The sequence below is a fragment of the Dama dama genome, chromosome 11, assembly GCF_033118175.1.
Source record: "Dama dama isolate Ldn47 chromosome 11, ASM3311817v1, whole genome shotgun sequence".
In the NCBI taxonomy this organism is placed as follows: domain Eukaryota; kingdom Metazoa; phylum Chordata; class Mammalia; order Artiodactyla; family Cervidae; genus Dama; species Dama dama.
The window spans coordinates 95,969,573-96,257,930 of record NC_083691.1 but is presented as its reverse complement, the minus strand read 5'-3'; the positions used below and the strand labels follow the sequence as shown (position 1 = coordinate 96,257,930).

The 288,358-nt window shown below is 46.7% G+C and overlaps 1 protein-coding gene, 1 long non-coding RNA gene and 2 other non-coding genes across 37 annotated transcripts; 1 reads left to right on the top strand and 3 right to left on the bottom strand.

Moving 5' to 3' along the window:
- Window positions 1-6,347: 6,347 nt before the first annotated feature.
- TRNAR-CCU (transfer RNA arginine (anticodon CCU)) lies at window positions 6,348-6,420 on the bottom strand. Its single transcript has one exon. It is a non-coding gene; the product is annotated as a tRNA-Arg (tRNA).
- Window positions 6,421-12,345: 5,925 nt separating this feature from the next.
- On the bottom strand, window positions 12,346-12,480 carry LOC133065706 (small nucleolar RNA SNORA70). The gene has a single exon (XR_009694967.1). It is a non-coding gene; the product is annotated as a small nucleolar RNA SNORA70 (small nucleolar RNA).
- A 67,280-nt stretch (window positions 12,481-79,760) lies between these two features.
- Window positions 79,761-80,913, bottom strand: LOC133065144 (uncharacterized). The gene is made up of 2 exons (XR_009694861.1): window positions 80,783-80,913; window positions 79,761-80,040 (listed from the first exon to the last, which is right to left on the bottom strand). It is a non-coding gene; the product is annotated as an uncharacterized LOC133065144 (long non-coding RNA).
- On the top strand, window positions 80,716-231,865 carry MAP4K4 (mitogen-activated protein kinase kinase kinase kinase 4). 34 transcript variants are annotated; one of them, XM_061155878.1, is made up of 32 exons: window positions 80,716-80,874; window positions 81,224-81,289; window positions 153,186-153,242; window positions 175,609-175,734; window positions 176,953-177,063; window positions 179,749-179,839; window positions 180,246-180,376; window positions 181,199-181,253; window positions 182,735-182,813; window positions 187,406-187,581; window positions 189,147-189,219; window positions 190,899-191,109; window positions 195,060-195,221; window positions 200,239-200,325; window positions 200,944-201,039; window positions 201,866-202,027; window positions 204,410-204,643; window positions 205,589-205,695; window positions 207,418-207,566; window positions 208,485-208,582; window positions 210,360-210,535; window positions 211,113-211,233; window positions 212,206-212,397; window positions 214,436-214,553; window positions 214,856-215,026; window positions 216,714-216,857; window positions 219,984-220,118; window positions 222,659-222,759; window positions 224,274-224,423; window positions 224,962-225,121; window positions 226,660-226,799; window positions 228,554-231,865. In XM_061155878.1, exons 1-32 carry the CDS (start codon window positions 80,818-80,820, stop codon window positions 228,635-228,637), a joined length of 4,020 nt encoding a protein of 1,339 aa, XP_061011861.1. In that variant the 5' UTR covers window positions 80,716-80,817; the 3' UTR covers window positions 228,638-231,865. The 34 variants fall into 34 exon arrangements, with proteins under 34 accessions (XP_061011861.1, XP_061011860.1, XP_061011859.1 ...); XM_061155877.1 differs by having other exon boundaries at window positions 207,415-207,566; XM_061155876.1 differs by having other exon boundaries at window positions 200,851-201,039; window positions 204,416-204,643; window positions 207,415-207,566.
- Window positions 231,866-288,358: the final 56,493 nt, after the last annotated feature.

Here is a 288,358-nt window from a genome sequence, read left to right as displayed (position 1 = left end):
CTTCACTCTGTATAATGGGCTCCAGCTTCATCCATCTCATTAGGACTGGTTCAAATGAATTCTTTTTAATGGCTGAGTAATATTCCATGGTGTATATGTACCACAGCTTCCTTATCCATTCATCTGCTGATGGGCATCTAGGTTGCTTCCATGTCCTGGCTATTATAAACAGTGCTGCGATGAACATTGGGGTGCACGTGTCTCTTTCAGATCTGGTTTCCTCAGTGTGTATGCCCAGAAGTGGGATTGCTTTGGATCGGTTTTAAAAATGACCTTTTGTTCAGACGTCTCATTGAAAATGGGAATACCTCCTCTCAAGTTGTATGATGTACTTTGTTCTTGAACATTCTTTTCTTTTTAAAAAATTTTTATTTATCTATTTGGCTGCCCTAGGTCTTAGGTGCAGCATAGAAACACTTGGTTGCAGAATGTGGGATCTTGTTCCCAGACCAGGGATAGAACTCGGGACCCCTGCATTGGTAGCGAGGAGTCCCAACCACTGGACCACCAGGGAAGTTCTATTCTTAAATACTCTTTCATTCAGCTATTCCTTCCAACATTTGTTGGCTAGACTGTGCCTATCATTCTATTTGGGTCTAACAGAAGGATATAAGGTATATGGAATGCATCTATACTATCAGAAAGTTTTTCAATTTAGTTGGAGAAAGAAGACATGTACATAAATTCCTACAACACATGAATGACCACAGGCAATTAGTGAAGGAAATTTAAAGCTGAGAGTAGGAATTTTGACCCAATTTTTGGGTGGTATTTGAAGTACAGATTTGGAAAGATGTGTCTGAGGTGAAAGAAGACAAAGAACATAGCAGACAATGAGAAAACTATGGAGAAAGAAGAGAAACATAAAGCACAGTCAGTTTTGTTGACGGTGAGGCCCATCTAGGGGAGCAGTGAGTCACTGAACTGGAAAGGCAGGCAGGGCCTGACCGTGGAGTGTTTTCAATTCCAGCTAAAGAGTTTAGCAATTAGTTGGAAGGCAACAGAGAACTCTTAATGGCTCTTAATTTTTTTTAAATTTTTATCTTTTATAGATATTTGAATCTATGAACCTTGTTGTTTTTAAGTTTTTATTTACTTATTTTTGGCTGTTCTGGATCTTCGTTGCTGCACGCAGGCTTTCTCGAGTTGCAGGGAGTGGGGCTACTCTTCCTGGCAGCATGGGGGCTTCTTGTTGCAGTGGCTTCCCTTGTTGCAGACTGTGGGCTCTGGGGAGTGCAGGCTTCAGTAGTTGTGACACGTGGGCTTTGTTGCCCTGTGGCGTGTGGGATCTTCCTGGACCAGGGATTGAAGCCACGTCCCCTGCATTGGCAGATGGATTCTTAACCACTGGACCACCAGGGAAGTCCCACTAATGGCTTTTAAAAGAGGAGTGACAGAAAGAAATGTTTGAAAGTGAAAGTGAAGTTGCTCAGTTGTGTCCGACTCTTTGCAACCCCATGGACTGTAGCTACCAGGCTCCTCCGTCCAGGGGTGATATGCAGATTCCTGGAAGAGGCAAAAACAAGAGGCTGGGGACCAGGAAGTAACCCAAGAATCAGAGTGTGAAGAAGCGGGGTCGATTAAGATTGTGGTGATGGGGATGGAAAAGCAGGGTCAGAAGGAAGAGCCACTAGAGGAGGACAGACAGGACACGGCCCCTCAAAAGGGATGAAGAGGCAAGAGAGGTGACTCAAAGGTGACCCCAGTCTAAGCCTGGGTGATGGAAAATGGCTGTGCAACCAACAAAGATAAAAACAGTGAAGACAGGGACATGCTGGTATGGACAGAAAGGACGTATGAATGTGCTTCAATATGATTTCATTGCATCCCAGTAAACTCATCTTAAGTTGAAAGAATCGTTAAGTCGAAATTCATTTAATTCACCAACCTACCGGACATCATAGCTTAGCCTAGCGTACCTTAAACATTCTCAGAAGACATATTAGACTAGAGATAGGCGTAATCTTCTAACACAAAGCCTATTTTATAATGAAGTGTTGAATTGCTCATGCATTGATAACTGATTAACTACTATACCAAAAATTAAAAGACGCTTACTCCTTGGAAGGAAAGTTATGACCATCCTAGACAGCATATTGAAAAGCAGAAACATTACTTTGTCAACAAAGGTCCATCTAGTCAAGGCTATAGTTTTTCCAGTGGTCATGTATGGATGTGAGAGTTAGACTATAAAGAAAGCTGAGCATCAAAGAATTGATGCTTTTGAACTGTGGTGTTAGAGAAGACTCTTGAGAGTCCCTTGGACTGCAAGGAGATCCAACCAGTCCATCCAAAAGGAAATCAGTTCTGAATATTCATTGGAAGGACTGATGCTGAAGCTGAAACTCCAATACTTTGGCCACCTGATGCGAAGAGCTGACTCATTGGAAAAGACCCTGATGCTGGGAAAGATTGAGGGCAGGAGGAGAAGGGGATGACAGAGGATGAGAGGGTAGGATGGCATCACCGACTCAATGGACATGGGTTTGTGTGGACTCCAAGAGTTGGTGGTGGACAGGGAGGCCTGGCGTGCTGCAGTTCATGGGGTCGCAAGAGTCGGACACGACCGAGCAACTGAACTAACTAATACCAAAAATGAAAAATAGAATGGTTGTTTGGTAGCTTCATGGCTGTAAGTGAACCAGTTATGTATCTTCATGATTGCATGTCTGACTTGAAACTGCAGCCCACTGCCCAGCATCATGAGAAGGCACTCTTCTGCCTATCACTAGCCTAGGAAGACGTCAAAATTCAAAGCATGGTTTCTACTGAATGCATATAGCTTCTACACCATCGTAAAGTCAAAAACTTGTATGTCAGACCATCTTAAGGCAGGGCCATCTATAGAGGAAAAGTGAAGATGTGAAGCTGAACCTTGATCACATGGAGTTTGAGGGGTGAACTGTAGTCCCTCGGCAGGAAATATGGGACTAAAATCCAGGAGAGAAGTTCCAGGCTTGTGATAGAAACAGGAGTGCAAAGAAGGAAGAAGAGGTTGAATCCATAGGTGTACGTCAGCCATGGAAGTAGGCAATGTGGGGAAGAGAGGACAGGTGTGCTGGACAGTCGGGGTGGAGAGTGAGAACAGAAAAGAGAATTCAAGGGAGAGCTTCATGAAGTCTGGCCCCCCACAGCTGTGAAGGTGTAGCTTCCTCTGACATATTTGGGGATGAGCTTGCGTGCGGTGTGGCTGACCCTCCATCGTCCTGTGCTCCCCTGAGCCCCTCTCGGCACGCCTTGGGCTGCTCACACTGCTCCTCTTCACTTGACCTCCGGCTCCTATTCTTCCTAAAAGAAGAACCTGGGTGGGGTAGGCTCTGTGCTGAGATGTCAGTGTGTTTCCTCCCTGGGCCGCCCCTTATTTATCCATAAACCTCTCAAGTAAGGCTTGGGGGCATGCTGAAAGCTTTCTTAAACCTTTGGGAATAGGAACTCCCTGGTGATCCAGTGGTAAAGACTTTGCCTTCCAATGTAGGGGGTGCAGGTTCGATCCCAGGTTGAGAAGCTAAGATCCCATATGCTGTAGGGCCAAAAAATGAAACAGAGGCAATTTTTTAACAATTCAATAAAGTCTTTAAAAATGATTCCCATCCAAAAACATCTTAAAAAAAAAAAAAACTTTGGGAATAACTACAGGAAGTGACTGTAGGAAAGAAGAAAAGGCAAGTTTGTGTGCTAAATAGATGACTATAGCCCCGAATCCCAGAGAAAAGAAGTCACCCCTTTCCCAGGGCCCACTCACTTCCTAGTCTTGCTTTCATGACTTCAACCCCTTCTGTCTCTCTCCTTAAAGAGAAGCCCATCTTGAGACTTCCCGGAGGACCAGCGGTTGTCCCAGGTGGCGCTAATGGTAAAGAACCTGCCTGCCAATGCAGGAGGCCCAAGAGATGCAGGTTCGATCCCTGGGTCAGGAAGATCCCCTGGGGGAGGAAATGGTAACCCACTCCAGTATTCTAGCATGGAAAATCCCACAGACAGAGAAGCTGGGAGGGCTACAGTCCACGGGGTCGCTCAAAACTCGGACAAAACTAAGCAACTGAAGACACACACACACCAGTGGTTGGGACGCCAAGCTTCCAATGCAGGGAGCGGGGATGCAGCCCTTGGTTGGGGAACTGGGGTCCTGCGTGGCATGTGGTGTGATCAAGAAAAAGAAAAGCCCCCTTTTTCCTTGCAAATCTCCGCTTCTCTATTCTGGACCCAGTGGACTGTCTAACCCTGTTCCGCACTGACACGCAGTCCAGGGCAGAGAAAGCTACCAGGACATCCGTCAGAAGGTGAGCTAATCAATCTGGCAGGACAATGCAGGGGCTTCAGGAGACCAGTCCACAAAGGGCTTTCCTCCTCCAAGTTCAGTCTCTGTTCAGACATCTTGAGGCGGAGGTGAGGAACCCTCTGAATTGTTCTGCAGATGATATGAAAACACGATCTCACACCCTCTTTTCAAGGACAAACAATAACTCCCAGAGACCTTGTAGTCTAAACACACATTAAGGAAAAGAAACATTTTCCTAAAGGCAGTAGTATAACCCGTAAAAATTTCCCCAGTCTATCACTGAAATGGCCTTTGAAGCTGTTAGGCAGAATGATTTTTTCTCCTTTTTTCATTCTCCTGCTCTAGGATGTGCCTGGGGCCCACCTGTAAGACGCTTGACTTTCCAACAACAGAACCATTCATCTGCTCCAAAGGCCTTGCAGAAACTCTTAAATTGTGGTTGTCTCATAAGGAATGTGAGAAAGGCAGCCGGCTGCAGTGGCAGAGACATAATGGTAAGGGAAATAGAATTGCACTTTAGGTCAAGGGAAAAAGAAATCTAAGGAAAAGTAGGCCACAGTTTCATGTGCTCCAAAGAAATCAACACAAAAGAAAATGACAAAAGTCATTGCCAACCTAGATGTCATTGGTGACCGTCTACAAAGGAGTTTCCATAGAATGGGGTGAAGGTAGAATGGAAACCAGATATCTTCAGGAAAAAATATCTATGTCAAGAAAGGAAAAGAGGAGCTGACAGTCTGAGATGGTAGGAGATTTGGGGTGAGGTTTTATTTAGGTTGGAGTCCCTGGAGATGGCAACCCACTCCAGTATTCTTACCTGGAGAATCCTACGGACAGAGGAATCTGGCGGACTACAGTCCATGGGGTCACAATTGGGCACGACTAAGTGCCTAAGACTTTTACTTTCACTTTTCACTGGGAGACGGCTAGTAGTAGATGGACAGGAGAGGTTGAAGACAGACTGTCCCCAGTTGATGAAGCTAAGGTGAGATGGGGTTGGAAGAGAAAGGCTAGAGAAAGCTGCAGCCATACTAATAATAGTCAAGCCATTTTATTTATCTTAAAGTATTTATTTATTTATTTGGCTGCGCTGGGTCTTAGTTGCAGCACAGAGGGTCTTTATAGTTGCAGCGTGAGAACTCTTAGTTACCACATGTAGGATCTAGTTCTCTGGTAAGGGATGGAACCTGGACCCCCGGCACTGGGAGCTCGGAGTCTTAGCCATTGGACCACGAGGGAAGTCCCTCCAATCATCTTATTTTGAGAAAGGGAGAAAGGAGGCAATAACATCAGAAGATACAAAAACAAATAAACAACCAAACAATTATTTAAAAACCCACCTCTGAGGCAGAGAAAAGGGCGTTGAGATAGATATGCCTCCTCCAGGGGGCAAAAAGCTAGTGTTGAGACAGAAGAACAGACATTGTCTTGGAAGCTTGGAAGTTGTGATGAAGGACACAGTGGCTCCTGTGTGCAACCTGAGAGACAGCAACAAAAACCGTAGAATTTAAAAATCCACTAGAGGAACTTCCCTGGCGGCCCACTGTTTAGTTAGTTCCTCACCTGCCAATGTGGCAAGGGTCGAGGGGAGTGTGGGTTCAATTCCTGGTCGAGGCTCACATGCCATGAGGTCAAAAAAACAAAACATAAAACAGAAGTGATATTGTAACAAATTCAATAAAGACTTTAAAAATGGTCCACATCAAAAAAAATTTTTAATTAAAAAAAAAACCCACTGGAAAAGAATGTATGCATGTGTAACTGAGTCAGTTTGCTATACAGCAGAAATTAACACGACATTGTCAATCAACTATACTCCAATAAAATGTAAAAACAAACAAATCTTGCAATGCATACAAACTAGAAAAACAAACAAAACAGAAGAAGTAACTATTGGGAGGGGGTAAAGATCTGTAAGAATTACTCAGCTAGATTCAGCAGATCTGGACAAGTAAGTCTGGCATTTGGTGTCCTTTCCCCTTGAGGGTGTTTGCTCATTCTTTTTTTTTTTAAACATTTGTTTTTATTCATTTGGCTGCATAGAGTCTTAGCTGTGGCATGTGGGATCTAGTTCCCTGGCCAGGGATCGAACCCAGCCCCCCTGCATCAGGAGCGCAGAGTCCTAGCCACTGGACCACCAGGGAATTCCCTGTTTGCTCATTCTTGCAGAGGCATCTTGAGCCATGTCTTGGACCTCACAGGGTTATAAGGCAACATGAACTTAATTAGTCAGATACCCTGGGAGGATGAAGACTGAAGGACCAAGGACCGCAGTGAGGGAAGCAGAGGGGGTGTGGTTCATGGATGGGAGAGTCTGAAAGAAGTAAGGGGTGTTACAAGCCAGGGAGAGCACCAGTGCACACTCCAATACAATGCAGTATAGTTTTTGTTTTTGAAGTATTGTTGACTTACAATATTATGCCAATCTCTGCTGTATGGCAAAGTGACTCAGTTTTACACATATATACGTTCTTTTTTAAAAAATATTATTCTCCATTATAGTTTGTCCCAGGGGTTGAGTATAGTTCCCTGTGCTATGCAGTAAGACCTCATTGTTCATCCAATCTAAATAATAGTTTGCATCTACCGACCCCAAGCCCCCAGTCCATCCGTCTCCCTCCCACCCTCCCCCTTGGCAACCACTAGTCTGCTCTCTGTGTCCGTGACTCTGTTCCTGTTTCGCGGATAGGTTCATTCATGCCATATCTTAGATTCTGCCTGTAAGTGATATCATATGGTATTAAATGCAGTGTACTGATAATACCATGTGCATAGAACAAGCACCTTTTAGCCTAGTGTTCACTCATTCATTCAACAAGTGTTTACTGAGCATCAGGAATGGTTTCAGGTGCTGCACAGAGTACAAAAAAGCTGTAAGATAATTGTTCTCTTTCATTTTAGCCAAGATAAAACACGGGCTTTCCAGTTAGTGGTAAAGAACCCGCCTGCCAATGAAGGAGATGGAAGAGATGCAGGTTTGATCCCTGGGTCGGAAAGATCCCCTAGAGTACAAATGGCAACCCACTCCAGTATTCTTACCTGGAGAATCCCGTGGACAGAGGAGCCTGGCGGGTTACAGTCCATGGGGTTGCAAAGAGTCAGATATAACTGAATGATTGAGCACATGACATATCTCACATTGAGAGGTAGGTACTGTTATCCCCTTCATGGTCTGAGTGATGTAACAGGCCCAGAGAGGTTAAGTAACTTGTTCATAGTCACACAGCTTGTAGGTGCTGGAGCCAGGATTCCAGTCTGGCTCCAGTGGACATGCTGTTAACAACCACAGCCATCTTTCTCTTCAAACCTTTTCTTCTTGCTGTGGCTTTGGATTGCTTCCTGCTGGCTTCTTCTCCATGGAGACAAATCTATTCATCTCCCCAAACCCAGCTTGAAGGCCGCCTTCCTACGGAGCCTTCCATGGCCTCCTCCTCAGGGCCAGGCTTGCCCTTGATGTTTCCTGGCTTTTGCTAACCCTAACAAGTCCCTGGAAGTCCCTGGAGGCAGAAACATTGACTCATTTGTCTGTCTGTCTTCTCCAGGGTCGGTCACACCTGAGATCATTGGAAACAATGAACTGGATCCAAAGAAGAAGGTAAATCCTGAAGAAATGTTGTCAATATTGACATTAAAGTTTGAAAGTTAGAGTCATGACATTAAAGTCATTAAAGTTAGAAAAAAGGGAGGCTTTGTAGTCTAAGTAGCTGGGGGGAGGTTTCTGAACCTTCAGGGATGAGCAAAAACATGCATGGCTGAAGATGATGGAGGGTGGCCAGGGTGGGAAAGGTGGGTGAACAGGCCTGGAAGCTGCAATGCACATGTGTCTCTAGCCTTCAAATCCTTCCTTCAAATCTAGCCTTCAAATCTCAGTCTTCAAATCCACCAGATAGGAGGCTGCAGGCCATGCAATTGAGGTTCGGGAAGCAAGCATATCCAACTCCCAGTATGAATGCCTACCTACCCCAGTGGGGACTTCCCTGGTTATGACTTCATGCTCCCCATGGCACTTTGCCTAGTGTTATGTGGCAGCCTGGATCCATTTGGGGGAGAATGGATACATATATATGTATGGCTGAGTCCCTTTGATATTCACCTGAAACTATCACAGCATTGTTTACTAATTGGCTATACCTCAATACAAAAAATAAAAAGTTAAAAAAAGAAAAAAAGACTTCGTGCTTCCAGTGTAGGGGGCATGGGCTTCATCCCGGATTGAGGAACTAAGACCCCACATGCTGTAGGGCAGGGCCTTAAAAAAACAAAAATACCTACTCTGAAAATTCTCAAAAGGTTCTTCTCCTTAAGTGAATCCAAAAAAACTGGAATACATATAAGTACAAGAGACCTGGCAACCGAGGGGGAAGACAGATTCCAGTTCAATCAGATTTATATTTTTTTCCATACTTTTTAATTGGATAGTGTGGTATACAATTCTTATATTCTTAAAGAGATGGGAATACCAGACCACCTTACTTGTTTCCTGAGAAACCTGTATGCAGGTAAGAAGCAACAGTTAGAACTGGACATGGAACAAGAGACTAGTTCCAAATCAGGAAAGGAGTACGTCAAGGCTATATATTGTCACCCTGCTTATTTAACTTATATGCAGAGTACAATATGAGAAATGCCAGGCTGGGTGAAGCATAAGCAGAAATCAAGATTGCTGGCAGAAATATGCAGATGACACCACCCTTATGGCAGAAAATGAAGAAGAACTAAAGAGCCTCTTGATGAAAGTGAAAGAGGAGAGTGAAAAAGTTGGCTTAAACTCAGCATTCAAAAAACAAAGATCATGGCATCTGGTCCCATCACTTCATAACAAATAGATGGGGAAACAATGGAAACAGTGACTGACTTTCATTTCTTGGGCTCTAAAATCACTGCAGATGGTGACTGCAGCCATGAAATTAAAAGACACTTCCTCCTTGGAAGAAAAGCTATGACCAACCTGGACAGCATATTAAAAAGCAGAGACATTACTTTGCTGGCAAAGGTCTGTCTAGTCAAAGCTATGATTTTTCCAGTGGTCATGTATGGATGTGAGAGTTAGACTATAAAGAAGGCTGAGTGCCAAAGAATTGATGCTTTTGAACTGTGGTGTCGGAGAAGACTCCTGAGAGTCCTTTGGACGGCAAAGAGATCAAACTAGTCAATCGTAAAGTTAATCCGTCCTGGATATTCATTGGAAGGACTGATGCTGAAGCTGAAGCTCCAATACTTCGGCCATCTGATGCGAAGAGCTGACTCATTGGAAAAGACCCTGATGCTGGGAAAGATCCTAATGCTGGGAAAGATTGAAGGCAAGAGGAGAAGGGGACGTCAGAGAATGAGATGGTTAGATAACACCGCTGACTCAATGGACTTGAGTTTAAGCAAACAGAGGAGATAGTGAATGACAGGGAAGCCTGGCATGCTGCAGTCCATGGGCTTGCAAAGACTTACATGACTTAGCAACTAAACAGCAACAAGCAAAAGCTTTATTGGTTGCTTAAGACTGCGAAGTTACTAAGTCGTGGAGTTAGGACCCAGCCTAGGACCTGTGTCCAACTCTGTCCCCCATGAGAACAAACACATTACAACATAGGCCCATTCCACAGAACGTATAAATTTTTGCTGTATAATTTTTATAATTCCAATTTGGAGTTTTCTTATACCTTATAAATATTTTCTCATGATTCAAAAGGTTCTATTTTTAGGTAACCACACAGAGTTTAAGTTGAGTAACAGCTGACTCATTGAGATCACATTACATTTTGCAGACTCCTAATTAAATATTTATTTCAATTTCAACTTTCTTTTTCATATTTAGGAGCCAATACATTTTTTCCAGCTTTGGAATATTGCCACGGGTCCCGGAAGGCTCACAGGGTACTCAATCGAGCATGCCTTATGGCAGAAGGAGCCCTGCTCTGGCTTCGGCAGTACTGAGCCTCCAGCACAGGGGTGGGATGTGAGCAGAGGCTTGGAGGGTGAAAAGCAGAGAGCAGAAAAAGGTGCCGTCACAGCCTCGGCTGGCAGGCGCAGAAAGAACAGGCTCCAGTGACAAGCTGGCCTTCTAACAGCCACGTCTCTCTCTGTGGATCTTCCCTGGGACACTCTGGTGCCTCTGTTCAGGATCAGGCTGTGCCCTTATGTTAACCAGGCTATTAATCCACAGAGTGAAGCCACCATCCAGAAAAATTTCAAAGATGATCAGCGGGAGAGTTTATTCTATTACATATGTTAGTAGACCTCTCCCTACAGCAAACCTCATGGGATTCAGGGACCCTGGTCCAGACTGACCTCCTTACCCCTAAACCCCCAACCCCAGAGAGCACTAGGATTGGAGACAAACTCAGAGCAGAAGGGAGCCCCTTCTTCTGTTGCCATGGAAACACGCAGACCACCGCCCCCACCACCACCACAGACCCTGGGAATTCAAAAGCTGTTTCCATTGCACCTCCCTGGGCCCCATCCTTGCTTTATAGGCAGCACATTCCCAATAATTCTGAGTAAGCTGAGATTTTGTGAGATCCATTTTAAAAGCACAGGCCAGGGAAACCTAACTATTTAAAGGGACACTGCTTCAAATTTGTTTAGGAGAGGAAAACAGAGAAATCTTTAATTGTGTAAACTGTCAGTGACTAGATTCACTCTTTGGATGTCCATATTTTTATGTTCTGCAGAGTTTTATGAAATCAGAACACATGACCACAGCACTTGCTAAAAAACCTACTGCGTCAGGCTTTGGGATTTAGAAAGAAGACCAGGTTGTTGTTTATGCCACATTTCTTCAGTAATTGACACAAATTTGGAAAGAGAGAGAAACCTGGGGATCTGGGTGAAGCGCTGTACTCTGTTCTCTCAGTTGCCATGGAGAATAACAGCTTTAAAGGCACCTTTGGATACAGTCAACCCTGAGTGAAACCTCTTTTGTTGAGTGAGAGAGAACATGAAGCGGATTGGTGGGGAGAGAAGTGTCTTTGGGCTCCAAACAACAAATGAGCCCAGGAAGACACTCCTCAACTTTGTGCTTGTGCAGCAGAGGAACTCGTGGGGGAGACAAAGCAAGCTCCTGGGGTGGCATACTCGTCAGAACTCAGGGCCTCCCTCTCAGCCTTGGGATCCAGGCTCTGATCCCTGGCTACAGGCTTCCTTGCGAAAAGCTGGTTCTCTCCATGTTCACCAGCCTGCATTTACCAAAACTTTTGCTGCTTCCGCCCGTCGTCCTGGGAGTCCTGAGAACGCAGTCCACCCTGTCTTATTGCTTGCCAATATTAATAACTCTCTTTGCCCATCTTATACCCTCTCCCTCTCCTTCAAATTTCCCCTCTGATCCCTCATCCCCAGGGGCCTCCTTTGTTCTGTTTATCATAAAGAAGGAGGGGATTGCTAATCTAATGACAACTATAATCATAATCATATATATCAAAGGACTTCCCTGGCGGTCCAGTGGTTAAGACTCAGTGATTCCACTGCAGGGGAGCAGGTTCAAGCCCTGGTCAGGAAACTCAGATCCTGCATGCCATTCAATGTGGCCAAAAATTTTAAAATAAAGTATTATCATTAAATAATAATAATAATATACATCAATTAAGCACCTATGAAGCACCTAATGTGGGATTTTATCCATGGATTTTATTTTATTTTATTTATTTTTTTGTTTTTTTGGACAGGAACTAGCATTTATTGGTGAGCGTGATTAAGGAGGGAACAGAGCTGATGATGCTCATGAGTGCAGGGCCCGCCATTTGTCCAGGGGACCACGATTAGGGATGTATTTGACCCCACAGCCATCCGGGATGAGTCACTTTTCTGCCACCATGTTCTCAAATTCATCCTCATTGAACTTGGTAAATCCCCACTTCTTGGAGATGTGAATCTTCTGACAGCCAGGGAACTTGAACTTGGCCCGGCGGAGGGCTTCAATCACATGCTCCTTGTTCTGCAGCTTGGTGCAGATGAACATTATGACCTGGCCAATGTGGACCCTGGCCCCTGTGCCCTGGGGCTTTCCAAAGGCACCACGCATACCTGTCTGGAGTCTAGATTGAGAAACAGTAGGCCAGTCATGAATGCCCACTAGGAAGAGTTGTCTCCAAGGTCCCTTAGGGCTACCTGTACAGGCAACAGGCTGCATACACTACCAAGGCGGCTGCTGTTTGCAGCCATTGCACACTGGGCCCCCATGGGGAAAAGAGCACAGTCGGCTTAACTGGCTGCATTATCCATGGATTTAAAAATTTTTTCCTCACTTTATCTTCCAACAGTCTTAAGATAGATCCTAGTTTGACCCCATTTTACAGAGGAGGAAATAGTCTTAGGAAGTATGACTGCCTTGGCTACACAGTTGGCAGCAGCAGAGTTGGGATTCAGCCCACACTGTCCAACTCTGAAGTCTCTGCTCATGTAATCTCTCCATCAAATCATTCATTCACTGATGCACCAGATACTTACTGAGACCTCACTGGGGTCTCAGCTGGTCAGGGTTTATAGTGGTGATCAAGGCAGAGGAGTTTTCCACCCTCATTAGGATTCTTTGACTCCAGTAAGGGGAATTGGACAAGAAATGAGCAAATAAATTAGGAAATTTTGGAGTGATAGGAGCCACAGAGGAAATACATCAAGGAATGGGGGACAGAGCTGTCCCATTGAATTTACATGAGCTCCCCTGGGGGGCTTTGTCTTTAGTCACTAAGTTGTGTCCAATTCTTTGTGACCCCATGGACTGTAGCTCACCAGGCTCTTCCATCCATAGGATTTCCCAGGCAAGAATACTGCAGTGGACTGCCATTTCCTTCTTCAGGGGACCTTCCCCACCCAGGGATCAAACCTGCATCTCCTACATTGGCATGCAGGTTCTTTACCACTGAATCACCTGGGAAACCAGCTGAGAAGCCCCTTGGGAGGCTTGCTAAATTGACAACTGCTAGGCTGGGCTTTCAGAGTTCCTGGTCAAGGTTGGCAGTAAGGCTTGTTGATTTGCTTGTCTAACAAGCTCTTAGCTGAGACTGATAGCGCTGGTCTGAAACCACACTTGAGAATCACTGGAATTGTGTATACTGGAGTTGGGGCGAGGGAAACCTCTCTAGGGATGCATGCTTCTGACCTGAGACGTGATGGATGAAAATGAGTCAGCCATCCTGAGACGTGAGGAAGAAGGATTCCAAGCAGAGGGTCCAGGATATGCAGAGTCCTCATGAGCTCTGACATTGAAGGGACAAAACCAAGATGTGCAGGAAGTTTAATGAGTGAAAGGAGAGAGGCAGACAAGGGCCAGCTTAAACCCGACAAGCTGAGCCCTTTCTTTTCCTTCTGCTCCACTGGGCTGTGTTGTTTTAACAGAAAAACCAGACCCTTTCTAACTGACGAAATAGTGGTAGTAATTCAAAATATAAAGCTCCCATATAAGATGCAATGTACACTGGCACTGTATATCTTTTCAATGTTGTTGTTCAGTCGATAAGTTGTGTCTGACTCGTTGCAACCCCATGGATTGTAGCACAACAGGCTTCCCTGTCCTTCACTATCTCCTAGATTGTGCTCAAACTCATGTCCTTTAAGTCGGTGATGCCATTCAACCATCTCATCCTCTGTCATCCCCTTCTCCTCCTGCCCTCAATCTTTCCCAACATCAGGGTCTTTTCCAATGAGTCGGCTCTTCGCATCAGGGGGACCAAAGTATTGGAACTTAAGCCTCAGCATCAGTCCTTCCAATGAATATTCAGGGTTGATTTCCTTTATATTTTAAAAATCTGTCCATTTGTCAAATCTGCCAGTTGTTGCAATAACCCGCACCTTTTCTTTCCTCATTCTTTTTTTCTTTTGGCCGTGCCATACAACATGTGGGTACTTAGTTCCCTGACCAGGGATTGAACATACGTCCCCAGCATTGGAAGCAGAGTTTTAACCACTGGACCACCAGGGAAGTCCCTCATCATTCTTCCACTTCAGTGCTTTCCTAATGCAAATGTGCTTAGAACTGAACTCACCTACCAGGAAAGGGGCATTTGTGAAGGAAAAGTGATCTGGGTGAAACTTATTCTTGCCAGAAACCCTTGTCCCCACCCTTCCCCCCACCTACCCTGAGGTGCAGGAATGCCAAACTGGGAAAGCATGGGGTCCAGGCTTCCGCTGGGGTCTCTGCCAAGGTGAGCCTGACTGTTGGGATCATTGTCTGCTCTCCATCTCTCAGTAAACACACCTAGAGCGACTTCTGCAGCCAGGGTTTCATTAACTTCCTTTGCTTTGATCTGTTCTGATTAAGCCATGATGTTCTGCATGATTGATAAAGCCAGCCTGTTCGTCTCCTTCCTAAAAGAAATGGGGGCAATCCATCAAGCATTGGGGATTTCCCAACCATGGTGCAGTAGATGGTGGGAGCATCCGGAAACTAACCACTGGTGAGTGTAATGGGCTGAATCTTGTCCTCCCCAATTCGTATGTTGAAGTCCTAGCCCCTGGGGCCTCAGACTGTGACTGCATTCAGGGGCTTTCAGGTTAAAGCGGGTAAGTGCAACTAAAGATCCTGCAGGTTACACCAAAGATGGGCGATCCCATGTGCCACAACTAAGACCCAGCACAATCAAATAAATAAATACATATGTTTTATAAAGTATTTGTTTATGGGGAAAAAAAATATACTCTTTAAAATGGACATGAGTTTGAGCAAACTCCAGGAGAGAGTGAAGGACAGGGAGGCCTGGTATGCTGCAGTCCATGGGGTCACAAAGCGACCAAACAACATTTATGCAAATCATTTAAAAAACACGAAAGTTAATAGGGCTTCCCTGGTGGCTCAGATGCTAAAGAATCTGCCTGCAATATGGGAGACGTAGGTTCAATAACTGGGTTGGGAAGATCCCCCGGAGCAGGGAATAGCAACCCACTCCAGTATTCTTGCCTGGAAAACACCGTGGACAGAGGAGCCTAGCGGGCTACAGTCTATGGGGTGGCAAAGAGTCGGCCCGACTGAGTAACACACACACAAAGTTAATTTAAAAATTTTGTGGAGAAAGTCAGTGCTGATATTATAGCATATATTCCTGCTGCATTTACTCTAAATCTTTATTGAATTTGTTACAGTGTTGCTTCTGTTTTATGTTTTGGATTTTTGGCTGTGTGGCTTTCGGGATCTTAGCTCCCCCCAGGGATCAAACTCGAACCCCATGCGCTGGAAGGCAAAGTCCCAACTGCTGGACCACCTGGACTGGGCCACCTGGGAAATCCCTCTCGCTGCAGTTTTTTTCTAGTTTTATCTAATATACATCAAGAGTGTTTTCCCAAGTGAAAGTCACTCAGTCGTGTCTGACTCTTTGCAACCCCATGGACTAGTCCGTGGAATTCTCCAGGCCAGAATACTGGAGTGGGTATAGCCTTTCCCTTCTCCAGGGGATCTTCCCAACCCAGGGATCAAATCCAGGGCTCCTGCATGGCAGGAGGATTCTTTACCAGCTGAGCCACAGGGGAAGCCCAAGAATACTGGAGTGGGTAGTCTATCCCTTCTCCAGTGGGTCTTCCCAACCCAGGAATCAAACCAGGGTCTCCTGCATTGCAGGTGGATTCTTTACCAACTGAGCTATCAGGGACCATGTCACTAAATATTCTTCTAAATTATGATTTTTCTAAATGGTTGCGTCTATCATCAGCCCTTAATAGTTGTACCATAATATATGTTTCCAACTCTTCATAACTATAAATGTTACCTATTTGTTACTATTAACAATAAGCTTGTGCACACACTTTTAAATAAATAAATAGATGAAGTCAGTGGAGTGGACCCTCATCTGATTTGAGTGGGGTCCTTGTAAGGAGAGGAGATTAGAACACAGACACCGACAGAGCAGCTTCCCAGGTGGCTCAACGGTAAAGCACCTGCCTGCCAAGGCAGGAGACACAGGTGTGATCCCTGGGTCGGGAAAACCCCCTGGAGGAGGGCATGGCAACCCACCCCAGTATTCTTGCCTGCAGAATCCCATGGACAGAGGAGCCTGGTGGGCTACCGCCCATGAGCTTGCAGAGTCGGGCACAATTGAGCAACTGAGCACTCCCACACGCACTCACAGAAGTGAGGCCACGTGAAAATGCCGCAAGCGGAGGTCTAGCCACAAGTCCAGGAGGGGGGCCTCAGGAGAAGCCCACCCTCCTGCCATCTTGGTCTTGCCCTTCTGACCTCCAGAACAATGAGAAAAGGCATTTCTGCTGTTTGAACCCTGTGGTCTGTGGTCCTCTGTCATGGCAGTCGGAGCAAAGTAATATAGGGAGTACTTGTGTCTTAGATTTTTATAGAAGCTTTGTCATCGTTTTCATGCTATGCTGCAATATTTTTTTTGCCTTTTACAAGATAAAAATTAAGAAAACCATGCGGCTCCTCTGAGCATATCTTGAAGGTTTCAGTTCAGCAGGAAGTCTGTCGGCCAGAATCAGAGTGTGGAACTCCTCTCTCTGAGGCAGTGGTGGGTGGGTTCGGGGGTGGGGGGTGTCTCTTCTTTCTGTTATAGACCAACCTCAAGCTCCAGTTGATGCCCAAACTTGTCATTCCCACAGAAGAAAACACTGGAGCAGCGAGGAAGGTGCAGCTGAGGGTCCACAGCAGATGGCATTGGGGTTTGCAGATTTTTTTTTTTATGATTTTATTTGTTTATTTTTGGCTGTGCTGGGTGTTCCTTGCTGCGAGGGTTTTTCTCTAATTGCAGTGACTTCGGGCTACTCTCTAGTTGCAGAGATCCGGCTTCCCACTATGGTGGCCTCTCCCGTGGAGCACAGGCTCTAGAGCGCTCTGGCTTCGGTAGTTGCCGCTCACGGGCTCCATAGTTGCAGCTCCCAGGCTCTAGAGCGAAGGCTCAGTAGTTGTGGCTCAGGGGCTTAGTTGCCCCATGGCACGTGGGATCTTCCCAGGTCAGGGATCAAGCAAGCCCTTGCCTTCTGCACTGGCATGCGGATTCTTTACCACTGAGCCACCAGGGAAGCCCCGGGGATATTTTTTAAGTTATCATTTGCTGACGCCTCACTAGGTACCAGGTACTGGCTACGTGCTTGCATGTCTTGCGCTCATTTCATCCTCACAGCCAATCTTTTATAAGCTTCATTCAGATATAGTTGATACACTAAATTGCACACATGTAACACATACATCTTAATGAGTTTGCTTTTTTTCTTTTTTTTTAAGCTGGACGTCATGAGGGATAATAGTTCCCTCCACCAGGGATTGAACCTGCGCCCCTGTAGCGAAAGCGTGGAGTCTTAACCACTGGACCCCTAGGCAAGTCCCCTAAAAGCCAATTGTGCAGTGAGTTTTAGTGGCCCCTATTTTATGAATGAGGAAAGTGGGATACAGAGAGGTTGAGTAACTTGCCAAAAATGACACAGCTGGTAGAGGAGCTCAGATCCAGTTTCATTTCATTTAAGCCCAAACTCTTACCCACTTTGGTCTTGGGGCTCAGGCAGCCCCGCTTCTTTCCAGAGCCTCATACACCTCCCTCCACTCACCTACTCCCTGCCCCCTGCTCGGGATCAAGGTTGACAGGGTCCAGATGGAGGCAGGCAGGTCTAATGAGATGTGAAGGGTATTGCTCACAGGGAGCCAAGAGTGACTGGGAGAGCATCCCAGACTCCCGCATCCCTGCTTGAGATGTCAGGAGCACACAGTACAGCCATACATTAAAGATGAGCACGGCCCCAGAGCCCACGTCGTCAGGGAACCTGTCCAGCTCCCGTCCCTCCTGCCTCGGTCGTTGGTGTGTCCAATTAACCAGGCCCCTCAAGCAGCCCCGTCATCCTTCTGGGTTTTCAGAACAAGTGCCTTAGTTTTTCAATGCTTTCACTGTTTTTCTCCCTTTAAAAAAAAAAAACAAAACTTGATTTCAAATGAAGGAATGAAATTGTGCCATTTGTCAATATGTGGGTGGACCTAGAGACTCTCATACAGAGTGAAGTAAGTCAGAAAGAGAAATCAAATATTGTATTGTTGTTGTTCAATTGCTAAGTCATGTCTGACTTTTTGCGACCCCATGGACTGCAGCATGCCAGGCTCCCCTGTCTTCCACTATCCTCTGGAGTTTGCTCAAACTCATGTCCATTGAGTCAGTGATGCCATCCAACCATCTCATCCTCTGTCGTCCCCTTCTCCTCCTGCCCTCAATATTTCCCAGCATCAGGGTCTTTTCGAGTGAGTCAGTTCTTCCCATCAGGTGGCCAAAGTATTGGAGCTTCCTTCCAATGAATATTCAGGACTGATGACTGGTTTGATATCCCTGCAGTCCAAGGGACTCTCAAGAGTCTTCTCCAGCACCACAGTTGGACAGCATCAATCCTTTGGCGCTTGTGGAATCTAGAAAAAGGGTGCAGATGATTCCGTCGGCAAGTGAGGCCCTCCGGGAGGCCCAGCTGTCGACTTTCCCCACCCTTCCTTCCCACAGCCCCTCCCTTCTGGGCCTGAAGCTGATAACCAGGTTTCCAGGTTGGTCCTGGCTCTGGAAGTCTTGCTGAGGCCTGGGGGCATCTGAGCTTGTGATCTTCCTTCTTTCTTCGTCAGGAAGTTCTGATGAACAACTCAGTGGCCACCTCATCAAGTCCTCACTTCTGAAAGGCTGCCCATGATTGACAGGAGAGCCTGGCAGAGGCCAAGGCCACAGGCTTTTTATGGTAAATGTGACGGCTCTGTCAGGGACACGTCCTGAGAGGTTAACATCTCACTACGAAGGGACTTGCCTGTCCATCCAGTGGTTAAGACTTAATCTTCCAATGCAGGGGGTGCCAGTTTGATCCCTGGTTGGGGAGGCGGGGTCCCACATGCCTTGAAGCCAGAAAAAGAGATAAAAATATTGCAGCACATTCATTAAAGACTTGAAAAATGGTCCACATTAAAAAAAAAATCACACCAAAGAAAGAGGCGGGCAGGTCTTAAACCAGGCCCACCTGCGCATGGACAGAGGAGCCAGTCCATGGGGTCACAGAAGAGTCAGACGTGACTTAACGACTAAGCAACAACAACTAGCTCAGAGACTTGAATGCAACACAAAGCAAAGTGAGTTTGGGCTCTAAAAAGAGCGGTTTGAAATTTTCCTCCTTCAGGGAAGGCTGAAACGGCGGGTTCTGAAGAGAAAACGTCCCAGTTCCGTGCTGGGGGAAATTATGCAGGGACATTATGAGAATGTGTCAGTTAAACGTTATTACACTGATGGCTGTTTAGTTGCTCAGTTGTGTCCGGCTCTTTGTAACTCCATGCACTGTAGCCCCTGCCAGGCTCCTCTGTCCATGGGCTTCTCCAGACAAGAATACTGGAGTGGGCTGCCGTTCCCCTCTCCAGGGGATCATATTGACCTGAACCCTGACTCCTGCGTTGGCAAGAGGGCTCTTTACCACCGACCCACCAGGGAGCCCCAGTCACAGTGATACGAGATTTTAAAATGCAATTCAAGTTTCTTGCTGGTAACAATGGCAGTGACTCATCCTATATGTCTTGAATAAGAGTTCTATTTCAGGAGAACTTCATTTTAAAAACCACAGATTTGAGAATCTGACTTCCATTCAGTCACCTAAACAGTACACGCTGCCCAGAAAGAATGAAATTGCATTGCAGAGACCTACGTGATGCGGTTAGAGCTGATGAGGGGAGTATGTGGGTTTTAACAGCGCCTTCTGATTTCTTGTTTCCTCAAAGTTGCTCCCAATAAGCTATTCCTCAGGGGACACGAAAAGGTTCTTTTCTGTTTTGGGGGGAAAAAAAAAAAAAACTAACGTCTTATAAAGAATTATTATGGAGAACTTCACGGGTGGTCCGGTGGTTAAGCCTCTGTGCTTCTACTACAGGGGGCATGGCCGGGAAGCTAAGATCCCACATGCCACCAGGCCAAAAAAAGAATTATTGTGGTGCCAGCAGTCAAGCAAACAGAACTGATTTTCATGATTTCCTAAAGTCAGTTCAGTCAGGTAAGAAGAATAAAACTGTTACCTGAAGAATAAATCTGTCTGGTAACATTCACAAGATACCTAAGGTGTGATCTCTAACTGAGTCTAACATTTTAAAGATTAAAAAAAAAAAAAAAAAACCACGATAATTCATAGGTTCTTTCTCCAGGGATTCCTCTGCTTTAGAAGAAATAGTTGTGTATCTTCATAGGTTAAATAGATCTGAGCTTAGAGAAGGAACTTATGGTTACCAGCTGGGAAGAATAGGGGGAAGGGATATTTAGGGAGCATGGGGTTGACATGTACACACTGCTATGTTTAAAATGGATCACCAACAAGGACCCACTGTACTGCACAGGACACTCTGCTCAATGTTAGGTGGCAGCCTGGATAGGAGGGGAGTTTGGGCAAGAATGGATACATGTGTATGTATGGCGGAGTACCTTCGCTGTCCGCCTGAAACCAATACAACATTGTTAATCAGCTATGCCCCGATGTAAAATAAAGGTTTAATAAATAAATAGAGCTGAGAAACAGAGGCATCAGAACACACCTGGACAAAGCCAATGAGAAAAAGGCTCATACTCTTGGTGTCCAGCTGAGTGAATCCTCGCAAACCGAATGCACCTGTTGAATCAGCATCAGATGAAAGAAGCAGAACTAGAAGTCCTCATTCTCCCTCCCCAGAGGAGCCAGCATCCTACTTCGAACACCACTGAAGAATTTCGCCTGCATTTGTGCTTTTTGTCAGTAGGACGCTGCGGCATGTCCTCTTTTGTGCTTGCCCTCTTGCACACACGTCACGTCCGTGAGGCTCACCCATGTGTTGGTAACTGAGAGGTGGTTGACTCTCTGTGCCGGCGGGTGTTGCATTGTGTGAACGCACCACCGTCTATTTCTCCCTTCTACAGCTGATGGACATTTGGGTTGCTTCCAACGCGGGGCTGTTACAGAGAGCCAGCTGCGTGGCTTCTCACACTGGTTGCAGTGTGCTGGCCAGTGCCCGGTCCCCCTCCTCAAGTGAGAGCTTCGTGAAGCCGTTTGGAATGGCACTGGCCCCCGAGGCCCCAGATGGCATTGTCAGACGCTGGCAGATGCAGATCTTAGAAGAGAAAGGCCGCAGCACTCCACCTGTGAAAACTGCCTCTTGTTTTCATGAAAAAAAGTTTCTTAAAAAAAAAAAAAGACCAGCAACTGAGAACAGAAGTCAGCATTGTTCGCATTATCCCAGGGTCTTGAGCAACTGGCCGTGGGGAATTTGGATGGGAGATAATAAGGTAACTTATCTTATTGAAACAGGATACAGCCTAACAGTTCTTGAACAAGGACCAGGGTTTACCCAGGGAAGTGGGGGATCGTATAAGCTGGAAGAGGAAATGCTGCCAAGAAAGCCTAACTGAACCATCTCATCTCAGTGGGTGAAGGGTCTGAAATGAGGGCCAAAAGCCAAGATTCTTCATGCTGAAAGTTGTGAGCGAAAGTCTTCCCTGATGGAGCAGGTTCACATCACCACCCTGGACCACCTAGAGGATGCTGCCCGAACTTCCCGTGAAGTTCTGCTTCTCACCTGCAGAGACGCGGTGATAAGTGTGCCTTCTAGGACGTTATGGTCAAAGAGACACCAGAATGGAAGTACAGGGAACACTGAATAGAGGCCGACCAAATGCTGTGTCTCCCGCGGCCGCCATGGGTCGTGATTTAGATGGGACAGGGGTTATAAATAAATAGGCTATAAAGGGTGAATTGGGGCTTCCCAGGTGGTACTAGGGGTAAAGAACCCGCCTGCCAATGCAGAAGACATAAGAAACGCGGATTCAATCCCTGGCTCTGGAAGATCTCCTGGAGGAGGCCATGGCAACCCACTCCAGTAGTCTTGCCTGGGGAATCCCATGGACAGAGGAGCCTGGCAGGCTGTCGTCCGTAGGGTCGCAAAGAGTCTGACATAACTCAAGCGATTTAGCATGCTGAAAGTGGGAATTAGTGGAAAGTCAGAAGGTTGACCGCTTGTTCCTTTCAAATTGAACGGTTGAATGGTTTCAAGTTAAACAGTTCTATGAAGACCTACAAGACCTTCTAGAACTAACACTCAAAAAAGATATCCTTTTTATTATACAGGACTGGAATGCAAAAGTAGGAAGTCAAGAAACACCCGGAGTAACAGGCAAATTTGGCCTTGGAGTACGGAATGAAGCAGGGCAAAGGCTAATAGAGTTTTGCCAAGAGAACGCACTGGTCAAAGCAAACACCCTCTTCCAACAACACAAAAGAAAACTCTACACATGGACATGACCAGATGGTCAACACTGAAATCAGATCAATTATATTCTTGTAGCCAAAGATGGAGAAGCTCTATACACTCAGCAAAAACAAGACTGGGAGCTGACTGTGGCTTAGATCATGAACTCCTTATTGCCAAATTCAGACTTAAATTAAAGGAAGTAGGGAAAACCACTAGAGCCTTCAGGTATGACCTAAATCAAATCCCTAATGATTGTACAGTAGAAGTGAGAAATAGATTTAAGGAACTAGGTCTGATAGACAGAGGGCCTGATGAACTATGGACAGAGGTTTGTAACACTGTACAGGAGACAGGGATCAAGACCATCCCCAAGAAAAAGAAATGCAAAAAGGCAAAATGGCTGTCTGAGGAGGTCTTACAAATAGCTGTGAAAAGAAGAGAAGCCAAAAGTAAAGGAGAAAAGGAAAGAATTGCCCATTTGAAAGCAGAGTTCCAAAGAATGGCCAGGAGAGATAAGAAGGCCTTCCTCAGTGATCAATGCAAAGAAATCGAGGAAAACAATAGAATGGGAAAGACTAGAGATCTCTTCAAGAAAATTAGAGATACCAAGGGAACATTTCATGCAAAGATGGGCTCAGTAAAGGACAGAGATGGTATGGATCTAACAGAAGCAGAAGATATTAAGAAGAGGTGGAAAGAATACAGAACTATACAAAAAAGATTTTCACGACATAGATAATCACAATGATGTGATCACTCACCTAGAGCCAGACATCCTGGAATGTGAAGTCAAGTGGGTCCTAGGAAGCATCACTACAGACAAAGCTAGTGGAGGTGATGGAATTCCAGTTGAGCTATTTCAAATCCTAAAAGATGACGCTGTGAAAGTGCTGCACTCAATATGCCAGCAAATTTGGAAAACTCAGCAGTGGCCACAGGACTGGAAAAGGTCAGTTTTCATTCCAGTCGCTAAGAAAGGCAATCCCAAAGAATGCTTAAACTACCACACAATTGCACTCATCTCACACGCTAGTAAAGTAATGCTCAGAATTCTCCAAGCCAGGCTTCAACAATACGTGAACCATGAACTTCCAGATGTTCAAGCTGGATTTAGAAAAGGCAGAGGAACCAGAGATCAAATTGCCAACATCCACTGGATCATCGAAAAAGCAAGCGAGCTCCAGAAAAACATCTACTTCTGCTTTATTGACTATGCCAAAGCCTTTGACTGTGTGGATCACAATAAACTGTGGAATATTCTTCAAGAGATGGGAATACCAGACCAGCTTACCTGCCTCTTGAGAAACTGTATGCAGGTCAGGAAGCAACAGTTAGAACTGAACATGGAACAACAGACTGGTTCCAAATAGGAAAAGGAGTACCTCAAGACTGTATATTGTCACCCTGCTTATTTAACTTATATACAGAGTACATCATGAGAAATGCTGGGCTGGATGAAGCACAAGCTGGAATCAAGATTTCTGGGAGAAATATCAATAACCTCAGATATTCAGATGACACCACCCTTATGGCAGAAAGTGAAGAACTTTAAAGAGCCTCTTGATGAAAGTGAAAGAGGAGAGTGAAAAAGTTGGCTCAAAGCTCAACATTCAAAAAACTAAGATCATGGCATCCAGTCCCATCACTTCATGGCAAATAGATGGGGAAACAGGGTAAACAGTGTCAGAATTTATTTTCTTGGGCTCCAAAATCACTGCAGATGGTGACTGCAGCCATGAAATAAAAAGACACTTACTCCTTGGAAGAAAAGTTATGACCAACCTAGACAGCATATTAAAAAGCAGAGACATTATTTTGCCAACAAAGATCTGTCTAGTCAAGGCTATGGCTTTTCCAGTGGTCATGTATGGATGTGAGAGTTGGACTCTAAAGAAAGCTGAGTGCCGAAGTATTGATGCTTTTGAACTGTGGTGTTGGAGAAGACTCTTGAGAGTCCCTTGGACTGCAAGGAGATCCAACCAGTCCATCCTAAAGGAAATAAGTCCTGGGTGTTCATTGGAAGGACTGATGCTGAAGCTCCAATACTTTCGCCACCTAATGCGAAGAACTGGCTCACTGGAAAAGACCCTGATGCTGGGAAAGATTGAAGGCAGGAGGAGAAGGGGACGACAGAGCCTGAGATGGTTGGATGGCATCACTGACTCAATGGACATGAGTTTGAGTAGACTCTGGGAGTTGGTGATGGACAGGGAGGTCTGGCATGCTGCGGTCCATGGGGTCACGAAGAGTTGGACACCAATGAGCGACTGAACTAAACTGAAGATTGATTGCTTTTCCTTTCAAATATGCAAAAGCAAATATGTGAAAAGACTGCATTGGTGCCAGGCCAGAGTGGAAGGGTGGGAATCTGGGTGCCCCTAAGAGAGCAAATGGTAGCCAAGAGGTAGGATGAGGGGAGGGAGAAGGCTGTGCATGGAGCTGCCTACCTGTCTGTTCCACTTGGCTTCACTCTCTGCCTACCCGACTCTGGGTACCAAGAGAAAATCCTCTATCATCATTTGCATCTTTGAGTATTCTCACCTGTCTGAACAAACCCACCTACTAAGGCACTTGACCACCTGGTTAGGTTAACAGACTAAGTCCTGAGGTCTCGGGATTTAGGGCTTCTCAGGCGGTTCAGATGGTAAAGAAGACCTGGGTTCGATACCCGGGTTGGGAAGATTCCCTGGAGAAGGGAATGGCTACCTACTCCAGTGTTCTTGCCTGAAGAATCTCATGAATAGGGGAGCCTGGCGGGCTGCAGCCCATGGGGGCCCAAAGAATCGGACACCACTGAGTAACTAACACTTTCTCAGGATTTTGGTGGCTCCTGCCCAGAGCTTCTCTGTCCGGGCCCTGAGGTGGTGGGTCCAAGATAGCCCTTCATTTTTCTGCTGCAGTTGGTAACGACAAGTTTGGATTTCATGCAAAAGATGGTGTTATCTTTGGAAATAAATGGCAGGCAGCACAGTGATGCTTTGAGGTCCTGCTGCCTGAAGCATCTCTCCTGCAGCTCTAGCTGGGCCTGGAGATGCCCTGCTGGGGTTTGCAGCTGGGCAGTCATCCTGGCCCATGAGAGGCTATGGCAAACAGAAAAAAATGAGTGCTCTGGCATCAGGCAGGAAAGTCACTCAGCTGATTTCCCCATCCTGAGTGAGCCTGACAATGGAATTCCAGCCCCAGTCATAACAATCCTTCGAATTCACTCATGGATGTGATAATGCTTCCTGGTCCTCAAAGCTACTAATTTCATCCCAACATGAAAGAGATATGGTGCATCTCATTACACCCATTTTACAAACGCGTGCTAAGTCGCTTCAGTTGTGTCCAACTCTTTGTGACCCCATAGACTGTAGCCCACCAGGCTGCTCTGTCCACGGGGTTCTCCAGGCAAGAATACTGGAGTGGATCGCCATGCCCTTCTCCGGGAGATCCTCCTGACACAGGGATTGAGCCCACGTCTCTTATGTCTCCTGCATTGGCAGGCAGCTTCTTTACCACTAGGGCCACAAATAAATTCAGGCAAACCCAGAGACACTAGATGATTGGCTGGTGTAGGAAGAGCCACGGGTCATAGGTCCAGGATTCCTGGATGTGCTCACCAGACCACACCTTCCAGAAGGACAGACATGAGCCTCTGACACAGGCAGGCATAACTGCCTCTGAGTCTCCATATTACCAGACCCTGGATTTAGGGGTGAGATGGCAGTGACTGATTCCCACGTGAGGAGGATTAGCTTGTTGCTTCCTGGGATTCCACTGTGGGTCAGATGGTAAAGAATCCACCTGCAATGTAGGAGACTCCAGTTCGTTTCCTGGATTGGGAAGATCCCTTGGAGAAGGGAAAGGCTACCCACTCCAGTATTCTGGCCTGAGAATTCCATGGACTCTATTAGTCCATGGGGTCACAAAGAGTCAGACAAGACTGAGCTACTTTCACTTCACTTCATATCTGAGAAAGTGAGGTTCACACCCACCTGTGAAAGAAAAGCATGGGCAGACATCGGCCCAGAACTCCATGTCCTTACTGTTGCCACGAGGTTTATGCCACACGTGGTGTGATGTGACCGGTTTCAAGTTGATTTTTAGAAACGTGAATTAGAAAGAGTTTAACTTCACACAGCACAGGGGGAAAACGGAGTTTAAGTTAAGAGTTTAAATTTAACTCCATTTGTTTGGAGTTAGAAGTCCCTTTTCACTAGACAATGGTCCAAAAATCCCTGTGTACCTTTTCTTATTTATACCTCTGCCCACTGTGTTCCACTGTCAGTCCCAGTTCAGACAAATCTGCAAACCTGTGATACCGGTTATTTGGAATAATTCATGATCATTACCGTTTTGAAGGAAAAGAGATGGTCAGTTCTCTTCTGGCTCAGGTCAGATCATAGACTTTATATCTAATTAAGAAAAGCCAATGAAGGAATCCTCTGATCGCATTGATCATGGTAGAAGCAAAAGTCAAACCAGTCCCTCCATGATCAGTATTTCTCAAGGTGTACACAATAAACTTGTTGGACTGAAAAGACAGTGAAGTGAACAGATTTGAGGGGTGCTCGGGTGGTGGAACAAGCAAGAGTCGGTGACAAACTACTGGTGGGGAGAGAGGTGGAGATGGCCCTAGGTTTGAACCTGGTTCTGCATGATCACCATGGGGTCACCCTTGATTGGAGGAGAAAACCAGCGTGGTCTCAGCAGTCATTGCTCATTTATTTCATGACTAACCTGAAGAGCTGTAAGTGTGGAGCGCTCTATCAGAGGCAGAATCACAGGGGGCTGGAGGAACTGGTGTCAGGAATCAGCTCCCCTGAGGGATAAAGGATGTGCTTAAAAGTCCCACCACATTTACATAAGATTGGGGCTCCTCCCCAAGAAACCAGCGGGAGCCGGCCTTTGCAGACCTCCAGGCCTCCTCTCCCATTCTCTCTCTGACCTCCAGCCTGGGGTCACCACCAACCTGCAGTCTTTCAAATCTGTGGGTTTGAGGCAGCTGTGGAATTCTCTTCACGGTCCCCAAATATTACCTCCTAAAAGAGACTTTCCCCCACCTCCTTCTCGGGTCACCCTCTAGCCAGTTTCTCTGGTAGGCTTTCTTCACAGTACTTAACGTTCTGAGAAACTCCCTGATTTATTTGTCAGCATTTCTGTTAACCACTTCCCCAACCACGTTTGTTTTGGGGTTTTTTTTGGTTGTTGTTTCTTTTCTGGAATATGGTTGATTCACAGTGTCATGTTAGTTTCAGATATATAGCAAAGGGACTCCGTTATAAATATACATATGTGTGTGCATGTGTGCGAAGGTGCTTCAGCCACTTCTGACACTGTGACCCTATGGACTGTAGCCCCCCACCCTGCTCCCCAGACTCCTCTGTCCGTGGGGTTCTCCAGACAGGAATACTGATTGGGTTGCCGTGACTTCCTCCAGGGGATCCTCCCAATCCAAGGATCGAACCAGTGTCTCTTATGTCTGCTGCATCGGCAGGCAGATTCCTTACCACTGGCAGCACCTGGGAAGCTCCAGGTGTAGGTATAGATCTATTCTTTTTCAAATTCTTTCCCCTTATAACTTATTGTGAAATACTGAGTCTAGTTCCCTGTGCTATACAGCAGATCCTTGTCGGTTAACTATTTTATATGAAACAGTGCTGCCCGCCACATTCCATGTCCTGAGCAAGACTGTGGGCCTGGGGCCACCCTGGGGGAGATGGAGAGAAGTGAGCAGAGTCATTGGGGTGATGCGTGGGAGGCAGAGCTGACGGTGTCTGTGGATCAGCCTTCACGGCCTGCGTGGTTGATGCTGCTCACCACTCACCCAGGTTTCCCCAGCAGAGGGTGAGATGTGGGTAGAAAAGGTCTGAGATGGGCTTGTTGCTTACTGTTTTTGTGGCATTTGAGGCATCCAAGGGGCCCTGCTGGGTGTGCAGAGGGTCCCTGGGTCTGAGCTCGGCAGAGAACTCTGGGCTGGAGTGTAACTATGAGAGTTACTGCTGGGGATGGGCACAGAGGGTGTGATGACGGGCCGAGTGGAGGTAGAAGGGGGAGGCAGTGGGGGATCCTGGGCTTGAAAAGGAATCAAGAAATGGAGGAAGAAAATCAGGCACAGTGGCCAAAGACGGAAGAGTGTGCTGGGGTGTGGGCAGACTCTCGGGGCTCTAGAGTGGGACCCCTCAGGAAGGCCGCTTCCCACACTGACAGCAGGACCCTGGGGCTTTCCAAGTGACGGGTAACACGGCCTCTGTGAGTGCTGACATGCCAAGGCTCCACAAGCACCCTGTCGGTTACTTTCCCCCAGGCTTCAGAGCAGGAAATCGAGGCACACGGAGGGTAAAAGGCTCCCCTCCATCACCAGCCAGTGAGTAGGGGTCTCAGGGTTCAGCCCAGGGTCCATGGTCTTTATCACCACGTGTCCTAACACCCCATCCCCACCCCTACTTTTTGCAGGCTCCCCTTTCGACCATGCTGGTCCAATATCAGATAATTTGCAATTGCCAAACATCATCTTTAGCAATCAAAACAGCTCTGACTGTAAACACAAGATATGAGCCAATCTCCTCTGAACACTTTGGTTAAACCTGTGATGCAATCTGGGTTCTTTTTTTTTTTTTTAATTGCTTTGTCACTGTCTGGGATCGTTCTCAAACCCTGGGAGGCTTTGAAGAAGCTTCTGAAGTCAGGATCCCTGCCCAGGATCCCTGGGCCTTGTGGGTCCTCCTTTCCCATCTGGCTCGAAGTGGCAGGAACCCCTGAGTCAGATCCACAGGTACATTCAGGTGAAAGCAGCTGCCCACCCAGCCTGCGCTGGCCGGCCCTGCACACGGCCGCTGGGCTCCTTGACTTGCCTCTCGGGGCTGTCTCAGTAATGAACTGAACGAGAAGGTGCTAACGCAGGCTGCACCTCAGCGTGTTTGTGTGACCTTGACACTTCCTCTTCTTGACAAGCTGCCCTCCAGCGTCCTTCAAAGCACTGCTTTCCTGTAACACTGATGAGGAACATCTCTTTGCTGCCACTCCCCTCACAATTTCAAGAGAGCCTCTTTAAAAATTTGAAAACCTGCAATGTAAATGGGAGAAAAAAATCCTGATGGGCATTTAGTCTTGTCTTTCACCAGACTCAATAGGAGTTTCCCTTTGGTTTCATCAAATACCAGAACAGCCAGCCTTCATGTATATTTTAGTCCCTTGGTATTCAAATAACACTGTGTGATTCGGTGAAAAACCGCGTGTTCCTTATCATGAAGTACAAGTGTGCTGAAAACATCAAATTGCGAACGTGCAGGCTCTTCTAATAGTCTGCTGGAACCTCCTTCACTTCAGAAATGACACAGTTTGGGACAGAACTTCCCTTTTAAAAACCACATAAACTCCCCACCCGTTCCCCTTCCAACACTTCAGTCAGATTGCAGTATTTTTCTTTCCCACTTCAGTTCTTTACATCAAACATTACCCAGCTATACAAAGTACACAGGAATGCAGTCACACTGGAGGAGAGTCACTTTGGTTATTATTATTATTATTTTGCTGTTAAAGGTTATGTCCATTCACTATTTCTACCATTCGGCTCATGGTAATCAGGATCTGTCTGAAAAATGTGTTATAGCCTCATGACCAGTACCTAGAGAGAAACGTGTTTGCCTTTTGCATTGATGGAATAATTACACGGATTATGTCATTAGGGAAAAAAAAAGCAACTCGGGACTGCTGGTCCAGTGGTTAAGACTCTGTGCTTCCAGTGCAGAGGGTGTAGGTTTGATCCCTGATTGGGGACCTAAGATCCCTCTTGCTAGAGGCCAAGAAAAAAATATATATTAAAAAAAAGGCAACTCGATGTTATGACTGCATTTTTTGTAGAAATCTTTCCTTTCATCAAACTGATTAATCTCACTGACCAATTAATCTGACACGGATTGCTCATTCATTCTCAGAAACAAACTGTAGGCAAAACTTGCAAAACTTCCCTGAAGACTCACCTGGACTTGGTTTGGCTTCTTTTTTAAAAAATTAGTTAATATTTATTTGGCCACACCTTGTGTCATGTGTGATCTGAGTTCCCCAATGTGGTATTGAACCTCTGCCTTCTGAAGCACAGTCTTAACCACTGGCTGGCCAGGGAAATCCCCGGTCTGGCTTCTGACCCTTTCTCTGAATTTATGTTCATGATGGTGATTCTCAACCACAAGTCTGATTGGCTGGCACTTCTCTCATGCTGTCAGTCTCAACGGCTGTGGATGCCGAGGACCTGGGCACAAAACCTTCCTATACGGTCAACCATCCAAAGCAGAAACTTCTGTGGAGGGTCTCCCTTGATCTCCACCTACAGCCAGTCAATCAATGCACCTACAGTCCTGTCCGTTCTGCCTCCCGAACCACTCACCGCCCCTGCTTCTCTCCATGGCCCCAGCCTGGCTCAGTCTCCATCACCCATGGCCTCAGCTGGTCTCCCAAGTGGTCTCCTTGCCTCTATGTATGGGATCAGTCTATAGAAGGGCTCCTTTAAAAATGTAGCACCCACTCCGGTATTCTTGCCCAGAGAATCCCATGGACAGAGGAGCCTGGTGGGCTATAGTCCATGGGGTCTCAAGAGGCATGTAGTCAGGTACGACTTAGCAACTTAACCACCTGTGGAACAGCACTCAAGGCCATTCATCACCTGTAGGGTACAGCACAGGTTCCCCTTCATTGCCTTGAAGCCCCTTCTGTGACATGCTCTGGCCCTTCCTGCTTCCCAGGCTTGCCTCCTACACTCCCACCGTCTCACACAGCCTGAGCCCTACACCTACCATGAGCTGGTTCCCTTTCCTGTGTCATGACTCTGGGCATCACTTTTGCCTCTCTTCCCTGGGTTCCTGGTTACAGCCTCTAGAAACTTGCTCATCTTTTCTCTGTATCCCACCCCACCCCCACTCCTCCTCCAGGTCTCCCCGAGTGCTTGCCTCCCAGGCTCGCCGGAAACCCTACACTTGATGGAATTTCTCTCTGGGTCTACCTCATCTTCCAGGCCAGCATCCTTGTGGATGAGGGCAAGCTGTGTTTATTTTTTTCCCCCTGTATCTCCAGCCCAGGACAGAGTCTGTCGCAAAGCAGGGATTCACTAAACTCTTCTTTCTTGATGATGGGGTTGGGGTTCAAGGTGGTTCTTAGGGTACTGTGCTTTCATCTCTATCCCCTAGAAAGCACCATTCAGGTTTCCACAAATTTTGGTTCAGATTTCATGCTTAAAAGGTTGTTAAGCTATTTTTAATATTGTAGTGTAATAGGTTCAAATTTGTTACTGACAAACACGTGACACACTGCTGATTGATTGGCAAACTAAGAAGTGTGTTGCAAAGAAAAGTTATCTTTGTAAAGACTGAATAAATATGTCATTGGCTGGTTCCTTAAATCCCAAGGTTATAAGGCTGGTTATTTTTAAAAAACTGTTACAGTTTACTGCCATTTGTGTGAATTAGAAATTTCTTATTACAATGTGACCAAAGCAAATGGTGGAAATAAACTAGACCCTGAGGCTGGTATCAGATTGCAATGGTTTCCCGTAACCACAATTTCTATTTTTTCCCATTTATTAAAACAGGCTATAATCCTCACTGGCTGGCTTCACGATGTGTGAGTATCATAGGTCTGAATGGAAATGTGTACCAATGAAATGTCAGCCCCTTGATATTTTAGGACTTTCCCTAAAGCATTGTTTGAAAGATGGGCTTAGCTATTTCTTTAAAAGTTTGGAAAGCACTGGCCAAGGGAATAGGGTCCTGGGCTGAGGCTGCCAAGAGATTCAGCTTTCAATTCCCACCCCTCCCCCCGCCCCCCCCCCAAAAAAAAAAAACAACAAGGCAGCTGCCTGGGACTGGGCTGGAAGGGCAATGGAAGAGCAGCAGAAACTGGGAAGAACTTGTCAGAGTTTTGCTGAGAGGATCAGAGAATAGTGTGGAGCAGCTCTGCATCCCTTTTAGGGGACTACTAACTTCCTCCAGTATCTGTGACCTCCTCCAGCATCCCCGACCTCCTCCAGCACCCCTCACCCCCTCCAGCATCTCTGACCTCCTCCAACATTCCTCACCCCCTCCAGCATCGCTAACCTCCAAGGTCGGTAGGTCGGCTCATTGCCTGCTTCACAGTGGCATCCGCTCTGCCGGAAGACAAGTGATGGAAGGACAGATGCTCAGTGCCCACGCGCTGCCTACTGGGAGGACAGTTCCTGTCCCTCCACATCTGCAAGGGTACTTCCAAAGGAACAGAGGTGAGAGGAAGCCGGGCCTTGGGCTCTTTATGGGAACCTGGGTGAGCTAAATGGAATTCAGTGACTGCCAGCATTTGGGGGCAGCGCACAGATCCGTTCCACCTCCCACTGTTCCTCCTAGATGACAAGCCAAGCTGCTGCTGTGGGTCAGCTGTCCGCAGGGCGTGGTGCCCTTCCCCCTGATTCTGGGAAATTTTCTTCTTTCTCATTTAACAAGTGGAAAGTGAGTCCTATCTCTGGAGTTTCTACAGCCATGCTTGTGGGTAGCCATTCCCTTCTCCAGGGGATCTTCCCGACCCAGGGATCAAATCCAGGTCTCCTGCATTGCGGGTGGATTCTTTACCATCTGAGACACCAGGGAGGCCCTCATGCTTGCCCAGGACTCCCTAAATACCACCTGGAAAAAGTCCTTCACTCAGGTTCTGGACTCCCTTCAAGCTACTGTCCTGTCTCGTCCCTGCAATTCAGACTGAAACTTCTTGAAATAAGGATTCTCCACCCCTAGAGCATCGTGTCACATTCCTCACACCCTAACTGCCCTAGGTTTTTCCCTGCTGCAACAATGACATCATTCTCAAAGGTCATCAGTGACTTCCTGGTGTTGAAAGCCAGCAGCTTTCCGTAAACCCTGCGTCCCCGCTGATGGTTCACATCCCCTCTCCTCCTGTGGATTCTCTGTTCTGTGACTTGACCTCCTGCTTCCCCCTCTGCCTCCCTGACCACTTCTAGCCAGTCTCCAAGGGCTTTTCTGCCTCTTGTTCTTCTCAAGGGAGATGGCTGTGTTTGTTAGGGCTGCTGGAATGAGGTACCACTCAGGGATTGAACCTGGCTCTCCTGTATTGCAGGCAAATTCTTTATCGCTGAGTAACCAGGAAAACATTTGCTTTTTATTGACATATAGTTGATTTGCAATGTTTCAGGTGTACAACAAAGTGATTCTACACCTATATATCTGCTAATCCCAAACTCCTAATGCATCCCTCCCCCACCCTCTTTCCCCTCTTGTAACCATAAATTTATTTTCTATGTCTGTGAGTCTGTCTCTGTTTTGTAAATAAGTTCATTTGTATCATTTCTTAGGTCCCACGTGTAAGTAATACAGAATTTGTCTTTCTCTGTCTGGCTTAATATGATCATTTCTAGGCCCATCCATGTTGCTGCGGCTGCTGCTGAGTAGTATTTAAACCAAGCCCAGGGCCCGTCAGAGAAGGTCATAGGCCCTGAGGCAGGCCAGCCTCCCCACCCTGTTACCCCCTCCCCAAGTCCCCCTGTGCCCCACCCCCATTGATATCCTGGGTTTCCACCAGGGCCTCCTGGCTCCCCACCTCCTTCCCCTGCCCCCCTGCTGCCCATCTCCTGATGACTCTCATCCTCACCGTCCACACAAGACATCCGCTGCTCAAAGCCTTTGGCATGTCCTCACTTCCTCCCACGCTGGGCTCGGCCTCTCAGGACAGCACTTAAGGCCCTGATTTCCTGACTTGACTCCTACTCAACCGGACACAGAGCTTGGGGTGAGTGCTCTGGTCTCTCCCCTTGACTGTCCTCCGAGAGGCTCGCCCTCCAAGCCCTGTCTCTCTGAAACCCTAGCCCCTCCTGTCTGTATCAGCAGAACCTCTCCAAACACCAGGGCCTTCCTCTTCCAAGTGTTTCCTGGCCTCTGACCCGGGTCTGATGGCTGCTTTCCGGTCAGCCCCACACATCCTGCAAGGGCTGGTGTGCTGTCAGCCTTTAAGCCTCCCACCCCTCAGGGGCAGGCTCCATCTCTTTCCCCCGGGCTTAACTGGGCTGGCAAGTGGTAGTCGGGGGCTCCACCCCACTGGTTTGGCTCAGCTGCCGGGCCTGTCCCGGGCCTTGTGGGGCTGGCCCTCCTGCATTTCGCTTAAACCCGAACTAGACAAAGAACCCTTAGAAAGAAAAGGATCTTTTTCATCTTCGTTTTCCTCAAGGCACTTGCCTTCAGCCCATATTGTTTCTGTGATGGAGCAGGAAGTTTTGAAACATTGGGTTAGCCCAGGAAGATGCAGTGACCAAATCCATTACCTTATGTTTCCCAAAACTCAAGCAATTAAGGATTCTTTGGTGTGACAACAGTCCCTTTCAAAAGCAATGTCCACTGGGGACCGTTTAGGGAATCATGCTTGACTTAACAAATGCCTGCCTGCCTTCCAAATGAGATCCCTGGGGGTGGGGGGAGGGGGTCTCTGATGGGAGGGTGGCGGTCCAGGTTCCCCCACTGTTACACTTTGATTGAGTTTTGTGTTAAACCTCTGTCTCCATTTCACATTAGGCCACCAAAACTGAAGGAGAAAGCCAGATCTCTTGGTCTCTCGATAGCTTTCTTCTCACTGGCACTGGGGGAGTCAACTTCTTCCAGGACTTCCGTGGCACCCAGATGGGAATGGTCCTGTCTCTCCTCTTAGTCCATTTCCTGCCCCAGGGCCAGTGATGCAGTGAGAACTGAGGGGAGCGTGAGGTCAGCAGAAAGTTAGGGGATGTTCAATTATTATACATTGTAGAGACCTCCCTGGGTCCAGTGTCTAACACTCTGTGCTCCCAATGCAGGTCTGACCCTGGAGGAAACTAGATCCCATACGCTACAACTAAGACCCAGTGTAGCCGAATACATAAATAAATCAATTGTAAAATAACATTTAATAATATGGAAAATGTTCATCATATATTACTGAGCAAGGGAAAAAGTGGGTTACAGAGCAGTATGTATGATAGGATCGCATTATTATATTTTTATATTTAAATAAATACATGTATATTATATTTTACTCATAGACATTTCAGAAAATATTTATTGTAAAAAGGAAGACAAATTTTCCAAAGATATTCAGCAAAATGTTTTCAGTTTCCAGATAGTAAATTTTGGATGAAATCGTCTTCCTCTTTTAAACACATATTTTAAAAATTGTCTACACTCAGAGTGTATTGACATGTGTCCCTGGTGGCTCAGCCGTAAAGAATCCTCTTGCAGTGCAAGAGATGCAAGAGATGTGGATTCAATCCCTGGGTTGGGAAGATCCCCAGGAGGAGGAAAAGGCAACCACTTCAGTATTCTTGCCTGGAGAATCCCATGAACAGAGGAGACTGGCGGGCTACAGTCCCTGGGGTCACAAAGAGTCAGAGTTGGACTCAGCTGAGCGCGCGCGCACACACACACACACACACACACACACACACACACACACACACACAATGTATTAGTCCTTTGGGACAGGCGTGTTTTGCATGGAGTTGGAGACTTGCAAGCCAGTCTGCATCCCACACGCGGGTTTCCTCCTCTGGCACCCTCTCCTCACCTTTCACCATCTCTCCCCGAGACGCCAGCTTCAGAAAGAGGAAGTAGGTGACATCAAAAGTCCTGCTCCGAGGTCGGCAGGCATGTGATTGCCTTGAGGGGCCGGAGCTTAGTCAGGAGTGCACTACTTCCCTCTCGGCGGGAATTCCAGGGCTGAGGTGGTGATGTGGTTTGACCTGCGAGGATGTGACTGCCCGGAGGAGGAGGGAATTGAGCTGAGCTCTCCTGAGTCCCTGCGGGGCCAACGCAGTTCTTTGTTGCTGGGGTTTTTGCCACACTTGGGGCTGGGTGACAGCCCAGGGCTCCCTGGCAGTTCCCTTCGTGGAACCATGTGAGGTGAGGACAGGGCTAGATGGCTCAGAGGGGGCCCTCCACCCCGCCAGCCCATGCCCTTCCAGGACCTTCCTGCTCCCCTACTCCAGAGTCCATCAGCTGCGCTGCTCCCAGTCTCTCCTCTGCCCACCAGGAGCTGGCACACGGCTCCTGGGGAGGGCGGGGGGTGGCCTTCTAGATCTGCTGGCTTCACGTGCTGCCCTCTTTCCACCGTGCCCGTCACACCTCCCCTGAGACCGTGTCAGTCACTCACTTGGCTCTGACTTGGTGAGCATAGCCCACCAGGCTCTGCTCTCTGTCCGTGGGATTCTCCAGGCAAGACTACTGGAGTGGGTAGCCATTCCCTTCTCTAGGGGATCCTCCCAACCCAGGGATCAAACCCAGGTCTCTTGCATTACAGGCAGATTATTTACCATCTGAGCCAGAGATCCCTTCCTAACTCCAGCTCTCGCCCTCCCTGCCCTGGAAATCCAGCCCGAGAAAACAGAAGGGAGGTCATGTTGAAGAACACCCTATCCCCCCCACCTCCACATTCTCTAGCTTCAGACAAGGTGAAAAGTTTTAATGTAAGTGAAGAAACCCATACACCAAGAAGATATAAAAATCATGAAATCGTACCTATTTAATAGTATAATCTTAAAATTACAAAGCTAAAATTGATGGATTTACATGGGGAACTTGAAAAATCTACACTCATAGCAGGAGATTTTAAAGCTTATCTCTCAGAAACTGACAGATAAAGCAGACCAAAAATTTTAGGAAATTAGGACCCTTCAAATTTGGGGAAAAAAATTAAAATAAGCTGTGCTCAGTTGCACCAGACTCTTTGTGACCCCATGGACGTAACCCACCAGGCTCCATGTCCATGGAATTCTCTAGGCAAGAATACTTGAGTGGGTTGCTGTGCCCTCCTCCAGGGGATCTTCCCAACCCAGGGATTGAACCCGCATTACTTAACATCTCCTGTATTGGCAGCCGGGTTCTTTACCTCTGGTGCCAAACTGACAAGCTAACTGTAGTGGATAAGATATAGGTTCCTGTACCTGTCAAATAAATGTTCTTTCTCAAGCACAGATGAAACATTTTCACAACTCGATCACACTAGGCCACAAAGGAAGTTGTAACAAATTTTAATGATTCAATATCATAAAAGCCCATGTTCTCTGAAAGCAATGTGATATTAGTGATTATTAGAAATCACCAAAGGGACTTCCTTTGTGGTCCAGTGGCTAGGACTCTGGGCTCCCAAGGCAGGGGGCCAGGTTCAATCCCTGGTCAGGGAACTACGTCCCACATGCTGCGATAAAGAATTTGCATGCCACAACAAAGATCAAAGAGCCTTCATGCCTTAGATCAAAGATCTGAGATCCAGTGCAGCCAAATACATAAATTCATTTTTTTAAATATTAAAAAAAATCACCAATAAAGAGATATCCAAACCACTTCTCCCATGTATATCAAAACCCAATGGCACACTTCTAAACAGTTCATAATTTAAAGACAAAATTCAATGGAAATTATAAAACATTTAAAATGAATAGTTATGAAAATTCAACTATAATTCTTTTGGACTGAAGCTAAAGAAGCAGCTAAGGGAAAATTAGAGCCTTATATATGTATATTAGAAAACAAAAAAGACTAAATTAGTGCCTGGGAGTTAAACTAACAAAGCTAAGACAAAACAAAAGTGAATTTAAAATTTGTCTTAAGAAGTGTTACATTTCAGTAGGATGACATATATGTATATATATATGTACACATATATCTTTTCAAACAGTGTGCAATGAATTTCTAAGGTGCTCTTTTCTATTACTGTAGCTATTATGCTTACTTTGACTTAGCACATATTAGATGCTCGATAAATTCATGATGAATTAATGAAAGGGTGAAAGCCCCCTAAATTTCCCATTTTCTAGCAGCCACATTAAAAAACAGAAGAGCACAAGCCCGAAGCCTTCCCAAGTGGCGCTAGTGGTAAAGAACCTGCCTGCCAGTGCAGGAGACGTAAGACATGTGAGTTCAATCCCTGGGTCAGGAAGAGCCCCTGGAGGAGGGCATGGCAACCCACTCCAGTATTCTTGCCTGGAGAATCCCATGGACAGAGGAGCCTGGTGGGCTACAGTCCATGGGGTCACAAAGCATAACTTTGTAATGGACATGACTGACACACATGCACAGCACACCCACAAGAGCACAAAACAGGTAAAATTAATCTTAATATTATATTTTATTTAATTCCCTATTTCCAACATATGATCACTTCAACATATAATCCATATAAAAAACCATGAAGACATTTTACATTCTCTTTTTCATACTAAGCCTTCGAAAGCCAGTGTGTACTTCATGCTTAAACCATATCCCAGTTCAGATGCTAAATTTTCATCAGAAACACTTGATTGGTTTTCAGATTTCACAAAGGTAACCGTGGAAAAGTATTTCCACATACCCGAGTTGTTTGAAACTTATTTCAAGGGTTTTCAGTAACTGACTTGTCAGGTTTTTAATTTAAATGTTAAAATTAAATAAAACATTCAGCCCTTCCATCAACATTGGGCATATTTTGCATGTTTAATAGCACAGGCCCCAGAGACTACAGTACAGAACCATGCAGGTCTGGTCCATATAGACATTCATACACCAAGGAATTTCCACCTTCCCTTGTCTGTTGGCCTCTGTTAGCATCTGGGACTTTTCATTCTGACTTCAGAATGAAGCAACTTTCCTGCCTAAGCCACTATGTAGAGATCAGGTAGCCTGGGATGTCAAAGCACCCCTCCCCCAACAGCTGGTGAAAAATTCGGTGTAGCAATAGTACTGATTAGTGTTATTTTCTTTCTTTGTCAAGGATCAGCAGATTACACTTCCAAGAAATATTTTAAAACCTTAAGTAAGGGAAGCAGAAAGCAGTGAGAATTCGCTGGGTCACCTCTTTCCCGGGTCTCTACATTGGGCACTTCTGAGAATCCTGTAGAAGGAGGGCTCCCGCCCTGAACCCACCCAGAGCCAGGCCCCCTGCATCCTCCTCCCTCCATTTAGGCTCGGTCAGAAAGGAGGGCTTATTTCAGCTGAGAAACGGAATACCCCGATCAGGTCATTCTTTACACTTTGGCATAAGTTCAAGACTTGCCGAACCCTTCTTACCTCATAGCCTCTCAAGTCTGGTCCTCCCAACTCGTGGGAAGAGAAACAGGAAACAGTTCCAAGGCTCTGCTCCTGGGAGGCCACTGCCCTGCAGTGAAACCTGGGGCCAGTCTTTTTGGCTGAGATCTTAAAACAGGAATCAGAGGGAATCAGGGTTTCCCTACTTATATCATGGACTTTTTTCAGGAGGCTTTCCTGGTGGCTCAGATCCTAAAGAATCTGCCTGCAATGCAGGAGACCTGGGTTCCATCTCTGCGTCAGAAAGATCCCCTGGAGGAGGAAATGGCACCCCACTCCAGTATTCTTGCCTGGAGAATCCCATGGACAGGGGAGCCTGGCGGGCTATGGTCCACAGGGTCACAGAGTCAGACACGACTGATGTGACTTAGCACTAGCACATGGATGTTGTTCAGTCGCTAAGTCATGTCCAACTCTTTGTGACCCCACGTCCGACTCTTTGCGACTGCAGCACACCAGGCTTCCATGTCCTTCACTATCTTCTGGAGTCCACCCAAACCCATGTCCATGGAGTCGATGATGCCATCCAACCATCTTATCCTCTCTTGCCCCCTTCTCCTCCTGCCCTTAATCTTTCCCAGCATCAGGGTCCTTTCCAGTGTCTCCTCTTCTCATCAGGTGGCCATAGTATTGGAGCTTCAGCTTGTATATAGTTTTTATTTATTTACTTTTGGCTGTCCTGGGTCTTCGTTGCTGCCTGGGCTTTTCTCTGGTTTCTGAGAGCAGGGGCTACTCCCTAGCTGCAGAGTGGGTGCTTCTCATTGTGCTGACTTGTGCTGTGGGGCACGGGCTCTAGGGCACGTGGCCTTCAGTAGCTGCAGCTCCCAGGTTCTAGAGCGCAGGCTCAGTAGTAGTAGCAAATGGGCTTAGTTGCTCCGCTGCATGTGGGATCTTTCTGGACCAGAGATCAAACCTGTGTCCCCTGCATTGGCAGGTGGATTCTTTACCACTGAGCCACCAGGGAAGCCCCATCATGGGCTCTTGTGAGGGTCAAAGGAGAACACATATTCCATATAAGAATTCCTGGAAAAGTGTATTTTGTGCACCCAGAGTATCATTTTAAAATCACGTTGGCTGCAAGTCTTCCAACATACACCCAGGAAACACTTAAAAAGGTAAGTCCAACAGGTTTTCTTGGTTCTGGCTGGGGATATAAACCAGAAAAAAAACCTTTTCTGAAGGAAATTTGTGTGTATCTATCAAAATGTTAAATATTCATACCCTTGGAATCAATAAATTACATGTTTGAGGGTAACCAAAGAAATACTCCCTTGTGTTGAAAAAAATGTACATGCAGAGATTTTACTGTGGTGTAGTGCAAAAAAAATTGGTGAACCTAGTGCCATTATTTGTATTTATTTATCTATTTTTTATTTATCTCATTGTTTTTATTTATTTATATGTTTTTATGTTTTGGCTGCAGGACATGTGGGATCTTAGTTCCCCAACCAGGGATGGAGCCCGTGGCCTCTGCACTGGAAGTGCAGAGTCTTAATCACTAGACCTCCAGAGAGGTCCCCAGCATGGCTTTAAAAAGCAAAAATTAAAACCTGCTTGAATTTCCAGCCATAAGAAGAGTTAATAAAGGAAGTTGTGGAATGATGGAAAAAATGGTATATTCCAAATGAGACCATAACATTTTGATGGTTTCTAAGAGCGGATTGCAGATAGACTGAGTAAATATATTATTCGTATTGTGCTAAAACCATGGACAACATCAGTAAGTAGCCCCTTAGGAGATGGACCTAGTGAGATCTTTTTACTTTTCATTTCTGTATTGTTTAAGGAGCTTTTCTGGCAGTCCAGTGATTAAGACTGTGAGCTCCCAGTGCAGAAGGCAAGGGTTTGAGCCCTGGTCGAGGAACTAATATCCTGCAGGATCCACTCCACCCCCCCTAAAAAAAGAGGGAGAGAGGGACTAGAGAGTGATACCTTAAAAAAAAACATTCTCTACTTCTGTATTGTTTAAACTTTACATTTATCATATGCTACTTTATGATAAGCAAAAGAAATAAAGATGTTCCCATTGTCATAAACAATGAAAGAGAAAAATTAGCCTAAAAGCTGTGCTAGGTAGTGAGGATTGGAAATGATTTTAAAATATGGCCCACCATCTTGAGGGATTCAGAGGTTAGCTGGGCATATTTAAAGAAGAGAGACTTCCTGACTTTCCCAAATCATTATCTCGATTTTCCAATTCACTTTGTAAATTTTATTTTTAAATGATTACATGAGACCTTCCTTCCACTATCTTTGAAGCTTTTCATTATTGCTTTTAAAGTCTCAAGATACACTTTACTTCAGTTTTTCCCTTGTTCATTCAGGAAATATTTACAATGCACCTCATGGTTCAGTGCAGCCAAGGCACTGTATTATGTGCTATGTAAAAACCAAAGGATTTCTGCTTCTGATCTTGAGGAGTTTGCAATCTGATGGGAAACACAGAGATTTACATAAAGAACAATAGTGTGTAAGACAAAGACTTCCCTGGCAGTCCAGTGGTTAAGACTTCGCCTTCCAGTGCAGGGGGCACAGGTTCAATTCCAGGTCAGGGAGCTGAGATCCTACATGTCTCTGGGCCAAAACCCCAAAATCATAAAGCAGAAGCACTATTGTCACAAATTCAACAAAGACTTTAAAAGTGGTACACATCCCAGAAAATCTTTGAAAAAAAAATAATAATGCGAGACAGAAGATGATGATAAGTGCCCAAAGAGATGAACTGAATTAAGAGTCCCAGGGCTTCAGATAGCATGTCCTGGGGACTGTAAGAGGTGAGAGGCTGGCCAAGGCTTTGTGAAAGGGCTGCTGACCCAGGGTGGGAAGGAAAGGTTTCTCAGTTTAGAGATGAATTGAGAAATGCACAGTAGTTACAGCAAGCCCTGAAGCTTACTGCTGTTGTTTCTATTTCCAATGACTAAACCTCACCCTCCAGCACACACCCCTTCCTTTATGTTGATAACTGAAGCCTGAGCATGGGGACTGGCTGCCACCCACGGTCTGCCGGCAGGTTCCTGACCCGGGGATGGGCCCGAGAGCCCGCCATGGCCGAGTGTTGGCATGGCTCTTCAGGGTCACCACCCCTCATCCCATCAAAGCAGCCCTTGCATAGACTTTTCTGGCAGTCGGAAACCTCTCAGCAAACCCGATCCTCTGAACTAAGTCAAAAGTCACGCATGTGTGAAACCCACGATCCACCTCCTGCACATCTGAAGGCAGCTCAGGTTCACTGGGGCCCTGACACCAGCCATGTGAGTGCAAACAGGCCCTTGAGCAAACGCCCGTCTGTGAAATAGCAACTCTAACCATTTCCTCCTAAATCCTTCTTTCAACACTCTAGAATGTCCCTCGATGAAGATGCTCATTTTCTCCTTTTTTATTTTGTTCTCACCACAGTTTAAGGAAAGCCTTCATGAAGGTCACCCCTTCCTTTCCCAATAACCAAGAGGAGCTAAGTCGCGTGGTTGGTGGTTTTGGTGGAGAACATTCTAGCAAACACTTAGGGAACCACTGAGATGGTGAGCGCAGACGTTCCTGGGCACGGTCGCCAGGGTGGGTCTCTGTCATCCCGTTCTGTAGACATTTATTAAGCAGTAGCATATCCCGGGCACAGGAGATACCCTAAGGATACACCTGGTCCTCAACCTCTAGCAGCTGCCGGCTGGTGACAGTGATGTGGCAGATCAGATCAACAGCTCCCATTATTTGGGATCTCCTCTAGGTCAGGGGCTGTGTCAGTGTGGTTTCAATCCTTCTCTCCAAGCCTGCAAGGTAGGTTTTGTGAGCTTCTTTCCACTGATGAGGCTTCCCAGGTGACCCAGTGCTAAAGAATCCACCTGCTAACATAGGAGACTTAGATTCAATCCCTGGGTTGGGAAGATCCCCTGGAGGAGGAAGAGGCAACCCACTCCAGTATTCTTGGGTGGGAAATCCCACGGACAGAGGAGCCTGGCGGGCTGCAGCCCGTGGGGTTGCAAAAGAGTTGGACACAACTTAGCAATGAAACAGTAGCAGCAACAAAATTCCACTGAGGAAGAAGCAGAGGACGTGCTCAGCGCCCAGGCGCGCCTGGTGGGGCTGGGGTGGGGTCCCTCCCACAGACAGAGGAGGGCGCCTGGGCCCCATGATGAGCACATGAGGGCACAGAGGCAGGGGCTCTGGGGAGACAGACAGCCCTGTACGAGGCCGGTGGGCACAGGGTGAGCAGTTCTGAGCCCAGAGAGATCTACACAGGGTCAGAGTCCCCAGTCCAGGAGCCTGCAGACAAATGGCTATGCTTGTGATCAGGAATCATGCGAGGGCCCTGCTTCCAGAGGGGAGGTGTCTTTTTCTTTTAAGGAACTTATATTTAATTTATTCATTCATTCATTTATTTTCAGCTGCAATGGATCTTCATTGCTGCTCACAGGATTTCTCTTATGGCACCTCGAGGGTTTCTCTTTGCGATGGCTTCTCTCGTTGCGGAGCACAGGTTCTAGGCACACGGACATCAGTAGTTGTGGTTCCTGGGCTCTAGAGCTTGTGGCCCATGAGCTTAGTTGCTCCACAGCATGTGGGATCCTCCTGGACCAGGGATTGAACCCTTATTGGGAGGCAGATTCTTTACTACTGAACCACCAGGGAAGTCCTCAGAAATGTCCTGAGCTCTGCCTTCTTCCACCCAAGAGCTTTCTTGCCTCTGGCAGCCCGCCTCCCTGGGTGAGCCACCCTGAAGTTGCAGGAGGACACATACAGGGAAGACTTGGAGGAGCACGGCCAATCTCCTTTCCGGGAAGGACAGTGCTCCCCTGCGAGTGATTTGGCAGGATCAGGGCACATCAAGTAGAGATCAGGGCACATCGTGTGTCTGTCACAGACTAGGTTCTCCAGTGGGAGGGGGTGGGCCTGTGGGAGGTCGAAGGTGGCACTGGTCCCCAGAGGTTTGTCTGCCTTTTCTGCCATTTCCCAAAAGCTCTGCATGTAGTGGTCAAACTCGATCTGTGACATTGGGCAAGACACACTTCCTGTAGAATCTTGTCCATTTGTTTGCATAATGGTCAGTGTTGGACTCGATGATTTCCAAGGTCCTTCCCTGCTCTCAACATTCACAAGCCTCCATCAGCATTCTGAGAAGCAAGATGCATTCTCACAGTCGTCCCCGGTGGCTCAGACGGTGAACAACCTGCGTGCAATGTGGGAGACTCGAGTTCCGTCTCTGGGTCAGGAGGATCCCCTTGAGAAGGGAATGACAACCTACTCCAGTATTCTTGCCTGGAAATCCGATGGACAGAGGAGGTTGGTGGGCTACGGTCCACGGGGTCGCAGAGAATTGGACATGACTGAGTGACTAACACTTTCACTTTTGTGCACGCTCACACCTCTTCAACCCTGTTAGATGAGTTATTTCTCATTGCGATAATCAAACTTTACTCATGAAAAGAAGTATCCTAAGTCCTAAGCCGCTTGTTACACATGGGGTGGGGGAAAGGTATCCTACGCCCTCGTGTATTGACAGAATATGGAAATGTGAGTTTTACAGATTTTCAAAGGAGCTGGTGTCAGAGAATGCAGGTTTTAATCAGGTACTTCCCAGGTGGCTCAGTTGTCAAGAATCTACCTGCCAATGCAGGAGACCTAAGAGACATGGGTTTGATCCCTGGGTCAGGAAGATCCCCTGAAGAAGGAAATGACAACCCACTCCAGTATTCTTGCCTGGAGAATCCCATGGACAGAGAGTCTGGTGGGCTTCAGTCCATGTGGACACGACTGAGCATCACTTATTGGCTACTGAGGTTTAGGCTCTGCCTGAACCCCAGTTTCTACTTCTGTCAGTTCCACAGTGGTCCCCAACCCTTTTAGCACCAGGGACTGGTTTCATGGAAGACAGTTTTTCCAAAGACCATCAGGGGGTTGGGGAGAGATGGTTTCAGGATGATTCAAATGCAGTACATTTACTGTGCACTTTATTTCTGTTTTTATTACATCAGCTTCACCTCAGATCATCAGGCATTAGATCCCTGAGTCACAGGAAAGCATCTTACTGTGTAGAGTTGTTGCAAGGATCAAATAAGATGATGGATACAGAAGAGTTATAGGTAAGATGAGAAACCAGACACGTGTACATTAGGAATGGAATTTCCAGTATTAAATTCTTGATGACAGAAGATTCGGCTAGCCAGGCAAAAGACGAGAGGACGTGTATTATGTGTGAACACAGGCAATCATGGATCAGGACCCAGTACTGCAGGGGAAAAGTTGCTGAAAAAATGACAATCTGAAGAAGGTGAATTTATTTCAGTTGAGGAGAAGGGCGGGAACAGTGGTGAGCCTATGGAGAATTTTAGAGGAAAGACAGAAATTTGTGAAGCGAGTTCTTCTTTATGTAAACCTATCTCCTCCCATGGGAAACCAAGCACTGAGGTCAGAGAGTGCTGGAGTTCATGGGGCTTCTCAGATTGCCTGCCTTAGGATCATCTGACTGCCCCAACCATGGCGTTGAAGGATGAGGGAACAGACCGGGGAAGGTGAGGTGACTTCCCTGAGGTCACAGGAGTGGGAGCAAACTCAAGGGGTCCAGGAAAGGGAGCATTAAAGAGGGAGAGGGACCAGCGACACTTGAGCTGGCGTCTGGGGTTAGGCAGTGGGCAGATCTCTCCTCACTCCCAAGGTTGTACAGGATCCTGCCAGGAAAGGTTTCTGATCTCAAAGGTCAGAGTAAGGAGGTGGGCTCCTGTGGTCTGAGAAGTAGGCTAGGACTTACAGGACACAGATGCAGGCCTTAAGGGGCTTCCCCAGGGGCTTGGCGGTAAAGAATCCGCCCCAGTACAGGAGATACAAGACATGTGGGTTCGATCCCTGGGTTGGGAAGATCCCTTGGAGGAGGGTATGGAAACCCACTCCAGTATTCTTGCCTGGAGAATCCCATGGACAGAGGAGCCTGGTGGGCAACAGTTCTTGGGGTTGAAGAGCTGGACATGACTGAAGTGACTGAGCATGCACCCATGTATATACCTTAAGCTGAATCGAACTAGGCTCCATGACAAAAGTGTAAATTTATGTATCACCCACCACTATGCAATATCAGTAGATTCTTCACATTACTGTGAAGTAATTTTGCAGCCTGCAAGGCTTCCCTGCGCACAGGATGTGTAAATGAGCCACTACCATTGGTCTGTCGTGGTCGTGTGTGTATACTCTGTCGTTTCAGTCGTGTCTGACTCTCTGTGACCCTATGGACTGTAGCCCCCAGGCTCCTCTGTCCATGGCATTCTCCAGGCGAGAATACTGGAGTGGGTTGCCATGCCCTCCTCCCGGGGATTTTTTTGATCCAGGGATCAAACCCGTGTCTACTGTGTCTTCCTGCCTTTCTTTGGGATTGGAATTCCAGTTGAGCTATTTCAAATCCTGAAAGATGATGCTGTGAAAGTGCTGCACTCAATATGCCAGCAAATTTGAAAAACTCAGCAATGGCCACAGGACTGGAAAAGCTCAGTTTTCATTCCAATCCCAAAGAAAGGCAATGCCAAGTAATGTTCAAATTATTGCACAATTGCACTCATCTCACATGCTAGCAAAGTGATGCTCATATTTTTTTTAGCCAGGCTTCAACAGTACATGAACAGTGAGCTTCCAGATGTTCAAGCTGGATTTAGAAAAGGCAGAGGAACCAGAGATCAAATTGCCAACATCTGTTGGATCATCAAAAAAGCAAGAGAGTGCCAGAAAAACATCTACTTCTGCTTTATTGACTATGCCAAAGCCATTGACTGTATGGATCACAACCAACTGCAGAAAATTCTTAAAGAGATGGGACTACCAGACCACCTTACCTGCCTCCTGAGAAATCTGTGTGTAGATCAAGAAGCAACAGTTAGAACTAGACATAGAACAACAGACTGGTTCCAAATTGGGAAGGTAGTACGTCAAGACTGTATATTGTCACCCTGCTTATTTAACTTATATGCAGAGTACATCACGTGAAATGCCAAGCTGGATGAAGCACAAGCTGCAATCAAGATTGCCGGCAGAAATATCAGTAACCTCAGATATGCAGACAACACCACCCTTATGGCAGAAAGTGAAGAACAAAAGAGCCTCTTGATGAAAGTGAAAGAGAAGAGTGAAAAACTCAACATTCAGAAAACTAAGATCATGGCAACTGGTCCCATCACTTTGTGGCAAATAGATGGGGAAACAATGGAAATAGTGACAGACTTTATTTTCTTGGGCTCCAAAATCACTGCAGATGATGACTGCAGCCATGAAATTAAAAGACACTTGCTCCTTGACACGGAGAAGGCAATGGCACCCCACTCCAGTACTCTTGCCTGGAAAATCCCAGGGATGGTGGAGCCTGGTGGGCTGCTCTCTATGGGGTCACATAGAGTCAGACACGACTGAAGTGACTTAGCAGCAGCAGCAGCAGCTCCTTGACAACATATTAAAAAGCAGAGACATTACTTTGCTAATAAAGCTCCTTCTAGCCAAGGCTATGGTTTTTCTAGTAGTCATGTATGGATGTGAGAGTTGGACTATAAAGCAAGCTGAGCACCGAAGAATTGATGCTTTTGAACTTCAGTGTTGGAAGACTCTTGAGAGTCCTTTGGACTGCAAGGAGATCCAATCAGTTCATCCTAAAGGAAATCAGTCCTGAATATTCTTTGGAAGGACTGATGCTGAAGCTGAAGCTCCAATACTTTGGCCACTGATGTGAAGAATTGACTCATTGGGAAAGACCCTGATTCTGGGAAAGATTGAGGGCAGGAGGAGACGGTGACAACAGAGGATGAGATGGTTGGATGGCATCACTGACTCAATGGACATGAGTTTGAGTAAGCTCCGGGAGTTGGTGATGGACAAGGAAGCCTGGAGTGCTGCAGTCCATTGGGTCTCAAAGAGTTGGACACGACTGAGTGGCTGAACTGAACTGAATCACTCTACTGTGTAACAGAAATTAACACAACATTGTAAATCAACTATATTTCAAAAAATAAAATGAAAAAAAAAATCACCATTTCCACACTGTATCTAACTACTGTTTAGTTCGGGTCACCACTTCCTAAGTTTGGTGTTGAGAGCAAGTACCAAGGTAGTAAGCAGTCCATTAACATAAAATGTGTGTGTGACAGGAAAATAATATTTATTCTCAAGTAACGTTAGCTGAGTAATTCCAAAAGCACTTTCTGAGCATCAGCAGTTACTAAATCCTGTATACACTACCTGGGAAGGAGTGGTTTCTTCCTAAGACCTATAGGTGACACGTAAGAAGACAACATCTTTTTATTAATATTTGACTAATGCTTATAAAGGGCACCCTTGGTGACTCAGTGGTCAAGAATCTGCCTGCAGTGCAGGAGACAGGATTCGATCCCTGGGTCAGGAAGATCCCCTGGAGAAAGAAATGGCTACCCTCTCCAGTATTCTTGCCTGGAGAATCCCATGGACAGAGGAGCCTGGTGGAGTCACAGTCCATGTGGTTGCAGAGTCAGACATGACTGAGTGCACATTTGCTCACAATGCTTATAAATGTCTTGGGACTCTTTTTAGAGATCATCTTTATTAGCTGAATCAGTGATTTCATCCAGCTGGACCATGGTAGAGGCATGATGAAAAGAAGTCCTATGTTCATAACATAATTTAGAAGTCTAGAAGAGAAATAAAGAATGAAATTCAAGCAGTAAGTCTGGAGATGTGAATCAGTTTCTGAAACAAGATGAAGGGAAGTGTCACAGCCCAAGACAGAGCAGTCACTACAGCATCTGGAAGCTGCCACTGTGGGGATGGCCAGTGGCACTGGCCATAGAAGGCAGCTCCCTGGACCTCTTGAATCCCCAAGGCCACTCCTGTTATCCCATCCTAAATGTCAGGGACCTTGGAAGCAAGTGGGCAGCAAGCCAAACTTGAAACATTCTTGTGAGGATAGTCCTGGGTCTTAGGAGTCCCTTGGCCTTACTTCAGGACATGCGTGTGTGCATGCTCAGTCGTGTCCGACTCTTTGAGACCCCATGGACTGTAGCCCGCCACACTCCTCTGTCTATGGGATTCTCCAGTCAAGAATATTCTCCAGTCAAGGTTGCCATTTCCTTCTCCAGGGGATCTTCCCAACCCAGGAGTTGAACCTGTCTCCTGTATCTCCTCCATTGCAGGCAGATTCTTTACCACTGAGTCATTGAGGAAGCCCCTATTATTCTCTAAGGAAAGGAAAAAGTTGGACCAAAGAAAAGTGTAGTTTATTTTAGTTAATTATAGTATGCCACATGGACTTCCATGATGGCTCAGATGGTAAAGAATCTGCCCACCATATGGGAGACCTTGGTTCGATCCCTGGGTTGGGAACATCCTGGGGGATCCCTGGGTTGGGAAGGCATGGCAACCCACTCCAGTATTCTTGCTTGGAGAATCCAATGGACAGAGGAGCCTACGGGCTACAGTCCATGGGGTCACAAAGAGCCGGACACGATAGTGACTAAGCATAGCACAGACAGCACACCACGTGGCTAAGTCTTGAGTAGTATCTCCATAACTGTGGTAATATAAATGCTGTATGCTGACTTCTGCTCATATACATGCACGTGTGCTTAGTCATGTCCCACTCTTCTCCACCCTATGGACAGTAGCCCCCCCAGGCTCCTCTGTCCATGGGATTCTCCAGGCAAGAGCTCTGGAGTGGGTTGCCACTACCTTACTTCAAGGGAACTTCCCAACCCAAGGATTGAACCTATTTCTCCTGCATCTCCTGCATTGGCAGGCAGATTCTTTACCAACTGAGTCAGCTAGGAAGCCAATTTCTATTTAATAGAATATATTTATTTATATTGGGAAGGGAGTACAATATATGAGACCTAATTCTTTTCTTCCACAGAAGGGAGACAAAGGATAATATCAAAGCAGAACAAATCAAGAAATAGCAGCATAGGCAAGTGGTTTTTCAACATATGGAGGCAAAAATCAAAAAAACAACTAAAGTAGTTGGAACTAGAAACCTCTTGATGCGAGAATCAAGGGTGGGCAGGCTGGCTTGGCAACTGCTGCTTTTGTTACAAGCTCATAAAACGATTTCACTTTTTTTTTTTTTTTAGCCACGTGGCATATGATGTCTTAGTACCCCAACCAGGGATCAAACCCCTTGCTGTGGGATGGTGGTGTCTTAAGCACTGGACCACTGAGGAAGTCCTTTACTTTCTAATGTACGTGCATAACTTTAAAAATTGGAATTTTTTTTAAAAAAAGGGAAAAGATAAGCTTCCAGACATTTGTAGGTATCTATAGAGACAACGAGTGCATTAAATGATGCAGGATCTCAAAACCCCTGTCCTGCAGGACTCAGCTGCCCACAAGTCCCCAGGGCGACATTCCAGCCTGCTCAGACCTGCCTCTGGCTCCTCCTAGCAAGTTGGTCTTTAGGTCACTAAAGGCTGACGGAGTTGTCTTTGGAGGTTTATACCCAGTGACCAAAATGCAAGCTCTAACAACAGTACTCTTTTTTTAGCATGAGAAAGAAACGCATAGGTTGCCAGCGAATGAACTAAATGTTATATTTAGCTGGGAAGATAACATATCCCTAATGTCTGGATTTATCAAAACAAATTCCAGATGGCAGGCAAGCCATAGCGTGGGGCCATCTGCTAAGTTACAGCAGGGCTCATTTTTCTAAAGGTGAAAAGTAGCAAATGTCAAAACTTCTGATGCTGAAACTGTATCTATCTGTTTCTCCTACTGGAGTAGTCATCCTGAGCTGTGCCTCCTATATGTGCTAATTTAAACATCTGTCACCATATGTTCTTTCTAATAACTGAATGAGAAAGTATATTTTTTTAAAAAAGAAAAAACACTTAGTGGGAGAAAAATCGTATGACAAACTTATATGTGGTATCTTTTTTTTTTAAATGTGGTATCTAAAAAGAAATGATACAGACGAACTTATTTACAAAACAGAAGCAGGCTGGCAGACTTAGAGAACAAACTGATGTCTCCTGTGGGGAAGGATGGAGGGGCAGGGCTAGTTAGGGAGTTCCGGATGGACATGCACACATGCTGTATTTAAAATGGACCACCAACAAGGACCTATTGTGAAGCACAGGGAACCTGCTCAATGTTATATGGCGGCCTAGGTGTGAGCGGGTTTGGGGGAGGATGGATACGTGTGTGTGTGTATGGCTGAGTCCCTTTGCTGTCCACCCGAAACTATGACACCATTGTTAATCTTCTATACCTCAACACAAAACAAAGTTGTTTTTTTTCTTAAAGAAAAAAACCTCTGAGTGGATACAGTAAGTTTCAGTGTACACCTGCTAAACATATATTGTATGGTGACAGCTGTAGGCATTAACAAAACCGTTTAACAGGCTACCATGACACAAACTGGGAGTAGAAACCATTAAAAACCGGCATCATTTTTTTTTTTTCAAAATGATTTAGGATGTAGCTGCCATTTTTGATTTAGCGCAACAGTGGTATTTTTAGTGCATATTCTGTTTGACAGGATGTTTCTTGCACATATTTTCTGCTCTCCCCACTCCCACTGTTCCCTCTGAAACTAATCATTACATGCCTGTGTTTATTCACCCCCCACCCCACCCCCAGGCCCTGCTTGCACACAACTGCCAGCTTAATCTTCTTTAAACATGACTCTGTTTATATAACTTCCCAGCTCAAAAAACAGTCAATAACTCTCCAATGTCTAGGAGATAATGTGCAGGCTTCTATTCACAGACACCCCTGCTTTTTCACCCACCCCTCACCGGAGTCCCCCATCTGCCCAGGCTGCAGCCAGGCTCTCCTCCCCCAAACTGGATGGAGCTCTCTCTAACCACAAGGCATTTGGCAGGGACCCTGATTCTTTCTGATGGGCTCAGCCGCCTTCTCCCCGAGAAGTCTGGTGGATGCTCTGTCTACCGTGGACTGAATCCAGCATGCCATGCCCACCAAGAAGGCAAGAATTCCTCCAACACAGAGACTTCTGTGGCTAAGCCCACCCCCAGCTCAGTTTCCAGGGGTGATGCTATTATCCCTAGATATGGTGTGATGGAAAACATTGGTCACCCCCTCAGGTAACCTCAGAAATGACCTCCCCACAATGTCTATGTCAGGACTTCCCTGCTGATCCGGTGGCTAAGACTCCACCCTCCCATTGCAGGCGGCCCAAGTTGGATCCCTGATCATGGAACTAGATCCCATATGCCACAAATAAGAGTTCACATGTTGCTACTAAAGATCCTGCACACGGCAACAAAGATGCCACCACTAAGACCCAGTGTAGCCAAATAAATAAAATAAATATATGTATTTTTTTAAAGGTCTATGTCTTAATTCCTGAAACCTGTGAATGTTACCTTACAGAGGAAAAGAGCCTTTGCAGGTATGATTAAATGAAGGCTCTTAGGACGCGGAGATGATCCTGGGTTATCCCAGGTGAGCCCCATGTAATCACTTGAGTCTTTATAGGAGGGAAGTTGAGAGGATCAGAGGTAGAGGACGTGATGAGATAACAGAAGCAGAGGTCAGAGAGAAAGAGAAATTTTGAAGATGCTCAACTGTTGGCTTTGATGATAGAAGGAAGGGACCATAAACCAAGGAATGGAGACAGCCTCTAGAAGCTGGAAAAGGTGAGGAATCCACTCTCCCCTCGATCCTCCAGCATGAGCCAGTCCTGCTGACACCTTAACTTCCTGCCTAGTGAGACTGACTTGGACTTCTGACCTCCATAAATGTAAGACAATAAATAACTCTGTGTTGGTTTAGGCCACTGAATCTGCAGTCGTTTGTTCTGGCACCAACAGGAAATTAATACAACCTCTTCTGGCTCTCCTAGGTCCAGCCCTAACAATCCTGGCCTGAGTCCAACCCTCTGCGGACCCTTAGTGAGGTCCCAGCAGGCTTAGGCTGAGATTGGTTAAAACCTGCCTGGTCCAATACATTAACCACTAGTCTCCGGTGGTGATTTATATGTAGATTTCACTTGTTTAGTCTATAGGTCATGTCTGACCCTTTTGCGACCTCATGGACTGTGGCTGGTCAGGCTGTCCCAGTGTCTATGAGATTTCCCAGACAAGAATCTGGGAAAATGGATAGCCATTTTCTTCTCCGGGGGATCTTCTCCACCCAGGGATTGAACCTAGGTCTCCTGCATTTGCTGGCAGATTCTTTACCGCTGAGTCACCAGGGAAGCCCCAAATTTCACTTAATTAAAATAAAACACTTAGTTCTTCTGGTATACTAGCTACATTTTAAAGTGTTTAATAGTCCCATGTGGTTAGTGACCACTGGATGGTGAAAATACAGAATAATTCCTTCACCAAAGCAAGTTCTACAAGATGGTGCTGGTTATAAGGGTACACTGTGTGCCACTAGTTTTTATAAGCCCCCCAGTTTTTTAACCAATCTAGTTTGACTTTCCCCCCATTGAGCTATAAGGTAAATGGTGGAAGTTTCCTGGGGGGTGCTTTCCAGGCTGGGGAAACAGGGTTTAGAAGTTGGATGAACCTAGGGTCCGTCATACAGAGTGAAGTAAGTCAGAGAAAAACAAATGATGTGTATTAATGCATACATGTGGGACCTAGAAAAGAGGCAAAGATGAACCCATTCGTGGGGCAGGAGTGGAGACACAGATGTAGAGATGGACCAGGGGACGCGGGGTGGGGAGGAGGAGTGGAATGAACGGGGAGATTGGAGTGGACACATGTTCACCACCAGGTGTAAAGCAGATAACTCGGGGGTCCCCGCCGTGGTGCAGGGAGCTCAGCCCGGGGCTCTGTGATGACCTGGAGGGGTGGGAGGGGGTACATGTGTACACCGGGCTGATTCACGTGCTGTACGGCAGGAACAATTATTCTGATACGTCACATCAATCAGAGGCCTGTTCACCATGGCATATGGTTATCCTATGTTCGGGCTTTTATTTGATAAGATTTCATATGAATTACCAATAGGATGACTTAGAAAAATAGGAATTGAGGGACACTTTCTGCACTTGTTGTTTAGTCACTGAGTTGTGTTCAACTCTATGTGACCCCACGGACGGTAGCTCACCAGGCTCCTCTGTCCACGGGATTTCCCAGGCAAGAAAAGTGGAGTGTGTTGCCATCTCCTTCTCCGGGGGATCTTTCTGATCCAGGGATTGAACCCAAGTCTCCTATACTGGCAGGCAGATTCTTTACCACGGAGCTACGAGGGAAGCCGCTATAAAGCAATTACATCCCTAATTTTAAAAAAGGAAGTGGGTGAAGTGAGTGCACCTGGGTGACCGCACATCTTGAAATGCTCAGAAGCACCCCCCCACCCCCGCTGCTGGGGGAAGGTGCCTCCAGGGCATCCCCAAGTGCTGGGTGTGGGCCAGGGGCCTGCCACCTGCCTCCAGGGAGCATGTCTGGTTTTTCAAATTGCTTAGGAAGTCTGTCCCTATTGTTAGAGGATAAAAACATTCTTCACTATTTCCTTCTAACAAGCTCAGAAGCTTTTATTTTAAAACTTTCTGTAACTAATCTGAAATTTGTTTTTGTATATGATATGAGACAGCGATCTTTAAGTTATTTTCCCCCATGGATAGCAACAGTCTTATCATTCTTTCCCCACAATTGAAATGCCACTTTGGTTGTGCAATAAATTCTCATGTATAAACAGATGTTTTTCTACTTATCTACCTCTGCGTGACTATCATCCCATTTTACTTGCAATAGCTTTGCAGTTTATTTTGTCATCTAACAGAGCAATTCCCTCTCATTGTCCTTGTTCTTCAATATTTTATTTTTCTTTTCATTTCCTCCTTCTGATGCACTTCAGCATCAGTTTGCCAAGTTTCACCTAAATATTCAGTGGATTTTTTTTTTTAGAATTATTTTGGATTTAGGTTCATGAGTTCACTGACATTTTAAAAATATCAAGTCTCTCAATTTAAGAACAAGATTTGCTGTTCATTTATTTAGGTGTTTATTTTTGTACTTCTTGAAGGTTTTATATGTGTCTTCATTGGAAGTCAACGTACAATGCAATAATAAACAATAATAAGGCATTTGTCATTGCTAATGTGAAAGGCTTTTTCCCCCCATGGGTTTTTTAATTGCTTAATTTTAGTACATAGGAAACAGCTGATTTTTGTGTATGGCTCTCTTAACTGAACCCTTTTTCTATTTTAACAGTTTTTCTGTTGATTCTCTGGGATTTTCTAGATAGATTATCATCCCATCTCCAAACCAAGGCAGTTTTTCCTCTTTTGTCCCTAGAAACTTTATCTCTCACTTGTTTTTCTTGACTTGACTCAATGGAATATCCAGCATGCAGTTGAATACTAGTGTTAAAAGCTAATATTCCTATACCTTCCTGTGTTTTTTTTCCCCCTGCTTTTCTTAATTGGAATATTTCTGTTATCTCACCATTACGTATAATGTTGACTGAAGAAAATTTTTTTTCTTTTTCTAATTTGCTCAGAAAGAGGTGTTGAAATTTAACCAAAATATTATTTTACATTTGAGATGATTATGTGCTTTATTTTCTTCTTTAAATCGTAAATGTTGAATTATAATAACAGATCTCTTAATATTGAGCTGGCCTTATAGTCCTGGAATAAACCCCATTTGGCCAATCGCATTAGAATTAACCTTTAAATAAACTGATAAATTCCGGAGGGGTTTGTCCTGTCCAGCTTATGTTAGCCTTGTACCATAATTTGGGAAACTTTCCAACTTTTTCTAGCCTCTTTATATGTTCTAAAAGTTTATATGTTCTAAAAAGTTTATATGTTCTAAAAGTCTGGGAGAACTTTGTGATAATTGTCTAGGACAAGTAGCTTTTTAAAGATAAAACTTTCTCAACTTTAACTTCTTCTGTAGTGATTGGTCTATTCTGTTTCCCTACCCCCACCTCCAGTGTTCATTGCACCATTGTTCCCAGTAGCCAAAATGTGGAAACAACTGGTGTCCATCAACAAATGAATGCTCTATACAGACAATGGGACATTATTTGCCTATAAAAATGAATACATTTGTGATACACCCTGCAACCTGGATGAACCCTGAAAAAAACACTAAGTGAAGTAACCAGTTACAAAATGATGGTGTGATTCTACTTATAGGAAATGTCGTTGTTTAATCGCTCAGTTGTATCTGACTGTTTTGTGACCCCCCCACCCCGCAACCCCATGGCCTGTAGCCCACCAGGCTCCTCTGTCCACGGGATTCCCCAGGCAAGAACACTGGTGTGGGGTGCCATTTCCTTCTCCAGGGTTTTTTCTCAAACCAGGGATCAAACCCGTGTCTCTTACATTGGCAGGCAGATTTTTTTACCAGTGAGCCACGAGGGAAGCATAGCAAATTTGCAGAGACAGAAAGTAGAGGAGAGGTTACTAGGGGCTGGGAGGTGAGGGAAATGGGAGAGATTGCTCTCCTGTTTGGGGTGACAGAAGAGATTTGGAAACACAGAACAGTGATGGTTGTACAACAGTGTGAATGTAGTTAACACACTGAATTGTACACTGCACATGATTAAAATGACATATTTTACATCATCTGTATTTTATCACAATAAAAATTTTAACCTACATAAAGTACTTTGTGTTAAAAAAAAAGTTATTTTTGGTAATTTGCATTTTTCTTAGACTATCGCCTACTTCCTCTAGATGGTGAAATGTATTATGTGAATTTATAGTCTTGTCCATTTACTTAATTTCGTTTGTTTATACATCTTTGGGCTTCTCTGGTGGCGTAGACAGTAAAGAGTCTCCCTGCAATTCAAGAGACCCGGATTCGATCCCTGGATCAGGACGATCTTCTGGAAAAGGGAATGGCAACCCACTCCAGTATTCTTGCCTGGGAAGTCCCATGGACAGAGGAGCCTGGTGGGCTTCAGTCCATGGGGTCACAAAGAGGCAAACATGACTGAGTGACTAACACATACACGTATGTCTTAGCGTATTTTGTTATTCAGGTTTGTCCAAAGCTTTGCCCAAAGCTTATTATACTGATTTTTTACCCTTCACCTCCTAGGAAATAGTTTTGAGTTTGGGTTTCTTTTTTTTTTTGGTTTGTGTTTGGCTGCTTTGAGCAGCATGCAGAACCCTAGTTCCCCAACCAGGGATCGAACCTGTGCCCCCTGCAATAGAACTACCAGGGAAGTCCTAGCTTTCTGTTTTATTGATGAAAATGTACTGGGTTTTTTTTGTTTGTTTGTTTCTTTTCAATTAACTCCTCCTATTCTCTTTATAAATTTCTTTTTTTAATAGCAGTTATTTCATTGTCTTTTTAGCTTCCTGTCTTCTATATGTAGTCCCTCACTGTCCTTTACTTCAAAATAACTCACAATTTAGTTAAATGTTCTTTTTATCGTAGGGGTTAGACATTTTTTAAAAAATTGCAAGCAAATTGATTTCTTTTCTGCTACCTTTTTGCTGTTGCTTATTTTTTATTTTATTGCCTTATGGCTGGAGAATGTATCCTGATTGTATGATTTGAATTTTTTGAACTGCATTGAGGTTTTCTGTGTAGGCTAATTCAGAGTGGCTTTTATGAATGTTTTAAAATCAACTGAAAAGAATATATGTGAATATATATGCATGCATGTGTTTATAAATATAAATACATATGTATGTGTGATTCAGTGGTTGAGCTATGCACCAAGTCACTTCAGTCATGTCTGACTCTTTGCGACCCCTTGGACTGTATCCCACCAGGCTCCTCTGTCCATAGGATTCTCCAGGCAAGAATACTAGAGTTGGTAGCCATTCCCTTCTCCAGGGGATCTTTCTGACCCAGGGATTGAACCCGCATCTCCTGTGTCTCCTGTATTGCAGGTGATTCTTAATTGCAGAACCACTGGGGAAGCCCTGTGATTCAGTAGTTAATTATATTATTAAATGTCCCACATCCATTCAGAATTAACTTTTTGTCTGTATAGTCTTTTCATCTGGGGGGAAGGCATGTTAAAATATCTGCCTAAGATTTCTGATTGTCATCTTTTTGTGTATTTGCATACATGTTAAAGCTATGTTGTTAAGAGGACAATGCTTCATGACAATATGTTTTCTTGGCAGATAGTAGCTTTTACCACTACAAAATATCTTTTGTCTTTCTATCTAGTACATTAGTTATTTTTTTTAATTTATGATAAATTTTATTTATTATGATAATTTTACAAATTAAAGGTTTGTGGCAAATGTGTCAAACAAGTCTACTGGTACCATTTTTCAACAGCATTATTTTTAAATTAAGGTACATTCATTTTTTTTTAACACAATGAAATTGTATACTTTGACTACATTATAGTGTTATCACAACTTTTTAAATATGTTAGTCTTAAACTTTATTTTGTGTGATATTAATATTGCCATACTTACTCTCTTTAAATTATTTTTTAATTTCCATAGTTTATTTTATATGGGTGCATGGTTTTAAAAATAATTTTACAAAATTTGTAACCAAATAAACTTCTTGCCCCAACCCTCCCACTCTGATTTTTCTTTCCCTAGAGGCAACCACTTACTATCCTTTTCATAGTTTCCTCAGATAATTGCTTCCACATTTTTAAGTAATAACCTTCCTGCTATTATCTCTCGATTTTTCAGTTTTAGATTTTATCCATTTCCTGTTGTGGAACATTATTATTTAGCTCCCTTACATGATTCCATTCCCAAATCCTCCCCAAATTGTTACAAGTTGGAGTTAGGTCAGTATTCAATATTCATTATTATGTTTATGAAAGTATGATTCATAGCCAAGTTCTTTAGTTTATGATGATTATATATCTTTTTAGATATAACTTTCTGTTTTCCCTGGAGTCATTACATTCCTCCCTTTGCTTCATTGTTTAAGTATCACCATTTCATCCCCAATTTTCCACCAGAAGTTAAACCTGTGTCCACATGATACAGTCTTCTCTCTGCCCTCTGGTGACACTGGTGGATCTCAAGGCCTGTTGCACTGTTGCACTGCTGGGCTTCTGAGTCTCTGAATCTGGGTGTTCCCTTGATCATCCTCCTGTGTTTTTATTCCCCAAGTGGCACTAGTGGTAAAGAATCCACCTGCCAATGTGGGAGATACGGGTTCAATTATCTGGGTCAGGAAGGTCCCTTGGAGAAGGGCATGGCAACCCACTGCAATATTCTTGCCTGGAGAATCCCATGGACAGAGTAAGATGTGACTGTGCGTCTGAGCACTGTCCCTTGGTGGACCCTATGCAAAGCTTCTTAGGACAGGGGACAGGAGGGTGAACAGTCTGAAACTGTCTTTACCTACTCTTACATTGGATTGAACAATGTTTGGGGGTCATGTCTCGGAACTCTAAGTTGCAAATCATTTTCCCTTGGGATTTAGAAGGCATTGCTGGTTTCTAGTCTTGCTGTTGACTTGTGTTGCCAAGCTGATTCCTGCTCCTTTGTGGCCTGTTTTGCTTCCTGGGAGCTGTTAGGACTCTCCTATGTCCCGGGTTTGCTCTGAAATTTCACAAGGAGCTGCCTTGGTCTGGATCTCTGTTCATCCACAGTGCCAGGCACTAGTCAGTGCTTTTCTTCTAGAAACTTGGGTCTTCTATTTCTGAGATTTCTCTTGAGTTGATGATTTGATCACTTCTCATTGATTTTCTCTCTGTAACTCCAGTTTCTCAGGATAATAACCCTATTAGATAGATGCCCTGATTTTCTATAATTTCTCAACCATTTACACTCTGTTTCTTATGATCTTAATTTGTTACTTTTGGGAAGACTTTCTCAAATTTAACTTTTTATCCTTTCATTGGATTTGTCATACATACTATTGTTTTTAGTTTTCAACGCAACTTTTGAATATTCCTTTGCAATCTACTGGTCTCTTTTTTCATGAATATAAGTTTCTACAAATTCCACTTCTCTGAAAATATTGCTCTGTTTGGCTTTCTAAACTTCTGCATTGTTTCTGTCTCCCTCAAATTTAATTTTTCTCTTTTGTTGGACTTTTGTTTTCTGCTTTTGTGGGGAAGCTTTCCTCAATTAACTGGTGATCCTTAGATGATCTTTCAGCATCAGAGGGAGTCAATTAAAAGCTTTTTGGAGGAATTTCCCTATTGATCCAGTGGCTAAGACTCCATCTCCCAATGCAGGGGGCCCAAGTTCGATCCCTGGTCAGGGAACTAGATCCCACATCCCGCAATTAAGAGTTCACATGTCATGACTAAGACCTGGCACAGTCAAATAAATAAAAATAAATGTTTTAAAAATAAAAGCTTATTGGAAACTCTCTGAGTGGATGCAGCTTGTCTCCTAGTGGGCCTACCGTAAGGACATCTGGTTGGGCAGTATAGCTAGAGAACCCCAACCATTAACATTTGAAGGTCTTTTCACTTAGGTGAAGTGAAGAACTGAACTTTTTACTTAAGTGAAGAAGAACTAAAGAGCCTCTTGATGAAAGTGAACGAGGAGAGTGAAAAAGTTGACTTAAAGCTCAACATTCAGAAAACTAAGATCATGGCATCCAGTCCCATCACTTCATTGCAAATAGATGGGGAAACAGTGGAAACAGTGGCTGACTTTATTTTTCTGGGCTCCAAAATCACTGCAGATGGTGACTGAAGCAATGAAATTAAAAGATGCTTACTTCTTGGAAAGTTATGACCAACCTAGACAGCATATTAAAAAGCAGAGACGAGACAGTAAAGAATCTGCCTGCTGTGCAGGAGACCCGGGTTCTATCCCTGGGTCGGGAAGATCCCCTGGAGAAGGGAATGGCAACCCACTCCAGTACTCTTGCCTGGAGAATCCCATGGACAGAGGGGCCTGGGGGGCTACGGTCCATGGGGTCTCAAGAATCAGACACGACGGAGAGACTAAACCACCCCCACCGCCCGCCCCAGGGGACTTAAAAAAAATAAATAAATAAAATAAAAAAATAAAAAGCAAAGACATTGCTTTGCCAACAAAGGTCCATCTAGTCAAGGCTATGGTTTTTCCATTGGTCATGTATGGATGTGGAGTTGGACTATAAAGAAAGCTGAGCGCCGAAGAATTGATGCTTTTGAACTGTGGTGTTGGAGAAGACTCTTGAGAGTCTTGGACTGCAAGGAGATCCAACCAGTCCATCCTAAAGGAGATCAGTCCTGGATGTTCATTGGAAGGACTGATGTTGAAGCTGAAACTCCAATACTTTGGCCACCTGATGTGAAGAGCTGACTCCTGATGCTGGGAAAGATTGAAAGCAGGAGGAGAAGGGGACGACAGAGGATGAGATGGTTGGATGACATCACTGACTCAATGGACATGGGTTTGGGTGGACTCCGGGAGTTGGTAATGGACAGGGAGGCCTGGTGTGCTGCAGTCCATGGGGTCACGAAGAGTCGGTCACGACTGAGCAACTGAACTGAACTCACTTAGGTGAATCAGCTTCCTGGGAGACAGCATCTCTAATGCCTGGGAGTAGAAGAGCAGACTAGCAGCATGCCTGAAGCCAAGTGGAGGCGGGAGACCAGGGGTTTCACGCTTATACTGTGTGATGTTTCCTTCAACACTGTGGTGTATTTAACACAGTGTGTTCCTCTCTCCTTCCTCACCTAAGTCCAGGGTCACTCTGGTTCATTATCTTTCCAGGTATCTGTGGAGGTGGGGAGGACAGTTGGAGCTCTAACTACATCGTATGTGGACTTGAATCAATAGTCCCGTCTTTAGCCTCACATATACCACAATGTTCATACTCACACTGTTGCCTCCTCATGAGACTTTCTGTTGGTTTGTGGCCCAAAACTGCCTACTTCTGGGTTCCCCAACTGCCAAATGGGCATAAGCTCTTTTTGTTTTTTCAACCATTTACCAATTAGATGTCTAACTGCTTTCCTTTTTTCCAAGACATCGTTGCATCCGTTATGGGTCTATCCCTATATAGGAACATTCATCTCATGGCATCTTCAGTGGCTCTTCAGATGGAAGTGGAAGCACCTTCAACCCATCATACTTAACTCAGTGCTCCCTGTTTGTTTTCATTAGTATTAGTTTGCTCTATCTTTGCTTGTTGCTGTATTTTCAAACTTTAAATCCGTCATTCTGTTTCAGCTGTCTCCTATAGTAACAAGAGCTGATATCTCTTGACACTATCTGCTAGGCACTTTACATATACTGTACCTGTATATGCATGGTCTAATTTATGACTCATGACGACACTCTGAAGTAAGAACTGCATACTATTCTTATGCTCATGTTACATGTATCTAGTAAGCAGTGATGTACCCAAGATGCAAACCCACAGCCTGCACCACTGTACTAATCACTATAGTACCAGTAATGGCACCTGGATTTTTTTTTTAACACATTAGAGTCTTTGTCCTTTAATAGGGGAATTTCAACTCATTGTGTTTATTGGGCTAATGTATGTATGAATGTATTCTTACTATCTGTGGTGAATTACGTCATTACTAGAAAATATTCTCTCTCTTTTCCAACTGAGGGATGGGTTACAGTTCAGTGCTCCTCAAATGTTGAGTTTAGATGTGTCTTTGTTTTAGGCCGCGGAATGTAGGTGGCTTCTCTTCTTTCCCCTCTGGCATAAACAGGCATATCTCAGATAAGGATACTCCTTCATGGCAAGTCCCAGAGTGAGAAAACAAAGGAAAAGGCCCACATCCTGAAGGAGAGCCATAGTAACCATGGCCATCATACAATGTGAGCCGAAAATAAATGTTTACTGTCGTAAGATACTGAACTTTTTGAATTGTTTGATATGGCAGCTCTTTTAGCTTCCTTTAAAAACTTGTTTTCTCTTGCTGAAGTATACTCTTAAATACTATCTAAAGGGCTGATGGGATATAAAGTTTCTTAATCTTTGAATGTCTAAAAATGTCTTTATTTTGCCCTTCCACTTGAATGTTAATTTGACTGGGTATAAAATTTGACATAATTCTCTCTTGGAATTTTGAAATTATTTTTTTCTTTTTCCCCCTTTTGTGTCTATTGTTTCAAATGCCAGCCTGAGTATCATTCCTTTCTGGATAACCTGTTTTACTCTTCTGGAAGTTTTAGGAATTTCTCTTTATCTTTGGAGATTTAAAATTTTAAGATGACACTTCTGGATTTTTTTTTTTTTTTTTCCTTTTTGTCTCGCTCTGCACACAGTGAACTCTTAAATATGAACATTCATTTTTTTCCACCAGTTCTGGGAAATTTTCTTCAATTATTTATCTAATATTTTTTCCCTTCTTTTGTCTCTTACTTTCAAATTCCTGTAGGGAAAAATGTTCAGTTCTCTCTCTCCCAGGTCTTGTATTTTCTATCTCCTAATTGAAAATTATCATTATTTTATACTTTAACACTATATTGGGGGAGAATTTCTTGGGTTGATTGTACACTTTCAATATGAATCCATGCTTCTATTTAACCCAATTATATTTTTATTTCATGAATCTTTTAAGTGTTGGAGCCAGGATTCAAATCTAAGTCTGTGCTATTAGTTACTACATGACTAGTAAATGGTATAATGACTTTTTTATTTAGCCCAAAGAGAGTCTTTTTCCTATAAGAGAGAAATTTTAACCCACCAACATTTATTGAACAATTGATATGTAATTGAATGTACATTAACAATCTTGATTTAAGAACATGAAAACATTTCTCTGAGTATATAATTTATAAAGATTTTTTTTCCCCTTCCTCTATTGAGGCTGTTTACTCAGGGTTTGTTTTTTTTCAGTGGGATGACTTTGATGTATTTATTTCCTGATGCATTTATTTCAGGGTTGCTTTTTCACAAGTAAGTATTAGAGTGTTCATACTTGATTCCCTCTTCACCTGTCTTTGAATGTCTTGATTAGGATAGCCTGCCTCCTTCTGATCACGAAGAAGGATTGGAATTTAGGATTCGGTGTGTGTGAGGGGCTGGTTTCTGGATCTCCGTCCCTTCTGTATTTTGCTAATTTTCTGACTCCTTAGCCCCATTACTTATGCTGTGGGTCTCTGGTGTCAGATTTCCACTTAGGAGAAGTACTTTTATACTCGGGAAACAAATACTGAATCAGAAGTTTTCACATATTTCCTCCAATGTCCCTACAAGGCTCCGGAGGTGCTTCTGAGTTCATCTGTATCGTCCTTTAATTCAGCCCAATATAATAAATATTTCTGTTTTGAAAACAGTTCTAAGGGTTTTAACCTGGGAACACATGCTGCTGTCACCACTGGCTACACACAGTGAAGGAAAGGTATGAGAAAGGACTTCTCCGATTAAATTTACTTAACTAATTGTCCTGCCAATTGATGGAAAGTCCAGGTCTGTTCATCGTAATCATTTACGCTGAGTGTGGAGACATTTTAGAATTGCTTTTGTGGCCCTGAATTTTAAAAAGGATTTTCCTGTTCTTGTTTTACTATTGTGCAGTCTTTAGTCATTCTTTGTCTTCTATGACTTCCTAAAATTTCTGGAGTGGACATTTCTTTTGTGTTTCTTGTGCTGTTGTTGTTCTGTTTTAGCTGTTTCTTTAATGGAGAGAGGGATAAAACATGTCTTCCATTTTTCCATTAGTCACTTTGACTCAGTACTCTACTTCATTTTGAAAACGTTTTTTGTCTCTGAGACAAAGTAAGTAGGGGAAGTGAAAAGGGTATATTTGTGCGTAAATTGCCTCCTCACAGCCACTCCTGAGGGCTCATCTGAGGGCCCTTTCTCATCAGTCTCATAGCCCACACCCAGTGAGACTCTGGTGTTTGGTCAAACCAGCTAACTAGCTTTTTGATCTCTTAGAGCACTCTCCCTTCTACTTAGAACTTTTCACTCATCCTTCTCCCTCCACCGCCTCTCACTTCACCTCAATGGTCAGAGTTGTCAAGTAGCCTACTTTCTCCTGTAGAGCAAATCATCTAAGACATTAACGTGCATTAAAATGTTAGGAATTTAATATATTTTCCCTACCAGTCATATGTGTGCTTTGAAAATGATGAAAGAAGAAAGCAAGGCTCACAATAAGGGATTGCTGTGGGCTGAACGCTTGTGTCCCCGCAAAATTCACATGTTGAAATCCTAATTCCGACTTCCCTGGTAGTCTAGTGGTTAAGAATCTGCCTGCCAATGCAGAGGACACAGGTTCAGCCCCTGGTCCGGGGAGCAACTAAGGTCATGTGCAACAACTACTGAAACCCGTGCTCCCTAGAGCCTGTGCTCCGCACAAGAGGAGCCACTGCAGTGAGAAGCCCGCTCACCGCAGAGAGCAGCCCCTCTCACTGCAACTGGAGAGCAGCCCCACTGCTGCTAAACCAGCATGCAGTAACCAAGACCCAGCACATCAAAAAACAAACTCCTGATGCTAATGTGACGCTATTAGGAGGTTGGGACCCTTGGAAGGTGACTAGGTAACAAGGATGGAGCCTCAGGGATGAGATTAGGGCTTCCCTGGTGGCTCAGATGGTAAAGAATCCGCCCACAATGCGGGAGACCTAGGTTCAGTCCCCAGGTTGGGAAGATCCCCCGGAGGAGGGCATGGCAGCCCACTCCAGTATTCTTGCCTGGAGAATCCCTATGGACAGAGGAGCCAGGTGGGCTACAGTTCATGAGATCGCAAAGAGTCGGACAGGACTGAGCGACTAAGCGCAGCACAGAAATGATACGAAAGCCCCTGCTTTCGCTGTCTGTGCTCTTTCTGCCTTGAGGACACACTCAGTCAGCAGTGTGCAACCTGGGAAGAGGGGCGCATCAGAACCTGATCTGCGTTCCAGCCTCCAACTCTGTAAGAAATGAATTCCTGCTGGTTATAAGCTACCCGATCCATGGTATGTGGTTATAGCAGCCAAGCTGAGACAGAAGTAAATAGGTATTAGCAACAGTGGCACTTCAGGTATTTTGGAGGGAGAGCTCATCAGTGCACAATTTTCAGGCCACTGTCACTTTTCCTGCCCTTAAAGGTGGCCCTGGGACTTCCCTGGTGGTCCAGTGGTTAAGACTCTGCACTTCAGTGCAAGGGGCGTAAGTTCTATCCCTAGTTGGGGAACTAAGATCCCATATTCTGTACAGACACAGCCAACAAAATTAAAAAATAAAGGTAGCCCTGACTCCTACCTTCTAAGGGAAGTCTGCAGGGTGGGTTAAACTGCGGACGGTCATTTATTTTCTCTCTTTAGTTCTTTGTAGTTAAGGATATTCATGCTTAACTATTAACATTTTAGCAAAAAGTCAGGGGAGACCCCTGAATACTTGTTGGGGTGACCTGTCAGGTAGTTAAAAATGGGCAACTTTGGGCGGGTGGAAGGCATGGTGGTATGCTGGCGGAGGTCGGGGCGGGGTGCGGAATCTTTTTATTTCCATCTCTTTTGACTTTTCTCCAGAAGTGAAACCAAAGCCCCACTCTCTGCTTTGTGGTTTCTCATTTTAGGAATTTTCCTGTAAGGAGGTGATTCCATTCTGTACCCCTGTGGTTGGGAGGAGGAGTTCATACTGAAGTGGTCCGTCTATCAGGTGCATCACCTCACTGGGCTATGCACATGAAACATGTCGGTTATTCCTGATAATTCTCCCTGGTTTTTGGATCCCCTCTGGGCTTCCCATGTGGCACTAGTGGTAAAGAACCTGCCTGCCAAAGCCGGAGACATAAGAAACAGAGGTTCGATTCCTGGGTCAGGAAGATCTCCTGGAGGAGGACGTGGCAACTCACTCCAGTGTCCTTACCTGGAGAATCCCATGGACAGAAGAGCCTGGCAGGCTCCATAGGGTCACAAAGAGTTGGATACAACTTGAAGACTAAACAACAACAACAAAATATAACATAAATGGTTACAGCCTCTGTGTTAGCCATACTTTTTACTGTGTCCCTCCCCTGCCCCGCAACAAAGTCAGCATCAGTGGTCAACACAGTCTTTTCCCCTCTTGGGTGCCACCACAGTTATATCAGAGGCACCAAAACCCAGGCGTCAGCCAAGCGCCTGCAGAGCTGCAGTTAGAGCTGATTTCTTTTATCAATTGTCTCTTGCACTTTCATACCTTGTAAGGGAAGAAGGTGTTCAGTAAAGTCTAGATTGTGTGTGTGTGTTTCTGCGTGTGTGTGACATATCAAATACATCTGAAATGAGCAGGCAAATCAGGGAATACTTTCCAGGGTTATCTTTTTCTTCATCTTTAATGAATTTAAGTGTGCATCACACAAACTGATCCCTGACATTCCAAAATGGCGCACAGAGTCACGCTTAGGGTCCAGTCTGTTGGCCTTTGTTCAGACCAACAAACTGGGCATTGTCTTTGCACAGTCAGAGCTCTAAAGAGTTGTCAAGAATGTGTAACTAGACATGTAATTACCCAAAGTGCCCCCTGTTCAGACGGCCACGGTAACGGAGTGCATTCCCCTCGTTTCGCATGTTTGCCAGCCTTGCTGGCTTCTTAAGCTTGAGAGCCTAGAGGACCAGAACCATCTGTATCTAGAACAGCATCTATTATGTGGCTGGAATTCAGCAAATGTTGAAAAATAATGATAATTACATGTAGAGCAGGTTCAAGGATTCCTTAATATAATGCCAAGTATTTCACTTGTCAGGCAACAGAATCTCTGACATCGAGGCTTTCTTCTTGATGAGAGGCAGTCGATGAGAGGCCAGAGCGTGACAAACCAGATGTGGTCCAGGTTCCTTTGCAGAGAGAGGTGTGCGTTTCTTCCCTAATTTTTATTTTTAATTAAAGTATAGTTGATTTGGGGCTTCCAAAGTGGCACCATCTGCCAATGCAGGAGAACCCACCTGCCAATGCAGGAAACATAAGAGACCTGGCTTCGATCCCTAGATGGAGAAGATCCCTTGGAGAAGGGAATGACAACGCACTCCAGTATTCTTGCCTGGAGAATCCCACGGACAGAGGAGCCTGATGGGCTACAGTCCATGGGGTCGCAAACAGTTAGACACAACTAAAGCATCTTAGCACACAGGCAACCTGGTTAAAATGCATCAGTTTCCCAAAGCTTACTGATCAGAAGCATGGGTTGTTCACATGAATCTGGGTTTTAGTCCTGGATTTGCTACTTTCTGAAGGCGCCATTGTGGCCGTGTGACTTCATGTCTCCAGGTCTTGGTTTTCTCTTGTCTGTGAAACTGTGAGAACGGGAGGGCTGGCTGGCTGCACAAGCTTGTGTGAAACGAGCAGAAAGAGTGCCAGGCACAGGCAAGCTCCCAGCCAAGGGCAGCGGCCCGAGGGAGAGTGGTGGTGCTCGGACAGCCAGCCTTGCCTGGGCAGCTTGTCAGCTTATCTGTGGCCCTTCTCACAGAGCCGAGAAGAGGGGCTGGGAGCGTAAGAGTCTGAGGACTCAGGAAATCCCACTTTCTGGGCACAGAGTAGGGAGAAATAATAGTCTTTGTATCTCAGCAGACTTCGCTGCCCCGTGTGAACTGTTCTGACGCATCATGTTCAGGGCAGCCGGACACCGGCTGCTGGGAGAGCAAGTCCTAATTTCCTGGCATGCGTAGTGAAGCGGCCTTCTACTGGCACGGCTTTGTGTTTAATTTCCTTAGTTTTTTGACACAAAGCATTGTCTGCAAGAAAATGGAACTAAAAAGGAATAACTGCACAGTGGGAGACACGTGCTGATCTGAAGATGTCACCGAGAGTCTCAAAAATACTCATTGTGTAAATGTGTGCGTGTAACAAATGAATGTTTTTGCTTCTGAAGGCACACAGCAGCAATGGAATTGTCTTTAGAAAATATAGTCATGCTTGCTTTATCTGTGCCATACTATACTCCCTTATTTATATTTTTATATCAAGCAGATTCTGACAAACTTAGCAAAAGACAGCATTCTTTCAAAAAATTAAATAAACATGCTGAAATTTCAATTAAAAAAAAAATGAAAATATCTTCCGCCATGCTGGGGGTAGAAGTCCCCCAAAATAGTTCAAAGCCAGTAAGACACTATTTTAAAACATTTAGCTAATTCCTAAATATCCCAACCAAACCCCAAATTACTCAATGCTGAAGAAATATTTTTCTATCTTTACAACAAGCAAAAATTATTTCTACTTGGACCTATTTCTACTTTAGTTTTCTTCCTTCTTTTTTCTCTATCATCTGTTTTATATTTGTAAGAAGGTCTAAGAAATTTTGTTACAATCTAACTTAAAGGTAATTCTTTATAGTGATTTGTAGACTGAAGTCATTGATTATAAAGTCAGTCTTTAAAAATTACTGTGTAGATGAAAGCAACTTGTTAGAGTTTCCTGTGATTTTTGATTTTGATAGATCTACACAGTGCTATGAACTCAGTATGAGCTTAAAAAATACATGTTAGAGACTGAGAGGGGGTGGCAAGAGAGAAGGTGAGGAAGTCTTAGCAAAACCTATCAAAGTGACCCTTCCTAAACTTCAGTTCAGTTCAGTCGCTCAGTCATGTCTGACTCTGTGACTCCATGAATTGCAGCACGCCAGGCTTCCCTGTCCATCACCAACTGCTGGAGTGTACTCAAACTCACCCATGTGCTAAAATGTGGAAACCACTACGTCACAATAAGAATGAATAATGGTCTTCAACTTCTATAAAAACATCAAAATTGTTAACATGGTTTGAAAGGATACATGCATCCCAGTGTTCATTGCAGCACTATTTACAATAGCCAAGACATGGAAGCAACCTAAATGTCCATTGACAGATAAATGGCTAAAGAAGATGTGGTATGTATATACAATGGAATGTTACTCGGCCATAGAAAAGAATGAGATAATGCTATTTGTAGCAATACAGATGAACCTAGAGACTGTCATACTGAGAAGAGTAAGTCAGACAGAGTCAGACCTAGAAAGAGAACTATCATATGATACTGCTTATAGGCAGAACCCAAATGACACAAATGAGCTTACTTAGAGAATGAAGCAGACTCGCAGACTTGGACAAGGAACTTATTGTTACCAGGGGAGAAGGGTGGGGTAAGGGAGTTTGGGATGGACATGTACCACTGTTGTATTTAAAGTGGGTAACCAACGAGGACCCACCATATGGCACAGGGAACTCTGCTCAATGTCGTGCGGCAGCCTGCACGGGAGGGGACTTTGGGGGAGAATGGATACATGTATACATATGGCTGAGTCCCTTTGCTGTGCCCCTGAAACTATCACAAGATTATTAATCAGCTGTACACCAATATAAAATAAAAAGTTTTAAAAAGCAAAATTATTAAATCATTGTTATAGATTGGATTGTGTCCCCCCCCACACACAAAAGAATTTTGTAACCCCCACTGTCTCAGAATCTGTCCTCATTTGGAAATGAAGTCTTTGCAGGTGTAATTACTGTAGTTAAGTATAGCCATCATGGAGCCGGCTGGGCCCTTAATCCACTATGACTGGGTCCTCATGAGAAGATGGCCTGGTGAAGACTGACACCCAAGAAGGTCCTGGGCCTGGAACTAAGGCGCTGTCAGCCAAGTGTACTGAAGATGGGCAGCCACCCCTAATTAGCCAGAAGAGGCAAGGAAGGCTCAAGTCCCCTGCAGGTTTGGGAAGGATGTGGCCTGCCAACACCTGCTTTCACACCTCTCACCACCAGAACCACGAGACAGTACATTTCTGTTGTCTTAAGCTACCCAGACTGTGGTACTTTGTTAGGTCTGTCCTAAGGAAATGAATGCAATTAGTTTTATTTATTTAAACAGTAATTTCTTTTATTTATTTAAATTATTTTATTAAAGAACATTGTGTGTGGGATGTCCCTGGTGGTGCAGCGGCTAAGACTCCATGCTCTTAACACAGGAGGCCTGGGTTCCATCCCTGATCAGGGAACTGGATCCCACATGCTGCAGCTAAGACTTGGCTCAGCCAAATAAATATTTTCAAAACAGAGAAAAGTTTCACACAAAATTTTTAAAAAATGTTTGTATTCTTTATTTCACAAAATAAGACATGGTAATAGAAGAAATTTGTAGAATTATATGTCCTGAAAGAAGGGGGAAAAAAAATCACAATTTCCATCAATCAAAAGCTACTATAATTTGATATATTTCTTCCTTGTTTTCCTACACATAGTTTTAAATTTTCTGCAGCTATAACTATAACCTCATAACAGTTTTGTAAAATGATGTTTCCAATTAACATGACAATATACATCTCTACATTACTACAAACATTTTGTAAATACCACTTCTTAAGTTTTTCAGTATAAACAGTGCCCAGATTATTGTTAGATAACTCTGCTATTTTCATCTTTTCAGTCAGTCTTTTGGTGCTAAGGAATTAAAAATATTTTTTATTATCTCATCAATTCTCTGTAAAGTGTGTTGTGAGAGACAGGAGTTAGGTGATTTGGTAAAAAAACCAAAAATAAAAACAAAAAACTAGGCCCTCGAATAGACCCTAGGTTTCAAGTGTATAGGAAAGTGATTCAGTTATATATGTACATATATATGCAAATATTCTTTTCCCGATTCTTTTCCCTTTAAATTATTACAGAACATTGAACAGAGTTTCCTGTGCTATACAGTAGGTCCTTATTAGTTATTTGTTTTATATCTGGTATGTGTGTGTGCATGCTCAGTTGCTCAGTTGTGTCTGACTCTTCAAGACCCTATGGACCATAGCCCGCCAGGCTCCTCTGTCCTTGGGGTTCTCCAGGCAAGAATGCTGGAGTGGGTTGCCATTTCCTCCTCCAAGGGATCTCCCTGACCCAGAGACTGAGCCCGCCAGTGTCCTACGTCTCCTGTACTGGCAGGTGGGTTCTTTGCCAGCGAGCCACCCTGGAAACCCCATAATAGGCTGTGGTCACACTCAAATAGTCGAGACACAGCTGATCCTCACATCTGTGAGACTTCATATGAGACGGAAGCTTGTGCTAATGACTGAAACAGCAGTTAGTGAATATTTGGTCCCATGACACCAGGCTGCCCCCTGACAGCACAGATGCTAGTGGCACCAAATCCAGGGCCTGGGTTCCCAATTCCTCCTCCTGGATCTTCCTCCATCTCTGCTCAGGTCATAGCAATGATTTGAAAAGTGCCTCCAGTGCTTAGTTTTGAACTCAGCAGAAAGAGAGCTCATAGATGCGTGCCATGGGATCATGGAAATCTTGGTTCCAAGGGTACTTTAGCTTGTGATTTGCAAACTTTTCTTAGTGGTGGAAATCTTGTCTCAATAAACTATTACTCATATTCCAGACGTATAAAAACATCTGAAAGCAGAAACTTGGTGGTGGAAGGAGGGAGGACCAGGCGGCCAGCTCAGCGGTTCCCTTACTAAGTCCCTCTGACTCTCATTGGGAAATCCAGGGAGACCCTGGGAACCCAGTTTGTAGAATAGAGCACACACTCCAGGTCTGTGTCCACTTTGCACAAATGGCCCCACAGAAAGGAGCTTCCTTAAGGCCCAACGTGTGTAAGGAATTTTCAATTTTTCCGAGGCCCTGGTTCTCTCTTCTGAGTGACTGCCATGTTCCCATTTCCTGGAAATTTCAAGATGGGGGTTGACACATACATGTGGGTGTCTGTTGAGTCCACATTCACATGGCTCCCTTTTCAATTCCTCTTGCCAACTACTGACATCCCACCACCTCTGCATTTCTCCTCTGCTCAAGAGCTAAGCTGTGATTCTAAAGGCCATTATTGTGTAGCACTTCTCTACAAGTACTATTTTAACTCTGAATACATTTTTTACAAGCAAGGCAGCTAATAATAATTATACATTCTAAAGCCATAAAAGATGCAATTTTGTAAGGATAAGTGGTCTTCCCTTTTTGTGACCTTGAGGTGCATTTACAGAAGTCAAGACCGCCACTGATCCAGACACACTTTCTTGTCCAACTCTTCCCCTCTTCCCCTCTCCCACTCCTCAACCTCCAACAACCTCAAGGACCATCTGTAGCCAAGAATTAGGGCAAGTCTGGGTGATCCAAAGTCAAGTGGTCATGGCCAGCCTCTTGACCAGGCCCTAACTATATTTTCTAAACTAGCTGGCTATCGAATATGGGATACAGACAGGGAAAAGAAGATGAAGATGATAATTACGTTTATTTAAGAGAATGGGACAGGCATTACAATTTTGTAATTCATCAATGACATGTATGGTTCAGAGTTTATCATTGGTGTATCGCCACTTAATCTTTTATCATAGGGTGTAGTTTAGGAGATTTTGAGACTGGAGTCAGTGTAATTAATTTAGAACTACAAATCAATAGGGCTGGCCAGCTTGCAGGATCACTAATGGAGCCTTGTGGTTCATTCATTTTTAAAGGGATAAACTTGATTATGACTGACTCCTCTTCAATGGCAGTGCTGATGCAGGCTGATGTGTGTCAGATGCCAGAATCTGATACATCCTATTCAAACTCCAGATCCTTTCTTGGTTGTGACATACTCAATGACTGAGCATCAGAGAGGCCTACTGCTCAGGTCACTTTCTGAGATTTAGCTGCAGAGGCTTAGGACACAAATATGGACTCAAGGATGTAGAAGCCTATTGTCTCTTCAGCTACCAGGCCTGACTTACTTTTCCCTGGTCAAAGCCCCTGGTTCCTGTTGCCCAATCAACTTTTGAAACTCGACATACCTGACAATTATTTAAGGTCCCCATCCAGCTTCTCCCAACCACTTCCAAAGGCTCCTATCTTGATTTCTAAAGCTGTAAGTCTACCTTTGGGCTTCCAAGGTGGCTCAGTGGTGAAGAATGTCTGCCAATGCAGGAGTTTGATCTCTGAGTTGGGGAAATCCCCTGGAGAAGGAAATGGCAACCTACTCCAGTATTCTTGCCTGGGAAATCCCATGGACAGAGGAGCCTGGTGGGCTACAGTCCATGGGGTGGCCAAGAGTTGGACGTGACTGAGCGACTGAGCACACACAGATACACAAGACTACCTGTGACCTTATTCTTGAGACCCCTGGGGGATTTTTGCAGGTTATGGCTGAACTTGATTTAAACTATTCTTACATATAAAATAGAAACTTACAAAAAAAGATTGAGACTTCCCCAGTAGTCCAGGAGTTGATTCCATGCTTCCACTGTAGGGGGTACGGATTCCATCTCTGGTGGGGGAACTAAGATCCTGCATGCTGCATGGTGCAGCCAGAAAGAAAAAAAAGAGAAAAAATAAAAGGATAAATTAAGGGAAGTACTTCTCTTTACAGAAGATTTCAAATAGGTCTCAAAATAAGTTCTTCTGCATGCAAAGAGCCAACTCATTGGAAAAGGCCCTGATGCTGGGACAGGTTGAAGGCAAAAGAAGAAGGGGGCAACAGAGGATAAGATTGTTAGATAGTGTCACTGACTCAATGGACATGAGTCTGAGCAAACTCCAGGAGACAGAGGAGCCTGGCGTGCTGCAGTCTGTGGGGTTGCAAAGAGTCAGACATGACTTAGCAATTGAACCACAACAATGGTATTTAAAATACCATTTAATGTTTACAAAACCCTTTTCTGTGATCACAGGTACACATAAAGTAAGGTCAGTCGGCATTTTCTCATTTCCTGACCAGCTCAATGCATTCAGCCCAGCTGCCCAGTGATAACCTGTCTGTGAACACTCTCCTTGTTGAAGCGTCTCCATCCCAGGTTTCTCTTTCCCTTTTCATTCACTTATGTTTCCAGGCATTACCTCTGAAATAAACCACCAGCACCCAAAGCGTTGTCTCAGGATCTGCTTTTGGGAGACATCTGAGCTCACACCACTTCCTCATCACGGAAGTGGCAACTGATAGTTGGGGTACAGTGTCTGTCTCGCCTCTGGCCTGCTTCTTCTTTTGTTGCCCTTTGATCTGCTTCTGTACCCCATGCCTTCCATCCTGTTGTGCACTAGAGGAGATGCTTCCTTTTAAATCAACTGATCAACTGGTTTAAAAAGATTCTCTGCCAATGCTCAAAGATAGCCTTTAAGGGTTGAGCTTGGCTGCTAAATCTACAGCATGCCATGGGTTCCAGAAACTTCCATTGGTCCCATCAACCCTCTTCTACTCAGATAGGAGGGGTGAACAGTTCCAGGGCTGACGCCGGGGTTCTAGAAATCCGAGACTCTAAGTTCCCTGGAGGACCTTTCAATCATTTCCACACAATTCCATGTGACAGAAAACCAAGGGAGGTGGGAGGGAGGTTTAAGAGGGAGGGGATCTATTTTAGCTGATTCACATTGTTGTGCTGGAGAAGGCAATGGCAACCCACTCCAGTGTTCTTGCCTGGAGAATCCCAGGACGGGGGAGCCTGGTGGGCTGCTGTCTGTGGGGTCGCACAGAGTCAGACAAAACTGAAGTGACTTAGCAGCAGCAGCAGCAGCATTGTTGTGCAGCAGAAGCCAACACAATATTGTAAAGCATTTGTCCTCCAATTAAAAAAAACAAAACTGAGCGGCAGGGAGGGTGAACATTTGCAACACTGTCCATCAGAGAGTCAGAACTCAGATCTCTGACCCCCTACACCTCTGCTTTTCCTTTTCTGAGCTTCTGAACACATTCCACCATCATCTCCTTGTTCTATTCGTTCCCCTCACTGATCAATACTTCCAGCATTTATTTTCAGTTGCTCTAAGGCTTCAAAGACCCTGAACCCTTGAATTACATTTATGTAGTTCAGTTTCATGGCTCTGCAGCCCCTCCTTTCCCTGCCCCATTCTGAGGTTGAAAATCAATTGCTATCAATATTTTTGCAACTAAGAAAAACTAGGAAATAAGTGGATGTTCAAGGGACTGTTTGTATAGACTGCTTCCATAATTAAGCTCCCCTTGGAATTTCTGTGACTGGAGGCAGATTATTGCTAGTCTGGTCCACTGTACCCTGAGAAGACGCAAATGTGCATCCATGGCCTGCTGAACTCAAGAGCATCTCACCTGCCACCTGAACTCCTCAAAGCCAATGCTCAGCTGTTTTTCCCTTGACCTGACTGATAATCTCAGGTCAGACAAGGCCTTGGTTTTGTCCCGTTCCCACCTGGCTTTCTCAGAACTGAGTCCCCCTAGCTCAGAGTAGCCAGTTTCCTCATTCTTTCAACTTCTCATTCTTTGTCCAAGCAAGCTGTTTTTTCCTCCAACCTAAAACGCCAAATTAGTATTTATTTTTCACATTCTTATCTTGATCGTCTTTTGGGTGGGTTTATTTGTGTTCTCAAACAGATGCTGGAGGACAAAGCCCTGACTTTGATCTGCTTTCTGGCATCACATGTAGCTAGTTAGGGACCAAATATGTCTCCCCCACCCCCTTCCCACGCTGAAACCCTAGTTCCAGTGTAGCTGTATTAGGTGATGGGGCCTTCACAGAACTAATTAAGGGTAAATTCATAAGGTCATAAGGGCGAGGCCCTGATCTGATAGGATGGGTGTCTTTATAAGAAGAGGCACCAGAGAGCTTGTTGTTTCTGTGACGGTAGCACCAAGGAAAGCCCGTTTCCGGACAGAGAGAGAAGGCAGCCATCTACAGGCTAGGAAGAGAGCCCTCTCCCGGAACCAAATCAGCTGGAACCTTGATTGTGGACCTCCAGCCTCCAGAACTATAAGAAAAGAAATCCCTTTTACTTAAGCCACCCAATGTATGGTATTCCATTATGGTGGTCTGAACTAATTAATACACACCTGTTGATTGAGAATGTGGTCCCCAGCCTCAGAGCTGCTTCTGCATGAAAAGCCAACTAACTTTGTAGAGTCCCGATCCAAACCTTCCTTTGCTACCACCATTCAGGAGCTCCCATCCTTGCCTCGCTGCGTGTGACAGCCTCTTCCCAAGTGTGAACAAGGATCTGTGCTGTGTTCAGTTGCTTGTCATGTCCGCCTCTTTGCAACCCCGTGGACCATAGCCCAACTGGTTCCTCTGTCCAAGGGATTCTCCAGGCAAGAAAACTGGAGTGGGGTTGCCATTTCCTCCTCCAAGGGATCTTCTCGACCCAGGAATCGAATCTGTCTCTCTTATGTCTCCCACATTGGCAGGTGGGTTCTTTGCCACTAGCACCACTGGGGAAGCCCTTCCCAAGTGTGAACGAGGTTCTGAACCACGAGCAAATCTTTTACCTCCTTGTCTACGTTGCCTCTGGTATTCCATTAGATGTCCAGTCTTCAGAATGTCTGGCCCGACACCTCTTGTATCTCCTTTCCCCAGGCCTTATTACCCTGCCCTGTGCCCTTGAGATGTCCTCTTAACAGGCCTCACTGCCATCATTATCTAGCACACAGAAGAGGAAATGGCAGAGGCTCAGAAGTAACACGTGCCGGCTTGCATAACTGATAAATAGAACTAGGTTCAAACCCAGTTCAGTTTTGCCCCCAGTCCAGTATACTTGCTGCTAACTTGTTTAGCACTCTTTCTATATCTCTAGGCTTTTTAATGTTCTGCCTTTAACTGGAGTGATTTATGAAACTGTCCTACACCCATTAGCAGATGGTAAGCTCTCGGAAGGTAGCTTGTCTTGACTGCCCTCATACTCTGGGTGCTGGCTAAGCCCTTGCCCTGGGGAGGGACTTAAGAAAAGGTACTGAATTGAAACTAAGAGACAGTCATCACAATGCTGATACAGGGAAGAGTAGCTTAGGAGATTTAGAAGAAGCTGGTAGAAAGAGGAGTCGGTTTCTGGATTGAACTGGAGGTGATGAAGAGAATTTGGCTGGGCAAAGGAGGGGGTGGCCTGGGGTGGCCTCGGTGTCATGAAGTTGCAGTTGAGGCAGACGGTGAACTTGTGGGCTTGCCTGGTGGCTCAGGTGGTACAGAATCTGCCTGCCAATTCAGGAGACACAGGTTCCATCCCTGGGTCGGGAAGATCCCCCGGAGAAGGAAATGGCTACTCACTCTAGTACTCTGCCTGGAGAGTCCCGTGGACAGAGGGGCCTGGCGGGCTGCAGTCCCTGGGGTCACATAGAGTCGGACACAACTGAGTGGCCAACACACTAACAGTGAATCTGTGAAAGGAGGCTGACTTGGTGGACCCTGGAGTTTCTGCATTGGGTTCAGTTGTGCACACCTGTGAACACCGAGCAGGTCAATTAATTTCTTTAGATGTTGGTTTCCTAATGCAGGGATCCCCAACCTCCGGGATCTGATGTTGATGAGCTGAGGTGGAGCTGATGTAGTAATAATAGAAATAAAGTGTACAAGAAATGTAATGCATTTGAATTATCCCCCAGTCATCTCCCCCATCCCCCGTCCATAAAAAAATTGCCTTCCACGAAGTCGGGTCCTGGTTCCCAAAAGGTTTGAGGCCGCTCTTCTAATGTGTGAAGTAAGAAAAGTAACAGTACCTACCATTTTGGGTTAATGTGAAGAATAAGGAGGATAGCATGTATAAAGGATTTAGTACATTGTTTGGACCCAAAACATGTTATCTATTATTAATAATAAATACTACTAAAATACTGTTACAGATACTGCAATCTGAAAGCTCACACTGACACCAGTCTAACTCTCTGAGTAAATTAGTTACTTTATACTCATAGACAAGTCCACTGCTGTTGGTAGATTAAAAAACAAAATTATTTAGAAGCACCACTAAGAATTCCCTGGCCGTCCAGTGGTTAGGACGAGGTGCTTTCACTGACATGGCCTGGGTTCAATCTCTGGTTGGGGAACTGAGATCCCACAGGTCGTGCACTGCAGTGCCATGCCCCCCTCCCTCCTTCAAAAAAGGCACCATTAAATTCATAGAAACACTTTGCTTACTATGATTTTCCTGATCAATGGATTCCAGGAGTCCCTGAATATATTTTAGCCTTATGAGAGACTCTCAGAGTTGAGAATCTTGGAGTTTTGGGAGACGGAGGAGTGGGAAACATTGTTCTGGTACAAGACTAACTTGACTGAGGCACTTGGTTTGGGGACAGGCTGGTGGGAGTCCCTGCTCCACTTATGGGCTATGCCTTTAAAGACTTTAGGAAAATCCCTTCTCTTCAATACTTTGGCCACTGGATGTGAACAGCTGACTCTGATGATCAGCAGACCCTAATGCTGGGAAAGACTGAAGGCGGGAGGAGAAGGGGTGACAGAGGATGAGATGGTTGGATGACATCCCTCCTCAGTGGACATGAGTTTAAGCTAACTCTGGGAGACAATGAAGGAGAGGGAAGCCTGGAACGATGCAGTTCATGGGGTCACAAAGAGTCTCTCGGACCTGACTGAGAGACTGACCATCAGCTTCTCTTTCAGCTTCCTCAGCCCTAAAATGAGGTTAACATCACCCTAGGGCCATAGGAGGGGTTCAGTAGACACTGTGTGCAAACTAAGAATTGGTAGATAATGATGCCCGTGAAGCCCAACCACAAAGGGCCTTGGAGTTTCATCCTGTGAGGCCCCAGTTCTCAAACTTCCCATCACAGCAACTCAGCATCGCCGCCTGTACAGAGAATGAGGCTTCTCAGGCCTACCCCACACCCCAGATCAAACTCTGGAGGTGGGGTCGGCAATCAGCGCTTTTGCAGTCCCTCTCGGTGATTCTTGGACCTTCACGTTTGAGACACTCTGAGGGAATACGGAGCCATTAGGGTGTTTGGCCAGTGGACTGACAGTGATACAATGACTGTTTGCAGACCATTTATTCACGTTCAACAGGATGAAACTGTCTACTGCTGACTGGCTTCCAAAGTTGCCGGAAGAAGTCCTATCCATGGCTCCTCAGCGATATCTAGGCACAGAACTTGGGTCAAGACTCCTGGTCCACGCCTCGTCCAGAGTGAGGGACTCAGCACGGGCAGTGAAAGGAGCGGTTCGGGTTCAGTTTCCGCCCAAAGTCTCGGGACCCGTCGGCCGAGGGATGCTCGGCGAATCCCCAACTACAGCCAGGTCACCGGTTCAGCCTGGAAAAGAAGAGAAAGGACCAGAGAAGCCGGTAGGGAAACCGGAAACGAGGGTCTTCAGGGGCCAGACTCGGCGGTGGGGGATGCGATGGGAGGAGAGGGGGGCGCGGGCGCCGGGAGGACCCTCCCGCTCTGGGATCCCGGCGGGGCGGGGCGCGGCGGGGCGGGGCTCCGCGGGGGCGGGGGTCGGCCCGCCCCTCCGCCCGAGGCAGGGAGGTGGGGGGTCCGGGCCGGCTTCCCTTTGTCCCGGGTGCGCCCCCCTCCGGCCCCGTGCGCGGTCGCCGCCCGGGCCCCACCCCTGCTGGAGATTCGCGCGGCTGCCCGCGCCCCCCGCCCTGCCGCCTCCGGGCGCGAGCGCGCTTCCGCCCGCTTTTCCTGCCAGAGGAGGAAAGGGGGAGCTGTTCGCTCTCCTCCGAGTACGATTTCGGTGTCCCGTGTCTCCTCCTCCCGCGCCGCCGCCGCCCCCGCCCCCCGCTCATCTTTGTCTGGCGGCCTCGCGCTCCGGGCTCCACACTCGGCGGCGCCGCGGCCCCTGCTCCGGGCCGCTAGTGCAGGCGCGCGCGGGGCGCGGGGCCGGGGCCTGAGGCGCGGGCGACGCCCGGGGGCCTGCCGGCCGCCCCGGCCATGGAGTGAGCGCCGCCGCCGCCCGCCAGCGCTCGCCCCGCCCGCCGCCCCCGGCCTCGCCCGCGGGCCCGCGCCGCCCGCCGGGCCTCCGACGCCCAGAAACACGCCGGAGACCTACTGATCGTGGCCGATCCGCGGAGGCAGAAAGGGAAGATGGCGAACGACTCCCCTGCCAAAAGTCTGGTGGACATCGACCTGTCCTCCCTGCGGGTGAGTGGCGGCCCGGGAACACCCCGGCGCGGGGCGCGGAGCGCGCGGGCACCCGGGGCCGCGCCCTGGCCGCCCGGGCGCTCGGGCGCCGCCGCGGGAAGAACCGCGGGCACGGCGGCCCCTTTGTCTGCCCGCGTCGACGGGTGCGGGGGCCCCGGGGGCGCGACCCTTCGCCGGCGCCGCCGTCGCCCGGGACCCCCGGTCCTCGGATCGCGGCCCTCGGGCTCCGGCGACCCCACCGCGCGAAGCCCACCGCTGGGGTCGCCGCCCTTTCTCTCCGGCTGCCCTGCTTCTTTATTCATTGTTGTGCTGCTTTCCGACGCTCACCCCTCCCCTCTTTCTCCTCCAGGATCCGGCGGGGATTTTCGAGCTGGTGGAAGTGGTGGGAAATGGCACCTACGGACAAGTCTATAAGGTCGGTACGGGCGCCTCCTTTGTTTCCTGGGGACGGGTTGAAACTTCTGGTCCGGGGGCGCCGGGGGATGGACACGCCGCCGCCCGGAGGCCACGCCGCGCGGCTGAAGTTGGGAGAAGGGGCTCGCCTCGCCGTCCCGCTGTTTTTTAGCAGAGTTTATATTCACACTGGCCTGAAAAGACCTCATTTCCTGGCTCTCAGATAAGGAAATAACGCTCCACTCTCGGGCATGCACTTCCATAAAATGGGAAAGCGTTTTTTTTTTTTTTTTTTTTGCATCAGACACCCTACATGTGTCCCCCCCGCCGCGTTTTTCCCAGATCTGGCCTTCGGAGTTGGTGTGTTCATTACAATTCAGAATAGGCAGGCCTCGGCTGTGATTATCCCAAAGCACTGCCTTGGCCTCCTTGAGAATTGTCTTCGTGTTGCCTCGTTTGAATGCTCGCCTGGAGTCCAGGGAGCGGAGTTTGCTGATACCTGGTTTTGCTTTATCACCCGCATACGTTCTACCGATGGGCGCATATTTGGGGGATCAGGGGAGGGCTGTGTGTTTGGGTAGCAGGAGCAGGAAGAATTACAGGGTGAGGATTATACAGTCTGAATTCCAGGAATAACCTGTTTGACAGGTGTGTAATTGAACCAGAAATGAGACAGAGCCCAGGAGTGGTGAGGGTGCCCAGATTTCACACCTACCCCAGGTCTTTTTCTCTTTCTTTTAACACGGCCCCCCCCCCCCCCCCCCCCCCCCCCCGCCCCCGAAACTAACAAATTCGGAGATTCTGAGTCGGCCCCGAGTAACAGACACCTGGTGAGACTAAGTGTGTTGCTGGTCTGATTCCGTGCACGTTGTGGCGATTACAGAGAACTCTGGCTAATGGAGGCACTGGGCCTTGAATGTTTGCAACAGAATGTGAAATTCTCCGTGTTCTGATTTGTTTCTTATTACTGAAGGCTCTCTCCAAGTTATCTGCACCACATCAGGGGTGTTCATAGCTGTTCCCTGTTTTCTAGTTGGATTGGGATAGAAGAAGAAAAAAATCTTATGAAGCAGGGCTTTGTGGTTCGCTGTGAAGAATTGTCATTGTCTGGTGAGAAGTGGAAGAGGGGGGGTTGGAAGCTGACTGTAGACATTTTCTTCGGCCAGATTAAGTGTGGATCCCATTGTCCCTTTTTCTGCTCTGTGAATAGGGTTTATCTATACACAGCTCCAACTTTCCCCCGATCCCAGCCGTGTACTGGCCTGTGGTCTGAACTGGATGGAGTCCGTCTTTTTAGGTGATCTCAAGTGAATCAGCATGTGTTCTGTTGGCTAACAGTTGGGGCCAGGGCCAGGTTTTTGAATTTGAAAGAGAGCCCTGTTAAGCTCGGCCTGCCGGGCTCAACTGAATTTGGAAGCTTTTGGAAAATTTTGAAAACGGTCATGTTGCAACTCCCTGAGTGGTCTGCTAACTGGTTCCAAGACCGTTCTCCCCAGCCTCAGTGTTTGTTTAAGCACTGGTTGGTTTTTCCTAACCGAGTTTTTCTGGCCAGATCCGAGTGGTGACCATCCTCGTCCAAGCGAGTTAGCCAGGGCTTGTTTTTGACGTGGTTACACAGAAGTTGGATTGTTTGTGTCTTCAAGGGTCAGCATGAATGTGAAGGCTGGTGGAAGTAGACCAGAAGCTGTCGTTTTTGTTTTTAAACTGTAAGAGAAAAAGAGAGTGAACCCTGAATGTGTCTTCATGGGTTTAGGAGCCTGGGGGTTCTTAGTGGGAGCAGCTGGGGCAGGTTCACTCCCAAGGTTTCCCCTGCTCCTTCCCTCTGGTTCCATATTCTCTTCCCGAAAGCTTTTGGGATCGATTTGCTAAGCACCAGGTTTGGAAAGCCATTGGGATGGGGCAGTAACAGGCTCTCTGGCTCTCTCCTTACAAAGTCAGTACAATTGAGAAGGAATTCTCATATTATGCAAAGCGGAGGAAACTATAGGAAATCTTTGCAACAATGGCCTGCAGTCTGAAGCAGAACAGGGGAGCTTTTGCTTGCCTGCAGTTGTTTTATTATTACGGAGAATTTGAAACAGACACTGGCGAGGGAGAGGAAGAGGACAGCACCGGCTTCACGGTGACCAGCACATGACTAATCTGGTTTTTTCTGCTATCCTTCTCCCACCTCCATTATCTTCACATAAAACTCAGATGCCATTTCCCCATAAATACTTCAGTTGGTGTTTTTTTTTTTTTTTTTAGGTAGTCTCCATGCTGTTCTCACATCAAAAAAACTGAATTCCTTCCTAGCAAATGTTCAGTTTTTCTTTTTTAAATTGAAGTCTAGTTGATTCGCAGTGTTATGTTAATTTCAGGTGTACAGAAAAATGATTCCGTTATATGTATATGTGTATGTATGTAAATATTCTTTTCCCTCGTAGATTATTACAGACTATTGAGTTACCTGTGCTATATAGTAGGTCCTCATTAGCTGTCTGTTTTATGTATAGTAGTGAGTATATGTTATCCCCAAACTCCTAATTTATCCCCTGTCCCTGCTTTCGTAACCATAAGTTTGTTTCAGATGTTCCGTGCTAAATTTTCCTGATCGTCTTATATATGTTTTCTTACTCTCATGATAAAGTCTTTCATATTTTTGAACTGACCCTGGGAAGTTGAGTCTCTGGTGAAAGAGCAGAAACCGCTAACATCTCCATTTTCCCCCTCCCTTTGTTGTTATTTCTAGAACCATTTTCTTTCTTTTTTTTTTCCTAGAACCATTTTCATCATGCCTAGAAGTGTGTTTAGGGTTTCTGTTGGCATGATTTGCATACAGTGGTTTTGTGATTAGATTATTGACACTCTAGCATTTGTTTGCTCTTCCTGAACATCCATCAGTGTGACTAGTGTCAGAGTTTGGAAATTAAAAGAACAGTTGTAGGTGAAACACCTGTAAGCTGAGCAGCCTGTAGTCCTAGTTTATTTCATTGTTAGATTTTCTGTTTTTTATTTTTTTCTGTAGACTTTTTTAGTGATTAGTGGTTGCTTATTTTTAGAAGAATGTGTTTACATGAAGTGAATGAGTTGAGAGAGGGAGTTTGCTGAGTTTTGATATGTCCTATGAAAATGGCTTTCTTGGGGAGAGTTTAGAATTTTCTCCATTCCTGACTAAAACGGTATGGTTGAACAGTACATAACTTTATTTTTAATAAAAGGATGTGAGACATAGGCTGTATTCTATTTAGAGAAACTTAGTTTTTGCTTTAGGTTTTTGAGGGATCATAGGGAAGGATACTCATAAATTAAAAAGTGAAAAACCCATTGTGAATTTCTGTTTGCAGGGTTTTATTTGGAGTACCATACATTTATAAAAGCAGTGTCTGTAAAATGTTCCTGTGTGTGTCAAGTAGTGCATGTAGTAGATGTAGTGAATTTTAATTATTGTCATCAAAAGGGGGCAATGATAACGGGAAGAATCCAAACTAGGACTGATAGATCGAAGTTCATGTTTGTATCATTGGAGTTTGTTATTTTTAAATTTGGCCGGTTTTGTTTCTTTTCTTGGGGCCGCTACTCTTATTTTGCTTTTTGTGAGCATTCAGTGGCCAGTGGTCCAAAATGTCTTGGATAAAGACAGGAAAATCCTGCACTGGAGAGGCCTGGGGGGTGGGGGTGGGGTGAGGGGGTGGCTAGGGAGCTGAGAATCCAGCAGCCCCCTTGCCTGGAGTCAGGGCTTCCTCACTGGAGGGATGATGAGCGTCTGGACTTTGACTCTGTCCTTCTGGGCTGGAGGCCTTGAAGGTTGAGGAGGAGGAGGCTCCTCCAGGCCTGAAGGTGATGAGTAGAGTTAACCTGAGAGTTGGCCACCTGTTAGGCGCTGTGCAAATGCCGTCCCCCTCTTTTATTGAAAGCGGGGTATGTGTGGCCGAAGGTGACCCTCTGGGAGTGGCAGGAGGGCTCGGGGGTGGTGGGCATCTGGAGGAGGGTTTATTCCTGTTGGTGTTGAGGACGCCCCTAGTTCCTTGACATCAAGGATCCACTGGAAGTTTGGGGGTCTCTGAGAGTAGGAGGCTTGCTCAGGTTTGAAGGAGGAGAAGGTGAGATGGTTGGCCTGGATCAGTGGTCCAGGAGAGAGGAGGGGAAGGCCAGGCCTGGGCAGGGCAGGGCAGGGCAGCAGAGAGAAGAGTGTTGGAATGAGTACTTGGGCTTTTTTCCTTGATCAACTCACTCCCTGTCTGCAAGCTTTGGTGTGATCCTTTACATGGGTCCACTGTTTGCCCGCTGGATGAGAAGGAGCCTTGGGATTTGTTAAAGTACTGAAATTGCTTTCCATTGCTCAGCAGTAAAAGTGCCATGTAAATGGTGTAGCTTTAAAAAATCATCAGTGTAACATTTTGGAGCAGGCACTTAAACTTTTGTGGGGGGGGGGGGGGGGCTGGTTTCTGCAAATGTTACCTTGTCAGGGTAGTGACTCTTGCTCTTAATTAGAGGTAAAGACATTCACTGGGGCACAATGAACTTTGTAGAACTGCCTGTTTTCCTTAAGAGGAGGGTTGATCTGCCTCTGAGTGGCATGTACAGACTTGTTCAGAGACACAGAGTTCCTTCCTGCTGGAAAGATTCCGGGCCTGAGTTTAAGGGAGGTGGAGAGGACACACAGAGGCAAGTGGCTCTCTTAAAAAAAATTATCAACCCAAACTTCCAAAAACTGTTTTGAAATGAAACTAAATCAGGAATGTCAAAAGCCTTGTAGAAAAGCCAACCATCAGATAACACCCTGCCCATGGTAGTTTATTTTTAACTCTTTATTGCTTGAAACTTTGCAATACATTGTTTATTTCTGTAGCTTGCAGACTTGTATTTTGCCTCCCCCTAACCCCCAATGGATCTGAGATATATATCTGTTTCTGTGTATTGACATTATCCAAAAATATTATCCGGGGGCCCTTTTGGTACAGAGTGTGTGTTCATAGATTTTTGTGGACTGACCCTGGAAAAGCAAAGATGATTTTGGGAAAAATAGATCCTACTTTGGAAGTAGGATCCTTCTTTGGAATCCGTGAGCAGGTGTGCTAAACCACGGAATAATCTAAAGTGTTTATCCCCAGGGAACAAAAGAATACTATAAAATGCATTTTAACCTAAAGGTGGGTGCTTTGACACATACATTTCATGTATGGTCTTTTATTTTGTTTCTTTGTTAGTAAATATATACTTTCATCTTGTTATGCATAGCAGCTTGAGCCAAGACATAAATCCAGAATTGGTTAAGAAAAGGGCAAAAAATGCAAGTTTGCAAGCCGAAGGGTTGCCCGCCCTCAGAGCTGTCGGGCGTTCTCTGTCTCAGCTGCGCTGCCTTTAGGGTGCCTGTGCTTTTCAAAAAGCGTTAATAACACTGCTTTCAGTTGTCTCTGTTCTGATGACTTACATTGGCGGACAGCAGTGCATACAAATTATCTCACAAGCGCACGGCTTGCAGACCCAGGTGGCCCGGGTACCAAACGGGACTGTTGCCCAGAGAGCACCACTGGAAGCTTCACTCTCTGTCTTTTAAAGGAAAACGTACAAGAGTGCAGACCAAGAATTCATGGTATTGGAGTCAAGAACTTAATCTGCAGTGGGTTCTCAAAATCGAACACTGCCTGTTTAGAACTTTTTGTGATGATTTTAAGGGTCGAAACAATTTTAGGTCATCACCTTACTGTTTGAAAATCAGGGTTTTAAAAGCTTTGTTTCTCCCACATGTGGCTAGATATATAGCTAGTGGATCACGGGTCATCTTAAAAGTACTTGCAAGTAATTGCTGTAAATATTTAGTATAAACAGATTTTTTGTGAATTCAGGTTGGTTTTAATACCGTTCTGAATTGTCAGTGTTAACATATTGAAAAGCTGTGTTGAACGTTTAATTTGGGACCTGATTTTCATTGGAACATGATTATCAGGGGGGGTAGAGATTCCCAAGTACTTTTAGAAGATTCTGTTTATAGTTATTAATATTCTGGGCTCATAATATGATAACGCAAGAATTGAATCAGGATACATTTGTCGGTCACAACTGAACAACAACATTTTTTGGACTTAGGGAGGGATGGTGAGGAAGAGAATGGGCAATGTTAATATCACCGGTGACCAGCATGCCAGCTGAACGGTCTCAGGTTTTCATGATACTCTGTTAGGAGGCTGGCTCAGTAATAAACGTCAGCTGGCATCGTTCACAAGCAAAGGGAGCGATGTGTTGGCAAGCGCTGAGTTGCGCGGCACTGTTTTCTGTAAGAATTTCAGAAGGAAGGACTAAATGATAAGTTTTAGAACTTCTCAAGTTTTAAAAACTGAGATCTTAGAAACTGACATCTGTGTAGCATCGTGAGGAACTTCGAGCTGATTTCGGGAGATGAGTTAACCACGTGGGGCTGGTGTCCTGCCTCTCAGGGCGCTCACTGCCCTGCAGCCCGAGCTGGGCCCTGCCTGCGTGGTCCGTGTCCATGAACCGGTGCAGGCAGCGTGTTTACCCTCCCGGAGCCAGGGAAGACGGGGTGGACACCGTGTGCCAGACGTGTACCATCCTGAGCTGGCTCTGTCTCCCCAGGCCCTGCACCCAGGCACGGCCCATGCACCCAGACCCAGCTTTCCAGCCTCCATGGGGCTTCTCTGGGCCAACTAGACAAGGAAAGAGACAGAAAATCAGATACAGAAAATACCACCCTGAATCTTTTTTTTTTTTTTAATTTAGTTTATTGGAGTATAGTTCATTCTACAATGTCGTGTTAATTTCTGCTGTATAGCAGAGTGATTCAGTTTTTTAATATATATATATATATATATATATATAATACACATTGTTTTTCATATTATATGCACATTGTTTTCCATTATGGTTTATTATAGCATCTTTAATATAGTTCCCTGTGCTATATATGGTACTACTGTATAAGGTCCTACAAAGATAAACAGTATTGAAACTTAGAGTTGTCCTGCTCCAATATGCTTTTAGTTGATCCATCTGAAATGGACTGCTGTATTTTTAAATTATATGTTTGCATGGGTTTATTCTTGGTTTATTAGTTTTGTACACTTACTGACTACTAGAGATGGTGGTTATGGTTTTTGAACTACTGTTGTGGTCTTTTGTGAAGAATTAGCTGGTATACCTGCCCGCCTCCCTTAGATGAGTATATCATAATTTGGGGTTAAAATGATAATTGCATTATACCGCTTATCTCTGAGCCAAGTAGTCTAATAGGATTCTGTTTTCTGTTTTAAACACTTGAAAAGTTACATCAAATGCCTAGCAGAGTTCAGCTTTTATCAAGTTTTTTTTTTAAACACTTGAGTACGACAGATGACTTATTGTTTCAGATAGCTTATTTTTTGTTGTTCAGTTGTTGTGTCCGGCTCTTTGCGACCCCACGGACTGCAGCATGCCAGGCTTCCCTGTCCTTCGCTATCTCATGGCGTTTGCTCACATTCATCTCTGTTGAGTCGGTGGTGCCATCCAACCATTTCTTCCTCTGACGCCCCCTTCTCCTTTGGCCCTCAAGCTTTCCCAACACCAGGGTCTTTTCCAGTGAGTCAGCTCTTCACATCAGGTGGCCAAGGTATCGGAGTTTCAGCTTCTGTCCTTCCAGTGAATATTCAGGATTGATTTCCTTTAGGACTGACTGGTTTGATCTCCTTGCAGTCCAAGGGACTCTCAAGAGTCTTCTCCAGTACCACAATTCGAAAACATCCACTTTTCGGCACTCAGCCTTCTTTATGGTCCAATTCTCACATCTGTACATGACTACTGGAAAAACCATAGCTTTGATGATATGGACCTTTGTTGGCAAAGTGATGTCTCTGCTTTTTAATACGCATCTAGATTTGTCATAGCTTTCCTTCCAAGGAGCCTATAGATTCACTTTTTTCTCCCTGGAGGAGAGCTGGCCAGGTATACGTGCCCCGACCTTGGTGTGTCTTAGCTCTGGTCCTGGACCATCTGTTTCCTGGATACCTCAGTCTTTTTTTTTTTTTTTTTTGGTTTACTGCCTTAACTTTCCTGAAGCACATCCTCCAGGTGCAAAAATTTTGTCTTTGGATGGCTGAAAATGTTTGCATTCTACCTTCGCATGGGATTTATATATTAGCTGGTGGAAAATATTGTTGGCTGGAAATCCATTTTTCCCTTGGAGTTTTGAAGACACTGCTCTTCTATTTGAGTGTGACCTGTTCTAACTTCTTTGGGGAAGCTTTTAGCATATTCTGTTTATTCCTGATGTTCTTAGATTTTGTGATTGTCGTGTATTGTCATTCACTGTTTCAAGAGCTTGGTTAATTCTTTTCATTAGGAGCTGCCCTTTTCTTCTGGGAAATTTTTCTTTTTTCCCCCTTCAAATTCCCAGCCTTCTCTTTCTGAAAGTCCTATTAGTCACCTCTTTGATTTATTTTCTTATCTTTTCCTCTATTGTTATGTAGTTTTCAATCTTTTTTGTCTTACTATTATGAAATGTCTTTGACTTTCCATTTCAATGTTTCTATTGAATTTTAAGCCTTGTCATATTTTTAATTTATGAGAAGCCCTTTTTCACAGTTTTTTTTTTTTTGTAAACTGCATCTATTCTTTCTTGGATTTATTTCTTATCTATCTGAGGATATTGCGTGTAGATATTTTTGGTTGGTTGGTTTTCTTGAGCTCCTGTATTATTTTCCCTTTTCCTCCAGATTTCATTTTTCTTGTTTGTTTATTTGGGTCTCTATATATTAGTGTGTGTGTATCCTTTTTCAGATTCTTTTCCCTGATTGGTTATTATAAAGTACTGCGTATTGTTTCTTATGCTATACAGTAGGTGCTGGTTGGTTTTCTGTTTTACATGTAGTGATGTGTATATGTTCATCCCAACCTTGTAAGTTATCGCCGTTGTACCACACCAGCCTCCTGGAGACAGAGAAGTCTGTTCGACAGGTTTGTTTCTTTAATCAGCTTTCTTGAGGTGTATTTTACGCACTCTGGAGCTCACCTGCCTCAAGCCTGCCTTTCAGGCATCTTTGGTAAACGTGCTGAGTGGCATGACTGTTACGTGCTGAGTGGCATGACTGTTACCGCAAGTCAGCGTTCAGCACGTCCCTCGCCCTAGCTAGGTCCCCTCGCCCCTTTCACTGTGAACCCCCTGTTCCATCCCAGGGCCCCAGACAACCGCCCACCTATTTTCTGTCTATAATTTGCCTTTTTGGAACATCGTGTATAAATAAAACCATGGCGCATGTGGCCGCTGGTGTGTGATTCCTTTCACTTTGCATAAAGTTTCAAGGTTTGTCCACGCTGGTGAGCGTGGTAGTCTGTCCCTTTGTGTGGCTGGATGGCATCCGGGGTGTGGACAGGCTGTGTTTTGTCCACTGGTTTGCCAGCTGATGGACGTCGCGCTTGTTCCTAGGTTTTGGCTGTTGGGCGGAGCGCCTTCTGCAGGTGTCTGAGCCTGGCATCTGAGATGCTTCCCGAAGAGCTGCACCTGGAACCTTATGTAGAGGGAGAAAAGAGACGGGGCGCTGGCCTGCCCGGGTCTCCCCCTTCGTGGTCAGCATAACTCATCACCTCCTGGTTCTGATGACCCAGCCCCTTCCCTTGAAACCATTACCTTTCCCGCCCTCAGTGTTAGTCATCGCTATAAGTTTAGATCATTCCTAAACATGAAAAGTTCCTTATCACAGTAAAGACAAACTGCTTACTATCAGTGAGGTCAGTGGTATTGGGAACTAGACCAAACCAGTTCTTCTTCTCGCATTTGTTGGGGGAGTCCCTTGTCCAGCGCCAGCCGTTTGCCCTGGGATGCTGAAGACTGGAGTTTTCCTTTATCTCAGACAGAAACCATTGACTCACCAGGATTTTAAAAAACATAACAAAATCTATTATCCTAGGTCAGAAGGGTGTGTACGAAGTTAAAGAAATGATTTGTTGCTTTATATGGGGGAATACAGGACTTCCCAGGGGACTCAGTGGTAAAGAATCCGCCTGCCAATGCAGAACATGCAGGAGTCAGGGGTTCGATCCCTGGGTTGGGAAGATCCCCTGGAGGAGGAAATGGCAACCCACTCCAGTATTTCCAGTATTCTTGCCTGGAAAATCCCATGGACAGAGGAGCCTGGTGGGCTCTGGTTCGTGGGGTTGTGAAGACTTGGAGATGATGCTGCACACAGCATACACAGGCTGGGGGGGAATACAGTTATTCCTTTGATTTTCCTCAGCTGTACCTTGTAGGGTATTTTTTCATCTTTCATTCTAAAGAACTCTTATGATATCTTTTATTAGAGACTTGAATGCATTCAGGTCAAATCTAAATTTTAATACTAGGATACTTTTGGAAAATTCTTGTACTTAGAGCTTTCATTCTTACCTGCTTGTGATACTGACAGTCCAGAGGGTTGCAAAGAGTCAGACATGACTGAGCACACACATATGATCTAATAGAATGCTGTTAACGGGGACTTCCCTGGTGGTCCACTGGTTAAGAATCCATGCTTCCACTGTAGAGGCGAGGATTCGATCCCTGGTCAGGGAACTAAGATCCTGCATGCCGCATGGTGTGGCCAAAAAAAGAAGAGAATACTGTTGGCAGTCAGAACCTGTGGCGCACCAGTAACCCTGGGACCCTCTGTAGCTTCGGGGTAGTTTGCTGACTATTCAGTTGGGAGATCTCAGGTCAGAGACTGGGTGTTACCCGGGTCAGGTCTGTGCATCAAGGGACATAGGAGTTATTGGGACCCCGAGTCAGGCAGTGAGGACGGCCTGCCTGGGGTTGAGGATGTGCATTCAGGTGGCGCAGGCTTTTCTGGCTGTATTCTTCCCCTGTGGGGGTCCGCCTGCTGTTTTAGGGCCTTTCCTGTTTGAACCTGGCGAGTGAGGATACCTCAGTTTTCTCTCTGTGTGTCTCCTCCTAGTTCCCGGAACAGACTTGTAGGCGTTCAGCTCTTTCTTCTTTCCTGTCTTGGGGGCTTAGCATCTGTCCGGCGTGTTGCTGTTTGTGAGAGATCTGAGCCTGCTTTGCCGGCAGCAGTCCTTCCACTCGTCTGTTAGTCTGTTGCTGGCTGTGGACATGGTGAGCCAGGCACCAGGCCGGGCTCCTTCTTGGTTTTGTTCAGTCGCTCAGTTGTGTCTGACTCTCTGCGACCCCATGGACTACAGCACTGCAGGCCTTCCTGTCCTCCTTTGTCCCCCGGAGTTTGCTCAAACTCTTGTCCGTTGAGTTGGTGATGACATCCAACCTTCTCCTCTCATGTTGCACCCTTCTCTTCCAGCCTTCAATCTTTCCCAGTATCAGGATCTTTTCTAATGAGGTGGCTCTTCACATCAGGTGGCCAAAATACAGCATCTGTCCTTCCAATGAATATTCAGGACTGATCTCCTTTAGGATTGACTAGTTTGATCTCCTTGCAGTCCAAGGGACTCTCAAGAGTCTTCTCCAACACCACAGTTCAAGAGCATCAATTCTTTGGCGCTCAGCTTTCTTTTTGGTTCAAGTCTATATGGACCTTCTTGGTGGCAGTGAACAAGAAAAGTGGTCCGTGCGCCATCCGGCAGCAGGTAGCCCTGAGTTTGAGGCGGATGATGTGGCTGGTGGGAAAGAGCGGGGAGGGCGGGGGCGGGAGGAGGTGCGTGGGAGCCTATAAGTAGGCTAAATCTGATAGAATCGACATTGTGATACACAGTGAAGCTTTATGATTTAAATTCAGTCTCTGGCTGAGGCAGAGATGGGTGAGGAGCCTTGGAGCTGATGACTCATCGTCCTGGTTAATGGAATAGAGATAAGAGGGGTGTGATCCATTGATTATGGTAATTGCCAGCCCCTTTCAGTTTTCCCAGAGCCTGTGTCTCTTGAGGCCTTGCATCCTCTGTCTGCTGCTCTTGTGGTGTCTGGACTCTCCTGAGTTTGCAGCTCTCCGTGGAGCCCTCCTCAGCACCCCCATGGAGAGTAGGGTGGGGAGGGCGTGCTTGTCAGACCTTGGGGTGTCCTGTGAGCAACCTGCGGTGCTCATATTTGAGATGAGCGACATCTGTCATTTTTTTCGCCTCGCTCCTCTCAGTTATTTTCACTTTTGTTTCCCTCGTTACTGCTTGACGCTTCTTAGCAGTACTGGCTCCATCACCGCTGCTCTTATACTTTGACATTTGCTTGCGGACGTCCTGGGCTTGAAATAAAGATACTGTACTCCTGTCCTCCGTGCAGTGCTGGGCAGTAACGTACACAAGAGCACCGCCACTGGTCCAGGGTGCACGCATGTGATCGTTTTCACCAGATGCATGAACTGACTTACGTGATTGGACATGTGAACACATATTGGCATCTTTGAAAGTTCGCGACTAGAAGGTCTGTATTTAGGTGACTTCAACCTAGATAGCACATTAAAAAGCAGAGACATTACTTTGCCAACAAAGGTCCGTCTGGTCAAGGCTATGGTTTTTCCAGTGGTCATGTATGGATGTGAGAGTTGGACTGTGAAGAAAGCTGAGCGCTGAAAAATATGATGCTTTTGAACTGTGGTGTTGGAGAAGACTCTTGAGAGTCCCTCGGACTGCAAGGAGATCCAACCAGTCCATCCTAAAGGAGATCAGCCCTGGGTGTTCATTGGAAGGACTGATGCTGAAGCTGAAACTCCAATACTTTGGCCACATCATGCGAAGAGTTGACTCGTTGGAAAAGACCCTGATGCTGGGAGGGATTGGGGGCAGGAGGAGAAGGGGACGACGGAGGATGAGATGGCTGGATGGCATCACCGACTCGATGGGCATGAGTTTGAGTAAACTCCGGGAGTTTGTGATGGACAGGGAGGCCTGGCATGCCGCGATTCATGGGGTTGCAAAGAGTCGGACACGACTGAGTGACTGAACTGAACTGAACTGTATTCAGAGTTATACAGTCGTAGCTGCATTTTGGAACATATTCATTACTCCAAAGCAGAAATCCCATATCCCAGTCCTCCTTTTTACATTTCTCACCTCAGCCCCAGGCTACTACTAATCTACTTTTATTGTTGTTCGGTTGCCAAGTTATATCTGACTCTTTGCTACCCCACGGGCTGCAGCATGCCAGGCTCCTCTATCCTTCACTATCTTCCAGAGTTTGCTCAAGTTCATGACCATTGAGTCAGTGATGCCACCCAACCATGTCATCCTCTGCCTTCTATCTCTATAGATTTACCAATTGTACACATTTCATATAAATGCAATCACACAGTATGTGTTTTGTGAACACTTAGCGTGTGTTTGAGGTTCGTCTGTGTTGTAGTAGGACTTCCCTGGTAGCTCAGCTGGTAAAGAATCTGCCTGCAATGCATGAGGCCCTGGTTCGATTCCTGGGTCGGGAAGATTCATTGGAGAAGAGAAAGGCTACCCACACTAGTATTCTTGGGCTTCCCTGGTGGCTCAGCTTTTAAAGAATCTGCCTGCAATGTGGGAGACCTGGGTTTGATTCCTTGGGTTGGAAAGATTCCCTGGAGAAGGGAAAGGCTACCCACTCTAGTATTCTGGCCTGGAGAATTCCATGAACTATTTCATGGGGTTGCAAAGAATTAGACATGGCTGAGTGACTTTCTCTTTCACTGTATTGTAGTATGTATTGGTACGTCACATCTTTTTGTTGCAGAATAACATTCTGTTGAATGGATATACTAGTTTTATTTATTATTCAGTTGAGGGTCTTGTGGACTGTTTCTACTTTTGGTCAATTAGGAATACTGCTGCTGTGAACATTTGTGTACAAGTTTTGTATAGACTGTTTTCATTTTCTTGGTTTTCTATCTAGGAGTAGAATTGCTTTTACTGTCACATGTTAACTCTAACCTTTAGAGAAACTGCTAGTTTTCCAAAGCAACTGGACCGTTCAGCATCCCCACCAGCAGTGTATGAAGGTTCCAGCTTCTGCACCTCCTCACCATACTTCTCATCATCTATTTGATTATAGCCATCCTAGTGATATCTCATTTTAGTGGTTTAGATTGCTTTTCTCTGATAACTAATAATGTTGAGCATCTTTTCACATGCTTGTTGGTCATTTGAATATATTAGGAGAAATGGTATTCCTATCCTTTGCACATTTTAAAATTGTGTTTTTTGTTTTTTAAAGTTTTTCAGTTCTAAGAATTCTTTATGTATTCTGGATACAAGTCTTTTGCCAGATGTATGATTTGCAAAGATTTTCTCCCATTCTGTGGGTTGACTTTTTGCTTTCCTGATGGTGTACTTTGAAGCACAGAAGTGTTTAATTTTGATAAAGTTCAGCTTACTGTTTCTTCTGCTTTGTGTGCTTGTGGTGTCATATCTAAGAACCTAACTGCCTAAGCTAAGATTATTGAAGATTTCCTCCCATGTTTTTCTTTTAAATTTTATAGTTTTGACTTATATTTAGCTGCTTGATCCACTTTGAATTAATTTTGTGTAGATTCTGAAGTAGGGGGTGCAGCTTCATTCATTTGTGTGTGGATATCCGGTGGCCCAGCACCCTTTGTTGAAAGGACTATTCCTTTCCCATTCAGTTGTTTTGATACACATGTCAAAAACCAGTTGACCTTAAATGTGAGCCTTTCTGAACTTTTCTTCCTTATTTAAATGTCTGAACTCTGAATTCCATTCCACTACATCCCCTTGATCTCTGTATTTATCCTGTGCAGTACCACACGGTTTTGATTACTGTAGCTTTGTGGGAGGTTTGGGAATTGGGAAGAGTGAGGAGTCCTCCAAGCTTGTTCTTGAAAAGGACTACTTAATTTGCTAATTTTTCACTAATGACTAACTGTGGTACATACTTTCAAGATGCTTTTCTGGCATTTGATAAAAGTTCTGTCAGTTAGAACTTACTCCTCTCATGATGGAAGATCTATTGTTTTGCAGACTAATGTGTCTATTCATGTGTGTGTGTGTGTGTGTGTATGTGTGTTCATCTCCTCAGTTGCACCCAACTCTTTGTGACCCCATAGAATATAGCCCTCCAGGCTCCTCTGTCTATGGAATTCTCCAGGCCAGAATACTGGTGTGTTTTGCTATTTCCTGCTCCAGGGGATCTTCCTGATCCAGGGATCGAATGCATGTCTCTTGTGTCTGTTACATTTGTAGGCAGATTCTTTACCAATCAGATCACATAGACAGTTCCCACCCCATCCCCCTGTATTTGTGAGAGAACATCTAGAGATACTCTTGGTTCCTCCTGCAAATGCGTTAAGGAATGATTTGATAATGTCACTGATTCTTTCAAAATCTTTATAAATTAAGTACCATACAGTACAGCAGAGGAAAAATAAATAAAAGATGCAAGGAAATGGAACCAAGCCAAGCTGTCTAGATATGAAATAGCTCTCCCTAGATTAAAAATTTTTTAATTTTTTATTTTTTAATTTTATCATTTCTTACAAAATTTTCACTGTAGAAAATTTCACTGTAGAAAGTCTATTCCAGATATGTACAAATATATACTTAGATAATATACCTATCATTATCAGAAGCATAGAGAACTGTGTTTCTTAAGGAAAATCAAAGACTCTGGCCCTGAAACACTAAGAAATAGTTTGCCTTGAACCTCAGGGGTTGATGAATCAAAAATTTCTGTTATAGCAGAATCTTTGATATGCCTAAAATATGTCATCTAAGAGGAAAAAAATGTGCATTGCTAGCGCAGTATTTCAGTTTGAATGATAAATGAAGAAGTTCCTACCTCCCATCACCAGAAATAACAAATACCCAAGGATCTTTCCATTGCAGTTATAGTCTGGAAACTCAGCTGGCCTTGGGACGGAGCAGGTTGTTGAAAATCTTCAGGAGCCTTACTCATGCACTTACACATGAGTGCAGATAAATCTCAAATCCAACCCAGTGTGATGCTCTAAGCAACAGTAGTGACTTCAAGGCACTTTGGAAGTCTGATGGTGCTGCGTAAATGCTACAAAATGGTCTTGTCAGATTTAGTTTAACACTTACTATTCTTATACTCTGGAAACATAGTTTTTAACTTTTTAAACTGCTTGTTTATAAATAACTAGGAAAAGAGGAACTACCCAGAACACAGATTTCATCCGTGCACACCCGTGCAACCTGCTCAGACTAAATTACAGGGAAGGGAGCTTTTGCTAAAATGCATTTCCTCTACTTGTGAAGAAACCGTTGAGAAATGAACTTTAACTCTGAGAAGATTATGCCATCTTGTACAACATATTTTGGGCTTCCCTAGTGGCTCAGTCAGTAAAGAGTCTGCCTGCAAGGCAGGGGACCCAGGTTCAATCCCTGGAGAAGGAAATGGCAGCCCACTCCAGTATTCTTGCCTGGAGAATTCCAAGACAGAGGAGCCTGGTGGGCTACAATCCATGGGGTCACTAAGAGTCAGACACAACTGAGTGATAACACACACACACACACAATGTGTTTATACTTAATGGATGTAATTATCTTACATTTCAAATGAGCCCCTCTTCCCCCCAAAAGAGTTTAAGAAATATATTCCTCAACTGTCTTCTGTAATTAATCAAGGAAATGTGCTTTCATCAGCAAATTGTGGGAAAACTGTGAAGTTCCTATGAAGTTTATCACTGATATCAATCAACCCTGAATAAGCATGGAAATTAGGTATTTATGGCATTAGTGCCCTTATAAGAAGAAGAGACCAGGTACATCCCTGGTGGTCCAGTGGCTAAGACCCCACACTCCCAATTCAGAGGGTCTGGGTTTGATCCCTGGTCAGGGAACTAGATCCCACATCCCACAACTAAAGATACTGCATGCTGAAACTACAATCTGGTATAGCCACATAAATAAATAAAAATTTAAAAAACTTGATTGTACAAAAAATGTCTAATCAACGATTAATTGCAGTGTCATCAGCTGAGAGTTAGGAGTTTTCATCTGTGTGTTTGGATGGATGATAATAAGAAAAGGGTAAGTCAAGTCATGGGGCTTCCCTGGTAGCTCAGAAGGTAAAGAATCTGCCTGCAATGCAGGGGACCCGGGTTTGATCCCTAGGTTGGGAAGATGCCCTGGAGAAGTCAGATATATGTCAGCTTTGGTTTTAGGTGGTCAGATGCCTGGATTCACATATGGCAACACGAGACCCGCTTTACTTAGCTCAGCAGGAAATGAGGGTGCGGCCTGGAGGAAACCACGCGTCTCCGGCATGGGCTTTGCAAGCTTCTCATTGGTGTTGAGGAGAGTAAGTGAAGTGTATTTCCTTCCCCAAAATGGTGGTGATGAAGTGGAAATAAGATCTGTATACAGGTGAACTAACCAGATTGGGTCTGATGTTTACATGTCAGAAGAGGGAATTTGAAGATGAGTTCCAGTTCTCAGGAAGCATAAAACAAATGATGGGATTTGAGCGTTGTGCCAGAGGTTAAGGTTCTGCTACATGTCACTTAGTTTCTTTATGTGGACTGCTTTTTCATGTCAGTGGGTCACACACGTGGGACAGTGTCCAGGGGGTGTCATCTGCAGCGCTTGAGAGCTGAGGGTGTTCCGCACACTGGTTTTGGTGGGTTTAGGAAGAATCAGGATGTGCTGAGCCCAGTGAGGACTCCTTAGACTTTGCTCCAGAGATGTGACTGTATAAATGAATGGGAATGTGCAGACGAACACTCATAAGAGAAAACAGGCTGGACATTGGAGACTGGACGGATCTGTGGGAGTTTTGGAACCGATATGATTTATTTGAGTTAGTAAAGAGAGGGGCCATCTTGGTGGTATATTAAAAAGATAAAAATGAGATCTTTTGTATATGTATATATATTTCTTAATTTTATTCCTTATTTCACGTATGAATAATTTGTAATGTTGAATAAATTGCCTTCAATCACATAGCTAGTAGGCAGTGGATAAACTGGGTGTTAAGACTTTTCAGTTGACTCAAGTTTAGCACTTACCCATTTTGCAGGCTGTTTCCCAGAGAATTGGCAGGTTGATTTGATAGGCAAGGTGTGACCAGGTGGGAGGGCGTGGGGCCCTGGAAACCCAGTGGGATGAGGGTCGGATGGGAGTTGGGGTGGGGTTGACAGGCAGAGGAGGCAGAGGTTGCCAGCCCTGAAGGCCCACACCCCCCAGTTTTCTGCGCCTCCTTCACTGTTGTTGTTCAGTCACTGAGTCGTGTCCAGCTCTTTGCGGCCCCGTGGACCACAGCACGCCGCACTTCCCCGTCCTTCAGTGTCTCCCTCGGTTTGCTCAAGCTCGTGTGCATCGAGTCCGTGATGCCATCCAGCCATCTCATCCTCTGTCACCCTCTTCTCCTCCTGCCTTCAATCTTCCCAACATCGGGGTTGGGAAGTGAGTTTTCAGTGAGTCTGCTCTTTGCATCAGGTGGCCAAAGTATTGGAGCTTCAACATCAGTCCCTCCAGTGAATATTCAGGGTTGATTCCCTTTAGGATTGACTGATTTGATCTCCTTTGGTACTTTTCAATCTTTTTTTAAAAAATAACTTAAATATGTTTTTTGTTCGGCTGCACCGGCATTAGTTGTGGCATGTGGAATCTAGTTCCCTGACCGGGGAGCCAGTTCCCTGACCAGGTATCGAACCTGGCCCCTCTGCATTGGAAGCACAAAGTCTTAGCCACTGGACCACCAGGGGAGTCCTGGTGCTTCTTAACCTTTAATGTGCACTTGAGTCAGCTGGGGAGCTTGTTAAAATGCAGGTTGTCATCCAGCTGTCTGGGATGGGGCCTGGGGGGGGTGGTCTGTGTGTCTGAAACGCTTTCTGGTGATGCTACAGTAGCTTTGCACTTGGCTTACTAAGGACCTAGAAAGAGGTTCCAGGGGGAAGTCTTGGGAGGCAGCCGACTTAGACCAACCTTACATCGGAACACAGCTGTTAGGGTGGCCTGGTTGTGCGGGGATTGTCTGATCTGTGTGGTGTCACGTGTCTTGTGTTATGGCTTTGTGAAGGGACCTTGGGCTTTGAGCATCACAGAATGTGGAGGTAGAGCAGGCTGCTAGAGATTCTGCCTCCTGACGCCGTGGGTGACGGGTGAGCGCAGTGAGGGATCTTGGGGCCTGGTCAGGACTAGGGTCCCCGCCCCCCTCGGGGCTTCCTTTCGGTCTGTCTGGGTTGAAGGCAGTGCAGTGGGGTGCTGCCCCGCCCATCCGGTTTGGTGATTTGGTGACCTGATAAAAGTCAGAATAGGAAACCGATGATGGTTCTCACTCCCTTCCAGTTTGTAGCGAGCTTCAACAGTAAGTGTTTCAGAGGGTGAATGAATAGAGGAGAGAGCCAAGTTTCTGGGTGAGGTGGTCATGGAGTGGCTGGCGGCTGGGATTGTGCCAGAGCCCTGGTGCTGGTTCCCGGTGAATGTAGACCCCACGGTGGGGGCTCCAGAGCCTGGCAAGAGTCTGCCAGATGGCAGCTGGGTTCTGAATTGGGCTGGGGCAGGTGTGAATATAATCAAGTGGAGAGCTGGGGGGAGACTTGCTTTTCGGTTCTTGATCACGTGCTCTTGCAGAACTGGGGAGCAGGCAGCAGACGGTGTCCTCTGCCTGTCTGTTGTTGGAACAGAGGGCGGGCCGCTGGAATGGGGTGGGCAGAGTGTGGAGATATAAAATGCTGTGCAGAGAGAAGCAGGGGAGAAGTGGGCGGAGCGGTGTGTGGCTTGGTGGTCTTTAGGTGTGGGTCTTCTGTGAGGCTCGTGGGTGAGGCCAGTGGTTTTTATGCTGATGTCTCAGAATCGTATTCACAGGATGGTCCTGGGTTGGCCAAAAAGTTCATTTGGCTTTTTCCATGAGATGCTGCAGAAAAACCCAAGTGAACTTTTGGGCCAACGCAGTAGTTCTGGCAAGAACTTGAGGCAGCCTGTAGTTCCATCTCCCTCATTTGCCCAGAAAACCCCACTGAAGGACCCAGAGAGGTGGGGGGCACAGAGGCTCACAGTAGGAGAGGCGGACAAGCTGAGGGGGAGGTTGCCAGAAAGGACATTGACTTTTTTTTGCCTAAAATGACTCGTTGCCACTCTCACTTTCTCTCACCCTTACTGATTAAAAAAAAACACACACACTTTTGCTGAGTTCCTGTTACATGCAGGCACTGTCATAAACATGACTCTTGCTGTCATTTTCCTTTGACTTTTGGATGGTGCTTCCTGAAAATTCAGAGATGCAGGCTCATGAATTCAGTCATCTTTTGTGACTGTTTGCTTAATACAAGAATAGTTACTAGATTTGTCTTAGGCTTTAATTTGGAAAGCAAGTGGAATTATTGCCGAATTTCTGGTTTTGGCAGAATTAATAGCAGATTTTTGCAGTCTGTTGCATCAGGCTGGTCTTTAGAGACCATTTTATTACTCAGTTTTTCTGTGTGGCACATTAATAAAAGCCATGTGTAAAATTTTGTCCTTTGAAAGCTTGGTACTCTAGATGAGTTGCCTTTAGCACTAATCGTAGGAGCTCTCTTACCATGAATTCAGCAATCTCAGCATCTAAAAAGCACAGAAATAACACTTCGATTCTACAGATGTGTGCTCGGCACTGAGCCGTATCCGATTCTTTGTGACCCCCATGGACTGGAGCCCACCAGGCTGCTCTCTCCATGGGATTTCCCAGTCAAGAACACTGGAGTGGATTACCATTCTCTTCTCCGGGACATCTTCCTGACCCAGGGATTGAACCTGCCGTTCTTTACCGCTGAGCTCCTGGGGCTTCTCTTACGGTTCTCTTGCTGTTACTGAAGTTCGCTTAAAACAACTCACTTCAGGGGAACACAGGGCTTCCCTGGTGGTTCATATGGTAAGGCATCTGCCTACAGTGCGGGAGACCAGGGTTTGATCCCTAGGTTGGGAAGATCCCCTGCAGGAGAAAATGGCAAGTCACTCCAGCATTCTTGCCTGGAGAATCCCCATGGACAGGGGAGCCTGGTGGACTACCCTCCATGGAGTCGCAAAGAGTTGGACACAACTGAGCGACTAATACTCTCAGAGGAACACAAGTTCAGTACATTGTGGAAATCTGATTATTAGCTATTTGAGAGAAAAAAGTAAAGCAAAGTCTGCTTTTTTTTTTTTTTTTTCACCCCTTCATCCCATTATCCACCGCCCCCCCATCCCCCCCATCCCCTAGATGAGAAGTTCATGAATTACTATTAATTTTCTGACTAGCTTAGTTTTCAACTGTGTTATGTTGGAGTTTCTCCCTTTGGGAGTTTGCCGTTGACTTCTGTGGTTTATGTAGACCTTTCTCCTCATAGCTGTGACTTTATATGTATTAATATCAGTGCCTTTATTTGAGGGCATTTCCAGGGGGTGCCTGTTCTGCTTCTGGGGGAAGAGCTGTGGAGGCTCTGGAATAAAAGGGTTTCAGAACCAGCCATTTCCTGCCCATGTTCTCTGTGATCCATGCAACCAACGAGATGGGCTTGACCTTGCCTGCACCCAGCATTGGCATAGTTGTGGACGTGGACCCATCTTATCTGAGGATGTTCCCCCATGTTTTATGTGTATAATACAAATATCTTGTATAAACTAATATACTAGTAGTTGTAAATACTGTAGTAGATATCAAGTTCCTGAAGATGTTTGGTTGTATATAGAAAGAAAAATAGGCTTTGGATAAGCAGACAGCGTGGGTCAGGCAGATTATGATCTGCTTTTTGCACAACCTCTCAAGACTCCTAGAATCACCATTTCTGTTTCGAGGGGGCGATGCCTGCAGCAGTGAGCGCCTTGTGAAGCTGGCGTGCCTTCCGTGTGGACCCCTCACCTGGAGGGTGCAGCCTGCAGGCTTCGAGGGTTCATGGCATTAACTACTTACTGCCGGGTTCTCTGTCGCCAGCCCTGTTCTGTTCTCTCAGCTTAGTTGAGAGAGGTTGAGAAGGAAGCCATAAGTTGCCGTGGTGTCAGATGGCCTTAGTGGTGGAAGGGCCCTGAGCTAGCCCGTGCCTCTTCCCCCGCCTTCAGAAGGCCCTCCCCAGCAGAGCATCCCGGCTGGCCCCTGGGCCTTGCTCCTGGCCAACTCAGGGTCCGGAGCTCACGGTCACTTTGTGTACATCACTCATGGTTGGAGATGCAGGCCGGTGTTTTCTTCTCAGCAGCCTCTGCTCTGGTGGGTGATGACTGACTGGCCAGGTGATGGAATCCTCATTCCTGTGTCCCCAGGGCTCCTTAACGTTAGACTGGGCATCTTCAGTCCTTCCAGTGCTCTTCGTGTCTCTGTGCGTCCCTTGTAGGGGACGATGGCTCCAAATGCGTTCCAGTGGATCACAACCTCAGTGACGCCCGTGGTGCTCAGGAGTGGACCTGTGTCCATGGAAGCCCTGGATGGCCCTGATGGACTCCCATAGCAGGCAAAGCCCTGAGGTCAGTGCCCAACAGAGCTTCAAGGTCAGGGATTTCCTTCAGCGCTGCAGTGTGATAGGATCAATTGTGTTGAGCTGGTCGCGTCCTCTCTGTGGGCCTCAGATTCCTTTTCTACAAAAGGAAGGGGTGGGCCAGTGTGGGCCTGTTCATTTCTAAAATTTGGAGTGCTTGCACAAGGCAGCCTTTTTTTTTTTTTGTTAAGCTTTTTATTTTGTATTGGAGTAAAATCAGTGAACAATGTTGTGATAGTTTCAGGTGAAGCAGTGAAGGGACTCAGCCATACATATACATGTATCCATTCTCCCCCAAGCTTTCCTCCCTTCTAGGCAAGGCAGCCTCTTTTCAAACCTTTTAAGTCTAAGTTGGTTTCTTGGTTTGGTATTTTTGCCACATTTTCTGCAATCCAAAGATTCTCTCTTTGGAGGGAATGACAGACAAAATCAGCTTTGGGTCTAGATGATTCTGTCTCAGCCGTGGGACACTGACCCTACGAAGTTACAAAACCCGCCCCCTCTCCCCCCAGACCTGCGGATGAGATGAGGCCCAGAAGTGGGTTTTTTTTTTAAAATAAGGCTCAGTAAAGGACTGAACGTGGGCTTCCCGGGGGGCACAGTGGTAAAGATTCCACCTGCCAGTGCAGAGACATTTGTTCGATCCCTGGGTTGGGAAGATCCCCTGAAGGAGGAAATGGCAGCCTACTCCAGTAATCCTGCCTGGAGAATCCCGTGGACAGAGGAGCCTGGTGGGCTACAGTTGCTAGAGTCAAACACAACTCAGTGACTGAACACACACTCGCAAAGGACTGAACAGCCAGGTTTGGAATATCTGAGCTTCAGATGCACTCGCTGCTTCTAACTAGTGAGGTATTTGAGTATGAAAGAGACCTGTCTGGGACTGACTTCAGAACAGTCCAGGGCGAGGAGGAGGAGGTGGCTGGGAGTAAAGAAGCCGCCAGCATGGCTGCATGCTGATGATGATTAAAACTGGGGGTCTCCTGGGGGTTATTCTCCTTCCTGCTCTGTGTGTTTGTGGTATGTTTGAAGTTTCTCAGACTAAAAGGTAAACAGGAAAAAGTTCTACTTTTTGAAACCATTTACTCTCGCCTGTCGTGTTGATTCTACAGTCACGAAAGGTAAACGGTAAGCTAGGCCCCGGGCTCATCTCACCCCAGACTGACTGGAGTCAGGTCTCCTGGGTCCAGCTTTCCTTCCCTCGGCCCCTGCACGCACGCCCGGGATGTGTTACTCACTGCCAGGGTGGGTCAGCCCATCGCCCTGTTGGCTTCAGGTCTCCAAGACAACGCGAAGAGAGATGTTCTCTCCCGTGAACAGCGCCAGAACCAGCATCACAACAAGGTTGGGTGTGAAGGAAAGCAGCGAGGTGGCCCATGTGGCTGATGGCTTGGGGCAGAGCCAGGACTCCCGTGGTCACGTGGCGCTTACACTCGGGCTCAACATTTTCGCAAGACTCAGCACCTCTCTCTCAAGATTGTCCGCTCCTCAGAGCCTGTTTTTTAAAAAAATCAGTTAATTACTGGCTGGGCTGGGTCTTGGTTGCTGCTCGTGTGACGCAGGGACTGCCCTCGGGTTGCAGCGTGCAGGCCCTCGTTGCGGCGGCTTCTCCGGTTGCAGAGGACCGGCTCTGGTGCACGGTGCAGTGGCTGTGGCGTGGCGACTGACCCACGTGCTCTGCGGCACGTGGGATCCTCCCGGGCCAGGGAGCGAATGTCCTGGGCGTCGGCAGGCGGGCTCTCATCCACTGCACCACCACGGGGGTCCAGAGCCCCTTTCTTGGTAGCCCCTCCTGTTTCTGGTGGAAGTCTGGGTAAAAGTGAGTGTCTCTGAGTTCCCTTGCATGTCCGATGACCCGCGCGGGACTCCCTGCCCAGCCCTTCCTCATCTTTGCAGCCCCGTCGGGTTTGGGTGCCACTGACGTGACTGACTTGGACTCTGACTGGGGTACCAGCCCTTTTGTCTCTCACACGTCGTGGGGAGAAGCCAAGCAGATGGATTTCTATGTTAGAGAGGTGTGAACTTAAGAGTTTTGAAGCAGCTGTATTATCTCCGGGTGAGGATTCAGAACTCTAAGGGGGCTTTGGGGCTGGTGTGTGTTTCTGGTGGTTTCCTTGTAGGAATTGTCATGAAAATTGCCTTTGAGTTAGAGCAGGTTCATCACTTTGCTGCCACAGGCCAGTAGGTCTTTGTTAGGTCGGCAGACAGAGAACTGCCAGTTATCAGCTAATTTATGAGCCAGTCCTCTTTCGCATTTTAGTTGGGAATTTATTGTTGACTGGAAATCCATTAGGTTTAGCTAAATAGCAGCTAATGTTAGCTGACCGCCTTGGAGTTAATCATGGGTTTTACTGGCTGTGGGTGGAGTTTTCTGTTGTTTTCTGCTTTGCAGTTAGCCTGGCTGGACTTCCATACACCATCATCAAGGCTTCAAGGCTTCCTTAGGACATAAGTAACTTTATTTTGGAATTAAAGGGCCTTTGTGGACAGGATTATAGAACATGTTCCTTAAACCAGGTGGGAAGGGCAGGATGTTCCTGTGATGTGTTTGGCCTGATTCACTAGATAGAGGAAGAATTCAGTGCCTCTGGTTTAATAGCCTGCAGACAATCTATAGAAACAAACAGAACACTCAGCATCAGCTCAAGTAGTTGCTGTTTTCAAAAAGGAAAATTTATTTCTATAAAACTCAGTGGAGTGTACTTTAAAGGTCCTGTGAGAATTTAGGAAAAAAAATATTATTTCAACAAATACTGTTATCTTAAAATACCCAGAAGTATAAAGAACCTTGAATAAGTCTGTGAGATTTGTCTTTCGATAGTTGCTGAACTGCTTAAAGATAAAGCCAGTTTTATTTATTTTGCCTGAAAAAAAAACCCAAAACCAAAAACAGTACTTTTTGTCAAACAAAGTGTAGAGTTAGTCACTCAGTTGTGTCCGACTCTCTGCGACCCCATGGACTGTAGCCCACCAGCTTCTGTCCGTGGGATTCTCCAGGCAAGAATACTGGAGTGTGTTGCTATTTCCTTCTCCAAGGGATCTTCCCCACCCAGGGATCAAACCCCGGTCTTCTACATTGCAGGCAGATTCTTTACCGTCTGAGCCACCAGGGACGCCCTTGTCAAACATAGCGTATTATCAAATAACTGGTCTGTGTTACAGACGCTATACATTCTTTTTTGTTAAGTACAGATGAGTAAAGAATGACAGAGAGCTGAGACGACTTGTTTGTTGGTTTGGCAGTTAGCACTCGTGTTAAACATGGTAAAACAGAAAAGCAGCGGTGAGACTACAGAAGTACACTTAGGACTCCACATAGGAAATGCGTGGAACCGGAGAGCTAGGAGATGATTAGTTTGGTTTGCTCTCATGAAATAACTGAAACACCCAGGGGTGTTGACTTTCAGGTTACAGCCGAAGCCGTTGCCCCGTCTAGTCGTGGCTGGGTTTTGGGTCATGCTGGTCTGTGCGGCACGCAGGGACCGTCCCACCAGCGTCCTCCTCAGCAGGTGTGAGTTGGGTGTGGCTCAGCAGGCCCACTCCACAGATCTGGTACAGTCGGTCAGCAGTGGGTTTAGAGTCCCGTTTCCCACAGGCTGCAGAGGAAGTGGCTGGTCTGGGCTCTGCACTTGGAGGAAGTGTCTGTATGTAATCGTCTGGGGAGCGTTCCTCCCAACATTTTATTAAGAAAAAAATCAAAACTTACGTGAAAGTTAATATCTATAAAATGAACACCCGTCCCTATCTACTTCCTAGATTTTATAACTAATGTTTTATTATATTTGCTTTCTCACAGTTATCCCACCTGTCTGTCCATCAGTCTTTTTTTTTTTTTAATTAATACTTGTATTTATTTATTTGTCTGTACCACCAGGTCTTAGTCGCAGCATGTGGGATCTTTTTTCTTTTTGATTGTGGCATGTGGGATCTAGTTCTGTAACCAAGGATCTAACCTGTGTCCCCTGCATGGGAGCTCGGAGTTCTTGCCACTGGACCACCAGGGAAGTCCCCTTTCTTGTTTTTTTAAAGACATGATTTTTCTTAGATCAGTTTTAGGTTCACTCTAAAATTAGAAGGTCCAGAGATTTCCCATAGAGCACCTGTCCCCCTCCCCTCCCCTTCCAGCTCATCCCCTGTATCAGCATCCTCTCCGAGGTGGTACCTTTGTTACACTTGATGAACCTCCATGGACACATCATTGTTACTCAGAGTCCAGAGTTTACCTTAGGCTTCACTCTTGGTGTTGTGCAGTCTCTGGGTTTCGAAAAATGTATAAGCTGTGCATCTACCATTAAGGTATCTAACTTAGTGGGGTTTTTTAATTTTTTTAAAAAATTATTTGGCCCACACCGAGTGGCATATGGGATCTTAGTTCCCTCACCAGGAGTTGAACCCTCACCCTCTGCATTGGAAGCATGGAGTCTTAACCACTGGACCGCCAGGGAATTCCTGGGATTCCTTTTAAATGAAATAAGTTTTGGTTCCTGGTGGTGGATTTTGCCTTTCTTGCACCGTCCAGAAATGAGTAGGAAAATGATGAAGGGTCCCTTATCTCGTGTGGTCTCATGAGGACAGTGATTCCTCCCCTTGGTGTTGAGTTGCTCTTCAGAATTGGGCAAGGAAAGCTGGTTCTGCAAGTTTCTGTGCTAACACGTGTAGTCAGACCAGCCTTGGAGTAGGTGTGGATTTTAGTATATATTATCATTAATTTTAAAGTCGGTAGGAGGGAATTACCTGGCAGTCCAATGGTTGGGACTCGGCGCTTTCACTCCTGAGGGCTCAGATTCGATACCTGGTTGGGGAACTGAGATCCAAAAAGCTGCCTGGTGCAGCCAAAACAACAAGAAGGAGGAGATAAATAAGCAAGCAAATAAGCAGGAGGTGAAATGGGCTCAGAAAGTCTGCATGGCCAGCTGATGCGTGATGCGGTTCTGTGCTGAGGTTGATAGAGACCACATGAGGGAATTGATTCATTATCCATTATACAGGATGCAGGGAATCATACTATAGTTTCTTTAGTAATAGAGAAGATTGAAGTTTTGAAATTACTTTTGTTTGAAAATCTGTATGAACTGAAACACTATAAAAATAAAACGTTGACCTGGTACATGTTGTGTTTACCTCAACTCCCTTATTTTTTGATTGTGTTTACTATTAAGAAAGGAGAAAAGACCAGAAGACTCGCAGGCTCAGTTTGAGGCACATGTTTATCTTAATGACGCTCTTGTTTCTGTCGTTCAGTCGCTAAGTAGTGTCTGACTCTTTGTGTCCCTGTAAAGTGCAGCATGCCAGGCTTCCCTGTCCTTCACCGTCTCCTGGACTTGGCTCAAATTCATGTCCATTGAGTCGGTGATGCCATCCAGGCATCCCATCCTCTGTCGTCCCCTTCTGCTCCTGCCCTCACTTTCCCAGCCTCAGGGTCTTCCCTGGTGAGTCGGCTCTTGTGCTGAGTGATAGTTTAGTACAACCATCAGGTGGTGTACGTAAAACATTATAATTAGCCGTGTGACACAGTCGTGCAGAATTTATACACATGCACACACTGTGTGTGTTTTCCCCCCCATTTCCATTCTGTGGTGTCTGTACTCATGCTCCAGTTCAGCCATCCCTGATTTGCCAGGTGCATAGGGCGTGGGGAGCTTGGGGAGACCTGGGTGTTGCTCTCAGGACCGCCTGCCCTTCCCCCTCCTGTGGCCCCGCCTGCAGAGGGTCACCTGATTGGTCTGTCCCCTGCTTCCCTGCTGGCCTTCCTGGGCTGCTTAGGGAGAGAGGTTTTGGGTCTGTGCACGGGTTACACTGTTCAGGGAACAGCATGGTCACGCTGTGTTTGGCTGGAGCTGAAATGAAGCCTGGGTTAGCATCCTCAGCATCCCAGACGCTCAGAGTGTTTCTGGTGAGACAGTTGAGCATCCGTGGCCCCTCGGGGAAGGGTTAGGGGTCAGAAGTGCCAGGCCCAGTCAGCTTAGGTTTGGACTTGTGTTTGTGGCTGGGGTGATGTTCAGAGAAGGCACCAGGCTGAAATGCCACCTCCCCTCTCCCAGCCCAGAACCAGAATGTCTTTGTCCAGCACCGAAGCCCTCTGTGTTCCCTTTATATACATACAGCAAAAGGCTCATCACACAGATACGTGGTGTAGCGGCTGGGTTTCAGTTGCTGTTTAAACAAGATAAAGGAGGCTGAATGCCAAACAATTGATGTTTTCCAACTGTGGTGCTGGAGAAGGCTCTTGAGAGTCCCTTGGACAGCAAGGAGATCAAACCAGTCCATCCTAAAGGAAATCAACCCTGAATATTCATTCATTGGAAGGACTGATGCTGAAGCTGAAACTCCCAATACCTTGGCCACCTAATGTGAAGAGCTGACTCATCGGAAAAGATCCTGATGCTGGGAAAGATTGAGGGGTGGAGGAGAAGGGGACAACAGAGGATGAGATGGTTGGATGGCATCATGGTTGGATGGCATCACCGACTCAGTGGACATGAATTTGAGCAAACTCCAGGAAATGGTGAAGGACAGGGAAGCCTGGCATGCTGCAGTCCATGGGGTCGCAAAGAGTTGGACATGACTGAGCAACTGAACAACGCATAAACAAGATCCCATTAAGATGGCTTAGGAGGAGGGCTCAGGCTGGAAGTTCTAGGTCAGAAATGAGGGTTGATGGGATTATAGGGGCATTCTTGCACAAATGGGGTCTCCCGGGGCAAAATTTAATTGGTCTGGCCCTATTTATCTTTGTCTCTGTGCTAGACCCAAGATAGTTGGCAGAGGGGAAGGGTCTTTATCTCTCAGACAATGGCTGAGCAGGAGGCCTCTTGCATAGCCCAGCCAGGGCACCAACTGGGCACCACCTGCATTATTTCTGTGCTTGGGTTTCCTGCTGAGGTCAGATGAAAAATCTGTAGGTTTTGGAGTAAACACTTCCCAGAACACCCTACGTCACCCTTAGTCATTTCTTGGTGGGTGGGGCAGGGCCAAGGCAGAAAGGCAGGCAGGGCCAGTGGCCCTTAGGAGGCCCTGTGCGTTTCAGCCAGGGAATTGAGGGTTTGTCCTGAAGTTACAGGATGAAGGGTTTGAAGTGGGAGAAGTTTGTACTTGGCAAGAACGTGCCATCTGCAGAAGGCAGATGGCATGGGGTGGAGTGTGGCTGAAGGCAGGGAGACCAGCGAGGATGCTCTTGGAATGGGAACCAGAAATGGTATAGGTGCTTCTATTTACACCTGTTACACCTTCTGGAAGCCTGCTCTTTGCAGGTGTTTGACTCCACCACAAGCACGTTGATATCAAATCCTTTCAAAGCTAAAAATCCTAGAGCTGCTGCTGTTCTTGTTCGTTTGCTAAGTTGTGTTTAACTCTTTGCAACCCCATCAACTGCAGCATGCCAGGCTTCCCTGTCCTTCACCGTCTCCCAGAGTTTGCTTAGATTCCTGTCCATTGAGTCGGTGATTTTATCTAATCATCTCATCCTCTGTTGCTCCCTTCTCCTCCTACCCTCAGTCTTTCCCAGCATCAGGGTCTTTTCCAGTGAGTCGGCTTTTCACATCAGGTGGCCAAAGTATTGGAGCTTCCACATCAGTTTTTCCAGTGAGTATTCAGGGTTGATTTCCTTTAGGATGAACTGGTTTGATCTCCTTGCTGTCCAAGGGACTCTCAGGAGTCTCCTCCAGCACCACAGTTCCTTCCCACTGGTTCACACAGCACGCAGCAGGCGCCTTCATTTGAACCAGCTTCTCTGAGAGCATCTGATCTGTTCTCTGCAGCTCAACTGGAGGAGTCTGTCCAGAACAAGACACGGATGGTCTCACCCTCTTTCAGTGGTTGCCCATCACTCATGGGATCCGGATGCTAATGTGACTCTCTGTCCAGGCTCCGCCAGATGCCACGGTCCCTCTTCACCGTTGTGTTCCCACCACACTGGTCTTCTCGTCCTGTGCCGTCTGCCAGACACTCAGGACCCACACCCGTCTTGTCCGGATGCCCCCGGCTGGGTCCTGGTCTGAGCACTTGCTGTCATGGCACTTGGCAGAGTTGTGTTTTCACATTTGCTCGTGGAATCTTTGGTTTGTGTAAGAGAAGGATCCCTTTCCCGGCCTGTCACATACCTGGTCCTTACGTGTTTTAAATTCACCTCCAGCGTGTTAGAGTAACTCAGGCTGTTCATTGCAGACCCTCAGTCCTTCAAAAGGCTGTGGAAAGTATGTGCACTCTGAGGGCTTCAGACTTGGTGCCGGCCACTTACAGCCCTGTGTCCCTGGTGGGCGCTTAGCGCAGGTTTGCTGAAAGAACACTAGAGAAAGATATCCACTAAAATAGGAGTAAGGTGAGTCCTGGCATCAAAAAGGTCAATCAGCCCCTCTCCCCCTCCGCTCCCCCCCCTTCTCTCCCTTCTCCCCCTCTCCACTTCCTCTCTTCCTCTCCTGACAGCTCATGTTTGCTCTCACATTTCAGCGTGCCTGACTGCGCCATCCTGAGCTGTCTGCACACAGGAAGAGGGGTCCATTGGGCAATTTGGAGTTTTGATTGTGAGAAGTTAGTCATCATGACAAACCCATGAAACGCAGATGATAAAGCCACTAGTAGAGCTTAATCCTGTGAAATGATGTGTCACCCGGAAGAGATCCAGGGTCTGTCCTTGCAGTTGGCGTGTGCCTTCCATGGGTTGTGAACTGCATTGGGCCCCTGGGAGATGCGAAGTCGGGTCAGGGCTGTGATTTAGTGCTGCGCGGATAAGCCGCCGTCGTCCCCCGGGGGATGAGACGAGCCGGGTCCTCTTTTTAATTCTTGGATTAAATTAAGTTGGCTCTGTGGTTCCAAAGAACTTAACGAATGTACGTTATTGGTCCAAATGACTTTAAGCTGTGGTGGTGGTTTAGTCACTAAGTCATGTCCAACTCTTGTGACCCCATGAACCTTAGCCTGCGAGGCTCCTCTGTCCATGGGATTTTCCAGGCAGGAGTACTGGAGTGGGTTGCCATTTGTTTCTCCAGGGAATCTTCCTGACCCAGGGGTCAAACCCGGGTCTCCTGCATGGCAGGTGGGTTCTTTACCGACTGAGCCACCAGGGAAGACTTACTTACTGTGCGCTTTCTCCCCCTGTTACTAACATTGTGTGTATTTCCCTTTACTAATACATCTCGTTCATGGATCTGAGTGTGAGGTTGGGGAATGTTCAGAGGAGATCTGGGTCAGGACCGGCCTGGAGCAGCCTGCGGGCGGGCTGCGTGCTGCCCCTTAAAGCATGCCGGTGAGCACGCACGTTAAAGACTGTGGGCGAGTCTTTTCCTTTCTCTGCCGCCCCTTGGGAGTTGCTCCGGGCCGGAGGCTGTGTCTGAGACAGGTGACTCAGGTGAAAGAAAATTTGAAAAGGAAAAAGCCTGTCATTTTCTCCTTACTCAGGATCATTCAGGCCTCAATTATGCCTTTTGTCCCTCCTCTTTCCTCTCCTCTTGCTCCTTCACTTATCTTTTTTTTTCTGTTTATTTTGTATTGGGGTATATAGCCCATTAACAGTGTTGGGATGGTTTCAGGTATGCAGTAAGGGACTCAGCCGTGCGTATACACGTATCTGTTCTCCCCCAGACTCCCCTCCCCTGCAGGCTGCCGCGTGACTTGCTCCTTCGTTTAGAAGTGGGTCTCCTCGAACCTTTTCTGGGCTTTTCCAGAGTTGACCAGTAGTGAATGGAAATGGGAAAGGAATGCCACAGATGAGTGTTTGTTGATCCCTTGCTCCACTGTGGCGGCGTCACACAGCTCGTAGGTGGTGGGGTGAGCTCACCTGGGTTGGGGTGGACTCAGGGCTCCGCTGGACCACACGCCTGCTCATCGCCAGGGAAGATCCACTCACGGACAAGTCTGCAACGGCCACTGCCCTGCTCATTTTTCCTGCTTCTTCTCTGAAGTCGCTAAGATATATCCCCAGACAAAGACTGGGCTTTTCAAACACCAAGGAATAGTGGCATAAACCTGGGTCCTGTCTTAATCCACCGAATCACAGGAGTTAGAACATCACCTTCTGACCAGGAATTCACTTGGGCTCCTCACAAACACAGGCCAGCCAGAGGGATAAAGACATCCTTGACCCAGCATCCTGAGCGAGAAGTGCCTTTGGTCAGAATGGGCAGAGCAGTAACTTACACGCTGATTGAAAAAAAGGCAGTAGGATGTCTTTTTTTATACAGGGCAATTAAAGTCAGTTTCAGTTGAACAGAATTGATAGTAGTTGCCTCTGGGAGGCGATTTAGTGCTTTGAGATTCGTGGAGTGAAAGAAACAGGATAATGATCGGCAGAAGGTTTTTTCGGTTCAGTGATTTTTTTTTTTTCCCTAGACATCTCGACTCTGTCTTCTCCCTGTGCCCCCTTCACTGATGCTGGAGTGCCCTGGGGACCTGGATCCGGCGCCTGGTGTCCATGTCTAACCACCTTCCTTTCCTATCTCGGCCCCTGCGTCCCCGGTTGTCCTGCCCTTGGGCTGATGTAGGTTAGAGGACTGGTGGGGAGGAAAGGTGAGCACCTGGACTGCCACCAGATGGGCTGCGGCCTTGCGAAAGAGACTGAACCCCAGGGCCCATCTTTCAGCTGTGAATCAGGGTTCATCGCAGTCGTACCTGTTGTGTGAGGTGGTGAGGGTCGTCAGAGGTGAACGAAGCCAGATGCTGAAGTGGTCAGAACAGACTTTGATCTGAGATAATGGGTGTGACTACAAGGAAGAGAGTCCAGCATGAGCCGGACCTCAGTCTTTACAGAAGTGTCCGGGCGTTTCTGAAGGGGGATGAGGGCCTCCCTGGCAGCTCGGTGGTTAAGAATCCACCAGCCAGTGCAGAGGACGTGGGTTCGATCCCTGACCTGGGAAGATCCCACGTGCCGTGGGGCAAGCAGCTGAGCCCCCGCAGCACAACTAGAGAGTGGCCCTTGCTTGCCACAACTGGAGGAGCCCACATGCAGCCGGGATAAAGAGGCTGATTTAAAGAAAGAGAAGGAGGGTGTCAGGAAGGGGTGAGCGGGCCCACTCTGAAGTCCAGCAGGTGGAGGTGGGGCCATGGAGCTCCTGACCAATGCTTTCTGAACTCGGCTCCCACCCTCCCTTGGGGCCCAGGACAGGCCCACCCTCCAGGCCTCGGCTGAATGGTCAGTTCTCTTTGCGGCTGGAGTTTTCTCAGGCAGGTGCTTTTCGGCTGGGGGCGGCGGGGACAGGGTCTTCCTAGGGATGTGTCCTTGAGCTGTTAGAAGCGATGCTAGTGTTTGTTCAAGGCTCCACGGGCCTAGTTGAGAAGAGGCTCAGAGCAGCCGAGGAGGGGGTCTTTGTTAGCGTAGACAAGGTGGGGTTGAGATGGGATGTGTCGCGTGTTGTGTGCTGGCCGCTGGCCATCTTGGCTGGTAGGACATCTGCCTGACTGTGCTTTTCCTGTGGCTTTGTCCCAGGTGCAGATTCTGTGATGGTACCTGGCCCCGGAGGAGGCAGGACAGGAGGCTGCACTCATGGCCCCTGGACAGGCTTCCCCTAGCAACTCCGCATGCGTGTGTGCTAAGTCGCTTCAGTCATGTCCGACTCACGGACTGACTCATGTCCGAGTCATGTGACCTCGTGGACTGTAGCCCGCCAGGCTCCTCCATCCATGGGATTTCCCAGGCAAGAATACAGGAGTGGGTTGCCATGCCCTCCTCCAGGGGATCTTCCTGACCTGGGGATTGAACCCATGTCTCTTAAGTCTCTTGCATTGCAGACGAATTCTTTACCACTAGCGCCACCTGGGAAGCTCAAAAGTTGGCCCATTGCAGTGAGTGACTCTCAAATCAGCTGGCAATCAGCATGGTAATTCCTCCCATGCACAGAGCTGCTATTCTGTAATTAAGCAGACACGTGAGGTCAGGATGGTGGGCCTCCAGCGAGGTGCACCGATTTCTGTGTGGCCCCGGGCCCCGCTGCCGCGAGCCCCAGCCCCAGCGCGTTCCCGTTGGCTCTGGGAGCTGCTCCTCCCTCAAGAGCGTGGTGCCTCTGTCTCTTCAGTGGGCAGCATGGGTGAGCCCAGAGAAAGCACGCCTGTGAAGGCAGTTCGTATAGCATAGAAGTGAAAACGTTACCTTCTTCAGGGATAGGAGCCCTAATGCTTCTTCCCCTGAAATATCATTTGATTGTAAAGGGTGGTTTTTGTTTTTTTGCGCTTTACTTTTGTAATAATTCAGTACAATTTAATAAAGCAGAGGGTACGGCTCAGTGGGTAAAGAATCCACCTGCCAGTGCGGGAGACACAGGAGATGATGGGTTCGATCCCCGGGTCAGGAAGATCCCCTGGAGGAGGAAATGGCAACCCACTCCAGTGTTCTTGCCTGGGAAATCCCATGGACAGAGGAGCCTGGCGGGCTACAGTGCATGGGGTTGTGAGAACTGGACACGACCTAACGACAAAGCGCGCACACACTTCTGTAATAGTGGGTGCACTCTGCCTCTGGTTCTGAGTTGTTGTAATTTTAAGTTCCCTGGGGGGTGCCTGCTGCTTTCTCAGTCTGAACACTCTGTGCCTTATTGAATTTGGGTTTATTATATAGATTTACCTTTCATAAACTCTGTGGACTCAAGGTTAAAAAAATAAACCTGGCCCTGAAAACTTGTTTCCTTTACAACATGCCAGGTAGGAGAATTTGTCTGTAAGTTATTTAAACTCCAGAAATGCATTCAGAATTCATGCAGTTAAGAATTGCTGATCACTTCCAGCTTTATTTGAGGGGTCAGCTGTGGATGTGTTGGGGAACAAGGCTGGGCCCTATCAGAGTGGTTTCTGCCTCCTAACCTATAAGTGAAGAGGCCCCGTGAACCTCTGTTGGCAAAGTCCTTCTCCCTCCTTGTGCCTGGGCCTCTGGCCTATCCTGTGTTCTCTGGGGACCCCAGGACACCCACCAGCCTGACTGCAGAGCCTTCAACACGATATCGCTCACATCTTTGGCTTCCAGTGATCTGTATCATCACCTTGATGTGTTGTCCCTTGGCCCTTCAGTCGAAAGCCTATTTTATTGTCCTGAGCCTCCAGTGTCTTATCTGAATTGGATCCCCACACGGTTAAGGTCATTCGCCTTCTCCAGCCAATGAAGGGTGTCACCAGGACTTGAAGGGTGCTCTTTGACCCCGATGCCTGTGGTAGATTCTCTTTTCCAGCTCTCTGCAAAGATGGGAGGGAGTGTCAACCTCAGATGGGAAAATAAATATTTGCAGATAGAGATTAGTTTTCCCACTTTGCAGTGTCAGCATCAGCAAAGCCCTGTCCCTTATTTGCTTTGAAAAGAGCTTTATTTTTAGAGGAAGGAGAAGGAAACGTGTCTGTTGAGAAAATGTTGTCGTGTGGAAGTGGAAACAGTTCTGCCCTCAGCCCTGCGTTCCTTTCCTGTGGCTGATAATAATAGCGGTGACTGCAGTCAGCATGTGTTTGTGAGCCAAACGTTATGCTGAGGGTTTTGCCCTGTGAATACCCTTTTAGCTGTTATTCCCATAGTGCAGATGAGAAGACTGAGGCCAGTGGAGGTTACTGCTATCAACGGAGGCCTTAAAGCGTTTAAGGAAAAAAACGAAGGGTCTGAGACTCAAGGACGCTCATGGACTCTCAACGCTGTTCTAGTGTAAGCTTGGCAGTTTTGACTCTCATTTTATACAGGGCGGGGTGGCTATTTTCCCCATCAGCATGGATTCTGATGTCCCTGAGCCTTCCGTGAGGAGGTGACGAAGTCTGAGTTGGCCCCTGGCCTTTGCCCTGCGCCCCCGTGTGCCTCACAGCCGAGCGTGGCCCTGGTAGTTCTGATGTCACCTGAGAATGGGCGCAGGTGGCGTTTTCTGATCATCCGCTCTTTGCTGATCTCATTGCTTCTAAGAGCAAAGTTGCTGCTGTGTTCAGTCACTAAGTCATGTCCAACTCTTTGCCACCCCATGGACTGCAGCACGCCAGGCTTCCCTGTCCTTCACTATCTCCTGGAGTTTGCTCAAAGTCATGTCCATTGAGTCAGTGATGCCATCCAAGAACAAAGTTGGGTGTCTTGAAACTGCAGTGAGCATGTGATTCTGAACCCTTGAAACCTCAGTTATTTGAAAAAGGCAGGAAATGAGTTATTCTGAGTTATCAGTTTCTCGGAGATGGGCAGAAATTTATTTAGTAACTTTTGGTGAGAAAAGTTCTAGGTTCTCTAGAAAACTTTTAACTTCACTCTGTTGCTAGTGTAACACTACTTTTTAAATAGTCTAGTCATTCATCAAATGTGTAGCTAGTATAACAGATTGAAATAGTGTGAGACCAAGTTGGGACTTGATTAGTGGAAAAAAAATATTTGAGGGTGTGTTCCTTTAGTTTATTTGCATCTTTTTTGAATTTGAAATGTAGCATATGCAGCCTGTACAGATATGTGGTTTCAGATTACGTGTCACCAGGTTATTTTTTGTAGTAAGATTTCACGTTATAAAATAGATTGAGTCAGAGGAGTAGCCAAAGATGGAAAAAAGTGAAAATATACCCTCTTCTCCCCAGTAGTACTGCTTCCCTCCTCCCTCCCACATAACAGTGCTGTTGAGCAGAGTGAGGGTGTGTTGTTGCTCTCACACATGCCCATTCATTCCAGGTAAAAAGAAAAGGAATGGGCGACGGAGGATGAGATGGTTGGATGGCATCATAGACTCAATGAACGTGAGTTTGAGTAAACTCTGGGAGATAGTGAAGGACAGGAAGATTGGCATACTGCAGTCTTGGGGTTCACAAAGACCCCACTGAGTGATTGAATAACAAGAGCAATGAGAACCCACAGCTGACTGTGAATCCTGAGTTTCTGCCGCCTTACGTGGTTACCGTTGTGTACGTAACTCTCTGATGTGCCTAAGCTTGGAATGCCACACACACACACATGCACGCACTCACTCAGTCACTCACTCGCGGGGGCTTTTTTCCGGCTGTGGTCTGAAGTGCATTCCAGATAGCAGGGCAGGGTGTGTGTAGACCTGAGCACTTGTGTGTGGGAGTGGTTAGATTGGTCCTTCTGGTTGTGAACTAGGTTGATTTCTGGAACCTTTAACTCGGCAAGCAGAGCCCTAGGGTGTGAGCGCACCCTCCGCCCACCTGTGTTGCCTGCTTTTTTTCCCTTCTAAGTGGGTGTATTCCTCAGATTCTTATTGCGATGACCCCCACCCCCACTGTCCTCCCTGCTGTTTCTGCTGCCTGGCATCTACAGTCAGGCCGGATTGCTTGAAATCCAGTTTTTATGTGTCCTTGTTTTTCTGCTTCTTGTTCAATAAAATTGTATGCTGATATTTTTATTGTTGGTACGGTGAATGAACACGGTGTTCATTGTTTCAGAGCACTTGTAAGAAACTTGTTTCATCTTTTCTAAGTTTCAGAAGTGGCTTTATTTGTGGCTTGATTTGTTGATCTGGGACTTCCCTGGTGTCTTAGTGGTAAAGAATCTACCTGCAATGCAGGAGACCTGGGTTTGATCCCTGGGTCGAGAAGATCCCCTGAAGAAGGGAATGGCAACCCACTCCAGTACTCTTGCCTCGAGAATCCCATGGATGGAGGAGCCTGGTGGACTGTGGTCCATGGGGTGGCAGAGAGTCAGACACAACCAAGTGTCAAACACACTTTCACTCTTGTTAATCTGCTACCATAATGTATATTATAGTCAGGAGAACTGACTGCTTCTCATGGACAAGGAGCTGATTTGTACATTCTATCCTGGGATTTAATTTGATAGGGTAACTTTTCTTACTGCAAGATGAGAGCTTACTGTAAAAATGCTGTTTGGGGAATCTTTTACATTTCAGACTATGCCTTTAACTATAAATATTTATTTAAGGAAATTTAAACTTTTAAAATGAGGGCTTTCCTGATGGCTCAGTGGTAAAGAATCCACCTGCCAGTGAGGGAGACCTGGGTTTGATCCCAGGTTGGGAAGATCCCCTGGAGAAGGAAATGGCAACCCACTCCAGTGTTCCTGCCTAAGAAATTCCACGGACAGAGGAGCCTGGTGGGCTGTAGTTCATGGGGTCGCAAAGAGTCGGACACAACCAAGCGACTAACACTTTATCTTGTTTTTAATTTTTTTTCTTTCTCCAGTTCTTTATTAGACACTTGAGACTTCTAGCATGGAATGTGTTGTTGCTAAAACATTGAAGAACCCAGGTTTTACTCAAAGGTTTTTGTTAGCAGCAGCTCCCTTTGTATCTAAACATTATGTCCTTCTGTCCCACCCTTTCTCGCCAGCACATTTTAATGTTGGCATCCGAACGAGAGTTTAGGATGAGCCCAGGAGAGAAATCTGAAGACTTGTCCAGGGTCTGCTTTCATACACACACTCCTGGGCAGAATCAGTGTCTGCTTCTGCTGGGTTTGAGAAGGGAGAGTGAGGGGTTAGGTGCCCATGGCAGAAGGAGGCATTTCAAGCGTGGCCTGATTAAAGACTTCTTTAAAGGAACAGTTTCCCACCTTCTAATTAGAGACAGTCTGCAGAGCGGGGACCACAGACAAACAGCTCAGTTGGGACAGGATCTTGGATGCTGTATCTTCCAGCAACCTCATCTGTCTTCCTTTCAGGAGATTTTTTCCCCCATCTAAGCCTTGATGAAGAACTAGAAAAGTTGACTGAGGAAGTGAACAAACTGACCAACAAACAAAAAGTCCCTGAATGTCATTGCATTGCGCGATGTACACATTTGGAATGTGATGTAGGCTTGGTCGGTCTTTGCAGCAGCCTTTGGAGATGACTGGAGACACTGGGGAGAGTCTTGCTTGGCTGGCAGCGCGTGGTCCTGTGGTGCTGTTGGGAGATGCTTTACAGGCACCCGGAGCCCCGAGAGACACTGTAGCTTTGTTCAAGCTCAGGGTGGAGTTAGTGCCTTTGGGGAAGAGGAGGGACTTTTGATGTCTTTTTAGTACGTTGGGAAAAGCTATGACAAACCTAGACAGCGAATTAAAAAGCAGAGACATCACTTTGCTGACCATGGTCTGTATAATCAAAGCCATGGTTTTTCCAGTAGTCATGTATGGATGTGAGAGCTGGACCATAAAGAAGCCTCAGTGCCAAAGAATTGATGCTTTTAAACTGTGGTGCTGGAGAAGACTCTTGAAAGTCCCTTGGACTGCAAGGAGATCCAACCAGTCCATCCTAAAGGAGATCAGTCCTGAACATTCACTGGAAGGACTGATGCTGAAGCTGAAACTCCAATACTCTGTCCACCTGATGCAAAGAGCCGACTCATTGGAAAAGACCCTGATGCTGGGAAAGATTGAGGGCAGGAGGAGAAGGGGACAACAGAGGATGAGATGTTTGGATGGCATCACCGACTCAATGGGCATGAGTCTGAGGAAACTCCAGGAGATAGTGAAGGACAGGGAAGCCTGGCCTGGGGCTGTCCATGGGGTCTCAGAGAGTTGGACATGACTGAACGACAGCAAAATGTTGGATGTATTATATATTTTCTAGATCATCTAGTTCAAAGGAGCAGCTACAACCTGAGTCTTGAGTGGAAAGCAGAGCATCTTAGTGTTCTGGGGGCAGTTTCTAGAGAAAGTTGGTGGTATTGCATGTAAATAATGTGTAAATAATGGATCCTGCTGTTTGACTTCTGAATAAGCGTCTGGAGTCACTGAGTGAAGTTGTTCAAAACTGGGCAGCCAACAGAGGCGGTTCCCATATTTGTACAACCCCCTTAAATAGCTTGTAGTCACAGGAATGCGCCTGTGTGTGCGTGGCAGTAACACATGCTCAGGTGTTTTCCTTGCAAGAGCACACAAACGTAATAACAAAAACCAGTTGCCGCTTTTCTGATTTGGGATTGAAGTAGTTATTCACGACAGTAAATAACTCATCTGACAAGATGAGAAATTTAGGGAAGACCTTCCTAGGTCCACTGACTTTATGTTCGTCACTTAGGAAATTATTTATTTATTTAGGCTGCGTGTGGGTCTTAGTTGCGGTACTTGGGATCTTTAGTTGCGGCACGTGGGATCTAGTTCCCTGAGCAGAGGTCGAACCTGGGCCGCCTGCGCTGAGAGCATGAAATCTTAGCCAGTGGACCAGCAGGGAAGTTCCTATGTTTACCATTTCTTGATGTTGAACTTGGGCTGAGGTTGGGAGACCGCTTTTAGGAACGAGTCGTGAGGGGACCTGTCCAGGGTCTGCAGGGGTGACTTCAAAAAGAGGAAGGGAGGCACTGCCGGTGCCCAGTCCTCTTATTCTCCCGAGTCCCATCCGCAGGGCCCCCCAGGACCTGCTTCCGGGACTGAGTGGCCTCTCACTGTGTGTCTGCCGCGCCTGCTGCCCTGCTGTTGCGTTGGAAAGTGTGGCAGGGTTTCAGTCACAGCTTTCCTGCAGGGCAGTCAGTTGTGTGTGTGTGTGTGTGTGTGTTAAGTAGCGTCCGACTCATGACCCCATAGACTGTAGCCCACATGGCTCCTCTGTCCATGCGATTGCCCAGGCAAGAATACTGGAGTGAGTTGCCATTTCCTTCTGCAGGGGACCTTCCTGACCCAGGGATTGAACCCACATCTCCTGCATTGCAGATGGTTTCTTTAGCACTGAGTCACCAAGTAAGCCCTCCGTCTTCCACAGGAACCCATAGTCGCATTCTCATTAGATGACGGAGCATGAACATCACAGAAATAGGAAAGGAGAAGACAAACTTCAGAAACTGAAAAATTGCAGTAGAATATGTTAAGAAGAATCTCAGCTTTGTAGGAGTGCTCCCCGTTTGTTTTCGTGAATAAATTGGGAGACAGAATACTTGGTCAGGAGACTGGTTCTCTCCGTCTTCCCGGGCTGCATCCCGTTCTTGCCTGGGGAACCAAGAGACAACATGGTTTATAGCCAGAGTCTGCCTGTTGTCTGCAGAACGGGGCTCAGGTGAGACTCGATGGGCCAATTCCTGATGTCCCTGTGGTCACTCAGCAGAAACTTAGAGGGTCCCTGCTGAGTGAGGCACTGCCTCTCTCGGTTCAGATCTCAGGGGACAAAGGGAGCAGGTGGTGGGAAACAGTCAGGGATGCTGTGTGGGTGTGAGGGGGCTGCTCAGAGGTTTTGGAACTGTCCTCGGGACTGGCGTGTGAGAAGACAGGTGACTCGTCCTTGGTGCGGGAGGGGCCTGACCACAGGCGGTTGCAGGTGGACGAGAAGCTGAGGCTGGCTTTGAGGGGCATCGGTTCCCTTGGGATGTGTACGATCCTGGTTGGGTGCCCAGGTTGCGTGTGTGAAGTTCCATGTAAGCTGCCAGCCGCAGAGGCGTTGGCGGGGCTGTTGGCCCTGGTCACCCTGTCACTTCTACCCAGGTCACTTGGGAAGATTCCTCTTTTCCTGAGAGGCAGGCCTGCTAGTTTGTAGCCGATGGAGGCTGTAGTTTCTTTCTTTGTGTTTGTTCTCATTTTTTGATTTGCAGCTTGACTCACTGCTCGGAGAAAAACCTTCACAGCTTCAAGGATAGTTCTGCCCAGAGAGAATTATCTGCAGGTCATCAGACTGAAGGTGCCTGTGTTGAAATTTGCTTTGCAGTGAAAGTGGGGCTAGCTCTACATCTTCGCAGGTGAAAGGGCCAGGTCTGCAGGCCTGGTGGGAACCGTGGCCTGTGGGTAGTCCCCACAGTGAGACAGGGCTGGGCCAGGTGTCTACAGGCCAGGGCTCGCCTGTGGAGTTTTGGGGTAGGCAGCTACCTCTGAAGTTTCTGTACTGGATGCAGTGAAGATGAGGCACTTGTCCTGTGGCCTCTCAGGAGGAGGACCTTTGTGAGCAGCATCTTCGGTGTCCGCTGTCTGGAGGGCGGTCTGGGCATTCTTTTGATTGTCCCCAAAGCCCAGCCAAGCGCGGCCAGCCCCGGGCCTCGAGAGGTCAGCAGTGCCATGTCTGGGGTGTGTCCATGGGACTGATTTTAGGTCTTTAAATAGCACAGGCTCAGAGCACATTTCTGGGAACAGCCCATGGTTTGGCTGGGCTGGGGGCGGATACCGTTTGTCAGGCTCGAGTGGCCTGTCTTCGGGACTTCTCTGGAGGCACTGTCCTCCCTGGGGACCAACTCCTTGACCTGGTGCTTCCACGAGGGACGCTCTGCAGAGCACCCGTCCTTCCCTCTTGGGTCCTTACTTGGACAGCGAGGGAGAGACAGGCCCAGAGGAGGAGGCATCTCTTTCTTTCTAGAGTCTTTTTTCTTTCTTTTTAAAAAATCTTCTTTCTTACATGGGGCTTCCCTGGTGACTCAGATGGTAAAGAATCCACCTGCAATGCAGGAGACTCAGGTTTGACCCTTGGGCTGAGAAGATCCGCTGAAGGAAGGGAATGGCAGCCCACTCCAGTACTCTTGCCTGGAGAACCGCATGGACAGAGGAGCCCGGCGGGCTGCAGTCCATGGGGTCGCAGAGAGTCGGACACGACTGAGCGGCTTTCTTACACAGCTTCCCCAGAGTGGGGCTGGAGGGACTTGAGTGCAATTTGGGCAATAAGGGGGTGAATTTGGGCAATAGGGGGTGAATTTGGCAACAGGGGGTGAACGGAGGGGTGGCTGGGATACCTATGTGGAACTGATTCAACAAGTACCTTCAAGCTGCCTTTCGTCACTGAGCTGTTGAACCTTGAGCCCCTCAGAGGTGAGTATCACGCCCACTTACACACTTTCCACACACACCAGACTCCACCTCCGTGTTGTCCTGGAGGAGCTGATGGAGGGCAGGCGTCAGCTGTCCTCACCAGGCTGGTGGCTCACCATCTCCTCCCAGGACAGGTGACCCAGGGTCTGGCCAGCCAGCCTGCGACTGTCCTCATGGAAAACAGCACTTTCCAGGCTCTGTGGGGTTTGGTTCTCTCTGTGTTTTCTGCTATCTTTTCTTCTGAACCTCCCTCCCTTCCAGGGTTGTTGTTCAGTTGCTCGGTTGTGTCCGACTGTTTGCGACCCCATGGACTGCTGCATGCCAGGCTTCCCTGTCCTTCACCACCTCCTGGAGTTTGCTCAAATTCATGTCCATTGAGTTGGTGATGCCATCCAACCATCTCATCCTTCAGAGTTGTAAAGTGGGTTAAGATTAATTTTCCCTTGGACTTGAAATATGACATGCCCAAAGATAAACGCCGTCACCCCAAGGTACTGAGACTGGTCTGTGAATGAAAGATAAGTTGACTGTCAGTAGTAATAAAACAAACAGCCCCGGAAGAACCACATGACCACACAGGTTTAAAGTTCCCAGGCTGTGTTCACAGGACACCAGCCAGGCTTTTATTGAACAGTTAGCTTCTCAGAGCTTCCTGTTCTTATCTGACAGGCTCATCTCATTTATCTCATTTGTCCAACTGTGTGCTGTTTCATTCCTGGCTCAGGGCAGAGTGCCACGCCCTACAGCAGCCTGTCCCTTTCTTCTTCATGGAACACCCCGCCCGGGTTCTGATTATCGGGGCTGACAAGCTCACGCCTTGTGCCAGAGGCACTGGCATTAGGAAGTTACAGGGAGGAGGAGGAAGGAGAGAAAGCGATGCTCCAGGGGTACTGAGCCAGATGCTGCGCTGGGGCTGTCACCCGCGGGGATTCGTGCGCATCGTGTGATCTGGGTCCCCACATAGCCCAAGAGAAGACGGGAGGCTTTCAGCAGGGTTAATAAGTTAGCTGTGTGTGGTCATGGACTTGAAGGTTCAGAGTTGGAATGCAAGTTCATCCCCTAAACCGCACCGAGAGTTGTGTATGGTCATCACTGCCCCGCATCCAACTGTGAAACCGTGTCAGTTCCAGAACTCTTTCTGTGGGTGCCAGGATCCCGCTCCGGGTACACCAGCAGCTTCGCCCAGAGACTCTGCCCGTTGCCGAGTGAATGGTGACAGTGACCCGCATTTACTGCATGTTTTGTGCCTGCCAGGAGTCACTTAGCTGCAGCAGTGGAGTGTCCTTGTACACAGCATTTCATCCAGTCCCTCCAGTTAATGCCAGGAGGCGAGGACTCTTATTATTTCCATTTTTTATGTAGATGATGAAACTGAGGCTTTGAGATGCTTTTTCAGTTTGCCTGAGCTTCTGTAGAGCTGGTCAGTGGCAAGCTCTGATTGCCTTGTTAAATTCACCCGCCTTCCCAAATCTGCTTCTGATGAAAACAGTCTCTTCAGCGCACACTCCCACCAACACCCCCAGGCTCTTTCAAAGCAAGTCTTTGTTGGAAATAAGAGTTTTTGAAATGTGCCTTTGGCATTTTGCACAGAAGCATTCTCACTGTGCTGCTCACAGGAGGCCGTGGAAACACTTTCCCCAGGGACTTGGCAAAACAGGGTCCGTATCCATCTTCTTTATGGAGGTTCTGGACCCTGAGATGTCAAGTCACTGACATCCTGGGGTTTATGCAGCAGGGGTGTGGGTTTTAACAAGTAGGTAGACCACTTCGAGCATTTTATTTTAGACTTCTGTTTCATTTTTATTATTTTTTCTTGGCTGCGCTGTGCGGCATATAGGATCCTAGTTCCCTGAGCAGGGATCATGCAATGCCTGCCCCATGCATGCCCCATGCAATGGAAGGTGGATTCTTAACCACTGGGCTACCAGGGACGTCCCCACTTTTAGCATTTCTATGTGTTATTCCTTCCAGACAGTTTTGTCTGTAAGGATCCACTTGAGGTTTGTTTAACCCAAACGTGTGACTGTAAGATACCCAGTGAAAACATTTCCAAGGTCCGGTTTAGAAGGCAGTCCATATATTTGAAGCAATACTCATAATAGGAATTGCCAACACACTAAGGGATTTGGGTGATTGCTATGGATTTAATCAGTTATGCATCTTTCTAAGACAGGTGCATAACTAGTTAAATGTGGTTTAAAGAGTTAAGGGCCATTCGCACCAAGATGATTTAGCTCTTTAAACCACAGAAGGTTGAGGCAACAGTGTCTTGCAGGGGTGGGCCTTATTGTTGGTTCCCGTTCCTGGGGAAGCGAGGAGGAGGGACAGTCGGCCAGCCAGCTGTGTGTGGCACTCTGTTTTCTTTCTGTTAATGGGAAAGGTTCAGTTAGGGAGTTAATTGCTTTTGTTTTCCCGGTGTTGGATGAGTGTCCGATGCTGTCTGCATCTTCTGTTTGAGTGGACGTGGGGTTGCTCTCGGGTGGAGAGAACCCACAAGTCATCTCTCGGCTTCAGGCACCAGCTGCCCAACTCGGTGGGAAGTCACTATCACGCGTCATGCCTGCTCCATCGCTTCAGCCGTGACCCACTCTTTGCGACCCCGTGGACTATAGCCCGCCAGGTTGCTCTGTCCGTGGGATTCTCCAGACAAGAGTACTGGAGTGGGTAGCCATTTCCTCCTCCAGGAGATCCGCCCGACCCAGGAGATGTCTCTTACATCTCCTGTGCTGGCAGGCAGATTCCTCACCTCTAGCGCCACCTGTTCTGTCCTAGTCACGGGATACTGGAGGCTCTCAGTTGGGGAAAGCATGATCTGTTTCCACTAAGCAGCGTGGATTCAACAAAGCCATGGAGTGTGTGGTGGCCTGTTGGCTGGTGTCCCCTCAGTCCTCACCAGCTCACTTTGGTTGATGACGATTTGTGTGGGAATGGAGGGGGTTGTGAACATGGTTTGGGGTGGGGGCGTGTTACAGGACAAGTGTCATGGCCACAGAAACCCCGTGGCTTGCTTGCCACCTGCAGACAGCTCATGTGGTGTGGCCACATTGCATCTGTCTTCACTGATTGATGCCTTGCTCCAAGAGTTTAAGGTGACTGTCCTCTGTCCAGTGAACCTGCGCAGATGAGACATTCATGCCAGGGGGTGGCCGCTCCCTTAGGAATATGGTGTTTGCTTAGAAAACCCAGTGCAGTGTGTACCTTACTGGCTAGATTTAGGAATCACTCGTGAGTAAACATTACTTTGGCCACCTGATTCGAAGAGCCAACTCAATGGAAAAGACCCCAAAGCTGGGAAAGATTGAAGGCAAGAGGAGAAAGGGGTGGCAGAGGATGAGATGATTAGATAGCATCACTGACTCATTGGACATGAGTTTGAGCAACTCCGGGAGGGTAGTGGAGGGTAGGGGAGCCTGGCGATCTGCAGTCTGTGGGGTTAGAGAGTTGGATACGACTTAGCGGCTGAACGACAGCAAGTAACACTAATCAGCAATGAGTAAGTTTTGTCAAATGCTTTTTAAAAATTTAATTTGCTGTGTTGATGTCTTTTTTTTTTAGAGCAGAGTGAAAGATTCTCAATTCTCAGCTAGCATCCTTAAAGGTTCCCTTGTGGACTTTGCAGTAAAGGCCCTTTGTGTGTCAGGCAGACTGAGTTCACATGACCGGCACTGGGGATAAATAGCCCTCAGAGACCCGGAGTGGGGAGGCTGGCCTGGCCTCTGCTCCTTTCATGCTTGTTTTTACTCCCAGCCCCCACCCGGCTACCGTCCTTGTCCGGGAGCGCGGTCCAGGGAACAGAAACTCCAGAACACGACCCTTTGCGCCTCATCCCTGTGTCTGCAAACTGCGATTTTTTGCCAATTGTTCTGCATGAATCCTTTCTCCTCTGGCTCCTCCTCCTCTGCCTTTTTATGTTTCCTTGTTAAACAGAGGTCAGTGGGAAGCACCCTGCAGGGGTGCAGAGTCCTGTGGAGTGGTCTTCCTCTTTGAAGGGGCCAGCCCACTGGCGCCTGGGTTTGGGTCCAGGGACTGCTGGACGGGGTGGCTTGCTGTCTGCCTGCTCTTTCCCTGGGCGATGTTACTAAGTGCACATCTATCTATGGTGACTTCCCCCCAGCTCTGTGCACGTCTGGGCAGCTTTATTCATAGCATGCTGCTCACATTTTGTTGTTGTTGAGTCGCTGAGTCGTGTCCGACTCTTTGTGACCCCATGGACTGCAGCACGCCTGGCTCCCCTGTCTTCCACTATTTCCTGGAGTTCAAACTCATGGTCCATTGAGATGGTGCCATCCAACCATCTCATCCTCTGTCGCCCCTTTCTCCTCTAGCCTCACATTGCAGGTGACCTTTTTTCTCTGGCCCTTCTTCTGATGTTAATCTGAGTGGTGGGTTTGCAAAGTCTTTTGCTCCAGAACCAGAAATTTCAACCTAGGGAGTTTCCCCATCACCCTTCTGCTTTTTCTTTTCAGCAGTTTTAGTGTGCTTTCTTCTAATTAAGAAGTAAAGCACTCATTTCTAATTCAGATCTTGTTATGGACCTGTTGGCAAGTTTTTGAGGGAAATTCTTTAAAATTATCATGAGAACATTATTGTTCTCACTATTGTGAAAGGACTTAAAACTTAATTGTGTGTCTTAAATCAGCTGGTTAGCCTCTGAACCTTGTCATCAACCTCTGAGAAGAATCTGATTGCAGCACACTCTCACTGAGGCCTCTTCTTTAGTAGGAAAGAGGGATTAAAATTTGTTGTTCAGTGCGATCCCACAGACTGCAGCATGCCAGGCTTCCCTGTCCTTCACTGTCTCCCAGAATTTGCTTAAACTCGTGTCCGTTGAGTCGGAGATGCTGTCCAACCATCTCACTCTCCGCTGCCCCTTTTCTCCTCCTGCCTTCAATCTTTCCCAGCATCAGGGTCTTTTCCAGTGAGTTAGCTCTTTGCATCAGGTGGCCAAAGTTCTGGAGCTTTAGCTTCACCATCAGTTCTTCCACTGAATATTCAGGATTGATTTCCTTTAGGATTGACTGGTTTGATCTCCTTGCAGTCTAAGGGACTCTCAAGAGTCGTCTCCAGCACCACAGTTTGAAAGCATCAGTTCTTCCGTGCTCAGCCTTCCTAATGGTCCAGCTCTCACGTCCGTACATGACTATGGAATTATACAACTCAGCATTTTCTGCTGGAGGGGGTGTATTTGCCCTTAATGCACACTTTGGTGCTTTGAGCTGTAGACGCAGCCCCGGGCCCCTTTCTGGTCGATGGACTGGCGTGGACCTGGGTGTGTCCCTGCTGTGCTGCTTCCCCATCCTCCATGGGGGGCAGGTCGCTGAGGGCCTCTGACTTCACTGATGGACCCGCACACAGTGAGGCTGGCTGGAATGGGCCTGAGCTGGGCTTTGCACCCAGGCTTTCTGGGCACATGAGAGAAATTTCCTGGGCTCTGTTCCTCTCTGAGAGACTGTTCAGTCTTATTTCTGGTTGAGATGGTGTTAGGAGAAGTCGTTCCATTGTGTTGATAAGGTTTCTTTCAAGTAAGGTCACAGCAGTGGATAATTTTGAGTAGAAAGGTCTGGTCATTTTCAGTTAAAGGCAGAGTCGTGTGCATCACCTCCACTTGTTTCTGGGTCAGCTGTGTGTCAGAAGGGCCGTGAAGACACCTTGATGTGATGAACGCACAAGATCCCAGTGCTGCTTCTTAGACTTCCTGTAAGATTTCAGCATGAGCCTTAATACAAAGCTCCTTAAAGCTAAGAATTGCTGATGCCTTCTCATCTAAACTCTTGTTGTTTTGCTGCTGGAAACACCAGCACCTGCCTCCTAGCAGCTGAGAGAGACTGTTGGAACAGTGTTGGAAGTCAGGGGTAAAGAGGTGGGTGGTGGTGGACTGAGGTCCGACCCCTGTCTGCTGGGGCCCCTCCTCTGTCCCCAAGTGTGTCTGATCACTGCCCGGCTTCCCTCTCTTACAAACTGTCCTACTCTGTTCTGGAAGATGTTCATGTCAATATTTACTCGCTGGGTTGTTTTGGGGGAAGGTCCTGAGTGCTGTTGCTCTTTATTCTTCCTTTTTACTTCACGCAGAGTGTGATGGGTTTGTTGGACTTTTTAAAAGTATCTCTGTGTCCCTTTGGGGGACACATGACTAAACAACAACAGACTTCATCTTTTTAGATCATCTTCTGATGGTAACCTCAGAATGTTTTGTACAGGATATAAAACAGAGGGAAACTTTTTTCACGTGGAAAACTTAATGCGTAAAGAACCTTGGGACTTTGCTTTATACAATGATGTTGTATACAGAAAGTATACATCTTATACAGAAAGTCATTGGAATAATTACAGTTTGACAAGTACTTTTTGAAATAATGATAATCTTCACCCCAAAACGAAAAAAGGCTTTTTTAAATGATTTTATTGAAAATGTTTAAAATCTGTTTTATACAGTTGTTTTTTTTTTTTTTTTTTTTGGTAATGTGTGTCAGAAAATTTGAAAACCACCAAATAAATAGCAAAGGAGGTTTTGTATTCATTTCCTTTTCTGGTGTAAGGTTAAATTGTATAGATTATTAATGCATGTCCACTGAATATAACTCTGGTTTTGTGATATAAATGCTTAGATTTTATGGGTGACATTCCGTTAGTGGTTGCATTAAATAACTAAATTGCCATTGTGATGATTGACATTTGTTTGTAAGCACCGAGTTATTTATGAATATAAGCTTTGTCCTTAGTGTATGTGTTTTTATCTGTCAGTATGGGAAACTCTTTGCATCATTAGTGAAAAAAATACAATGATATAACCTTAATAAATCATGAAGGAAATGGCAACCCACTCTAGTATTCTTGCCTGGGAAATTTCATGGACAGAGGAGTCTGGTGGGCTGCAGTTCATGGGGTCACAAAGAGTTGGACGTGACTGAGTGACTAAACAGCAAACTATTTTTTTTTTTTTTTTTAACCTCATCTTCTGTTGGGAACCTCAGAATACTTTGTACAAGATGTAAAAAATGCTGTATATAGTGTCTGTTTCTCTTTCTTTCCATACAATTTGAGAACAGCTTCCTGGTAATTAATAATCGTAAGTAGATCGAATCTGTAGAAAAGTGATTGGTAGCTTGCATGTGGTGAAAATCAAGACTTGAACCCAGTCCAGAGGCTTTTGTTCAGTAAACAGACGTAGTGATAGGTCATTTAATACAAACTCCATGAAAAAATAGAACTTTGAAAATAGTTTTTCTAGTGGTGAATATAGTCATGGAGCCCTCAATTCTTGGACGGTGATAAATCAGAGCTATCCGCGTGTCAGAACTGTTGTAACAATAGCCGTCTTACATACTTTATTTGAAAAGGGGTCTGGGGACTCACTGGACATTGTCAGGGTTGTCGTGTTCTGCGTTTATTTTATGGTTCAGTTCAGGTAGTATGAAGGGCGGTAGGGTTCGCTGTTGACTCCAGTTCTCCCAGGACGTGGGTTTCCAGCCGCTCTGCTGTGATCACCTTCACACTGTCTGATGCCACAGCTTTACTGCGAGTGCTTATCCTCTTAAAATGTGCTCCAGTGGGCTTCTCAGGTCGCCCTAAGGGTAAAGATCCCCCCTCCCAATGCAGGAGACACAAGAGATGCAGGTTTGATCCCTGGGTCGGAAGCTCCCCTGGAGGACAGCACGGTAGGTAGCCCACTCCAGTGTTCTTGCCTGGAGAATCCCCATGGACGGAGGAGCTGGCGGGATGCAGTCCAGGGGGAAGCGGCTTAGCATGCTTGCACGTGACCCAAAAGGAGGAAAGAAGACACTGGGAAACCCGGCAGAGGTTAGAGGTGATCACACCCCTCGGGTGACGTGTTCTCGGGTTAAATTGATCCCGTGGAAGCTGGACACTGAAAATGGGTTATTGTAATTTTAACTTCAGATATTTGAGAGTTCTGGTTTTTAGTTTTCAGTGGCCTGCAGAGGCTCATTAGCTCAGGCTAGACTGCTCTGTTTGAATACAGTTTGCTTCTTTGGGTTTCCATGGGCATTTTTCTCCTAGAAAGAGGTCTTACCCATTTCCCTTTTCCATGCGGAGTCTTGCATGACACCATCTCCTTGGCATTTCCTCCCAGTTTGCTGTCTGGAATTCTTCAACCTTAGTGGACTGGGTTGGTTTGTGAAGGGGAGATTTAATAATACATGTGAAAATCAACTGAGCTTTTTATTTCATTCCTTTTTTTTTTTTAAGACTCTGTTTCACTTAAGTCTTTGAAACATTTCTGGGTTTTCATGCCCTCTAGGTTCTTTAAGAGCTGGCTCCCGGACACAGAGATGCCTGTATACAAGCTATCAATAGATAAGATGCTCTGCTTTAAAAAAAAAAAAAAAAAGTGGTGGCAAGGCAGGCGTCACATACTGTTAGAATAATACAGATTTTGTTTTTTAAGCTCAAAATGGAGTCTTTCACCTTGTTGGCACTTAGATAAATAAAGACTAGATTGACTCCAAAGAACCACCTTTCAATCTTAGGAATTGTCTGAACTCCAGGAAACAAGTGTTGTTGAAGCAGTAGTGACTGGAGTTTTAAAGGGAGGCGTTTGTGTTTTGTGAACTTGCTGTAGGCGATCCGGTGCTGTTGTGGCAACACGGGTGTCTTTTCACTTGTAAATTAAGATTCGGGTGGGGGTGGGGGTTTGCTGTCATTAGACTTCTTTCCTTATACTTTTCTATGATTTCGTAGATCATGGAGATGGTGATGCTCCATCTTCTCCAGTGATCCACCTGAGATTTCGCTCGGGCCCAGACATCCAGCACGTTTGCTGCGGCATCTTTGTGTGGCTGTCAGTGGGGTGCCGGGGTACAGGTGTGAGAGGGGGTCAGCCCTTCCCCCCAACGGTCTCACTTTGCAGGCAGCTAGTTAGATTCCAGTGAAGAGTGGGCACTCAGAGAAGAAAGGGGCGCTGAATCTCCTCTTTAGCGACCACTTGCCAGTTGCAGCACCTGTGCGGAGGTGAGGGGGGTGAGCACCTGTGCGGAGGTGAGGGGGGTGAGCACCTGTGCGGAGGTGAGGGGGTCAGCATCTGTATGGAGGTGAAGGTAGGTGGCTCCAGCCAGCTAACTCCCAGTGGGTCTGTTAGTGTGGGCGAGAATTAACCCCTCTCCATCTGCTTATTTGTCTGGAAAAATAGACCCAGGGGTCCCTGCCAGGCAGAATTGTTTGCAGGATTAGAAAGTGTGTGGAAAGTGAGCTGACCTTTCGTTCAGTATTAGGTGAATGGTGTCACGATTCAGGTCACGACCTTTGGCATCAGGAATTGTGACACCCAGATTTCCAGGTGCTTTGTTTTGAAAGCCTAGAAGACGTCCTCCCAGAGAGAAGATGGAATCTGGGAACTGCCTCTTCCCGATGAAAGACTGGGTGTGCTCTGGCCTTGCTGGGGTGGCGGGTTCATGGCCAGCTCTGCCAGCTCAGGGGTGCTGTCCCCAGGGCAGAGAGCCCCCGTCCCCCCAGTGACTCGGGTTCCTGGGGGTGTGGAGGACCAGGGATGCTGTCAGAGGAGGGCCGTCTGAATAGACCCTCTGTCTGCTGGGCCCTCACAGTCCCATTCAGGCCTGAGCACAGAAGTACTTTTGATCCCGACTGCTGAGTTGTCAGCGTTCGTGGAGGTGAAATGGCCAGAGTGGCGCAGAGGCGGTCAGGAGGGGCTCGGCCGTCTGACTGGGGGCTCTTTTAACAAAAGCCTGGCAGGGGATGGGGTTTCCTCATTCCAGATCGCTGTGCAGAACCCCCAAGCATGTGGCGGACAAAGCAGCTCTGTTGCCACCGAGACGCCCGTGACCGGACAGCCGCCCCACCCGCGCGGGTGGGAGTGGGACTGTGCCCAGACGGGACGCCGAGAGTGGAGGCCTGCTTTCTGCCGGTTTCTGGTGCCTCTGATGCTTCCAGTGTTGACTCCAGGCACTAAATAATCAGCTCTTCCTTCTGTTCAGGATCATTCCTTATACTTTTCTGTATGTTTAGAAATTTCACAAAGAAAACTCGAGTAGTACTTCCCTTTTTGAGGCAGTTAATCTACGGGCTGTCTTTTATTTTTTCAATTTATTTTTACTTGAAGGAGACTTGCTTTCTGATACCATTTTGGTTACAGATTGTATTTTAAAATGTAGATTTATACTTTTAAAGGTGTTTTCCTTGCCACAGTGACTTTTGGCCTTTTTAAAGCTACTTGTTTAAAGTTTCACAGTAAAAGAGAGCACCCCCTCCTCCAAGGGGTAGGAGGTGGGGGATGCTCTTGGCGGTCCCCCTGGCTCTCTCGACTGGGGCCAAGGGCCCTTCTTATCCTCTACTGCTGCTGAGAAAGCTTTCTCCCTTTAGTCCATAAATTAAACTGTTGTGAGCCCCTGTGCAGTGAAAGTCTTTGAGATGAGATTACAGAAAAGTGAGGTTACTGGGCTGACTGGCCCTCCTCTTTCTGAGCAGGTGGGGCCTGGGAGGCTGGTGGTGTCTCACGAGTAGCTCAGGAGGGAAGTCATGGGCCTAGTGATTTGGTTTTTGTGTTGGGGTCGTATTCATGTCTTAGAGGGGGGCCGTGGGAACTCTCAGTTTTGTGGGGTTACCTTGGCATCATCGACTCCATGGATGTGAGTTTGAGCAAACTCCGGGAGGTAAAGAGGAGGACAGGGGAGCCTGGCATGCTGCAGTTCCTGGGATCTCAGAGTCGGGCGTGAATAAGCGACTGCAGTTCCTGGGATCTCAGAGTCGGGCGTGAATAGGCGACTGAACAGCAGCGGCCAGGTGTCTTTCAAGTGACCTCTCAGCAGTAAAAACAAACAGCCAATTTGAACCCATTGGCAAGTTCTGAAGGAGATTCTTTTTAAGCCTCCAGTTTCCAGCCACAATCAGATTTACAGCTTTATTGTTTAAGAGTTAGATTTTTTTTTTTTTTTTCCATTTTCAAGTTTTCTTAAACTTTGCGTGTTGTTTCCTAATTTGTTTCCGGCTTCCCTTTGTGTTTCCTGTGCTTGGAAATCTTGCAAGCGCTGTCTGGTTGCAGAGGTTGAGGTGACTTCTTTGCACGGGAGAGACTTGTTGATGACAGAAGGGGATGACTGGATGGGACGGTAGGCAGGGGACCCCATCTGGAGAGGAGAATCTTGGAGACGTGTTTGGGACTCTTTCAGGAAAAGCAAACAACAGCAAATGTGAATCCCCACAAGAAGTAGGGAGACACACTCTGGGTTTGCTTAGAATTGAAATTTTTTTTTTTTTACATTGTAAAGAATGTCTCTCTTCTCCCACATGTAAGGCTTTTCAGAAGCTCTTCTTGAACTTGGAGTACAGGAATTTTCTCCTCCTGGCGTGTCTTTGGCTTTCAGTTCAGTTCAGTCGCTCATGTCCAACTCTTTTAGAAACCCTGGATTGCAGCACGCCAGGCTTCCCTGTCCATCACCGACTCCTGGAGCTTGTTTAAACTCATGTCCACCGAGTCGGGAATGCCATCCAACCATCTGATCTTCTGTCGTCCCCTTCTCCTCCTGCCTTCAGTCTTTCCCAGACTCAGGAAGTGAGTCAGCTCTTCGCATCAGGTGGCCAAAGTATTGGAGCTTCAGCTTTAGCATCAGTCTTTCCTATGAATATTCGGGGTTGATGTCCTTTAGGATTGACTGGTTTGATCTTGCAGTCCAAGGGACTCTTAAGAGCCTTCTCCAACACCACAGTTCAGAAGCATCAATTCTTTGGCATTCAGCTTTCTTTATAGTCCAACTCTCACATCCATACATGACTACTGGAAAAACCATAGCTTTGACTAGATGGACCTTTGTCAGCAAAGTAACGTCTCTGCTTTTTAATATGCTGTCTAGGTTGCTCATAGCTTTTCTTTCAAGGAGCAAGCGTCTTTTAATTTCAGGGCTGCAGTCACCATCCACAGTGATTTTGGAGCCCAAGAAAATAAAATCTCTCACTGTTTCTATTGTTTCTCCATCTGTTTGCCATGAAGTGATGGGACCGGACACCATGATCTTAGTTTTCTGAATGTTGAGCTTTAAGCCAACTTTTTCACTCTCCTCTTTCACTTTCATCAAGAGGCTCTTCAGTTCTTCTTCTCTTTGTGCCATAAGGGTGATGTCATCTGCATATCTGAGGTTATTGATATTTCTGCCGGCAATCTTGATTCCAGCTTGTGCTTCCTCCAGCCCAGCGTTTCTCATGATGTACTCTGCAGTCTTTGGCTTTGGTTGTGCTGAAGTGTATTGTCTCCAGGTTGACCTTGTCCTTGAACTCTCAGACCCCTGGAGAGAACACCAAATACTGAGCACTTGGTGTGAACACATGTCTCACCTTTGGAGATGCTTCTGCTTGTTTTTATCCAAAGCAGAGTCCTTCCCGGGCAGAGTTCTTGGGTCTCCTCTACTGAGCTGTCCCTTCTAAGTGTTACTCTCCGTCCTTGGGGTGCGTGGCAGGTTGTCCCAGCCTCTCACGAAGCAGGAAATTTGCTCTAATAATTGCTGTGACAACTTGGTTTACTAATAACCAGGTTACAACAGAGCTGTAATATTCTGTTGCTTGCGCTTAGACCTGTTATTTTTCCCCCCTTTTACTTTCCCACAAATAAAACAGACTTTTAGATTTGGTGGCTGATGATAAAGCGGTGCTATTGTTGCAATAAAGGATTGGCTTTCAGACATTTTTGGAGTCGCTCATTGAAACAGATTTTCTTTCCTTTTTTTCTTTATTAATTGTTACTTACTTGTATGCTTTCTCTTTGCACGTGGTTTATTACTGCAGTTACTCAAAGTGGCCTCTCCAAGTATATGATTTTCTTGTATCATGATTATAGTAATATTTTAATATCATAATGATTTAGGGGCACTAAAGTAACTTGGTGTTTGCATCCCCACATCCAGTTGGTAGGTACACTTGTCCTTTTCAGTACGATTTCCACCTGTTTCCTCTGAAACTGACCAGTGGGCATGGGAGATAGAGAACATTACAGTAAGTCCCCTACATACGAGCCCTCAGGTTTCACACTTGCAAAGATGCGCCTGTGCGTTCCATCGGCGTCAGGTGTGAGTGAAACTGCAGCCTGCCCTCCGGCTCCTGTTGCTGATGATCCTTCAGCTCTTCATCTCCCCCTCCTCTCCTTCCTCCAGGAAGTAACTCTTCTTTGTTCCCTCAAAGCCAGCCCCTGTACTGCAGCAGTTGGACTGTTACTACTCTCCTTCTCAAGGTACGAGGCTGTAAGATTAGAAATCTTTTTTTGCTTTTAACGTGTTACTTATGTGAAAACTATTGTAACCCTGCTACAGCACAGTACTGTCTAGCTGACTGTGTCAGCTGGGTACCTAGGCTAACTTTGTTGGACTTTCGAATGCATTCTCTGAACAGAACGCATTCACACATGGGGGCTTACTATATTTAATGTAGGCTGCTTTCCTTTAAGAGTCGAAACTGCTTTTGCCAAAGGATAAAGCGTTGGATTAGAAAAAACAAAGCAAGCTGTTCAACAAGCCAAAACGCTTGCATTCTGACCTGCAGTGCTCAGCGGCCAGATTCGGCTTAGCCATGGTGTGCTTTTGGTTATGGGCTTCCCAGAGACACAGTTTCGATCCCTGGGTCAGGAAGATCCCCTGGAGGAGGGCATGGCACCCCACTCTAGTATTCTTCCCTGGAGAATCCTTCGGACAGAGGGGCCTGGCGGGCTACAGTCCTTGGGGTCCTACAGAGTCAGACATGACTGAAGCGACTTAGCACGCGCGCACGCTTTTGGTTAGAGGCCCACATTTTAGACATTTCCCGATTTCCCATAACATGAGTGTCTGCACAAACACCACTGCCTGCTTTTGTGTGCATGTGCCTAGAGAGAAGGCAGTGACGCCTCTGTCCCCTGCCCCCAGACCTCGTGTGTGTCTGCGGAGAAGGTATTCACAGCTGGTGGCGGACAGTCTAAACTTGGGGTTTTAAGAGCTGCTGGGTTTCCCTGGTGGCTCAGACGGTAAAGAATCTACCTGCAATGCAGGAGACCTGGGTTCGATCCCTGGGTTGGGGAGATCCCCTGGAGGAGGGCATGGCACCCCACTCCAGTATTCTTGCCTGGAGAACCTCATGGATGGAGGAGCCTGGCAGGCTACAGTCCATGGGATCACAAACAGTCAGATAGAACTGAGTGACTAAGCCCAGCCCAGCCCAGCACAGCTGAGTGTGTGACACAAGACACCCTCTCCTGGCCTGTCGGTGTTCCTGCTGCTCCTCTCCAGGAGCACAGAAGCCTTTTGTTCGCTCCTGGTGAGAAATGCCAGTTCTCCGGAGGAGCCTGGAGCCAGTGCCCAGCTGCTGTCAGCCTGTCCAGACCCTTTCTGTTTAAAGCTGCGGTGGCGTTCGGTTAGAAAGCTAAAAGAAGAAGCTGGGGTTTTATGTCTTACGTGCTACTTTGGTAATTTTAGATGAAAGAGAATGTCTTTGCTTTTTGCTTTTGCTAAAATCTTGTGCCTATGTCTGCTGTACGGCTTCTTGAAAATAATTGTAATCGATTGAATCTTAAGTGGTGTTGTGTGACCTGGCTTTTTTTCTTTTTCTTTAAAAAAAATTTTTTTTAATTGAGTAAAGTTGATTGGGGCTTCCCAAGTGGCTTACAGCTTATTAAAGAGTAGAGACATCACTTGGCCGACAAAGGTTCATATGGTGAAAGCTATGGTTTTTCCAGTAGTCATGTATAAATGTGAGAGTTGGACCGTAAAGAAGGCTGAGCGCTGAAGAAGTGATGCTTTTGAACTGTGGTGCTGCAGCAGACTCTTGAGAGTCCCTTGAACACTAAGGAGATCAGACCAGTCAATCTTAAAGGACGTCAACCCTGAATATTCATTGGAAGGACTGATCTGAAGCTAAAGCTCTAGTACTTTGGCCACCTGATGCAAAGAGCTGACTCACGGGAAAAAGACCCTGATGCTGGGAAAGGTGGAGAGCAGGAAGAGAAGGGGGCGACAGAGGGCATCACCGACTCAGTGGGTACGAGTTTGAGCAAGCTCTGGGAGATGGTGAAGGGCAGGGAACCCTGGCATGCTGCAGCCCATGGGGGTCTCAAAGATTCGGACACAACTGAGCCACTGAACAACAGCAGTAGTATCTGAAGTTGGAGTTCACACACGTGAAAAAAGGATACTCCCAATGGTTTCTCTAATTTGGTGGACTTTAGTGAATATTGCAAAAGATTCTTCTAAGTCCCAGTTCAGGAAACAGACATACTAATTGAGAAGAGGCACGCCTGTAGAAGTACTAGTCTCTGGATGAGCTGTGTCTCTTGTGAATTGCTGGGACTCCCTTTCCAGAGATCCTGGTATTCCGTCCAGGAAAGGATGAGAAAGAGAAGTTGCTGCAGGGTTTTCTCCGCTGTCTCCCTTCCTGGAGGTGTCGCACAAGATGGACAAAGTGGGGCAGAGAGCAAAAGCCAGGGAGCCACGGCCGCTGGCACTGGCGTTTCGGTGTTTCAGCGCTTTCATTCCGAGTGAGGAACCGCGTGTGCGTTGCTGCGCTGCGGCACGTGCTGGGCTTGCCGCGAGCCTCCTGGGAGGTGGATGGGGCGGCTTCATCTGGTCGGCGCCCTTCAGCCTGCTGCCTTGGGTTTTCACAAAGCGGGTGCCCCGCACGTGGGGGGAGGGTGGCACTTTTTTGTACATGCTGTATGATCTCTGGGCCCTCGGGTTCCCCTGGCAGCCAGCGCTTCCTTCTCGATGGTAGCGCTCGGGACTGGAGTTCAGTCCTGCCACGGCGTCCAGGTTTTACCCTGAAATGGAACTCTGGTGTGGGGATGTCCTGAGAACAGGAAGACGAGTGCAGGCCCGGCTGGGAGGGTGCGCGGACAGTGAGTGGTAACAGAGCAGCAGCCCTCAGTGGCCCTGCCTGCCTGCCCGTCCGCTCGCGGGGGCCCCTGAGCAAACAGGAAAGAGGCCCCAGGTCCGGAGGTGTCCTGGGTTTTAAATCATTCCTACTTCCCTTTAGTATTTAAATGTTATTTCGGAAATTGTCATGCAGTTGACTTCTGTTTTCTTTTGGCGTGTGCGGCTGTGAGTGAATTCATGTAACCACAGCCGGGACGTGGGATGAGTCACCTTGACCCCTCGTGCGGTTCCTTTGAGTTCAGAATTGGGGGTTTACAGGACCCCCTCCCCCAGCAGTCTCACCCTCGAGCTTCCTACGTGTTGCTGGGGGGTGATTGTCCAGGGCTTCTGGGGGGTACAGGCCAGGAGGGGATGTGCCGTGCCTGGGGGCCTCTGCCCTTTAGCCAGCCTGGGGCGTGGCTGTCCACCTGCTCCGGGAAAGGACAGCCCCGCCTGGCCTCCCCAGAGCCCCGCACCTCGCAGTGGGTTGGCTCGTGGTCACGTTGGCCTCTGTCTCCCCTGCACTGTATTTCCTGGGAAGGGCTTGGATCTCCCAGTTTATTTGTGGAAAGTCTATTGAGGTGGGGCCAGTGTGGTGGACTTGCTGGGCAGCTCTCAAGGGACTTGAAAGATGGACATCTATTGGAAGGTGGCTTGTGAAGGTCGTGCCTACACAGCAGGGAGTGACCCATCACACACCATCCACCACTCGTGACTCCTCCCTAGCCCCTGGAAATCTTTGGCTGGGGCCTGTGGTGTGCTGACCCTGGCCAAGGAGCCAGGTATGGGGTGGGGTGTGACCTTCCTGGCCTCTGACTTAGAGCCTCACAGTTAGTGATCCAGAGTCTGGGGGGGCTTTTTTCCCCCTTAAAGCAGAACATCTTACAGCACGCTTGGCAGAGGGTGTGTAGACCGTCTGGGGAAGGGGGTATAGGCTGCCTGGGGGAGGGGGTGCAGACCATCTAGGGGAGGGTGTACAGACTGTCTGGGGAAGGGTGTGCAGACTGTCTGCTGGCCCCAGGGGGTACAGACCATCTTGGGGAGTGTGTACGGGTCGTCTGGGGCAGGGGTCTGGGTCCTGGGTCACACCTGCTGCCCTGGTAGCCTCTTGGCAGCTCCCCGATCCTCCTTCTCCTCCTCTGTCCTGTTCAGATGATGAATTAGTATGGTGGTCCTGGTTGGGGGGGGGGGGTGAGTTGGGGGCGGGCACTGCCAGGGAGATTGTGCCCTGGTGTTCCTGCTGGACTGAGTGTGGTATCTGATGCTGGGGTTTCGCCCCAGCTGTCACACTGTGACCTGTGACCGGGAGGGGACAACCACCCATTCATTAGCTATAGTATAAGGCTGAATTTACTATATAGCCTATGATCTAGGGTGGGGGTGTTTTGGGGGTCTTGTAATTTTTTTATTGGCAAAGAGGGTTTTGCTGGTGCCTGCTGGGGGATTTTAAGGACTTCCCAGATGGTGCTCGTGGTAAACAGCCCACCTACCAAAGAAGGAGACATAAGAGATGCAGGTTTGAGAAGGTTTGGAAGATCTCTTAGAGGAGGCCATGGCAACCCTCTTCAATATTCTTGCCTGGAGAATTCCTTGGACAGAGCAGTCTGGTGGGCTGCCGTCCCTGGGGTCACAAAGAGTTGGATACGACTGAAGCATCCTAGCATGCTGGGCCCTTTCTGCCGTGACTCCTCATGAGGCCATGCTTACGGTTATTCTGAATTATTTAGGGGAGATCACAAGGTACAGATGCCCAGGCCCCACTCCTTAGAGATTTTGATCCAGCGGATGTAGGTGAGGCCCAAGCACGTATAGTTACAAACAAAGCAAAAGACACCCAGCGGCAACAGCAGACGCTGTCCATGTGACTGGTTGTCAGCCTCCAGTCTGCTGCTGTAGCCTCTGAATTGAGGACACTGGGTCCAGACCAGTGAGTGCAGGTGTGAAGGTCCGGGTGGTGGGGCTATGTGGGTAGATGGAGCTTCCCTGCCCACCCCAGGGGGCCGCCTCCACTCAGCCTGCCTCTTTTCCACGTTGTCTCCCGGGGCCCCAGGGCCCAGCTTTAACAAATCTGTTTTTCAAGAGAAACTAAAAGTCTGGGTTTTAGAAATGTACAGACTCTTCATTTTTAGAATGTTCTATTGAAAAAGACAAAAGCAACCATTTCCAACTTCGTCCCACCCCCACACCCCACAACCACTAAAGGAAAGTGATGTCTAGTTGAGGCAGTGAATTGTCAGGGAGAACCTGATGTGAGAGTCTGGAGAGTGGTTTCTGGCTGTAGAACTCAGAAGAGCTTTGCCTCAAGATACCCGGGTAATCTGAAATGGTAGAAGTGCAACCATGAGACAGCACACAAGTTGTTTCTAATACGACTGTTCGTTGGCTTTCGCCACTATCCAGTGATTGGATTTTGAGTTTGAGCAAGCTCGGGGAGATGGTGGAGGGCAGGAAAACAGGTGTGCTGCCGTCCGGGGGTCGCAAAGAGTCGAACACAACTGAGCGAGTGAGCAAATACAGCTCAAGTAGCCACGTTGGCGGCTGTTGTTCAGTTGCTCAGTTGCTCTCACTCTTTGTGACCCATGGACTGAAGCACGCCAGGCCTCCCTGTCCTTCACCATCTCCCGGAGTTTACTCAAAACTCATGTCCATCGAGTCAGTGAGGCTGTCCAACCATCTCATCCTCTGTCGCCCCCTTATCCTCCTGCCCTCAGCCTTGCCCAGCATCAGGGCCTTTTCCAGTGAGTTGGCTCTTCGAATCAGCTGGCCACAGTGCTGGAGCTTCAGCTTTAGCATCATCAGTCCTTTCAGTGAATATTCAGGGTTGATTTTCTGTAGGACTGAATAGTTTGCTGTCCAAGGGACTCTCAAGAGTTTTTTCCAGCACCGCAGTTAGAAGGCATCAATTCTTTGGTGCACAGCCATCTTAAATACTTGGTATGTGGCTAATAAAGTATTAGTATGCAACGATGTGGACCATAAATTTAGGGATTTATTTTTCAGTCAGAAACATCTTTTCTCCTCGACTGTTGTCTTTAGAGAAAGAAACGAGACTTTGGTTTCAGTGCTGGGATGAGAGATCACAGCCAGGCTCTGCCCGCGGAGGCCCCAGACCTTAACCCTGCCGCCGAGTTTTGCCGAAGAGAAGCGATGTGGGCAGGTGGTCAGTGGGGAAATCTTGCAGCTGCTTTTGGCTGTAGCCTGTGGTCCTACCTCTCGCTACCGCCTCTCTAACTCACACTCAGCTTTGCAGGAGGCAGTGGGCAATGCTGGGCCTGGCTTGCCGTGCCCAGAGAGGCCCCTGCCCTCCTGTGTGCTGGGCAGGCCCGTTTCACAGACACCCTGAAGTGGGATGTCCTTGGAGTTGTTGACAAGAGGGCATAGAGCATGTCACCGCTGTGGAAGCCGCCTAGGACCTTCCCGTCACCTGCAAGCCGCCAAGGATGTTGCTCTGGCCGAGGAGGGGCTGGCAGCTAGCCCGCGCGCCTGCGCGGTGGTCCCAAGATCCTGCAGGGCAGGTTGTTGATCACTCCTGCCCCAGCTCTGCCCACATGACAGGGTGCCGGGGAGGCCTCCCTGGCCACCCAGGATAAAATAGCAGGCACCCCACCCCCGGCACACCCTCTCCTCACTCGGCTGGGTTTCTCTCTAGAACATTTTTTGGGTAAACCATCAGTGCATTTTCTCATGTATGGCTGTGTCCCCTCTTAGAATGAGGGCAGAGCCTCACTGCTTCATCCACGGGGCACCTCTGGTGTGTAGACCAGACTGGTGAACCACAGTACCAGCCCGGGGAGCCGCTCAGAGCCGTCGACATCTCATGGTGAGATGGCTGTGCTTCTTGGAAGTTAAGGGGCTCATTCAGGGTCATCAGCCCAGTGGCTGAGTGAACAGTTGACTCAGGTGATCAAAATTTCCTTCTGTGCTGAAGGTCATGGGTTTATCCTGTTCAGTTGCTGAGCTGTGTCCGACTCTCTGCGAAACCATGAACTGCCGGGTGCCAGACTCCTGTCCTCTACTCTCTCCCAGAATTTACTCACATTACTCTCCCTTGATTCGGTGATGCAGTCTACCCATCCCATCCTCTTCTGCCCCCTTCTCCTCCTGCCTTCAATCTTTCCCAGCATTAGGGTCTTTTCCAGTGAGTTGGCTCTTCACATCTGGTGGCCAAAATATTGGAACTTCAGCTTCAGCATCAGTCTTTCCAGTGATTATTCAGGGTTGATTTCCTTCAGGATTGACCCGTTTGATATCCTTGCAGTCCAAGGGACTGGCTTATCTTAGGGAAGCAAAATTTGGTGTATTTGTGGCGTGGAGAGTTTCAGTTCAGTTCCACGGGTTAATTTTGGATGCTTGTGGCTGTAGGTTGAAGAGAGGAACTGCCATGGATTAGCAAGTCCTTTCACAGGTTTGTCCCCTCAATGGGTCGATGAAAGGGCAGGTGGGCTGGAGCCCTGTGTCCCTGGGAGGAAGCAGAGGTGCTTGATTTGATGGCATGGATGTGTCATTTCCGGTGAGGGATCCTGTCAAGTGGAACCTCAAAGGGAAACTTTCTAAAGGCGGGTTTTCTCTTTTACCTCCTTTTAAAGGAAGAATGGGGGAATTCTGGATAATGAATCAAGAATCTAATGCATATTCAGCAGAGGCAAGGTAGGAGATTTGTATGTAGAACAAATCTGTTATCTCTTTTTTAGGAAGAGTGGAGTTATGAATAATCTTGTGAATTTTTAGCACAGGCGAATTGAGTTGTATGCAGACTTGGAAAACCAGAAGGAAAACAAACAGTGCCCCTAGAGACCACATGCCAGGGCCATAGACACAGCAGCGGAAGTGGTTCGGGTTCAGAAACCAGGTTATTCTTGTATTTAGAAGTCATTCAGTAAGACACAAAGCTGATTTTATATAAATACTGGAAATACATCCAGGCTCAAGGGCTGTGTTATTTTGGAGTCAGCGTCTTGAAGGGCTGAGAAAAAGCAAGGAACAATTTGAAAACCTTAATTGAAGGTTGGGTTGGTGATGACTGGGAAGGTCCGTAGGCAGAGCCAGGAGCCCAGAATGGAACAGAGTCCCTTGCATCACTTAACCTCTTGCCTTTTGACTTGTGTCTGAAACTTCTAACCTTTTACTCTAAGCCAATGACACGAGCTCTGTTTGAGTGCTTTCTAAAAGTATTATTTCAATATTGAAATTACTCTGTGGGTATAATTCGAAACATTGAGTGTATTGTGAAGTCACAGGGGAGGAATGTAGGAAAACATCTTGAAGGGCTGGGGGTCGTGGTGGGAGAAGGAAGAAGAGGACGCAGAATCCCATCTCCACTTTTGTTCTGAGCGGTCAGCTGCTGCTCTGAGCAGTGCGTGCATGCTAAGTCGCTTCAGTCATGTGTGACTCTCTGCGACCCCGTGGACTGTAGCCCACCAGGCTCCTCTGTCCATGGGATTCTCCAGGCAAGAATACTGCAGTGGGTTGCCATTTCCTCCTCCAGGGGATCTTCCTGATCCAGAGATTGAACCCTCGTCTCTTATGTCTCCTGCATTGGCAGGTGGGTTCTTCACCAAAAAAAGAGACTATATTCCCTAATTTGAAATAGGGGACTATGGGTTACCCTACATTTTGGCCGAGGGAAGGTTGAAGAGAGAGCTGTTCACACTAAGAATTATAGATAAACATTGATCATTACTCTTGCAGCAATTGAAGTAAAAGCACTTGACTTGAAATAAGAAAACATATCAGTATCTGATTAGATGTATATATTTGGTATACATATATATCAAGTGCTATTCATTTGACATCATTTTGCTGACAAAGGTCCATCTAGTCAAAGTTATGGTTTTTCCAGTAGTCAGGTATGGATGTGAAAGTTGGACCATGAAGAAAGCTTAGTGCCGAAGGACTCTGGAGAGTCCCCTGGACTGCAGGGAGATAAAATCAGTCAGTCCTAAAGGAAATCAACCCTGAATATTCACTGGGAGGACTGATGCTGAAGCTCCAGTACTTTGGCCACCTGATGCGAAGAGCTGACTTATTGGAAGAGACCCTGATGCTGGGAAAGATTGAAGGAAAGGAGAGAAGGGGACGACAGAGGATAAGATTGTTGGATGGCATCACTGAATCAATGGATGACATGAGTTTGAGAAAACTCTGGGAGATAGTGAAGAACAGGGAGGCCTGGCATGCTGCAGTCCATGGGGTCACAAAGAGTCAGACACGACTTAACAACTGAACAGCAACAAACATCTTCATATGTGAAATAAAGCAGCTAATGAAAAAATAGTTTTTTCTTTTCTCCTTTAAAAATATTAACAGACATTTTAATCATAAAAATATTGATAGTATAGAAAAGTAGAGAAAGAGGAACTTATTATTTCTAGTAGCTTCAGACAATCAGCAAATAGGTAAATAATATATTTTATATGCGGCTGTTCCCATGAGAGCCTGTCAGTAAGGGAGTATGTGTTTTATGGGTCGTGCGTGTCTCCTTTGCTGTCTTTTCTTTTATCCACTGGAGAATCACGTCACCTTCAGGAGGACGGTATTTGAATTTATCCTGTCCGAGTCCTGTGATGGATGTTAGGTGTAGTGTTTCCAGAGTTCTGACTGCTCACCTGTGGAATATGGTACCTTGTCTGTTAGTGACTGAGGTAGAAGGTAACTTCATACAGAGATTGGCCCCTCGTAAAGGCTTTGGAGTTTTGTGTGTGTGTTTATCCTGTGCTGTTAAATCCTTTGTTATTTTAAAGTTGTTCAGTCTGAAGTCAGTTGGGTATTTATTTCTGGCGAGCTGAGGAAAAGGCAGCTCAGCCCAAGTGTCTAGTAAGTGTTGGGACTTCCCAGGTGGCTCAGTGGTGAAGAATCTGCATTCTGATGCAGCAGATGAGCCTTCGATCCCTGGGTCGGGAAGATCCCCTGGAGAAGGAATGGCAAAACACACTGCAGGATTCTTGCAGGAAAGTCGCATGGACAGAGCCTGGCGGGGCTGCAGTCCGTGGGTCGCAGAGTCGGACGTGACTGAGCAGGTCAGCATGTGAACTCTTAGCTGTGCAGTGGCATGTGGAATCTTGTTCCCTAACGGGGGATGGAGCCCAGCCCTCTGTGTCGGGAGCATGGCGTCTTAGCCACTGCGCTGCCGGGGAGGTCCCAGGCACCAGACATTTTTATAGAGCAGCTGCCCTCTCTTCCCACCTGACCCACTGCCCGGACACAGACACGCAGGCACATATGCACAGACTCACACACGCATGCACGCTCGCACACAGACACACATGCACACATTGTACACGTGTGTGCACACACACACATCGCTCCTCACCTCCCAGGACACTTGTCTCCTCCCTCCGGCCCTTTCACTCCATGCACACCCAGCCTGTCTCCACTTGGCAACTGAAGGAAGTGTTTGCTCCAGCGATAGCTCACGTAACTGGAACTTAGCTTGCTGTCTGGCCGGCCCCCACCCCATGTCTGTTCTAGAACTCATCTGAAAGTGACCGAGCAGGCCTGCAGAGCCCAGATTACTGGGCCTTTTCTTTGCTGAAGTATTCCTGCCTGACGTAATATTCCCTGTGGCTGTCACTTAATTGCAAGGACAGGATAGTAATTGATGTTCATAATGATTTCCCTGAGCCATTAAGAAAAGCATCTTTAATGTACTCAAGATTTCAGGCTTTAGGAAGATTTCCATCCAGATCAGTCTCTTAAAAAAAAAGATGTGGTGCATAAATTATTTCCCTACCTGCCAGCTCAGCGGTGCAACGAGCCTCTCATTCATTGCCCTCTCATTCATCGCGGGTGGGCGCTGGGTGTCACTGTGCTGTCGGTTTTGGCTGTTTTACTTTTTGTAGGAGTCAGATGTCTGCACATTCTCTGCTACTGAGGCATAAATTTCTTTAAAGAGAGCACTGTTCTCCTTGCAGCACCTCCAACCTAAGTTGTTCAGTCGCTAAGTCATGTCTGACTCTTTGCAACCCCATGGACCGCAGCACGCCAGGCTCCTCTGTCCTCCACTCTCTCCCGGAGCTTGCTCAGATTCATGTCCTTCGAGTCGGTGCTGCTATCTAACCGTCTCATCCTCTGTCAGCCCCTTCTCCTCCTGCCCTCAACCTTTCCCAGCATCAGGGTTTTTTTCCAGTGAGTCAGCTGTTTGCATCAGGTGCTCAGAGTATTGGAGCTTCAGCATCAGTCTCGGTCCTTCCAGTGAGTATTCAGGGTTGATTTCCTTTAGGATTCCTATAGAATTTAGAATTCTCTATGGAGGTCTTTTAATTTTCAAGGAATAGAAGCTTGGTTTTCTTATTAAATCACAATTCTTGGCCGCATGACACTTATATTTCCCTATGTTTTCTCAGTCTTCCTGCTCATCTACAGCCCTGAGCATGGAACAGAGGGAGAAGTAGGTGGACAGATCTTGATTACAGTAGATGGCAGTTACACGGTCGCAGTGCCTGCCTCACTGGATCTGGGCTCTGGAGGACTGTGATGAGAAGGTGTGTGCAGTGGGTCTTGTCGCCCTTGCCTGCCCTGGTGTCAGGAGGTGTTCAGGCGTCTGAGCGCCTTCCCAAAGGGCCCTGAGTGACTCTCTCCCAAGTTAATTACCTGCTGCCTTACCTCAGGTGGCTTGGGAATGCTGTTTGGGTAATATGCCCTCTTCCTCTGTTGCTGTGTTTTTTTTTTGCAGATACTTCCTGGAAAAGAGCACTCATAAGTGGGGTGTGGTTTGGGGGTTTCCAGTGCAGAACCAACCAGGCTGGTCTTGGCTTGGGCGTGGATGGACATGGAGCCTTAGAAAGTGGTCAGTGCATCGCTGGGCACTGAGCTCTTGCCGTCCATCACATGGTCAGCTAGGTTTCATGTTTGCCCTTTAAAGTAAGGGCTTGTGAGGGGGAATTATCCTTAGAATTAAAATGTTTTTTTAAAGACTTTTTTTTTTTAAGAGCAGTTTTAGTTTCACAGCAAAATTGAGAGGATGGTACGGGTATACCTGTTTTCACACATACATATCCCTTCCCCATTATTGGCCCTCCCCTCCCGCCGGTGTATAGCTGTTAAAACTGATGAACCTCTGTTGACATATCGTAATCACTCGCTTTATGCTACGGGTTACTCCCGGTGTTGTACAATCTGAGTTTGGACAGATATGTGGTGACATGACTCTGTCATTATAGTATCATGCAGAGGGTTTTCACTGTGCTCTGAAATTCTCTGTGCTCTGCCGGGTCCATCTCCCTTTCGCAGCTGGAATTCTTAGGAGTGAGACATCAGGGTAGAGAACTGATACACCAGGCTGATCCCCTGGATGGTCTCTTGTTTGCATTGTGGGTTGACTTTGTCATCTCATCTGTTCACCAACCGTTTTGATGAACTAGGCTTGCCTGTCCTTTGAGCTTCTGGACCTTTCAGAACATAGTTCTGTTTCAGTGATAAACATAATCGACATTTGTTAGAGCTCGTTTGTTGTTAATCTGACCTTCCCATATCAAGACCCCAACTAAGACAATGAGTGCGAATCTTTATGGTAATAAATACCAGAAAGGATATGAGAACTTGAATTTGGGCTTTTTCATGCAAGTATGGAGAAGCGATTTTCAAAATTCAGAATGCGTAAAAAAAAAAATCACTAGTCATGGATTCCTGCACCTCTCTGAGAGAATTCTTGTGTTTGGGTCTGAATCTTTGGGTTCTCTCCTCTCGCTTGGCCTGGTGACGCTTGCCCATGTGTTCCTTTCTGGGATTTGGTGAGGACGGTCTGCAGCTCATATCTCAAGGGGACCCCTCCTGCCCCCTGAAATCTTCAGGCTCACCAGGCAGTCCTCGCGGTCTGCACAGGGTCTCCACCACTGGCCCCACAGTGTGTCCCATCTGATTCCGCCTTTAAAGGTACTTCGTGTCACCCAGGGTGACCCGGAGCACTTGGCTTTACCCTGTCCTGTTTGCTAAGTTTCTGCTACAGACTGCGGTATCTTTCTCTTCTTTCTGTCACTATGTAATGCTCCTTCTTGTGGACTGTTTTGCAGCCCTCTCGGTACCCCGCCCCCGCTCCCTGCACAGGGGTAGTGGGCTACCCCCTCAGCCTGCAGCTCACATCCTGGCCACTTGTTAAGAGCAGGCTGCCGCCCTCTGCTTGCTTAGGTTGGTGTTGATGGGTTTTTCATGCTCAGTTGTGTCCGATTCTTTTGTCAGCCTGTAGCCTGCCAGGCTCTTCTGTCCATGGAATTCTGTAGGCAAGAATACTGGAGTGGGTTGCCAGTTCCTCCTCCAGGGGATCTTCCCAACCCAGGGATTGAACCCAGGTCTCCTGCATTGCAGGAAGATTCTTTACCGTCTGAGCACCAGGGAAGCCCGATGATGGACTTTGCTCTTAAGCAAACAGAAGGTCAGTTTCAGGCAGTTAATCTGTAAAGTTGTCTCAAATTAAACTCAACAGAAAGCAAAAGCATTCTGATCTCCAATATTTATTGAAAGAAAATTTGTAAGATAAAAGAAGGAACTTCCCAACAAGAACACATTTTAGTTTCCCAAGTCTATGGGTGAGGGGCTTGAACTTTGCTCACACTCGCCTTCACATTCCAGAGAGTGTTCTTCTGGGGTGTTCTTTCATAGACTTTTCCTGATTGCTCATGGGAGAGAAGAGGCCAGGGATTGAAAGCCAGCTTTTATTTTTGGCTTCTGCGTTCCCGGTTATGTGGAAGCAACTCCACTGCAGGAAGGTGTTGCCCGCTGGCTCAGTGGGTGAAGAATCGACCTATGGGGCTGGAGACCCGAGTTCGATCCCCGGGTCAGGAAGACCCCTGGAGAAGGAAGGGAATGGAGACCCACTCCAGTATTCTTGTCTGGAGAATCCCCTGGACAGAGGAGCCTGGTGGACTACAGTGCATGGGGTCACACAGAGTCGGACACGGCTGACCACCTGAGCACACCATTGCAGGAGGAGCAACGGGCTTGTGTGTCCAGTTTGGGGGGCCACCCTGGCGAGGAGGAGCTGATCTTGGCGTGCCTCACGTGGGCAGGCCTGGAGAGTTACCTGTCCTCTTAAGTTCTCCTCTTTCTTCTTGGATTCTCGGAAATTATAGCTTGGCTTCAGGATTGTGTGGCCACGGTCATGGTCACCTGGCTGCTGAGTCTCTGCTGGTAAATTCGTCTTCTGTCACTGGTGGTGGGGGACAGGGTCCAGCTGCACTTGATCACCAGGGCTGCCCTTGACCCTGTGCTGCTTTTGCCCCTCCATTGTCTTTTCCCATGACACCCCCATGACACGGGCAGCGCTGTCCCTGCTGACAGAAGAGGCCGTTTGTGTGGGTATGGCCAAGGTTCCCATGCTGGGCGCCCTGTCCTGCAGCCAGAGAGGGTCACTGGCCCTGCATGTCTGCGTGTCACAGCTGTGGGCCCCAAGCTCCGGAGGGGCTGAGCTTCCAAAGCCCGGAACCCTCGGGTGAGAGTCAAAGGCGGATACGTCAACAGACGCAGAATGGTGTATGGACAGGTAGTCAACCATGGCCACTACGCCCAGTTCCCTGACACGCTGTCAGGGTCCGCCCTCTACCTCCAAGCGGGGGACAGCCCCTTAGGTCACGTCATGTGCAGTGTGGGGCTGGGATTGTGGGTCACCCAGCTGTGTTCCCCTGGTGGCTCAGATGCTAAAGAATCTGCCTGCAATGCAGGAGACCCAGGTTCAGTCCCTGGGTCGGGAGGATCCCTGGAGAAGTAAATGACAACCCACTCCAGTGTTCTTGCCTGGGAAATCCCATGGACGGAGGAGCCTGGCGGGCTACAGTCCAAGGGGTTGCAAAGAGTCAGACACAACTGAGCGACTGCCACAAACAGCTGTGGCAGCCTGTCCCTTCTGCTGTGCTGGACGTGGGAGGATGTGATGGGAGCATGAGGCTGGTGACTCAGAGGGCACTCGGGGACTGGCAGTGGGACTGGGGGACAAGGGTGGACGCAGGGCTCCTGGGACTGGCCCACGAGGAGTGTTCTTCCCTCCCCGCCCCATGCCACCGCAGAGGTGGGGCTCCTACAGACGTCTGACAGTGGCCCAGGTAGGGGTGAGGTGTGGGGTCTGCAGGTGGGGGACGTTGAAGGAGGCTCCGGGCCTGTGGGCTCTGTGTGTCTGACTTTCCTGCATCCAGGCTGTCTGCAGCCCTGCTCAGAGAGGGACTGCTGTGACCGCAGGGAGCTGAGACTCCTCAGTAATTCAGTGTCATTTTCATGGAGTTGTTTTGTCCAAGTTGGAATTTGAGTCCCTGCCCAAGCTTTCCAGAATAAATGGAGAGCTTCCCCTCTCGGGTTTCAAGTTCTAAAGTTCATAACTCTTTCCATCACGAGGCCACAGTGAGGCAGCCTCTTGGAAAGTCTGGGGACGTGCCTTCTGCTTCACGTTTGCTGCAAGGATCGTTTTCTGCAAAGCCCTTGAGGAGAGGGTGCTCACGGTGTCAGGGCAGCGCATTGTTGCTGGCCCCGGAGATGCCCGCAGGGCAGTGCAGAGAGGGACGCGGGGGAGAACCAATGGCGAGGAAGCTCCTGCGGCAGAGGGGATGGGAGAGCAGTGCCCAGCTTGTCTGAGATGCTCGTGATACACATGAGTAACAGATGTTTCTGTCCTGGGCCGGGAATTGTGACACAGCTGTAAGGCAGTGCTCTCTCTGCACCCCATCTCTGCATGCACTCCTGCCCCCCTACCTTGTTCTGAGTAACCATGTTGCAGCCTCCCTGCATTGGACCCACAGGAAAGTGTCCGGGAAGACTCTCAGTGAACTCTTGGAAAATCAAGTGCTATTGGGGGTGCGTCAGCAGAAGATGACTGTTATCCATTTTTGATGGTAAATAATATAATATCTGGGCTTCCCAGATGGCAGTGTGATAGCCAGACCTTTTTTTTTTTTTTTGGTTATTTCCTTCATGTGGAATGTTGAGGGAAAAAGATTGATCACCCTGGAAGAAAAGGTTTAAGATGTTCTGATTGAAAGGCAGTGATAGGTAAATGAAACCCGGAAAGAAGGAGGGAATTGATTTTTTATCAAAACTTGTTTGTTATGCTGCTTGATTGGTTCTTTCAGTGTGGTTCACGAAGTCTTAAAAACCAATAGAGCTGTATGGTTCTGTTGGGAGAGCCTGGGACTCTGTCAGCATCACTTTTGAGGGTAAAAGCTCAGAAGAGGTGATTTGTCGAAACGTCAGCCGTTCTGTTCTCATCATGGTGCAGAGCATTTGTGCCAATTATCTTTCTTTCGTTTCTGTTTTTCAGGGTCGACATGTTAAAACAGGTCAGCTGGCAGCCATCAAAGTTATGGATGTTACCGAGGTAAGGTTGGGCCACAGATGTTTTCAGAGAAATCCTTAGATAAAAAACAAGGATCCCTCCCGTCCCCCTTCAGCCTCCCCCTGTTGAAGAGGAGTTGTTCTGTTTGGAGAATCGATCTTGAGCAAATTACCCTCATGTGACACTGTGGGTTCAGAAGGCTCAGCAGACAAGCTGGCTTAAGTTGTTGCAGATGGGTCCCAAGTAACTAAGAATCAGTAGCGTTTTCTTAAGGGAAGAAAAAAAAAAAAAAGGCACATTGGAATGATGTCATCCTTGGCAGCATAATGGACCATAATTGGAAACATCTTCTCTAATGGAAAAGATTTGAGAAGTCATCACGGAGGTCATATGAGTAGGGAGGTTGAGGGGGCGGGTGGGGAAGAGGTTCTCTGGGGTATTGGGCCACATTTGGGCCATTTCTTTTATTTTTGACATGGGGGAAAGAAAACAGATCCAGCCAAGTTCCCAGAGGTTTGCAAACAGAAACATCTGCTAGAATGCTGAGCAGATTGTTGGCAAAATTTAGTAGCAAAAAATAGTTCTCAAAATGGCCACATGAGGATTTTACTGTGTAGCTTTGGATGGGAATGAGGAGAAGTGAACTCCAATGAAAGGTAAGTGTGTATGTACCCATGTGTGATCGTGTGCACATAGGCATGAGTCCACATTCAATTTAAAAAAGTAACCACGGGGCATAATGAACCAAATCCATCTTCTTTTAAATTTCCATCGGAATCTTCATCCTCTCGTGGTTGCTTTTAACTTGCTTCTCAGGTGACTCAGATGGTGAAGACCCTGCCTGCAGTGCAGATGCAGGAGACCCGGGTTCGTCCCCGCGGTTGGGAAGGAGAAGGGAATAGCAACCCACTCCAGTATTCTTGCCTGGAGAATTCCACAGACAGAGAAGCCTGGTGGTCTACAGTCCCTGGGGTCTCAAAAGAGTCAAACACGACTGAGCGATGTTCAGAGAGAGAGAGAATTATGAGTGAGATTTACATCATAGATTAGAGATTCTAGAGTGAGCTAACCAGAAGCCATGGGGATTCGGAGTGTCTGAATCAAGCTGTGATCTCCCCAAGTGTGGGACCCATTGAGGGAGAAGATGGCTGAACTGGTCCCAGGTGTGCAGGTGATCACCTGGAAGGTCTCCTCCTCTGCCTTCTTCTCCCCTCAGTCTCTAGGGACGCTCATTGCCAGCATGTGGATTGCTTGAGTGAGACTTAGAAAGTGTCATCTCTGGGCCACCAGGCAGCTGGGAGGACCTTATATAGTATGTGAAGGTGTGATATTTGATGCAGTGACTGTCGTCTTCTCGCTCTATGTTTTCATCCTTTTAGCTGCACCTTGCAGCACTTGGGATCTTAGTTTCCCAACCATGGATCGAACCCATGACCCCTGCATTGCAAGTGCGGAGTCTTAACTTCTGAACAGCCCAGAAAATCCCACTGTCATTTTTTTTTTTTCATAATAAAAAAGTACCATTGTTTGGCTGGCCAGAGGATTCTTGTAACCTCCTAGGTGATTTCTGTTGTGTTCTAGTGATCCCACTGGATTCTTTTCCAGTTACATGCTAATGTTAAGATCACAGAGTGGTGAAGGCGCTACAGATGCCGACTTCCCGTGATTGAAATGGCGCAGCCGGTTACTGATGAGGTGCTCCCTGAACGGACCAGCGGGGCCCCTTCCCGCCAGGCTGCTCCCGCTGGCTGGTGGTGCATCTCCAGCCTCTGACATTTACCAGTGCCCTTCCTGCCTTGGTTATGGGCAGACTGTGGGTACCATTTTAAGCATCATCTCTGGAAGTTCTGTGCGGCATCTGCCAACCCCCCTGAGAGCGGAGGCTCTTCTCTGGCTCCAGCCCCCGCTGCCTGGCTGCCACCTCCAGGAGCGCTGTAGTGAACTCGCCTGCTCTGTGGGCATCCCTCTTCATCCCTGCAGTGCACACTGCACATTGTTTCTCTGCAACGAACGGTTGTTGTTGGGTGGTTGGTTGGTTTTAAAGTGTAAAATACAGGAAAGTAAAAGGTACAGTAAACCCCCCTGCAGTCGTCATCGTTGGTGCCCTTGTGCATCTCCTCACCAGCATCTCTCTGAGCATGGCTCTAAAACACGGACCTGTGTGTGTACCAGACACTTGCGGTGAGTTGCATGCGAAAGGTAGGGCCTTCCCAGGTGACGCTAATGGTAAGGAACCCTCCTGCCAGTGCAGGAGATGCCGGAGACATGGGTTCAGTCCCTGGGTCAGGAAGATCCCCTGGAGGAGGGCGTGGCAACCCACTCCAGCATCCTTGCCTGGGAAGTCCCATGGGCAAAGGAGACTGGCGGGCTACAGTCCATGGGGTTGCAAAGAGTCGGACACGACAAGCCATTTAGCGCAGCACAGCACATACAAAGGTATTTCCCTGCCTGAAAAAGTCAGGCAGCACCGGGCAAAGCATTTTCAAGACTCCTTTAATAATGGTTATGCAAAACCCATGTGTTCAGGTGAAATGAAAACCAGATGGCGAGTCTTCAGAGCAGATAAAAACGCAACCAACCGTTTACCGTGTTGGCCTCTCAGTAATGTTTCTCGTGTGATGTGTTCATGCAGTGACCTCTCTCCAGAGTGACCTCTGACCTGTGAGCAAATACGATGGTGGGTGGAGAGCTGGTGCAGCTGGGAACATGGCCCCAGACCTTCCCTTCCAGGGGCCTGCCTCTCTGCCCTTCTTGCCAAGCTTTGGGAGCAGGAGGGAGAATTGGCAGCTGGTGTTTCTGCTTGCAGCTCCGGCAGGAGGGGCTGTGGGAGAGGGTTCCTGGTCGGGAGCAGGGTCCTTCCTGATTTCTGAGTCCATCGGTCTCATCTCGGGAGCAAAAAGGTGTGGACGCTGATCCTTAGGAAGAACCTCAGGCTGGTCCCGCCTGTCAAGCCTGTTCCTTGAGTGACATTGAGAGGCAGTTGCTCAGGCTGTCTACAGGCCACAGGAGCAGCAGGTGTGGGGAGGGGGTGGCGGGGTGGTTCTGGCCCCAGCTGTCAGCTGTCCTCAGCCCTGAATGAACCACTCCAGGCTGGCTGCCCGAGTCCGCTTCACCTGCTGCACTTGATTGTGTGGCCCCGGAAGACAAAGCAGACGGAGAATTCCCATTTTGCCCTGGTGCTTTCTGGGAGACTGAGGGGTCTGGGAGGGAGCCCTTTGTTCGCTGGAGATGTACACATGTCTTTATGTTTCTTCTTGAGCTTCAACTCTCTTTTTTTTTTTTTTTTTAGAGAATCGCTTTTCTTTAGGATTTGGAAGAGTTCTTTTTAAAGAAAGTGTGTCATGTATGTGATTGGTGGTGGAGAGGTTTTGAAGGGCATGTTCAAACAGGACAAGACCAGGCTGTGAGATCTACAATGCATAACTTTTGTGATCATTAGAGATTCACAAGAATTTGCAGAAAAATGTTCAAGGAGGTCCCACATGTCTTGCACCCAGTTTTCCCCAAGGGTCACATCTTGCATAACTGTAGTACAGTGTCGCAACTAAAGACCTGCACAGAGCTGACCTGGACTCCAGTGTTAGATTATAGCATGTGTGTCTGCCTGCGTGGTGTAGATCCAAGGTGAGCCATGGGGCTTGGCGCACTGATCCCATCCACAGAGCTTATTCGGAATTCCCCATTGTGACAGGTGTGTATGTGTGTGTAATACATTTTGAGGGTTACTTGAATAGGTTGTTTGAATTCTTGATAGCCCCTTCATTTCAGTCCTTGTGTCTTTATATATATATGTGTGTGTGTCAATTTTTTATGCCTTTTGTTTAGTGGGAAATCATTGCCCTTTAAAACCCTACATGCCACGCTAAGTCACGTGTGGGATCTTAGCTCACTGTGCTGTGTCTCAGTCACTTCAGGCGTGTGTGACTCTTTGTGAGCCCACGGACTGTAGCCCGCCAGGCTCCTCTGTCCATGGGATTCTCCAGGCAAGAATACTGGGGTAGGTTGCCATGCCCTCCAGGGGATCATCCTGACCCAGGGATTGAACCTGCATCTCCTCTATTGGCAGGAGAGTTCTTTACCACTAGCACCACCTGGGAAGCCCCCTTGAAACCCTCCTATTTAAGCACAAGTGATTATGTTTACAAAGTATTGACAATTTTAGTTGTCTTCTTTCATATTTTAAAATACGTCAGCTCTCCGGTTACAATCCTGACCTAAGGCAGCAAGGAAAGTCTAAGCCTCGGGAGGCTCACTGCAGCCTCCACTCCCACCCCGCACCCCCATCCTCCACTCACCGCCTGGCTCAGTCCTGTGTCTTCAGGCCACACTTGCATCATTCCTGTTACGCACAAGAGCCTGATAGTTTGTCTCTTGCAGTTGAGGTACCTCTCGTTTTTATTTAACACTCTGGAAGGTAAACAAACAAAAGAATGATCTAGATCAGTAATTCTCAACCTGGGGTCCATAAACTCTTTAGGATTTGTTTCTAGGATGTGAGATTTATGTTTTTATTTAAATAATATGCAATCAACTCTTTATTATGAAAATGTTCATAATTATAGCACTGTTCAGAAAGTGAATTCTCTCTACCCTTCGCTGAAATTAGCAACTTTTGGCATTTCATTTGTGTATGTGGTATGTCTGTATTGTGATACCAAGACGCAATGCTTGTAAATACTTGAGCACACTTCTCTTAAAATACAGCTATAATCAAAATACCACTTGAGAGGATGAATCATTTCAGATTGTCACCTAATGTGGTCTATTTCAAATATACACAGTTATGCCAAGGACGTTTTTATAACCCTTTTTTTCCAATCATGGTCCGATGGAGGTTTGTGTATTACATTTGGATCTCTTATCGCTCTTTTTAAAATATCTTTTAAAAAAATTAAGTATAGTTAACTCACAATGTTGTATTAATTTCAGGGGTACAATAGAGTGGTTCTTTTTCAGATTCTTTTCCATTATAGGTTATTGCAGAATACTGAGTGTAGTTCCCTGTGCTATACAGTAAGTCTTTGTTGTTCAGCTGTTTTATGTGTTGTAGTATGTTTAGGTCACTTCCCACCATCTAATTTACCATTCCCCTCAATCCTCTTTGGTAGCTAGAAGTGTGTTTTCTATGTTCGTGAGTCTATTTTGTAAATAAGTTCATTTGTATCATTTTTTTAAAAAAGATTTCACTTATGAGTCATATCATATGATACTTGTCTTTGTCTGTCTGACTTACTTCACCTAGTATGATAATGTCTAGGTCCATCCAGGTTGCTGGAAATGGCATTATTTCATTCTTTTTTATGGTCAAATAATATTCCATTCAGAAATCAACATTCAGAAAACTAAGATCATGGCATCTGGTCTCATCACTTCATGGGAAATAGACGGGGAAACAGTGGAACAGTGTCAGACTTTATTTTTGGAGGCTCCAAAATCACTGCAGATGGTGATTGCAGCCATGAAATTCAAAGACGCTTACTCCGTGGAAGGAAAGTTATGACTGACCTAGACAGCATATTAAAAAGCAGAGACATTACTTTGCCAACAAAGGTCCGTCTAGTCAAGGCTATGGTTTTTCCAGTGGTCATGTATGGATGTGAGAGTTGGACTGTGAAGATAGCTGAGTGCCGAAGAATTGATGCATTTGAACTGTGGTGTTGGAGAAGACTCTTGAGAGTCCCTTGGACTGCAAGAAGATCCAACCTGTCCATCCTAAAGGAGATCAGTCCTGGGTGTTCATTGGAAGAACTGATGCTGAAGCTGAAACTCCGATACTTTGGCCACCTCATGCGAAGAGTTGACTCATTGGGAAAGAGCCTGATGCTGGGAGGGATTGGGGGCAGGAGGAGGAGGGGACAACAGAGGATGAGATGGCTGGATGGCGTCCCCGACTCGATGGACACGAGTTTGAGTAAACTCTGGGAATTTGTGATGGACAGGGAGTCCTGGCGTGCTGCAATTCATGGGGTCGCAAAGAGTTGGACACAACTGAGTGACTGAACTGAATATTCCATTGTGTGTATGTGTGTGTGTGTGTGTGTGTGTGTGTATATCCATTGGTAGATGAATGGATAAAGAAGATATGGTGTGTGCACACAGACACACACACACAGACACACACACACAGACACACACACACAGACACACACACACACACACACACACACACACACACACACACACACACACTGGTTAGCTTATCTCTTAAGTCACTTTAATCTAGGTCAGTCCTTCCTACTTTTTTTTTTTTAAGACTTTCGGAAGAGCCCAGCCAATTGTTTGGTAAACTAGTCCCCATTCTGGATTTGTCTGATAGTTTCCTCATCTTGTGCTTTAACTTGTTCCTCCTCCTATATTTCCTGTAAACTGGAAATTAGATCGAGGCTTAATTAGATGCATAATAAGTGTTGTTTAGCAAGAACACCCTGGTGGTGTTGGAGCTTCCGGTTGCATGACCTCAGGGGGCACGTCCATCCTGATTGTCCCAGTGTTAGTGAAGCTGTTTTGCTGGAAGACGTGACTGCACAGGTCCCCATGCTGTCGGCTGCGGCCCATGGAAGCAATCCACATGTAGACACTGGGTTAATCCTTATGACTGCCAAGTGTTGATTTTCAGATTCTATCTTCTAGGCTTCTTAGCGTGCATCAGTCTGTAAAGAAGAGTTTCCTTTCTTACCTACCCCACCCTTTCTTGTCTTCTCTCTTCTAGATATTGCTATGGACATAGGCAGTTTTATTAATATTTCTTCAATGTGTATCCATCAGGTGCAGCTGCCATTATTATTATCTAATGAAAGCATGCCACATCTAGCCAGGGGAGCTCTTTAAAGACTGCCTTCTGCAGCCCCTTGACACGGCCCCATTAGTTTCTGAATATTTCCTTGTCTTTTGGGACAAGTAGGTGTTTGAGGCTCATCTTTCAGAATGTGAGTCCCTTCCACTGAGGAGCCTTAGTTCCTTTCAGTGGGAAGTGCACTCAGAAACCGGTATCTGGACAGTCAGTGAGCTCACTGCTGCAGAGGTTTTCTGCTTCCCTGTGTGTGTCACATTTGTGACTCAGTCGTGTCTGATTCCTTGCGACCTCGTGGACTGTAGCCCGCCTGGCTCTCTGTCCATGGAATTCTCCAGGCAAGAGTACTGGAGTGGGTTACTATTCCCTTCTCCAAGGGCTTTTCTCGACCTAGGGATCTAACATGGTTCTCCTGCATTGTAGGCGGATTTCTTACCGTCTGAGCCACCAGGAAAGCCCTTTTTGCTTCTAGACCCTCTCAGTAGATAGAGCTTGGGAATATATTTTTCAGAATCATTTTTTCCTTAATTTCCAAAATCTTGTGTATTTGATATTTTTCTTTTTGCCTAGACTGAAAACTGTTGGTTCGTAATAAAATATTACATTTACTTATTTACTTTATCCTCTAGTAAACATAGATGTGCTGGAGAAGAGAATGTCAACCTACTTCAATATTCTTGCCTAGAGAATTCCATGGACAGAGGAGCTTGGTATCCTGTCTGTGGGGTCACAAAGAGTTGGACATGCCTGAGCGACTTTCACTTTCAGTAAATGTAAAATCATTTCAGAATTACAACACCGATGTTACCACTTATCAGTGAACACAGTAGAGTTTTATTTGTTTGAAGCTGTTTTTGTCCTTAGACTCTTATCTGTCAAGGATTTGCAGAGTGCTATATTCAGAAGTTACTAGGAATACTCATCTCCTTGTGGGGTATATCAATCGGGTGTGTAGCTGCTAGCTTCAGTTTCTATTTTAATTCATTCATAGTGTTTCCTTTTTCTCCTGATTTAATTTTCGAATGTGTGAATCATTTACATGGTTTGCAAGTCAAAACTATATAAAAAGGCGTGTATTTCAAAAAGCAGTTTTAGAAAGCTTAGGCCAGCTTGTCTGGATGGTGAACCACTTTAAACCCAAATACTGCGGTGCAGTTCAGTGCCTTTACATGTGTGTAATAATTGTTTTGGGCACAGGAGGTCTACCGTCTTGTGATGAACAGTATGTAGTGCTTTATGTTGGAGAGGGATGAAATGGTGCTCTGTCTGGGGGCGGGGGGTGTCTCCCTGCTGCTCATCACCTCACCCAGTTCAGTCTTCTGGCATAGTGGTCCCATGGTCCTTCCTTCACCATGCCTTCCTGGCATCAGATGGGGTTGAAGTGGTGGATTCTCTCCCAGCAGCACGCCTGGAAATTTGTTAGAAATGCAGGGTCTCAGGTTCTACCCCAGACTCTTGCATCGGAAGTGCTGGATTGGGGCCCAGCAGCTAGGGTTTTAACAAGCCCTCCAGGGGATTCGAGGCATCCTCAAGTTCAAAAACCCTTAGGAGAGAAGACACCCACTCAGGCCTGCAAGTGAAGGATTCCAGCTCGGAGACACTGACCTTCATGCTCAGGAGCACATGGCTAGTTAGGTGGCAGGGACTAGAGCCCAGATCTCTTGATTCTCAACTTATGGAATCTTTGAAAAGATTAACAATTTTAGATGCTGGCTTCTCAGTAGGCTGTTGGGAGAGCTGATATGATCCTGACCTTAAAGGATGGGTGGATAGAGTGTAGATTCAGCCAGAGCAGACTTTTTTTAGTCCTGACGACCTGAGTGTTGGTCATGAGACATATTCCTTGGAGACTGGGAGGATACTGGGCCCAGTGGTCGCTGGGGTGCAGGGTGCTGGTTGGCAGGATTTGGGGTGTGCCCTCCCCACTTTTGGCCCCATGGTCCTACAGTGAGCATGGGAGAGTTAAAGCTGCGTAAAGCCCAGCCACTAACCCAGCTGCCCCAGAAGAAGTGGCCTGATGGTCAGCCACGTAGGTCGAATCTGGGGAACAAGACCATGAGCATCGTCTCGAGCCAGCTCCACGGAGGAGACAACAAATTCTTGCTCCTGGGGCGGTCACACTCTGGCAGGAGGGAGCACACACGCTCATTCCAGAGACCAGGCAAGGCCCTGTGAGGCCTCCCAGCATTACCAGTTTTCAGGTGGAGGTGAGCACGGTGTGATGAACGAGTGAGAACAGAAGGGAGGTAGGGAGAGAGTGCTGTGGACTGTGACTTGTTCCATTCTTCTGTTGTCCGGAAGACACTTAGATACTGCGGCCTTGCAGCTCGGTCCTGGTTCCTTCTTCCCGCCCACCTGCGCCTCCCGCAGGCCGTGTCTGTTGTCAGGGAAGCGGGCAGTGCATCAGTCAGCGCTCAGCTTCACACCGCTGTGTGCACACTCCTCCAAAGATCCTTTTTTCCCCTTAACTTCTGTTTTTTACTTGCCTTCATAAACCACCTTCTTTCTCTCAGCTTGTTGTTCATTCGCTGAGTCGTGTCCGAGTCTTTGGGACCTTATGGGCTGCAGCACGCCAGGCTTCCCTGGCCTTCACCATCTCTTGGAGTTTGCTCAGACTCATGTCCATTGAGTTGATGATGCCATCCAACCATCTCATCCTCTGTTGCCCTCTTCTCTTGCCGTTAGCCTTTCCAGCTTCAGAGTCTTTCCCAGTAAGTCATCTCTTCGCATCAGGTGGCCAAAGTATTGTACCTTCAGCATCAGTCCTCCCAGTGAATATTCAGAATTGATTTCCTTTTGGATTGACTGTTTTGATCTCCTTGCAGTCCCGGGGACTCTCCAGAGTCTTCTCTAACACCACGGGTTCGAAAGCATCATCCTTCAGCGCTGAGCCTTTTTTGTGGTCCAGCTCTCACATCCATACATGACTACTGGAAAAATCATAGCTTTGACTATACAGACCTTTGTTGGCAAAGTGATATCTCTGTTTTTTAATACCCTGTCTAGGGTTGTCACAGCTTCTGAGAGAGAAACTGATGTGCCAAGTTTGTGGGATGCTGAATTTCCTTATCTGGCATTTTCTTATGCTCGGTAACTTCTAACTTAATTTAAATGATTTTGATATTAGATTTCAGCTTCCTAATTTGGATTGTCTTCATCATTCCTCAGCCTTCTGTAGATGAAGGTCACAAGTTATACCTCTTCATTGTTGTTATTATTTTAATAATGGTGTAAGGCAAGTCCTTGAAGAAAACCTCTGAAAGTTAATTAGAGATTGATTAAGCTTTGGTTTATTTTAATTAAGAAATATGACAGTAACTTTGAGAACCTCTAGTCCCACTGTGTTCCCAAAAGATCATGCCCTCATTTTCACAATCACCTCCCTAAGAAGACTCATAAGATTTTTCTTTCTAATCACACTGATGGAAACTATAGTCTGCACACATCTGCTCATGTACTGTGTGTGTATCCTTGTGCTTTATACATTAAAGTGGTAGGTGTCTCCCCGCACCTCTTGGAACCACTTTTCATCCCCTTGGAGGGTGATTGGACTGCTCAGATGCTCAGTTGTGTCTGACTCTTTGCGACCCCATGGACTGAAGTCTCCTATGTCTGGGATTCTCCAGGCAAGAACACTGGAGTGGCCTGCCATTTCCTTCTCCAAGGAATCTTCCCAACCCAGGAATCAAACCCGCATCTCTTGTGACGCCTGCATTGGCCAGCGTATTCTTTACGACTGTGCTACCTGGGAAGCCTTGGAGGGTGATGTCACCTGCATTGTGAACACCTGGTGTAGAGTAAATAAACATGGACCTTTGACAAAAGAACCAGAGGGTGCTTTGTACTATTTCTGATATATATATATTTTTTAAAGTTCTACTAGAATTAAAAAGACACTAGAATTCATCTTCAGTGATAAAGTGTAGAGTGGATGAAGTGAACTGATGTTTGTTAAGGACTTGTACCAGGCACGGGGTGTGCCAGGCTCAGCTGGGACATGGATGCCCTCCTCCCCTGTATCTAATGGAGGAACAAAGGCTGGGACCACAAGAACAGACGGTCTCTGAGTGAGTGTAGTTGATTTGTAGTGTTGTGTTAATTTCTGGTTTATAGCCAGGTGACTTAGTTATACATACATATCATTCATCCTATACATTAATAATTTGCATCTGCTAATCCCAACCTTCTAGTCCATCCCTCCCCTAGATTTACTCTCTTTCCTTCTGATTGCCACTATCCTCCTTTCCCTGAAAATAAATATGAAGTTAACTTAGGGTTAAGGCCAAACTACTCAACAAATAGGTCCCTGATGATGTGTTTTAAGGACTTCACAGGTGGCTCAGTGTTAAAGAACCTGTCTGCCAATGCAGGAGATGCAGGTTCAGTCCCTGGGTCAGGAAGATCCCCTGAAGAAGGAAATGGCAACCCGCTCCAGTATTCTTGCTGGAGAATCCCATGGACAGAGGAGACTGGGGCGGGGCTACAGTCCATGCAGTCGCAAAAGAGTTGGACACGACTGAGCAACTAAACAACAACAAAAAACAGCAAATGTGTTTTAAAGGTAACAGAGTCGGACATGACTGAGCGACTTTACTACTACTGCTGGTGAGGATGTAAAAAAAGGTGAGATTTTTGTAAAGGATTAGTTTATTTTTGCGGAGATAGAATTTGTTTTTATCTGTGATTGATTTACTCAGTGTAAAGAATGTAACTAAGGATTAACAAAATACGAAAATTCTCGGGTGCTGTTCCTGTCTGTTTCATCAGTAAGTGAGCAGAGGAAGATTAAGACTAGATGAACTGTATGCTTCAGATCGTTTATGCTTGTCACGTCGACTTTATGCACGGCTGACAACATGTGACGATTAGAGCGGTGATTGACTTGCTCGGAGTCCACAGCTCCTTGCCAGAATAGCACCCTGCTCTTTCCATTGTGCTCTGATAGCGCATAGTTCACTCTGAGAGTGCAGCTCTGTGTCCTGTGCTTGGGGTCTGCCTAGCGCCAGGTAACCAGAGGCAATGCCCAGTAGGTTTCGTAGGCATTCAGATCTTTGAGTTGGACAGGGTGTTCTCTTTTTGGTGGGCACTTGGAGAAACACATAACAGATACATAGTATTGGTTCTTGAGCACTGAAGAATTGATGCTTTCCAACTGTGGTGCTGGAGAAGAGTCTTGAGCGTCCCTTGGCCAGCAAGGAGATAAAACCAGTCCATCCTAAAGGAAAGCAACCCTGAATATTCACTGGAAGGACTGATGGTAAATGTCTAATACTTTGGCCACCTGATGCGAAGAGCCAACTCATTGGAAAAGACCGTGATGCTGAGAAAGATTGAGGGCAAGAGGAGAAGGGGGCGGCAGAGGATGAGACGGTTAGATAACATCACTGACCCAGTGGACATGGGTTTGAGCAAACTCTGGGAGATAGTGAAGGACAGGGAAGCCTGATGTGCTGCAGTCTATGGGGTCACAAAGAGTCGGACATGATGAAGTGACTGAATAGCAACAACAATTGATTTCATTGTCCAAGAAAATTCTAGTACTATTTTGTTGTAGTAGAATATTCTTGGGGGTATGGCCACATTTTACAGTTCTCATATTTTTGTAATAAAAATTATTAAAAGTAACCATAGGTATTATACATTAATCATAAATAAATAATAGTAAGACCTGCCCTTCACACTTGAATTTCATCCCTCTAGGAAAGAAAATAAAGGAGTCTCTTAAAATTATTAGTGGTTAGAAAGAGTGAGTACATTTCTGGCTTTTGTTTTTAGAATGGTCACCAAACTAATAAAATTGATTTATTTACTTTTTCCTTTTTCCTGTGAACAGAAATGTTAGGCCCATAAATATTTTTCAAAGTGAATTTATACTTTATGAGCCTCATCGAAAGTCAGCCGCGTTTATTTAATAGTCATGTCCTGGCTTTTACTCTAAGACAGCGTTAATGTCCTTTGGCAGACTAGAGCCTAGAGTTAAATTTAATAAAGCTCCAGTTTCCTCATCTGTAAAATGGAATAATTCCTACTTCACAGGCTTCGTGACATAATAGATGCACAGTGGCCAGCATATAATTTTTACATATAAATGGCGGTTTCTTTGCTCCCTTCTCCTCATTGAAGTTAATAAAATGACATCACTCATTGACTCACCCACCTGCCCTCCTGAGCAGCTGCTGCCTGACCTCTGCAGGTGGCCCGCGTCCTCAGCATCCTCCTCCATCTGCCTCCTGCCTCAGGAGGCGGCTTTGTCCCCTGGTGTAGTCACATGGTCTGGGCCTTGGCGACCACTTCGGTTCCACCCGTGAGTTCTCTCCTCGTACTGTTTTAGTGGCTACCTGGGGAGCAGTTTCTTCATGTTCGTTCCATGCTTACTGTTATTCCGTCCTGAGCTATAAACGCTGTGGGAAGCTGACTGTTACAGGGTTCTCCTCGCCTTTCCAGTCCTAGGACGGAGTCCTTCACACGGGTGGTGCTCAGCTTCTATTTTGCTGCCATGTCCTGGCAACTTTAAAGGAGAATTTCCAAACGCGTTTTGAGTGTTGGCAAATATATATATATTCCCTTTTATGACAATGGAGACAGTGCTTATTTTCATACGTATTATTTCGATCGCTGCATGGGTTAGAAAAAAAAAATCGGAACAGGAAACCATTATCATCCATTCTTAATGGAAGTAAGAAAAAGTGCTCCTGATTTTGGTCAGGTGCAGTGGAACTGGAAAGGGAATGTGTCAACCATGGTTTTGGGGCTTTTGTTCTTGGGTGTTTTAATGCTGTTCATGAAGTTGCACTAATTCATTCATTTAAACAATTACTAAACACTTAGTCTTTTAATGCAGGCTCTTCTCAGAGGTAGAGTGGAATAGAAAGATTAATTATGCTCCAGAAGGAGCTATTCTTGAGCTCCTGGTAAAATAAAACTTGCCGTGAAAGGGAGCTCTTTGTAATTGTTGATGAACCATCTCCAGGCGGATACGGCTACCTTGTCACTTCGTGAATTGAAAGCATTTTTCTCAGGGAAAATAAATAGTTCAGTTGAAAGAAAAAAAACACCCAGCAATTTTTCAATCACGTAAATTGCTATTTTTTAAATATGGGCACTGTTCTGTAAAAATCTTATTCTCCCTCCCCACCAGCTTTTCTTTTTTAAATTTACTTGAGGACTATAAATGCAAAATTCTACTTCTCATCTCAACACTTCCCTTCTTGCCTCCATTCCCAGCAAACTTACTTAAAAAGATGTTCATCGCCTTGGAACTCTGCTCAACGTTAGGTGGTAGCCTGGATGGGAGGGGAGTTTGGGGAGAGAGTGGAGACGTGTGTTAATATATGGATGGCGGAGTCCTGTTGATGTTCACCTGAAGCTGTCACCGCATTGTTAATCAGCTCTGTTGCTATTCAGTCACTAAGTCCTGTCTGACTTTCTACGACTCCATGGACTGCAGCACACCAGGCTTCCTTGTCCTTAACTATCTCCCGAAACTTGCTCAGATAAATTCATGTGCATTGAGTCCGTGATGCCATCCAACCATCTCATCCTCTGCTGCCCTCTTCTCCTTTTGCCTTCATATCTTTCCCAGCATCAGTCTTCTCCTGTTTGCATCAGGTGGCTAAAGTATTGACCAAGGTCTTTGGTTATACTGCGATACAAAATAAAAAGTTACATTAAAAAAAAAATACTGTGTGCATTGGCGAGGCCTTCAAGACCATCCTCAGGCTTAATGGCTCTCTAGGAGGACTCAGGAGTCAGCCTATACCTGGCCTCAGCTGCGATTTACAACCAGGGAAGGACGTGAAGCAGAGTCAGCAGAGCACAGAGGCGTGTGGGATGAAATCCGAAGGAATCCAGGCACAGATTTGCAGGAGTCCTGGCCCCCTGAAGTCGTCATAAAGACAAACGTAATTCCAGCAGTGAGAAGTCCTGCCTTGCGGCAGCAGTGTCCAGCAGGGAAGCTCCGTGGACACTCTGCGCCTGGGGTTTTATTTGGAGCTGGTCACATAAGCACTGTCTGCCTGGCATGTCCCCCAAATTTCAGTCTCCCCACTGGGAGGTAGGTGTTCAGCATAAACCCCATTGTTTGTTCAGACAGCCAAGGAACCGGCAGCTGCTCATCTCCATCTGAAGGGTGCTGGGTGCCCTCCCCAGTCCAGGCCGCAGGTGCCAGCTCAGGGCTGCTGGGCTCAGAGCCCTCTGCAGGGCAGCTGCCCCCAGGTCCGCGCTCTATCCTCGGACACCATGGTTGTCCTCCAAGGTCACCGTGATGTCTGGGGCCTCTAGAGGCTGGGTGATCTCTCCCGGCCCGGGATCCCCGTGCTGTTTCTTCTCTGCTCTTGTTTCTCTTACGTCCAGAGCTTCTCACGCCTGGTTTTTTTTCTCTTTAATGTGCAGTGCTGTGGCCACAAAGCGGAGAGGCTTGGGAGCGGCCACTTCTCAAGGACACAGCTGTGTCCACTTGCCTCCGTGTGTGTAGTGTGACATGCATACAGAAAAGTGCACAAATGACAAACCCAGGACATTTCCAAAAGCCGAACTCACCCCACCCACGAGTCAGCAGCTAAGTCAAAAAACAGAGCGTTGGTAGCCGCTCAGAAATGTGCCTGGCAGTCCCTCCAGTTACCAACCGCTTCCCCTGGAAGGAACCACTCGCCCGACTTCTAACACGATTGATCATTTTTGCTTGTGTCTGTGGTCCATGTGAGAAGACTCACAGGGTCCCATGTGTCTGCTGCTCTGACATCACCTTACGTCTGTGGGAGCCGTTCGTGCCTCTGCATGTCGTGGTGATTTACTGTCCCTGCTCTCATCATATTCTTTGCTGTCCCACTAGCTTCCGAGAAAGCAGTCTCACCCGTGGGTGTCACGCTGGCCGTGCAGCCTCGGGGTGTCTTGCGTGCATGTAGCAGGTGGTGAACTGAAATTGCTGCAGACACAGAAGGAAGTCTACCTGGTGGAGGAACTTCTCCTTGATCGGAGAAGAGATGCTCAGGTGCCTGTTCTAGGGAAAACAGACCTTGGCTTTTTAATTTCTTATGTTTGGAACATGATTAAGTATTTCTTTTCTGATTTAATCTTATCCGTTTCACTGCAAGAGTCGAGAGAAAAATCAGGAATATTGCTCACTTCTGATGACTAGAGAGACTCAGTGTTCTTTGGGAGCATCTCTCAAAAATCCCATCTTCCTTGGCGTCAAGTGTCCCTGTAGCCACTGGTCTTCACCAGGGACTTCCTACCCAGTGCTCCTGGGGTGCCTCGACATCACACCGCTGTTGACCGGTTCGTTCTTTTAGAGCCGATGGTCGCTTTTCTGCTGACTCTGAGCTCGGGTTCCGGGCCAGCCTGGGTTCTTACCTGTCGCTCTGCTGTCCTCGCCTCCCAAGACACCCTGGGGACCCTCTCAACCCGCCTCGTCCTTGCTGATTGATAATAGGGCTGTTTCAAAGTAACACACACCACCAAAGCCTGCCTGTAAGCTTGTCCCTAGTGTGTGTTTGCACTTTATAGTGATGTAATGTAATCAGAACACTCATTAGCTTTTACCATTTTCTTTATTCCTTCTGTATTTTTCATGATCATAATCAGTGATGAATCAGATGTAATGACTCTCAAAAAACAAGATAAAATAGTCTACACTATCAGGGGCCCCACTTCCTATTATGAAAATGAGCACAGTTGAGTCTCATTAAGTTGGATCAGTTCAGATTGGGTGAATTTAAGTGAACAGTGGTGAAGAACCCGCCTGCCAGCACAGGAGACTCAGGTTGCATCCCTGGGTCAGGAGGAAATGGCACCCACCCCGGTATTCTTACCTGGGAAGTCCCATGGTCAGAGGAGCCTGGCGGGCTACCGTCCATGGGGTCACAGAAGAGCTGGGATGCAACTCAGCAACTAAACAACAAAGTGGTCACTTCTGTCCATGTATTGTGTTTGGACAGCATATCCTTTAGATTGAGTGACTGCAGAACAGGCCACTTTAAGGGACTTCACGATACCATGTGACGAGAAGCACTTCTTACTTTTTAATAAGATCTTGAAAAGTGGGCAGTAATCAGCTCTGTACATTCTGATGACTTAAAATATTTTCCTTGACAGATGCTCCTTAAACTACAAGGCATTTGCCATCATCTTTATCATCATAACTCATCTGAGTATAAGGAACAGGGAAGTCAGGGGATGGAAGCAGCGTATGACTTTAAAAAGCCCGACTGAAACACACGCACTGTGGGAAACCACTGGTAGACCATGTGTATCTCTGCTGGCACTTGACGCAAACCTTCCACGCATCGCATTGTCACCGTGGTTCAGTCCCACTGTTTGTTACCGTACCGTTTCCAGCATCTGTTGCTTCGCTTGCGTGGGTGGGAGATGCTGGCTGCCAGGCAGTCTCGGAGTGGAGCTGTGACATCATGTCTGATCGATGGACACAGCTGTGGGATTTCCATGTGTGCTTGGCAGCACCCACACAGACACATCTGGTCTGAGCATGCAGTTACCTTCTCCTGCGATGCTGTGAAAATTATTCTGCATACGATGGAGTAATGCCAAGGGTATTATTGGTACTTACCTGATGTAGAAGACAGGAGTGATTCAAGAGCCCAAGATGGTTTTCTGTGCAGACTTGAAGATTCTAGTGAAATCAGATTACTGTCGTCTTACTGAGTTTTTGCCTATAAATCACTTAGTCCAGTGCTGATGGAGACTTGTGAGCTTTTACTTGTTCTAAGTTTAAGAAATGGACATCTTGGTAAAACATGTGGTAGAAGCAGCAGTGCAGACGGTGGCCAGAGTGAATTTCGTTTGGTTCCAGTCTCAGAAGGTTTGCTGTGTCTGAGATGCATTTCTTAGCAGCTCCTGTACATTTTCAGGGTGAATGCTTAGGGAAGATATCTGAGGATCACTGGGTTTTTTCCTTTATATAGTTGTAGAAGGTGTATATGTGAATTCAGCTTCCCTGGTGACGTGGTAAAGAATCCACCTGCTGGGGAAAAAAAAAAAAAAGAATCTACCTGCTGATGCAGGAGATACAAGAGATTCTGCTTTGATCCCTGGGTCAGGAAGATCCTCTGGAGGAGGAAATGTATTTTTCCTCCAGTATTCTTGCCCGGAGAATTCCATGGACAGGAGAGCCTGGCAAGCTGCAGTCCGTGGGGTCACAGAGAGTCGGACGCAACTGAGACAACTGAGCACGTAGCACGTGTTGGGGCTTTTATCTTGGAACCAATGGATCTTGTGAGATGGATGCTGATTCATTTTAAAGGACGTGTCCTTCCTTCCTCTGACTATATTCCGTACCTTCCTTCTGCCCAAGAATCTTCCCTGCAGAGTTGTGTTCGCCTCTGGTTGAATTGCCAGTGAATTTAAGTTGTAGGACTTTTCATGTGTCTGAGTCAGAAAAATTAACTTTGATTCATTCACCTTGCTGTGATACTGAATAATACTCTCAGATATCACTGGGATTTGCAAGTCAAAGGTGATCTTTTTTCATTTCTCTACCAGTTAACAGTCTCACTAAAACAAACTTGTAAGCTGTTTTTTAATGGACATTTGCATTTTAAGTATATGTGTGTTTATACACTTGAGTGGTGAAATCTGCTAGAGATATTTGCATATGTCATTTTATTATGGTTCTCTGCATCTAGTAAAGAGAGAGTGAATAATGAGTCGCCCTTCCTGTTTTTGTTCTTCAGCTGTTACTGAGCAGGCTTCTTTCTGTAAGGGCTGTGCTGGGAGAACGTTCCCAGTCCTCTTGGATCCTCCTGGTCAGCTGAGGTCCACTCTGTCTCGTCACAGTTCCTGCCATCAGTGGAAAGAGACGGAATTCAGGTTACAAGAGTTTAAACAGCATTTTGCTGCATGTGTGCTCCGTGTCCGAGCATTTCAAGGAGTCACTAAAAAACCCCACTGGTCCCGTGCACTGCTCCATGCTCAGACGGTGGAGCGGACAGGACTTATCAGGTGACTCCTAAACCCCTGGCTGCTTTTAAAGATGACCGTGATGCTCAGATGTCCTCCAGTAGCCAAGGAAGGCAGTGGAAAACTCCTCCCCAGTCGTAGCCCAGCCAGAGACAAAGGCCTTTTCTGTGGGAGCTTGCTTCCAGTGGGAGAGTCCAAAACTCTACTTGGCACCAGCTGCCTGTGATCACAAGGGAAGGGGGGCGGGTCTGGCAGCTGCTTGGTCCCCGGAGGAGAGCAGGAGGGGGCCTTCCCTTTCTTCTTCGCATGTCCCCTCTCCTCTTTCAAGTGACACTTCATTTTTTTTTTTTTCCTTCATCTGTACATTACTGTGGTCCCCTGGAGACGAGTTAGGACTCCGCTGGGTTATTTGGAGCTTCGCCGGTTCCCCTTTCTTTGCAAATGTGGGGTTCGTCATTGGTTTAGAAATTGTTAGCCTGCTCAGAGTTTGTTTTCTCTGTATCGTCTCTGGCAAAGTGAGGTGTGTGTGTGTTTGTGGTGGTGATATGTGTAAATATATACTGGGGAGAGCCCACCAAACCTGTATTTAACTAATGACCGATGGGTGATCTCAACTCCCATGTTGGTTCTTCATTACCCTAAAGACTCATACATTTAAAACACCATATTAAAAGCATTGGCTTCCCAGATGGTGCAGTGGTAAAGAATCCATCTGCAAATGCAGGAGACACAAGAGATGTGGGTTCGATGCTTGCACTGGGAGGATCCCCTGGAGGAGGAAATGGCAACCCACCCCAGTATTCTTGCTGAAGATCCCACGGACATAGGAGCCTGCTGGGCTACAGTCTATGGGGTCACAAAGACTCGGACGTGACTGAGCACGTGTGGACACACACACGCACGCACATTGGTTGTGATGAGGGTCCCAGGTGTACCTGGCTCAAAGCTGTTGACAGACACTGCATTTCTGATGCTTAGACAGTCCCTGACAATTAGTGGTGCTGAATGCCTTTTTATTTTATAAACTGTGCAGTAACCTATTTTAAAACCAGAGAAGCCAGAGAAGGGATGATTCAAAGAATATACAATCCTTATCCTAAAATGGTGGTTTGAGAGGACAGTATGCCTTCCTCTAAACACCCGTTTCATCTGGCTTCCATGATTTGACTACTGAAGATCCAGAAATACTCTGGAAAGTGACATTGATCTGATTACCGTATGTCAGAAAACATTTGATCGGGTGGAGAGGGAGGTAGGAGAGGGGATCGGGATGGGGAATACATGTAAATCCATGGCTGATTCATGTCAATGTATGACAGAAACCACTAGAATATTGTAAAGTAATTAGCCTCCAACTAATAAAAATAAATGGGGGAAAAAAAAAAGAAAACATTTGGATGTTTCAGTCATATTAGAAAAGCTGTTCCCAAACTGCACTGAAGCTGTTCTTAAGTCATATTTCATCATTTCTAACTCGCAGCCCCATTTCAGACCTGTGACCGTGTGTCTTACAGTTGGTCGTGAGTCATAGTTTCATTATGAAATGTGATGGAGCGGCTGCCTAGCTGCGTCTTAGGCGCAGGGGGCTGCATTGTGTGTGAGGGTGTGCCAACAGTGTGACCTGTCTCTGTATTGAGTGCTCTTCACACCCACAGACAGTGCTCAACTCAGGTCTGTAAGGATTTCTGTGCAGGTAAGATGTGTCAGGGTTTTAACTTGGTGGTCTCGGGAAACCTCAGGTGCTGTCGGAGGGTCCTGGTGGTTCTTGTTCAGAGAGGTGAACGAGTTAGAAGACACAGCTTTGTGCAGTCACTAGAAAGAAGTGTCAAAACCAGTCACATTATGTTGTTTAGTCGCTCAGTCATGTCCGACTCTGTGATTGTAGCCCACCAGGCTTCTCCTCTGTTGCAGTACTGGAATGGGTTGCCATTCCCTTCTGCAGGGGATCTTCCCAACCCAGGGATCGAACCTGGGTCTCCTGCGTTGCAGGCAAGTTCTTTACTGTCTGAGCCGCCAGGGAAGCCTTGCCTGGTCCATGACATGTTTAAATCATGCATCTGGTGTGATTTACGCATCCATGAGGTTTCAGTGAGAATTACCATACAGCCCCGTGTCTGGACTGCACTTGGCCTTCTGACCCTGCTCCATATTCACGGCGTCATCTGTCAGAGTCACGTGACGGCTGTGCCCATCAGCAGCGTGCTGTGGCATCCTCATGATTGCATCTCTGGACCGAGCTGCAAGCCGCCACTGTGAGAGTGGCTGGCAGAGGATGATTGTATGTTCCGTTGTGTATTTGGTTTGTAAGCAGTAATGAACAATGGCAAGTTCTGTTTTTAAAAAGACACTTTCCTTTTCATTTGGTCTCATGGTTAATACCTTAATTGTTCCCCCTTCATGGATCACAGCCTTATCACGGGGAGGGGGCTGGCATAACTCAGGGAAGCGTTGAGCTATCCTCTGCAGGGCCTCCCAAGACGCACGGGTCACAGTGAAGAGTTCTAATGATCTTGCGTCTTTTATCTTAAAGAACAGTGCTAGAGAACCAAACTTAGGTTCGTATGGAAGGTTCTGGGGGATGCTTGGCTGCACCAGTAGGTTTCATGCGCGTGTGTGTGCAGATGAACATGGCTCACAGTCTTCGTGGAGAGGGAAGGACAGCACTAAAGTGGAAGGAGGTCTTAGAGAACCGTTCATCCTTTCTTGTTGAAAATACATGAAACAGAGGGAGTTCTAGAGGTCTGGTTATGTGAAGCTTTTCTCAGAGATCCTTGTCTTCTCTCAAACGTCTCTTTTCTGACCAAGGCTCATTTCCGCTCTTCCTCTCATTTGCTGTCTTTGGTTTTGCTCCCCTCTCATCCTGTTGGCTGTCTGTGATCTTGCCTTCAGATGACTTCCTGAAGGTGACTGGTGTCACCCTGCCTCTGTGTCCAGGCTCGACAGGGGACAGGCCGCCTCGAGGATGCCGTTTTCCTGGGCAAGGGGGTGTGCGTGTGTGGAGGAAGCGGAGACCTTGCTACACTCACAAGAGTAACTTAGCTTTATTTCTCCAGACCGTGTCACCACCTGCGCTCTGATCGTCCCTCACAGGCTCTTCCTTCCTCCCTCTGCCCATCTTAGCTCAGTAAAGTGAGAGGCCAGGGCGTGAGCCCCGTCCCGGACAACCTGCCAGCACCCAGTGCTGTCTGTCTCCGGGCCCCCCGCCCAGGACGAAGGGCTCCTGGGCTCAGCCCCTGCCTGTGGCCCCGACCCCGCGGGATGCTGCTGTGAGAGGCTCTCAGAGGTGAACCTCCTCCGCCTTAAATGCCGCGGACGGTTTATGCTCACAAATGTTCTCTAGAAACAGCCCTTCCTGGTAATCGGTTGAAATGGTATTGGCCAGTTGGTCCCCCTTTTCCCCCCGTTTTTACAGGTGAGCAACTTGAGGCTCAGAGAAGTGGAATGAGCTGCCTGGGGGCACGTGGTCAGCGAGAGAGCCTGGTCCGCACATGCCCTCTGCTGCCTCTTCATCTTTTCCTTGTGTTCTTGTTGTCTTCTTTGCTGAGCTTGTGATCACATTGCAGAGGGTGAGCCCCCAGTTCTTGGCAAAGGCCACAGTAACTGTCTCCCTTGCTGGAGGGGCCAGGACCCTCTGATGGCCTGCGTGTGGAGGAAGTCCAGTCATGCATTTCATTCAGACACTGTATGTTTTATTTTTTTCTTAAGGATGAAGAGGAGGAAATCAAACTGGAGATAAATATGCTGAAGAAATATTCTCATCATAGAAATATTGCAACGTATTACGGTGCTTTCATTAAAAAGAGCCCCCCAGGACACGATGACCAGCTTTGGGTAAGCAAGCATCTCCTGCGTGTTTTATGGGGTTTCCTTTTTGGTTGTACTAGAAGGGCATTAAGAACCTTCTAGAGGAAGGTGAGAGAAAAGCAAAGAAAAGGGGGAAAGTCTGGTATCTTCCCTGGACTTCTCAGTGGAAGGTATGCTGAATGTTTATTTTGGTGTTGATTTCACATTGCAGGGAAAAGAGTTTGTGTTTTGGGAATAAGGTGGCACAGTAAGAAACAAGGAAAACAACCAAAATAGCAAGGAAATTAGGAGCTTGAACTTAAAAGCAATATGATAAAAACTTTATGGAAATTAGTATAGTATCTCAGCAACATGCATTTTCTTTACTTCCATGGGATTGAGAGACAAACTGCAAAATAACAAACTTAGTTCTGTAATTTACCAAGAGCAGTGGGTTTCAGGTACATTTGTGGAATTTATACATGTTCAACCTTACCTCTTATTGAACATGTTTCAAGATGATGACACTGAGATAGTGCTGGCTCTGTAGCGATCATGTTAGTTCTGCCACAAGTACTGGACTTATAGAGCGGGAAGATAAATGAACACTCTTCTGATTTTTTTTTTTTTTAAGTCATTGTAGAATATTTGCAAAGTTAGGAAAGTAAAAGGGAAAAAAATTACCTTTATTTCTATTGCCCATATGTAAACATAGTTAAAATTTTAGAATAGTTCAGTTCATTTTCTAAGTACTTTAAAAATATTCTTTGTTTATATTGTTCAAACATTTAAATATTGTAGAGTGTCTTGTGAAAAGTTCTGTGCTGCTTAAAAATAGTTCTCCTCTTTTGTACTAACCCCAGTTAACATAAAATAGTTGGGGAATCACAGCGTTGTGGGAAGTAGAACATTTGGGATGCTGGGAGGTGAGAGGCTTGTTGGGGAGCATCTGGGTCGGTTTCTGATGACTGGGTGCTGGTTGAGGACAGACGGCCCTCCTGCGCCTGTGCTCTGGTGGCGGGCGCTGCAGGGCCAGGCTGTGCTGTGGAGTATGAGGACCCCAGTGCCCTGGACCCGTGTCCATGCCCAGGAGATGGGGTGGGGGAACACGCTCTCAGGAATTCGCTGCCTCCACAGTGATCATGCGCCCAGACCTTTAGGAAAAGGGCGGGAGTTAGACTGCCCCCCGGCCTGCCCGGGGAGGGTGCTGCCATCTGTGATGCTCTGACCTCCGGCGGGATGTGTCCGTGTCTTGTCTCCCTCCAGCTCGTTATGGAGTTCTGTGGGGCTGGATCCATCACAGACCTCGTGAAGAACACCAAGGGCAACACGCTGAAGGAAGACTGGATAGCCTACATCTCCAGGGAGATCCTGCGGGTGAGCCGCCCTGCGCTCGGCTTTCTTTGCATTTGCTGCTCGTGGTGGTCGTTCAGTTGCTGTCGTGTCCAACTCTTGGTGGCCCCGTGGACCACAGCACGCCAGGCTTCCCTGTCCTTCGCCAGCTCCCAGAGCTTGCTCAAGCTCGTGTCCGTCGAGTTGGCGATGCCAATCCAACCATCTCACCCCCTGTCACTCCCGCTTCTCCTGCTGCCCTCAGTCTTTCCCATCATCAGCTGCCACTGTACAGATTATTCTTTTCACGACAACCAAGGATTCTGTATAGCCAGTTGGCTTCGACAGTTGAAGCCACATTGAAGCCACATCACGATGTTGACTCTGGCCTGTATCTAAAGAAATTAGACTTAAAATAGTTGTGTGTGTTTTTTTTTTAAATGTAATTTATTTTCCTGAATTCATCCTGCAGTTATTCAAAAGAAAATCAGCGTGCAGAGGAGGAGAAATAATCTCTTGTTTATGGAAATCCTGTGTCTGAGCTTATAAGTCAATATTAATGGTGCTGAATGCTAGCTTTCAGAGTCATCTTCTGGGCTTTGGCATTAACAGTTAGAATCTGCTGCAGTATTTACGAGGGAAAGTTCTTGTGTTTAATGTTATTTACAGCCAGTTGGAAAGCTGGTTTATGGTCTTTGAGCAAGTTTCGGAGCTACCAAATGATTTTAGCAGCTTCTGAATGATTCTTTTCAGTAGTGGAGCCATTGTGACGGCACAGTGTGTTTGAAACTAACGTATTTCAAAGCTGCTTGTGAGTTGCCCACGGGCGGCTTCTCTTTGGTCAGCTGTCATAGTTTTCTCTCTACTTTACCTGTAAATCATACACTTAAACGACTTGGTTGAATTTCATTTACGGACCACATATGAAAAGTAAAGACTATGGAATTGAATTGGAATCTAATTGTAAAAGAACCTGTTATTTTTTATGTGTAGGTAAATTTATGATTAAGCTTCACAGAGGACTATAGGTTTTTAAAAATGCTGTCTAGAATTCATGGAGACAGTTTGAATTTCTTTTTGTTTAGTTTACAGAGCCCTTGAAAATAGATAATTCTTCTTAAGACAACTAGTTGGATAGGGAGAGATGGAAGACCTGTCTTTGAATCATCACATTCACATTTCATTATAAAAGCATGGGGATTCTTTTGTGGTTATTATAGGAGCCTTAACATGTGAGCCTAAGCCTCCCGCCTCCCGCTGCTATGCAGGATTTCAATGAGCGGGCACCTGCAATGTCCTTAATAGCAAAGTTGTTTATTCACTCAGTTCTGTCTGACTCTTTGTGACTCCATGGATAGTAGCCTGACAGGCTCCTCTGTCCATGGGATTCTCCAGGAAAGTATACTGGAGCGGGTTACATTTCCTTCTCCAGGGGGTCTTCCTAACCCAGGGATCAAATCCGCCTCTCCTGCTTTGGCAGGTGGGTTCTTTACCACTGAGCCACCTGCGAAGCCCCATGATAACAATAAAACCCCACTGAAATGTTAAACAGGAAAAATCAAGTAGACGGCGCATTCTCATCTACCCTTTCTCAATCGCGGCGTCCTGGACTGGGTAGATCGAACGGCGCATTCTCATTTGCCCTTTCTCAATCGCGGCGTCTTGGACTGGGTAGATCGCTTGTGCCTTGGGAGACAGCTGCATGTTGAGTTCTCTGGCAGAAGTCGGGACAAGCAGAGTTGTGAGAATGCTGCCTTTTTGTCTTTCTGACCATATTTGGATGCAAACTGCGTTTTTGTTCTCCCACCACCTCTCATCAGAGGCATGCTCTGGGCTTCATTCCAGATACGAGGTCATCAGAAAGTGCTGTGTGCCCACTAGGGCTTACTTCCTTGGGAGAAAAAGAAAGATGCTTGATTGGCACATGAAGCTCTGTGGATGGCAGGACCGTTGTACCCGTGGGGTAGAGGTGGGGTCAGTCAGTAGTTCACAGCTTGTGGCTCTTTGGTGGGAAAACCAGGCTGGGTTTAAGGGCCAGCCCTTGAAGCCCACTGTCACCCTTGCTTTTCCCCTGGAATGCATGCGGTTCACATCTCCCCCCAGGCTCACCCACTGCACAATGGGCGTGCAGCGTGGGAAGAGGACCGTCCTGTGCACAAATAGCACACATTGCAATAGAGACACTGCAGATGGTCATTGAACACGTGACTTCGGGGAAAAGCTAGAAAGTGGTAGCGCTGCCCTCACCCTGGCCCGGACCCCTTGGGACTGGGGGTGCTTCTCTCTGTATGGTGTCACTGGTGATACCTTGCTGGACACGCACTGCAGTTGAATTGTGTGCACACTTTATTTTTCAGTATTTGTTTGCTTGCTTGCTCCGGGTCTTAGGTGTGGCACACAGACTTAATTGCCCCGCAGCATGTGGGGATGTTAGCTCCCCAACCAGGGATAGAACCCGCACCCCCTGCATTGGAAGGCAGATTCTTAACCGCTGGACCACCAGGGAAGTACCAGAGAACGGGTTTTGTTTTGTTTTGTTTTTTCTTTCTTTTAATCTTTTGGCCACACTAAGTGATATGTGGGATCTTGGTTCCCTGACCAGGGATCCATTCCGTGTCCCCTGCATTGAAAGGTGAATTCTTAACCACTGGACCGTGCGATATTATAAGGGGCACATTCTGGGCTGGTCACTGACAGCATAAGAACTAAATCTCTCTGTCTTACCTGCAGGGCCTGGCCCATCTCCACATCCATCACGTGATCCACCGTGACATCAAGGGCCAGAACGTGCTGCTGACCGAGAACGCAGAGGTGAAGCTAGGTAAGTGTGATCTGATGCCTGCCAGGGTAGAGTCCTCTGTTGGCATCACCCCCGTTACCCGTTCCGTCCTGTTGGAGAAGTGGGAGCCAGGCTTACCTCTTAGCACGGCTCCAGGCCTGCTTTGTCCGTGCTCCAGACTCCCCCAGCAGTCCCTCTCGTGGTCCCTGTGGGAAACTCAGGGATGCGGTGGGTACAGGCCCCTGGGGAAGCCCCCAGGCTGGTTGAGCATCTTGGCGCTGTGGTGACTTGGCTCTGGAGGGGGTGCTCCTTACCCGCGTTGCCGGAGGGTCGCACATCCACCCTCTGCTTGTGTGTGGTTTTACTGTGAAGACCCTGCTCCTCTGTGTATGCGTCCTGTTCTTGACTGGTTTGCTCACTCCGCTTTCCTTCCTTCCTCTGGCTGCAGTGGACTTCGGGGTGAGCGCCCAGCTGGACAGGACCGTGGGGAGGAGGAACACGTTCATAGGCACCCCCTACTGGATGGCCCCCGAGGTCATCGCCTGTGACGAGAACCCGGACGCCACCTACGATTACAGGGTAAGGTGCCAGCAGCCTGGCCTCATGGGCTCGCTGGTCCTGGGCGTGGGTTCTGACCCCACTTCCCCCTCCCTGCCCCAGCGAGGACCGCATGGACTGCTGCTGTAGGGCACATCTGCCGGGACAGTATTTTGAGGCTTTTTGTGTGTGTGGTCCGTTCTGCATCAGCTCTGTTCAAAGTCAGGTGCTACTTTCAAGGCGGGAGGGGCCCGTCGGTCTCAGAAATGTTTTGTCCCCAGTCAATTTAGCGCTTCTGCTGTTTACTGTTCTTTTTAATTTGAAGAGTGTCAGGTATTTATTATTTCAGAAATATTGTCAGATTACATAGCAAGCACCTTGTGTGAAATTTCAGAATCTTGCTAAAGAGCTGTGCACCTTTGCTTTGGTCACAAATGTGTTTAAAACTCTTGAGAGTGACCTCTAGAGACGTGTATCAATAATGCACTTCTTGATCCTGATGAAAAGTCTTGTTTGATCATCAGACTCTGGCTGAGAGTTGGATCATAGGTACGGCAAGTGGTTCTAATTAACGATCATTATTATCATTATTGGCATAACTTTTCACAAAGCTGTGCAATACAATGCAGATTGTATAGCTTTTCCATCACCATCTTCATGAGTTGACTGAACTTTATGAGTTGATCATTTATTTACTTGGAAGGTATTCTTCCAGATGTGTTTGTGCTTGTGATTTCTTGGCAAACTTCCTTTTGGTTTGTACCCCCAAAGAATGCATTTACGTGATTTGTGTGAATGACCAGTGGTGGTGAGTTCCTGGCCTCATGGTGAGGATGGTGCGCTAATGTCTTCTTTGTCCTGCAGAGTGACCTCTGGTCCTGCGGCATCACTGCCATTGAGATGGCTGAAGGCGCTCCCCGTAAGTAGCCTGTCTTCCTTGTTAGCCCGGTTCTATGCAATGTAAACCTGGTCTCAGGGCTCCAGAAACAGTGGCTTCATGAATGGAGCTGTTCCTGCTGGAGCGTTCAGGTGAAGGAATCATAAATACAGTGGAGTTTTAGATGTGAAAGGAGTTCTTGGCACACGTCAGTCCTTCTGAAGGTCTCCCTGAGGTTCGTGGGCCGCGTTACCTTTTAAGTTGTAATTAGATGTGTGACCTGAATTTATTCTAACATCAGATGATGACAGTCCACTCCAGTATTTTTGCCTGGAGAATCCCATGGACAGAGGAGCCTGGCGGACTCAGTCCATGGGGTTGCAAAAGTTGGACGGGACTGAGCATGCACACACACACACACAGTAATAGGCAATAATTTTTCTTTTTATAGTTTGAACTTAGTATTCAGTGAAACTGGTCCTAATACAGGAAATTTCCATTTTACTTATGTTTTAACTTTAAAAATAGAGGCACAACCTTTTATCCATGGAATAATTTTTTTTTTATTACCTGTGAAATTTTGCTTCCACTTTGGATTAAGTCAGTGACAACTTCATGAAATTGGTTTTTAATCAGGAACAGAGTAGAATTGCAGAGAGCAAAGGAAAAAAAGAAACCTATTATTTTCTGCTGGTCCCCCTTGAATATATAACATTTGGTACTTAGTTGCTGCTGACTAAACTTGAACGAATGATACAAGGTTGCCCCCAGCTAGGGATTAGTTGCACTGCAGAAGTGGCCATCTGTCCTGCTCACCCTGTGCTCCATCGTGTCCCCTGAGGACCTGAGACGGGGCAGGACTGCCCGACGTCTTGTCTGGTTCCCTTTCGCCCGGGAACAGCATCCTCTCTTTTAGTCCTATCTCCCAGCTGTCTTGTAAGGTGCTTGTGAAGGTGAATAAACACACGGAAATACCTGTGTCCACATGCACCTCTCAAGCCTTCACTGGGCCAGTGATCAGAGGATAAATAGTCATCAAACAAAATTAAACAATCCCACTCACTCCCCGATTTCAGGAACACTCACTCTAACAGTAAGCAGTGAACACGTCTGCTAGGCTCCTGAGTTCCAGGCATCGTGTGAAGAAGGCCTTCACAGCTGTGTCTCATTTAATCCTCACAACAGTCCTATGAAAATAAAGATATTTTCGTTGTCATCGATAGATGCCTTAAGCTGTTAACTCCTTTTGGACCTTGAATCAGCATTTATCTTTGATTTATGGACGCTTTCCAGTGTGTTTGAAATGGTCCAGACTTCTTGTTGCTCTCGTCCTCCTCGTGTTTTGCTGTGCTTCAGTGGGGGGTTCAGGATATGTTCTCAGCTGCATAACTAGATGTGCAGGCTGCTTGACATGACGCCTGTTGATCAGACAATGGGCAGAGCGTGTGATGTCACGAGTGGGTCCCGGAAACGGAGACCGAGTGAGCTGAGTGCATAACTGATACGCCCTCTCCTCTCCCCAGCTCTCTGTGACATGCATCCCATGAGAGCCCTGTTTCTCATCCCCCGAAATCCTCCTCCCCGGCTGAAGTCCAAAAAATGGTAAGATACACGTGCTTTGTTGTCATTCTCTTCCTTTTTTTTTTAAAAAAGAAAAGTATTCCTTTTTAGTTTGACTTCAGGACAGAATCCTGGCCATTCTGACTCCCAAAGAACACAAGAGTCAGTGTCCCAAAACACAGGGTACAAAGTGTATTGCTTTAATTTTTAATGTTCTTTTTCCTCTTGATCCATTGTCCTTGAATGATAAAATAGCGCCAAGTGACTCTATGAAACACCAGCACAATATTTTAAAAAGGTTCTATTTTAATATTTAAATATACTTCTCAGTGTAGTGGACTCCCCTGGTGGCTGAGACAGAAAGAATCTTCCTGCCATGCAGGAGACCCTGGTTTGATCCCTGGGTAGGGAAGATCCCCTGGAGAAGGGAATGGCAACCCACTCCAGTGTTCTTGCCTGGAGAATCCCATGGACAGAGGAGCCTGTCAGGCTACAGTCCATAGGGTCGCAGAGTCAGACATGACCGAGCAACTAACCCACACTCAGTGTAATAGATTTCTATACGGCTGTACACGAAGAAGCAAAGTTGTGTTGACTTGTACTTTCTGGTTGAAGGGATATTTCAGTAAAACTCACGGAAGGGTTCACTGTCGTCATGGCAGGACTTTGAAGTCTGAGGGGCCCTTGCTGCCCGAGCAGAACGTGTTGGAGGAGGGGTCCCCTCCCTGGGCTGCCCCTTCCTTCCCCCTCCCGATTAATTCTGATAAACAGCGTCGATCCCGGGGAGGGAGATGGTGCCAACCTCCAGGCACAGAAGAGTTCAGAAGTGCAGTGGGGCGGGCAGATGCTGCTTTGGTGTGGTTTTGAAGTCTCGGAGGAAGAACACAGTGCTTTGTTCTTTCGGCCTGAGAATTTTGCCCCCTCGCTCCCTCTGAGGGTTGTTCTGAACCTTCCCTGTGGGCACCTGTCTGTGCCCGGGCCCCCATGCATGCGGGCCTCCCTCCCGCCCTGTGTTCTGTTTCCTGGGCTTGGCTGTCGGTCTTACCTGCTGTGTGTGCTTGTTTTCCTTCCTGAAGCTGTTCTCACCCGTTTTCCAGGTGGTGGCGTCTCCTCTTAGGTTGCTTCTAATTCTGAAATACACCAGAGGGCCCCATTTTGGCCTCCTCCTGCCAACTGTTGGGGTGGAGGGTGCTTCAGACGGTAAAGGATCTGTCTGCCATGCAGGAGACCTGAGTTCAGTCCCCGGGTCAGGAAGATCCCCTGGAGAGGAAGATGGCAACCCACTCCAGTATTCTCGTCTGGAGAATTCCCTGGACGGAGGAGCCTGGCGGGCTGTAGTCCATGGCGTCCCAAGGAGTCGTATATGGCTGAGCGACCAACACTTTCACTTTACCAGCTCTTAGGTCTGCTCTTCTCGGGGGCACATCCTCTGATGTCCTAGAGCAGCGGTCCCCAACCTTTTGGGCACCAGGGACCGGCTTCATGGAAGACAGTTTTTCCACTGACTGGGGGTGGGGGGGAAGGTTTTGGGGTGATTCAAGAGCATTACATTCAGGATTTGAGCTCCCCTGAGAATCTCACGCTGTGGCTGATCTGCCAGGAGACGGAGCTCAGGTGATAGAGCAATGAGGAGTGGCAGCAAATACAGGGGAGGCTTCACTCCCTCACCTGCTGCTCACCTCTTGCTGTGTGGGCTGGTTCCTAACAAGCCGTGGACTGGTACGGATCTGGGGGTTGGGGTCCCCTGTTCCAGAGGCTGCTAGTCCACCGGTGTAGACGCAAACATGTATTTTCACCCTTGTTTCTCTCCTGTTCCCTTCTGTCTTCCCGTCTTCCCCCTTTCATCTGCTGGCGAGATTTCCTCTTCCTTCATCCTTTCTTTCACCACATTCAGCTCCAGGGAACTGAGGTTGTCTGGTTCCACTTACCAGTTCTTGGAGAGGTTCTTTAAGGCAATGATTGAGCCCCAGTTGGTCTCCTGTATTATTAAAACATGACAACCATGTGCGCCCACCGGTGGCCAGCCCTGGGAAACCCCATGTGAACAGTAGGTGTCACTAGGGAGTCAGCTGTGGGGCTGGGTGACACTTTATCCGCCTCATGCTAAACTGAGCAACGCTCATTTTCTCTTTGCTTATTCTCAGATTTTATTGAAGGGAGCTTATGCTCCATCTTCAGGGTATTTTCACAGTTTGTCAGTCAGTCGGTTATGCCACCCGTGACTTGCAGGCGTGGATCAACTGCTGTGCATACAGCACGGTGAAATAAAGAGACACGTGTAGATAACAGTGGAGTCTCCCTGTGTTCTTTCACCAAACTGCCTCTAGCTAAGCTGGATCAGATGCATTCTCAGCAGTTCACATCACTGCCTCAGCTTACCCGGGTGTTCCGAAGGGTCCAGAGGGTCACAAACGTGAAGGCCCTCTTGCTTTACGGATGCTGTCTTTCTGTCCACAGGTCGTGAGTTTCCACAACCACTTTGGCAGAAGTGGCCTTTGAAAAATGATCAGCAAATTCTCAGCAGAAGCTGACAGATGTGTTTAAAGACTGTATTGTAGATGATCATTTCTCTGGTGTTAATCTGTACATGGCCCGTGAGAAGCCCTTTGGAATTCTTTATCTTAAGGTTTCATCCTCAAACTCTCCAGTGTGAAGGTCTGAGGAGTGACTCAGGCATTTGTATTTTTAATAAACTCCCCACATGGTCCTCCTGGGCCCCGGGATTTGGGAATCCGTGTGCCATAGCATTCCTCTACCGCTGTGTAGAATCCTGTGCATTCCTCCTTAACCGCAGAACAAGGCCACAGCTTCTTCAAGTGGCTGAGGGCCCTTCTCTATGCTGACCCTTAGTTCTTTTAACTCTTTTTCCACTTTTCATTGCAACATCAGAAAGCCGTTCACTGTCCCCCTTGGACTCTGCTGCCTCGTCACTCTGGAACGGTGGCTTTTCTTGGGAAGGTTAAATATCCTCCTTTTTCTTGATGTTGAACCCATTCCACTGCCTCAGTTCTGTTTTCTTTCTCACAATTTGATTATGCATCCGCTATTGAGTATACATACACTGTTTCCTATGTGTATGTCTTACAGCATAAACAAATGTAAATTGTTGACACATAAATATTTGTTGGCTTGAACAAAAATAGTAAGTTCTGAGTACAAACAGAAGAGAGAAGAACTGATTCTCTCTCCTCCAGTTTTTTTTTAATATTTAATTTTATATTGAAGTATGGTTGATTTACAATTATCACGTTAGTTTCAAGCGTGCAGCAAAGCGATTCAGTTACTCATATACACGTACCTGTTCCTTTGCAAATTCTCTTCCCATTTAGGTTATTACAGAGTATTACGCAAAGTTTCCCTGTGCTATACAGTAGGTCCTTGGCATTATCTGTTTTACTCGTTTATTTTTTAAACTTTTTATTTTATATTGGAGTGTAGCCAGTTAATAATGTGATAGTTTCAGGTGGACAGAAAGAACTCTTAAAGCATGAAGTAACTGGAAAGGACTGAACTCATTCTCTCAATCACATTTTTAAAGACTGAATAACTCATTCATTCAACAAAAATTTACTGCATACCTATTGCAGTTGACATGCTCCGAGCTGGGCCTTGCTGACAAACAGGAAAGCAGGAACCAGCCCTGACCTGTACGGTTATAAACCAGGAGGAGAGACAGACATAAACGTGAAGTGTGCAGTGTGTTACATGCAGAGAGCCTGAAAGAAAGGGCTCCTGGCTTAGGGCGTGTGGTGCAGTGTTGCCAGGAAAGGTTTATGGACAGGAAGCTGTCTGAGCCGAGTCTCCAATAACAGGGTGGCTGAGAGTGTCTCTGCTGAGGCCACGGAGGGGTCACCATGAGCCAGAAATGGAGAAATGAGCAAAAATAAAGTGTCTGGTGGGGTAGATGTTGGCAACAGGGTCAGTGCCCCCCTCAGCACTGTTATTTCTGCCTTTGTCCATTAAGTGTAGGGCTTCCCTGGTGGCTCAGTGGTAAAGAATCCGTCTGCCAGTGCGTGAGACACGGTTTTATTCTGGGTTGGGAAGCCCCTGGAGGAGGGAATGGCAGCCCGGTCCAGTGTTCTTGCCTGGGAAACCCCATGGCCAGAGGAGCCTGGTGGGCTACAGTCCATGGGGTTGCAAGAACCAGACATGACTTAATGGCTAAACAGCGACATAAAAGGTGGAGAGCTGACACATAACTCAGCCTAAAATGATGGAAACATTACCCGAACAAGATCCAGATCCTCAAACCACTTACCCGGGTCCCTCTCTTGTCCCTCTCTTGCTCTGTGTCTGTCCTTGTCTGTAAGGATCCACCATCTCTCCTCTGTCACCTTCCGTTCGCGAAGGCCTTCCTTCCCTCGCTTCCCCCCCCCCCCCCCCCCCCGGAATCCACGATCAACAGGCAGCATTAACCCCCACTGCCCCTGCGGCCCCCAATATGCAGTGTGACTCCTGAACTGTGGCCCCCAGGGTCCCTGCTTCGTTCCTGTTTTATCCCCATGCATTTGCAGCATTGCTCACAGTGAATCCTGAAGCCTCGCCTCATGTACCAGCTTGTAAGTTACTGGTATTTTGGAGCTTTGCTCCTCATGATAGAAATCTGATGATCTTTTTTTTACTTTCTCTTTTAGGTCCAAGAAGTTTTTTAGTTTTATAGAAGGATGCCTGGTGAAGAATTACATGCAGCGGCCCTCCACCGAGCAGCTTCTGAAGCATCCTTTCATTAGGGATCAGCCGAACGAAAGGCAGGTTAGAATCCAGCTTAAGGATCATATAGACCGGACCAGGAAGAAGAGAGGAGAGAAAGGTATGAAGTCTGGCTTTATTCTCATCTTAAATATTCTTTTAGGTTTTTGCCAACCAAAGTAGGTTGTCCCTTTCCTACTCAAGTTTGGGCTCGTCTGGCCGGGGCTTGAGTGTCTCGACCGGATTGGTCTAGGGGCCAGCCTGGCTCCGGCAGTGGCGACCCCGGGCAGCGGGGCCCTGCAGCCGGTCAGTCCGTGATGCCGTCTTGCTCTACCTCGGATCACAGCTTGCTGGCTGCGCTTCTTACCGCGCTGGGGGTCTCATTCTCCGTGTGGGCCATGCCGAGCTCAGCGTGCTGGCTGCACGCGTCACCATGGGCCTGTTACAGACTTCTCTCCTGCCCAAGGGTTTCCGGTGCTTTATGCTGCTATGGGGCTGTGGCAGGCCTGTGCTCTTGTCTCCTTTTGCTGTTCTATTTCATCAGTTTTTCCCTGGCTCCACCTTTATACTTATTAGCTTTTTATTTCAGTTGAAGTATAGTTGATTTACAATGTTGCGTTCTTTTCTGATGTAAAGTGATTCAGTCATATGTACATATGTTCTTTTTCATCTATGTTTCCATTATGGTTTGCTGCAGGACATTGAATATAGTGCCCTGTGCTGTTTGGTAGGACCTTGTTTATGTATGGTAGTGTGTATCTGGCGGCTTCCCAGGTGGTGCTAGTGGTAAAGAGCCTGCCAGCCAGTGCAGGTAGATGTAAGAGACTCAGATTCGATCCCTGGGTTGGGAAGATCCCCCTGGGGGAGGGCATGGCAACGCACTCCAGTATTCTTGCCTGGAGAGTCCCATGGACAGAGGAGGCTGGTGGGCTGTCGTCTATACGGTTGCAAACAGTCGGAGACGACTGAAGCGACTTAGCACACAGTGTGTTGTGGTATCTGCTAATCCCAAACTCTGAATTCATCCTGTCCCTCTCTTTCCCCCTTGGTAACCATCAGTTTTCTGTGTCTGTGATTCTATTTCTGTTTTGCATGTAAATCAGTTGATTTGTATCATTTTTTTAGATTTCACAAATACGTGATATATGGTATTTGTCTTCCTCTGCCTGATTTACTTCACCTTTATAATTTTGGGGAACATGTGATTTTGGTTTTCTGCTTGAGTACCTACTTTTTCTCCATCCTGCAGAGTTTTGTCTGCTGTTCTCTAAGATGATCCCTAAGTGCTAAAAATAACTGAATATATTCTCTTATTGCTTTAGTTAAGGCAGTTAAATCTCTCTTTGTTTTGACATCAGAGTGGACTTTGTGAATTTGCTGAAGCTCATGGCCCATTTTTCTTTCATGTCGTGTGCTCTGTAGCCCCTCTCCCAACCCTGCGCCCCCTGAGCTGAGCATCCCACAAGGGATTGTCACGAGTATAAGGGAATCAGCTCCTCTGCTGGCCCAGGGCCTGAGCACCCATCACAGTGGGACTCCCCGTCAAGGTCTTCCTCCCCGCGAGGTGCCCACACGTGTTACTGCTTTCTCCAAGAGTATGTGGTTTGTGCTCAGTGGTGCTGCTTCCCTTGCGTGTGGCGTCAGCACCTGTGAACCGACCCGCTCATCCTGCCCTGTCCTTTCCAGATGAGACCGAATACGAGTACAGCGGGAGTGAGGAGGAGGAGGAGGAGGCGCCCGAGCAGGAGGGGGAGCCCAGGTAAGGACGGGGCGCGCCCTGCTGGGGTCGGGGCTGCAGGAGACGCGCTTGTCGTGGGAGGGAGTCGCCAGTTACTTTGAAAATGCCTTACTATCTTCCATCCTTCACTTCTTTCAAAGACTCTTGTAAAGCACTCTCCCCGCTCTGGAGCTGCCTGCTGATTCTTTACTGAGACCGTGTTGCTTCCTCTCCCCACGGTTTGGAAATGGGCAGGCTGTCTTTGGCCCTGGGGCACGGGAGCTTACCCATGACAGTTCTTGCTCCAGGAGGTGTGGATGGAAAACATCTTGTAGCTTGTGACCCAGTCCTGCACAAACTGAATTGTCCCACTCACGGGCCACTTAGGGCCTCCACTAAAAACACTATAGTCTTCCCCAAAACACGCCTGTTGGCTGGTTGGTTTTCCCCTTCCCACCCGTGTGGTCACCAGCATTCACTGTCTTTATGAGGATGCGTTCTGGGCTGATCCATTCTGTAGTCTGTTTTGGCCCTCTCTGGCTCCCCAAGACCCAGGGAAGCAGAAGGTTGAAGATTTGGTAGCAGGAACCTCATAGTGACTCGTTAATCAAGGAAGAGAGGATTTAAAAGCTTTAATAATGGTCTTGTCTGCCTGGTGTCCAATGTAGCCGACTAGCTGGACACAAGGAGGGCCGGGAGTGTGGTTGAGAGACTCTGTGTGCAGAGAATGGATGTTTGAAGAGAGCAAATCAAGACAGAAGAGAATTTATTGGAAAAAAAACTCCATCACATCTTTTTGTAATTACATGAAAGATTTGAATCCATTTGAGACAAATTTTGAGAGCAGTGTGAACTGATCGCATGAGCAGTATGGTTGTTTGGGGTCAGGGATGTGATGTAATGGAAGAGGCAATTGAGGAAGGTTTCTTTGCCATGTGATTCTGGGGGGTTTGAGAGTGGAGAAGTGACTCTCCCCCGGGAGACCAGCTGGGAGGGATGTGCTTCAGTTTACGTGTGTGGTGGCGCATCCTTGGGACCCTTGGGCTCAGCTGCCGGGAGCAGAGAAAGCGAGAGGGTTACGCGGCAGGGAACAGGACCAGACAGGAGGGCGAGGGTTGGTACGTGCTGACGGCGACTCCGCTGTGACGACCTGTCTGGCCTGAAATGTGCTGACGCTGTTCCCGATGGGAAGTCAGGTGGTCACAGAGGGTCTAACAACGGGTGGAAGATGGTGGCTTCAGCTCTCCGCTGCACAGTTTTGGTGGACGTGAGAATCCTACCTAGAGACGTCCTGTCAAATCAGACACCCAGGACAGAGTTTTATGGTATTTATGACCGTAGGAAGAAGAGATGAAAGGTGATGCTATTGAACTGTGTGTGCTAAGTTGCTTCAGTCGTTTCTGACTCTTTGTGACCCCACGGACTGTAACCTGCCAGCCTCCTCTGTCCGTGCGGTTTTCCAGACAAGAATACTGGAGTGGGTGGCCATTCCCTTCTCCAGAGCCTACCTAGAGATGTCCTGTCAAATTAAACACTCAGGACTGAGTCTTAAGGCATTGATGATGCAGATGAAGGAAGAGGTGATGCTGCTTAACTGTAGGTTTTGGTTATCCCCATGGGTTTGTCTGCCGGGTCTCGGGGCGGGAGGAGCCCGGCAGATGTAGATGTGGACGTGGACTGGCTCGCGCCCCTGAAAGCCCCTCACCTGCTTCCCCCCACAGCTCCATCGTCAATGTGCCGGGGGAGTCGACGCTGCGCCGAGACTTCCTGCGGCTCCAGCAGGAGAACAAGGAGCGCTCCGAGGCCCTGAGGAGGCAGCAGCTCCTGCAGGAGCAGCAGCTCCGGGAGCAGGAGGAGTATAAGCGGCAGCTGCTGGCGGAGAGGCAGAAGCGGATCGAGCAGCAGAAGGAGCAGAGGCGGCGGCTGGAAGAGGTAGAAGAGGAAGTGTTCGAGGCGGGCCCCACTGTCTAGTCCCAGGGGCATCCCGGTGCTCCGAGGGCCGTTCTCCGCGGCCCTCTCCCCGGCTTGGCCACGCCAGGCGCGCCAGTTCCCTCCGGCAGGACGGCACATGCCCAGAGGCCCCAGGAATGTTCTTCCCTTGTGTGATCTTTAGGGACCCGCCCCGCCCCGTTACCCATCCTCTTCATGCAGGTCATGGGTGGCGTCACCCTGGGTCTGCGGAGGCCGTGTCCACTGCGGTCTGAGTCGGCTGGCTCAGCCTTGACCTCGTTTCGCTTTCACTCTTGGCCTCGAGGTCCAAGCTGGCGTGTCATAAATATTTTCCTAGAACTTTTAGACCTTTCCACAGGGAAAACATTTTTTTCCTACAAAAATGCCTTCACTTTACGTTCATTTAAGAGGGAAGGATAAAGAAAAGAATTACATCGGGCATAATACAAATGCCGTTTTGTAATCTGGCGGTTGTGGGGGATTAGTTCTTTGTAGGGGACACTTTTTGTACCACCAGCTCCTTTAACTCACTGAGACTCTCAACACTGGTAATGTGATTACTAGGGCTGCTTCCTTTTTAATTCTCAGAGACACTGTTCCCTATATTTCACTTGAGGCTCAAAAGACCCTTTTTCTTTTTTAATCTAATTTTAATTTGTTTTAATTTTTTGTTTTCTTTCCCTGACTGCCATTTACTGTATACTTCACAGCTTCAGATTTCTCACTTACAGTAGTTTATTTCCATTTACTTCATCTTATTGTTTCACCTTTATCCTTGATGCCAGGAGAAAGAACCCCAAAGAACAGTCAACCTGTTGATACTATACAGTGGAGTTTAATTTAAATAATAGCACATGGTGTGTTTTTTTTCCCCCAAAGATTTTTTGTGTGTGTGTGGATCATTTTAAAAAAACTTTTTATTGAATTTGTTATGGTATTGCTTCTGTTACATGTTTTGTTTTTTTTGGGCCAAGAGGTACTTGGGATCTTTGTACCCCGACCAGGGATCGGACTTACACCCCTGCATTGGAAGGCGAAGTCTTAACCACTGGGTCGGCATGGAAGTCCCACCACACGTGCTTTTTCCCAAGATACTTAAGGCTACATGTTGTGGAGAAAACCTCTGCTTTGTTCTGTGTGTTACCTGGTAGCTCAGTGGTGAATCCACCTACCAGGGCAGGAGACGTAAGAGACGTGGGTTTGGTCCCTGGGTCGGGAAGATCCCCTGGAGGGGGAAATGGCAATCCGCTCCAGTGTTCTTGCCTGAGAAATCCCATGGACAGAGGAGCCTGGCTGTCTACAGTCCACGGGGTCGCACACGAGTCGGACATGACTCAGCGACTGAGCCTGCATGCACACAACTTCTGTTAAAGTCAGTAAGCCAGTGCAGTGTCTGTGAATGAACCCCACTGTTATCAGCACCGACCTAGTTAGAAAAGTCAGACGTTTGAGATGAAAGCACTGCTTTTAAATGCCGATCTGGAAAAAGAACTTCAAGATAATTAAAGCATGGTTGGAAAAGTACATATTTACTCAGGCATGCTTGGAAAAATTTAAGTAAGAAGGAAATCTCTTTATAATTTGAGAGCTTTGGAAATGACTTTACAGCAGCATGCAGGTTTTCAGTTTGTTAGGTTTTGTTTTTAAAGAAAGAATGATTTAAGAAAATAAGAATGACATCAGTTTGAAAATACTTCAAAGGATTTTTATTATGTTTATCATTCTTAATGGGGTAACCTGAGCGGGCATGTTTCTTAGACTCTTGGGTTTTGTTGCTTGAAGTTGCAGGCAGAACGTTAATCCAGTGTGGATTGATGTTGCTGAGTTGGTGGCTGATGGTGTGTATGTTTAATTTTGGCCATTTTCTTTTAACGTTCTATTGTGAAAGGCCAGCTTTTCACCTTAGTGATCTCTTAAGGTATTTATTTACTAAGGGCCTTCTTTAACCCCTCAGCACACACACACCCCAATTAAGGGCCTGTTCTGACTGTAGTGGTTTGTACAGTTGGAGTTTAAATTTTGGCTCTTGGTCCAGTTTGCAGCTTCAAGTACTAGCACATAATGTGGAAGAGGAATTGGTAACTGCATTGTTCTTTGCCTCGGCCATCAGCCTCCCAGCCAGGACTTGTTTAGTGAGTCAGGGAAATGTACCGCGTGCCACATTATCCTGTGGATTTTTAAGAAGTGTGTGGCTTATCTTACCTATAAGACTTGGACGAGAGGGGCTGTGTCTGATTCATTTTGTGTTCCCACGATGCTTCATGAGTATTTCTCAAAAGGAGGAATCAGCATTTGTAGCTTGGGTATAAGTGTCCTGGGAACTCGCACCCTTCTTCAATGAACTTTTGGGCTTGAGATCTCTTGAGTTCCAGAGCCATCTTTGTTGTTGTTTAGATGCTCAGTTGTGTCCAACTCTTTGCAACCCCATGGACTGTAGCCCACCAGGCTCTTCTGTCTGTGGAATTCTCCAGGCAGGAAGACTGGAGCGGCTTGCCGTTTCCTTCTGCAGGGGATCTTCCCAACCCAGGGATCCAGCCTGCGTCTCCTGCATTGGTAGGCGGATTCTTTACTGTTGAGCCACCAGGAAAGCCCTCCAGCCACCTCAAAGGACCCGGCAGAACATCCTTAGCCACAAAGGGTGTGTTACTTTCTCTCTGAAACTTGCCCTTGTCTTCTTTGGAGACAGAAATTTGTACCCTGAGGCTGGTGTGAGGTGGACCCTTGACTCAGCGGCCGTGCGGTGGGCAGGGTGTGCAAGCACCCAGCGCTGCTTCTGCTGCAGCCTGTCTGACTGACCTGGAGGGGAATTGTTACTTATCCTCATGCCTTCCTCTGTTGTGGTTCTTGAGCTACGCTAGAGACTTCGTTGCTGTTGAGTCACTAAGTTGTATCTGACTCTTGGGGACCCCATAGACTGAGCACTGCCAGTGCTGGAGACTGTTTCAATGTAAATTAACTTCAGTGAAATAAAACGAAAAGCTCAGTTCCCCCCAGTTTAGGTGCTGGGTAGCAGCCTGGGGCCGGTGGCCGCTGTGCTGAGATAGGGTACCTCCCCATCCCAGGGGTGCTGCCGGCCAGCATTCTGCACGTTTGTGGGAGGACTTGATTTGTACTCCACGCGGTGGCCCTGCTTCACTGGCAGAGGCGTGTCTGGGCCGGATGAGAAGTGGCCCAGTGCGCCCAGGTCACACTGGTGCTCAGAGGAGAGGCTGTGAGAGCAAGTCTGCCGCCTCAGTAGCACCTGTTCATAGGATGCAGGGTGCTGTCTGGTTAGCGGTGGGAGTCAAGGGTGGTCCTTGACCGGGAGCCCACCACCCTGTCAGCACTGGACAAGTGACTTATGTTTCCTCCTCAGTGGAGTAGGAGTGAGGGGCTTCCTAGGTTTGCCATGAGACTTGCAGTAGGTAAGGGGACGCGGACGGAAGATTGTCAGATACTCAGCGCCGTGCAGACACAGAGTGAGCTTGAGCCGCGGTGGTGTTTATCTTCACGAATAATAATCATGACATCTCTTAATTTTCTTGGTGTCGCTTCCTCTTTCCCTGAGGTATGCTTCTTTTTTTCCCTCTTTTAAGCATTTCTCTCCCCCCGCCCCCCCATTTCTGTTCTCCTGTATTCATTTCTCTACTTTTCCTTCTGACTTGAGAGCCTTGAGTAACCCTGTCAGTGATACTCAGAGGTACTGAATTCGTCATCCCCTCGTTGCTGTGGTTCAGTGAAGAACAAGGAATAACATACCAAAATGAAACCCAGCTCTGACCTGTACTTATGAGGATGCTGGTGTGTGGGCAGAGGACAGCATGGAAATAGTCGGCTGGCGGAGGTGGGGTCCCCCAGCCCCGCTCTCGCATCTCCCTGTAAGCGGACAGCACGCCGTCCTGGGCACTGTGGCCGGGCAGTCTGCTGACAATGCACCATCTTGACTTTCGCAGCAACAAAGGAGAGAGCGGGAAGCCAGAAGGCAGCAGGAACGTGAGCAGCGGAGGCGGGAACAGGAGGAGAAGAGGCGGCTGGAGGAGCTGGAGAGACGGCGGAAGGAAGAGGAGGAGCGGAGGCGGGCGGAGGAGGAGAAGAGGAGAGTGGAGAGGGAGCAGGTCAGTCCTCGGGGGTGTTCTGGCCGGGACTTTGGGACTTTGTCACTTGGCAGAGTTGGGGGATTGCAGGCAGAAAGCACACATAATATACGCATGTGCACACGCGCACATGCACACACACAGAAGTTTAGGACTTCAGAGGTTGGAGAATGCAGAAACAGTTGGAAGCATTCACTCTAGTAAATTGAATCTCTTGTCTTTACCAAGAGATACATAAATCATTACACTTCGGACACATCTCTCAAAACCAGAAGGGTGGTCTCCACTATTATGATGCCTGAAAGATTTCTAAATGTGTCCTCTCGGTTTGGCTTAAATGCTTTGAACCTCAAATATCTGGATAATGAAAAGGGAAATTTAAAACCAACCTTGAGACATTTCCTATGAGAAATGTTTGAAGCATCCAATGACTGATTATTTTAAGATATATTTGCAGATATTAATAATTCAGTGTGTACATAATGTAACGTTAGAATAACTGATAACATCAGCCAAACAAATGCCATCATATTTTAGTGATATTTATAGCATGTTAATGTCAGATTATGTTGTCTTCAGGAATCTGATTCCTGAACCACCTCTGCAAACAGAAATTGTGCGTTTTGTCATCTGTGTCATCTGTGTGAATCCCATCATGCTTGCGTGCCTTTGAGTTGATCAGTCTTTGTTACGAGCTTTGAATAAAGGAAAACAGATATGAATGGGGACCAATTTAAATGATACCTGAAATTCATGCTTAAAATGCTTATAAACAATGGTATTAGCATTCAAATTTGATTATTCCACTACTATCCTTGAGACTCATCCTTTGTCTTGGGTTTTCCTAGTGTTGGATCTACATAACATTTTTTTGTTGTTGTTGGAGTTTAAGTTATTCTCTCTCTTTCTTTACTGACTTTGTTAGCCAGTTAACTGTGGTGTGTTTAGGTTTCATATGCTGACTTATAGTTGGGGACTACAAAGAGGAGTAAATATATGCTTGAAAAAATTAAGTCATCGAGGAATAATTGTTGAAACTTGATTGGGAGAAGAGGGTGTGACTCTAATACTGAGAGTCATTGACTTTCATGTATAGCAGGTGTTCCTCATCTCCTCTTTTATAAAAATAGCATCAAAGGTCAGTTTTATTCCAAAATATTCCCCGTGTCAGCCGTGCTGTAGGAACACGTCATTTCTGTGTGAACGTGGGTGTCTGTATACATGTGTCCTTGTCCAACTGTCCCTGTGATATGGAGGCAGAAAACCAGCGATGTCCTGAGCTGAACCTGCAGCTGTGATTCAGTTGTTTGGTCTGGAGAAGTGGGGAGCCGGGAGTCGGGGTCCTGTCAGCCATTAGGGGGCGGGGGGTGCGGTTGGGCACATTCCCCAGGGCAGGTCTTGGCCATCCTGGGGGCGGTGGTGCAGGGGAGCGTCTGTGTCCCGGACTGGAGCCTGGATTAGAATCCAGGGGCCTTGGCCAGTGGTCTGTGGATACACTTTACCCAGATTGAATTTTGGGGGACTAAATTTGCTTTGTAAAGAAAAACTTTCTGAGGGAAATTTATGCCATGGTTTCTGCTCTCTAGCGTTCTCTCCACCTGTTCAGCCCAGCTGGATGGCTGCTTTTAGGGCGTACACTCAGCAGTAGACACTGCAAAGAAATAATCTGAATAATCTGAATTTCAAAATAAAATCTCCTCCCCGACCCCTCACTCTGCTCCTTTACTAGAGAAGTGAGCTTTTCCGCTGTTGAAAGGGAGCCTTTTATTTGTAAAATCTTGGTGATCTTCGAAGTAATTTCATGTCTGTTTCATATATGAGCCTCATAAAAAGTCCTGAGAGTTGGGAGAGAATATTCTTGATGCTCATTTCCCCAAAGAGAAGACTGAGGGAGTGGGTGGCCGAGGCCTTGTGGGAAACTCGTCTGAATGTTGGCGGATCGAGGTCTCCTGATTTCCCTCCCATCAAGTACGCAGCCAGCTCCACAGCTGGGGTTTTCCCTTTTACATCATGTATTTTGGATGTGTTTACCTGGTTATTTTTGTTTGTTTTGTTATAGAGGTTTAGCATTCTCTTCCCATTGAAAAGAAGTCACACTGCCCCCATAGACACACACAGACACACACACACATCTGCTTACCCCACAGACAGACAGACAGACACACACACACATCCGCTTACCCCACAGACACACACACACGCGTCCGCTTACCCCACAGACACACACACACACACACGCGTCCGCTTACCCCATAGACAGACAGACAGACACACACACACACATTCGCTTACCCCACAGACAGACACACACGTCCGCTTACCCCACAGACACACACACGCGTCCGCTTACCCCACAGACACACATATCCGCTTACACCACAGACACACACACGTGTCCGCTTACCCCACAGACACACACACGTGTCCGCTTACCCCACAGACACACACATACACACACACACATGTCTGCTTACCCCATAGACACACACACACACGTCCGCTTACCCCACAGACACACACATACACGTCCGCTTACCCCACAGACAGACACACACGTCCGCTTACCCCACAGACACACACATCCGCTTACCCCCCACACACACACACACACACGTCCGCTTACCCCACAGACACACACACACGTCCGCTTACCCCACAGACACACACACAGACACACACTCACGTCTGTTTACCCCACAGACACACACTCACGTCCGCTTACCCCTCAGACACAGACACACACACACACAGACAGACACGCACACACAGACACACAGAGACACACACACAGACACACATACACACAGACACACACACATTCGTTTACCCCACAGACACACACACACACGCATCCACTTACCCCATAGACAGACACACACACACACACACATTCGCTTACCCCACAGACACACACACACACGCATCCGCTTACCCCACAGACACACACACACGTCCACTTACCCCACAGACACACACACACGTCCGCTTACCCCCACAGACACACACACACGTCCGCTTACCCCACAGACACACACACACGTCCACTTACCCCACAGACACGCACACACGTCCGCTTACCCCACAGACACACACACGCGTCCGCTTACCCCACAGACACACATATCCGCTTACACCACAGACACACACACGTGTCCGCTTACCCCACAGACACACACACGTGTCCGCTTACCCCACAGACACACACATACACACACACACATGTCTGCTTACCCCATAGACACACACACACACGTCTGCTTACCCCACAGACACACACATACACGTCCGCTTACCCCACAGACAGACACACACGTCCGCTTACCCCACAGACACACACATCCGCTTACCCCCCACACACACACACACACACGTCCGCTTACCCCACAGACACACACACACGTCCGCTTACCCCACAGACACACACACAGACACACACTCACGTCTGTTTACCCCACAGACACACACTCACGTCCGCTTACCCCTCAGACACAGACACACACACACACAGACAGACACGCACACACAGACACACAGAGACACACACACAGACACACATACACACAGACACACACACATTCGTTTACCCCACAGACACACACACACACGCATCCACTTACCCCATAGACAGACACACACACACACACACATTCGCTTACCCCACAGACACACACACACACGCATCCGCTTACCCCACAGACACACACACACGTCCACTTACCCCACAGACACACACACACGTCCGCTTACCCCCACAGACACACACACACGTCCGCTTACCCCACAGACACACACACACGTCCACTTACCCCACAGACACGCACACACGTCCGCTTACCCCACAGACACACACACACACGTCCGCTTACCCCACAGACACACACACACACACGTCCGCTTACCCCACAGACACACATGTCCGCGTATGCCACAGACACACACACACACGTCCGCTTACCCCACAGACACACACGCGTCCGCTTATCCCACAGACAGACACACACGTCCGCGTATGCCACAGACACACACACACACGTCCGCTTACCCCACAGACACACACACACACGTCCGCTTACCCCACAGACACACACACACGTCCGCTTACCCAACAGACACACACACACACGTCCACTTACCCCACAGACACACACACACGCGTCCACTTACCCCACAGACACACACACACGTCCACTTACCCCACAGACACACACACACGTCCGCTTACCCCACAGACACATAAACACGTCCGCGTACGCCACAGACACACACACACACACGTCCGCTTACCCCACAGACAGACACGCACGTCCGCTTACCCCACAGACACACACACAGACACACACTCACGTCTGCTTACCCCACAGACCCACACTCACGTCCGCTTACCCCTCAGACACACACACAGACACACACAGACACAGACACACACACAGACACACACACAGACAGACACACACACACAGACACACACACACACCCCCATCGCTGTTCGTCTGGGAGAAGCCTCCTGTGTCTGCTGTCCCACGCCAGGACTTTGGGAATGTACTCGTTGTCCGTGTGTGTTAAAGAAAAAAACAAAGCTTGGTTATTTAATATTAGACAGTTGTTGGTTTGGGGTTTTAAAAGTTGGCAGTGCACGCTTGTTATAAACAGTAATTAATTATCAGACAGACATTAACGTGAACTCTGGCCTCCTTGTTAGACCCTCGGTTGCTCTGGGCTTGCCTTCTGAAGAGGAGCAGCCTGGTCCTCGCAGAGCTTCCGTTTGTGTGCAGCAGCCATGTGCAAACAGAATAACTCACCCATGCGTTTGTGGTTGTCATTGGCCTGCATGTCATTATTTATTAGACTCTCCAGGTCTCAGAGGCCAATTCGAAGTTCCTGGGAGGGGGCATATCCTTGGCAGTGGGCTTTTTCAGCCATTTGTGGCGAAGTGAGTCACCCCCAGATGGTGGGGGCAGACAGCTGTGGGCACCGCATGCAGGGAGTCTTGACGCGTCCCTCGGGGATCCGCTGATTGCGCATGCTCTCTGTGCGACAGGAGTACATCCGACGGCAGCTGGAGGAGGAGCAGCGTCACCTGGAACTGCTTCAGCAGCAGCTGCTCCAGGAGCAGGCCATGCTACTGGTAACGCCCCGCGCGGCCCCGCCCCGTGGCTAGGGCACCCCGAGCTGGGCAGGGCCCTGCCGACCCCCGGGGCCCCTGTGGCTCTGGCCGCCTCTCAGGGACACGTCCTCTGGGCTCCCACTGCTGTTGGGCGCACCAGAGGCGGCGTTTCGTCCCCTCTCTCCCGTTGCTGAGCTCCCTGTTCTCATTCAGTAGATAGACAAGGTTTTGCGCAGCACACGTGGCATTTGGTGAACAAGCTAGGATGCTGAGAGCGGAAGGTTCAAGGCACATGCCTTAGGGACTTTTACCTAGACTCTTCCAAGTGTCTTTTGAAACCTGCATTTCCGGGGGAGGGGTTTCTCTCTACCTGTCCGGTGACCTTGTGGTTAGTGGCCCGCGGTCAGATTTTCCCGCAGGTTTCCCGCCATTCTGCATCCTGGCTTTGTCACGAAGCCAGCGTCAGCGCACGCTGTCCTGGGGAGAAGAGCCGGGGCGAGGCAGGCCCCCCGGGGCCCTGGACTGAGTGTCCCCTCTCCCCCCAAGGAGTGCCGCTGGCGGGAGCTGGAGGAGCACCGGCAGGCAGAGCGGCTCCAGAGGCAGCTGCAGCAAGAACAAGCCTATCTCCTGTCTCTACAGCACGACCCCCGGAGGCCGCCCCCGCCGCCAGACAGGAGCAAGGCCGGCCTGCACGAGCCCAAGGCCCAGCACGAGCCCGCTGACCGGGCCCGCGAGGTATGGCGTCCCTCATCCTCTGCCCTCTCCAGGGAGTGGTGGGTGGCCAGGGGCTGGGAGGGGCCCCTTCTCTGCTTGGTGTTGTCTCGAGAGGACCCAAGAGCCTCTTTGACAGTTCCCAGTCACCTGAACACTGACCTAGACGGGAAGATGGGAGGTCGTGTGGCAGCATCCTTCCATCCCTGTCACGGGGGGAGGGTGGCCTGCTCAGCTGTTTTCCCAGAGCTGCCATTTGGATGAAGTGTCCCTGGGCCCGACTCACTGGATTTTTGGTGATAAGGGTTTATTTTCTGAATTGGGGCTTGTGGGCTCCCAGGGTCTCTGGCAGGGATGTTGGCAGAGCAAGATGGTTGCTAGGATATGAGCAGGATGGACTGGGCGGCCCGTAGGGTATGGATGCTGGCCCGTCGGGGGCTTCCAACCAGGCCCTCACGTGCTAGAGGCAAATGTCCTGCTTGCTTGGCAGTGCCTTGATTTTTGGTGGAATGAAACGTGCTAGATTCCTGGTGATATTCAGTGGGTTTAGTTGGTCGCAAGAGATTAATTTCTTTTCTTGGCTTATCTTCACATGCACTCCTAGCATCCAGCTGGTGGGGGGAGGTCTTAAAGGCTGCCTCTCTCAATTTTGATCTTTGTGACGATGTCTTGATCCTGCCTAAGATCGCTGTCTTGTGCTATCTGCCTCCGTCTCTTTTCTCGTGGTTGAAGAAAACAGAAGGCTTCTCCTTAGGGTCCTTCCACTTTCAGGCCGTCTCCAGTGTCTCTGCTTTTTTTTTTTTTTCTCTCCTACTAACCCTGAGTTCTGTCTCCTGATTCTCTGACGCAGGTGGAAGATAGATTTAGGAAAACTAACCACAGCTCCCCCGAAGCCCAGTCTAAGCAGACGGGCCGAGTATTGGAACCTCCAGTGCCTTCCAGATCAGAGTCTTTTTCCAGTGGCGACTCCGAGTCTGTGCACCCTGCCCTGCAGAGACCCGCCGAGCCACAGGTAGAGTGGCCCGTGGGCTGTGTGGGTCACGGAGACGCTCACAGAGGCTCGGCGAGCCACCAGCCTGCTCGCACGGCTCAGTTTGGTGTGTTCAGAAAGGGAAGCTGTTAGCAGAGTGAGTTTAGACTAAAGAGGACCTGGCCTCAGTGGGTAGGGAAAACCAGGGTTCTCTTCCACACGATTGTTGTTGTGCCTACTAAGAACATCTAGATTCGGTGATTTCTTCTTTCTAACTTTTCGTCTTCACTGACTCAGATGGTCGTAAAGCAGTGCCTCCTTACTGAATACAAAGACTTTTCCATTCAGGATATAGAAAGTTACTGTTGTAAGTATGCAAAGGGAGACCTTATCTCAACCTGGGGAGTTCTGTGAGTGGGAGGCCCTGAAATTCTTTTATCTTTTAAAATGTTTATATAAACATACATATTTTTGGAGCGGGAAAGGGGAAGGAGACTTTTATCAGATTCTCAAAAGGTTCAACATCCAAAAACGTTTACGACCCAAGTGGGTTGGGTATGGGTTTCCCTGAGGTAGGTCAGGGTAGAGGTCACTGGGTGGGCCCTGGCATTCAGCCCCGCCCAGCTTTGGGTGGAGGGGACCTCCATGCCATCTGGAGGATAAAGCAGACAGCAGAGACGACCCGGGTCGGAGCTCTCAGAGATCCTTAGGATGCGGGTCCCCACTCTTCGCTGAAGGAAGCTGACCTTCAGGCGTCTCGCTCCCGGCAGAGTGCAGTCCAGGGTACTGGGCGCCGAGTCCGTGAGGCCGCGTTTACCTGTCCACTGCTGTTTGCCTGGGCTGGGGACAGTAGCGGTCGTGGTGGTGTTCAGACCAACCCAGATGAGGACTGGAGCGTACTTTACAGTAAATACCCTTGATTTGGAGCAGTTTTACAGTGAAAAGAAGACCTGGGGTGAAGCTCAGTGGGGTCACTGTTGGGAGGGTGGTGTTGATGAGACGAGCAGTGTCCTGATTCCCAGGAAGACTGACCCAGAAGCCAGCGGGCAGCTCCAGAAAGTGAGGAGTGGAAACAGAAAGGATGTAGAGGAAAGCAGGATGGATGACGGGGGAAAGGAGGATGGGGAGAATAGGTTTGCTGAAGGTTAGACGTCCCCTAAATGGAAACTCCTTATGTGGCCACTGCTAGTGTAGAGAAAAGGAATTCCTGCATTATGTAGACTACTTTTTATACTGATGACTAATTAACATAGTGCCTGGAAATAGGCTCTATTTTCCCTTTTCTGTCTGAAGTGGCTTTTAGCCAAAAACCTGCACTTATGAAAACATGATTTGGGAAAAACCTTTTTTCATGTAGGACTTCATTTTAAAACCTATTTTTTACTACACTTGCAGATAATGCTTTTAGTTACATGCTTTCCCCCTGAAAATCAAATATTTTGGAAGTCTGGGATTATACTAATAACGGAACTTGCGTGACTCTCATCTAGAAATTACGAACTTGAAACTATTTCTGGATCTTAAACCTGGCAGCGTTGAATCAATCCTGATTGAATATTTCCAGTTCTCATCAAATATGATGATGTAATAGCTAGAATTATGCAAATTTTAATACTGGACCATTATTTTAAAACAAAAAGTGTAGTCTTAAGAAAATACAGATTGTTTCAGAAATGGCTTTTCCAGTTTAAAAGTGACCAGATGGTTTCAGTTGCCAAGGCACTGTTTTATATCTTCCAGTGTCAAGTAGACGGAATACCCCCTCAGTAGTCCACGTAGGGAATTCCACTGCTGATCATTTCTAAAGAAATTGAAGTCCTCTTTTTTTTTTTTTTTCTGACTAGTACAAAGACATGTAAAGTTCTCAGGGGATTGGAGTGTTTTAAGTTGTGGGATGCAAAAGAAGGAACATGGTTGGTGTATTTGACAAGCTGGCTGTTTTTAAGTTCAACTCTACAGCCTATCGGAACACGTGGTCTTTGCACAGTAAATGTGTGACTGTTGTGACTTGGGAGGACGGGCAGCCAGGTGTGCACGTGTGGCGATGCCCATCCTGTGGTCTCCCCACTCTGCCTGTCCAGCTGCTTTGACGCAGAAATGCATGCCGCACGTTGTCCATCAGACAAGAACGCTTTTTAAATTTTTTGATCTTCACACTTACTGCTCTCTGTAACGTTTGTCTGGGTACTAAGAGTTTTCCGTATAAATGTACATTTGTGCTTTTCTGCATTCTGTGCTGCCCAGACCACCCTGCGCGCGACCCTCCCCCCGCAAAGCGTAGCTGTCGTCCGCTTGGCTGACCTAGTCCCAAGCTGCCCCGTGTGGGTCCCCCACCACCCCGGCGCTCTCTCTGGAATTGATATTTACCAGAAAAGCGTTTTCTGCAGAACGCATTGAATGTGTTGTGTTTTGTTTTCTCGGAAGGTACAGTGGTCCCACCTGGCATCTCTCAAGAACAATGTTTCCCCTGTCTCGAGATCCCATTCCTTCAGTGACCCTTCTCCTCCCAAATTTGCACACCACCATCTTCGCTCTCAGGACCCCTGCCCACCTTCCCGCAGTGAGGTGCTCAGTCAGAGTTCTGACTCTAAGGCGGAGGTGCCCGACCCAGCCCAGAAGGCTTGGTCTAGATCAGACAGTGACGAGGTGCCTCCAAGGGTAAGAAGCAGAAAGACAGACGTGTGCTGCTTTTTCCTTTTCCTTATTTATCTATTTATTTTTTAATTACTGATTTCAGTGAAGGGTGTGGTGACGTCGCCAGAATTAATGGGTGATGAAATGGCAGAACTTCTCGCAGTGGGGAGAAAATTCCATAGTGAGGCCGTCACATTCAGCCCTCAGCCAGTTAGCTCTTCACTTGTGTCTCTAACTCTGTGCTGAAACATACGATACCAAAATAATTTAATAAGAGTACATCTACAAAGAGTATGCATCTAGAACAGACAGGATCAAAATAGATTTTACCAGCTGTCTTGTCAAGTTTATACAGAAGCTATAAATGACTATGCACTGCTAAGTAATATCAAAATTTTCAGAAAAGATCTCATAAGGGAAAAAACGAACATAAATGTTTCCCAAAACAGACTTTTTTTTTTTTTTTAATTGAGGGATTTTTTTTTTTTCCTTCCTTTCAATTTTAACGTTTCTAAAATTTTGGGTTTGGTCATTAATGTTGAAATTCAACAAAAAGTCACATTTTAATTTTTTTTTCCCTCCACTCGGAACTTGCTTCCTCTGAGTATTTTCTTGCTTCCAACATCCTTTGTTTCTTGCCCATCCATTTGTAAGCCATTGTTTGGTTTCTTTGAGCTTATTTCCCTGATTCTCACATTATCTCAGCAAAATGCTTTTGTATGTCCCCTGCCACCACGCTTCAGCGCCAGCATCATTCACGTGTGACGGGAGCATAGGAAGGGGGGCCTGGTGCCTCTGACCACGTTTTCCCTTTCTGTTGTGTCACGGGAAGACAGGGAGCATCAGCGGGCGGGGGTAGGTGTGTGATAGAAGGGTGGCAAACTAGAATGACCTTAGAGGTGGTTGGTAGGAAAGGCTTTGTTCTTCTCACGTTTTCAGTAGTTTAATCGCTGTATTTGGTACCCAAAGGTCCCTGTGAGAACAACGTCACGGTCCCCCGTCCTGTCCCGCCGGGATTCCCCCCTGCAGGGCAGTGGGCAGCAGAATAACCAAGCTGGTCAGAGAAACTCCACCAGGTAAGTGACGAGCAAAGCTTAGGACAGGTCTGCCGCACGGTGTCCTGCAGTCTTTTTTTTTTAATTTATTTTTAATTGGAGGATGATTGTTTTACAATGTTGTGTTGGTTTCTGCCATACAAAAATGTGAATCAGCTTTAAGTATACAGACATCCCCTCCCTCTTGAGCCTTGCATAACGTTTTTTGTGCTCTCAAACATGGAAGTTCTGGGGCAAAGAGGTGATCCTTTTATAAAGAAAATGCCAAAAAATCCATTCACGTGAATAATGTCAAATTGATCCATGGGGGAAAGAGATGAAATCTGACCATGTATTGTGGCAGTTTTAAGATGAAGAATCCCTGCCTCTGGGAGTTTTAAGTGGGAAAACCCCAGGGAAGGGGGTTTCCCAGGACACTGTGACCCAAGAGGGTTTGTGATCCAAAGGATGTTGGGGGGCCCTGGGAGTGGCATAGAAATTACACACAGGCCACGAGAGAAAGACAGTGGTCGACTTTGAGTTGGTGGTAAACTTGTGGATTAACCACAAAATGTTTTCAGGTTCTAGAGCTGTTCTGTAGAGTAGCTGTTAGCCACGTGGGTGTTGGCAGTAGTTTAGTCACTCAGTCGTGTCCAACTCGTTTTAACTCCATGGCCTGTAGCCCGCCAAGCTCCTCTGTCCATGGGATTTTCCCAGGCAAGAACACTGGAGAGGATTACCTTTGCCACATGAGGCTACTTAAATTTGAAGTTTATTAAGATTACATAAAATTAAAACTTAATTTCCTGAGCTGCACTGGTCACCTTTGAAGGTCTGCATAACCTCATATAGTTGGTGGCGACCGTGTTCTCCAGCTCAGGAACTCACAAGAGGTCGTGTGAAGGGTTTGGTACCCTGATCATCACTGAGCCTCCAGACTTGGTGTCATGGGATAACCCGAGGCAGTGGAATGGGTGACATGAAGCCCAGGAGCTTCATGGAGAACTTTCTCAGCTGTCAGCGGTCAGGGTGGGCTGCAGGGTCCTCCTGTGCCCGAGTCCACGTGTTAGTTCTTCACCTAGAGAACCGGTGCCGTGGTGTGTCTGCGGCAGGGATGTGCCCCAGCCCACGTGCTGTCACATCTCCAGCCCAGATCACGGGAAAAGGACCGTCAGTTCTTGACAGCAGCGGGTACTAGAAACAGCATGATTTTGTGGGTAATCACATGGGTGGAATTTTTCATAATAAGAAACTGAGTTTGTAGCTGAGACAAAAATAGTGACACTTCTAGACAGAACAATAGCATTTCCTCTTCACACCCAAAGAGGATTCGGGGTCCACTAATGGTTGGATGGGCTTTCCTGGTGGCTAAGTGATGAAGAATCAGCCTGCCAGTGGAGGAGATAGGGGTTTGATCCCCGGGTCGCAAAGATCCCCTGGAGGAGATAATGGCAACCCACTCCAGTATTTTTGCCTGGGAAATCTCTGGGGCAGAGGAGCCTGGCAGGCTGCAATCCAGGGGGTCACAAAAAGAGTCAGATGTGACTTAACAACTGAACAACGGTAGAATGAATGGCTTTGACGTTTTCGGTGTGTTCAGCTGAGGTAAAACCAGTGACTAACACTTGTGAATTTCATGTTACGTCCGTTTGTGGGCTGATGTTCTTATTACTGCTGTGATGACACGGTGCTCGTGTTTATGGTCTGACACTGCGTCTCGGGACAGAGCTTGAGTGGTTCTCTCGTCTTCTTCTCCAACAGTAGCATCGAGCCGAGGCTGCTCTGGGAGAGAGTGGAGAAGCTGGCGCCCAGGCCAGGCAGTGGCAGCTCCTCGGGGTCCAGCAACTCAGGGTCCCAGCCCGGCTCCCACCCGGGGTCTCAGAGTGGCTCCGGGGAGCGCTTCAGAGTGAGATGTAGGCTGCCTTTCCTTTCTTCTCCCTTGCCACGCTCACCACATGGGGTGACCCTTGACCACCCAGGGTTTAGGGACATCTCCCCACCCCCCACCCAGCAGCTGAAAATCCTCTTCCATAGTCAGCCCTCCATCCCCATGGTTCCTGTGCATCTGTAGTTACACCCCACGGATCCAACCATCTGGGGGTCCCGCAGTACTGAATTATTGACTTGTTGAAAAAACTCCACGCACAAGTGGACCTTCAGAATTCCACCCCATATTGTTTAAGAGTTGACTGTGTTTTGGAAATCCTTGTCAGTCATGGAAAAGACCTGGAGTTTTTCCACAGCTGCATATTACTATACAGTGTTTCAGTGTAGGTTTGCTAGTGACACAAATAGTCATCATAATTTTATCAGTAAAGAGTTAAGTTTTGCGAGTTTACACTTGTTGAACGAACACCTTCTCACTTAATCCTTATAGCAACCCCCAGGAGATGGATATATGTTGTGTCTCCATTGTATACGTTCAAATAACTGTACTTTAGTGAGTTTCCCTGACTCATCCAAGGTGTTTAGCTAAACGTCCAAACTGAGCTTTGAACCCACTCTTCTCAGCATAAATTCCATCAATGTTGTCATCGATATTGGTTATCCTCATCTACTCTTAATAATAGATTAGCGGAAATTCCCTCTACTGTATCACTGATGTAATGTAACAAGTTGTGAACATATATTATTGCAGTGTGACAGTCAAGGGTTCTCAGGAAGGGTCAGAAACCCGGGGTTCAGACCTGTGTGTGGAGGGAGCCCTTGCCGTGAGCATGGCTGACACGCAGGCAGGACCAACAGGAGGTGATCCTGGTGGGCTGGGCAGCCTCGTGGGCCACACTCGGATGTTCACGTGTCTCTGTCTTTCTCATCTCCGAACCTCACAGCATCATCCAAATCTGAAGGCTCGCCATCTCAGCGCCTTGAAAATGCAGCAAAAAAGCCTGAAGATAAAAAGGAAGTGTTTAGACCTCTCAAGCCTGCTGTAAGAATCACACAAAATCCATTTTACTCATTTCAAGCTTGAGCGAGAGCTTTCTTTTAAAGCCATGTCATTGCGAAGCCTGCAGGCCTCCCTGCGGGGCCTTGCAGATTTGAGGGGTTATGAGGAAAGCTGTAAACCTCAGACACACTTGTGCTCTGCGGCCCTCTGCCCTCCCAGTCATTTAAAACGATACAAAAGAAAAGCCTATCTCTTTGCTTGGCATCAGCCTTTACATGTTCTTGGTGAGTGGGCATCTAAAACACTGGCTTTAAGAAGAGATGTTTTTCCCTCACCTTCTTCAGCTTCCCCGGGGTTTAAATCCTGCCCTTGGCCCGTGGGGCTGTTCTGGCTCTTTGGTCCTTGACGCGGCGGCTGCCCTGTCACTGGGCACACTGGGGGTCTGAGCCTTCCGGGGTTTTGTCTTTTGCTTGCACTGATTTCTGTGCCCCTCCCCTTCTCTCCTCTCTGCTCCCTGCTGTGCACCCCTTCTCCCGATGGCTTCTCTGGCTCAATGGACCTCCGCCGGCTGCAGGGCGAAGTGGTAAGCCCCGTCTAAATAGCTCAGCCTGTGCTCCACCTGCACGCCTCTTCCTTCTTCAGCTTGCTCTTTTCTCAAACTAAAAAACCCTAACCTTCTGCTTCATCTTTCTTAACACCCCAAATTCGCCTTATGTGCTTATTATTTATTATTAAATACAGCTTAAGAAAAAAAATCACTGTAACAAAAAACTGCAGCTGTACTCAAAGTTGCAAGCAGGAGGCCAGGCCAGTCCTTGCTTGCTTGTCTCAGAGGCTCAGGTGCAAAGGAGGGAAGCGGGTTCTTAACTGGAAGAATTTTAAGTGGACAGGTACATATTTCAAGCTTCCATTATGAAGGTGTAGGATAGAGATAACAATCAAGCTCGAAAGTTGTATTTGGATAATTGATAATTGACTGACTCTAAAAAAACCTTCATACAGAAGAGTAAAGGAGGTTGATGCACTTGTGAGTAACCAGGCAGCTTTCCCTCCTGCACGCACGGTCCTGTCGGTGGTGGGGAAGCCTGCCAGCCACACACGCTGGGCACTTTCTCACCTAACACGTCGGGAACTTTGTCCATGAATGTGGCAAGTGGTTGACGGTCTGTGAAGCCAGACGTGAGGCATACACTGTACTCACTTCACCATCTTTCACTTTTCTGCAAGTTGGACATTTTTCAAAATAAAAGTTGGAGTTAAAAAACCTCCCTAAATAAATAGTTTAAATCACCCCTCTTTAACTAGAATCTTGCTGCTTTTTGGAACATCTCCTTAAAAGAAGACTTTGCCATAGGGCCAAATATCTTGATAACAACCAGGATCTATCTTGCACACATTTGTTGATTTAGAATTTTCTGTCTAGCAGAGAGGAAGAAGCAATTGGTGTAGTCATGCCAGAATGCAGCATACATTTTTTTTTTTTTTGGAATGTTTTATTTTGGTAAGATATATATATATATAATGTAGAATTTGAAACAGAAAAATAGAATTTGATAGTTAGAAAAGTATTCTCAGCTCATCATAAACAGATGATTGTTTTTTATGACCGTCAGGTTTCAACTGGGTACAGCATCTTTGACTTCTAAAAAACTCTTTCCTGTTTCCTCCAGCTTTTTGACTTTTCTTGGTCTTCCCTATCAAAAGCGTTAAGAGCTCCACCTCGTGGTACCAGTGGACTCCGCGGGGCGGATGGTCAGGGCGAGGCGCTGGTCGCGGCGGGCCTCTCCCGCCGCCCTGACTCTCTCTCTGCCCCGCGCAGGACCTGACGTTGCTGGCCAAAGAGCTCCGGGCCGTGGAGGACGTGCGGCCGCCACACAAGGTGACGGACTACTCCTCCTCCAGCGAGGAGTCGGGGACGACGGACGAGGAGGACGACGACGTGGAGCAGGAAGGGGCCGAGGAGCCCACGTCTGGCCCGGAGGACACCAGAGCCGCGTCAGTCCCGCTGAGTGTTAGGGAGGATGAGTGTCCCCGCGGGCTTCCCAGGTGGCTCAGTGGTAAACGGCCCGCCTGCCAGTGCAGGAAATGTGGCTTCGATCCCTGGGTCGGAAAGATCCCTGGAGAAGGAAATGGCAACCCACTCCAGTGTTCTTGCCCGGAGGATCCCATGGACAGAGGGGCCTGGCGGGCTACAGTCCCTGGGGTTGCAGAGAGTCAGACACCGATGAGCGTGCACTCATGAGTGTGCCGCGCTGGGCCTTCTTTCCAGCTGGGACACAGTTTGTAAAACTGTCCTCTGGTCCTGTGAAATGGAACGTTTCGCTGGTGGCATGAGCCTGGCTGCCCCTTCTTTGGGCTGGTGTGTGTGTGTGTGTCAGGGCCTCTCTCCAGGACTCCGTGTCTCTCACTTTCTCTCTCTAGTTTGAGTCTGTGACACTCGGGAAATTTCAGTTCATTTTCCTTGGGGAAACTTTATACTTGTAGCCTTAGGTCCCTGAGAAGGTAAAAATGTAAATAGTGTATTTTCGGCTTGTGGGTCACGGCCCTTCACGCCTGGATTGTGTCTCAACAGATCATCTCTGAACTTGAGCAACGGTGAAACAGAGTCCGTGAAAACCATGGTTGTCCATGACGACGTGGAGAGTGAACCAGCCCTGACCCCGTCCAAAGAGGGCACGCTGATCGTCCGCCAGGTACCCATGCTCCGCGCGGTTAGAGGCCGCACTGCTCCTGTGGTCATTAACCCACGTGCTCATCCACTCACTCATGCTGTTTCTCCATTGTCATCTGTTCTCACGCTCACCAGGCCCGGAGGGCAGCGGGGCCGGGCCGTGGGAGGCAGGCGTGTGCCGCACGCCCCTGGGGCAGCCGGCAGCGTCCCCCCCGTCCTGCCCTCCTTGCATGCTGTGTGGCAGCCCCCCTCCCAGCCCCACGCGAGCCCCGCGGCCTGTGTCTGAAGCAGGGCAGCCGGGAGGTGTGCACGGAGCTCTCGGCTCCAAGAGGCCGTGGGGCTGAGGCGGGAGCGGCCGAGGCAGGCAGGAGCCGCTGGGAGCCAAGAGGCTCCTGGAGCCAAAGGGGTTAGGGGGGCGGCCTCTGCTCTGTGCTCGGGTGTTAGTCTCCTCCTCCATGGAATATTTAACGTGTGCCCCCCGAGATGTGTGTGCTCCTTTTGGGCTGCCGAGTTTTACAACCGCCTGTTCATTGCGTAGCTTAGAGGGAAGGAAAGTGATGCTCTTCTCGTGTCAGCAGAGCAGGCCCCTGTCTAGAACTGCAGGCCTCTCCCTGAGTGTGTTCCATGCTCTGGCACTACATTTGGATGGAAGGCGGGAAGTGGCCCAGGAAAGATGAGGGTTCAGAGAAGTGACCGTGCGCTTTCTAGGGCTTTAGAGAGATTTAAAAAGAGAGGAGACAAAGCCAGTAGTTTTGGTGATAGCGGCTCCCGTGGCAGATAAACCAGCGTGCCTTGGGTTCTGCCGTGGCTTCCGCTGGCTCAGCCGAGGCACCTGGCGAGGAGGGGTGAGCAGGCCCAGCTGGTGCCCTCCAGTCTTGCCCGGATGACCCGGCAGAGCTTGCGGAGCCGCGCAGCACCGTGGCAGGCAGGGTCAGTAGGGTCTTCGGCAATGTCAGCGGTGCTGGGCGAGACCAGTGTGCCTTTTTCTCTGCAGAGTGCAGTTGACCAAAAGCGCGCCAGCCATCATGAGAGCAATGGCTTTGCGGGTCGCATTCACCTCTTGCCAGATCTCTTACAGCAAAGCCATTCCTCCTCCACTTCCTCCACCTCCTCTTCCCCATCCTCCAGCCAGCCGACACCCACCATGTCCCCACAGACACCCCAGGACAAGCTCACTACTAATGAGGTATGTCTCACACCGCAGCTGGCTGCTCTCCCAGGGTTAGACCAGCACCGCTTAGGAGCTAGTCTGCAGAGACCTTCCCACGCCCTGCCCTCACCTGCCCTCCCCGCCCACCTTCTTCTGCCACCTCCCCTTCTCTCCCACCCCCACCCCCACCCCCAGTAACATGTTTCAGGTCTGTATACAGACCCCTTAACCCTAGAGCGATTGCCCTCCAGACTTGCCAGTTCACTGTTTCCTTTTCCCTAGATAAGTAGTTGCATGGCTTTTCTGATTCAGTTCATTTTTCAAAAAAAGTCTAAATAAAACGATTGTTGTGTTTTCAGATCCTTTATGTATTTGGCATGAAATTCTGGTAGTCTTTTGTGGAATCTGCCCTTTTCATTCTTTTTATCCAGTAAATAAAACACAGAAACACTTGGTTGAGCAGATTTGGCCTTATCAGGACAAATGTGTAGCTTTGTACAGGAAAGGGCTGGATTTTTTTTTTCTTTGGAGAGGTATTATTGGTTGGTTACTCTTATTTATTTTTGCCAACCTTGTTGAAAGGATTTCTCTCCTTGAAATTTATAATCCCTCATAGTTTAAGAAGCCAGATGCTTTTGGGGGGAAACCTAGAAACTTAAGATGTTAAACATGAAGGGCAGAGAACTGAGCGTGCTTTTAATTTCAGCTTTTTGAATGGGAAATCCTGTGTGCTTGTTGGAAGGCATGGCTGTGGTGTCAGTCTGGGTGCTGGTTGGGTGATCCTCTCTCTTGGGGAGACAGTCATGGCCCCAAGTGCAGTGACAGCTCACCATGGGCCCCCATCCTTAGTCACACAACTGACCGTCTTCGTGGGAGGTTCGGCTTAAATGCCTTTGTTGAATATCACAGTAGCGTGTGGCTTCAGCCGATCTTGTCAATGTAAGCATTGAGCTGCCGGCCTGCCCACCTGCTCCTATTTTCGTTCTCTTATTAGAATAATCCTCTCCCTTTGAGGAGCCAGGGGAAATCAGTGGCTTCTAAGGCAGGCTCAGCATCAGACTGATTGCCACTGGGTGGACGGGCCCCAGCTGTAGACCCGGGGATAGGGGAAGTGCTCGGGGCCAAGCCCGCCAGGAGACAGGTGTGCCAGGTGGGAAGCAGGGAGCTGAGGAGGGGCTTGAGGGGGTTGGCTGCAAGACTTGTCATTTCAGCTGCCCAGGGGAGTGAAACGGTTACAGGACAAAAGCAGTGGTCAGACATGTCTTTCCCTCCACTTATATATCCCACCTACAATTACATTCCTTCTTATGTTTAAACTTGGCTCCATTTTGCTCTAATGTACAGTATGTACAATAACCCTTAACTCACTAAACTGGCAAGTTTATATTTCTGTTTGTTTTTAATTGTCATTACATTTCCACTTAACAATTTGTTTCACTTTCTTTGTGTTTTTCTTTTTTTTTTTTGTCTTAAGCTACATTATTAACCAAAACACTCCTATTCCTAAAAGAGCAAAAGAATATGCCTTTGCACCTTTCACTAATGAGCCCCGCTATTTGATACGGAGTTGATGATACACCTAAAACGATGGTGGCCGAAGCTTCTGTAGTTTCTGGCAAGAGGCTCACTTTAAAATCAGTGATATAAGACTTAAGATTTGCCGGTATTCCAACATACATTCATTGGACTTTTGGGGGGTAGGAGAACAAACTGAAAAACTGATGAATTGAGATCAAGACATTTCAGACTTCCTTTAGTAGTTTTCGTTATGTTTGTTTATTAAAAACCCGAGGAGCTCGTGAAATATAGATGTTGCTGGTAGCTTGCATGTTCTATCTTACCAGAACAATGTTTCTGGAAAGAGAGGTCGCTCTGTTTGGCTCCTGGTTAAATAGCCTGTATTGGGGGTTGCGGGGTTCACACACAGAGGTGCCTGCAGAGCATTTGGTGGGGGAAGAAGTAGGGGGATCAGTCGTCTGTATTGGGAAGTAGAGCAGTGAAGCAGTGGGTTGAAGTATTTTGTGTTTGTTCTTTTACTGTCATTGTATTAATACGACTGAAATTTACATTGCAGACTCAGTCCGCTAGTAACACACTCCAGAAACACAAATCCTCCTCCTCCTTTACACCTTTTATAGACCCCAGATTACTACAGATTTCTCCATCTAGCGGGACAACAGTGACTTCTGTGGGTAAGTAACACAGCGGCAAGCAAGCAGCCGCCGGCAGGGTACTTCTCACTCTGTTTGGTGTGGTGGGCACGCGTAGTGGTGGTCGGCAGGCTCAGACCTCAGACCAGATGCACACCCCACTGGCACTGTCTTTTGCAATGAGCACCATAGTCAGTCTCCGTTTTTCACGTCCATTTCTTATGAGTTTCTCTTCCTCGGCAAAGAGTGGGTCGCCACATGAATCTTTCCTGGACGCATAGTGGGGAAGGGAACAGGACCAGCCCCCACGGAGACAGAAGTAATTCCGGTGTCATATGTTTCAGTGGGGTTTTCCTGTGATGGGATGAGACCCGAGGCCATGAGGCAAGACCCTACACGGAAGGGCTCAGTGGTCAATGTCAATCCCACCAACACTCGGCCCCAGAGCGACACCCCAGAGATCCGCAAGTACAAGAAGAGGTTTAACTCCGAGATCCTGTGTGCTGCCTTGTGGGGTAGGTGTCTGGGCCCCTCCAGCTCTTCTGTTCTTATTGTCAAGGGTGGACCGGGCATTGGGAGAAGAACAGCTTTGGGATGTCTGGGGGGCTTGGGGAGCGTTGTTCGTGGGTGAGGTGGAAGACTCTTGACATCCCTTGCGCACACTGTCCCATGGAATCCTGCGCGCACACAGACCTGCCCTTGTTTCAGCCATCATGTACTGGACAGAGTGACTCATCTCCATCACTTCGTATAAAAAAGGAGGAAAAAGATGAGAAAGGCATTTGATTTGGCCCATATTTATAGGGAGAATGAAGAAATTTGTCAAATTGCTTTTCTTTAAATGTTTCAGTTTAACAGTGTTTACTGACTCTTTGTGACTTAAGGCGACATCTAAGTGAAGTTTTGGGGGGTTTTGTTTTTGTTGTTTTTGATATGGACCTTTCTTTAAAATTTATTCTTTAATTGGAGGAAAATTGCTTTATAATATTGTGTTGCTTTCTGCCATACAACAGCATGAATCAGTCATAATTATTCATATGTCCCCTCTCTCTTGAACCTCCCTCGCCCCCACCCCCAATACCCCACTACTCCCACCCAACCCTGCCTCTCTAGGTCATCACAGAGCGCCAGGTTTGAGCTCCCTGTGCTACCCAGCAGCTTCTCACCAGCCATCTGTTTTACGCACACCTGGTGAAAGTGTTAGTCGCTCAGTCATGTCCGACTGTTTGTGACCCCATGGACTGTAGCCCCCCAGGCCCCTTTGTCCATGGGATTTCCCAGGCAAGAACACTGGAGTGGGTTGCCATTTCCTTCTCTAGGGGATCTTCCGAACCCAGGGATCAAACCCATGTCTCCTGCGGCTCCCGCGTTGTAGACAGATTCTTTAACCCTGAGCCACCAGGGGAAGCCAGAGCAGGTGTGGGGAAACGAGGCGGGAGACGAGACACTGCTGGAGAGAAGGAGCTGGGGTGTGCCTGATACGTACTGCTCCTAAGAAAAGAGGAACCGAGGACCAAATGCAGCTGTTTGTTTCTTAAAGATGATGGAGGGTGGTCTTTAAGAAACCTGAAGCTGAGTGATAGATGCCGGTTGATCACAAACTGTTAGGGACTAAGGGGGCTGTGTATGGCTCGTTCTAGAAGATCTCCCGTGCAAAGACAGATGTTGAAGGAAGCAGGCGGGGATCATGACATTGGACAAAGGTTTGTCTGTCTGGTTATCTGATAGGATAGATAAGATGGAGAGTCTGTGGTACCCAGGAGATGGTGGGCTTGGATGTTCTGGGGCTACTGAGGAAAACCCAGAAGCTGGAGGATCAGGAATGAGGCAAGCTCATTGCCCCCTTAGATCCTTTTTATATTAATGTGTAAATGAATATTCTATCCTCTCCCCTCCATGGTGATTTGTTGCAGTTTGGGTACTTTAATCTCTGACCATCCTTAGCTTTGGAGAAAAAAATGGCAACCCACTCCAGTATTATTGCCTAGAGAATTTCATGGACAGAGGAGCCCGGCGGACTATTAGTCCATGGGGTCCCAAAGAGTCAGACATGAATGAGTGACTGAATGCGCACATCCTAAGCATCTCTGTGGGTGACTTGAGGAAACCACTCTTATCCTGAGAGGTGGCGCTGTTTGCTCCATACAAGGCCATCTGCCACGCACAGTGTAAAATTGTGGTCTTTCTGTGTCCTTGACATAGGAGTGAACTTGTTGGTGGGTACCGAGAGTGGCCTGATGCTGCTGGACAGAAGTGGCCAAGGGAAGGTGTATCCTCTGATCAACAGAAGGCGATTTCAGCAGATGGACGTCCTGGAAGGCTTGAACGTCTTAGTGACGATATCTGGTAAGTGTGGGTTTGGGAGAGCAGGCCACCAGGACTATTTAAAAGTGCGGTGCTTCCCCAGATGGAACTTGAGTGAGCTCGTTTTCCAAAGTGATAGCTCAAAGATAGAACCATAGCGAGATTTTACAATAATGTGATAGGAAAGCATATTCAGACGGGACCCACTTGTCTGAACTTGCGACGGGGTGGGGCTCCTCTGAGCTGTCCTGGAGCAAAGCACTTGCACTTCCTACTCCCCCACCCCCCGCACGCCCACCTGCTCCCTCCATCCCCATCTCGCCACCAGCCCCTGCAGCCTGTCCTGTTCAGGGTGTGGGTTTGTGTCCACTTCTTCCTACAGGACTCTGATGCAAAAAGAACTATTCTTTGCCATTGCTGGTAAAAGCATGGTGGTTTTATTTTTTCCATGTCTGTCAGCACTTGTCAGTTTCTTTTTAGGAGGAGCATTTTTCTTGGTATAAGTTATATATGTTGATTGTAGAAAGTAAAAAGCACTGCAGAATAGCAAATAGGAGGAATAAATTGTAAAATCAGTTCATCCAAAGAAACTGTTAACTTCACTTTTTAACTGATAGTCTTGTAAGCATATACACACTCGGGTGAGAGAAGGCCTCTATAAAAATAGTTATGCAACATATTGAGGGAATAATCTGATACCTGTATACTGACGAGTTGGTTTTACCAGATGTTAGAATACACTGCTGTCCATACAGTTGGTGTCTACTCACCCTCGGTAACCACTGTCCTGAAGTTAAGGTGTGTCCCTCCGGTTCTTGTTTGTCCGAACCTGTAGGTTGTTTTTCCGTATTCCTTCAGGATAGCCATTCTATACTGCTACAAAATGTTTCTCTGCATGGATGCACTAAAGTTTATTTACCTCTTTTGTTGTAACTTTTCCATTTACTCCTTTTTTCCCCTGTCCTGTAAATATTTTCATAAGTATCTTTGTAACTCGCTTAACCATTCAGCATGTGAATCCTTGTTGCCTGGATCATAACTTCCTAATTTGCATTTTTGCTGGGGTTAAAGAGTATGCAGAAATGTAAGACCTGTCTCCTCATTACCCACAGTGATTTAGATTTAATTATCAGCTAACTCAAACTTGCTGTATTTATTTATACGTAACAAATTTCTTGCAGTAATTTTTAGTTTTCAAATAGGTTTTTGGTTTTAAGTAAGATGCCTGTTGAAATGCAAAAATTTCACCATCCATCTCCTACTTAAATGAGGAAACAACTATTTAAGACTTGAGTGCTAATGGAAAATAGGTTTTCGAATTGGAGGAAAAATAAATCTGCAGCTGAAAATGGTTGATACTTCATTTTGTGATCCAGTGAGCAAGGTGATTTGTGTGGATCAGTAATCAACTGATAACTGTTTTTTGGGTCCACTTTTTTTGTATTCTTTTTATAGCTTTCATTGGTTTTCAGAGTCATAAAAGCAATAACACATCAATTGTGGGAAACTTCAAAAACAGGAAAAAAAAGCTTAGGAAAAAGAAAATAAAATGTAACCCTATCTGAGAGAGATAGCTCTTATTAACTTTTTAATATATTCCCTCCTCATTTCTATAAATGTATCTCACCGTGTGGGAATAAAACACTCTACATAAAACAGTGTTGTCTTTGTTTCACTTAATGTATTGAGTATCTTCCCACATTCAGAAATTCTTCAAAACTTAAGATTGTGTTGAAGTATAAGACATAATACAGAAAGTGCACAGATTATAAATAATTACAGGTCCACAAAGAGCCACAGTTAGCCATCGTGTGGCCCCCAGCGTGGTGACCTCCTCCACCAGCCCACGGCTCTCCTGCATTGCCTCCATCACTGCCCACCCCCACCACACACCCACACCCACCCACCTGAGGAAGCTCTGTCCTGACTTTGAACACCTTAGAATATACTAGATATGGTTTGATGTCTGTTTTTTTGCCTTCATTGAACTGAACTCAATTAAATGGCAAAAATACTTCTTTTGTGTCTCACAGTTTTTTCTAGAGCAGTTTTATGTTTACAGAGAAAGTAGACAGTCTTATATTGGGCCCCTCTTCTCTGACATTTGTTACAGTGGATGGACCAGTATTACTGCGTTATTGTTAGCTGAAATCCACAGTTTAGGGTTCTCTGTGTATGTGTCCTCTTGGTTGAACACCATGCATAATTTTATCTACCTTTACAGTGTCATGCAGACGAGCTGCATCACCCTAAAAATCCTCTGTGCTCCATCCCTTCCTCAAAGCCCATGGCAACACCTGACCTTTTTCTGCTCTCTATTGCCTTTTCCAGAATGTCCTAAGTAGGCTCATGCAGTGTGTAGCCTTTTCAGACAATTGAGAGCAAGTACCTTTTTATGAGTCAGTGTGATGCTTCTCTTGTCTGTTCTGGGTGCTTGCTCAATATTTCTGCTAGGTTTGTCGTTGTTCAGTCGCTAAGTCATGTCCGACTCTGCCACCCCATGGACTGCAGCACACCAGCTTTCCTGTCCTTCACTCTCTCCCAGAGTTTGCTCAAAATGAAATTACTTAGCATGCACGCATGCATGTCCATTGAGTCGGTGATGATATCTAACCATCTCATCCTCTGCTGCCCCCTTCTTTTGCTTTCAATCTTTCCCAGCATCAGGGTCTTTTCTAGTAAGTGAACTCTTTGCATCAGGTGGCCGAGGTATTGGAGGTTCAGCATCAGCCCTTCCAGTGAACATTCAGGGTTCATTTCCTTTAGGAGTGACTTGTTTGATCGTCTTGCTTGCTAGGTTATCTCTCGTCTAATTGATGTACAGGAGTTCTCCACATGTTCTGGGTAGGAGTCTTCTCTTAGCTCTGTGTGTTGTGTCCATTAGTTTATGGCTTGCCATTTGCTGGACTGAAGTGGCCAAGTTGGGTGATCTGTGAAACCCTTTTGTGCTCTTAAATGGGAAACAGTGGTTACTCCAGAAGGTTTTAAGAATCAGATGACCTAATGGCTTGAATTGAGTTTCTAGTGAAACTGATACAAAACAATTCCCTTGGGGTGGGGGGAGGGGATGGTATTTATTGTTTACTGCAGTTTATTTTGATTACTGTTGTTAACAAAGATACCTAATTTGGAATATGCATGTAAAGTACTTATTATTTGTTTTGCTAGGCAAAAAGGATAAGTTACGTGTCTACTATTTGTCCTGGTTAAGAAATAAAATACTTCACAACGACCCAGAGGTTGAGAAGAAGCAGGGTTGGACAACAGTTGGGGACCTGGAAGGCTGTGTGCATTATAAAGTTGGTAAGTTCCTCCATGGTTGCAAGGGTTCTGCTTTTCAGAGGTTCAATTTATCTTTTGTTTAAAATTTATGTGCTTTTGAAGCTTTTAGTGAGAAAAGTGCCTCTGATACTCACTCCTAGCTCATTTGAAGCACCTTCTAATCCTGAGGTCTATAGGGCTCCATTTGAATCATAATGAGGTTCCCTTCAGCCGTCTCCGACTTCCATCCCCCTGACCTTGGACAGTCCACATTCTTCTCTGTAATAACAGATGGGGTTCAGAGGAACCTTGTTAAGGAAGCATTGCCTGAAGAACCCCAGGCCCCTCGGATTCTTCCTTGGCCCTGAAAGCTGGTTCTCACTCAAAGCACTGTGGGTCCTTGGCAGTCACTGATGGAATGTTTGAGAGTTTGCCTAAAGAGCTTTGGCCTGTCGATTTGAATAAAATGCGCTGTGCACAGCTACTGTGCTCATCACTGAGGAAGGAATCTTGCTGGCCGGGCAGCCTTTTGTGGCAACCTTTTTGTTCTTTTTCTCTGCAACATTCATGCCCTGCTTCTCATAAGATTTCACAAGAACAAAACCAAAATACATTTTTTGTGTGTGTTGGGAAAAAAAAAAATCAAAATACTGGCTTTAACATTGGAAATTAAGGAGAAACGATGGTGTTTAGCCCAATTACAGTTTTATGGATGAGATGATGTGTTCTAAATGCATTTGAAGTGGGAAGTTGAGAAGATGAGCAACTGGTTTCTCTATATAGACTGAGAATGTGAAGGGCCTATTGGATGTTGACTTCTGCTTGTGTATTTCCTGTTCTTCTGTGTTTATGAAACTACATGCTGTGGTCAGTGCTTCTGCTCCCAGGGATATTCCAGTCCTTGGCACTGTCATCTTCTTGATGTAATCTGTTTGCAGCCCTCAGCTCACTGGTTGCTAATGAGTGAATGCCACCCCGATATTAGAGTGATTCTGAGTGATCCTGCAGGGCTCTATCCTCTTGGTGTAGGTTTGGGGCTTAGGATTTTCTGTGTTGTGGTCTTCTGTAACCTTTTTCCTCATTGAGGATGGTAGCTGAATGTAATAAACTGGCTCATAACAGCTGAAATGTCCCTGAAGAGATGACCCCACGGGGGAGTGAGGGACTATGTATTAGACTGGGCTGGACCTTCCCCAGGACGGAGTGCCCGCCTTCACTCAGGCCCGCCGTTCACACAAGGTGAATCACGCGCATTCATTTGTCACGTTTAGCCTTCTGTTGTTCAGTCACTCAGTCGTGTCCAGCTACTTGCGACCCCATGGACTGCAGCCTGCCAGGCTTCCCTGTCCTTCACCATCTCCCGGAATTTGCTCAGACTCATGTCCATTGTGTTGGTGATGCCATCCAACCTCTGCTGCCCCCTTCTCCTGCCCTCCATCTTTCGCAGCATCAGGGTCTTTTCCAGTGAGTCGGCTCTTCGCATCAGGTGGTCAAAGTATTACTCAGTTGACCCAGACCTGTGCTGTGTAGTATGGTTGCCATCAAGAACAGGGAGGGTGGGAGTGGGTATTTAAATTTATTTGTAAATTAATTAACGTGAAGTAAACGTTAAAGGTTCAATCCTCAGTGACACGAGTACATTCCAAGTCTCCAGTAGCCCCATGGCACATAACACCTTTCCACCATCACGGAAAACTATCCCGTCAGCACTGGATAGCCTCTTAGAATTGTTTGTTTTGTCATAGTCCTGTGATTCATTTGAATAGTGACAACACGTGGAATTTAACAAGGAGAGTTATCAAGTCAACAAGCTGAGTCTCATGGTCAAAGTCAGGATCAAGGACTGCTGTGGTTTACAGAGGCTGTGCAGACACTGGGGTCTACACCAGCCAATAAGTATTGTGTGGCAGGGCCAGGGCTGTCTGGGTATCCTCTTAGCAGACATGACGGCTGTCAGAGAACTGAGACAGCTGTGTAAAGAAGGCCTTCCCGTATATGTATAAAGTTACAGAGAGATTTTTCTTTACGTTTGGTACAGGATGTAGAATCCTATATAGAATCCTACCAATTACTACTGTCTCTATAGCTGGACGTTCTGTAAAGTGATACTTGGTCTTACACACAGAAACAGATAGAATTCAAATTCAGTTGGGTATTTTGTCCTAGTTCTTCCATCTGTAAGCTCCACGTGGGACTCGGGAAAGCCCACGTGGAAGATTTGACCTCTTGCTGGTATTCAGGAGCCTCTTGGCTGATGAATCACATCATTATCCTTTGGAACTAATGCTCAGTCCTCCAGACAACAGGGTGGAAAGGTCGACACTGTCCTTGATTATTCAGTACTAAGAACTGTAGGAGCAGCATTGAAATTGCTCATTGGTAGTAACCAGGGTGTGGAGCGGAGCATGGGGACAGCCTGCACGTATATTTGAGAATCTGGAAAGTGAACCAGTGCCTGACCTCTCAGCATTGATCTCTCATTGGTTTGGATGGTCGACAGAGAAGGGCATGTTTGCGGAAGACTGCTGAAGGAGCGGAGAGTCCCACCACGATACTGACCTGTGCTCTTCTTACTGTTTCAGTAAAATACGAAAGGATCAAATTTCTGGTCATTGCTTTGAAGAGCTCTGTGGAAGTCTACGCGTGGGCACCCAAGCCATATCACAAATTCATGGCCTTTAAGGTAATAACGTCAAGTGCGCTTAAAAATAGTATCAGCCATGCACACCGTGACCAAGAGCCAGGGAATAAGTCAGCTGATCATTCATTTAAAACTGTGCTGTTAGAAGGGGGACAACAAGTATGGAATCAAAATTGAAATATATATGTATGTCTATGATACCATGGGCTTCCCTGGTAGCTCAGCTGGTAAAGAATCCTCCTACAGTGCAGGAGACCCTGGTTCAATTCCTGGGTTGGGAAGATCCCCTGGAGAAGGGATAGGCTACCCACTTCAGTATTCATGGGCTTCCCTGATGGCTCAGATGGTATAAAGAATCCGCCTGCAAGGCAGGAGCCCTGGGTTTGATCCCTGGGTTGGGAAGATCCCCTGGAGAAGGGAACTGCTACCCACTCCAGTGTTCTGGCCTGAAGAATACTGGACTATATAGTCCATGGGGTCACAAAGAGTTGGACATGACTGAGTGACTTTCACTTTCAATTTTTTATCAGCAGTAGGCAGCTCCCAGGTATATCTGTTCAACAGGACTAATTAAGAGTGAAGTTACAGAAATTCTTAATGACATAGTGATGTATATTATACATTAAATAGAATAAGTATTTAAAAATATGTATAGTATACTATTTTTTGTTTCAAGAAAAATACTGACAGTTATTTTGTGGGTGTTTTTTAATATTTTTTTGTAAGTCTAGGCTGCACTAGATACAATTGTTAGTTAAAAATGATATTACTATGACACTAGATATTATAAATCACTTAATAAACATCACTTCTGATGTTTATTAGACACAAAACTTTAAGCATCACCCTGGGCCTATTTTAGTGCAGGGTGAGAAATTAAGAATTTTTTTTAAATAAAAAATGATTATTTATTTTTTAAAATAGTTTTGACATGTTAAGGGTAGGCCTCCATTATCTGGAAAAATGACATATTTAGATGGCTTATTATTTGATTCTCCAGTAAAGCAAGATAAATGGGGTTATCATACTTGATTTAAAATAAAGCCACATATTATTGACTAAAAGCAATTGGTTGTAAAGTTACGATTATCTTTTGAGATCTGATCTTAATCACCTTCATGGACCAAGTACTGTCCTCATTGTTTTATAAATACATAGCTTATTCGGATCTGTCTCACGAGCTGTAGGTGTTGACGTTACAGGCCACCCAGGCTGTTACAGTACATGGTAGCCTCTCATTACCACTATTAAACGAGTTGGAAAGTTAAAGTGGAAGTTTGAGTAGCCCTGTAGAGACTGTGATGACCACACTGATAAATTCTCCATATGTGTCTCTTGCAGCACTCCTCTCTCTCTCCATCATCTGCATTAGAGTAGTTGATGCTAGCAGATAAAAGCAAAATAAAGACTCACCGTGTGGAGTACTTTTGCTTTTGGTTTTGCCAGGGTGCTTCAGCCGTTGAGTAACTGAGCGCCTGGGTCTGGCTTCTCCAGGTGGAACCGTCTGACATAAGTTCTGCTCATCTCACTGCTGCTTCTCCCCTGCTTCTTTGCAGTCGTTTGGCGAGCTGGTGCACAAGCCATTGCTGGTGGATCTCACTGTTGAGGAAGGCCAGAGGCTGAAAGTGATCTATGGATCCTGTGCTGGATTCCATGCCGTTGATGTGGACTCAGGATCGGTCTATGACATTTACCTACCAACACACGTAAGAAAGAACCCACACTCTATGGTTGGTTGACTGGCTTCACTGTGTTTTGACTTTTCTCTCTGCTCTGCTCAGGGCACTAACACGGGCAGGGGCCCCTCGCTCCCCTTTGCGGTGGGGGTGAGTATTTCAGTGACCTGCCCTCTTCAGCAGCTCTCTGCTCCTGTCTCTGAAGCCCTCCCGAGACGCGCCTAGCCCTGCTTTCACTAACACGGGGTGGGAGGGGGCAGCTGCTGGCAGGTCAGGACAGCCATGGGGGCGGGACTGTTAGAGGAATGTAATGTATTCCATGGAGCCCATGGTCCAAGTATATTCCGGGGGCCTCAGGAGATGTGAAATGAGCAGCATGTAGGGCGTATCAGAGGTAGACTTGCAGATATATATGACATCACGTGGGTTCTCCACAATGTCGTCCAGTTGCTGTGTTTATCACTAGGACCAGAGCCAGTGCCTTTACACAAGACACTCTTATTAAGCCCGTGTGCAGGAGTAGACGTGGCCACCGATGTGCTTTCCTGTGCTCTGTCCCCTTCTCCAGATCCAGTGTAGCATCAAACCCCACGCGATCATCATCCTCCCCAACACGGATGGCATGGAGCTCCTGGTGTGCTATGAAGATGAAGGGGTTTATGTGAACACCTACGGGAGGATCACCAAGGATGTGGTTCTGCAGTGGGGCGAGATGCCAACGTCTGTAGGTATGTGTCCCTGAGCGGAAGAGGTCGTGTTTGTTAAAGTAGAGCCTTTCCTGAAAATGTGTGTGTTTCAGATATTGGTGTTACGTGGTGTTCAGACCGTTTGGCCATTTAACAGAGCGGTTGGCAGTAGGTGGTGGGAAAGGTAGATTGTAGACTGTGATGCGTCATAGTCTTATGTTAGGACAAAATCTTAAGCAGTTTTTTTTTTTTAATCAATTTATATATTTTGTTAGTCAGTCGCTAAGTTGTGTCCAGCTCTTGGCGGCCACGTGGACTGCAGCATGCCAGGCTTCCCTGTCCTTTATGGTCTCCTGGAGCTTGCTCAAACTCACATCCATTGAATCAGTGATGCCATCAAATCATCTCATCTTCTGTTGCCCACCTTCTCCTCCGGCCCTCAATGTTTCCCAGTATCAGGGTCTTTTCTAAAGAGCTGGCTCTTCCCATCTTTTTTTAAAAATAAATTCATTTATTATCTCTCTGACTCTGCTGGGTCCCTGTTGCTGCATGGGTTTTTCTCTAGCTGTGGCGAGTAGGAGCTGCTCTCTCCTCATGGTGTGCAGGCTTCTCCTTATGGTGGCTTCTCCTGACGTGGAGCACACCTCTAGGGTGTGTGGGCTCAGTAGTTGTGGCTCACAGGCTTAGCTGCTCCACGGCATGTGGGATCTTCCCAGATCAGGGATCAAACCCATGTCTCCTGCATTGGCAGGCAGGTTCTTTACCACTGAGCCACCAGAGAAGCCCTAAGTAATTATTTCTTAAAGCTCTGCCTTCACAGTCCTTCATTTAATCTAAGGCAGCCAGGGACAGTAAGACAGATGTAGTTGTGACTAATGGGTGGAAAGTGAGGGGAACAGGAAGGTAAGTGATGCTGTGGCCATCTCACGGCCCAGCCGCAGTCCACACACAGCCTCTGACCTTCTCTGTCCTAAAGACTGACGTCTGGAACCCTGTTGGCTCCAAGTTTATTTCCCCAAACTACTTTGGTTTTATAGCAGCCAAGTCGCTGGCTCTGTCCACTTGCCTTCTCTTCTCCCTGGTAATTGGCATGAGGAAAATATAAGCTAAACTGTGGACAGGGACTGGGGGTGCTGCTCCAGCATGTCCTTCTCAGAGGCATCAGCAGACTCAGCTGATAATTCAGAACATCACCTTCCAGGATGAACCACAAGGTTGCACGTGTAGAGTTCCTAACATCAGTGGGCCCCATCCTTCTTGGCACCAGGGGCCAGTTTTGTGGAAGACGTGGGAGAGGAGGGATGGTTTGGGGATGAGTCAAGCACATTATATTTATTGTGTACTTTATTTCTGTTATTACATCAGCTCCACCTCAGATCATCATGCATTAGATTCTGGAGGTTGGGGACCCCAGATTCTGGAGGTTGGGGACCCCTGTATTACAAAAACCTCTAAATGCCAGCTGTTTAGAGGGGTGGGGTGTGTGTGTGTGTGTGTGTGTGTGTATGTGAAACCTGAGCAGCTTCTTTCCGTGGCTGTTTCCTCATCTTTAACAATATGTGTTTTCCTCTCTCAAAAAGCATATATTCGATCCAATCAGACGATGGGCTGGGGAGAAAAGGCCATAGAGATCCGATCTGTGGAAACTGGCCACTTGGATGGCGTGTTTATGCACAAAAGGGCTCAAAGGCTGAAATTCCTGTGTGAACGCAATGACAAGGTAATAGTCTCTTTAGGGATTCTTTTTAAATGTTATCTTTCAGCAGTGGTTTATTTTCCATGGGGTTCAGTGAAGCCTTTCCGTGGGATTTTGATAGATTCTGAACTAACTTTATCAAGAACTTTTCAGTAGTGACTTTTTAGAGCTGTTAATGGAGGTCAGGATATATTTTGTTTTGTTTTTGTTGAGGGGGTGGACATGTTTATCTCTGCAGAAATCATTCTGTGTTGGGTTTTTGTTGTCTTTTGAGTGTTTTTTTTTTCCCCATTAGGTGGCCTGTCTGGGCTATGTTTAGTTTAGGGATAGAAAAGGTTGAAGCTCCCAGTTTAGATGGATGGAACTCTTTTGTGATTATAAAGAACCCTCATGCACATTTAAATAATAGGGGAAATTTCCCTTCCCCTGATATATGCTTGAAATACATCACTTGTTAGTCCTTCTTTTGAGTATTGACATAACTGCATTGTTTTCCTGGCACAAGTGCCTAAAAGGAGAAATTATTTTATGCAAAAGCAGGGGTGCTGCCTACAGGTGAGACCTGTGAGACCCTAGAGCGTCAAAGCCCAAGTTAAAACCTTTGCTTTTCCAAACTGGCCACATCGTTTTCTTATCCAGGAATCCCTTCCTCCCCAAACCAGCCTTGGAGTGGAGCAGACAACTGGCCAAGGATGCTGACCTCTCTAGCCTTTTCTAAGCTTAGATTTCTCTCTCTTTTGTCACTTGGATGAAAATATGTCTGACTACCTGAGGCAGCCCACGACAGCCTTAGAAACATTTCCACCTCTTGCTTCACATTAAAACACATTAAGCCTCCAGTCACCAGACCTCAGGCTGACTTCTCAGATGAAGAGGAGCTGTCGTTTCTACTTGGCAGGTGGGCCTCCCGCCCAGCTAGGTGCTCTCCTCAGGTCCACATCCCCCCAGCCCACTTCCTGCTGCAGTCCGGCTCATTCGCCGGTGCACTTGACCTACATAATATCTCCCAAATCTTTTACCTTGGAAACCCATGCAACTGCAGAGCTAACCCAGGATTTTACCAGCTTCGGGGCTTACATTTTCCTAAGTATGTTTAGTGGAGCCATAACCACGGTATTCTTTGAACTTCAGGCATTTAAATTTTTTTTTTTAAATCATTCATGAAGTCATACCCATCAGGGTTTATTAATAAAAGGCACAAAACTAAATTATATATATATTTGACAGTAGAGTCCTGTGAAATAACCAAGACATTTCAGTTTCACTTTTTAAAAGAGAAAAACAAGGCAGCTGAGTCGCCTCCCCACTGGTCACTGAGTTTTGCCCAACACATTGATCTTTCGGAAGGTGTTAACGGTGGAGGTGAGCACAGATGATCCGGTTTGGGGAACATCTTGTTTTCTCTGTGTTCTCACAATAGGGCATGGGGTGCAGAGTCACCCCTTGGCTAAGGAGTCTTCCTAAGTTAAGGAAATGTTAGTCGCTCAGCCTCCTCCGGCTCTTTGTGACTCCCTGGGCTGTAGGCCCACCAGGCTTCCGTGTCCATGGAATTCTACAGGCAAGAATAGTGGAGTGGGCTGCCATTCCTGCTCCAGGGGATCTTCCTGACCCAGGTCTCGCCTGGCAGGTTCTTTACCTCTGAGCCCCCAGAGAAGCCCTGCTAGTGGAGATGCAAAGTGGCTCCTTACTGGTGAATGGACATCACCCCAGACTTCCTTTGGGAGGGGGCCTCCGGGCTCCCGCTCACCCCTCTCCCCCTCTCCCCTCTCCCCCTGCAGGTGTTCTTTGCCTCGGTCCGGTCTGGGGGCAGCAGCCAGGTTTACTTCATGACGCTCGGCAGGACCTCTCTTCTGAGCTGGTAGGAGCAGCGGGCTAGGCTGCCGGCCCCGGAGGTGTCGACCATGAGAACCCGGAGATCCTGGCAACTGGAGCGCGGAGCTGCCCGGGCCGCGTGGGCGGGGGTCTCCTCCCCGCCCCCACCCGCTCTTACCAGTTCATCCCCATTCTCTTCTTGTCCTGTTCGAAATAAATCGAGGCTGCATCGCAGCTGGTGCTGTCGAGACTGCCATCAGGTGCTATCCGTGCTGGGATGGAGCGGCGGGCAGAACGCATGCGCATTCCCTCCAGCTCCAGTGTTCCGTGTCTGCGGCTCCATCCTGGGGCGTCTGCGGGTGGAGACCGGACGCCGCCGGGGGGGTTGGCAGGTGTAAACGTGCGCTCGAGGAGCAGGTCGCTGAAGCCAAGAGCAGATTTAATATAGTAACATTAACAACGTATTTAATTGACATTTCTTTTTTTTTTTTTTTTGTAATGTGACCATATGTGGACAAAGAAGAAGGTGCAGGTTTAAGAAGTTAATATTTATAAAATGTGAAAGACACAGTTACTAGGATAACTTTTTTGTGGGTGGGGCTTGGGAGGCGGGTGGGTGGGTTTAGGGACCCATTTGGTTTCTTGGGTTGTTTTTTTTTTTTTTTTTTTTGGCCAAGAACTCAGTCGTTTTTCTGTGTACCAAGTTTTGCCTAAAATCACGTGCAGATGATTCTTTTAAAAAAAAAAGGAAAAAGAAAGGGTGTGCATTTGTATCCTGCCCAGAACCTTGTTGTGTGACAGTATTAGCACTGCCTCGGTCAAAGGTTTAATTTTTGTTTAAACCTGGAAGTGCAACAGCAGTTTCACCATGATCGGCACTTGCAGAGGGGAAAAAAAAAATCTTTTTCAACCACGTGTTTATTTTTTCGCCTACCTCATTGTTTTTAATGCATTAAGAGGTGGTTTAGTTTCTATGTCTTTGGAGGAAAACATTAATGTTTAACCTTAATACCAAAACGATCCGATTGAAGTTTGACTGTTATTTCGTCACGTCTCAGTAGGCACAAGAGAAATTGTCCCCGAAGTTGGGAAACAGCCATGAGGTTTGTCCGCTGATGGGCACGTCTGCTTTCTGAGCTGAGAAAGCAGATCACACCATTTTCCACCAGATTCATCGGTGGTGGTAGACGGACAGGCGGCCATTGCCCACAGCACACGGGGCCTCGCTGTTCTCAGCTCGGAGCTTGCAGACAGGTGGTCATTTGGGGGACAACCCCACAAACTGTCGACAGTGTTGCCGGAACCTTTCCTTGGGGCCGGGGGTGTTTCCCTTTTTCTAAAAATGCAATGCACTAAAACTATTTTAAGAATGTAGTTAATACTGCTCATTCATAAGATAGCATCTTCCTGCGTTTCGGGTGTGATATCAGAGCCCTGGCTTCTCGAGTGCTCTCCCTTGCTCTCTCTCTCTGCGCGCTCTCTCTGTTTTTTAAACCAGTTTTACTTTATGAATATGTTCATGACATTTGTAATAAATGTCTTGGGTAATAATTGGTTTCATGGCTTCTGGTCACTGGCTTCCTCTGAGGATGTTGGTTATATTGATTACTTGTTAAAGGGTGGCTGTCCTCTGGCAGAGTTCTGATGGGAATCTCACTCACCAAACAAAAGCTTGGTGTGGCCTAGGCTTATTCCTCCTCCGTGGTGAATTTGCTTTTATGACATCAAAGCAGAGGTTTTCCGCCCCAAGAAATTAACAATCACTTGCACCTGTTTGCTGAGTCTGCCCCCCACCCCCACCCCCAAAGCCGCATCCCATTTGGCATCCACTTTGACCCATTGTTCTCTTCCTCCTGGGTCAGCATTTTTGCCAGAGGCTCCCGCTTTGAATTTCAGAAATGTAGTGAAGAGTACACACACTCACAAATGCAGAAACAACAGCTGAGCACGTACACCCAGCACAGCAGCGCCCGCTGAGAAAGCCTGCCTCTGTGTTGGAAGGATCCAGGCTGGGCAAACAGGCTTCCCATGCGTGTTGACGTCAGCGTAGTGCTGGCGTCTAAGGCAGAAAGAACCAGTTCTGTTCTGGTCACTTGTGCTTAAAGGAGAGAAGATCCGGGCGCTAATCCCGCCCTTGGCAGGAGTTCTGAGACTGGCCAGACTAGTCACTGCGGGGCTGCAGTCCCTGCCGCATCACTGCTGGTGATTCCCTTCTCGGGTTGGCTCTTCACCGGAGACGAAATGTGCCCTAGCAAACACGTGCGTCAGGATGAGAATGGGCTGCGTAGTGGGGTCAGCTGTAGCCCCTCCCATGACTTCATGGGGTCAGGTTGGCCAGGTGTCTTGCAAAAAAATACTAAACTTCTGATACCAACATGAAAGATACAAACAGGTTGAGGATGATGGGCTTCAAGCTCAGGTCAGCGTGGACCTGTCCTACCTGGGCAGCAGCTGGTGGTGGTGGAGTTGAACGTGATTGAATCCGTCAACTGGGCTTGGCTGACTGAGGTCAACCAGCCACTGGTCCCCTGGTTGGGTGCCTCGGGTCGCCTTCCTTGTCTGGGGTGTCCCTCCCTCCTTGGCCTTCCCGCCGTGCAGACCAACTTATGTTGCTACAGTTTCAAGCAGGCGCCGGGTTAGCTTTCTTCATGGAAAATGGCAGGCTCTCTCCATTTCATTCCTAACAGGGTAGTGACTTCACTCAAGTGCCAAGATGGCAAAATTAGCAGGAGAATTTAGTATTGTGCCGATACCACTAAATATGGAACCTAGAAAACCATGACAACTCTTCCAAACAAAATACCAGTATGGCTCTAGGTTTAGTTGAAGCTTTAATAAGTGATACTTTTCTGTATTTAAAACGGAGTCTCTATATCGAGTGCAGTTTTTTGGGTTTTTTTTACTTTTTCTCATGCACATGTTGTGTTGAAGAAAATGTTTACAAAAAATAGTTTTGTTACACTAATGGGCATCACATATTTATGGTCTATTTTTAAGTGGTTTTTTTATGGGTTATTTAGGCTTTCGTTTTAGTTGTAGTCCACTTAAATGATGGTTCATAATCCCTAATTTTGCCAATTATAAATTTGCTAAACGGTAATGCAAATGACAAGCTGCATTAAGTTTACTAATCAGAACTGCGAAGCAGACTGGTGGCAAGTACACACACAGCCTTCTTTTTTCAGTGCTAACTTGTCTTCTGTGTATTATGAAAATGACTGTTGTCCCTCTTCTCCCCCTTTTTTTGTCCTTAAATAAAGTAAAAGTGACACCTGTTTCATGTGGCATGAGTTTCAAATATATTCCGTCCCTGCAGAATGTTCACTTTCTGTAAGGATCCTCCTTCCCTGGTGCTACCCCAAGGCCCTAGTGAGCAGCTCCCAGATTTTGCCATCTCCCTGAAAGGGGTGGCCCAGGGGATTCCCAGGCACAAGTTACAAAAGTGGCAAACATTTGTTTGGAGATCTTAGAACGAGGGCCTTCTCTAGTGGTCCAGTAGTTAAGAATCCACCTCCCTTGAAGGGGACATGGGTTTGATTCCTGCTCCAGGAAGATTCCACTTGCCCTGGAGCAGCTAAGCCCATGTGCCTCAACTGCAGAGCTGGAGCAACCCACTCAAAAGAAGCATTGTGCCACATGGGCAACCAAGAACCGACACAGCCAAGTAACTAAAATTTTATTTAAAATCTTAAAATGAAATTGATAGTGAGCTCTTGATGGCCATGTTCCTGAAGCCAAAAGCAAAAGTAAAGCTTCTTAGGAAGAAACGGGGTTTTGTTTTTCCAAGCCTGAATTGGATCAAGAAGTAAAATGCATGCTGTCTGTTCTGTAGCTAATTGGATGTTGGAAGGAACCCTTTCTCAAATTGGTGCATAAACAAGAACTGAAGCCTGATCATTAGAGCTCCTCCAGTGCAAAGTCATCATGGCCCTGCCATGGATGTGCTCTGTCAACACCCGTACACCCCCTCCCCCTAGCTTGGCAGGAACATTCCTCACTGGGTACATCCCAGGTCAGCTGTGGGTGTCAGCACTTTGCCGGAGCCCCCAAGTTGGGGAGGACTAGTCATGCAATTTCATCATCAATTGCATGTGTTGGTCAACTAGCTCCTCTCTGCTTCATGCTAGAAGCACGTTCCTGCTTTAAGGTGAAAATAAACTTGGAAATACCTAGGCCACCTGCTCTAAGGTGAAAATAAATTACCTAGGCCACCAAATGAGCGAGTTCCCTTCCACCTCGTCTGTTGTAGCTGGTATGGGTGATGAGGAATAAACCTCCAGTGGTCTGTCATTCTGGACCCTTGTTCCAGCTTCCCTCCATTGGTGGGGGTTTCACAGGAGGTCAGGAGGGTCAAGTCATCCCCTCTAAGGATGACTTGGTGACACTGCTGCTCTCTTTGCCATCTAGGACTTAAACAGTGCCCATGCTTCACTTTAGCAGAAGTAGGTGCTGCGTCTTGCAAAGTAAAATGGCTAAGGAATTAAGCCATTTTCTCAGGAGAGCAGTAACAGGTGTTAGGGTAGGAGATGCTCATATCGTGTCGTATGTGCGTTTCAGCATCTGCCTGGCACCCTTCCACCTCTGCCTCTGTCTGACCTAACTTCCTTGTGCTTGAAGTTCACCTCATTTCTTCTCTCTGATTCCCTGATGATGGCCCGATGTTACCTTGTTCGTTCTGTTTGAATCTGTATACAGACCCAGCATATGACAGTGTTCTGGCAAATCCCGCGGACAGAGGAGCTGAGGGTGGGCTGCAGAGATTGGGACGTGACCGAGTCACTGAGCATGCATTTGAGCTGCAATTGGTTCTCACTGGCTTGCTACTCTAATTTCCTTGTCGTTTGCTTTAGTAGCTTGAAATAAACCCCCTGATGTTCATCTGAAGCGGAAGCCAGGCCCCTGTGCAGCATGGGGCGTGTGAGGAAGTGCCCTGGGGCAGCTAGGCCCCAGGAGGGCTGTGAGGCCCGCCTACTCCAGGCAGGGACCACCCAGTCCTGGAGCAGACAGCCAGCCCCATTGGCTGCAACTTGGCTTCTTGTGAAGACAGTGTGGGACCTCGATGCCTAAGTCTTACCTTCTAGTTTCCTTGGTTACAGGAAGTTTGAATTCGATGGTCCGGCACAAAATTTACTGTTTTTATTGTGGTCTGAATTCTACAGTTTTGGCAGCTTCTCCCCCCAGAAGTTCCTGCTGCAGGGAGATGACGTGGATGGAGCATCAGTCAAGCAGCGCTGCTCGTTCCTCATTTGGAAACCAGAACTAAACTGCTTTTCTACAATAAACTATATTAAATACTGCCTTTGATTCTTTTATTGACAACTTTATTGAGGTGATCCATACCACACAATTCACCATTTAAAGTGTGCATGTAACTCCATCAGAGATGCACATACATCACCACAATCCATCTTTAAACATGGTTATCACCACAAGAAGACAGCCTGTACCCCTTTGCCGCCATCCCTTGGTCCGCTCCCCTCCCATGCCCCTAAACGCCATGCAGTCTGCCATCCGCCCTCTCTTGATGTGGACGTGTCTCTTGGACGGTCCATGTCAGTCGTTTGTCACTGGTTCCTTTCGTTTCTCAGGATGTCTGGAGCTTCACCCTGGTGTAGCGCATGCTGATTCTTTCTCTGTGTTCTTCCTTTCTCTTGGCATCCCTCAGTTCATCATAGTTGCTCTTGTTGCCTTCTTTCAGCCTTAGGATCGATGGACCACTGCACTGAGAGCAGAGAAATTCATTTACTTTTCACACACCCCCCCGCCCCCCCCGCCGACACACACCCCAAGACTGAAATTGTGGGTTTCACCCAGCACTTCTCAGTTCCGAATCACTTCTTAAGTTCTCCATTCCACCTTTGTGTCCAGACTCTGATTCCTGCCACTGTGCGGTTCACACAAGCGTGCAGCCCATGCAGAAGTGGAGAAACGGTAGTGACTGTAACCGCGTCACGGCGCGTTCGTGCGTGGCCCAGTGACTAACGCGAGCAGACTCTTCCATTCCTCTTGGCTCCCCCGTCCTGTGGCTGCAATGCAGGGTGCCGCAGGTAACTGTCGCTAAGAGTTCAGGTTGTAACCTCCCTTTTGTTGAGGTACAACCCTCTCGTTAAACTGATGCTTTGATGGGCTTCCCGGGTGGGTCAGTGGTAAACATATCACCTGCCAGTACAGGAGACGCGGGAGATCCCTGTGTGTGTTCAGTCCCCGGGTTGGGAAGATCCCCTGGAGGAGGAAATGGCAACCTGCTCCAGCATCTTTGCCTGGGAAATCCTATGGACAGAGGAGTCCATGGAGTCGCAAAGAGTCGGACACGACAACAAATGCTTTGATACCATTCAGGAAAATCAGGTGCATTCTAGCACAGCGTTTATGTTGAAGCCATTGTGGTTGTGAACCGGGTGTAGCCTAAGTGAATGCTCCTGGAGTCTGCCGGAAGTAAGGGCTTTTTGTGGAGGACCGAACTCTTGTCTTAGAAGAGATTTCCCCAAGATCAGTTCATCAAGTTCCGCTGAGAGTGTATTTGTAACCTCCATAAAACTGAACATGAAGTATCTGCACCAGAATAACTTGTTTTACACACAAAACAGTTTATCCATTCAGCCAGTGCTTCTGAAGCACCGTGCTTGGAGCCGCTGTGTTGCATGCTGAGCTTATTGTATAACGTGAAGGAAGAGGATCCAATTGTGGTTCAGACTCCAAAAGGAAGTTTATTATAAGGAATTGAAAGAGATGCTGGCCACCCTGCAGCCGTGGAGCACCCCAAGGCACCCTGAGGACAGGGTGGGGCTCAGGAGAAAAGGCCCCACAAGGTTGGAGGTGTAGACACCTAAGTCCTGTAGCAATTTCCTAGCATGTGTCACATCACCTGGAGGACTTGTTAGAACCCATTGCAGATTCCAAGCCCAGCGTTTTGGGTTCAGGAGCTCTGAGGTTGGGCCAGAGAGTTTCAGGGGTTTCTGATACTAGTCTGGGACTATGCATAAGAACCCCCCCTTAAAAAGAATTCATTTGAATCAGTTCTAATGAGATGGATGAAACTGGAGCCCTTTATACATAAGCCAGAAAGATAAAGACCAATACAGTATACTAACACATATATATGGAATTTAGAAAGATGGTAACGATAACCCTATATGCAAAACAGAAAAAGAGACACATGTACAGAACAGACTTTTGGACTCTGTGGGAGAAGGCGAGGGTAGGATGTTTCGAGAGAACAACATCAAAACATGTATATTATCTAGGGTGAAACAGATCACCAGCCCAGGTTGGATGCATGAGACAAGTGCTCGGGCCTGGTGCACTGGGAAGACCCAGAGGGATCGGGTGGAGAGGGAGGTGGGAGGGGGGATCAGGACGGGGAATACATGTAAATCCATGGCTGATTCATGTCAATGTATGACAAAAACCACTACAGTATTGTAAAGTAATTAGCCTCCAACTTATAAAAATAAATGGAAAAAAAAAAGAACCCCCCCACCCCCTTATATAGAAGTTAGTAAAAACGGGAAAAGTAAGGACAGTGGGAAATGCCTAAGATTAGCAGTTACTTGAGCCAAGTTCCACAATCAGAAGTATAGAGAGCACCCAGAGGGGAGATGGGCTATCACTTGCCCGTGTTTTTCTTAATCCCTCCTTAGAAAGTTCTTAATGAGAAGGAATCGAGAGGCTGACACCCTGGTGGTTTACTTGGCGTATGCACATTTATTGATAACAATGGATGTTTTGCTCTTGAAACAAATCCCACAAGGGCTTGTATTGGACTTCTCACCCCGAGGCAGCCAGGTGTCTGCCTCTCACTTCCCTCCAGGATCAGTGATGGGTTTGCACTTCAGGCTAGATAGAGTTGTGTGTGTAATTGGGACTATGAATCTTCAGTTTTGTTCCATTAGTCTACTTATGCACAAATGCTACACTCTTAATGTTAGAGACTTTATAATTTTTTTAAATGCCTCTTGATTTATCAACTGTAAATGTTTATTTGTTGTTAAGTTGCTAAGTAGTGTTGGACTCTTTTGCAACCCCATGGACTGTAGCCTGTCAGACTTGTGAGATTTCCCAGGCAAGAATACTGGAGTGGGTTGCCAGTCCCTTCTCCAGGGGATCTTCCCAACCCAGGGATTGAACCTGTGTCTCCTGCATTGGCAGGCGGATTATTTACCACTGAGCCACCTGGGAAGCCCTGTAAATGTTTAACTCCTTATTAAGAAAAACAAGACTTTGCCTAATTTACTCCTCCTTTATTACTCCTTTCTCCAGCTTTTCAGAATTACACATTTTTATTCTTATGTTATATTTTTAATTCTAAAATATATTTCTAATGGCAGATTTAATTCTAAAATATTTTTTAATATTTTAAAGTCTAAAAAGAGAATTAATTGTAAGATTCTAGCCTCTAGGGTGCATGTGCTTCAGTAGTTGCAGCTCCCCGGCTCTAGAGCGCAGGCTCAGTAGTGGTGCGTGGGCATAGTTGCTCCTCGGCCCCGTGGGATCTTTGCAGATTGGAGATTAAACCTGTGTCTCCTGCAGGGCAGTGGATTCTTTGCCATTAAGCCACCAGGGAAGCCCATTTTGGTATTTTCTACCTCTCAAATTTTGCTTTACAACTTTTTTTTAAGAGTTTCATACTTAGTAATGTTTTTCTATGGGTTGATCATGAAATTTGAAAATGGAGGTATAGTGTTTACATTAGTTCAACTCTAAATGCTGTTCTCTACCTAATCGAGGAGTTGCTAGAACTACTTTTCACTCCTTACAGTCAAGTGTTATGACCTCTCTTCCACTGAAGGGAGGATATTTCTTATATCTGAATCAAACTGATGATCTTTTCCCATACCCTATTAATTGATCCAACTGTGGTTCTTATTTTAGCCATGGTTTTCCTACATAGATTTTCCCCCCTAGAATCCCAAAATACTTTTAAAGAAAGCTATATTCATCTTAACTTTCAAATCATCCAGACTTTCATTGATAGTCACCTACAGAATACAATCCACTGTTCCAAGTAAGAGACATCCCACTTCCTGGTCTAGCCTGGGCCTGTTGCTGTCTAGGACAGCTGGCCATTTCTTATTTTGAGACTTCCCTTTACTGATCACGGCCCCTCCCCCTACCTGGGTTCTACTGTTTTCTGGATTTCATTTCCTTCTCTTTCTTGTTTTCCTTCCTTATTTTCTTGATATCCTTGAGTAACTTTCTCAGAAAGGGTATATGGGAGGGACAGTAGGTCTTTGACTTTCTGAAAATGCCTGTGATCATTCCATCTCTTATTATTTGATTGATAGTTTTCTTGGGAATGAAATGCTACGTTAACATAAACTCCCCTCAGAATTGTGAAGGTATTTTTCCATTGTCTTATAATATTGTTGGAAGTGTGAGGACTTGTTTTCAGTATGATTCTCTTTGATGCTTGAGAGTTTCTCCTTCTGGAAGCATCTAGAATTTTTCTTTTTGGTGTTCTGAATACTCATGAGTCTTCTTTCCTTTATGGATTTTTTCCCAATTACCCCTTTAGTGGTCCCTTTGGGGTCTGAAGTCTGGTGACTTGATTTGACACTGGGCCTTTTTTTTTTTTTTTTTTTTTCAGTTTTTCCCCCACTTTCACTAGCTCTGACATCAAAGGGATGCCTATGAGCTGGATGTTCTGCTTGTTGGATTGACTCATTTTTCCCCTTTTTATTAAAGATTTTAGCATTGTCTTTCAGCTTATTAATTTTTCTTGACCTTAGCTTTCAGCCTGTGTACTGATTTTTTTTTTTAATTTTAGAAATTATGTTGTTATTTTAAAGTGAAGGTAAAGGCATAAAGTAATGGCAGAGAAGCATATTCTAGACTACTGAGAACAACTACAAATGCCATAAAAGAATACAAATCAAGTGAGTTCAAAACCACTGGAGAGCTATTAATGCAGGCAGGACGTAAGGGACCATAATGCTATAGATTGAGTTGCATACAGGTGAGCCCAGTATTCACTCCTTCTACCCTTGAGGGATTTGCTAATTAAAAAGTGACATGGATCCAAGATTGAGGGTAGGAGAAGAGGGCGACAGAGGATGAGATGGTTGGGTGGAATCACTGACTCAATGGACATGAGTTTGAACAAATTCCAGGAGATAGTGAAGGACAGGGAAGCCTGGAGTGCCACAGTCTGTGGGGTCACAAAGAGTCAGACCCAACTTAGCAACTGAACAACAACAACGTGTCCAAGAGCAGAAAATAGCAGCTAAGAGACTGGGAAATGGAGTCAAACTTTTGGCAATCTCCTAGTAACTGAAGAGACCAAAATATAAACGTCAGGGCTATGAAAACAGCCAAGACTTCACAACTAAAATCCCAGAGGAGGAAAAAACCAGCTACATCGAGCTGAGCTCAACATTTTGCTCCACTTTTCCCTTCAGACTTTCGCTGATTCAGAAGCAGCATAGGTGCAAGAAACTAAGAAGCTGGGAACCTGAGCAGAGGTTTTGGCAGTTGCATGAGTCTGGGGAGTCAAAAATTTCAGTTAATTGCCCAGTAAGCAGGAAAGCCTTGGTGAATACCTCAGGCTTCCTGCTGATGCTGTGGGAGGGCTATGCTTACATTGAGAGCAAACCAGACTGGATAAGGTGGTGTGCCTGTATTCTTACTGCCTGCCAGAAAATATGTTATTTGTGGAGGAAGATAACACTAGTGAACCTAAGTATGTCTACTTATACACTATGTCCAGCATACTGTGAAAAGTTATCAGACATTCCAAGAAATAGCAAAAAGTTTACCAAACTAGGGGAAAAAATGTATTTGAGAACCTACAGGTGCTGCAGATATTGGAGTTACATTGGATCATGTGTTTAATAGATGAAGAAAGTGAATATTTCTGCAGAGAACTGGAAACAGTGAATCAAAATTTCAATAACAGAAACCACTGTCAAAATCCCCATGGACATGAAAAGACAACCTATGGGAATGTGAAAAAATGTTTGCAAATCATTTATCTGATAATGATAGCAGATAATATTATTACCTGATATACTTTATGTATCCAGAATATGTAAAGAACTTGTTTAACTCAACAGTTTTTTAAAGAAAACCTCAGTTAAAAAGTGAGCAAAATCTTGAATAGGTATTTCTCCAAAGAATATACACAAGTGGCCAATAAGTGAATAAAAATATGGCCAACATCACTATTCATCAAATTGCAAGTCAAACCACAAAATGCCACTTCACATCTATTAGGATGGCTATTATTTAAAAACAACAACCAAACAACCCTGAAAAATAACAAGGGTTGGCAAAGATGTAGAGAAACTGGAATCCTTGTGTGCTGTTGGTGGGAATGTAGAATGATGCAGATGCTATAGAAAATAGTATGAGTTCCTCCCCCAAATTAAAATGAGTTACCATATGATCCAGAGTACATCATGCGAAATGCTGGGCTGGATGAGCACAAGCTGGAATCAAGATTGCCGGGAGAAATATCAATAACCTCAGATATGCACATGACACCACCCTTATGGCAGAAAATGAAGAAGAACTAAAGAGCCTCTTGAAAGTGAAAGAAGAGAGTGAAAACGTTGCCCTAAAACTCAACACTCAGAAAACTAAGATCATGGCATCTGGTCTCATCACCTCATGGGAAATAAATGGGGAAACCATGAAAACAGTGAGAGACTCTTTTCTTGGGACTCCAAAGTCACTGCAGATGGTGATTGCAGCCATGAAATTCAAAGGCGCTTGCTCCTTGAAAGGAAAGCTATGACCAACCTAGATAGCATATTAAAAAGCAGAGACATTACTTTGCCAACAAAGTTCCATCTAGTCAAAGCTATGGTTTTTCCAGTAGTCATGTATGGATTTGAGAGTTGGACTATAAACAAAGCTGAGTGCCAAAGAATTGATGCTTTTGAACTGTGGTGTTGGAGAAGACTCCCGAGAGTCCCTTGGACTGCAAGGTGATCCAACCAGTCCATCCTAAAGGAGATCAGTCCTGGGTGTTCATTGGAAGGACTGATGCTGAAGCTGAAACTCCAATACTTTGGCCACCTGATGCGAAGAACTGACTGATTGGAAAAGACCCTGATGCTGGGAAAGATTGAAGGCAGGAGGAGAAGGGGATGACAGAGGATGAGATGGTTGGATGGCATCACCGACTCAATGAACATGAGTTTGAGTAAACTCCAGGAGTTGGAGATGGACAGGGAGGCCTGGTGTGCAGTCCATGGGGTCACAAAGAGTTGGACATGACTGAGCAACTGGACTGAACTGAACTGAACCATATGATCCAGCAATTCCACTCCTGTGTATACACCCCCCAAAAATAAAAAGCAAGGTCTTGAAGAGATATTTGTATACCTATGTTTATAGTGATATAATTCCCAACAGCTAAAAGGTGGAAGCAACCCAGTGTCCATTGGTGGATGGATTGATAAGGAAATGTGGTCTCTAATATGCTGGAAAATTATTCAGCCTTAAAAAGGAAATTGTGACACATGTTATGACCTGGATGACCTTTTAAGGACATTAAGCTAAGTGAAATATCCCCAAAAGATATGTATTACACGATTCACTTATGTGTGGTATGTAGCTGAGTCAGGTTCAAAGAGGCAGAAAGCAGAATGGTGGTTTCCAGGAGGTGGAGCCGGGGGTGGAGGTAGAATAGGAAGTTATTGTGTCATACACACAGAACTTCAGTTTTGCAAGATGAAAAGAGTTCTGGAGATTGACTGCACACCAGTGTGAATGTACTTAATCCTACTGATCTATACACTTAAAATGGTTAAGATGGTCAATTTTGTCATATTTTTTTTAAAAAAAAGTAATTGCAAAATATACAAAGGCGAAGTAACTCCACAAATGAGTTTAACAGTAGGTTAGAGACAGCAAAATACAAAATTCATGATCTGGAAAATAGATCAATAGGAAATATCCAGAAAGAATCACAGAGAGAAAAAGTGTGGGAAGTACAGAAAAGAGTGTAAGAGACAGATGAAATGCAGTGTAAAAATCTAAACAGGTAGAGACTAGAGTCCCAGAAGAATATAAAGTATTCTTCTGCAAGAAGAGGGAAGTAAAAACGAGGCAACATTTCAAGAGATGACAGGTAACAATATTGCCAAATTTGTAAAAAGACATTAAGTGACTAATTGAAGATGCTCCATATCCCCAAGCAGGGAGGAAAGCACACCTAATACATCATTATAAACCTGCTAAAAACCAGATAAAGAGGAAATCTTAAAAGCAGCCAGAAGACAAATTACAGCCCATGCTCATTGTTTTCAGTATGCATATTTGTGAAATTGCCTAATTGCTAAAATTCATTTGTAACCTCAAAAATGAACTGTCATGGTGTTTTCAGAGACATGCACATTGGAGCAAAAGACCTGAGCCACCCCAACGCCCCTGAACCTCTTATGACCAGTCTTTTTTACTGTCAACATAGTTTTGCCTTTTCCAGAATCTCATGGAATTGGAATCATAGGGCACATACCCTTGTAAGACTGGCTTCTTTCACTTAGCAGTTTAAGATTCTCCCATGTCTGTCTTTGGCTTGATGACTCATTTTCTTTCTTTCTTTCTTTTTTTTTTTTTTGTGGGAAAATTTTTCATTGTTTGACTTTACCACGGTTTCTTTATCCAGTCACCTATTGAGGGGCATTTGGATTGCTTCCAGTTATTGGCACTTATGAATTAAAGCTGCTGGAATGCAGGAGACCTGGAGAAGGAAATGGCAACCCATACTAGTTGTGCAAAATTCAACTCAACATGTACCATGAACTTCCATATGAAACATAAGAAATAACACTTTTGTAAGAAAACAAAGAAGACAACATGTGAGACTTAGGACTAGATAAAGAGTTCTTAGATATAACATCCAGCATGTTTTGGAAAAAAAGAATTCATCGATCAAATGTCTTTAATATTAAAAAGTTCTGCTCTGCAAAAGACCCTCTTCAGAGGATGAAAATATAAGCTTCAGAATAAGAGATTGCAAATCTTATAGACAAAGGACTCATATCTAGAATGCATAAAGGATTCTCAGCAATAAAAACACATACCATTCAATTAGAAAATGGACAAAAGACATGATGAAACATTTCACCAAAGAGAAGAGATAGCAAATAAGTACTTTAAGTTATTTTCAGCATCAATAGCCACTAGGAGGCACAACACCAAAATGAAAGATCAGTGTAAATGAACCTAGTATTGCTAAAATACAAAATAATGAGAACACTGGAAGCTGGTGAGTATGTGGATAAACAGTCTCTTGTATGTGACTGGTAGGAATGTAAAAAGATCACAACCACTTAGGAAAAGGGTTTGGCCACTTCGTTAAAAAAAAAACCAATATGACCTAACAGTTGCTCTTATTTATTCTGGGGAAATAAAAACTTAACGTGCACAAAGAAACCTGGACATAACATAGCTTTTTGTTTTATTTTGTTGAAAAATATTTATTGAAATATAGTTGATTTACAATGTTGTGTTAGTTTCAGGTATATAGCAAAGTGATTCAAATATATATACTTTTCTAGATTGTTTCCCATTATGTGTTATTACAAGATACCAAGTGTTGTTCCCTGTGCTTTCCAGTAGGTTCTTGTTCTTTAACTATTTTGTGTATAGTAATGTCTATATTTAAATTTATCCTTCCCCTATTCCCTTTCCCCTTTCGTGACTGTAAGTTTGTTTTCTGAGTCTATTTCTGTTTTGTAAATAATTTCATTTGTTTCATATTTTTAGATATTTGTCTTTGTCTGACTTACTTCACTTAGTATGATATTCTCTCAGCCCGTCCATATTGGTGCAGATGATAGTATTTCATTCTTCTTTATGGCTGAGCAATGTCCTTCTGTGCATATATACCACGCCTTCTTTATCCAGTCATCTGTTGATAGACATTTAGGTTACTTCCATGTCTTGTCTTTTGTAAATAGTGCTGCTGTGAACACTGGGATGCATGTGTCTTTTTGAATTACGGTTTTCTCTGGAAAAAAAAAAAGTAATCTTTCTGGTGACTTAGAAGGTAAAGTGTCTGCCTACAATGTGGGAGACCCGGGTTCAATCCCTGCGTCGGGAAGATCTCCTGGAGAAGGAAATGGCAACCCACTCCAGTATTCTTGCCTGGGATATCCCTTGGACAGAGGAGCTTGGTAGGTTACAGTCCATGGAGTTGCAAAGAGTCGGACATGACTGAGTGACTTCACTTTGACTTTCTTTTCTCTGGATATATGCCCAGGAGTGGGATTGCAAGATCATATGGTGACTCTATTTTTAGTTTTTTAAGGAACCTCCATACAGTTCTCCATTGTGGCTGCTGCACGGATTTACATTCCCACCAAAAGTGTAGGAGGGTTCGTTTTTTTTTCACACCCTCTCCAGCATTTATTTGTAGACTTTTTGATGATGGCCATTCTGGCTGGTGTGAGATGGTACCTCACTGCAGTTTTGATTTGCGTTTCTCTAGTAATTGGTGATGTTGAGCATTTTTTCATGTGCCTCTTGTGCATCTGTGTTTCTTCTCTGGAGAGGTGTCTAATTTAGGTCTTCTGGCCAGTTTTTGACTGGGTTGTTTGTTTTTTTGATAGTGAGTTGTCTGTGTATTTTGAAAATTAATCTCTTATTGGTTCCAAATATTTTCTCCCTTTCGATAGGCTGTCTTTTCAGTTTGTTTATGGTTTTGCTGTGGAAAAGCTTGTAAGTTTAATTAGGTCCCATTTGTTTATTTTTGTTTTTATTTCCATTACTCTAGGAGATGGATCCAAAAAAAATTTGCTGTTATTTATGTCAAAGAGTATTCTGTTTATGTTTTCCTCTGGGAATTTTATAATAATCTGGTCTTACATTTAGGTCATTAGTCTGTTTGAGTTTATTTTTCCATGTGGTATTAGAGAATGTTCTAGTTTCATTTTTTACTTATAGCTGTCCAGTTTTCCCAGGGCCATTTTTTGAAGAGACTGTCTTTCCCTAGTGTATATTCTTGCCTCCTTTATCATAGATTAATTGACCATAAGTGTGTACTTTCATTTCTGAGCTTTCTAACGTGTTCCATTGATCTATATTTCTAACATGTTCCATTGATCTAAACTTTGTTTATAATAGATAAAAATAGGAAAGAATCCATATGTCCTTCAGTGAGTGAATGATTGAACTCTGATACATCCCTACCGTGGAATACTTCTCAGCAATGAAAAGGAAGAAACTATTGATTCGGGCAACAACTTGTATGGATCTCAGAGGCATTTCACTGAACGAAAAGAAGGTAATCTCAAACTCAAAATATTACACACTTCAATATCTATTTAATATGATAAAATTTAGAAATAGAGAGCAGAACAGTAGTTGCTGGTGTTTAAGGATGTGAGAGGTGGGTGCACGTGATGATAGAGGACCTGCTTGAGGGACATCTTTGTGGTGATAATTCAGTTCTTGTATCTTGATTGTGGTGGTGATTACGTGAATCTGCACATGTGATAAAACACATAGAACTTTCAACACACACATAAATAAGTGCATGGGAATCTGTGAAATCTAAGTAGATGCTGTGGATTTCCCAGGGTTGATATTGCATTATAATTAGGTAAGGTGCTATCATTGGAAAAGACTAACCTGGAACCTGTACTATTTTTGCAGCTTCTTATGAAAGTACTATACTTATAGTGCCATCATTGCTTAAAAACAAAAAGGTTTTAAAGATCAATTATGCTTCTATTCAGCAGCAGAAATTCTAAACTGAGAGAAAACTTGAATATAGTATTTTGAATAGCTTAAAAAATTAAACTCCTAACTTCATTAGAGTGCTGATAGTTCCAGTGGAAAAAATGCAAGTCCTCTACACAGAAAACTTTTTAAAGAATTTTAGAAAACTACATAAATGAAGTAATATGCCGTGTTTGTTGATCAAAGAATGAAAAAGATGTCCATTCATCCTAAATTATACGGATTTAATACGGTCAAAATCAAAATCCCAGTTTTTTCTCTTTTTGATGTGTGCTTGTGGAAGTAACAAACTGACTCTAAAATGCATATTGAAATGCAAATGGTCAGTGTATCCAAGATGGTGATGGAAGGAGAAAACCTATAATATTTCCACTTTTCTCCCACTTATTACAGTGACAATGTGATATTGATACAAGAATAAACAAATAGACCTATAAAGTAAAAGTTCAGAAATAAACTCACATATATGCACCCTGAAATTTATGACAATACAGAATATTTGCAAAGGAAAGTCCTTTTCAAATAGAATTGGATCACTTTTGCATTTCACACATGAAAAAATACATATTCACCCACACCCCAAACAGTACACAAAATCAATTCTAGATGATTTTTGTTCTACATGCGAAAGCTAAAGATTTCTACAGCAAAATACAAAGAGCAGTGTATATTGTTTTCTTGAGCTCTTTATGGATTTTATTCTTTTCTCATAGCACCTTCTTGTTTTGTGGATATAACGTCTTCTCCGTGGTGATAGAAATTAGAATTTTTAACTTCTTGATTTTCCAAGTTCAGTTTTTTTGCTTGTTTGCTTTTTCACATTCCTGGTGTCCACGTATGTCTGATGATTCTAAGTTTTCCTCGGACTAGATTGCTTATAGGTGACTGATGTAAGTTTTCTCTGCTGTTGTGCAAGTAGGTTTGTTTCCTCATTAGGTATGAATGAGAAAGCTGATGGGGAGCTCAGGGTACATGGCTGAATGGACAGCCCTTTGGCTGGGAATCTCCAAAATTTCAGATTTCCTAAACCACTAGCCCATCCCCACCCAGCCAGGTCCATTTCTCTAAAGGAAATCTCTTTGACTTCTTTGCTTGGTGAGAAACACTGGACTGCCAGCCTCTGGAACCTCACCATTTTTGGGTCTGAATTTCTCCAGGAAGAATCTCTTCCCTGGCTCCCTTTAGCCCTTTTTTTTCCTTTTCTTTTTCTTTAAATACAGCCTTCCCTCTGGCTTCCTCATTATAACTTCACCATCATACCTTCATCCACTTTCCTTCTCTCTAGTAATAAGTTAAAACCTTTCATCCACTGAAGACCCCTTCCATTTATTTAATTATCATTGTTCTTTAGTGGTAACAAGTGGAGAAAAACATGTTTTCAGTCTGCCCACTTAAAATAGAACCTTCTAACTTACCCTTCCTTTAACTAACCTGACCTAGTGTTTGCCAACTTGACCTGGACGTAGTATCTTGTTGTTGTTGTTTAGTCACTCTGTCGTGTCCAACTCTTTGCGACCCCATGGACTGCAGCCCGCCAGGCTCCTCTGTCCATGGAATTCTCCAGGCAAGAATACTGGAGTGGGTCACCATTTCCTTCTCTAGTGGATCTTCCCAACCCAGGGATTGAACCCACGTCTCTTGCCTTGGCACGAGGGTCCTTTACCACTGAGCCACAGGGGAAGCCCCATATAGTACCTCCAGTTCAGTTCAGTCACTCAGTCGTGTCCGAGTCTTGGCAACCCCATGGACTGCAGCACACCAGGCTTCCCTGTCCATCACCAACTCCCAGAGCTTGCTCAAACTCCTGGCCATCAAGTCGGTAGAATGGTAATAACATGCAAATGGAACATATATTTAGAAACAGTGTTATATATAGATGTGAGGGGATCATGCGAAGGATGATCCAAGAAAACCAGGTCAGCATCTCCCCTTGTAGACTTTCTGATTGTTCTACATATTTCAGTAGCATACCTTAGGCCTGCTGTTGTTCTCAGGGTCTGGGATGTGAAATCCTGATACATGAATACTTTTCCCAGGTGGGAAAGTGAATCTAAAACGGGTTCAAGAAAAATTCATGTTCTGCTCACTGCTACTCAAGTCCCTTTGAGGCAGGAAGCCTGGTTAGGCTTCAGAACTTTCACAAAGGATCACCAAGTCACTTAGCTGCGTGTCGCTACTCTCCTTCTGACTCTGCCTTCGGCCGTGTGGACAAGCAGAACCCTGAGTTGTCTCGGAGAATCTAATCTCCGCCTGTCAGTTTGGCCACTCTGGTGGAAATCCGGGCAGAGGAAGATATCTTTTAAAAGAACATGTAGAGTAGGATTGCTATATATACACTACTGTATATAGCTTCTCTATAGCACAGAGATCTCAATCGGTGCCCTGTGATGACCTAGAGGCTTGGGATGTGGGGGCAGGAGGGATGTTCAAGACGGAGGGGATATATATAGCTGAAAGCAGTTTTCCTCCAGTTAGAAAAGATAAAGTACACATTTGAGACGGGCTTCCCAGACGGTGCTAGTGGTAAAGAATCCACCTGCCAGTGCAGGAGACATAAGAGACTCGCATTTGTTCCCTGGGCTGGGGAGATCCCCTGGAGTAGGAAGTGGCAACCGACTCCAGAGTTCTTGCCTGAAAACTTCCATGGACAGAGGAGCCTGGTGGGCTACAGTCTCTGGGGTTTCACAAGAGCCAGACACAACTGAGCACACGAACACACATGTTTGAGAGAAATATGAATGGACTTGTGTTATCTTGCTTTGTGAGACAATTAATGAAAATACTGAATTTAAAAAAAGCAAGGCATCTAAAGTGAGTTTCCCAAAGGCTGGTCTATGGGACGCCTGTTCTGCCCAATGCTAGTAGGTCTTCATGGACCAAAGTTCCATGATTAACGAAATGCACACTGCAGAGTCTGAAAGGAGAGTCCCCATAGGAACCAGCCTGTTTTAACTTGGTTTAAACTGGCTATTCCCCACAGTATCTGACTCTGGACCTTTCCTGGGGGTTTTACCAGAAGCACATACAGGAAATCACTTCTCCATTTGTTACACAATGCTGCTGGAAAAAAGAATCATCTCCTGTGATATTTACTGTCCAAAAACACTCCACAAAACCAGCATCTTTCTGAATTTTGCAGATGAGTGGGTGGGAGTGGGTGCTTTTTTCTTTCTGATGAGCAGAGCTGTGTAACTTCTGTTCCCCTTTTTTGCTTAAGGAAGCTCTGAGTCAGACTTAATATTTAGTGTTTGTGAAGATATCAGGCTCTGTGATTAGCATACTTCCTTCCTCTTTCCATGTTCTTATTGTTTTGATTTTATTTAACCCTGTTACTACGTCCTTTGGGGGAGCCCTCTCAAACACATTTTAGGAACAATTAAGGTCACGTGACCAAACTATGACATTTTGTTAATATGTGATCATGGAATATCTGTGATCATATATCCACTCAGCAAGACAATCATCCTCTAATCACACATAATGACCAGTTATTCAGACTTCAGCTTTATATGGGTTTCCACTGGGAGAAAATCGTTGGCTGTAAAAAATAATCACTACCATGTTCTTGTGCCCTGGTGAAGTATTTGATGGCAAAAAGGAAAAGCCTAGGGAAGAGATAGTTTTACATTACCATTTCACGGGGGAACATGGACTACGTTTAACTAAAGGAATCGTTCAGACTGGTTTTGTTTTATTTTATTTTTTTAAAGTAGAGTTGATTTACAATTTCTGTTCATTTCTGCTTTACAGCAAAGTGAATTATTTATATATGTAAAAGAATATGAATAAGAATGTGTGTATAGACACACACATTCTTATTCTTTTACATTATGGTTTATCACAGGATAGTGAATATAGTTCCCTATGCTACACAGTAGGACCTTATTGTTTATCCATCCTACATATTAATATAATTGTTTATATCTGCTAATCCCAAACTCTCAATCCTTCTCTCTCCCACCCCTCTCTCACTTGGCAAACACATAGACTTGTTTTATTCAAAATACAAATTCATCCTCTGTCGGGTGGGGGACTGTTTCTCTAGGCTTCCCTTGCACGTATTACCACACGTGGCATGCATGTCGAGGTGTTCTTAGAAAATATCTTCAGTTAACTCTAAAGTGACAAGGCATAATCCTGGCAGGTGGGGGAGGGTTAGCAAGGAAGGAAGAAGAAGATTCAGAACTGAGGTCTTCAGTAACAAACATGGACAGATTAACTGGCCATCAGTGCATGGGTTTATTTCTGGGCTTTCTGTCCTATTCCATTGATCTATGGATCTGTCTTTGTGCTGCTACCATATGTTTTGATGACTGTAGCTTTGTGATATAGTCTAAAGTGAAGGACAGTGATTCCTCCAGCTCTGTACTTCTTTTTCAAGATTGTTTTGGCTATTTGGGGATCTTTGTGTTTCCATGCAAATTAAAATTTTTTTGTTCTATTTCTGTGAAAAATGTCATTGGTCATTTGACAGGGATTGCATTGAATCTGTAGATTCCCTTGGGTAGTTTAGTCATTTTAATTAACAGTATTGATTCTTCTAATTCAGGAACATGGTATATCTTTCTGTCTGCGTGTGTCTTCTTCGGTATCTCTCATCAGTGTCTTATAGTTTTCAGAGTCTTTTTGCCTTCTTAGGTAGGTTTATTCCTAGGTATTTTATTAGTCTGCTCCATAGAATTCATATGGAGTTAAACCATTTTATGCAGGACATTAAATCATGGGATATAGGAATAATAAGCTTAAACATTGTGTAATATGATACTGGTGGATCGTTTATGGTGGAAATAGATTAAATCATGAATATTAACTGAGAATTGGGGCTCCATTGTGAAACCACCTAGTCCCAGGTACTCTTTTCAATAGTGAATTTTTAATTGCCTTTTCAGATTCATCTGTAACAACTGATTTATTCAGTGCCTCCTTTTCTTGGTTTAATTCTGGTCATTTTTGCATTTTGCAAGGAGACTATCTGCTTCCACATATGTCACCAGCAGCCTGGAGTAGTGTTGTTTCACAGTGGATTCACTGGTCCCCAGATCTATGATTATCGGATATTCTCGTTCTCCTCATGCATACTTTTGCTGTGTTTCTTTTTGTCTTTATCAGTCTCACAAGAAGATCATCAATATTATTGGTCTTTTCAATGAAATGCTTTTGGATTTGTATATTTTTATTACATAGATTTTAGCCCTTACCATTATTAATTTCCTCTTCCAACTCTTTGTGGTTTGATATTTTTGTTCCATTACTAATTTCTTTTTTTTAATATTTGTTTATTTATTTGGCTGCATAAGGACCCTAGTTGTAGCGCCAGGGCTCTAGAGCACACAGGCTTAGATGCTCTGCAGCATGTCAGATCTTGGTTCCTCAACCAAGGATTGAACCCTGTCACAGGTTCAATCCCACATGTTCTGCATTGCAAGGTGGACTCTCAATCACTGGACCACCAGGGAAGTCCCACTGATTTCTTAAAATGAGTTGAATTGTGTCCCCACAGAAAGACCTATTGAAGTCCTAACCACCTGCACTTCAGAAGGAGACCTTATATAGAAATAGAGTCATTGCAGATGTAATTAGTTAAGGCCACACGGGACTTGTATGGGCCTAATCCAATATGACTGGTGTCCTTGCACAAAGATGGGCAGGTGAAGATGCAAAGGGTGAACACCGTGGAAAATGGAGGCAGAGAGTGGCCTATGTGTGCTGCCACAAGCCAAGGAACATCTCTATCCACCAGAAGCTGAAAAAGGTAAGAAGATCTTTCCCCAGAGACTTTGGAGGAAGCCTGGCCTGGCTAACACCTTGGTTTCAGATTCTGGCCTCCAGAACTGTGAAACAATAACTTTCTGTTGTTCTAAGCCACACAAGGGAAATTAGAAAAAGAGAAGAATGGAATTTAAAAGTCAGCATACCTAAATTTATGGGATACAGCGAAGGCAGAGCTCAGAGAGAAATAGATAGCTGTAAACACCTACATACAAAAATAAGATTCCAACTCAATTACCTATTGCAGACAAAGCATAGAAAATCCTAAAAAAATCCACAAAAATTTTTGCAGCTAATAAACTGATGCAGCAAAGTAGCAGGATGTAAAATTAACAAACTAAAATCAATTATGTTTCTCTAGATAGAAATGAATGATGCAAATGAGACATTAAGAAAACAATTTCATTTATAATAGCATCAAAAAGGACAAAATACTTAGGAATAAATTTAAGGAGGTGTAAAGCTTGTACACTAAAAATGACAGAACATTGCTGAAAGGTTAATGGACGCTTAATCAAATGGAAAAAATCCTGTATTCATGGCTTGGAAGACTTAATACTGTTAAGTGGTGATGCTACCCAAAGTGACCTAAGGATTCAGTACAGTTCCTACCGGAGTCCTCAGTTCAGTTCAGTTCAGTCACTCAGTCGTGTCCGACTCTTTGCGACCCTGTGAATTGCAGCACGCCAGGCCTCCCTGTCCATCACAAACTCCGGAGTTTACTCAAACTCATGCCCATCGAGTGGGTGATGCCATCCAGCCATCTCATCCTCTGTTGTCCCCTTCTCCTCCTGCCCCCAATCCCTCCCAGCATCAGGGTCTTTTCTAATGAGTCAACTCTTCACATCAGGTGGCCAAAGTATTGGAGTTTCAGCTTCAGCATCAGTCTTTCCAATGAACACCCAGGACTGATCTCCTTCAGGATGGACTGGTTGGATCTCCTTGCCATCCAAGGGACTCTCAAGAGTCTTCTCCAACACCACAGTTCAAAAGCATCAATTTTTCGGCACTCAGCTTTCTTCACAGTCCAACTCTCACATCCATACATGACCACTGGAAAAACCATAGCCTTGACCAGACGGACCTTTGTTGGCAAAGCAATGTCTCTGCTTTTTAATATGCTATCTAGGTTGGTCATAACTTTTCTTTCAAGGAGTAAGCGTCTTTTAATTTCATGGCTAGAGTCGCTATCTGCAGTGATTTTGGAGCCCCCAAAAATAAAGTCTGACACTGTTTCCACTGTCTCCCCACCTATTTCCCATGAAGTGGTGGGACTAGATGCCATGATCTTAGTTTTCTGAATGTTGAGCTTTAAGCCAACTTTCTCACGCTCCTCTTTCACTTCCATCAAGAGGCTTTTTAGTTCCTCTTCACTTTCTGCCATAAGGGTGGTGTCATCTGCATATCTGAGGTTACTGACATTTCTCCTGGCAATCTTGATTCCAGCTTGTGCTTCTTCCAGCCCAGCGTTTCTCATGATGTACTCTGCACATAAGTTAAATAAGCAGGGTGACAATATACAGCCTTGACGTACTCCTTTTCCTATTTGGAACCAGTCTGTTGTTTCATGTCCAGTTCTAACTGTTGCTTCCTGACCTGCATACAGGTTTCTCAAGAGGCAGGTCAGGTGGTCTGGTATTCCCATCTCTTTCAGAATTTTCCACAGTTTATTGTGATCCACACAGTCAAAGGCTTTGGCATAGTCAATAAAGCAGAAATAGATGTTTTTCTGGAACTCTCTTGCTTTTTCGATGATCCAGCGACTATTGGCAGTTTGATCTCTGGTTCCTCTGCCTTTTCTAAAACCAGCTTGAACATCTGGAAGTTCACGGTTCATGTATTGCTGAAGCCTGGCTTGGAGAATTTTGAGCATTACCTTACTAGTGTGTGAGAAGAGTGCAATTGTGCGGTAGTTTGAGCATTCTTTGGGATTGCCTTTCTTAGGGATTGGAATGAAAACTGACATTTTCCAGTCCTGTGGCCACTGCTGAGTTTTCCAAATTTGCTGGCATATTGAGTGCAGTACTTTCACAGCATCATCTTTCAGGATTTGAAATAGCTCAACTGGAATTCCATCACCTCCACTAGCTTTGTTCGTAGTGATGCTTCCTAAGGCCCACTTGACTTCACATTCCAGGATATCTGGCTCTAGGTGAGTGATCACACCATTGTGATTATCTGGGTTGTGAAGATCTTTTTTGTACAGTTCTTCTGTGTATTCTTGTCACCTCTTCTTAATATCTTCTGCTTCTGTTAGGTCCATACCATTTCTGTCCTTTATTGAGCCCATTTTTGCATGAAATATTCTCTTGGTATCTCAAATTTTCTTGTAGAGATCTCTAGTCTTTCCCATTCTATTGTCTTCCTCTATTTCTTTGCATTGATCACTGAGGAAGGCTTTCTTATCTCTCCTGGCTATTCTTTGGAACTTTGCATTCAAATGGTCCTAGTGGCCTCTTTTTTCTTCTTCAGAAATGGAAAAACTGATCCCACAGTTCACATGGAAAGCATGCGTGCATGCTAAGTCACTTCAGTCATGTCTGACTCTTTGTGACCCTGTGGACCATAGTTCACCAGCCTCCTCTGTCCATGGCATTCTCCAGGCAAGAATACTGGAGTGGGTTGTCATGCCCTCCTCCAGGGGATCTTCCTGACTCAGGGATCGAACCTGCATCCCTTATGTCTCCTGCATTGGCAGGTGGATTCTTTACCACTGAGCCACCTGGAAAGCAGTGATAGCCAAAACAGTCTTGAAAAGATGAACGAACTTGGTAAAATGGATTGAAGACTTAAATTTAAGAGCTAAACCCACAGGGCTCTTATAAGAAAATATGACGTTAAATCTTCATGACCTTGGGTTTGGCCAAAAATTCACAGATAGGACACCAAAAGCACAAGCAGCAAAAGAAAAAATTGATGAGTTGGGCTGTATCAAAATGAAAAACTTTTGCATATCAAGAAAGTGAAAATACAACCTGCACGAAGGAAGAAAATATTTCAGGTTATAGAACTGATAGTGGTCTAGAATATAGAACTCTTAAAATTTAACAACAAAAAGGAAAAAAAATTAAAACGAGCAAAGGACTTGAATAAATATTTTTCCAAAGAGATTATACAAATATCCAAAAGTGCATGAAAAGATGTTCAACATCATTAGTCATTAGGGAAATTCCATTAAAACCACAATGCGGTACCTCATTCTTTGAGGCCAATTCTGCTAGAAACAAGTTCTCTTTCTGTCCCTTAGTCTGAGGATATCTTTATTCCTCTTTCATTCTTGAAGAACAGTTTTGCTGGATGTAGTTCTTGGTTGACAGTTCTTTTCCTTCAGGACTTGCTTGCAAAATGTGCTGGTTCTTCTGCTCCCGTGGTTTCAGACGGGAACTCTGCTGTGATGCCAATCATTGTTTCCTTCCAGTATACTGTATTTCTGTGGTTGCTTTAAAGTTTTTGTCTATGTTTTCAGTTTTTAGAAGTTTAATTATACTATATCTTGGCATGGATTTCTTTAGGGTTATCCTATTTGGTATTCAGTCGGCTTTCTACATCTCTAAGATATTTGTCTTTCACCATATCTGGGCATTTTCAGCTTCCCTGGTGGCTTGGTGGTAAAGAACCTGTCCAGCCACTATTTTTTTTTTTTAATACTTTTTAAATCCGCCATTTTTGAAAGGTGTTTCTCTGATGTATTGATTTATTTTGGTCCTGCCGCAAGGCCTGCAGAACCTGACTTCCCTGTGTTTGCATGTGTGCTCAGTCGTGTCCAGCTCTTTGCAACTCCATGGACTGTAGCCCACCAGGCCCCTCTGTCCATGGAATTTCCCAGGCAGGAATACTGGAGTGGATTGCCATCTCCTTCTCCCAGGGATCTTTCTGACCCAGGGATGGAACTCACGACTCCTGCATTGGCAGGCGGATTCTTTACCACTCAGCCATCTGGCAAGCCTGACCAGGGATCAAACCTGCAACCCCTGCAGTGGAAGAGTAGAGTCTTAACCTCTCTGTGGTTAAGGACAGGCGGGTCCTTAAAATTCCACATTTTCGCTCCTTTCCTTCTAGGATTCTGATAACATAAAATGTTAGATCATTTGCTGTTGTCCCACAGATTCCTGAGGCTTTGTTCATTTTTTTTTCCCAGTCTATTGTCTCTGTTGTTCAGAGTGAATGAATTCTATTGATCTGTCCTCCAGTTCGCTGATTCTGTCTTTTGTCACTGCACTCTACTGTGGAGTCATTTCAGAGAGATTTTCCTTTCAATTATTTCATTTTTCATTTAGATCATTTCCACTTCATTATTCTTATAACTTCTACTTTGCTGAGATTTTACATTTATTCATTTGTTTCAAATGAATCTGTAGTTACTTACTGAGGCAATTTTAGGATGGCGGCTTTCCATCTCTGTTAGTTGAGTTCAGCATCTCGTCTGTCTGAGCCTTGATATCGATCCTGATTTCCCGTTTCATTTAGGTTATGGCTTACCTGGGTTTTGGTATGATGTTGTTGTTGTTCAGTCGCTAAATAATGTCCAACTTTTTACAATCCCGTGGACTGCAGCACACCAGGCTTCCCTGTCCTTCGCTATCTCCTGGAGTTTGCTCAAACTCATGTCCATCGAGTCAGTGATACCAGTCAACCATCTTATCCTCTGTCATCCCCTTCTCCTTCTGCCTTCAATCTTTCCCAACATCAGGGTCTTTTCCAATGAGTTGGCTCTTCACATCCAAAGTATTGGAGCCTCAGCTTCAGCATCAGTCCTTCCAATGAATAGTCAGGGTTGATTTTCTTTATAATAGACTGGTTTGATCTCCTTGCTGTCCAAGGGATTCTCAGGAGTCTTTTTCACTTCTGTCTTGGACATTTGCCTGTGATGTTAGGAGAGTCTTCCCTTGTGGCTCAGCTGGTAAAGAATCCGCCTGCAATGTGGGAGACCTGGGTTCAATCTCTGGGTTGGAAGTTTCCCTGGAGAAGGGAAAGGCTACCCACTCCAATATTTTGGCCTGGAGAATTCCATGGACTGTATAGCCCACGGGGTTGCAAAGAGTCAGAAACAACTGAGCAACTTTCACTTAGGAGAGTCTTGATCCTACTTACATTTTTATTCTAATCGGTCATCATGCTTTGGTTTAATGTTTACGTTCTGGTCTTATTTTATGGACTGTAATTCCAATGATGACTGAGTCGCTGAGCCTCTAAATGCTGTTCTGGTCTGTTTTGTTTTTCTGGCTCCACTTGAGCTCCTGTTTAAGTCCCTGCTGGTGCTGCCGCGAGGGGTAGAAGTTGCTTCCCTGGGCCTCCTGGTGGTGGTAGGTGGGGTGGGCCATGCTGTACCTGATAGACCAAGCCAAGGGGCTCCGCACTCACTCTGCCGGTGCTGCTTTGGAGGGAAGCCTCTCTTGGGCCACCTTCTACCACTGGGTGGAGGACAAGAGCCACGGAGTGAAGATGCTGCCAGCCCCTAAGTGGAAGTTTGGAAGACACTCGGCTGTGGGCTTTCCTGGTGGCTCAGCTGGTAAAGAATCTTCCTGCAATGTGGGAGATCTGAGTTTGATCCCTCGGGGGTCGGAAAGATCCCCTGGAGAAGGGAATGACCACCCACTCCAGTGTTCTTGCCTGGAGAACCCCATGAACAGAGGAGACTGGTGGGTGCAAGGACTCACACACCACTGAGCGTGTACGCACAGGACAGGGTCTGCTGGTACCCCTGGTGTGCATAGATGGGCTCCCCCCCCCTTCCTGGGGAGGGGGTAGGCCCTCTGCCGGGGCTGCATTGTTGCCATTCCTGCTGCAGGCAGGTCAGGGCTGCTGCTACTGCCTGTGGTGTTCCCACCCACACCTCTGTGGGGCGGCTCCTTTCCTGGGCCTTTGGCAGAGAGCATGGCGTTTTCGTATGTTTATTTTTTTTTTTCTTGTCTTTGTTGTTTGGAAGTTCTGAGTTGCAGAGCTCTCCAGTGCCCATTTGGAAGATATATAGAAAAGTAGAAAAAAAGGAGAACTCAGGGAGCTCCCCATGGTGGTATTTCTAATGCCCCAAGACGTCCATGCAGTCTGCCTGCTTTCCATATTTCATAATCCTTCAATGATTGTCAGTTGATTTGTGTCCAGAGAATTTAGTTGTATTTAGACAGAGTGGTGGTAGTAATAGTAATGCTTAATTGCCCAGTCATGTCCTACTCTTTGTGACATCATGGACTGTAGCCTGCCAGGCATGTTTGTCTATGGGATTCTTCAGGCAGGAAGACTGGAGTGGGTAGCCATTCCTTTCTCCAGGGAATTTTCCCAATCCAGGGATCAAACCCAAGTCTCCTACACTGCAGGTGGATTCTTTACTGTCAGAGCCACCAGGGAAGTCCTGTATTTAGATGGAAGGAACAGGGAAAAGTGGGTCTGTGCCATCTTGCCCCCCAAATGCAAGATAATAGGGTTCTTATTAAGTTCTCCTGTTTATGTTATTAAAGGTTTGCTTCTATATTTAATCACACAACTTACTGTTAACTTGTCACCCAAGTTGGGATCACTAGCACCAATTATTTGGTTTGCTAATTAGAACCTTAGCATTTCAGAGTCAGTGGGGACCGTGCAGATGGCTAGTTCATAGTGCTTAAAAAAAATCTTGTTTTATTTACTTTTTACTGGGATATAGTTGATGTATATTATGTAAGTTTGAGGTGTGCACCATAGTGAGTCATCTATTTGAAGTTTACATTCTGTTTATAGTTCTTGTGAACTATTGGCTGTATTCCCTGTGTTGTATAATATATCCTTGTAGCTAATTTATGCATAGTATTGGGTTGGCCAAAACGTTCTTTTGGATTTTTCCATTCTATCTTACGGAAAAACCCAAATGAACTTTTTCACCAACCCAATAGTTTGTACCTCTTAATTCCTACCCCTGTCTTTCCTCTCCCACACTTCTCTCTCCCCACTAGTGCATAGGTCTATGCGTGCACCTTTGTCGGCAAAGTAATGTTTCTGCTTTTTAATATGCTGTCTAGGTTTGTCATAGCTTTTCTTCCAAGGAGCAAGCGTCTTTTAATTTCATGGCTGCAGTCACCAGCTGCAGTGATTTGGGAGCCCAAGGAAATAAAGTCTGTCACTGTTTCTTTTGTTTCTCCATTTACTTGCCATGAAGTGATGGGACTGGATACCAGGATCTTTGTTTTTTGAATGTTGAGTTATAAGCCCGCTTTTTCACTCCTCTTTCATCAAGAGGTTCTTTAGTTCCTCTTCGCTTTCTGCAGAGCTTATCTGAGGTTGTTGATATTTCTCCTAGCAATCTTGATTCCAGCTTGTACTTCTTCATCCAGCCTGGCATGTCTCATGATGTACTCTGCACATAAGTTAAATAATCAGGGTGACAATCTATAGGCTTGACGTACTCCTTTCCCAGTTTTGAACCAGTCTATTCCATGTCCAGTTCAAGTGAACCATTTTCAGTTCTAACAGTGCTTCTTGTCCTGCATACAGGTTTCTCAGGTAAGATGCTCTGGCATTCCCATCTCTTTAAGAATTTTCCACAGTTTGTTGTGATCCACACAGTCAAAGTCTTTAGCATAGTCAGTGAAGCAGAAGTAGATGTTTTTCTGGAATTCCCTTGCTTTTTCTGTGATCTGGCAGATGTTGGCAGTTTGATCTCTGGTTCCTCTGCCTTTGCTGTTACTGTAGTTTGTGATAGAGTCCATATTCTGGAGCTCTTCTAGCCTCCTTAGGCAACTGGATTTTGCCTCCAGATTCTGAAAGATCCTGACATTAGCAGAGAGCTTAACCCTTGTAGGGGCTTCGTTGTTTAATCTGAAGAAGAGAAAGCATCTTGAAAATTGCTGTGCTGGGCAATATTCCTGCTGGGACCCATCCCAGGCTTCTAGGAACATGAGTGATGGGTCTGACAGTATCACTGCTCTCTCCGTTGTCTGGGAGACATTTCAGGTGACCTATGCAGGGAGGGAAATTGACAAGTAAGGGGATACCTGCCCTCCCAGGAAGACAAGGGGTTCAGATGAAATGAGCTCCTCCCCATAAACGCTGGTGGCTCAGCAGTAAAGAATCTGCCTGCGATGCAGGAGACTTGAAGGAGATGCGGGTTTGATCCCTGGGTCAGGAAGATCCCCTGGAGTTGGAAATGGCAACCTGCTCCAGTATTCTTGCCTGGAAAATCCTCGTGGACAGAGGAGCCTGGCGGGCTGCAGCCCACGGGGTCTGGAAGAGTTGAATACGACTGAGCAAGTGAAGAACAAACCTTCCAGAGAAGGGGATGGGTCCTTGTGAACCCAGGAAATAGAGTTTGGGGGAGAAATATTTTTCCCACCTTTTCTTCAGGAAGGAAAGCCACATCTTAAAATATCCCCACTTCTCAGAACTAGTAGATCATGCTCACTGAGAAGTGCGTTTTTACCATGTGAATTATATTGCTTACAGGTTCTCAGAATTTTCCCACCAGCAGGCAGCTCCTGGTCGGAAGGGAATCCCTGAGTGAGGGACCAGCCTGCCGAGTCTGGGAGGTGATGCTCAGTGAGGCAGGAACCTAGACTCCCTGGTGCAAAACTCTCAGGGCTTATGAAAGCAGCTTTCCGAGGGCAATGCCAGAGAGCCTGGGGGTACTCAGCGGGCACAGTGACCTTACCTTGGAGCTGGTTCTCCCGGATGGGCCCTTGGAGTGAGCAAAAGCCCCCAGCTTTCCACTGAGCCAGTTGAAAAGGAGAGGCTCGGTGGTGAGCGGAGGTGGGTAGTGTCATGCATGGAGCCCCCCTCCCTTTTTGACCAGTGTCACTGGTGGGAATTGTTTGCTGGACGGTTAAGGAGACAGGACTGTGTGCACGCCTGTAGGCTTCAGGAGACGGGTTATCCTTTCTCTGTGGACCCTTGCCTGGATCTCTCAGCCTGGAGCCAAAACTCAGTGACTAGGAGGAAAATGCGGAGACACTCAATGGGCCACACCCTCCCACAGTCCCCAGAAGCCAGATGTTAATGTGCCTGGAGGCCCTTCTGATTAGGACCCACTGCAGGGGCTGGTGGGAAGAAATGGTCTCTTGCTTTGGACATTGGCCAGAAGACAGCAATGCCTGTCTCGGGGGTTGGAGCATTAGGCACTTGGGAAGCCAGTGGAAGCCAGGCTTTCTCAACCCTTGGGTGGCTTCAAACAGCGTGCCTGCCTGAGTGCAGTGTGGTTGTTGGGTAATTATGGTGTGCAGTCGGGTGAGAACGGCCAGGCTCCCGCTGAGCATGTGGGGTGGCACGGGGATAGAGGGGCATCTTTCCAGCCTGTGAATGGGAAGAGAGGATGGAGGCAGTGGGGGCTGGACCCTTGTCCTTTGCGTAGCTCACTTCATCCCCCCAGCTCTGCATGGATGGCGTGGCTTTTAGAAGAGTTTAACACCCTTGTAGAGAAGGGAGCCTTCCTATGCTGTTGGTAGGAATGTAAGTTGGTACAGCCACTGTGGAGAACAGTAGGGAGGTTCCTTAAAAAACTAAAAATAGAGCTAGCTTATGACCCTGTAATCCCACTCCTGGGCATATATCTGGAGAAAAACGTGATCTATTGTTCACTGAAGCACTGTTTACAATAGCCAAGACATGGAACCAGCCTAAATGTCCATTGACAGAGGAATGGATAAAGAAGATGTGGCACAAATTTACAATGGAATATCACTCATCCATTAAAAAGAATGAAATAATGCTATTTGCAGCAACATGGATGGGCCTAGAGATTGTCATACTGAGTGAAGTACGTCAGGCAGAGAGGGAGAAATATCGGATGACATCCCTTATGTGTGGAATCTAAAATGAAATGATACAAATGAATTTGCAAAATAGAAAGAGACTCACAGACTTAGAGAATGAGCTAATGGTTGCTGGGGGGTGGGGTGGGAAGGATGGGGAGATAGTTAGGGAGTTTGGGATGGACATGTGCACACTGCTATGTATAAAATAGATAGCCAAGAAGGGAAGGACCTACTGTGTAGCATGGGGACTCTGCTCAATGTGACGTGGCAGCCTGGAGGGGAGGGGAGTTTGGAGGAGAAGGGATACATGTGTATGTGTGGCTGGGTCCCTTTGCTGTTCACCGAAACTATCACAGCACTGTTAATCAGCGTCGTGTGTGTATGTGTGTGTGCGCGCACTCACTTCAGTTGTGTCTGCCTCTTTGCGACCCCATGGACCCTAGCCCACCAGGCTCCTCTGTCCATGGGATTCTCCAGGCAAGAATACTGGAGTGGGCTGCCATGCCCTCCTTCAGGGGATCTTCCCAACCCAGGGATCGAACCCACTTCTTCTGTGTCCCCTGCTTTGCAGATGGATTCTTTACTGATGAGCCACTGGGGAAGCCCATTAATTGGTGATATCCCAATACAAAATAAAAAAGTTTAAGTTTTTTTTAATTAAAAAAAAAAAAAGAAGAGTTACACCTTTCCTTCATCCTCATCTTCGTGATTTCGGTATCTGAGCAGTTGCCACCTGCAGAGTGGACCCAGTTGGCTAAAATGATAAATTAAAAGTAAGAAGATGACTGCCAGGTTTTATGACCTCTGATGAGTTACTCACCCCGACCTTTTCTAGGCCAGGTGACCTTTTTAACCAGGAAGGAGCTCAGGTTTGGAAGGAAAGGGGAATTTGAAAGATGATCCCATTCCCTTCCCACAGACTGCTGCAGGCTCTTCCTTCTTCTCCTGAGTAGAGCTGGGAGGTGGGCCCAGGCTTGCTTCTCTCCCATTGGGCAGGATGAGAGTCGGGCGAGGAGAGAGTTCTTGAGTGGAGATGCTGGGTCTTCCCGAGGGGCAGTGAGGGCTGGTGAATGGGAGTCTCTGGGGACGGCCTGCTGGTCCCCCTGCCCTGGTGTCCCACCTGAAACAGGTTAGGCATCTGAGTCCCATCTGCCCCTGAGTCTTGTACAGTAAGAGGCTTTGCAGCAGAAAAATCCTAGTTCTAAATGTTACTCTCACTGTGGTCTGGGGACTGTGCTAAGCACTTATATTAGCTCAGTGAGTTGTCACCACAACTGTATGAAGTTGGGCCTGTTATGATTCTGTTTTACAAAAGAGGGCAGTGGGGAACAGAGAGGGTCAGTAATTTACCCAAGGTCACACAGCCAGCACATGGCAGAGTGGGAACCCCAAATCAGTGAGTTTGGCTTCTAAGCACTATGCCATGTTGGTCTTCTGAGTTCCTTTGTGATTTACAGTTTATTACCACCAGCCACTGGTTGAAAGAAGATAAATTTAAACTTCTTCCTTACTCCATATGCAGAGAGAAACTCCAGATAATTTAAATGCTTAATGTAAAAATAAGTTAACCAAAAGTCATGAAAGAGAATGTAAGTAACTGTTTTACCCTTAGCATGGGGGAGAGTTTTAACTAGGGGAAAGATCTCAGGTACTAGTGGTGGAAAAATGAATTGCATAGCCTTTTAGAAAAGCAATCTGGCAATAACTACTAAAATAAAAAGTAGGACATATACCTCTTCCCAGTGACCTTACTCTTGGGACTCTATCCTATGGAAATAAAACCACCAACATGTTAGGATTTATGTATGTCAATTGGGCTGAAAACTAGATTCAAGATCAATTATCATCAGTTAGAGAATGCTTGAATAAACTTTGTTTAGATGAAGGAATGTTATGCAGCAATTGAAAACATGAGTTAGATCCATACTAGTGACTAGGAAAGATTGTCTCATGATGTTTTTTTCTTTTTTTACATTTTTCTATGGAAAAAATTGCACCCTTCTGTAAAGTTGCAAAAGCAACGCAAAGAATTTCTTTTTTTTTTTAATTTATTTTTTTATTAGTTGGAGGCTAATTACTTCACAACATTTCAGTGGGTTTTGTCATACATTGATATGAATCAGCCATAGATTTACACGTATTCCCCATCCCGATCCCCCCTCCCACCTCCCTCTCCACCCGATTCCTCTGGGTCTTCCCAGTGCACCAGGCCCGAGCACTTGTCTCATGCATCCCACCTGGGCTGATGATCTGTTTCACCATAGATAGTATAGATGCTGTTCTTTTGAAACATCCCACCCTTGCCTTCTCCCACAGAGTTCAAAAGTCTGTTCTGTACTTCTGTGTCTCTTTTTCTGTTTTGCATATAGGGTTATCGTTACCATCTTTCTAAATTCCATATATATGTGTTAGTATGCTGTAATGTTCTTTATCTTTCTGGCTTACTTCACTCTGTATAATGGGCTCCAGTTTCATCCATCTCATTAGGACTGATTCAAATGAGTTCTTTTTAACGGCTGAGTAATATTCCATGGTGTATATGTACCACAGCTTCCTTATCCATTCATCTGCTGATGGGCATCTAGGTTGCTTCCATGTCCTGGCTATTATAAACAGAACGCAAAGAATTTCTGTATTCCCCTTCACTCAGATTCTCCAGTTGATAACTTTTTACTGCATTTACTTTCTCTCTTCCTGTGAGTAGATATATAGATATATAGAAATCTATATACATATATGGATTTCATGATTTTTTCTCTTTTTCCTAAATATTGCAGTATGTGTTTCTTAAAAAAAAATGAGGATTTTTTTTACATAATCCCAGTGCAAGTTGCAAAGTCGGGAAAGGAACATTAGCATAATATTATTGCTTCTTCTGCAGCCTTTGGACCACTGATATCCTTTATCACAACAACAATAAAAAATTCAATGTTTAGGATACAACCCAGGATCCACCCAATTCAGGATCCACATTGCATGTATTTATCTTTTCTCTTTCATCTTCAACCTGGGACTCTTCCTCAGCCCCTCACTGTTTCTCTTGAGCTTTGACATTTTTGAAGAGTACAGGCCAGTAGAATGTCCTCCATTTGAGTCATCTGATATTTTCTCATGATTAGATGTGGGTCATGCATCTTTGGCAGGAGTGTCATAACTGAATGTTAACCTTTCTGAGTGCCATGACACATTAATTTCCTATTTTACAGTACATTTGCAAAGTTGTACGACTGTTATCATTATCTCATTTGAAAACCTTTTAGTTAAATATTTCCTAATAAGAAATCCCATACTCTTTAGCCTTCACCCCCAAATCACCCATGCTCCACTAAATCCACTTTCTGTCACTATAGATTTGCTTATTCTAAACATTTCATGTAAACAGGATCATGCATGTGGTCCTTTATGTGTCTGACTTCTTTTCACTTAGCATAATACTTTTAAGAATCACCCACGTTATCACATATGTTGGTACTTGCTTCCTCTCTTTGTTGAATAATGTTTTGTTGTATGGATTTGTCACATCATATCTATCCGTTCAGCTACTGATGGACTTTTGTGGTGTTTCCACTTTCTGGCTCATGTCAATAATGCTGCTGTGGAAACTTGTACAAGTTTTTGTGTAGACATGTTTTCATTTATCGTGGGTATATACCTAAAGAATCCGCTTGCCAGAGCAGGAGATGAGGGTTCAGTCTCTGGGTTGGGAAGATCCCCTGGAGGAGGAAATGGTAACCCATTCTAGTGTTCTTGCCTGGAAAATTCCATGGACAGAAGAGCCTAATGGGCTGCAGTCCATGGGGTTGCAAAGAATCAGACATGACTTAGCATAAGATTCTCACTTTCACTTTCGTATACTTAAGAGTGGAATTGCTGGATCATATGATAATTCTGTTTTAAGCAATTGTGTTTGTCAGGGTACTCTGAAGAAATAGAACCAATAGGATGTGCATATAGAAAGAAAGATTTATTGTAAGGGATTGGCTCGTGTGCGACCACATGGACTGTAGCCCTCCAGGCTCCAGTCTGGAAGGAAATAGGAAATAGCCATTTTCTTCTCTAGGGGATCTTCCTGACCCAGGGATTGAATTCAGGTCTCCCACGTTGCAAGCAGATTCTTTGCCATCTGAGGCACCATGGAAGCCCTGTGACCATGGAAACTGGTAAATCCCAACCTGCAGTGTGGGCTAGTAATGGAAGGTTGGAGACCCAGGAGAGCCAGTGATGCAGACAGAATCTGGAGGCAATCAGCTGGAGGAGTCTCTCCTGCTTGGGGAGGCTGGTCTTTTTTTTCCTGTGAGGTTGCTTGTCTCTCCTGGTTCCTCTCTTTCATGTCGGCACTTTCCTGAAATGTTTGATGATTCATCAGTAACCATTCCTGTTTCAGAAGGAGGTGTGAGATGCAATCAGGAGTCTCCTGTCTTGTGTGGACCTCGGGGCTGAGGTTTCATTAAGTGACCAGATGGATGTTCCATCAGAAGATCCTCAAAACTGGAGATGCTTTCTCTGGGGATTTGAGATGTGTTGAATTTCTCACAAACCCTCTGACTCCTGGTGGTGGAGGTGGTATAGACTTGGCTAAGGGAATTCTGAAGATAGAATTTTGTCTTGATCAGATTAAAATTTACTTCTCTTGTCTTTGGCCCTGAATTTTTACTACAGTTAGTATCCCAGAGGGGCTTCCCCAGTGGCTCAGAATCTGCCTGCAATGGAGGAGTTGTGGGTTTGATCCCTGGGTTGGGAAGATCCCCTGGAGAAGGAAATGGCAACCCACTCCAGTATTCTTGTCTGGGAAATCCCATGGACAGAGGAGCCTTGTGGGCTACAGCCCATGGGGTTCCAAAGAGTCAGACACGACTGAGCGACTAAACAAGAGGGATCCCAGCGTCTGGTGCCTCCATGGTTCAGTCTGCTCAGTGAATATGCCTCTTTCTGCTGTGGGCGGGGCTGGGGGTGGAGAAGGGAGTGTGGAGTCAAGAAGTCCCCTTACTGTTGGGGATGGAGGAGGCGCCTGCCATTCTTGGTTGGTGGTGCTCAGTTCAGCCCTTACATGTCTTGCCATGGGCTTCTCTCCAGTGGTTTTTGTCTGTCTTCTCTCCTCAATGAGTATCATTCAATCAAAGTCTTTATTGGGATTCTTCCAGGTGTTACATATTAGGTCAAGTGTTGGGAGAGACCAAAAAGAAAAGGTAAAGTGCCTGTTTTCAAGGAGGTCAACATCGTAGAAGAGGGACTGCATGTGGATAGCTACAAAGGCAGATGTGTGTCCCACCTGCTAAGAGGGAGGAACCAAAATGAAGCTGTAGGAGTCACAGGAGAGAGCACTGCCAGGATGCCCCTGGCCAGGGATTCCTGGAGGACGTAAGGTCTGGGTGAGCTTTGAAGGGTAAGTTGGATTTCAACAGGCAGAGATGGGCATGGGGCATAAGGTGAGGAGTGAAGTCAGAAGAAGGCCTGTTGGTCTCTTTCCATGTTTCTCCACCCGGTCAGTGGCTCCTTTCTTCGTGGCCGTGGTGTCAGCTCGGTCATTGGCACATGCGGGGTGTGCACAGTAGAGGGACCGGGGCAGGCACTAGGAACAGCTCCATCTTTGACTCCCAGAGCATCTCTGTAGGACTGGCCCACCAGGGCACCTGCTGCCTCTGCCATGGTCAGGCAGGTATGAAATCTGGAGACCAGCCCTTCAACCCTTGAGTTAATGGCTTGTCACACAGTTTGATCTGGGAATTGGGAAGCTGTCCCTGTAGCCACTGCAACTAGCTCTCACGTGTGAGTGGTCCCTGGAGTGCTTTTTAGAAAAACTCAGTGTCTCTTTGGTCTTGCTTGCCAGAAACAATACTGGACGATGGCTGTTGTCGTTGTTCAGTCACTCAGTCGTGTCTGACTCCTTTTGACCCCATGGACTGCAGCTCGCCAGGCTTCCCTGTCCTTCACTATCTCCTGGAGCTTGCTCAAACTCATGTCCATCAAGTCAGCGATGCCATCCAACTATCTCATCTCCTGCTGTCCCCTTCTCCTGCCTTCAGCCTTTCCCAGCATCAGCGTCTTTTCCAGTGAGTTGGCTCTTCGCATCAGGTGGCCAAAGTGAGCTTCAGCTTCGGCATCAGTCCTTCCAATGAATATTCAGGGTTGATTTCCTTTAGGATTGACTGGTTTGATCTCCTTGCTGTCCAAGAGACTCTCAAGAGTCTTTTCTAGCCCCATAATTCGAAAGCATTAATTCTTCAGCACTCAGCCTTCTTTATGGTCCAACTCTCACATCCATACATGATCACTGGAAAAACCATAGCTTTGACAATATGGACCTTTGTTGGCAAAGTGATGTCTCTGCTTTTTAGAACACTGTCTAGTTTTCTCATAGCCATAGGACAATGACTATAACACTCTTATTCCTTCAGAAACATGAAGAAATGAATCTAACTGATGGGACCTAGTTTGCATGTAAAAAAGGCTTTTATTTTATTTTTTGGATAAGATGCATGGCATGTGGGACCTTAGTTCCCTAACCAGGGATCAAACCCATGCCCCCTGAATTGGAGGTGTGGAGTCTTAACCATTTGACCTCAGGGAGGTCCCACAGAGGCTTTTAGAGCTGCAGTTCATAAAGGCAGGGGTGGGTGCAAACACCACCATCTTAAAAGTAATGTGATTGGTCCCGGGCCTCTGCGAGTCCATTAACATTGTTTCTTGCAATATCTGCTTCAGCTTATAAAGAATAGTTTTGCTGATAACTGGAGACTTCCCAGTGGCTCAGCAGTAAAAACTCCACCTGCAGTGTGGGAGACCCAGGAGCCTCAGGTTCAATCCCTGGGTCGGGAAGATCCCCTGGAGTAGGAATGGCCACCCACTCCAGTATTCTTGCCTGGGAAATCCCATGGACAGAGGAGCCTACATGGCTCCTTCATGGCTCCAGCCCATGGGGTTGCAAGAAGTCAGACATGAATACTTGTGTCCAAAGTTATTTATTGAGTCCTGCAGAGCAAGAGCTAGGGTTTGAGGCTTCTGATTCTCTGTATTTCCTCGCAACCCCAGGACTAGCAGCATCTTGCTTCTAGCTAATGAGGTTGTAAGGGAGATGCCTTTTTTGTTGTTGTTAAAAAAAACAATTTGTAAGAGCAGATGCTGAGATCTCCAGCTTTGTATGCCTCAAGGTAATGTGGAGCCACCTGGACACTCCCAGGGATGCTATCACCTTCACGGCAGGGGGCAGGACTTGCTGGCTGTGCCTTTTGCATGTGTGAAGGTGAGAACCCTGGGAGGCAAAGTGACTTGCTCAAGGACAGATAGTAGAACGGGACACCTCCTGATGATGGTGAAGGTCACGGTGTCTGCTCACCATCCTGGGAACACACAGCTTCCTGAAAAATGGCTGGTAGTTTCCTTGGAAACCAGCTCCCAGCCCAATCCTGGCCATGGCCCTTTGTGTCAGTGTTGGGCTGGCACAAAGTCTAAGAAATGACCTCAGAGCTGACCTCAGAGTCTAAGGAATTTGAGGCCTTGGGGCCAAGGCTCATGTAATAGCTTGGCCTAAAGCAACATTTTCAGGACCTGTCCTGCAGCCTCTTCCCTGGAGCTGGGGACACACGGTGGCCACCTGGGCTCTGGCTCTTGAATTTCACAATGTGTTTCTGTTTTGTGTCGAGTAATCTGCACGCTCTTTCTCAACCGGGCAGAGAAGTTCTGGGCTTCACTTCTTTGGAAGCATGATGCTGTTAGGCAACCCCTATGTCGAAACAGCATAGCCTCTAAAGGAAACCCTGTGGTTTTTGACTTTTGTCCCAAATCTCAGCCCTTCATGTGTGGTCAGCGAAGACCAGCCTGACCCCGAAGGCCCAGAGACATCAAGAGAACTGATAAGCTGGGCCACTTCCTGGTGGGGGCTCAGTCAAGTCACTGCACACCCTCTGGGTCTCAGTCTCCCCATCTTTAAAATGGGGCTCAAAGCACAGGCTTCCCAGGTGGTGCTAGTGGTAAAGAACCCCCCTGCCTATGCAGGAGACATGAGACTTGGGTTTGATCCCTGGGTCGGGAAAATCCCCTGGAGGAGGACATAGCAACCCACTCCAGTACTCTTGCCTGGAGAATCCTATGGACAGAGGAGCCTGGCGGGCTACAGTCCATATGTAGCAAAGATTTGGACACGGCTGAGCACCCATGCACACAGCACATAGCCTGATGAATGCCAGAAGACGAGCTGATTCATGTCTTTGGAGCACCTAACTCTGCCGACTCCCTTTCCAGCTTGCCCTCCGCAAGCAGCTGAGTCCCCAGGTCCGACCTCGTGAGGGGTGGAGGAGAGTCACTCGTGTCAGCCAGGGGGGCCGGTGCTGGGTGGTGGGAGACAGGATGCAGCACACAGACCAGGAAGGGCTGCGCTGCTCCCCGCTGCTGGGAACAGCTCTGTAGGAGGGCACGCACCTGGGCAGTGCGATGCCAGCAGCTGGAGCTGAGAGGCAGAGGCGGGTTTGCTTCCTGCCGGGTGGCTTGGCCAGACCCCTGGGGCCAGCCAGAATCCCTGGGGAAGCAGGTCTGTCCCAGGTGTTTCTTGGACAGGAAGGTTGCTGTCCAAGGGATGAGCAGGGGTCGGGGAATGGGGACTCTGGAGCAGCCAGAGACCTGCAGCAGTGGAGGTCTCCCTGCAGGGAGCAGGCGCGGGGATGCTCACCTATCTCCTCTCACCTGCTGGGCTCCCTGAGGTCTGCACTGCAGTGGGGGCGGGGGGGGGGGGTGCTCAACATCACAGACTCAACAGATATGAATCTGAGCAAACCCCAGGAGGTAGTGGTAAACAGAGGAGCCTGGTGTGCTGCAATCCTATGGGGTTGCCAAGACTTAGCACACAACTTAGGGACTGAACGAGTGCCTTCCATGTCTATGACTTCGGTTTCATTTATTTGTTTGTGTGTTTTGAGGTTTATTTTTTAAAAATCATTTTCAAAGAACATTCACAGACTCCATGCAATCTGATCCCCACCTCAGCCTGGTGAGTCAGCTGATGAGGAACATAGGTATTGCTGTGTTTTCTTTGAGGGAGGAGACTCAGAGAGGCTGTGATTTCCTCAAGGAAAATGTGCTGGGGAGTGGCAGGGCTGTGCCTGAAATAGGAGACTGCTCACTCCTGTTCCCAGAAAAGGCCAGGGGAGCCAGAGCCCAGCGGGGAGCACTGGCAGGACTGGGGGTCTCCAGATCCTGGCTTGGGAGCTCAGAGGCTGGTGGCATTGGGTTGGCCAGAAAGTTCGTTTGGGGTTTTCCATAGGATGTTACAGGAAAATCTGGATGAGCTTTTTGGCCAACCCAATATTTGTGTATATGGTCTGGCGGGCGTCTGTCTATTCAGTCTCTCAGCCTTTCCTCCTCCAGGAGATCTGAGCCCGTTAAGAAGATTCGTCTGGGTTGATCCAGATGCGGGAGGGATGAGTATACAAGGGTGGAGCTTGGTGAGATTTGGTTGAAGTAAAACAGGTTGTGTTTCAATAGGAAACTTGTTGTTTTTGTTCAGTCGCGTCCATCCTTCCATCCTGGGGTACCAGTTCTAAACCCCATCAGTGCCCTAGAGTCCTCCAGATGCTCAGTTGTGTCCAACTCTGTGACCCCATAGACTGCAGCATGCCAGGCTTCCCTGTCCTTCACCATCTCCTGGAGTTTGCTCAAACTCATGTCCATCGAGTCAGTGATGCCATCCAACCATCTTATCCTCTGTCTCCCCCTTCTCTTCCTGCCCTCAATCTTTCCCAGCATCAGGGTCTGTTCCAATGAGTTGGCTCTTCACATCAGGTGGCCAAATTACTGGAGCTTCAGCTTTGGCATCAGTCTTTCCAGTGAATATTCGAGGTTGATTTCCTTTAGGATTGACTGGTTTGATCTCCTTGCAGTTCCAGGAACTCTCAAGAGTCTTCTCCAGCACCACAATTTGGAAGCATTAATTCTTCAGCATTCAGCTTTCTTTCTGGTTTAGCTCTCACATCTGTACATGTCTACTGGAAAAACCATAGCTTTGACTATATGGACCTTTGTCAGTAAAGTAATGTCTATTCTTTCTAATATACTGCCTAGGTGTGTTATAGCTTTTCCTACAAGGAGCAAGCGTCTTTTGATTTCACAGCTACAGTCACCTGGAAATTAATTCCTGTCCTGTAGAGATCTAACTAACTTCCCCCTATCCTCTTGGGGGAAAAAAAGCAATTTTGTTTCCATTTACAATTCATCCCAACATTGCCTTTTCCACACAAATCTGTGCTGTTTTGACTTTTCCCTTGATCCTGTTATAAAATCTGCATGCTTCCCTCATATCTTTTAAATACGTATTTATTTGTATATTTGTATGAGAGTCATGGTTTTACCTTTTTCTTTTAAGGCTGTGTTTGTGTATGTGGGCTTTCCTGGTGGCTCAGCTGGTAAAGAATTCACCTGCAATACAGGAAACCCTGGTTCGATTTCTGACTCAGGAAGGTCCTCTGGAGAAGGGAGTGGATGCCCACTCCAGATGGGTGGCCCCAAGTGTCCATGAATACCAAGTATGAAGCAGCTTGACCTTGACAGTGATGAAGGGCTCTGGGGCCTGGACTTGTCTATCCAGAGAGAGAAAGCTTTTCATGGAGCCTCGGGGCAGAGTGAAGATATTAGCAATGAAGTCCTTCCTGTGGATTCTTGTTTGATCCTGGACTCACTGAGATTGAATTTCTCAGCATTTCTGACTAAGGCATGTGCGTCTGTGGTTGGGAGGGTGCAGACTCAGGGCCAGGTGTCATTTGGTGTGGAAAAGTTGAGTAGTGTGAAGTTTCCTGCATCTAAGATTGATGGGGCAAGTGTCCTGGATGCTGGATCTTGGAGGCTGGTCTAGACTTGGAGCCGGGTGTCTGTACCACAAACTCACTGCAAGTCCGATTGGTTTGGAGAGGTGGTATGCAGGTGACTGGTGTGGAAGTTCCTTAAAAACTAAAAACAGAGCTATCATATGACCCTGCAATCCCGCCCCTCGGCTTATATCTACAGAAAAATATAGTCCAGAGGATATATGCACCCCAGTGTTCATTGCAGTGCTATTTACAATAGCCAGGACATGGGAGCAACCTAAATGTCCATCATCAGAGGAATGGGTGACGATGTGGTACATGTATACAATGGAATATTATTTAGCCACAAAAAAGGATGAAATAGTGCCATTTGCAGCAACATGGATGGACTTGGAGATTATCATACTACATGAAGTAAGTCACATAGAGAAAGATAAATATATGATATCTTTATATGCAGAATAAAAAAGTGATACAAATGAACTCATTTACCAAACAGAAACAGACTCACAAGCTTAAAGAGAAAGAACTTATGGTTACCAGGGGAGGGACGGTTATCCAGTGGGACATGTACACACTGCTATATTTAAAATGGGTCACCAACAAGGACCTACTGTATAGCACAGGGAACTCTGCTCAATGTTATGTAACAGCCTAAATGGGAAAAGAATTTGATAAAGAATACATGTTGTTGTCTAGTTGCTTCAGTCTTGTCCGACTCTTTTTCAACAGCATGGACTGTCTCTAGGCTCCTCTGTCCATGGGATTCTCCAGGCAAGAATATTGGAGTGAGCTGCCATTTCCTTCTCCAGAGGATCTTCCTGACCCAGGAATCAAGCCTCCATCTCTTGTGTCTCCTGCATTAGCAAATGGATTCTTCACCACTGAGCCCCCAGGGAAGCCCACAGAATAAATACAAGTATATATTTAACTGAATCACTTTGCTGTGCATCTGAAACTAACACAACATTAATCAACTCTGCGCCAATCTAAAATAAAAAGTAAAAAAAAAAAAAAAAACCCAAAAAGTATAAAAGATAAACAATGAAAAGTACAAAAAAGAAAGGAGGGAGGCACTTGGAAGGGGAGTGTAAGGATGGCATTTCAGATCCTGAATGACTAAAAGCTGCAGTCAAGACCATCACGACACAGTAACTTTCCGGAATAAGACAGAACCCACCTCTGCACACCTGAATCCCTTCCCGGAGAAAGAAGGGTGTGCAGGGCGCTGTGGTGAGTGAGGATGCGGTCATCCTTCCTGCCCACGCCTGGGCCTGACTCCTGAGACCCGGGCCGACGCGATGGGCAGGGAGTGGGCTGGCTGGGCTGACAGTGACGAGAACAGTGAACCACCAGGAAGTGAGGGCGTTTTGAGGGGAGGACCTGCCACCTCGGGGAGGGCTGGAGCCTTGGCTCCAGGGCTCAGCAGAGATGCCGGGATAGCAGCCACTCTCGGAGGCTGAGAGGTGCTGCTGCTAAGGAGAAGCCCTGAGCTCTGGGGCTCACACTGCATGCAGTGTCTTTGGCTGGATAACCCAGCTGTGGGCACCTTTCAGGGACCTGGTCGTTCTAGCTCCTTCAAAATCTTCCAGCTATGGGTCGAAGTTTGGAATTTGAGATCACCTTTGTTCTTGGAAATGGAGAGACTGAACGCATACGTGAACAATGTCCAGAATATGTATTATAAATATAAAATACAAGTTAATATTTTATATAAATATAAAAACAAAACTGACCCACAAGTCTGCAGCTGCCAGAAGCCAGCCTGTTATCTCTAAGTCAGCCTTGTCGGAAGTCAGAGTACTGCTGTAGCAGCCAGCCAGCAGCCAAACTATAACCCCTGTAACGATTGGTCCCAAGTGGCCAGGGCTTGATTAATAAGTGACAACCGAACCCACTACAGTATCCTTGCCTGGAGAATCCCATGGACAGAGGAGTGTGATGGGCTACAGTCCACAGGGTCGCAAAGAGTCAGACACCTCTGAGGGTCTGAGCAGCCCTGATTCCTGTCCCTGCTTCCCATTTGGACCAGGGAAAGCCAAATACACATGCCTGACCAGCCACGAAGGATGCCCGGCTTCTAGTGAGGGGGGCAGCAGCCTCCAGCCAGGGCATCTCTGGAGCTCCCCTTTTCCCATTACAGAGCTTTCCCACTCCTTCAGGCCTGCCTTTGTGTCTATGCCAAAACTAAGTGTGAGAGGCTGACTCTCCTGCTGTAGCCAGCTGTGAGTAAAGAGCCCTGGCTTGTTCTCATCTGAGTGGTCTTTGTTTATGGAAACAAAAGCTTGGATCTGACCAACAGCCAGACCTAAAACAGAGTGGGCAGGGCCAGCTCAGAGGACTCCTGACTCAGAACTTCTCCCAATTCCTGGAGTTGGGATGAGATTGGGGGTGGGGGGTGGGGGGTGGGGGCGCGACCCAAGGCTTGAGGGATAGTTTTAGTGGGCACTTCCAGGGCCCCGATGGCAGGGAGACAGGAGGAAGTTTCAGGAGGGTGGGGGTCCCGGAATTCCCTGGCAGTTCAGTGGTTAAGATTCTGTGCTTCCACTGCAGGGGGCATGGGTTCAGTCCCTGGTGGGGGCCCCATGTACTCCACCACATGCTATGGAGCAGCCAAAAACGAAAAAGAAAAATGAGCGGGAGTCCTGACTGTCACTCTCGGTTCCTGGGAATTTCAGAGACCTGGAAGCCCTTGAAAGCCATTTGCTCAAGCAAGCGGCCTCTGGAGGCTGGCACGGGCCTTCCTGGCTGCCCACAGCGGGGTGGCCCCGGGTACGTGCAGAAAATCGAGGACTGCAGGAGGAGGGCCAGGCCCACCAGCAGGTTAGAAAAACCAGCCAGGTGTGGATAGAATTACAGGTGTTAAGTTTTAACTTCAAAAAATGATCTGACATAAATTTACATTTAGAAAAAAAAGTTGCAAGAATAGTAAAAAGAATGTCCACATGATTCATCCAGATTCTCCAAATCATTTCATTGTGTTTATTTCATCCTTTGCCATTTTTTCCCCTATGAGTGTGTGTGTTTGCTTGCGCATGTGTGTGTTAGTTTTTCCTGAACCATTTATGAGTATGTTGTGTGATGCAATGCTGACAAAGTCTGGGAAGAGGTGACCAGATTATTTTATAACCAGGTAACTTGTCCTTGGGTCATACAGATGTAGTTCCTATGGGTAATGGACCTGACAACACTCTAATGAGCATCACTGTGTCTCCCTTATGAATTCTTCCTGCAACGTTGCTTGTGAAAGCCAAGAAGAAAACAGCCTAAGTGTCCGCCTTCAATAGGACTGAATCAGTATGGTACATCTATTTAAGAGAATGCTACCAGTTGTAAAAAAGAATGAGCCAGCTTGATGTGTACTGATGTGAAATAATATTTTTGTCAAAATTGTGAACAATTCTTGTTTAGTTGCTGTCTTATTTGACTCTCTGTGACCTCATGGACTGCAACATACCAGGCTTCCCTGTCCTTCACTATCTCCCAGAGTTTGCTCAGATTCATGTCCACTGATTTGCTGATGCTATTATATGCTAATATAAGAGTATATATATATATATAATATATTCTAAGATTTAAAAAGTTATGGTACCAAATACCGAGTAAGTTGTAGGCATGTCTTTTTATTCTTAAATACTTTAGGTTATATTTCCTGAAAGCAAGGAATCCTTTTATATAACCAGAGCACAGTGATCAAAACCAGGTCCTTCACATGATGCGTGCGTGTGTGCTAAGTCGCTTCAGTCATGTCCAACTCTTTGTGACCCCATGGGCTGTAGTCTTCCAGGCTCCTCTGTCCTTGGGATTATCCAGGCAAGAAAACTCGGGTGGGTTACGTTTCCTTCCCCAGGGGATCATCTTGACCCAGGGATCGAACCCGCATCTCTTATGTCTCCTGCATTGCAGGTGGGTTCTGTGCCACTGAGCTACCTGGAAAGCCTTTGTGTGATATCTGATCTAGTTATAGACCCCATGCCCATTCTCCCACTGTCCCAGTGGCCCCCGAGAGGGCAGTCATTCACAGCATCTGGTCGTCCTCTCGTGTCTCCTTCTGTGGAACCAGGTCTCCGTCTTTGTTTTTGTCTCATGTGGTTTACCCTTTAGGAAAGTGTGGCTGAGGGCATCTGTGGAAGGTTCCTGCTCTCTGTCTGGTGTCTGCCTTGGGCTAGATTCAGGCTTGTGCCTTTGGTGGGAACCCCTGGGGTTAGGCCGACCTCCTCTCGTGCCTCAGGTCCCTGACTTTGAAACCACATGGGCATCTGGGAGTCTGGGTGAGGTTCTGAGACGAACCTGTGCTCTGGGCCTGCGTGCATTCTGGTCAGCAGAGCTCAGGCCAAAGTTCAGTTGGCCTTCTAGCAAAAAGGCCAAATCCCATCTCTGTCGCAATCAACAACCAACAGAATGTCAGGATCGATTTTTTTGAGGAAAACAGTGACCTCTTGATGTGTGTCAGAATGGATTTTTTGAGTGATAACAGTGACCTCTTGATAACAATTGACTGATTCCTGGGCTCTCGTTGCTGAGATGAAAGGCCCACGTTGTAGAGAACATTCTCCACTCCTGATAAACAGGATATTGGACTCCCCTCGGAGATGATGCCTGCTCACCTGAGTCCATCCCAGATCACAGGTGGGTTCCAGCCACCCAGTCCTGGCTTGGCCTTGACTTGAATGGATGTTCCCTGCCAGGCGTGGTCTGCAGCACCCTGGAACTTTCTTGAGCCTACTGAACAGGATGTATGAACATCTTTTGTCCTTACTGGCTAATGAATGAGTTTAGTTCAACAACGTCTGTGTGTGTATGAGGCCGAGTTGGTCCTAGACTTGCTTTCACTGTAACCTGGTAGCTGGCTGTGGTGGGGGCTGCCTGCGTCACGGTCTTTGGAGTTGTCCTGGCTAATGTCACCTTCCAAGAAGTTCCTTCAGTCCTACCACCAAATGGTCTTCGTAAACATCAGCTCTGTCTCCTTTCATGGGAACCAGGGTGCGTGGTGGAGCTGATCATGAGTCATCGGGACCAGGGGTCTGTGGACCTGTCCCCCGAGGCCGGGCTAGGCACCAGGGTCACTCTGGCAGGCGCTCAGGGATGTGGCTGGCCCAACGGGGCCCATTTCACCCCTCCCAGCCCCCACCTTGCCTTGCACAAAGGTCACTGCCTTGCACGCACTTGCCCCATTTTTCCTGGCTCTGGCCTATCTCCACTACCACCCACAGCCCGAACGCCTGTGCACGGCCAGGGAGCTGCGCCTGCAGGTCCCAGCCTGACCTGGCAGTGGGGGCCTGGGAGGAGCCAGGTCAGAGGCCTGGCAGGGCTGACTCGACATTGAGCCAGGTGCCCGGCTCCCTAAGTCCCCTCCAGCTGCAGGAGGCAGGTCCCAGCCCTGGGGGTGTGGCCAGGAGCTGGGGGCGGGCAGGCACTCTCTCAGCCCCAAGAACACAGTGCTGTTTCCAGGGTGCTCTCACCCCGCACCAGGGGCCTCTTGGTCCCTTGAATCTCTGCACTCTAGCTGGGTCCTCGCACCCGGGATGCTCATGAGTTGGGCTCAGTCTCGATGTGCTTGTTGGCGTTTGCTGGGTGCTTTGCTTGGGCTTGATACTTTGCTATAAGCTGACTTAACCCTGCAACAACCCAGGAGAGATACTGTTGTTGTCCTGAGGTACAGAGGGGAAAGCAGACCCAGAGAGGTTAGGAATCATGCCCAGCCACTAACCAGCAGAAAGTTGTGGTCACCTTTGCCTGTAACCCCTTAGCAAATGCATGCATGCTCAGTTGTGTCTGACTCTTTGTGACCCCATGGACTGTAGCCTGCCAGGCTCCTCTGTCCCTGGGATTTCCCAGGCAAGAATACTGGAGTGGGTTGCCATTTCCTTCGCCAGGGGATCTTCCTGACCCAGGGATCAAACCCATGTCTCCTGGGTCTTCTGCATTGCAGGCAGATTTCTTTAACTGCTGAGCTGTCAGGAAAGAGTTCAGTTCCTTGAACTCTTAGTAAATGTGCGTTAGGTAAGGTTAGTGACTGATACTACTTGAGCATCCGTGCCTTCATCTCTGGGCGACTGCTGAGGTTCAGGGTACAGACCCTTCTCCAGGGGCAGGGAGGGGGCTGGGCTTTCGTCGGGCACCCACCGCTGTGCTATGCTGAGGTGGGACCCGGCTCCAGCCCTGGGGGTTGAGTGGGCTTGAGGAGGGTGGGTGTGGAGAGGGTATCTCACCCACCTGACCTAGGAAGGCATGGTGCCTTTGGCCTCATTCTACTTTGGCAGGAGCAGCAGAGCTGTTGGCTTCTTGATGGAATGTGATAGGCTTAACTGGCAGAGTGAGATACAAGTTAGAAAAAGGAGATGGTAAACAAACCCCTCCCGTGTCTGCAGGAATGTGACATTCTGGAGTGAACAGTTCTGTTGCTACACGCTGGGAAGTGAGGGGGTGGTTTCAGTCTTATTGGAGGTGTTTGCTGTCTTTTTTGGTGTATGTTAATCTTCTGAGGCTGTGGATGGCCATCGGATCCACGGGGCTGATCTCTTCTCAGCAGTAGTTCTCGGCTGCCACCTGCACCCCCAGGCATGAGGGCTAGACTGTGTCCTGTGATATGTTGGCAGCTTCCCCCGCAGCCCCTGGGTGGTGGGGCCAGGAATGTGGATTCCAGAGCCACAGGGCCCAAGGTGGAGGCTCATCTCCACCCCCAGCTACTCTCCCGGGTGGTTTAGAGCTGCAGCAATGAACATCTCCATTCTGGTGCCTGGAGGTCACCGATCAAAGTGTTCGCAGGCTGAAGTTCCCTCTGGTGACCCCACGGAAGGGTCCTTCTTTGCCTCTTCTGGCCTCCAGTGTCACCAGCCCTCATCCTTGGCCTCCCGTGGTTGGAAGTTGTGTCCTTCCACTCACACGGCCGTCTCCTACTTCTGTCTTCACATTGTCTTCCTTCAGGTGGGTCCATCTCTGTGTCCACAATTCTTTTTATAAGGACACCAATTACATTAGATTAGGGCCCACCCTAGTGACTCAACTTGGAGGAGGAAATGGCAAACCACTCCACTATTCTTGCCTGGGGAATCCCATGGACAGAGGAGCCTGGTGGACTACAGTCCATGGAATCACAGAGTCAGACATGCAATATCCTTGCTTTAACTTGGTTGCCTCATTGAAGACCCAATTTCTGGCTAAGGTCACATTCTGAGTTACTCTGGGGGCTGGGATTCCAATATATCTTTTTGGAAGAAGAGAATTCGACCCATAACTTGAGCTACTTTGGACAAGTTACTTGATATCTGCATACTTCATTTTCTTTATCTGCAGAGCAGATAATATTGGGTTGACCAAGAAATTTGTTCACATTTTTTCCATACCATCTTACAGGAAATCCTGAAGGAACTCTGTGGCCAACCCAATACATCATAATACTAACGTCACCAGGCTATTGGGATGATTAACTAAGTGAGTATGTAAATAACATGCTTGGAGAGTTAGGAGCTTAAAAGGTACCCTGGGAGAGAGTGACTCCTATCATGATCCCTCCTCACAGTCACAGACCTGTAGGAGGTGTAGACGCTTTCTGAGGGTGTGAAGTTGAATTAGGACCCAGAGATGGCTCTGAAGGAGGCTGGCGTGGAGTTCAGTGTCACCATGTGTGGCTGACTACACTCAGAGAGCCCCGAGCCTGGTCTGGAATTAACTCTCTCATTCTGTTTTTTCAAAGAATTGTTTTCAAAGCTGGTGAGGCTTGGATACTCCTCGCGGAGCCAGGGAGAGCTTCAGTCCTCAGTCTTCAACCTGGTGAAATCCCACCAGCAGGGCTTTATCATCTACAAAGGGAGGGGGTTCCCCGGGCGGGGGGAACTGAGCCTCTTCCTACTCTGACAGCCTGTGGGTCTGTGACTCTCCAAGTACAAGAACAAAACCCAAGGTGTTCTGACCAAACAAGCCCCAAGGAACAGTTTGCTTAGTTACACTAGAACTTGGCTCGAGGTGGCCCCAAACTTGGACAGTTCCTGGAGGCTTGTTAGAACGGATCTGCCGCCTCCTTCTGTCTTTCAGGGTCTGGAGGAGCCAAAACTTGGGGCTGGGTGGGGAACCCCTGGGGTGCTACAATTGCCAGAGGATTACTAGCAGATTGACTGAATCCCACAGAACCTGGTGGATTCTTCCCCATCCCTTAACCAGGGCTATCATGGACTCTGGAGGTGGGATTCCTTGGCACCCCTTCCTGGGTCCACTCTGGGTTCAAGCCTAGGAGGGCAGGTCTGCCCGTGTGTGATCCTAAGACATTGTCTTCCTGGTCACTGTGGGGTGAAGGGTGCCTCCTTGGAGTATTAGGGATGGGAGTCTTACTCCTCCATCCAGCTGCTGGAAAGATAGGCATGAACCTGTGATTCAGGGAGGGGACCATTTCCTGCCCGATGATTCTCAGTCCTTGGCTTGAGAAGCACATCAGCTCCAAGCGGAGGGGAAAGGCGTGTACTGAAGGCTATTGGAAGCCTGTCAAGTTCACTCTGGAAATAGATCCAGGCCCACAGAGTGTTCGAAGAAAGAATTAATTGCGATTTGCCATCAGTGCATCATCATTTTATGGCACGTGGCTGTTTTTCCTACATATATAACATGTACTTTCTATAATTTTATTTTTTACTTAGCAACCTTTTTTGGTACAGGTGGAATCAGAATACATTTCACCCAAGTCCTGTTTCAAGTGCTAGTACTATTGGTGCCCTACTTTTACTGGGTTAGTGTAGCCAGATCAAGCCTGAGACACCAGGTGAGGCGCCAGATCAAGGTGAGGCGCTGCAGACTCTGTGGGTGAGAATGCATGAATTCCAGTTGCCAGACTGAATCCAGCGAGAACTGATGTATGAGTGACTCTCTCTAAAGGAGGAAATTGTCCTGCTCAGAGGACCTTAGTGTCAGTTATGTACCCAGCATCTCGCTTGTTATAAAGTGAACCATTAGCATAAAATGTTTTTTTTTACAAAAAATTTGTTTAAAAAATCTTTATTTTTCCAGTTACGTTAGCATCTCAAGTACCTGCCAATTTTTCCAGGAAATGGAGCTTTTAACAATTCTTTTTTAGAAAAATTTTATTATAATTGCTCTACAATGTTGTGCTTCTCTGTACAGCAGAGTGAATCAGCCATACACATACATGGACCCCTTCTTTTTTAGATTCCCTTCCCATTTAGAACGCCATAGAGCATTGAGTGGACTTCCCTGTGCTATATAGTAGGTTCTGTTAGTCATTTATTTTACACACAGTATCAATAGTATGTATATGGCAGTCCCATTCTCTCACTCCTTTGTTCACTCCTTTATTATTGTCATTTTCCTCTGCTAGAATGTGAGTTCTTGGGGCTGAAAATAATGCCTGACTTGGGGCAGGTGCTCAAAAACATATTAGAAAAGCAAATATGAATGAATGAGCTGCCACCTCCGACCTTGGTCTTTTCTGAGCTTAGTGGCTATGAACTGGGGTCTGCTCCCCCAGTTGGCTGTTAGATCTGGAAGCTCAGCTGTCTGCCAGACCCCTCTGATCAAGCCTTGCAACCCGGCCTCACCTGTGTCTTTCTTAGGACCTGTGCTCTGTGAATCACACTTGGAGTTTTCTTACTTGTTGGCATTTGCCCCCTGCAGGAGCCAAAGACATGGCCCTGGTGGATGTGAGCAGTCCAAGTCCTCAGGCAGCGGCTCTCAGCCCTGGCAGGTACAGAGCCCACGCGGGAACTTGAAGGTATTGCCTGGTCCAGCTCTACCTGTCCTGTCCAGGTCTCATTGGTGAGAAAGTGTCCTGGCGTTGATATTCGTCAGACACCTCTTACGGGCAGCAGAGATGAGAACCCCTGGAATAGCTTGTCTCAGATTTTGTCCACATCAGAATCATCTGGGGGTTGGGGGATGTTTCCCAAACCCCAATTGTTCAGTCCCTCATCTAGTTTCTTTTTTAAAAAATAATTTTGTTTATTTGTGTTTTGGCTGCACTGGATCTGTGTTGCTGCACGGGCTTTTCTCTAGTTGCAGTGAGCGGGGGCTACTCTCTAGCTGTGGTGCACGGGCTTCTCAATGCAGTGGCTTCTCGTTGCAGAGCAGGTGGTCTGGGCACGTGGGCTTCAGTAGTTGTGACACTGGCTGCAGCTCCAGAGCACAAGTGCAATGGTTGTGGCTCCAAAGCTTAGTTGCTCTGCGGCACGTGGGATTTTCCCATATCAGGGATTGAACCCATGTCTCTTGTGTCTCCTACACTGGCAGGCGGATTCTTTACCACTGAGCCACCTGGGAAGCCCCCTCCTCTAGTTTCTGATTGAGTGCTCTGAGGTGAGAGCTCAGAATCTGCATTTCCTGGATATGAGGGTATTATTTATTGTTTTGACCTCGCCATATGGCATGCAGGATCTTAGCTCCCTAAGCAGGGATTGAACCTGTGCTCCCTGCTGTGGAAGCGCGGAGTCCTAACCACTGGACGACCAGGGAAGTCCCCAGAATCTGCATTTCTAACAAGCTCCCAGGATGCTCTGATGTTGTCCAGGCCACACTTGGAGAACTGCTGCCCCAGGGCTTGGCCACGGCCTCCCTGATTCTCGCTGATCCAGCGCCCTCTGCTTCCTAGCCTTTCCCCTTGGTCCCCCTTCCTCCAGCTGGGGCACTTGCTATGCCCTCTGTACTGGTCTGCCCTTCACTGAGCTCTGGGTTAGCCCTGACAAGATAGAGAAAAAAGTGTTTTTAATTTGCTTTTCTCAACCCAAAGGAGACGGGAATGCTTCAAAAGGCATTCTATCTGGGGGAGAAATGGGTTCCCGGAAGAACTGATGCTTCCAAACTGTTGTGCTGGAGAAGACTCTTGAGAGCCGCTTGGACTGCAAGGAGATCCAACCAGTCAATCCTAGAGGAAATCAACCCTGAATATTCATTGGAAGGACAGATGCTGAAGCTTCAAGAAGGCTTTAGCCACCTGATATGAAGAGCTGACTCACTGGAAAAGACCTGAGCTAGGAAAGATTGAGGGCAGGAGGAGAAGGGGACGACAGAGGATGGGATGGCTGGATGGCCTTGTTGCCTCAGTGGACATGAGTTTGAGCACGCTCCAGGAGATGGTGCTGGACGGGGAAGCCTGGTGTGCTGCAGCCCAGGGGGCTGCAGGGAGTCAGACACAACTACAACAACCGGAGGGACTGAACGCATGGAAGTGAACACATTTGGGGGGGCCTGCAGTGTAGGCTCTGGGCTGGTTGGTTTGTATTTGAGAGGCAGACTTGTAGGTTTGTGGTTGGACCCTCTAGGAACTGGCTAGTCCACGGAAGGGTCAGAGAGGCCCCAGATGTCAAAGCTAAAACACAGACCTGGTTAATTTAAGACTTGGTTAATCCCGGATGGTTCGCAGAGAAATGGGCGGTGGGGGTGGGGTGGAGTGGTGTTGGCTCTGAACTTCAGATACATTTTAAAGTCTCTATCCTAAAAGCACCATCCAGTCTCTAAATTATGCACCGGGGTGTCACTGCCTCTTGTCCTCCAAGCTCAGCCAGTCTCTCCCTTGCCAGGCTAGGGGTGTCCCCTTCCTTTTCCTCTTTAGGTGAGGAAGGGGGTCCCTTGCTCAGGGTTCATGGACTGAGACCAGCTGCCACCGTGCGAGGTCACAGACCCCCCTGCAAGCCCTCAGGGGACAAGTGTAACAGCGCGGGGTGTGCTGGGGCAGGGGGGTGACTGGAGCCACGTGGAAGGCACCTCCTGACGGGACACCGAGGGAGCCGGACTCCGTGTGACTCTCTTCGCCAGAGCCCTCATTCCAGCTGCCAAAGCCTGCGGAGCCCGCCCGTGGCAGCCTGCCCTGGGGGCCGGAGTGTTCCGAAGACGACAAATCAGGGTGGGCTCAGCCCCAAGCCCGCATGCCTGTCGGGAGGGCTCGCAGGTGCCGTGCCCAGGTGGGGGTTCTTACGTAAGGTGACACATGGATGAGCCGGCCGTGGGTGCACCCGGGGCCCGGCAGGGTGACTCAGGCCCCACCATCGCCGCTTCCCAGAAACGTGGCACTCGGGTGTCAGCTGAGTAAAGGTTCTGCGTGTCACTATGATTGTTAGAAAGCAAAGGAGGGTCCCATGGCGCAGTGGGGGTGGGGACGGGGTGGGGGGCGGACTGTGGAGGCTGCAGGGGTATCAAGGCCAAAGGGGGTGGGTGGTGTGGGATGGGGAGGCACCATCTGGAAACTTCCCTTTCCATTTGGGCCAGACTGGAAGGCAATGAGGACTGCCGGCGGCATGTCTTCCTCCCACCCTAGGTGAGTGGACGCTCGGCTGGTTTTCAGCGGTGGAAGCCCATACGGTGAATAATCCTTGTGTCACTCATTATGGAAATCGAATCTCTGTGATGAGGAGATCTTCCTCTTTCTGTCTGTAAGGCAATGGAGTGTTTCTTCACCCCTGCCACTGAGCAGAGAGCGGGACTTGTCCTCCAAGAGTGATCTGGCAGTGCCCTGGGGGTTCTGGGGGTCTTCTCCTGGACCACCCACATCCCCAGTGCTGGCCCGAAGGTGGAGGGTAAGGTTAAGGGAAGCGGGGGTACAGTTAGGGGACAGCAGGCCTCGGATCAGAGCAGGAGGGGCCTGCTGGAGCCTCCGGAGCCCGCATAGGGGGAGGGCTTGGTTTGTGGATGAAGGACAGGGTGTCTGGGCTGGGCGCCCCGGGGAGGAAGCATCAGCATGGCATGGGTCGTGTCCAGCTGGCCTCTGTCCTTGCTCCAGGCCCCGCGGGTAGGTTGGAGGGGAGAGTGGGCAGTGGCCCTGAGTGTCATCATCCTGTTGAGGGTCTCCCTCTGAAACCAGGGCGAGGAGGAGGAAGCCAAGGCCAAGCTGGAAAGAACAGACCTTTCTACAGTGAAGACTGATTTCTTCTGAACTGAATACAAAACCAAATCTCTCCTGTAGCTCCCAAGTGCTCTGTGCGTTGTCTCTAAGCCACACCATCTAGACAACCTTGGCCGGTAGGTGTGATGGGAACTGCGTTGTTCCAGCCCACACTTGTGCAGACCAGCATCCTACACCACGTAGCATCCTCAGGCACAGACTCTGAGATCGGAAAGACACCTTCGAGCTTGCTGACGGTGAGCTGTGGTCCCCAAAGCACGCCAACATCCTCATCCCTGGGACCTATGATTTTGATACCTTCTATAGCAAAAGGGATTTTACAGGTGTCATTAGGTGGATTTTCAGGATTATTTCAGTGGGCCCCCAATGCAGTCAGGGCTTCCCAGGTGGCTCAGTGGTAGAGATCCCACCTGCCAGGGTAGGACATGCAGGAGACTTGGGTTCCATCCCTGGGTCGGGAAGATCCCCTGGAGAAGGGAATGGCAATGTACTCCAGTATTCTTGCCTGGGAAATCCCATGGACAGAGGAGCCTGGTGGGCTACAGTCCACGGGGTCACCAAACGTCGGACACGACTGAGCCACAGAGCATGCACACACAAATAGAGCCAAGAGAATCCTCAAAAGAGAGAAGGAAGAAGGTCAAGGGAAAAGGCCACCTGCTGATGGGAGCAGGGTGGGAAGGGTGATGTGCTGAGGAGAAGTGAGGACCACTCCAGAGGATGGAGAAGATGAGAGAAGGATCGTCCCCTGGGGCCTTCAGTAGGACCGCAGCACTGCTGATACCTTGACTGCGGCCACCTGGGGCCCACCGTGGACTTCTGACCTCCAGAATCGTTAGAAGATCAAATGGCTTTGTTTTAGCCATTGGTGGTGATAACTCGATATAGCAGCCAAAGGAAACTAATATAGCACTCACTGAACTCAGCCCTCTCTTTTTACAGCGGAGTAGGCGGAAGCTTGTGTGCCAGTATATATTTTCATTTTTAGTTTGCTAACTTGTAAAGTATTTATGGGAAGGGAATGACTTTTCTCCTGCCTCTGTGAATAAGACATAGAGTGTTTTCCTGTAATCGTCCTGCTGACCAGAGCAGAGAATTTTCGGTTTTATGGGGTCTGATTACTAAATCCATCCTGTGGATTTGATGACCATATTTTCTTGAATCAAAATGAAAGAACTCTGATCTGATAAGAATGAGTGAGTCTCCCCTGGTGGCACAGTGGGTTAGAAGCCGCCTGCCAATGCAGGGGAAACAGGTTCGATCCCTGGTCCGGGAAGATTCCACATGCCGCGGAGCAACTGAACCTGTGTGCCACAACTATTGAACTTGTCCTCTAGATCCTGGGAGCTGCAACTGCTGAAGCCTGTGCACCCTGGAGCCTATGCTCTGCAACAGGGGGAGTCACCGCAATGAGAAGCCTGTACACTGCAGCTGGAGAGTAGCTGCCGCTCGCTGCAACTAGAGAAAGCCCTCGTAAAGCACCGAAGACCCAGCGCAACCAAAAATAAAATAAATAAATAAATAAAATTATACAAAAAAGAATGAGTGGATCTATGGGGATACTATGGCAGAGGCTGTCCCATTAAACTGGGGACCAGTGGCCCATGTTGTAATACACAGCTCAGTGGCCAACCCACAGTATCCTTGCCTCCAGCTCCCCTCTCATCACCCCCAACCTCTGCCTCCACATCATTGCAAGGAAGGAAGAAAAGGGGTGGAAATCTTGCTGCCGGGTTTGCAGAGGACGCTGCTGATTTCTGAACCAGGACGGACTTTGAAAAGTCCTCCTGAGTCTTAAAAGATGAAGACTCATTGCTTCAACCCTTGCAATAAACATCCTGGGTGACCTTCACCTCAAACCTCAGAGGTTTCGAGATGGCACAGAACATGCTGTGCCGTGTTTATTTCCCATCACTTGGTGGAGAAACTCTGCACGGGAAGGAGGATGCAGAAATGAAGCCCTGGAGGTACCTCAGGGTGGGTTCCAGGCCTCCGCAATAATGTGAATCTTGCAATAAAGTGAGTCACGTGGATTTTTTTTTGCTTCACAGTGTATATAAAAGTGTAATACACTCTACTGTAACCTATTAAGCATGCAATAACATTATGTCTAGAAAAAGCACATACCTTAACCGAAAAGTACTTTCTTGCTAAAAAACGCTAACCATCATCTGAGCCTTCAGCGTGTCATCACCGTTTCGCAATAGTCCTGTCAAAGATCACCATCACAGCTATAATAGTAGTAATGAAAAACGTGAAATACTTGGAGAATGGCCAAAATGTAAAACAGACACAAGTGAGCAAATGCTATTGGAAAAGTGGCACCCCTAGATGTGTGCAAACCCATCTGCTGCAAACCTTCAATGTGTAATAAATGCAGTATCTGCTAAATAAGACAAAGTCCAGTAAAATGAGGTCAGCCTGCACTGCTGCGGGCCCGTGCAGTCTGGCTTGGATGGCTGTGAGTCTCAGGCATTAGATTTTTTTTTTAAAATTTTTGGCCACGAGGCATGCGGGATCTTACTTTCCTAACCACGGACTGAACTTGTCTTCCCCTGCAGTGGAAGCCTGGAGTCACGCGGATTCTTTACCTTCTGAGCCACCAGGGAAGCCCCTTAACCACCAGACTGTCAGGGAGTTCCCTGAAGCACTAGTTTTTTAAAAGGACTATTCAAACACTTCTTGTGGCTCGAGGATCAAGGTTTCCCATAGAAAAAACTGAGGTTGTGTAAATTCCTCTTTATGGATCGGAAGATAAGCAGTTACCCTTCAGCATGGCCAAAGGCGCATGGCGTGATTTCACTTCCTCTCTTGGGCGCTATTTACTTGGGCTGCCCTGTGCTATTGAGTGAGGAAGATCCCGAAGAGGCAGGTCAGCTGGACCCCTGTGTTTGGCTGACCACAGTCACAGTAAGGAGAGAATTCAGTGATCGACATGCCTTCATCCTGGGATGCTGATGGTGTTTGCTGAGATTCACCTGCTAGGTGAATGTGCACCCTTGGAACTGCTTTGGCTGGACCGCAGATTTATAGCATACTTTTTGATCTTACCATGTTAAAGTTATGGGACAGAAACAAGTATTCCCCCTTCAACTGGTCCTTGGAAAAAGATTAAACAGGGATAAAGTGTTGCATTTACTCTTTGCTTAATAAGCTCTTTTGGTGGGTATTCCCAGCTCCTGGAGACCCAAGTTCAATTCTTGGGTTGGGAAGATCCCCTGGAGAAGGAAATGGCAACACTCCAATATTCTTGCCTGGGAAATCCCATGGACAGAGGAACCTGGCGGGCTACAGTCCATGGGGTCACAGAGTCAGACATGACTGAGCATGTCACACAGACAGCTTCCATAAGAACCTCATCATGAAGTTATACAAACACTAAGTTAATCCGGTAAGCTCACCTGTGTACCCCTGTGTGCCTGGACCTCAGTTTGTTCTGCTTTAAACTGGGGGATGGATTTGACCATCTCTAAGTCTCCATCTTGCTCCAACATTGTGTTTTTCTCAGATTTTATTTACCCATCTGAGTTGAGACCCCCAAGATTACCTTCCTTGTTGTTGTCAGTCACTAAGTCATGTCCAACTCTTATGAGACCCCATGGACTGTAGCCAGTCAGACTCCTCTGTCCTTGGGACTTACCAAGCAAGAATACTGGAGTGGGTTTCCATTTCCTTTTCCAGCAGAATCTTCCCAACCCAGGGATCAAACTCTCATCTCCCGCATTGTCAGGCAGATTCTTTACCACCGAGCCACCGGGGAAGCCCTACCTTCCGTGTCAGCAGAAGAATAAAACTAGGGTCAGTGGCTTTTGACTCTGAACCCCATGCTCTGGGTATGAAATTCCTAAGATTTCTCTACAAGGGTTTCTGTTTCTGCATTTTCACCTTTAAGAATATCAGTATCTGAATAAATCCGACAGAAAGTATCCGTTAGGATAGTAACAGGGATTTTAAAGGACATTTGGA

Bases quoted from the DNA above. Each gene is read 5' to 3' on its own strand.
- MAP4K4 (XM_061155874.1), top strand. From the start codon at position 80,818: ATGGCGAACGACTCCCCTGCCAAAAGTCTGGTGGACATCGACCTGTCC. The intron at 81,290-153,185 runs GTCGGTACGGGC...TCTGTTTTTCAG, and splicing joins CCTACGGACAAGTCTATAAG to GGTCGACATGTTAAAACAGG. The intron at 153,243-175,608 runs GTAAGGTTGGGC...TTTTTTCTTAAG, and splicing joins AAGTTATGGATGTTACCGAG to GATGAAGAGGAGGAAATCAA.